This window comes from Phacochoerus africanus, chromosome 3 (assembly GCF_016906955.1).
Source record: "Phacochoerus africanus isolate WHEZ1 chromosome 3, ROS_Pafr_v1, whole genome shotgun sequence".
Taxonomy (NCBI): domain Eukaryota; kingdom Metazoa; phylum Chordata; class Mammalia; order Artiodactyla; family Suidae; genus Phacochoerus; species Phacochoerus africanus.
Window position 1 is genome coordinate 18,890,136 of NC_062546.1, and position 255,638 is coordinate 19,145,773.

Sequence of the window (255,638 nt, forward strand, 5' to 3'; positions counted from 1 at the left end):
CTGCCTGCAGTTGTAACACAACGGTGGGCCTGGGAAGAGGAGAGGGAAGAGAAGCTTTCAGGACTGGACACAGAGTAAACCCTCGATGTTTATTTAAACATTAGGCAGCACCAGAGTCTGGGCTGTGGGACTTTCCAGGTTCTCAGTATTCTGAGCTCGAATATCCCAGCTGGCACTGCTCTCCAGACAAATTTCTAAATCTCCACCTGTAGTCCATCAGGGTGTAGGCGTGCTTTCCCAGGGTCCTCTCTTGTAATGAACTTCCCAGGGAAAGTCTCCACCTGGATGTCCTATAGACACCTAAAACAATGTGCTGGCACATGAATTGGTTCATCTCTACCCCAGTCTTTCATATCTTAAATAATGGTACCTCTGCCATTCTATCTAAGTTAGAGACCAGGATATCATCCTGGATACCTTGATCCCCCTACCAGCATCATTATACCCCTACCAGCATCTAATTTATTCTACCTGGATACCTCGATCCCCCATACCAGCCTCATTACACTTCTATCAACCTCTAATTTATTCTCTCTCACAAACATTGCATGAATCTGACCACTTCGAGACATCCTCAAAGCCATCACTCTAGTTGAGTCCACCTGTTATTTAACATGCGGCCTCCATGTCACCTTTTACCTGGTGATCTGGCTACATTTTTTATAGAGTGGTCATTTATTCATTCATTCATTTCACACTTGTTTATCGAGCACCTACTCTGTGTTAGGTGCTGGTGATATGGTGGTAAGCAAAGCTTTTGTCCTCCTGGAACCAACATCCTTCCAGAAGTCAGTTGTCATCCCTAAAGCACACATAGCGTCATGTCTGTCCCCAGTTTAAAATATATCAATGGCAATCCCACTGCCGTTGGTATAAAGTCCAAACTCTCTACTCTACTCTTCTTCTCTAGCTCCTCTCATCCCACTCACCCCTTGGCTCATCTCCCAGTCATATGGAATCAATTTCAGTGACTCAAACACACTAAACCTTTGCATATCCCCAAAGATCTCTCCTCCCGTCTCTTTGCCTTGCGAATAGCTCCTCACCCTTCAGATCTCAGCTGAGAGCTCTCTGGGCTGGGATTCCCAAATGTGTTGAATTAAGTCATGTTGTGGATAAAGGGAATGTGAATGATGCCCAAGATTCGGGATCTGAAACCCATTCTCCCCCACCCGTCGACTGCTACTGCTCATTCCTTCCCCCCCGCCAAGTCTTTGAAAGAAATGGGTGGCCAGAGGAGTTCCCATCATGGCACAGGGGAAACGAATCTGACTAGGAACCATGAGGTTGCAGGTTCGATCCCTGGCCTTATTCAGTGGGTTAAGGATCCAGCGTTTCCGTGAGCTGTGGTGTAGGTTGCAGACGTGGCTCGGATCCTATGTGGCTGTGGCTGTGGCTGTGGCAGAGGCCGGCAGTGGTAACTCCGATTTGACTTCTAGCCTGGGAACCTCCATATGCCACGGGTGTGACCCTAAAAAGCAAAAAGAAAAAGGAAAAAAAAAATAGGTGGCCAGAGAACAAGGCCAGATAAGTGCACACTTCTTTGTGCATCTTTCTGAGGTTCTGGCCTCATGTGCTGGATTGAACAATATGGAAGACTTTTTTTTTTTTTTTCCGGTCTTTTTGCCTTTTCTTGAGCTGCTCCTGCGGCATATGGAGGTTCCCAGGCTAGGGATCCAATCAGAGCTATAGTCACCGGCGTATGCCAGAACCACAGCAATGCGGGATCAGAGCCGCATCTGCAACCCACACTATTGCTCTCGGCAACGCCGGATCCTTAACCCACTGATCAAGGCCAGGGATCGAACCCGCAACCTCATGGTTCCTAGTTGGATTCGTTAACCACTGCGCCACGACAGGAACTCCATGGAAGACTTTTTGACCTAGGCTGCTGGGAGACATAGCTCACCTCAGAAGAGGACACTTATCGTTTGAGCACCTGAGCAACCACTCTATTTGGAGGAAAACAAAGCCCAATGGAGGTGTTAGTTCAATGGCAGCAGCACTAATAGAAATGACCTAACTGGACTGTCCCCGTAGTAGCATCCTAGCTGGCTTTTCTGAGGCCAGTTTTCCAGCCCTTTTGTCAGTGCTGTGTGCTACTTGATATTCTTCCAATGAACTACTTTCTCTCTTTAGGATCACTGTGTCAATGAAAATAATCAATAAACAAGTAGGAATAGAAAAAGATTTTATTTGAGCCAAAATGAAGACTATAGCCTGGGAGACACAGTGTTTCCTCTAGATTCCAAAATGGGGGCAGTTTATATAGGCAAAAACTGCGAAGTTACATACCTCATTTGTCAAAAATAAGACTGTAGCTGGCAAGAAGTAAGGATGCTTATTAAACATGGATTTTTGGGGGGCCAAAATGGTTACATGGTTACAAGGGGGGGAGACTTTGAGACCAGAAGTTGCTGCTGGCAGCTGCTAGTAGAAATTATTTTGAGACTAGCTGATGGTGTCTGTGAGTTTGATACAGTTCAGAAAACTCAAGTTCTCAGGGATGAAGGCACGTGTCTGAAACCACATCAGCAGTGGCCACCCGGCTCCATTTGGGATGCCTGAACCACAGTTACCCTATTTTGATTTTTAAATGCATTCATTTCTTTAATGGCCAAAGCAGACGTGCAATGCATATTTGACAGGCCATAAGACAGGCTATTGTAGTCAGCATAAAGTTCATGCCAAATCATGTATAAGCCAGAATGACTTTCCCATACTTCAATATGTGAACATTTCTTCCATCAACTGGGCGTGGTTTCTATTGTTGGAAACCAGAAACCCTAAATGGTACAATAGCCTTTCTATCTTATCCCCACCACAGGGCCCATCCCCACTCCCTGTTCCAAAGATGCAAAATGACAAGTTCAAGGTGAATATCCTGAGCAGGTCTGGGCTTACCCAGACCTGCTTTCCACACCAGGCTTTCCTTGATGGGCTGGAGACACAGATCCTAAGTGGGAACAAATCTGGGCTACTTATCTGAACTCAGCCACATGAGAGGACCAGAGGTAGAATTTCCAAAAAGAGCTACTTGTGAAGGAGGGAAATTCACCTTTTGCTCTGTGGCCCAGTTAGTATCCTGGCTGTTGGCCCATGCATATTGGCATGCCTCCTGCTTGGAGGCAAAGCCAGGGAGAGCGGAGCTGGACCTCTCCCTGGAGTCCAGTAGTTGTGGATGAACAGAAAATGTTTGTTGTCTTTCCAGGCATTCCATGGCTCCCTGATAAATGGGTAGCATTTCTCTCTGCTTTTGTTTCTTCACCATGCTCATGATGTATCACCTTTCTATCTCCACTTCTGTCTCCTGCCTTCTCCCTCTGGTGAGTGTATTGATTTCTCTTACCCCTACCAACTATTTACTCTCACTGGGTCACAGCTTCGGCCAGGATCCTTCTGTCTAGCCCACAGCCTCTTCTGCCTGGTGACTTTGCTGCCTCATTGCTTCTGCAGCCCACTCTGCTGCCTAAGTTTATCTCTTAAGTCCAAACTTCCCAAAAATAGTGTGATTAGATCTGTGATCATTACTCATCCAGAGAATCCTGCACAAGGCCTGTGGTTTATGGCCCCTTTGCTCAGAAAGGCTAAAGATTCCACTCTAATCCAGCATTTCAGACTCAACATTACAAACCTAAGCCTGTCATTGTCACTCCTGGGTCTCTTCCTTCCCTTGAACCCAGTGAACCTTCTGCTGTAGAGATCTGGTCTTCAAAATGAAGTCCTCTCCGGAGTTCCCATTGTGGCTCAGTGGGTTATGAACCTGACATATTGTCCATGAGGCTGGGGGTTTGATCCCTGGCCTCACTCAGTGGGTTCAGGATCAAATGTTGCTGTAAGCTGTGGTGTAGGTCGCAGACATGGCTCAGATCTGGCATGGGTGTGGCTGTGGCATAAGCTGGCAGCTGTAGCTCTGATTTGACCCCTAGCCTGGGAACTTCCATTTGCTGCAGGTGCGACCCTAAAAAGCCAAAAAAAAAAAAAAAAAGTCCCTTCCTATAATTTACCTCTCCAGCTTCATCTCTCTATCTCCACTCCCTCAGAATCTTAACCATCTGAATGGCTCAATTCCTAATTCTTAAAATGAAATCAGCTCTCCCCACCTGCTAGCCCATGTGCTCTCCTTTTTTTTTTTTTTTTGTCTTTTGTCTTTGTTGTTGTTGTTGTTGCTATTTCTTGGGCTGCTCCCGCTGCATATGGAGGTTCCCAGGCTAGGGGTTGAATCGGAGCTGTAGCCACCGGCCTACGCCAGAGCCACAGCAACGCGGGATCCGAGCCGCGTCTGCAACCTACACCACAGCTCACGGCAACGCCGGATCCTTAACCCACTGAGCAAGGGCAGGGACCGAACCCACAACCTCATGGTTCCTAGTCGGATTCGTTAACCACTGTGCCACGACAGGAACTCCCCCATGTGCTCTCCTTTTAACCACACTCCACACAAGGGGGCTTTGTTTGCACTTCTCTGTCTCTACTTGTTTTTCCTTTTCTCTATATGGGCCCAGTCTGGAATGCTGTAACATCTTCATCTCCTGGACCATGAACCCTTTGGGGCAGGAGTGATGATTTAGTCATCTTTGAGCCTGACCCGGAGTGGTTGTCAGTGAATATCTAAAGACCAACACAGAAATGACCCTCAAAGATCCCTCCCCTAGAGTTCAGAACACACGCCCTCCACCCCATCCTCTGGTCCAGTAGCTCATCTTGAGGAGGTGTGTAAAAATGAGGGTCCTAGGAGTTCCCTAGGTGGTGCAGCAGGTTAAGGATCCAGCATTGTCATTACAGCAGCTTGGGTTACTGCTGTAGCGTCGGTTTGATTCCTGGCCTGGGAACTTCCACATGCCATGGGTGTGGCCAAAAATAATGAGGGTCCTGGTAACAGCTGAGTGGGGTCCCACAGTCCTTCCCTTGGACTGGAGACTGCTCAGGTGTGAATGGGTCTGCAGGCTCAGTCCTGAAAGCACGTCTCTCCATAGAGTGGCAAGAGCTGAGAGGCCACAGTCATGATCCAGGTGGTCCTTTGCCAGGGCTGCCTGGGGCTTTGGGGCTGCCTGGCTGCACCAAGTGCCTCTCTGCGGAATGAGCTAATTTCCTTTTGCTCTGTTGATTTCGTTTGTGATGTTGCAGGTCTCCTGGCTCAGGAGTGACTCAGCTGATTTGCCTTCTGACATGCTTGAAGTGGGATAGGAGGGGAGCAGAGTGGTAGGGGATCAAGTTGCAACCAAAATCTTGTCTTCTGGTTGTGAGAAGGCCTGGCCTCCGGCCCAGAAGAGTGTGGAGAGGGCTAGAAGGGTTAGAGCTTGGTCCTGAATTTACCCCAGGGGTATGGCAGGGAGGGGAACTTCACGGACTTAGGGAGGATTGGAAAGGTTGCAGGGTTCACACTGAAGTCCAGGCTCTAAGACTCTCCCGTCAAGCAGCCAGAATTAGTGGTGGGAGTCCAGCTGCCAGGTGATACAAAGCAAAAGGCATATCAGGCCCTCCGAGTGAGATTGAGACAGGAATCCGTCTTCATGGAAAGTTGGGAAAGGAGGGAGTTCCTGTTGTGGCTTAGTGGGTTAAGAACCTGACATAGTGCCCATGAGGATGCAGGTTCATCCCTGGCCTCGTTCAGTGAGTTAAAGGTCCAGCATCGCTGCAAGATGCATCATAGATAGCAGGTACGGCTCTGATCTGGCATTGCTGTATGGCATAGGCCGGCAGCTGCAGCTCTGATTTGACCCCTAGCCCAGGAACTTCCATACGCTGCGGGTGCAGCCATTTAAAAAGAAAGAAGAAAGTTGGGGAAGGAAGCAAATTACTCAAAGAAGCACATCAGAGTAAGATCTAAAACAGAAGCCAGCCCTGTGAGTCTGGGCATATGTTGGGTGGGGACAAGAGACCACAGGCTCAGAAGAACCATCATCCATTCATCAGTCTGTACTAGGCCCTGAAGAGGCAGAGATGACTGATGTCCCGGAGGAAATCCCTGTTTGAGTTTGATGGTGAACCCAGACACAGTAAAATTTAGGGCTGTGGTAGATGCCAGCCCTGGGGCTGTGGAGCATGGAGAATGAGGACCTGACCCTGCCCTTTCAGAAAGAGGGTCTAGAGGCCCTTCCTAGTGGAAGGGGGGTCCTTTATAGCGGAGCGGAAGGTCTGAGAGTCCTTCACGGTAGAGATGGGTTGATAACTGAAGGTTGTAAAAGCATTGACCAGGTGGAAGAGAGAGGCCTGTGTGCTGACATTACAGCAAAGCCTGCTTGGGGCACTGCAGGTAATCAGATGGGATGGATGTTCTGGGTGCATATGAAGATATAACAGCAAATGTAGCAGATGTGGATGGGAGGCAGAAGAAAGGGTTATACTCGTAGGTAAGATTTTGAAGGTCTTACCCACTAATAAACATGGATTCTAAACCGCGGTCCTAGCATCTGACCCAATCAATTACAACCCTTCCTCCTAAGGAGAGATGAGTGATAGCTTTCACCCATTCAGTGTGAGTTCCTTTTCCTTTTATGTGTAAGGGTCTGACCTGGCTTAGCCTCAGTGCAAGAGGGAAACTGAGGCCAGAAGGGAAGGGAAATTGCAATTCAGTGGGCACTCATGTGTCTAGGACTCAACCCCAAAAATCACAGGGCACAGGAACAAGGATGGTATGGCTTTTTTTTTTTTTTTTTGTAGGGCCACACCCACGGCATATGGAAGTTCCCAGGCTAGGGGTTGAATCAGAGCTATAGACGCTGGCCTACACCACAGCCACAGCAATGCCAGATCTGAGCTGCGTCTGCGACCTACACTACAGCTCACAGGGCAACCCCAGATCCTGGACCCACTGAGCGAGGCCAGGGATCAAACCCACATCCTTATGGATACTAGTCGGATTCATTTACCCTGCACCAACTCCTGAGGACAGTGTGATTAATATTAGCCTACCTATTACTTCTGCAAGAATGAGCTGGGGCTGACCCTGCACCTGGGTTCCCCTGTGATATTGTCAAAGATAGATTAGGTGATGGTCAGAAGACCTAGGAGTCTCCTGGAAAGGCACTTGCATGACAGAGAGGGAAAAGCACAGCTTTTGGTTCAGAGTTCAGGTAGTCCTTGCTAGCTGTGTGTCCTTGAGCAAGTTACCTAGTCTCTCTGAAATACTATGTCTTTAGCTGCAAAATGGGGATTACAGTACCTGTTTCCTAGGATTGTTTTGAGGATAAGTGAGATAATTTATGTGAAAGAATCTAGCACGCAATGGATGTTTGGTTAAAGAGAATTCTCTTCTGCTTCTCCTCCATGACTTTATAAAGCATTAGTGCCTGAGTATATAAAGAGCTTTTTAAATCAGTAAAAGAATACTTCAATTGAAAAATAGGCAAACGATAGAAGCAATAAATAGAAGAATACGTTTTAATGGCTGTTAATCATATACAAATATAAAACCATATACATACAAATACACAGCCATATATATATATATATATATATATATACACACACACACACACTTCATTAACAAAAAAGGCAAATCATAACAATAATGTCACTTCAACAAAGTTTATAAAGCATTTATTCATAAGCACAGTGTGTTTCCTTTCACAATTTCTTTTTTTTTTTGCACAATTTCTTTTTTTTTTTTTTGTCTTTTCTAGGGCCGCACCCTCCGCATGTGGAGGTTCCCAGTCCAGGGGTCCAATCAGAACTGTAGCTGCCAGCCTATGTCAGACCCACAGCAATGCCAGATCTGAGCCTCATCTGCGACCTGCACCACAGCTTACAGCAACGCCGGATCCCCATCCCACTGAGCAAGGCCAGGGATGGAACCTGCAACCTCATGGTTCCTAGTGAGATTCGTTAATCACTGAGCCACAAGGGGAACTCCTCCTTTCATAATTTCTAAACCATTTGTATTATTTTTCTGTGGCCCTTTTATCTGATGGGGTGTTGCTCTTTTTCTTATTGGTTCATACGAGCTATTTATATATATTAGATTTTAACCTTTTTTTTTTGTCTTTTGTCTTTTTAGGGCTGCACCTGCGGCATATGGAGGTTCCCAGGCTAGTGGTCTACACCACAGCTCACAGCAACACCAGATCCTTAACCCACTGAGTGAGGCCAGGGATCGAACCCGCAACCTCATGGTTCCTTGTCGGATTCGTTTCCGCTGTGCCAAGATGGGAACTCCAGATTTTAACCTTTTTATGGCCAAATGTGTTACAAGTATTTTTACAGTTTATCATTTGTCCTTTGGATTCATTTCTGGTATTTTTGGTTGTACATAAGTTTGGAATTTTTATACAGTCCAAATCACCAGTGAATATTTTCCTTTTTTGGCTTGGCAAGGAGGATGAAGTTTCACAATACACAGCAGAGGAAAGGCTATCCCTAACATGAGATTGCTGGTTTGGGGTAGCATGGACTGAGACTACTTATATAGCCCTTCCTAGTCTTACTGCTCTAAGTTTCTTGTAATCTAGTCTTCTTATAAAGATTGGTATCCTACATAGGTATGAGCCCATGGAGAAAAATGCACCGATCACGCAGACCTGAGTGTGCTAGTCTCTCAAAAGCTGTATTTCTCATTGAAAATTAATTGACGGTCATCTGGTTTGTACATTTGTCTAAAGAATTTGGTTAGTGTGAGTCTGCCCTACAGGTGAAGCTGTTCTCAGTGATGACAAAATCAGGTGCCTGAGCTGTATGTCTGAAAACTGGTCTCTGGGTTCAACTAATTCACTCAGACCTTTTTGAGAAAGGTTAGTCTTACTTTTTCTTGGAGATAATACCCAACATTTCCAGGGCTGTGCAAGTACCTTTCTCAATAATAAGTGGTAAATGTGAGTGTGCCAGGAACCCCATAACTAATAATAATTCGTAATCACACCTCCCCCCTAATGAAGCACTTTTTAGGTGCGTGGCACTGTTCTTGGCACATTTAATGGATTAGTTTAAAAGCCACAACCTTTCCACGATGTCAGAAATATTAGTTTCTAATCTACAGATGAAGAAAGTGGGGCCCAGAGAAAGAGAGTAACTTGACCAAAGTTACGAAGTCAGAAAGTGATGCTGTCAGTATTTGGACTGTGGACCATCTGCTTTCTTCTGTGCTTATGTGTGTGATGGTTAAGACCTTGTCTTAAATTCTTCCCTTAACCTAGAGATCTTCATTATAATCTTATTTCACTATTTCAAAAATAAGTTTATAACCCCTTTCCCATTAATTTTTTAAATTTCCTTCTGAATTTTCAAATTGCCAGGACTAAATCACACACCTTATAGGTCACACACAAGGACCCCTTGCCAAATCCTTATTCCTAGAAAATGACTTCCATTCTCCCACTAGCTTCCTGGCTGTCGAACTTAAAATATAAAGAGTTTCTTGTGCTTTGTCTCCTAGCCAGAAGCAGCAGCAGTGGGCTGACATATTCCATATGAGGTCATAGGCCTCAAGGAAAATGTCTTTCCCTTATTATTTTCCAAAGTATTGCTTTAGCTCTTTATTTTCCGAATGTGAATACAGAACTTTATTTACCAGTTGCAGACAGTTTTAGTAATGCTCAAATACCTAAAATCGACCAGTCTATAATTGAATTGAGTTATTTGGAGGATGTAAAAATACTTTGCAATTTTTGTTTTATGTAGGGCTATTTTTATAAGGGCTAGAAAACACTCTGTAGACAGAAAAGTGGAAAATAGAAAAGGAGAATACATTGTGCCATGGGAAGAAACAAGAGCGAAAAACGGGGGGAAAAGAAGGGAAATTAATCGACCATGAATTACTGTTGCCAGTCACTGTAATAGATGCTTCATCTACATCGTCTTGTTTAACTTCCATAACCACCCTGGGACATAGATTTTGTGGATTAAGAAACAGGCTCAGAAGTTCAAATAACTGGCTCAGTTCATACAGAGCTGGTATTCGAGTGCAGTTCTCTTACGACTCTAGTGTCCTGAACACAGAAAGGAAGAAAAGATCACAAAATTCAAACTGAAGCCTAGCAGATATCCAAAAACATCAAAGTGAAGCGCACTGGAGATGAAGAATAAAAGGATAATCAGAGTGACAGAAGGAAGAGGTTGCGCTCTTCATTAGGAAGAGGTATGGCCTCTGAATCTGCCAGCCTGGAACAAGACAGGGGCAGGTGGCTGGAGTTGGCACTGATGGAGGTCAGGATAGAAGAGGGCTAGGGGGCCTCAGCAAGTCAGAGAGGCTGCTGTTTCTAGGACAGCTGAGTGAGGAGGGTCGGATTTAACACAAAGACATGGTTGGTCTGGCACCGAGACAGGGGTCCTGGCCCTCTCTGTGGCAGAGGGAGACTCGAGCTGAGTGCTTGGCTCATCCCCATTGGAGGAACATTCTTTGTCAAAATCTTCCATCAGGAAAGCCAGACTTAGTTACCAAGTTATCAATAATGTTTCAGGAATCCATTGAGATCTTTCCTGACGATATGAGTAGGAATGGCACAGGAAGGTTTTAATCTATACAAAAAGGTACTTACTAAAAAAGAGGACGTTTTCTGTGTGCCAGGCATGACTTAAGCAATGGGGATAGGAGTTCCTGTCGTGGCGCAGAGGAAACGAATCCGACTAGAACCGTGAGGTTGTGGGTTCGATCCCTGGCCTTGCTCAGCGGGTTAAGGATCTGGCATTGCTGTGAGCTTTGGTGTAGGTCGCAGACATGGCTCTGATCTGGTGTTGCTGTGGTTGTGGTGTAGGCTCACAGCTACAGCTCTGATTATACCCTAGCCTGGGCACCTCCATATGCCGTGGGTGTGGCCCTAAAAAGACAAAAGAAAAAAAAATGATAAAATGGTATGCCAAAATACGTTGATCCCTGCCCTTTAGAACTACAGTTTAGTGAAGAAGACAGGTATAACCACATGCTCATATAAATAAATGTAAAATTGAAATTTTAAGAGTGCTCCAAAGAAAGGTTTGGAGTACTACAACAGCATAATAAGTAAGCATCCTTGAGAAAGCAATGCTTGTGCTGTGAAGCAGGGATTGAGTAGAAATTAATTACTTGAAGGGAGACTATTACATTCCAAATGGATAAACCATCACGTGCAAACATCCCTTTTTTTAAACGGCTCATTTTGGAGGATGGAGGCTTAGTGCAGGAATAGAACCTTGTACACACTTTACAGTCTATCTGGATGCCTCCTTTCATAACTAGAAGCTTTCCTAATGGCCAAAAAGTCCACATTTTAGGTCAAAGGTAATGCTCTGTCTTTAAGCATAAGACGCTTTTAATTTACTCATGCATACATCCATAGAGGCAAGGACCTATCCATCCAATCAGATCTCCAACCAAGTATCCATTCATTTATCTATTCATTCATTACCCATTCACATATCCACGTGATCTTCCTTCATACCAATCATCAATTCCTGTTATCTACCCATTCACCAATCATCCATCTATCCGTGTATTTATACACTACCTACCCACCCACCTATTTATCCATTCATTTTCTCACGCGTCCATCAATTCATTTATTCATTCATGTATCTATATACTTATTTCACCTTCTGTGACATAATAAATATATTTAGTCTCTACCCTTGCTTCCTGACACAGAGCTCCTAAATCCCTTGGAATTTTCTGGGTGATAGAAAAATCTTTTGTTCTAATAGGGCAACTCTTGGTGGGCTCCTGAATAGCTTCTAGTCATCAGTCTAAGGCTTCTGGCACTAGTCACCAGAAAGATTAAGCCATGATTGGAAGCTTGGAGCTTTCAATCCCACCTCTCTATCCTCTGGGAGGTGAGAGAGACTGGAGATGGAGTTAATCAATCATGTCTACAGTGATGAAATTTTCCTAAAAATTCCTAAACTATAGGTTCGGAGAGGTTCCAGGTTGGTGAATGTATCCACATACTGGGAGGGTGGCACATCCCAAATGCCACCTGGACATATTCACAAATTTTAGGAGTTAAGACATATTGGAGGAGTTCCCGTCGTGGCTCAGTGGTTAACAAACCTAGCTAGCATCCATGAGGATGCGGGTTCGATCCCTGGCCTTGCTCAGTGGGTTAAGGATCCGGTGTTGCCGTGAGCTGTGGTGTAGGTCACAGATGCATCTTGGATCCTGCATTGTTGTGGCTCTGGTGTAGGCTGGCAGCTGCAGCTCTGATTGGACCCCTAGGCTGGGAACCTCCATATGCCACAGGTGCAGCCCTAAAAAAGACATATTGGGGAGCCATTATTCTGACTACCACACCACCTATTTATACATTCATTCATCCATCTGTTCATTAGTTTACCTTTGTGTTCATCCACCAATCCATCAGTTTGGTCATCCATTCACTCATCTAGTACCTACATATCCGTATTATCTATCTATCTATCTATCTATCTGTCTATCTATCTTTTTACCCATCTATTGTTCATTTACTTATCCATTCACCCAACTAATCATCTGCTTGCTCCACTACCCATTCATCTGTCATATCAGCCATCTATCCCAATTTCATTATTTCCACTTATCCATTCAAATATCCATTCAAACACCCATCATTCATGTATCAGTTTATCTATCCAACAATCCATCAAATCATTCATGAGCTACCCTTATTTACCTTGTCTCTTTTAATTAACTAAATAGTACTCTTCTAAGACTCACCCCCCCACACACACATCCCATCACCACCACCATTTGAACCTACTTACCAAAACAGATCATCCTCCATGGACCTTTGCTGTTTATTCTCAACCACCTATTTTTCTGGTTCTAACTCCAAATGACTTGGAGATTCTGGCTCCTAACCATGACTCTGTTTCGCCTGCAGTACTTTATGCTTGTTTTATGCCAGTGGGTCTTCCAGAAATTTTGCTTACTTTACAGAACCCTGCCTGTGTTGACCCTCATCTACCCTTGACCTCGTTACACTCAGAAGGAGTAAGGAGAAAAAGCAAACTTGCAATATGTGAGTATTTGTGCTGGGGAGATATTGGATCAGACTTGTGTTTCAATGTTTTTTTTCTGCTACACCCCTTGCAACCTCAATGAGGAGGTTTGGATAGAACCTATACTCCTCACAGTCTAGATGGACTTTTGTCCCTAGGGAAGTAAGACAAATAGTACTGAAAATACTTGTGATGTGATGATCATAAAAGCATTTTGAAAATGACCCCCCAAAAAAGCCATTTGAAAATCTCAAAAATTACCATTATATAAGGAAAAACTAAATAAACATGGATAGCTTTTTTTTTAAACAGCTTTTATTTTTCCTCCAGACTTTCACCCCATGAATACTATTAATAAGTTGAGAAGGCATATATTACTAAAGCAAAAGCATTAACAGTGGCAATAACTATAAAATCACCACTCATTCACCAACACCACCATAATTTATAGTTGTCAGAACTGGTAATGGTCTCTCACCACAGGGCAAGACATAGATAAGGTACGCAGTGGCTGTGTGACATTCCCAGGGCTCAGATAAAATGCTACCCCCTGCTCTGCTGCCCAGGAGAGCACATCAGAATACAAATGAATAGGAGTGTCATTGTTATAAGAATATCTGCTCCCATTTATTTATTTTTTAAAGGTAAATCATTTAGACTGTGCTCCTTTATATATGATTGGTGACAAATTACTTGCCATATACCTCATAACTGGCATGTCAAAACAGGACACTGAGAACCATGGCTGAAGGACTGCTGGATTCCTGCATCGTTTTAAAGTCAAAAATCCATCATGGGAGTTCCTGCTGTGGCGCAGTAGGTTAAGGATACTGGGTCGTCTCCGAGGTGGCATAGGTTCAATCCCCAACACTTCACAGTGGGTTAAGGATCCCACACTGTGGCTGCTGTGGCATAGGTTGTGGCTGTGCTCAGATTTGATCCTTGGCCTGGGAACATTCATATGCTGAGAGCACAGCTGGAAAAAAAAAATCCATCATGGACAATGTTTGAATTGGAATGAAGGCATTCCCTTGTGGGACAGTCACTGGTGCAACTTGGGTTGCCCCTGTGGCTCAGGTTCGATCCCTGGCCCACAAACTTCCACATGACAGAGGCGAGGCCAAAAAAAAAAGAAAAAAAGAAACTGGAATGATGAAAGTGTTAGAGTAAGTTGTGGTAGCACAGATCCTCTCCTGCATTACCTTTTGGGTAAGAAGGAGCAGAAATGCTGGCACTCCTTCATGGAGCTCAAAACTGACCCTCTGAGGGCATCATTTACACTTCTTCAAAACCGTTCAAGAACATTTTAATGAAAAGTGTTCTGCTAGAGTTCCCGTCGTGACGAAGCGGAAACAAATCCGACTAGGAACCATGAGGTCGAGGGTTCAATCCCTGGCCTCGTTCAGTGGGTTAAGGATCTGGTGTTGCCGTGAGCTGTGGTGTAGGTTGCAGTTGAGGCTCAGATCCTGCGTTGCTGTGGCTCTGGCGTAGGCCAGTGGCTACAGCTCCGATTAGACCCCTAGCCTGGGAACCTCCATATGCCATGGGTGCAGCCCTGGAAAAATACAAAAAGGCAAAAAAAGTGTCTGCTATCCAAAAGAATATTCCAGTAATGCATGAAGCAGGGCAGTGCCCTGGCAATTCTCTATGACCAACTGGCTGTCCCTTATGGGAAGATGTCACATCTTAGCAGTTGGAAGATGCTAGGTTCCTGAGTCAAAAGATTTTAGAGGCGCTGACATTTCAACAATGTGAGGCCATGGTTTATAAATATGGGCTCTGATCTTCACTAAGACACATTCAAATTATACATAATCGGTTTATACGTTGATATCTTGTATATAAAATGCTATGCCTGAAATACTCAACAATAATTCTTTGGTTTGGAGCTCCTGCAGTGACTTACCAGGTTACAAACCCGACTGGTGTGCCTGAGGATATGGGTTCAATCTCTGGCCTCAATCAGCGGGTTAAGGATCTGGCAGTGCTGGGAGCTGTGGTGTAGGTTGCAGATATGGCTTGGCTCTGGCATTGCTGTGTCTGTGGTGTAGACCTGCAGCTGGAGCTCCAATTTGACCTCTCTCCTGGGAACTTCCATATGCCTATGGTGCAGCCCTAAAAAGACTGAAAAAAAAAGATTCTTGGGTTTATGCCAAAGCTCTTTCACTTGTTGCATCTCATTTGACCCTTATGACACCCTGAGAAATTGCCTAGACAAGGCATTATCCCCATTTCGCAGAGGGGATAGTGTCCAGAGGTGGCAAATAGGTTTCATACTGCAAACCCTTCCTAGCTGGCCCTACCCCATGTAGGTGGCGACAATAAAAGGGTTTGCATTTCAGCTTATAGATATCATTGCTCACCATCTCGGAGGATGGCTACCATGCTTCTTTGCAAAAACATGGAAACAAATTGATTAATTTAAAAACAGCATCGCTTTTATTCCTGAAGTGTAAAACAGCACTGCTTTTTTTTTTTTTTTTTTTAATTGTCAATTTGCAGATGGTTTCTAAACTGGTCACTAATGCTGATGGTAGAATTGCCTACATGAGGGAAAGGATTCCACAGCAACTTGAGGCTTGGTAAAAAGCCTTAGCTTAAGCAAGTTTTTATTGCTAAAATTGTCTAACCATCGCTGCAGGAGAGTACGCTGCTGAGTGAGAATGAAGGATTTATGGAACTATTACAGGGTAGGGTGACCAGTGTTTTCAAAAAATCCTGTCCAAGAACATTTGAGGTGTGACTTTCCATAAATCGTAGTTACTGAACCTGAGCATAGTCATTTACGTGTATAAACTCAGGTTTTAAAAAATCAAAATAGGAGTTCCTGCTGTAGCACAACAGGTCAAGGATCCAGCATTGTCTCTGCAGGGTGGGTTCAATCCCTGGCCCAGCACAGTACCTTAAGGACCCAGTATTGCTGCAGTCGTGGCATAGGTCGAAGCTGCGGCTTGGATTAGGTCCCTGGCCTGGGAATTTCCATATGCTGCGGGTGTGGCTGAAAAAATAAAATAAAATAAAAATAATCTTAGTGCCATACATGGGTGTGCGAGCACTGCAACACTTTAAGAGTTAAATCAGTCTGATTCATACACAAGGGATAGAGGCCATATTTCAGCAGAGGGCACTCAAAAAGGCAGAAGGTCCCTCAGGCCAAAGGCAAGGAGGACAGAGATTAATTTGTGTCAAATCAATGGAGTTAATATGTTTCAAAAAAAAGCAAGTCAACAGGAAGGCAGAAAGTCTACACAGAAAGTGGGGCCAGGGGAAAGGATGTAATTAACAGTTCACTGAGGAGTTCCTGCTGTGGCATCTTGAGAGTGCTGGGAAACAGGTTCAATCCCCAGCTGGGCACAGTGGGTTAAGGATCCACCACATTGCTTCAGTTGCAGCTTAGGTTGAGACTGCAGCTTGGATCTGATCCCTGGCCGGGGAACTCCATATACTTTGGGGTAGCCAAAAATGAAAACAAACAAACAAACAAACAAACAATTGTTAAGCAGTTACCATGAGCTAAGTGGTTTGTATGAATGATTTAACCCATACAACAACTTCATTATCAAAATCAAAAAACTCTACATTAAGTGAATTTCCTAAGGTCACCAGTGGTAGAGTTGGAATTAAAACCAGATCTCTTGGGCTCCAAAGCCCAACTATTCTTATCCAGTTTTGTCCTGGGAAGGTGTTTTGGCAAGCCAGGGTATTGCCACTGGCTAAGCACATTCTTTTATTTTTTACTAGGGAATCGCCTTCACTTACTAAGGGTCACCATGTGGCAGCTTCTCAGTGATAAATCACAGACACATGATTTTTGAGCTGTAAGGGAGAATAGAGCTGCTACTGACCACTCTCCTCCTTTTACAGATGACACCTTTGAGTTTATTTTTGTGAACTGCCACAAACCCCTTTCTACCAGCTCTGGGTAATAAGGTCCATGATCCAGCAAGGCAATGCCATTTTTGGCAATAGGTGAGACATGACTCTAAAGGGATGGAGTTGATTTTTTCTTTCTTTCTTTCTTTCTTTTTTTTTTTTTTTGTCTGCACCCTAGGCATGTGGAAGTTCCTAGGCCAGGGATCAAATCTACCCTACAGTAGCGACCCCAGCTGCCACAGTGACAACTCGGAATCCCTAACCTGCTGCACCACAAGGAAACTCCTGGAGTTGATTTGCTTATGTGGTTTGTTGTATTTGTCATGGTCTAATCAGAAAACAAAATATTCTGAGAGATTAAAACCCAAGGACTTCATGTGAGGACAAAGAGGCCTGGGACTAGCATGCTTATAAATTGGCTCAGAAATGTTTGCAAGGGCAGCATTGTGGAAATAAGTACACAAGCCCTTAAAATATTACTCTGAAGGACAGAATTCACTGGGGGGATAATCCTGGCATACCTCAGATCTCAGCCAATGGGCAGCTTTCCTGACCTCCTTGATCCAGGCAGATTCTTCTGGCATTGGCTCTCAGGGCACCTCATACCCCTCCTTTATGGCACTGAGTACTGCCGTAATGTTTTACATTTGTACGGTTATTTGACTAATGTCTATCTCCTCCATAGACTCTATGCTACACGAGGGCTAAGTTTGTGCTGAATTTTATTTACCTGCAGCTCGTACCATGCTTGTCAATTGCAGGCAATCAGTAAATGTCCTTTCAATGTATGCTTTCAATTGTGAGCATCGACCTCCTTAGTATCTACCCAAGATAAATTAAAACATATATCCACATAAAGACTTCTACATAAATCCTCATAGCAACATGATTCATAGCAAACCCCAAAGTGGAAACAATCCAAAAGTCTGTCCATTAGTTGGTGAATGTAGAAATAAAAGACTGGCATATCCATACAACGGAAGACAATGCAGAAATGAAAAAGAATGGACTGGTGGTCCCATTGTGGTTCAGCAGTAATGAACCTGACTAGTATCCATGAGCACACGGGTTCAATGACTGCCCCCTCAGTGGGTTAAGGATCTGGCGTTACCATGAGCTGCGTGGTGTAGGTCACAGATGCACTTGGATCCTGTGTTGCTGTGTCTGTGGTGTAGGCCGGCACCTCCAGCTCCGATTCACCCCCTAGCCTGGGAATGTCCATGTGCCGCAGGTGCAGCTGTTAAAAAAAAAAAAAAGAAAAGAAAAGAAAAGAAAAGAAAAAAAAGAATGAACTGACAATACATTCTACAACATGGATGAACCACAAAGGTATTGTGTTAAGTGAAATAAGCTAGACAAAAATGATTACATGTGGCACTATTCCATAAGTGAAATTTCTAGAAAAGGCAAAACTATAGCAAAGAAAGCAGATCAGTGATTGCCTGGGCCTGGGAGTGGCAAGTGACTGCAAGCAGGAAGAGGGGAGGAGTTCCTGTCGTGGCTCAGTGGTAACAAACCCAACTAGTATCCATGAGGACTCAGATTCAAGCCCTGGCCTCCCTCAGTGGGTTAATGATCTGGCGTTGCCATGAACTGTGGTGTAGGTCACAGATGCAGCTCGGATCTGGCGTTGCTGTGGCATAGGCCGGCAGTTACAGCTCTGATTCAACCCCTAGCCTGGGAACTTCCATATGCTGAGGTCATGGCCCTAAAAAGACAACAACAACAACAACAAAAAACAGAAAGAGGGGAACTTTTGGGGGTAATGGAAATGGTCAAAAACTGGATTGTGGTGAAGGTTGCACAACTGTATAAATTTACTAAAAATTAAACTATGTACTTGCAGCAGGTGACTTGCATGGCATGTGAGTTATCCTCCACAAAGCTGTTAAAAATATTGTTAAAATCTCCTTACCTAGGCATTTATCCCAACTTACGTCCTGGGAACATTATTTCTGTGGGACATTGTGCCAGACACTGCTAATTGAGTCTCTCATCTCTTTACTGATAGAACTTCATTTTGTTTTTCTTCTTTAAACTGAACCATAGATGATTTACAATATTGTGTTAGTTTCAGGTGTTTGGCAAAGTGAATCAGTTACATATTTACGTATTGTTTTCTAGATTCTTTTCCATCGTAAGTTATTACAAAATATTGAATGAAGCTCTGTGTGTTATACAGTAGGTCCTTGTTGTTGACCTACTGTACGTAAATGGTATGTATCTGTTAATCCCATACTCCTAATTTGTCCTTCTCCCCCCACTTTCCCCATAGGTTTGTTTTCTATGTTTGTGAGTCTGTTTCTGTGTTGTAAATAGTTCACTTGCATTATTTCTTAGATTTCACATATAAGTGATATCATGTAATATTTGTCTTTCTCTGTCTGATTTCTCTTAGTGTGATAACCTCTAGCATCTGTGTTGCTACAAATGGCAATATTTCATTCTTTTTACGGCTGAGTAGTATTCCATTGTGTGTGTGTGTGTGTGTGTGTGTGTGTGTGTGTGTGTGTGTGTGTGTGTGTGTGTGTGTATACATGTAACTTGACACAAAGCCAAGCAAAAAAAATTTTTTTTTGACTGCTGCACCCACAGCATATGGAAACTCCCAGGTTAGGGGTCAAATTGGAGCTGCAGCTGCAGGCTACAGCCACAGCCACAGCAATAGCAATGCCAGATCCAAAGTATCTGTGAGCTATACCACAGCTTGTGGCAATGCCAGACCCTTAACCCACTGAATGAGGCCAGGGATCGAATCCACATCCTCATGGATACTAGTCAGGTTCTTAACCCACTAAGCCACAATAGGAACTCTAGAATTTGTTTTGTTTTGTTTTGCTTTTTGCTTTTTAGGACTGTACCCATGGCATATGGAAGTACCCAGGCTAGGGGTCGAATTGGAGCTACAGCTGCCAACCACAGCCACAGCCACATGGGATCTGAGCAGCATCTGCAACCTACACTACAGCTCATGGCAATGCCAGATCCCCGACCCACTGAGCCAGGCCAGGTATCGAACCTGCGTCCTCATGGATCTGTCCTAGTTGGATTTGTTTCTGCTGTGCCACAATGGGAACACCCAGAACTCCAGAATTTTTTTTTAATTCCATATTGCCCAGCTTCCTTTGCAGCTTGGTGTGGCCATATGACCTAGTTCTGGCCAATGAGATGCAAGCAGAAGTGATGTGTAGTATTCCCAGATAGGCTGTTTAAGAGACATGACTCGGCTCCACTTTTTCCAATTTCTTTCCTCTTTTCTTTCCAAAAAAACATAAGGAATCGTACTCCAGCAGCCATTTTCAACCAAGGAAGTGGCCTTGGGAATGAAAGCTAAGGATGGTGGTGCAAAAATACTGAAGGCTGGGTTGTTGACGATACCACAGATCTTCAGTCCCCTGTTAGACCACCTGTTCTCCAGATTTCTTTTATGGAGGACAAAAATAAACTTCAATCCTTCTAATGTTTTTTGTTCTTTTTTTCTGTTTTATGTGAGCAAATCTAAACCTAATACCAGTTTAAATAGGTATTAATTAAAAGGGGGTTCTGTGGTCAAATAATTTTGATAATTATTATGTTAACGTTTAACAGATTTCATTATTGCAGGACTTTCAGAGTTGTTTATTTTATTTTATTTTTATGTTTATGGCTGCGCCTGCAGTATATGGAAGTTCCAGGGCCAGGGACTGAATCCTAGCCACAGCTGAAACCTATGCTGTGCTAGGCCAGGGATCAAACCTACACTTTTGCAGTGACCTGACCCATTGCAGTTGGATTCTTAACCCACTGGCCCACAGGAGGAACTCTAAGGACTTCTTAAAGCTTTTAAAGAGCATTTAGAACTTCTAAGAGGGGTTCGAATATGCACAACTTCCCAAACCAACCTGACCCCAAATCTCTTTTTAGTGGAGCATCTCATGAGAAGAATGACTTGGAGCAAAGGGAAACAGTGCTTTAAAAAAATTCCTAGTTTTGCCTCTTTCTTTCAAATCCATCCTCCTTCTAGGCTGCTAGAGAGATCTTTCTAAAACATAAATTTGATGGTATCACATCCTGCTTAAAATCCTTGAATGACTCTTGTAAGAGAAAATTCAAACTCCTTCATGTAATGAATAAGACCTTTTGTGATCTGGCCCTTGTCTTCTCTTTAGGCTCACCCTAGCCACCTTCCTCTCAAATCATGAATCATTTGTACTGCTGAGAACTGCACATGTTTGCCCCAGTCTCTGAGGCATATGTCTCCTGAGTGGAACACTTTCCACCTACCACCTTACCTAGCACTCTACCCGGCTCAGGTATCAGCTCATTCACACCCATTCATACTTCAAGCAGTTCCTACTATGTACCCAGGCATCATACTAGTACCTGGGTTACAAAGTCAAATAAACAGAATCCTTGCCCTTGAAGGACATAGAATCAAATGAAAGTAGTTAAGTATTGTAGAATTCAGAGTGTTCTCATGGCTGTAACGAACAACCTTCATATTTCAGTGACACTTTGACAGTTTATTTCTCCCTCATAGCGCAGTCAGGACAGGTAAGCACAGGGGTTCTGCTCACCACAGTCAGCTGGTGACACAGACTCATGTCACTGCCATTTTCTGGGGCCTCTAAGTCCTCCACTGGATACTTTTGCATCTGGCCAGCAGATGAAGATAAGGAGAAGAATTTGTAGGATCACACAGGAAGTTTTAGGGAATACTTAGAAATGGGATATATTTGTACCACTTCTTGTTCAGATACCATTAGAGCTCAGTCACAAGGACCTATCTGATTAACGAGAAAGGTAGTTGTTGCTATGAGCCTGGGAGGGAAATGAAATGGACCAGGGATGAGACCTTTCCTCTGCCACAGATACATAAACAAGAGCAATAAAGAAGCTCAGACCTCTCATGGAGGAAACAGACAAGCAAACAGAGGCCGGAAGGAAGAGAGAAGAGGGTCACGTAGGATGTACCTTGTGTTTATAGAGTTAATGTCCCAAAGTTCCAGAACTCTTGGAAGCCCTTCTCTGGCTCCCCTTCACAGCTCCTAAGGACTGCTCTTCTGGGGCCCTTTGTGAATGTGGATTTACTATATGGTACAAAAAGTTGTACATCACTGGTGTCATCCTCCCACATCAAGGCTTTTTAGGGTCAACCATCTGTGTCCCAGCAGCTGCTGTGGCATCTAGCTCTGCATGGGCTCCATCAGACTCCTTGCGGCTGCACCCTGATAATGCTTTGCCTGCATGCTCCTCGACACTGAGTTTTGGGACACCTTGGAACCCCACTTTGCACCTATGCATGATCAACTGGAGTGAATCAGAATTCACTCAAATTGACCTGATGGATAAATTTCCTTCCCTTCCCTCTCCCACAAGCTGTACTGAGATTCATTTTATGTGGCTTCTCAGAGGATAATCCCTTGAGTGGGAGCAAATAATCACCCTGGCACTGGCTCTTCCCTCTTCCCCACCTTTCTCTGTTGTCTCTCACTCCTGCTCACTGAATCAAGCTCTGCATTCTGGAGAACTCAAGCTAAGACTAAGACGTCCCAGTGGATGGATACAGCTAACAGACACTCAGCAGTCTGTGTCTCCCCTCCGTGCAGAAGTGTTTTAAGGTTAGATTCCACTAACCTCGCTCAGCTCCACAGACCTGACTCTTTGAAGGTCAAGCATGGTGCCTCTCTTGAGTATAGTTGCCAGTTCTTTCCTTTGCTTGTACCTGTACCATTCGTTTGTGAATCAATCATATACTCCTATTGATTTCCTGTTTAGTGATATAGTATTTGTGCCTTTGCATGTGTGTCACTTCTTATGTGCTCCTGACTTTGGTCAAGTTTAAGAACAGGAATTACTGACAAACCTACCTCCCCCCCCCCCACTTCTGGCCCCCCCTCCCGAAACCATCCCTGCTTTGCTGCTTTGGCACATACACTCTGCTCTCGATGTCTGGAGCTCCACTCCTGCCTCATTGCATTTATGCTATGTCATCTTTTGTGGGCAAAGGATGTGATTATGTGAAAGGAGGGCCACTTGACTCCCAAGTCAGACTAAGTCTGCTTCTGGTATAACTCTGCTCCCAGCTCTTTCCAGAAGCTCAAGTTCACAGACCCAAGCCCCATGAGCAACTTTAGACCCTTGATGCTGGTGTCAGACTGGGAGGGCTTTGGCTATCAGCTGCATAGTCCTGCTTCAGCCCCGGTAGCAGCTGGCTCAGGAGAGCAAGTCCGCTGTCCCCGTGAGTTGGGGGACAAGCAGCTCTTTGCCTCTCACTCACCAGCAGTTTGGCTGGATTGAAGCTCCTCAGGATCCATGTGTCAACCTCTGCCTTGTCCCCAACTAGATGATTAAACTCCCTGAGGACAGAGATGTTGTCTGTCTTGTTTAATGCTGTGTTGGTTTTGTGTGTCTAGAACAATACCTGGAACATAGTTGATGCTTAATATATATTTGTTTAAGGAAGGAAGAAAGAGGAGGAGGAAGGAAGAACCATGACACTTCTTGGCCAGTCTTGAATCAAACGAGAGAAATGTGCACAGGTAAGGTAGATGGGTGGCAAGGGGATGCTATCTCTGTACTTTCAAACTGGAGAAATCTCTGGTGTCTGCCAAGAAGTACAGAAGTTCTCCTCAGATGAGAGTTAGGGCCAGGGGCTGAAAACATAGGATCACTGGGATTTCAAAGACACTAAAAATATCTTCTCTTTGGGGGTGCACTAAGGCTCTGCTAAATCATTACAGCTACTTCTGACAAAGTCAAGTCATGTTCATCTCATGCATCAAACTGCTCTTGGAAGCATGAGAGCTCAGATCATTCCTACTTAATTGAAGTAAAATGAGCCTCTACAGTCGAAATCTAGCCTTTTCTTTCTTTCTTTTTTTTTTTTTGGTGGGTTATAAGGAAACACCTATAATGGAGGCAAGCAGGGGGTAAAGGGATGATGTGAATTCCACATCTGGGAGGGGGGGCGGTAATGGGATGCCATACGGATTACTTGGCCAGACAAGGCCAACTCCCCCTCCCCCTCTGCCTCCGTTTATTTTCTTTATAGTATTTATCACTCCCTCTCCCCTTGTATTTATTCATTGTCTTTATTTCCCCTTAGCATGCCCATTCCACAAGAGCAAAGCCTTTGTCTTATTGACCACTGTGTCTCCTGAGATCAATGCCTGGCATTTAGTGGGTATTCAGAAATAAGCTACTAACGAATGAATTAAAGAATATTAAACAGTTAGTTGAATCTCTGCCATATGCTGGGCCCTGTCCTTGAGGATGCTACAAGGATGGTGAGGGAGACAGGCCTGAACGTAAACACAGCGTAGCTCGACATCTGATTTTACAGAAGTATATTCAAGACCCCCGGGGGTAAAAACTCCCGGGATGTGCGGAGCGGGGGGTCGGGGGGAAGGTCCTTGGAAAGAAGCCCGTTTGCCAGGAGTGCTGGGGAGCCAGAAGGAGAGGAAAAGATGCGGCTGGAAACAGAGCCCGGGACTCCTTGGCTCTCCGCCTGGATTCTCGGCATCTTCTCCTGACCTACGGGACCTCGGCCCCAGCAGAATCTCTGTCGCGGGACCCCAGTCACATCCGCTCTCAGTCCCTGAGAGGCCAGCCTGGGTGTTCCACATGGCTAGCCTGCTACCTGAGAGACCACCTGCAGGTTGAACCTCCGCCCCCCTGGGCTCGCTCTGGGTTCCGCCCCCTGCCTGCTGTCTGCATTGGGCAGGACCCCCGCCCCGCCCCCTCAGCCCTCAGGACCCCAGCCCCGCCCCGCCCCCGCGGCCCCGCCACTGGGTCCCAGGGGGCGGGGCCGCGCGCAGCGGCGTCTCCAAGGCGGGGGGCGCGAGGCAGGGGGCGGGGCTTCCCCGGTGCGGGCCAATCAGCGCCGCGATCACATCCATGCAAATACGAGCACAATGGAGCGAGCCCATCACTCGCCCCTGCAAGCAAGCTTGAAATGGGCTTTTATCTGAGCAGCAGCCAGGCTGACCAATGACTCTGTGTTTTGGGCCGGCGAAGCCCAATGGCGTAGCAGGGAAGGCGGGCTCGAGCCGGGTTAGGGTGTCCTTGCAGGGTGTCTGAGCTAAACTTCACCAAATAATAGCTGTTTGTATTTTGGCTGCTGCAGGAGCCATTTTAGGTAAGTTCTTCTCTTAACTTTTTATTTTCCTCCCTGGCCTCGGCGGGCGGGCCTTGTCCGCGGGTTCCCGGCCCCGCCCCGCCGGCCGGGCTGGGGTGCCCCTATGAATGAAGCCAAGATGAGGGGCTGCGGCGGCGCCGAGGCCCGACCGGGCCGGGGTCCGAGCGGGGCCGGCGGCGGGCGGCCTGGCGGAGGGCAGGCGGCGGCCTGAGGCCTGAGGCAAGCGGCCAGCCTCCGCCGCGTTCCGCTCCGGCTCACGCTCAGGCCGCGCTCTGGCCGGGCTGCCGTCCTTGGGAGTGCGCCGCCGCGGGCCCCGCGGAGGGGCGGGGGTCCGGGCAGCCCCCGGCCCCGGGCCAGGCGTGCGGGGGCGGGGCGTGCGGAGGGCTCCCCATCCCCCCAACTCCTTGGGGCCGGCCCGAGGAGGGGGACCCCCCCCACCTCAGCCAGGTCGGGAAGCGGCTGGGGGTGGCCGCTCTTCCCGCCGCCGTCGCCCCCGCGGAGAAGTTGCTCTATTGCCGTCCTGCGTCTGTTTGCAGGGGTGGAGGAGGGTGGGCTGGTGCCAGGCTGCTGCTCCGGGAGGGGGCGGGGGCCCCGGCGCGTCCTCGGAGCGCGCACCCCTTCCGCCCCCTTCTTACGCGCTAGCGCGCACTCGTCCCGAAAATTGGAACCCTGGAGGTGTCCAGCAACCCCGCAGCCAAGTTTTGTGCATTATTAGATTGCATGTTTGAGCTTACAAAAAAGGAACTTGGCCCCTTCATGGTATTTATTTCCTTCGTTGTTGAGAAGTGACAGAGTCTGTTGCTCCCAAATTTCCAGGGACATGCCTGTCAGATGTGCAGAGGGTTGGCAGCTACTTGGTTTTAAAAAGGACGCTAATAGGAAATCCCCTCACTAGTGAGATAATTGAAATTTGAGTTTGTTTGCAGCTTCAGTTCTATTTGATCCAATTAAAAATGCATAAGCAGACACTTACATTTGTGTACATAAAGTGTTCCTAGTTCCAGTTATGAGTGATGTGACTGTGGTTTCGGTAGTGTGTGATTTAATAAAGCAGTGTAATTCAATTTTGGACCTGTAGGCCCATGTTCTCCAAATTAGGGTTTATGGACTATTAGTAATCTGGCCAAGTTTTCTAGTGAATCCTTGGCATCTTTGGGGCTGTATATGCGCCTTACTCCCCACCCCCTCAACACTGCTTATTTCTGGTGTAGCAGATCCACGAATAGAGAAAATACTCATTGAATTTTTTTTAAACAATTTTCAGAGTGTCTGCAATATTGACTGAGATTCAATTATTATTTCTTAAATGGTATATAGGAATATCATCCCAGTAGGCTCCAAATTTTGATGTATTTTAAGGGGATATGCTTGTGACCCTTAGAAAAGTCCAGACAGGGACCACTCTGCTGTGTTCTCGAGACTAATTATGAGCTTTCTTACCGGGGGTTTGTACCCATGGTCTGTGCATGGATGCATAGGAGAGTCTCTTGGAAGATCAGTCTGGCAACCTCAAGGAGATAGGTTTTCTAAACTTTATAGCTCTCTGGGAATAGAAGGTTTGAGATCCGTGTATGATAACATGATTAAACATGAATCGTCAAGTGAAATGGTTTATGCCAACCAGAACAGGTGGTTGCAGAGAAGCAATGCATGATTGTACCAAAGGCCTGGGAAAATGTGGAGTGCTGAAGTGATTAATTTTGGATTTCTTTCTGTCCTGGGGCTGACTTCCTAGACGAATTTTAAACTTTTTTCTTGATTAATGGACTATATTAAAAGTGAAAATTTACCTTTTTTTTCCCCCTTTTTTGCTGGCTTTGGAATCTCCTGTATGGTAACTATGATACTGCTCTCTGTAATCTGGCCACGGGCAAAGTAAATCTAGATCTGTTGTGAAATTAGCTCTGTTTCATTGTGGTATCACAGTTTTCCTGGAGCCACATCTTTTATACTGAAACTTTTTTTTTTTTGGTTTTTTACATTTTATTTTTATAATTTATTATTAGTATAGGTGGAAGTTCTCTGAACTCAGGTTTTACTTCATGCAAATCACATGAGAAATTGAATGGCCAGTTGAAAGTGCAATTGGAGGTCACAAGTTAATACTACTACATTTTTGGAAGATCCTTTGGTGGTTAGGTTTTCTGTATTTATTGATTTACTTTTCTCATAACTATTTCAAATACCAAAGAAAATCTGAAGCAGAATCTTATCTCTTTAGAAATAACATCTCATATGTGATTTTTGCCATTTTGCAAGAAATTAGGCCGCTGGGCAATACTGTGTCTTGGAGATTTCTGCTTTAGAGAAGTTTGAGAGAAGTTTTTCAGTTTTCTTGGATGTATGGCTGCCCCAAGCAGAGCTTGTGGTTATGTCTTCCTGTGTTAAACCGTGAGGAAAAAGGGATCCACAACTTCAGGCTTGATTCTCATTGCAGGGGTCTGTGTTTTTCAGCTTTCATGGGAAGACTTTGTATTGGTAATGACCAAATGGAGTCACATATGGATTCATGTTCTGAACCCTTTTGAACAGGTTTTGGGATTCAAGGATTCTGCTTGCATAAATATCTTTGGTATATGACAGTGACAGTATTTAGGACAATGACAGTATGTAAATCAACTGAGGATACTATGTTTTTACCCCCTTCCCTCAAGTTTGGCAATGTTTTTTGTTTTTTTTTTTTAATTGAATAGATTTTTTTTTTTTTTTTTTGGCTTTGCCTGCGGCATGCAGAAGTTCCTAGGCCGTGACCCTGACCTGAGCCATAGCAGTGACAGCAATGGATCCTTAAGGGCTAGGCCACCAGGGAACGCCAGATTGTAGTTGATTTACAATGATGCATTAGTTTCAGGTATATAATAAAATGATTCAGTTATACATACACATATATATGTATATACATATACTTTTGGGTATGTGTGTGTGTATATATATATATACTCGTGTGTGTATATATATATCTATAGTTTTTCAGATTCTTTTCCATTACAAGCTATTATGAGATATTGACTATCATTCCATGTGCTATACAGTAGGTCCTTGTTGTTTTTTATGTAATAGTGTGTATCTCTTAATCCCAAACTCCTGATTTAGCCCTCTCCCTGAAACTTGTTTTTTAAAATAAGTATTTAGTAGTTATGCTTCCATCCCTCATTCAAAGTCTAATTCAGGTGAAAAGATATGGTGGATTTCATGGGACTGCCTGCACTCTCCTGAATCAGGTTATTACTATATTGAAAACTCTTTGAAATGCATAAAATAATAGCTAGAGCTTAGATATCTGTTCCCTGGAGAACATTTTTGCTTTTGTAACAGAGTATGACAGACTTGTGAGGGAAGCTAAAAGAACTCGCATTGAATACCTGATAATATGTCCAGCACTTAGCTAGGCACTGGGACTGCAGAGGTGAGAAAAAAATACCCCTGTTTTCTTAGCCATCCATGATCTTCTTGGGCTGCAACTCAATGAACTAAAGTAACTTGTGCAAGTCCATAAATCTGGTACACTTTAGAGTCAGAATTTGAACCCCAACCATCTGGATCCAAAGCACTTATTCTTTTCACCCACAGCCCTCCAAAATTTTCTTAAAAAGCTGGAGCATGCTGTCAGTTTTCATGGTATAATGCTGGATTAACTAGCATAGTTTGCCTAAATTCTATAAATCTGTCCATTTTTACTCCCACTTCAAGAATTTGTCACTGAAGAGGCAAACTGGAATACACTGAGGCTACCCTTTCCCCTCCTCGTCTCCACAGTGTAGGAGAGGTCTTCCTGGGCATTTAAGAGTTCAGGGTTATGGAGTTCCCGTCCTTGGCACAGCAGAAACGAAACCGACTAGGAACCATGAGGTTTCAGGTTCGATCCCTCGCCTTGCTCAGTGGGTTAAGGATCTGGTGTTGGTGTGAGCTGTGATTTAGGCTGCAGATGCGGCTCAGACGTGATGTCGTTATGGCTGTGGTGTAGGCCGGCATCTACAACTCTGATTCGACCCCTAGCCTGGGAACCTCCGCCACCAGTGCAGCCCTAAAAAGACAAAAAGACAGACAGACAGACACACACACACAAAAAGTTCAGGGTTAGCCCAATAATGGTAATAACCATGAAGTGCAGAGGGAGGAAGCAGTCAGATTTTCCTTGCCAAAATGTTCTTCTCTAGTTCATTTTGTGGAAGCTTTGATACCCTCATGAGAAATTCTCTCACTTCCAAAAAAGTCCTGAAGGTAGTAAACTGCAGTTGTTTTAAAATATCACTTTTCCCATTTCTGAACCAAATTATTTGCATAAAATCCAGAGAAAAATGGTAAGTTTTGCTTGTGGTTCCTGTATTAGTTGCTTTTTCTAGTTTGTAGTAGTGATTCTTCTTTTTTTTTTTGTCTTTCTGTCTTTTCTAGGGTCACTACCGCAGCATATGGAGGTTCCCAGGCTAGGAGTCTAATCGGAGCTGTAGCCACCGGCCTGAGCCAGAGCCACAGCAATGCGGGATCCGAGCCGTATCTGCAACCTACACCACAGCTCATGGCAACACTGGGTTGTTAACCCACTGAGCAAGGCCAGGGATCGTACCCGCAACCTCATGGTTCCTAGTCAGATTCGTTAACCACTGTGCCATGATGGGAACTCCATAGTAGTGATTCTTTATATCCTCCTACTTTTATTCTTTATGTCATTTGCCATCTTTGAGACTTTTAGCATCTTTGATAATGTATATGACATTAAATAGCTCATATTTTGAGGAATTTTTAAAAAATTGATGAGCCTTTTTTTTTAATAGTCATAATGAAGGACTTAAACTTTTTAGCATAGGAAAAAACCTCATTATTCAATAGATTTCCATGGTGCTTTTTAATCACTAGCTATTTCAGAAGAGCTTAACATACTAAGACAGTGCTTGAAAATTTCAGGAAAACTAAGAGGTAGAATTTTAAGATAACTTTAGGACGTGAATCCAAACATTTACATATTTGAATTTTATAAAAGAACAGAGAGAGTTTTCTATTATTCTACTTTTCTACTTCTTTATAGAAGGTTCTCATAGGGAGTTTTCACTGATCTAATTTTATGCATCAAATATAGTATCAGTAAAATTTTAATATATTTTGGATTTTCTTGTATACTATGTGACCAAGGCATTTTATTTTTGGAATTTTAAATTCTAAGATCATCCCTCTGTAAAAAGGTCAGGCTTCAGATTAAACGAAGGTCTGGCTTTGGTAACATTGACCTTCAGTGCCTACATGTTTAGGTTAATGCTTGGTATCCTGGGATTCACGGACACTTTAGCTTGTCTGTGAATTCCCCAAAATAGTATGTAAAATATTGTTTGTGTGTATATTTTTATGGGAAGCAAATTTATTTCTTTTTATGATTCTTAAAGGACTCTGACTCCACCTTCCTTCTCCCTCCCCATCCCTTCCCAACCACAGGCACAAATATTAAGCATCATTGATTTAGGTTATCACAAAACAGTTGTTTTGTTTGAGCAAAATCTTTTGCCTAGAGGCTGACTTCTTTGGGCTTTTTGGCCTTTAGCAGTTCCTGCAATCTCAGTCCGGATCAGTTGGCCTGGGCTGGGTCCCTCAGGGCAGCATCCAGGCAAGGGTTACCCCCAGAATTCTTCTGCCTGATTTATTCTTGGGAAGCTGCTCCGTGCCTTTGCCTCTGCAGCCTGATAAGAGGACAATTGAAAGACAGTCTTAGAAGGTCCTGGGCTTCTTGGCCTCAACCATCTGCCTCTGCAGATGGGCCCTGGGGGGTGGGGGGTGGGAGGGTGGCCCTGGCAAAAGCTCCTGATAGTTTCTTGCTTTGAACTCTACTTCTTAATCATTCTGTTAGTGCTTCATTCAGTGCGTTCAGAGGAGTAGAGTTTTCTGACACTGTAAGCAGAACAATTAAAAATACTCTCCATTTTTATAATCCTGGGACTTTGTATGAGATATACCTTGTAACTTTTCTGTTAATGTTGTTAATTTTAAGTGGAATTTTCTTAAAAAATATCTAGTTAAGCTTATAACCTTATTTTATACTGAACATGCATATATGTCAAGTTCTATTAAACTAGATGTTACTATAGGGGAAAGGATCGCATATTAAAGTTCTCAGGCTTTTATAATTTATTTAAGTAATAAACAAACTGGTAAAACAAAATAATAGAGCAGTAAGAAAATTCTAGGATTAGTCTTTAAGCAGCAGCTGAACTTGAAGTTATCCTGGACATTTGGTCATAGAAGTCTATTTGTTGGGTCAGACCAGAAGTTGAGTAGAAGAAAAATCAGTTTCTTTGGTTTGATAATATGTGGATTGAGGAAGACACCTAAGCTTTAGGTAGTTTGGTGAAGGGCATTGAGTCCTATAAGGGGATTCTGTCTGATGTGTTCCTTTCCTGAGTGTACGGGAGTAAAGAAATGTACTTGGACGGTTTACTTTGGGTTCAAGGAAACCATCAGTATACTTAAGAAATCCTTTGAAGGATTGTGTTTGGTAAGGTAGGTCCAGATCATAGATGTCATTTACTCAAAAGAAATTTTATGTAACTTAACACTGAGATTTCATTAATGTTCATTGTGTATTTTGGCTTACTGACTCTTGTGATGTTAGCGGTCTGAGTTTACCCATGGGTTAGCATGAGCAAGTCAAGCCATCATCCTTGTTGACCATGTGACAGATTCGGATCACATTATAACCTGTTAGGTTGTTTCTTTGAGCAAACCTTATGTAGTATTGTTTTAAGGGTCTTGGGGTGGGGGTTGGGTTCTGCATAATGCAAATAATATTTTTTGCCTTAAGTTGTAAAAATAGACTGAGGAAATGGTAGAAAGAGATCGTTAATGACCAGCTCCAAAAAGATAATTGTCAAAATGTAAAATAAGCGCTTTTAGATCAGGGCTACTCAAACTTAGTCTGTGGATCTGTGCAGGTCTGTGAGTTTTTTAGTACCTGTCTGTGACTAGGTAAGTTCAAAACTTGAAAGAAAGTAATTAGCTGCTTTTACAGTATTTTTTAGAAAAATGACTTGTCTGTTGAATCTGTTAATAAAAAATAGAAGTTTATGCTGTAGTCCTTGTTTAAAATATTTTCTCCTGGTGATTAATGTTTCTAGTATTTTATAAAAGTATTAGTCAATAATGGATTAGTGAAAAAAAAAAGCTAGTTCTTTACCATAGAGAGTACAACTCCAGATGATGGGCAGTATCAGCATTATCTTGGAGTGTATTAGAATTGCAGATTTTTGGCCTCATTCCAGACCACTGAAATAAAATAATCTGGGATGGAGACCCACTAATCTGTGTTATAACAGGCTATCCTGATGTTTTTGTGTATCTTTAAATTTGAGGAACATTGTTCTAGATCAGCACTTTCCAGTAGAAAATGTCCTGTATCTGTGCAGGATCTACTAGTCACGAATGGCTTTTGAAGCTCCTAAAAGGTGGCTAGTATGACTAAGGAACAGAATTTACATTTTTATTTAATATTAGTTAATTTAAGTCATCATATGGCTAGTGGCACTGGCATTTGACAGCACAACTCTAGACCCTTTAACACCCCCTGCCACCCTTCCCTCCCCTCCCCCCTGCTTTGGGGGAAATAGTGGATTTTTCCCCCCTTCTTCGTTTAGAAAGAAAAATACAATATGGAACAAGACTGTCCTTTAGCCCAAAAAGAAACTAAACAATAAAGTTTGGTACTGTTTTTTCCATTTATATTTACCTATTTATTTTTATCTAAAAGTTTATTTGATATTAATAGTCATATCAGAAATAAATTTCAATATGTGTCTTGTAATGTTTTGCAAACAGAAAGGTAAAGTGTTCCAGTGAAGCCTTGTGACCTTTTATGCATGTGACTAACATGCATGTCTTTCTACATGATTTCTGACGCTTTTTTCTTTCATATAAAGGTTTCATACAGGCAGCTTTTAGGTGCAGTACTTAATTCTCAGGATAAAACATTGGGTATTGAGGGTTCACATTACTTTAGTTAATGGAGATTTTTTCCTATGTAAAGTATTTCTGGTTTATCAGCTTACTTAGAGGATGTAGATGTTTTTTTCAATTTATAAAGGTAATCTTTGTTGTTGGTTTTTGTTTGTTTGTCTGTTGGTTTGCTTTTTAGGGCCACACCCACGGCATATGGAGGTTCCCAGGCTAGGGGTCCAATTGGAGGTAGAGCTCCTGGCCTACACCACAGCTCACGGCAACGCCGGATCCTTAACCCATTGAGCGAGGCTAGGGATCGAACCCTAAACCTTATGATTCCTAGTCAGATTCGTTTCCACTGCACCACAATGGGAACTCCTAATCTTTGTTTTTAATAATATTCTCCAAAGCTCCCTTGAAAGATTGAGCTTTATCCTTTGTCCCCTTCCAATGTATTTGAAACTTGATTTGTTAAAAGCAAGGATTTCTTGGAGTTCCCTTGTGGTGCAGTGGGTTAAGGATCCAGAATTGCTGTAGCCGTGGCACAAATTGCAGGAAGTTCCTGGCCTGGGAACACATGCCAAGGGTGTGGCCAAATAAAAGGATTTCTTTTGCTTGTTCAGGGGGTATGTGCTTCCCTGCCTTCAGCCCCATCTACTTGTATTTCAAATTTTAAACTGCTTAAAATCATGGATAGCATCGATTCTAATATATTGATTAATATCCACTGCAGAATTGGGGGGTTTTGTTTGTTTATTTGGTTTTGTTTTTTTGGCCGTGCCCTTGGTATGTGGAAGTTCCCAGGCCAGGGCCTGAACCCTCGCCAGAGCAGTGATCAAAGCTGCTGCAGTGACAATGCCAGATCCTTAACCTGCAGCACCACAAAGGAACTCCTGGAGACTGTTTTATGGTTGACAGGTGGAAGGAAACATGGCTGTAGAAGTAAATGAAGATCTACATGTAGAATCATAGCGTTTTTTTTTTTTTTTTTGGTGTGTGGAAGTTCCCAGGCTGGGGATGGAACCTGCACTATAGTAGCGACAATGCCAGATCCTTAACCTGCTGAGCCACCAGGGAATTCCAAGAATCATAGTTTTTTTAAAAATGCTTTCTGGATGTAATAAAAGGGATCTTTCTAATCATATTGTAATTTTATTAAATTTATTTACCAAGTTTTAGGTTTTCAAGCAGGAGATTGTTAGTCATTTAGCAGTGACTCTTGAAGCATAAAAGACAATAAGAAGTGTCTCATATGCTTTATATAGTCGTAGATTTTAGAATCAGAAGGGTTCTTAAAGATCACCGATAGAACTGCAGGAATAGCAAAATTATTGATGCAGCAGTATCTCTTGCTTTGTTTATGGTGTGACTTAATGCTGTATTTTTCCATTGGTGTCCATTAAAAAGCATCACTGTTTTCCCTTTAATTTTGTTGTGGGAGACAGTCTTACACTGTCAGTGAGGGTGAAGATAATATGGAAGGTTGTCTGGGCAGGGGCTTCTGTTTAGCTGAGACACAAGTATCACTGATTGGGGAGCTTAACATTTTGTAACATTCAGCTTTGGGCTCTTTTATTTGACCATCAAAGGATTTCAAGTTCTTGATCTCTAGGCACATATTTGGATTACTGCTTTGGGGTCTTAAGGAATCGGAAAACCCTGTCTTTTGGAATTGAGATCTGGTAGTTGGCAGATCCCAAGCCTAGACTTTTCGGGGGTTTGATGCTGTTCTCATCACTGGCACTGATTTGCAGAGCTACAGCTGGAATGTTGTATGAGAAGTTACTAAAAGGCTCTTTTCATAAGCCACGCCCAAATACCAGCCTCCTTGTTTACACTTAATAGTTGGTCACCTGTCCATCCTTATCTGCTACATTAGACATTTCATGCTAGCAGGGCTCTCCCTGGGTGCTCCTGACTTTCTTCCATGTTCAGTCTTGAGCTAAGCTAAGCTGCCAGCATGTCTGTTGTTGTAGCAATTATTTTGAGTTTAAGATTTTTTTTTTCTTTTTTTTAGGGCCACACCCGCGGCATATGGAGGTTGCCAGGCTAGGGGTTGAATCAGAGTTACAGCTGCTGGCCTACACCATAGCTCATGGCAACGCAGGATCCCTAACCCACTGAACAAGGCCAGGGATCCAACCTGCATACTCATGGATACTAGTCAGGTTTGTTTCTCCCGAGCCACGATGAGAAATCCTCTAGTTTAAGATTTAAGGGTTATCAAGTCTCACACAGTTCAGCACCTTAACTAAATTCTTCTAAACCAGAGCCTCTTTCTGACTTCTCCGGATTGGGGAAGAGAAGAGTTGGAAGGGAATTCAGGGGCTGTCTAGTGTAATATTGTCATCTTACGGATGATGGAACAGAGTCCTTCCTAGTCCTGTCTAGTCACATATTTTGTTAGGCCACAGAACTGGTCTTTGGTCAAGTTATGATTAGAATTCATTTCTCACTTCATTAAATAGGACTTGCTCCCTAACTCTGATTGTCAGGGTCCTAAAAACCCACGTGGGAGACATTCCCTTAACTTATGGGGAGGAGTTCCCGTCGTGGCTCAGTGGTTAATGAATCTGACTAGGAACCATGAGGTTGCAGGCTCGATCCCTGGCCTTGCTCAGTGGGTTGAGTATCCTGCGTTGCTGTGGCTGTGGTATAGGCTGGCGGCTACAGCTCCGATTCGACCACTAGCCTGGGAACCTCCATATGCCGTGGGAGTGGCCCAAGAAATGGCAAACAGAAACAAACAAACAAAAAAAGAACTTATGGGGAAAACGTGCTCTGAGATTAGAAGTGAATTTGTGAAAGGCTGCATATCTGAAATAAAGATATTATCAATGAAATTTTACATGTCTAAAAGTGGGTAAGAATGAGTGGTACTATTTTGGTAACTCTTATTTACTATGTCTTGTTTACTAGAAACATTTTGGCATGGCCTTCCCTGATATCAGAGTAAAAGCCTTGTGGTACTATTTTGGTAACTCTTGTTTACTATTTTTTGCTTACTAGAAACTTTTTGGCATGTCCCTCCATTATATCATGGTGAGATGCTTGTAAATTCACCTTTTCTTTATTGCAAGTAATGTGCACGAGAAGTTGTTTTCACAGCTTTACAACTTAGGGTTATTTGAATAAGTTTTTCCCAAACCTCTTAATATTCATGATAATAATAACAGCAGCTACCAGTCATTGAGTGCTTACTATGTGCCAGGTATGGTGGCGGGTTCTTTCATAGTGTGGTGATGGTTATAGCTGTTTGTATATATTCTGGTTCTCTTTCTTTTGGGTACATGGTACAACTGCACTTCACCTTGAAGTTGAGCGTGGCTCTGTGACTTGCTTTGGATACTGACATTTGACTACTGGAAGTGATGTGAGCCACTTCTAGGCAGATAACTTTTTTTTTTTTTTTCCTGAAAGCAATCTGCAGTGGTTACATAGTGTAAGCAAGTGAGCCCATGCTTTAAACCACCAAGGTGGGTTTTTTTTGGTCCCTTTTTTTTGCTTTTTAGGGCTGTACCCGAGGCATGTGGAGGTTCCTAGGCTAGGGGTCGAATCTGAGCTATAGCTGCTGGCCTACACCACAGCCACAGCAATGTCAGATCTCAGCCGCATCTGTGACCTGCACCACAGCTCACAGCAAAGCCAGATCCTTAACCCACTGAGCGAGGCCAGGGATGGAACCCGCATCCTCATGGATACTAGTCACATTCATTTCTGCTGAGCCACAATGGGAACTCCATAAACTGCTGAGTTTTTTAAAGAGGAATTTTAACTACAGCATAACCAAACCCATCCTGATGAATATACATGGATTATTATCCTTGATCATCATGGCTAAGTTCTGGTATTAGCTCATATTACAGTTAAGGAAACAGGCAAAGGAATTAAGTTGTCTGTAATTGCAATGCTAATAACCTAGGCAGTTTGAGCCCCATATTCTTAAGCAGTGTAGTTTGTTGCCATTCTCTCTGTTGTACCATCTAATTACTGACTGTGTATAGAATGTGGCTCTGTCCGTGATAACTTCATGATAAAGCTTATGTTTACCTCTTTGTTCTGTCCCTTCTTACAGATACTCCTGAAGTTTTAGATCCAAGGGTGACTCTCTGTCTTTCTCTCTCTCTTTTTTTGGCAGTACTCATGGTACTTGGAAGTTCCCAAGCCACTCAGTGACAATGCCAGATACTTACTTAACCTGCTGCACCACATGGGAACTCCCTAAGGGTGGGTGTCTCTTAGCAGCATTTATCCTTTCCAGTGTTGTGCTGCAGAATCCTCCGTTCCTTTTCTGTCATCTGTTCTCTACTTTTACTGCCTTCTGAAATTCTGTCTTTCATATGATGAGGATAGTTTTTTGCTGTAAATATCTTCACATCTCTGATATTTTTGAAGTAAATTTCTCAGAAGGCCACATTTAGCTTTATGAATAGGAGGCTGTCCCGCAGCTGTAAAGACACTACAGCATAGTGGTTAGTTAAGTGCATGGATTCTGCAACCAGACTACTGGGTTTGAATCCTAGCCCGGCTGCTCATTGGCTGTGTGAACCTATCTGTGTCTCAGTTTCCTTATCTGTAAAATGGAGATAATACGTTCTCATAGGGTTGTTTTGAGGATTAAATGAGTTAATTTATGTAATGCCTTTGGACAATACCTGGCACATCGTAACCATGATTTAAATGTTAGATATTATAATTACAAAGAATCAGGTATAAGAGGACCAAGGTGAATGGAGGTACGTCATTACTGGTCTTTCTGAGGTTAATATTAAGATATCAAAGATTTAATACCACCTGTAATTTTTCCTTTTATTCAGTAGGGATTACTGAGCAACTCTATAAGGCACGGTGCTCTGAGGGATGGAGGGAATGACCTAGAGCTTGCCCTCAAGGAACTTAGAATAGGAAGGGGAGATAAGATATACATAAATACCTCTACACAGATGATTGTACTATTATGAGGTAGCCCATAAAAAGTGTCCCATCACAAGAAAGATAAAGGGCTTTGGGAGTTCAGAAAAAGGAGGGATGGGGAGTCAGAGAAGTCTTTGAGTCAGACTGGGCATGCATTGGGGTCGGAAGGAAAGGCAGGGCTTGGATACGTGGAGACTGGGTGAGGCAGGGAGCCGGTCTCCAGGTGCAAGGAAAGATCAGATCATAGGCCGTCATGAATATGCTTGTGTTGAACATTCACTCTGTCCTCGGCACTGATGTAAACTCTGGGGATGCAGCAGTAAGCAAAACCAAGTTCCTGCTCATGGAGCGTATGCTCTAGAGGTTATTTGAGTATGCAGAACTGTAGAGTATCAAGTGGTGATGAGGACTAAGAAGAAAAATAAAGCAGGATAAGGAGACAGAGAATAGATTTATCACTAACAAAAGCATGATTAATTTCTAATTTTTTTTTATGGTCTCTCTTGAGGAAACCCACGGCAGAGCTAAATGGCTTTTCCTGTGCCATGAGCCCTATCTGTGCTGTTTTCCATATCCCTAGTTCCCTGCCCCTTGCTCTTGACCTGGGTAGATGTTTTCCTTCCTTTGAAATTTGAGAATAAGTCCCAGTGTCTTCAGGCAGCCTCCCCCTCTATATATGCCAGAAGCATTCTCTTTCCCACAAGTATGTGATGCCCGTTTATTTAGTAAACAGTTATTGAGCTTTCATTTGGTTTTAGCCATTCCTGGACACTGGGAACTTGAAGGTAAATGCGCTTGGTCTCTGCCCTTGAGGAATGCACAGTCTGTCAGAAGAGAGACATGTAAACTGCTGCTACAAACATGACAAATGTCAAATCAGAGCTATGTCCAAAGTTGTGTTAGAAAGAAAGAAGAGAGAGTAACCATCTAGGAGGAGAGTTGGTGAGGGCTTTTGAAAGGAAGGAAATTGTAAATTGGTTCTTGAAAATTGATTTGGAGTTGAGTAATCAGAGACTTGATTGGTGTCTGATTTGGAGAGCCTTTTTTTGTTTGTTTTGGCCGCACCCACGGCATTGGAGAGCCTTTTAGGCACAGGAAGTAAGTATCCTGTGGGAACCGAGGCAAATGGTTAGTTCACTGTGGCTGGAGTGTGGAGAACCAAGTTGGGTGGATGATAGAGCTGGAGGAGTAGGTTGGAGACGTTGAAAGGAGTTAGGATTTGTGTTGGCAGTGAGGACGCATCTGGGGTTTTAATGCAGGAGAATGTATTGTATTCTCACTTGGTAGCAGTGATTGGCTTATAACAGTGTATTCAAACTTCACTACATATTAGAATTACCTGGAAAGCTTTAAAAACGCCAATGCCCAGGTTGCGCACCATAAAATCAGATTGTCTGAGAGAGAGACCCAGGTGTTGGATTTTTCATAGCTTCTCAAGTCTGAGTAGCAGTGGTTTGGAGAGGCTCGACAACAGATTAATATTAGAATCATGAGCCTGTTGCAGTGGCCTAAGAAGGAGATAAGTCTTTGAATTGAGGCATTGGGAGCAGGGATAAGGGAAGATAGAGTCAACCATTGTTGTTTTTCCTCAATTTTCTGTATGTCTGTCTTCTCCAATAAAGCTGTGGCCCTGTGAGTCAAGGTCCAGTGTTTGTACTTTGAATTCCTCCTAAAGGTTTGTGGGTAGTAGGTTCTCAATAAATGTTTGCCATGATTAAGGTTAGTTTTCTTTTGTTCAAGTACCCGTAGTCATTCCTTTAGGGGTGAGAGTGGATGGAGATGAAACATTTTGGTCAGTTTCACTTCCTTGTAATTCCAGTTAAAGATTTAGGAAATTACAATCCAGTGTTTAAAACAATGTCTGGATATGACATTGGTTTATCTGTACTGTCTCTCAGCCCAGTTAAGTTTACCTTTAACTCCTTTTTTTTGGCCACACCTGCGACATGTGGAAGTTGGGGTGAGGTATCAAACCCAAGCCACAGTTGCAGCCTGTGCCACAGCTGTGGCAACACCAGATTCTTTTTTTTTTTTTTGTCTTTTTGCTTTTTCTAGGGCCGCTCGCATGGCATGTGGAGGTTCCCAGGCTAAGGGTCGAATCGGAGCTGTAGCTGATGGCCTACGCCACAGCCACAGCAACTCGGGACCTGAGCATCTTCAACCTACACCACAGCTCATGGCAACGCCGGATCCTTAACCCACTGAGCAAGGCCAGGGATCGAACCCGCAACCTCATGGTTCCTGGTCGGATTCGTTAACCACTGCGCCATAACAGGAACTCTGCAACACCAGATTCTTAACCCACTGTGCCACAAGGGAAATTCCTTGCCTTTAATTCTTGGCATTTGTGTAAAACCCATTGGTGTTAATATACCCTGTAAAATAAAGAATCTAGAGTGCCTAGATTCTTAAAGTATTTTTAAGGTTTACCTTCTATAGCAACAGAACCTACATGCTGTTAATCTGTGTAGTAACTCAGGAATTTATCAGTGTGGTATAGAAACAGACTTGGTTTGTGCAGTTGAAATAATTTCTCTTGCCAAGTACATGTATTTGTATACAGGGATAGTATTTTAAAATGTTTTTCAGCGTTTTTGTGTTAAATTTTCATTCTCTATTCTAATGGAGGGGAGTTGGAACATATAGAAATTAAGAACTTTAAAAATGTTCTGGAGTTCCCGTTGTGGCTCAGCAGGTTAAGAACCCGACATAGTGTCCGTGAGGATGCGGGGTCAATCCCTGGTCTTGCTCAGTGGGTTTAGGATCTGGCGTTGCCACAAGCTACAGATGTGGCTCACCTCTGGTGTGGCTGTGGTGTAGGCCAGCAGCTGCAGCTCTGATTCGACCCCTCTCCCGGGAACTTCGATATGCCACAGGCACAGCCCTAAAAAGAAAAGAGAGGAAAAAAAACTTTTAAAATGTTTGATGCCATTTTGTATCTTGAAAAATGTCTAATCTACAGAAAGTCGTGAGATTTGCACCATAACAGCAATTTCCCCTTTACCTGGATTTACCACTTATTAATGTTTTACCAGCTCTGCTTTATATCTTTCTCCCTGTCTCTATATATACTTCTGTTTTAAAAGCCATATCCTTTGAGGGTTTCTGCAGCATTGTGACACTTCACCCTTAAATATTTTTGCATCTTTATCTTATTCTCTCAAGAAAGGGTGCCTAACTATAGTTATGTCACTTGGGATACTTGACATAAAACCAATATGTCGTCCATATTTAAATCTTACCATTCACTGTTCTCTAGCTTTTTTATTTTTCCTGATATAGTATTCAGGCAAAGATCATGTATTAAGTTGTCATGTGTCCCTACCTTTCCATAGGATTAGTGTGACCTGGTAGTCACAGGGATTCAGGATTGGAAATGAAAACCCCCTTTGAAGGATGTTGTGGCCCAGCTTCCCATCCTTCTTCCCTCTTTCCCTCATCCTCCCCCCTCCCCCACTCACTGGCTGGATGTTGGCCTTTTTAGACTGATGGCAAAGTTCTAAAGTGGAGCCCAGCATCCAGTGTAGATCTGGCTGTGCATATCTTCCTGAGGCCTGGAGAGGCTTTGTCGTGAACAAAGAGTTACTACTCTGTTTTAGGATTAAAGCCATTCAGGTCACCCTGGTACTTACTTAAGAGAATGTGGTAGTGTTGACCTACTGTATAGCATAGGGAAGTATAGTCAGTGTCTTGTAATAACCCACAATGGAGAAGAATCTGAAAAAGAACATGAATAAATATATACTGTATCGTTTATATATATTATATATTTATATAAATGAATACTATATTATTTATATATGTTTATATATAAATAACTGAATCACTTTGCTATATATCTGAAACTAATGCAACATTGTAAATTAATTATACTTCAATTTTAAAATAAGTTAAAAAAAAAGAATGTGGTAGTGTTAATGAGTGAGACTTAGTGAAAAGATTTTCATAGTTGTCTCTAAATCATCTGAAACATTGAGTTAGGAATTGTTTTCTGGTGTTTCTTGAGGACCATGGATTATTATGACCTTGTCTTTATATCTAGTTCATGTTTTTGGAGTTCCCTTCATGGCATAGTGGTTAACAAATCTAACTAGGAACCATAAGGTTGCGGGTTCGATCCCTGGCCTCGCTCAGTGGATTAAGGATCTGGTGTTGCTGTGAGCTGTGGTGTGGGTCGCAGACGCTGCTCAGATCCTGTGTTGCTGTGGCTCTGGCACAGGCCAGTGGCTATAGCTCTGACTAGACTCTTAGCCTGGGAACCTCCATATGCCACGGGTGTGGCCCTAGAAAGACAAAAAAAAAAAAAAAGAAGAAGAAAGGAAAAATAGTTCATGTTTTTAAAAAAACTGTTAAGCACCTCCCTTCCTTAACGCCCCTTTAAATATTCTGGTGGTTGTGACCTTTTGCTCCTTTGCCCTTCTCGCTTTGCATTCCTTCCAGAGCAGGCTTCTTTCATGTTTCAACTGTTAATGGCTCTAAAATCTTTGTTTCCATCCCTATTCTCTTCTCTGCTACAAACCCTTATTTCCAACCACATACTCTACACCTCCACCTGGGTGTCCCACATGCAAGACTGAACTCCGTGTCTTTTTGTGTAAACCTGAGCACTGGTTTGAGTACTGGGTAGGGGGTGAGAATGAGGTGGTGTTTCACCAGGGGACTAGGAACACTAGGTTTGCATCCCTTACAGCTTCTGCCCTCGCTGGCACTTACCCCTCTTCCCTGCCCCACGAAAGCATATACGCGTATACACCTACTGGGAGGTAGAGGAACCAAAAGCACAGCTTTGCTGACAAGACCTTTTCTCACTGAATGTGGGTCTTTGAAATTAGGCTTATTGAAATGTTTCTCAATGTTTTTTTTCCCCATTATCACTTCCCTAAGGAACCTTTTTCAGGCAATTGCATTTTATTTTTTTAGTATTACCATCCTCCTATCCATGAATATTTAATATTACAAATATATAGTGTATCTGTTTATGTCCTGCTTAATATGTAAACAAGTAAGATACTTTAACACCCAAGAACCAGCTTTTGCCCCCTTGGAGCGACATTGCTCCATTGAAAGTGCATATTTTAAGCTAAGCTGTTGGTGCTCTAAAGTTTAGAAATGGTACAGGCCAGAGTGGCCACTTGCTGTCTCTCCTACACGTAGAAAATATACCTTAGGCTCACATCTGACTGCTGAAACCTGAGTTTTGTCATCATGTTGTGACTGTGACTCACAGTAATAACAATACTTTATTGTGCCCAGTATATATGCATGTATGTAATTCAAATGTTTTAGTATTCAATATTTATTCTTAATACTTGTGATATACTTTATTTTTCTGTATTCTTTAAAAAATAGTTTTATTGAGATAATTTGCATAGTATAAAATTCACCCGTTTTTATTCTCTATATTTTTTTATTTTAAAAAGAAATGCTGGTTGTGACTGACTTGCAAAAGCATGTCAGCCAGCCAGAAGAGCAGTACCAAGGCGTAGCTCTCTAGAGACCACCCACAGTCCACCAGAGAGGTGAGAAGAAAGAGGTGGCAGAAGCCTAACCTAGAACCCCTGTGCTCACTGTAGTCATTGGACTTTGTTTTAATAAATGTCCCTGAATGAACTGGCCATTTTGCTCCTTGGTATGAGATGAAGGCTGCAGAGTTCATGACAGGGGAGGGCTGCGGTGAGCTTTATAAGCCAACAGGAAGGCTGCTTTGGGTTTGCCTCCCATAGAAGGTGACCTGGGCATCTTTGTGCTATGATTTGTGCTGCCAGCACACATACCCCTCCCTCAATGGAGGAAAGAAAGGGAGCCAGGGAGAGATGGAGGGAGTGAAGATTGATCTAATGCTTGATAGGAGAGCTTAAAATTTTTGAAATACTTATTATTTAACTGGGCTTTTCCAAAAGAATATTAAAAAGAATGATTTTAGGAATCTGTATTTGATTAATTTGCTGTCATTAGTCTGTTAAAAGGGAATAGAGCACTGAGGAAATGAAGTAGGAAGCTTACGTTTTCATTAGGAGAACAGAAGAGGAGAGGGTCTCAGAGAATGAAGTGTAGCTGTGCTTCGTTGGGGTGTGTTCATGGTCAGAGGGAATCAGCTGTGCAGACATGGACATGAGTGGTGGAAAGGTCCAGAGGGTAGATTTTGCCCCTGCTTACTTTTGACCCCAGTGCCAGGTGGGGCAGGAATATGTTAGGACCAAATAAACCAGAGTCATCCCCTCCCCCCAGAGCTGCAGAATAATTAGAGCAGGTATTCATGGAGCGCTCACTGTATGCTAGGTACTAAACATTTTATATTCTCACATTTGACGCTTTAAAACTGTGAAGTTATAGCTTGTGTTAGAACCTCCTCCCCTCTTTTACTGATGAGGAAACGGAGGCACGGGGGGGTAAAGAAACTTGTTCAGAGTCTCACAGTTACTTGTTCTTAGATATAATGTAATTGAAGTGGTGAACTCACTGCTTCTGGTACCGTGTCTGCTGCGCCATACTTCACTTGAGGAGTATAGCCTACCCAGCAGATCCCATGATCTTCATGTAAGTCCTTAATCTCCAGGTTGCCACCCTTAGAGGCTGGTGACCACAATACTAAAAATAACACTGTCCTAGAGAATATTTATAGTTTTTTTCACTCTCTCTCCTTAAGTACAGACTGTGCCTTATCTGGGAAATACCACTTATTTTAGGACTGTAGAGTTGGACATTTAAATGGAAGGGCTTCTTAAGTGATAGTCATATTTCAAGTTAGTTCAGCAGACGTTTGCATGCTTCTTAAGTGCCCTGTCATGCACTTGGTGCCAGGGTGACAAATGTTATCACAGTCTAGTAGGGGAAATAGATATGACTAATATTTAAATTGCAGTGAAACAAAGTAAGTAGAACAGTAAGAGGAACATAAAGGAGTATGGGAGGTTAGAAAGAACTTCCCAGAAGAGTTAATACTTTTTTTTTTTTCTTTTCTTTTAGGGCTGCACCTGAGGTATATGGAAGTTCCTAGGCTAGGGTTGAATTGGAGCTGTAGCCGACAGCCTATGGCCTGTGCCATAGCCACGGCCACAGCAATGCTGGATCCTTAACCCACTGAGTGAGGCCAGGGATCAAACCCGCATCCTCACAGATACTAGTCAAGATTCATTTCCGCTGAGCCATGACAGAAACTAGGAGTTGATACTTAAGTTAGGTTTTGAAGGATGAATAGGAGTTTGCCTGGTAGGTAAATAGTTGCAGTATAATTAAGTGAAAATTGCTAGAGAGGTGGACAGAGGCTTCCTTTTGATTATTATTGCCATTGTGTTTAGATTCTTTTTTTCTTTTTTTCTTGGCTTTTTGCTTTTTTAGGGCCACACCCACGGCATATGGAAGTTCCCAGGCTAGGGGTCACATTGGAGCTACGGCTGCTGGCCTACCCCACTGCCACAGCAACGCCAGATCTGATCCATGTTTAGGACCTGCACCACAGCTCATGGCAATGCCGGATCCTCTGACCCACTGATTGAGTACGGGGTTCAAACCCACATTCTCGTGGATACTAATTGAATTTGTTTCCACTGCATACAACAGGAACTCCTATATTTAGATTCTTTTTTTTGGGGGGGGGGTCTTTTTTTGGTTTCTTTGGTCTTTTTAGGGCTGCACTCACGGCATGTGGAGATTCCCAGGCTAGGGGTCCACAGCCACAGCAATGCCAGATCCGAGCCACATCTGTGACCTACACCACAGCTTCTGGCCATGACAGATCCTTAACCCACTGAGCGAGGCCAGGGATTGAACCTGCAATCTCATGGTTCCCAGTCAGATTCGTTTCTGCTGTGCCACAACAGGAACTCCCCATGTTTAGATCCTTAATGATGTAGAAAGAGCTTCCAGTAAAATCTCCCCTTTTTCTCTAGTGTCCTGAAGTGCCTTTGGGATCCTGTAACCTCAGCAGTAGGGCTGGACACCTAGGAATTATGCTTTGGGCCAGTTATAGGAGGGAAAAAAATTGCTATGTGTGTAGCACCTGCAGGGAGGCTGCAACTCTGGGCAGTTTCCTGCTGGTGTGAGGAGATGATGGCGTTCCCTGTAGCCTATGTCCAACCCAAAACTGATTCCAGTTGCTCAGTGAGGTTTTTCTTCTCTTATATGAAAATAATTGATTGATTACTGTTATTGAGAATGTATTAGGCATTCAGACATGAAAATTTATTGAGCGCTGATTTTGTTTTTTCAATGGAGGGTAGGTGAGGGCTATACGTAGAAATTAGGTTTTTGAAGTGTACCGTGCATTCAGTGAAATGGACAGATAGCGAGTATAGTGCCTGCTGGGTTTTTCCGTGTGTGTATACCTTTGTAACCACCACATTCAGATCAAGATAGGAAACATGTCCAGCACCCCAGAAGTTTCTCCTGTGCCCCTCCTCTGGTAATGCCCATTACTCTCCCCAGCCCCAGCACTGTTTTGACTTTGTCATCAAAGATTAGATTTGTTCACAAACTTTATTTAAATGGAGTCATACATAATGTACTGTTTTGTATCTGGTTTCTTTTACTCAACTTTATAATTGTGAGATTCATACAAATTGCTGGAACGCACTGATTACTGGTCACACTATTAGGAAGAGACCCAGAATAATCACATGTGATTTATGTCACTGAGAGTTGGTATGAATTTATTGGCAGCTTTTGTTTATTCAGTACCCATTTACAAGTGCCATGTGCCAGGTGCTTTGCAGAGGCCTGGAGATCAAAGATGAATAAGTTCTTGCCATCGAGGAACCTTCAGTCTAATGTAGGAGCTAGACACACATAATTATACGTTATACACATAAGTAAAATGAAGAATTGGTCAACTTTTAGGGTTAAAAACGGTTTTTGAAAGACTTTCTAGATGAGGTGAAATATCTACTGATTGTCAAAGTATTGGCATTTCTCCAGATGGTCAGAAGGTGACAGCTTGTGTGCAGGTGTGGAAATGTGAAGCAGCATGGTGTCTTCAGAGATCTGCATTAGTGATACTTTGGTTTTAGATTAAGAAGTGTAAGAATGCCAGAAATATCACTTTGGGAAGTTATTTTGAAGAAATCCTTGGTGTGCAAGTTTGGCCTCTGTCTTAGGCGGAGATGAGCACTCTAGCGAACAGTCGTACGTGCATCACTGTGGGAAAGGGAAGGCGTGGAAGTGAAATCTGGTGTTTGCTGTAGCCAAGGAAGAGCTCCTGCAGTGCTTTGGAAGACTCTTACGAAGTTAGATAAAACTTCAGAGATGCTTATTATGAATGTGGTATTTTTTCAGTAATTGAGATGACTTGAGATGTCCCTTTAGGCCATCAAAGATTCCCTAAGGGTGGATTTTGATGCAGCATCTCACCTTTAAAACTGAGGTTTATATCAGAATGTGTTCCCTGTTGTATCTGTGTGCTGCAGTTACCATAACAAAATACCACCAACTGGGTGGCTTATACAGAAATTAATTTTTTCACAGTTCAGGGTAGAAGTTTAAGATCAAGGTGGCAGGTTTGGTTTCTTCTGAAGCCTCTCTCTTTGGCTTGTAGTTGTCCTTCAAACCATGTCCTCAGATGGTCTTTTCTCTGTGCTGTCTGTGTCCTGGTTGCCCTCTCTCTCTTTCTGTTTTTGGTCGCACCCACGGCATGTGGAAGTCTCCAGGTTAGGGATTGAACCCTTGCCATAGCTGTGACCTGAGCCACTGTAGTGACAACACCAGATCCTTGACCTGCTGTGCCATAGCGGAGCTTCCCCAGTCTCTTCTTAGAAGGACATCAGCCATATTGGATTAGGATCCACTCCACTGACCCCCATTTTAACTTAATTCCTCTGTAAAGACCCGATCTATATGTACCACCACATTCTGAGGTACTGGGCGTCAGGGCTTTAACGTGAATTTTGGGGTGGGGGAGGACACAGTTCAATTCTTAACATCTGTTTCAGAACCTGCTGTAACATTGTTGGGCTGTGTGAGGGTTGTCACCTGAGAAACATGGGGGTCAGAACAAGGCCAAGACAAGCAGTGTTGTAGACCAGAGAGTTCACTGTGACCCCTGTGGCATGCTCTTTGAGCACCATTTGCACACGCAAACTTGTGAGCCTTCAGTAATATGTCTAAAACTGTTAAGACTGGTTTTCCATCAATTAATAAAGATTGAAAGTAAGTATTAAGAAGAAAAGGATCTAAACTGGAAAAGCCAGGTGGATGTCACAGGGAAGGTGATTTCATAACTTTCATAACTCTTAGTAATCTCTTCCAGTGCTGAACCACCCATATCCCTGTCCTGCCATTTAATCCTTTTCTTTGATTAGTTGGAGTTAAACAGCCTTGGCATTCTCCTTATCAAAACATTTGAGTACCAAAGAGCTGTTTCTAAATTGGATCACCTTAACCTTCCTCCTCTCTGGGTTTTTTCTGTAGAAGGATTTTATTTTGAATTTGTGATGGCCACGGAAAGGGTAGAGAGTGGGGATTTTTCTTTTAAGGACATTTCTTAAGGAAGCGCTTTTAGATAGCACCTCTTAAACTTGTTTCATTGGAGACAGAGAAATGTCTGATTAGGATGAATTTTGTAGGGATTGATTTTGTGTGAGTCCACATTGGTGGTGTGGCAGATGAGGCTTGTTATAGGTACCTGGGAACTAGAAATCTGGCTTTCAGTGTAATAGTGTTTATTATAATAGTGTGGGTCCCAGAGTTGCTGTTGGAAGATTTTTTTTTTCACAATTAGAACTTTAAAGCTTCTAGGCTATTAAGAGAACTCATGCAGAGTCGAATGAGATGTTTAGTTCACATCATATGAGACCCAGCCTATGTAAAGCAGGGGATTTGAGGAAGTCATGGCATGCCCAGGTATTTTCATGTTGAATCCCTCTTAATGCCAAGTGCAGTTTCATTGCCTTTTTGTTCTTTGACCATGAGTTTGGTTTTGCTAGGGTGGTCTGGGTCAGAAGTAAGCATTTAAAAATCTTTGAACTGCATTCAAAGGTAGTTTGCATTAAAAATCGGGGCTCTAATTTTTATTTATATTAATAAAATACTCGTGTTGTCTTTGACTTGCCTGGCTGTTTACTGAAGAATGAAGTTCCTTTAACAGATATTACTGAGTCATTGTTAATTCTTTTTTTTTTTTTTGTCTTTTTTCCTATTTCTTGGGCCGCTCTCGCGGCATATGGAGGTTCCCAGGCTAGGGGTCCAGTCGGAGCTGTAGCCGCCGGCCTATGCCAGAGCCACAGCAACTCAGATCTGAGCCGCGTCTGCAACCTAACCACTGCACCACGACGGGAACTCCCCTTGTTAATTCTTTTAATAAGGACTGAATTCATTGTTTGAAATGGGTCATAGTTCAAAAGTATACCCAGAATTTTATTTACTTTTTGAAGAAACAAAACTCTTTCAAATCTGTTAAAAAACAAAATTCAACTGAGTAAATTTTAAAGATCCTATTGGCTTTATTTGATGATTCATGAATTAGGAAGCATTCCCTCCAGCAGATAAAAGGGAGTTCTCGGAGTTCCCCTCGTGGTGTAATGGAAAAGAACCCAACTAGGAACCATGAGGTTGTGGGTTTGATCCTTGGCCTCGCTCAGTGGGTTAAGGATCTGGCATTGCCGCAAGCTGCAATGTAGGCTGCAGCTGCAGCTCAGATCTGGTGTTGCTGTGGCTGTGGTATAGATTTCAGCTGCAACTTTGATTCGACCCCTAGCTGGGGAATGTACATATGCCACAGGTGACTATTAAAAGGAAAAAAACACAAAAGATTTATATGCAAAAGGAGGTTGGACATGGAAATTACTAGCAAAGACTGGATTGTGTGTTGCAAGATCACCTTCCTTTAGGGGACTGCAGGGGTCTGTCAAGCAGATTACCTCACTAGTGCTGACCAGGTAATTCTGGACTGACTGGATTAAGGTTCCACTTCTAAGAGAGGTTGAAACTGTAAATTAAGTGTGGAGTCTTTGGTTGGTGACCTGGGCTTAGCATAAATGACTCCATTTTGGTCCAGTTGTATCTTTCTTAACAAAACTCTCTGTTTAGTAAACAGTATTTCTTGTTCTTCAGCAAATAAGATGTTTTAGCTTTCCACACTTTTATATATTGTTTTCTTTCCTTTCATTCTACTCGAAGATTTAACTGTCCACTTGGTGTGTGTGTGTGTGTATTCCATGATTTTTTTTTTTTTTTTCGTTTTTACAAACTAGATGGATAATACTATTCTTGAAAGGTATTTTTTTAACCATAAAGGTGCTGACAGTGCTCAAATGCTTTGGATATAGGGAGCCTCTGACCATTGGACCCACAACAAAGTGATTTGAAATTCAGTGTAACTCGGTAGAGTGGTATGCTTTAGGTGGCACTTTCCATCTGTGGATATCCTTGAGCAGTTGCTGTCATATTTTCTAGACATGTCTCCTGCCCACCTTTTTTTTTTGTCTTTTGTCTTTTTGTTGTTGTTGTTGCTATTTCTTGGGCCGCTCCCACGGCATATGGAGGTTCCCAGGCTAGGGGTTGAATCGGAGCTGTAGCCACTGGCCTATGCCAGAGCCACAGCAACGCGGGATCCGAGCCGCGTCTGCAACCTACACCACAGCTCACGGCAACGCCGGATCGTTAACCCACTGAGCAAGGGCAGGGACCAAACCCGCAACCTCATGGTTCCTAGTCGGATTCGTTAACCACTGCGCCACGATGGGAACTCCCTCCTGCCCACCTTTTAAATTAGAAATGTTTCAACAAAATAATTCAGATGATATCCTACTTAAGAGGAGAAGGAAGAGATAGGATCCATAGGTAGCATTGCAGTGAAGAGTGGATGGTCCCAATGTAGTGTGTCTTTGAGTCTTTGGTCCCAATTCATCACTCTTCTATAGTTGTATTTTACATTCATACCCTTCCCATAATCTCATGGGGGATGGAATTATGTCCCTACCCCTTGATTTTGGGCTTGGCCATATGACTTGCTTTAGGACAATGGGATGTTAGTGGACATGATAAAAGCAGAGGTCTGCAGTGTGCATGTGCTGGTGGGCTTGTCTTCTTGTGTTTTTGCCATCACCATGAGAAGGACCCTGAGTAGCTGCAGCCTCTTCACTCTGGGCCTCAGAGTGAGGCAATAGAGCAGAGCCATCCCAGCAGACCTGTAGCTTAGAGCAGACCCAGATGCCTAAGGGGGAAGAATGCTTATGCCAGTGAGATTTTGTGGTTTGTTGTTGTACAGCATTATTGTGGCAATAGATGACTGATTTAGTCATCCTCCTGCATCCAGGACAGGTTTGGGGCCTTTAGTGTCAGGCTTGCTTTCTTGCTTGCCTTCTTGCTTGTTTTCTTGCTTTCTTGCTTTTAAGGGCCATCTCTGCTGTGTATGGAAGTTACCAGGCTAAGGGTCAAATCAGAGCTGCAGCTGCTGGCCTACACCACGGCCACAGCAACACAGAACCCTAGCCACATCTGCAACCTACACTGCAGCTCGTGGCAAGGCTGGATCCTTAACCCACTGAGTGAGGCCAGGGATTGAACCCGCATCCTCATGGATACTAGTTAGGTCCTTAACCCACTGAGCCACAATGGGAACTCCTAGTAGCAGGCTTCCTTTACGGTTTCTCCTTCTACTTGGCCATTTATAAGATTCTCAGTTGATCCACCCCACCTTTTCCTTCCCACCCACTGTTTTCCTTATTTTGACTATTGCTGTCCTCTACCGTATAGCTTCTGCTTACTGAAATACTATATTCTCTCTTAATTTTTGCATGTCCAAGGCCTTAATGGCCCCTCTAGCTTCTCTTAAAGTCATGAGTTTTCAGCTTCTACTCCTGTTGCTTATGCTTTATTCTTTCAGTACCTTTCATTTCATATTTCTGAGAGAAAATTGACTTTGCCCTGCAGGCTCACCCCCACTCCAGAAATTTCATGTCCTCACTTGTTGACTTGTTTAGATATTGACTGCCCTGAAGTTAGGATTCCACCTCTGGTCCAGTTAAATGTGTTTGGGATCTGGTGGGATGAGGAACGTGTCTTGAAACATATAAATGCCTAACACTGCCTTATTAAGAGAGCTTGTGAATGTGTGGAAGACTTAGTGATAAGACAGGATTTTTTACACAGTGTTGTGTGTCATCTGGGGATTTTAGTGAGTATTAAAGTTTGTCAGTTTCTGGGCTCATCAGTTCCCCAGAGGGGAAGCTTTTAACTTAGCTTTTGCAAGTTTAAATTTTCTGGGCCTGCATTCCACTTTTCAGTTTCCTAGTTCCCAGATAACCGACTTCATAGTATGAATTCTCAGGATGAACCTCTTTCAAGGTAAAATGTGTGAGAGAAGAGACCATCTACTGGAAGAAAAACTGACTTTTATTGCAAAACCTTCCAAAGAGTTGAGGAGAAAAATAAATTGGCTTATTCTGAAGTTGGAGGCTATTTAAATAGATTTTTCCATAGCTTTTCTGTATAGGGGAAGAGACTGGTCAGGTTAAAGTTGGTTTATAGCAATTATAAGATTGTGCTGAATTTAGATTTATCTCTGGCTATGTATATTTTGGGGTACTATTATAAATGGTACTTTAAAAATGTTAATTTATGGAGTTCCCATCATGGCTCAATGGATTAAGAACCTGATACAGTGCCCATGAGGATGCAGGTTCAATTTCTGGCCTTGATCAGAGGGTTAAAGATCCCACGTTGCTGCAAGCTACAGTGTAGGTTGCAATTGCAGCTCAGATCCAGCATTGCAGTAGTTGTGGCATAGGTTGGCAGCTGCTGCTCTGATTTGACCCCTAGCCTGGGAACTTCCATATGTCTCAAGTGTGGCCCTAAAAGGAAAAAGAAAAGCCAATTTGTTCCCTGCTAGTATATAGAAATGTATGTATATTTGTATTTTGATCTTATGTCCCGTGTTCCTACTAAATTAATTTACTGATTCTAGAAGCTTTATTGTAGATTCTTTGGGATTTTCTACATTGATGGTTATGTTGAGTGCAGATAAAGGTCATGTTATGTCTTCCTGTTTATCAGTATGCCTTTTATTTCTTTTTCTTACTACATTGACTGACCCTAAGTATGATTTTGAAGTGATAGGATGAGATTAGACATCCTTGCCTTGTTTCTGAGTTTAAGGGAAGATTGTACATTCCCATTAATGGTAGGTTTTTGTTTGTTTGTTTGTTTGTTTGTTTTTGCCATTTCTTGGGCCGCTCCCAAGGCATATGGAGGTTCCCAGGCTAGGGGTCCAATCGGAGCTGTAGCCACCAGCCTACGCCAGAGCCAGAGCAACTCAGGATCTGAGCCGAGTCTGCAACCTACACCACAGCTTGTGGCAATGTTGGATCCTTAACCCACTGAGCAAGGCCAGGGACCGAACCCGCAACCTCATGGTTCCTAGTCGGATTCGTTAACCACTGAGCCACGGACAGGAACTCCAATGGTATGTTTTTTATCAATGCTTTTTATTGAGTTGAGGAAGTTCCTTTTTATTCCTAGTTTTCTGAGAGTTTTCATCATAAATGGACATTGGATTTCATTACATACTTTTCGTGTGTCTTGTGAGATGATCAATCATGTGGGTTTTTTCTTTAGTCTACTGATACAGTGGATTACATTAATTGATTTTTGAATATTGAATCCCTCTTGCATACTCTTAATAAATCCCACTTGGTCTCAATGTGTTATCCTTTTTTTATATTGCTGTATTCACTTTGTTAGTATTTTGTGAAGGATTTTGGTTTTGGCTTTGTCTTTGACCTGTGGTCTTTTGTATTGCTGTTACTGGGTTTGGTGTCAGTGTTATGCTGGCCTCCTAAAATTAGATGGGGTAGTTCCCGTTGTGGTTCAGCGGTAACAAACCTGACCAGTATCCATGAGGATGCAGGTTCGATCTCTGGCCTCCCTCAGTGGGTTAAAGTTCTGGCGTTGGTTGTCATGAGCTGTGACCCACTCATGCCGTGGGCTGTGGTGTAGGTTACGACGCAGCTCGGATCTGGCATTGCTATGCCTGTGGTGTAGGCCAGCAGCTGCAGCTCCAGTGTGACCCCTAGCCTGGGAGCATCCATATGCTGCAGGTGTGGCACTAAAAAGCGGAAAAAAAAAAAAAAGAAAAAGTTGTAAGTGTTCCTTCTACTTCTGTTTTCTTGAAGAATATATGTAAAAAGGGATATAGTGGGTTTGGTTCCATCCACTGCAATAAACTGAATATTGTAATAAAGCAAGTCAAGTGAATTTTTTGGTTTCTAACTGCATATAAAAGTTATATTTATACTATACTGTAGTCTTTAAGTATGCAATAGCCTTTTGTCTAAAAAACAATGTTCGTAACTTAATTAAAAATATTTTATTGCTAAAAAATGCTAACCATCATCTGACAACACAGGGTTGCCATAAATGTTGAATTTGTAAAACAAACAAACAAAAAATTGCAGTATCTGTGAAGCACAATAAAGTGAAGTATAATGAAATGAGGTATGCCTGTAATTTATTCCTTAAATATTTGGTAGAATTCACCATTGAGCCACCAGTCTGGGCCTGAAGTTTTCTTTGTTGGAAGATTTTTTTAAAAAATCTTTAAAATCTTTTTAAAAAAATCTTTATTAAATTTAATAAATAAATTTATTTATTTATTTATTTGCAAACCATCAAAAGTACTTTATTAAGTAGCTACTGCATTGAAAAGATAAGCATTTAGGACTTTACTAAAAGTATGTATTAGAATCTTTTTTAATTTTGATTTTTTTTCATTATAGCTATTTCACACTGTTCTGTCAATTTCCTACTGTACAGCAAGGTGACCCAGTTACACATACAAGTATACAATCTTTTTTCTCACATTATCATGCTCCATCATAAGTGCCTAGACATAGTTCCCAGTGCTACACAGCAGGATCTCACTGCCTATCCATTCCAAAGGCAATAGTCTGCATTTGTTAACCCCAAGTTCCCAGTCCATCCCACTCCCTCCCCCTCCCCCTCCCCCTTGGCATGGAGAACAGACTTGTAATTTTATTTTTAAATAAAGATGTGAGCTTCAAATTTACCATCTTTAACATATGAAGGGCTGTTTAGATTTTTTATTTCTTTTTAAGTGAGCTTGGCTAGTTTGTGTCTTTTGAGGAACTCATCCAGTTTATCTAAGTTGTCCATATTTGCAGGCGTGAAGTTATTATTGTTCTTTTAACTGGGTGTAGGATTCCTAGAAGCTCCTTTTTGAGTCCTGATGTTGATTTTTGTCTTCTTTTCTTGATCATTCTGGCTGGATGTTTATCAATTTTATTAATCTTTTCAAATAACTGACTTTCAGTTTCATAAATTTTTATTTTCTATTTTCAGCTTGTTTTTTGTTCTTACATTATGATTTCTTTCCTTATACTTATTTTGATTTCCCTTTTATTTTCTTATTGTGGAAGCTTAATTCGAGTAAGTCCTTTTTTTCTTCTTCTCTACTTCTTTACTAAAGTTTTGATGCTGTAAACTTTCCTCTAAGCACTGCTTAAGCTAGCATTCCATGTTGTATTTTGATGTTCATTCAGTTAAAAATATTTTCTAATTTCCCTTTTTGCTTCCTTTTTGACCCAGGGTTGTTTAGAAGTATATTTTAATTTTCTTTTTTTCCCCCTGGCATGTGGAAGTTCCTGAGCTAGGGATCAAACCCATGCCATAGCTCTAACCAGAACCACAACAGTGACAATGCCAGGTTTTTAACCCACTGAGCTACAAGGGAACTCCTGGAAGTGTATTTTATTTCCAAGTATTTGTGGATTTTTCCAGATAATCTTGATGATTTCAAGGAATATGATATAATTTCAGTTGTTTTAAATTGATTGAGATTTGTTTCACAGCCAAGAATACGGGCTGTGTTAGTGACGGCCTCTGTGCCCTTGTAGGGTGTGGTGTTCCGTAAATGTTGATTAGGTCAAGTTGGTTGATAGTGTTCCTCATACCTTTTATATCCTTACAGATTCTTTGTCTACTTGGTTTATGGATTATTGAAAGAGGAATGTTGAATCTCCAACTATAGTATGTAATTATATACTATATTTTAATTATAATGTGTTATATAATGCATTATATTATATGTTTTATATACTATATGTAGTATAGTATATGTATATTTCTCTTTTGAGTTCTATCAGTTTTTCCTTCATGCTCGGTTCTGAGGTGTATGCATATAAAGGATTGTTATATCTTGATGAATCAATCCCTTTATTATGTGCGTGATTCTCTTAATATTCTTTTTACCAAAGTCTACATTGATGTTAATCTAGCCTCTGGCTTGCTTTGACTAATATTTGTATGGTATATCTTTTTTCCATCATTCTATTGGAAATTTTATTTTCCATTACTTTTAGCCTATCTTGAAAGTGGATTTCTTATGGAATGTAAGTAACTGGGTCCTGTGATAATCTCTGCCTTTTAATTGAGGTGTTTGCATTATTTATATTTAACATAATTACTGATATGGTTGGATTTAAGTCTATCTTTTTTTGTTGTCTTTTTTGGGGCGCACCTGAAGCATATGGAGCTTCCCAGGCTAGGGTTTCTAATTGGAGCTGTAGCCACCGGCCTACGCCAGAGCCACAGCAACGCCAGATCTGAGCTGCATCTGTGACCTATACCACAGCTCACTGCAACGCCGGATCCCCAACCCACTGAGCGAGGCCAGGGATTGAACCTGCAACCTCATGGTTCCTAGTCGGATTTGTTTCCACTACTCCACGACTTGACGGGAACTCCAAATCTATCATCTTCCTAGTTGATTTCTGTTTGTTCCACTTGATCTGTTCCCTCTTTCCTCTTTATTCCTTCTTCAAGGTTGAGAGTCTTTAAACCCTCATTTTATCTTCATTATGGGTGTATTAGTTATGCTTCTTTAAAAATTTTTGCTGATAGCCCTAGGGTTTACAGTATTCATCGTATTCTGCCTTCACGTGTTATGCTGCTGCACATTTCACATGTAGTCTAAGATGCTAACAACATGGTATACTTCTCATTCTTTATTTCCATCCTTTGTGATACTGCTGTCATACATTTTGCTTTTACATATTCATAAACTCCCCAATACACTGTTACTATTTTTGCTTCAGGTAGTTATCCTTTGGAATAATTAAAAATATGGGGAAAAAGTTGTTCATGTTTATTTCCATTTTGGTCATTTCCATTAACTTTTTTGTGTGGATCTTCATTTTTTTTTATATATTTATTTATTTTTTTGTCTTTTGTCTCTTTTTGTTGTTGTTGTTGTTGTTGTTGTTGCTATTTCTTGGGCCGCTCCCGCGGCATATGGAGGTTCCTAGGCTAGGGGTTGAATCGGAGCTGTAGCCACCGGCCTACGCCAGAGCCACAGCAACGCGGGATCCGAGCCGCGTCTGCAACCTACACCACAGCTCACGGCAACGCCGGATCGTTAACCCACTGAGCGAGGGCAGGGACCGAACCCGCAACCTCATGGTTCCTAGTCGGATTCGTTAACCACTGCGCCACGACGGGAACTCCTGGATTTTCATTTTTGTTGAGTATCATGTGCCTTTTACTTGAAAAACATCCTTTACCATATTTTGTGGGGCAGGTGTGCTGACATTGAATTACCTCATCTTTTGTCTGTCTGAAAGCCATTATTTTGTCTTCAGTTTTTTTATTTGTTTGTTTGTTTGCTTGTGCCACACCTGTGGCATGTGGAAATTCCTGGTCCAGGGATTGAACCCATGCAGTAGCTGTGACCTGAGCCACAGCAGTGACAGTGCTGGATTCTTAACCCGCTAAGCCACCAGGAAACTCTTTGCCTTTAGTTTTGAAAGATACATTTGCTGAGGATAGGGTTCTGGGTCGTGAAGTCTCTCTCTCCCCCCCCCCCCCCTTTCAGAAAGTACTTAAAAGATGTCACTCCATTATCTTCTGGATTGTTAGTCTCCTGAAAATTTTTTTTTCCTCAGAAGGTAATGTCTTTTTCCTCCAGCTGTATATAAGATTTTCTTTTAACTTTGATCATTAGCAGTGTCAACTATGATATGTACAGGTATGTGTTCTTTATTACATTTGTTTATTGTATTGTTTACTTATTTATTTATTTTTATTATCATTTTTTTTGTCTTTTTGTCTTTTTAGGGCCGCATCCACGGCATATGGAGGTTCCCAGGCATATGAAGGTTCCCAGGCTAGGGGTCCAATTGGAGCTGTAGCCGCTCACCTACACCACAGCCACAGCAATGCAAGATCTGAGCTGCATCTGCGACATGCACCACAGCTCACGGCAATGTGGGATCCTTAAGCCACTGATTTAGGCCAGGGATCGAACCTGATGGTTCCTAGTCGGATTCGTTTCCCCTGCTCCACAACAGGAACTCCTATTGTTTACTTATTTATGTTTATCCTGTAGGATTTTCTGAGCTTCTTGAATTTGTGGTTTGGTGACTTTATTTTTGGAAAACCATTTTTCCTTCAAATATTATTTCTGCCTGCTCTCCACCTCCAGTTACATGTCTGTGAAATCATTTGATCATATCCCACAGCTCTTGAATGTTCTTTCTGTTGTATCTTCCCTACCTCTCCCCTTTTCCCAAATCTTTCTTTGTATTTCAGTTCGGGTATTTCTAGTGATTTGTCTTCAAGTTTGTTGATTCCTTCCTTGATTATATTGAGTGTTCTGGTGAGCCTATCAATGGAACTTTTCATCTCTGACAGCTTTTTTTTTTTTTTTTTGGACAGCTTTTTTATTTTTTTAATTTTTAAAAAAATTTTTTTGTCTTTTCTAGGGCTGCTCCCGCAGCACATGGAGGTTCCCAGGCCAGGGGTCTAATCGGAGCTGTAGCCGCTGGCCTATACCACAGCCACAGCAACACTGGATCTGAGCCGAGTCTGCAACCTACACCACAGCTCACGGCAACGCCAGATCCTTAACCCACTGAGCAAGGCCAGGGATCGAACCTGCAGCCTCATGGTTCCTAGTCGGATTTGTTAACCACTGCGCCACGACGGGAACTCCTCTGACACCTTTTTTAAAAGGTGGCATTTATGTTTGACTCTTTTTCTTTTCAGCCATGCCCACAGCATGTGTAATTTCCCAGGCTAGGGATCAAAGCTGTGTCACAACAATAACCTGAGCCGCTGCAGTGACAATGCTGGATCGGTAACCCACTGAGCCACAGGGAAGCTCCTATTTGACTCTTTCTTACTTATTGTAGTTTTCTGTTGAAATTTACTATTTATTCATGAATATTATCTATAAATTCTTTTTACATGTTAAATGTTTTTGTTTTTGCCACACCCTCAGCATATGAAAGTTCCTGGGCCAGGGATTAAATCTGAGCTACAACTTCCACCTCTGCCACAGCTGAAGCAACACTGGATCCTTAACCCACCGCACTGGCCTTGGGGTCGAATCTCTGCCTTAGCAGTGACCCAGCCGCTGCAGAGACAGCATTGAATCCTTAACCCACTGCACTACATCAGGAACTCCAAGCATTATTTTATTTTATTATTATTATTTTTTAAGATTTATAATGATCTTTATTTTTTCCATTGTAGCTGGTTTACAGTGTTCTGTCAATTTTCTGCTGCACAGCAAGGTGATGCAGTCACACATACATGTATACGTTCTTTTTTCTCACATTCTCATGCTCTATCACAAGTGACCAGACGTAGTTCTCAGTGCTGTGCAACAGGATCCCATTGCTTATCCATTCCAAAGGCTATAGTTTGCATGTATTAACCCCAAGTTCCTAGTCCATCCCATTCCCTCTCCCTCCCTCTTGGCAACCACAAGTCTGTTTTCCATGTCCATGATTTTCTGTGGAAAGGTTCATTTGTGCCCTATATTAGATTCCAGATATAAGTGATGTCATATGGTATTTGTCTTTCTCTTTCTGACTTACTTCACTTAGTATGAGAGTCTCTAGATCCATCCATGTTGCTGCAAATGGCATTATTTTGGTCTTTTTTATAGCTGAGTAGTATTCCATTGTGTACATATACCACATCTTCTTAATCCAATCGTCTGTTGATGGACATTTAGGTTGTTTCCATGTCTTAGCTATTGTGAATAGTGCTGCAGTGAACATGTTGGTGCATGTGTATTTTTTAAGGAATGTTTTGTCTGGATATATGCCCAGAGTGAGATTGCTGGATCATATGGTAGTTCAATATATAGTTTTCTAAGGTACCTCCATACTGTTTTCCATAGTGGTACCAGTTTACATTCCCACCAACAGTGCAGGAGGGTTCCCTTTTCTCTCACCCTCTCCAGCATTTGTTATTTGTGGACTTATTAAGGATGGCCATTCTTACTGGTGTGAGGTAGTACCTCATAGTAGTTTTGATATGCATTTCTCTAATAATCAGTGATGTTGAGCATTTTTTCATGTGCTTGTTGGCCATCTGTGTATCTTCTTTGGAGCAATATCTCCTCAGATCTTTTTGCCCATTTTTCACTTGGGTTGTTGGCTTTTTTGTTGTTGGGTTATATAAGTTGTTTGTATATTTTTGAGATTAAGCCCTTGTCAGCTGGATCATTTGAAACTATTTTCTCCCATTCTTCAGGTTGTCTTTTTGTTTTTTTTATGGTTTCCTTTGCTGTGCAGAAGCTTGTCAGTTTGATTAGGTCCCATTGGTTTATTTTTGCTTTTTTTATGTATTACTCAATGACTTTATTACATTTATAGTTGTACAATGATCATCACAACCCAATTTTATAGCATTTCCATCCTAAACCCCCAGCGCATCTGCCCACTCCCCAACCTGTCTCATTTGGAAACCATAAGTTTTTCAAAGTATGTGAGTCAGAATCTGTTCTGCAAAGAAGTTCATTGTGTCCTTTTTTCAGATTCCACATGTCAGTGATAGCATTTGATGTTGGTGTCTGACTTCACTTAGCATGATAATTTCTAGGTCCATCCATGTTGCTAAGAATGCCGTTATTTCGTTCCTTTTAATGGCTGAGTAATAGTCCATTGTGTATATGTACCACATCTTTATCCACTCCTCTGTCAGTGGACATTTAGGTTGTTTCCATGTCTTGGCTATTGCAAATAGTGCTGCAGTGAACATCAGAGTACATGTGTCTTTTTGAGTCATGGTTTTCTCTGGATAGATGCCTAGGAGTGGGATTGCTGGATCAAATGGGAGTTCTATTTTTAGTTTTCTGAGGAATCTCCATACTGTTTTCCACAGTGGTTGCACAAATTTACAATCCACCAACAGTGTAATAGGGTTCCTTTTTCTGCACTCTCCAGCACTTATTGTTTGTAGACTTTTTTTTTTTTTTGTCTTTTCAGGGCTGGACCTTAGGCACATGGAGGTTCCAGGCTAGGAGTCTAATCGGAGCTGCAGCTGCTCACCTACACCACAGCCACAGCAACTTGAGATCCGAACTACATCTGCAATCTATACCACAACTCACAGCAACGCTGGATCCTTAACCCACTGAGCGAGGCCAGGAATCCAACTCAGTGGTTCAGATTTGTTTCCCCTGTGCCACATCGGGAACTCCTGTTTGTAGACTTTTTAATGATGGCCATTCTGGCTGGTGTAAGGTGGTACCTCATAGTTTTGATTTGCATTTCTCTAATGATGAGTGATGTTGAACATCTCTTCATGTTTTTTGGCCATCGTATGTCTTCTTTGGTGAATTGTCTGTTTAGATCTTCTGCCCATTTTTTGATGGGGTTGTTTGTTTTTTTGGTATTGAGCTGTAGGTGTTTGTAAATTTTGGAGATGAATCCCTTGTCAGTAGATTCATTTGCAAATATTTTCTCCCATTCTGTGAGTTGTCTTTTCGTTTTGTTTAGGGTTTCTTTGCTGTGCAGAAACTTTTAAGTTTAATTAAGTCCCATTTGTTTATTTTTGTTTTTACTGTCATTACTCTAAGAGGTGGATCTGAGAAGATGTTGCTGTCATTTAAGTCGAAGAGTGTTTGGCCTACGTTTTCCTCTAAGAGTTTTATAGTATCTGGTCTTATATCTAGGTATTTAATCAATTTTGAGTTTATTTTTGTATATGGTGTTAGGGAGTGTTCTAATTTCATTCTTTTACATGTGGCTGCCCAGTTTTCCCAGCACCACTTATTGAAGGGGCTGTCTTTTCTCCATTGTATATTCTTGTCTTCTTTGTCATAGATTAGGTGGCTGTAGGTGCGTGGGTTTAATTCTGGGCTTCCTAACCTGTTCCACTGATCTATATTTTTGTCTTTGTGCCAGTACTATACGGTTTTAATGACTCTTGCTTTGTAGTATAGTCTGAAGTCAGCGAGCCTGATTCCTCCAGCTCCATTTTTCTTTTTCAGGATGTCTTTGGCTATCCTGGGTCTTTTGTGCTTCCAAACAAACTTTAAAATATTTTGTTTGAGTTCTGTGAAAAACGTCCTTGGTAATTTGATAGGAATTGCATTGAATCTGTAGATTGCCTTGGGTAGTATAGTCTTTTATTTTTTAATTTTTTTTAGTATAGTCATTTTGATAATATTGACTCTTCCAATCCGAGAGTATGGTATGTCTTTCCATCTATTTGTGTCATCTTTGATTTCTTTCATCAGTGTCTTATAGTTTTCAGAGTACAGGTCTTTTGTCTTTTTAGGTGGTTTATTCCTAGGTATTTATTCTTTTGGATGTGATGGTAAATGGGATTGCTTCCCTAATTTCTCTTTCTGATCTTTCATTGTTAGTATATAGAAATGCAGTTGGTTTCTGTGTATTAATTTTGTATCTTGCAACTTTGCCAAATTCATTGATGTGCTCTAACAATTTTCTGGTAGAGTCTTTAGGATTCTCTAGGTATAGTATCATGTCATCTGCAAATACTGATAGTTTTACTTCTTCCTTTCCAATTTGGATTCCTTTTATCTCTTTTACTTCTCTGATTGCTTTGGCTAGGGCTTCCAAAACTATGTTGAAGAGTAGTGGTGAGAGTGGACATCCTTGTCTTGTTCCTGATCTCGGTGGGAATCTTTCATCTTTTCACCATTGAGAATGATGTTGGCTGTAGGTTTTTCCATATATGGCCTTTATTATGTTGAGGTAGGTTCCCTCTATTCCCACTTTCTGAAGGGTGTTTATCAGAAATCGGAGTTGGATTTTGTCAGAGGCTTTTTCTGCGTCTATTGAGAGGATCATATAGTTTTTATTCTTCAGTTTGTTAATGTGGTATATCACACTGATTCATTTGCAGATATTGAAGAATCCTCGAATCCCTGGGATAAATCCCACTTGATCATGATGGACAATCCTTTTAATGTATTGTTGGATTTGGTTTGCTAGTATTTTGTTGAGGATTTTTGCATCTATGTTCATCGGTGAAATTGGCCTGTAGTTTTCTTTTTTTGTGGTATCTTTGTCTTGTTTTGGTATCAGGGTGATGGTGGCCTCATAGAATGAGTTTAGGAGTGTCCCTTCCTCTGCATTTTTTTGGAATCGTTTCAGAAGGATAGGTGTTAGCTCTTCTCTAAATGTTTGGTAGAATTCTCCTGTGAAGCCATCTGGTCCTGGAGTTTTGCTTGTTGAAGGTTTTTTAATCACAGTTTCAATTTTAGTACTTGTGATTGGTCCATTCATCTTTTCTATTTCGTCTTGGTTTAGTCTTGGAAGATTGTACTTTTCTAAGAATTTGCCCATTTCTTCTAGGTTTTCCGTTTTATTGGTGTGTAGTTGCATATAGTAGTCTCTTAAGATCCTTTGTATTTCTGTGATGTCCATTGTTACTTCTCCTTTTTCATTTCTAATTTTATTGATTTGAGTCCTCTCTCTTTTCTTGGTAAGTCTGGCTAAGGGTTTATCAATTTTGTTGATCTTTTCAAAGAATCAGCTTTTCGTTTCATTGGTCTTTTCTATGATTTTCTTCATTTCTATTTCATTGATTTCTGCTCTGATCTTTATGATTTCTTTTAGGTCTTGTCTATTCTCTCTCTAGCTGCTTTAGGTGTAAAGTTAGCTTGTTTATTTGAGCTTTTTCTTGTTTGCCGAGGTAGGCTTGCATTGCTATAAACTTTCCTCTTAGAATGGCTTTTGCTGCATCCCATAGGTTTTGGAGTATTGTATCTTTGTTGTCGTTTGCTTCTAGGTATTTTTAAATTTCATCTTTGATTTCTTCAGTGATCCATTGGTTGTTCAGTAGCACGTTGTTTAGTCTCCACGTGTTTGTGGTTTTTTGCAGTTTTTTTTCTTGTTGTTGATTTCCAGTCGTATAGCATTGTGGTCAGAAAAGATGCTTGATATGATTTCAATTTTCTTAAAGTTACTGAGGCTTGATTTGTAGCCCAGGATGTGATCAATCTTAGAGAATGTTCCATGTGCACTTGAGAAGAATGTGTATTCTGTTGCTTTTGGATGGAATGTCCTATAAATATCTATTAAGTCCATCTGGTTTAATGCATCATTCAGGGCCTGTGTTTCCTTATTGATTTTCTGTCTGGCTGATCTGTCCATTGCTGTAAGTGGGGTGTTAAAGTCCCCCACTATTATTGTGTTATTGTTGATTTGTCCTTTTAAGGTTGTTAGCAGTTGCCTTATATATTGTGGTGAACCTATGTTGGGTGCGTAGATATTTAAAATTGTTATATCTTCTTCTTGGATTGATCCTTTGATCATTATGTAGTGACCTTCCTTGTCTCTTAAAATATTCTTCATTTTAAAGTCTATTTTGTCTGATATGAGTATTGCTACTCCAGCTTTCTTTTGATCCCCATTTGCATGAAATATTTTCTTCCATCCTCTCACTTTCTTTTTATTATTATTATTATTATTATTATTTTTTTTTTGTCTTTTGGCTATTTCTTGGGCCGCTCCCGCAGCATATGGAGGTTCCCAGGCTAGGGGTCGAATCGGAGCTATAGCCACGGGCCTACACCAGAGCCACAGCAACACGGGATCCGAGCCGCGGCTGCAACCTACACCACAGCTCACAGCAACGCTGGATCGTTAACCCACTGAGCAAGGGCAGGGACCGAACCCGCAACCTCATGGTTCCTAGTCGGATTCGTTAACCACAGCGCCACGATGGGAACTCCCGATCCTCTCACTTTCAATTTGTAGGTGTCCCTAGAAGTGAAGTGGGTCTCTTGAAGACAGCATATATATAGGTCTTGTTTTTGTATCCATTCAGCCAGCCTATGTCTTTTGGTTGGGGCATTTAGTCCATTAACATTTAAGGTAATTATTGATGTGTATGTTCTTCTTGCCATTTTATTAATTGCTTTGGATTTGTTTTTGTTGCTCTTTTTTCTTCCCTTCTTCTCTTGTTCTCTCCTCTTGTGGTTTGATGACTATCTTTAGTGTTGTATTTGAGTTGATTTTTCTTATTTGTTTGTGTGTCAATTGTAGATTTTTGCTTTGCAGTTATTCTGAAGTTTTGATATGAGTCTATATATATATACATGAGATTGTTTTAAGTTGTTGTTCTCTTAATTGCAAGTGCATCTCCAGTGTCCTCCATTTGTACCCTCCTCTTCTCACGATTTCTGATTTTGGTGGCATAATTGTGCATGGATGATTTCCTGTCTTAAGTGTATATATACCTTTACTGGTGAGCCTTGTCATCTGTGGTATTTTTGTTTCTGGTTGCGGCCTTTTCTTTTCTGCTTGGAGAAGTTACTTTAGTATTTGTTGTAAAGCTAGTTTAGTGTTGCTGAATTCTCTTAGCTTTTGCTTATCTGTGAAGCTTTTGATTTATCCTTCAAATCTGAATGAGAGCCTTGCTGGGTAAAGTAATCTTGGTTGGAAGTTTTTTTCCTTTCATCACAGCAAACCGTCTTATTTCTGATGCTTTGGGATACTGACCTGAGAAAACATTTGTAAGGGTGATATCAGAGAATGTTTTGCCTATGTTTTCTTCTAGGAGTTTGATGTGTCTTGTCTTACATTTAAGTCTTTAAGCCATTTTGAGTTTATATTTGTGCTTAATGTGAGGGTGTGTTCCAGTTTCATTGATTTACATGTGGCTGTCCAGTTTTCCCAGCACCACTTACTGAAGACTGTCTTTTTCCCATTTTATATTCTTGGCTCCCTTGTCAAAGACTAATTGACTGTATGTGTCTGGGTTTATTTCTGGGTTCTCTGTTCTGTTCCATTGGTCTGTATATCTGTTTTGGTACCAGTACCACACGATTTTGATTACTGTGGCTCTGTAATATTGCCTGAAGTTTGGGAGAGTTATGCCTCCTGCTTGGTTTTTGTTCTTCAGGATTGCTCTGGCAATTCTAGGTCTTTTGTGGTCCCATGTAAATTTTCGGATTGTTTGTTCCAGTTCTGTGAAAAATGTCCTGGGTAATTTGATAGGGATTGCACTGAATCTGTAGATTGCTTTGGGTAGTATGGCCATTTTTACAATATTATTTTTTCCAACCCAGGAGCATGGAATATCTTTCTATTTCTTTGCATCCTCTTTAATTTCCTTGATTAATGTTTTATACTTCTCAGCATATAAGTCTTTCACCTCCTTGGTCAGATTTATTCCCAGGTATTTTATTTTTTGGGGTGCAATTTTAAAAGGTATTGTATTTTTTAATTCCTTTTCTAATATGTCATTGTTAGCATACAGAAATGTGACTGACTTCTGAATGTTAATTTTATATCCTGCTATATTGCTGAATTTGTTGATCAGTTCAAGTAGTTTTTGTGTTGAATCTTTATGGTTTTCTATATATAGTATATCATGTTACCTGCATACAGTGACAGTTTACCTCTTCCAATTTGGATACCTTTTATTTCTTTTGTTTGTCTGATTGCTGTGGCTAGGACTTGCAATACTATGTTGAATAACAGTGGTGAGAGTGGGCATTCTTGTCTTGTTCAGATTTTAGTGAGAAGACTTTTCAGCTTTTCTCCATTGAGCATTATATTTGCTGTGGGTTTGTCATAAATGGCTTTTATTATGTTATAAGCATTATTTTAAATTCCCTTTTTGATAGCACAGCATTTGGGTCATCTCTGTCTGGTTCTCTTGATTGCTTAGTCTCCTCTTATACCCCTTTTTCTTTTTTCTTTCTTTTTTTTTGGTATTTTGATCTTTTTAGGGCTGCATGTGCAGCATATGGAGGTTCCCAGGCTAGGGGTCCAGTCGGAGCTGTTGCTGCCGGCCAACACCAGAGCCACAGCAACACCAGATCTGAGCCTCGTCTGTGACCTATACCACAGCTCATGGCAACAATGCCAGATCCTTAACCCACTGAGTGAGGCCGTGGATCAAACCCACAACCTCGTGGTTCCTAGTTGGATTCATTTCTGCTGTGCCACGATGGGAGCTCCCTTTTTGCTTTTTTTATATCTTGTAATTTTTGATTTAGTACTGGACATTATTGTGGAACAGTAGAGATGGAGGTAGACATTAAAAATTGATGTTGAGATTACTGTTACATTAGGACTGGGCTTTTTGAGGAGGGACCCATTTGTGCATATAGAATATTCAGGACCTGTTACAGGATTAGAAACATAATTTTTAGTCATAGAATTTAACATTTCTGTCTTACTTTTCTTTTTATAGCGTCCCTAGGAGTCAGCTTATTAGGATTTCCCCTTGCAGTTGCTTTCTCATTTATTTTTGCTCCTACTATATATGAAAGTCTTCTTTAGTTCACTTTGCATCCATACCAAATGCCAGTTGTTAGCAGGTTTGTCTTTTCTCACTAGGCTGTGCTTTCTTAGAATTAGGTAGACTGTCTTACTCATATTTGGATCTTTAGTATCTTTTAACTAAGTTTTAGTTTTTTATGTATGTGTGGTTAGAATTGAACTGAAATTATTGAAGATTTTCATTCCTTAGCCAGCTCCCTCTGCCCCCCAACCCCTGCCCTCACCACCAGCTTGTGGAAATACTGTCTCTGGTTTTCTACAGTCACTTGTGATATATCCAGAAAATGCACTGGGGTGAAAAGTGAGCCCTGGCCATGATGAATTTATGAAGAGGTAGCTCTTTTGTTGGGAAAGACACACATTTTCCTCTTCTAGTTGTATATGTGTATTTTGTCTCTCTACCTTGACAGTAAGGTTTGAGAGGGAATAGCCATCTTCTGCTTCCCCTCTGGTGTTAAGTAGCATAATTCTCATTGTACAGTAGATGCTTAGCAAATGATTAGATTAAAACTTCACAAGATTTAATGTTACTAATGGATTTTGGAATAAATTACCAGTAATTTTTTTTCTGTTTACTCCTAAAAAACTTGGAGTAATGATGAGGTTGATATTATTCTACTACTTACTGGCTCTGTTTTCCTTGGCAAGTTATTTAACATCCTGTGCTTTGGTTTCTTCATCTGTACAATGGGAAAAATTACAGTGTCTACGATAATTAAGAAAAATAAGGCATTAAATGTTCATTGCTGGATTCTAATTTATCAATTATTATTAACAGTGCTTTTTTTGTCTGTGCCAGTGGCATGTGGAAGTTCCTGGGCCTGGGATCGAACTCAGCCACAGTAGACAATGCTGAGTCCTTAACTGCTAGGCTACCAGGGAACTCAGCAGCACATATTAGAAGGACAAGTCTAACTTCAAGTTTTTAGATCATAAATTTATTTTAGTAGAAGGACTTTTAATATCTGAAAACCATCTATCTCAGGGTGGATAGATATAAATACTTCTGTATTAAATAAGGAGGTAACCTTTGTTCCAAGTATTAGCAACAGAAGGGAGCAGAGCTAATTGATTTCTTCCTTGATAACGATAATGTGATGTTACCTTGTCTCTGTTCTCAGGAGCTTAGAGATCAATACAGAAGTAGATTTCCCAGATCAGCCTTCCCTGGTACCAGAGGTACTTTATCTTACAGTTCATTTTCAGTTACAGTTGATCCTTGAACAACGCAGGTTTTAACTGCATGGGGTCCACGTACATGTGGCTTTTTTTTTTTTTTTTTTGCTGGATATGTGGCATGATCCATGGGTGCAGATGGATCACATGTGGAGGGTTGACGGTAAAGTTAAATATGGATTTTCAGCTGCACATGGGGCATCGGCATCCCTCACCCCTACGTTGTTCAAAGGTCAGCTCTGTGTTTTAAAACTACCTTAGCTTAACCTTTAGGTATCATTTGTTGTTTGTTCTTATAGTCTCTTCCTTTTTACCACTATTATTGACCAATTCATGTTCAATAGATAAGTAAGGCCCAGAGAAAATCACAGAAAGGTGATGATAGCCTGGTGAGAGTTATTAAAAATATTTGGCAGGCAGCTATTGGAATAGTATTGTTAAAGCTGGCAAGGTGCAGTTTTCTGGTAACATCGTTTTCCTTACCTAACAAGAAGGGGTACAAAACACACAGTTATGAGAGTTCCCATTTTGGCTCAGTGGGTTAAAAACCCGACATAGTGTCTGTGAGGATGTGGTTCTGATCCCTGGCCTCTCTCAGTGGGTTAAGGATCTGGGTTTGCTGCGAGCTGCGTCATAGGTTACAGATGCACCTCAGATCCTATATTTCTGTGGCTGTGATTGTGGCCTACAGCTGCAGGTCTGATTTGACCCCTATCCTGGGACCTTCCATAAGTCACAGGTACAGCCCTAAAAAAAAAAAAAAAAAAACCCAAAACAAAATGCATAGTTACAGATGAAAGAGAGTTATCCTTTGCATAGCCTTGGTGCCTGTATTATTGAACCCCTTTATTAGATTAGTGGTTATGATATTTGAACAGCATTTTTTTCTCTAAATGCAGTACATTTCTATAACATGTAAGATAAGAATAATTACTCATATACTTTTTAAGTTTTGGAAGGAGGTAGGTGGTATATTTGACCTGCATGGTATAATCGGTTAATGTTTTAACCATTGTGCTACCAAGATGATAATAGCATATTTTAGGAGCAATGGGAATGGAGAAAAGATTGAAAGAAGGGAAGTTGCTTTTTTTTTTTTTTTTTTTACTTCATTGTTTCCTTATACTAATGAGTTTTTCTTCAGCTTGTACAAAAATATTTATTTAGGACTTCTCTTGTGGCACAGCTAGTTAGGGATCCATCTGGCACTGTCACTGCAGTGGCTTGGGTCACAGCTGTGATGTGGGTTCAGTCCCTGGCCCTGGAACTTTCATGTGCCATAGGTGCGGCTAAAACAACGTTATGTATGTGAGTGTTGGAAAAATTGAGAAGTATAGATAAACTGCTTTAAGGGTTAGAATTCTAGGCACCCATTTGAAAAAACACATATTTTGGTGTAGTCAATTTCCATGAATAACTTTTCTCAGAGTAAAAAGTCTGAAAGAGTTCAGTTTGAAATCAAGACATCTTATTTACACTTTGGTAATAGTACATTGCCTAATGGAAAGCATACCTCCATAGGCATGTGGTAGAGACAATTTCTGCTGACAAAAGAAATCTACGCAAAGTATCCCACATATAGTCTTTTGAGGGCACTGCTGTCAGCTTTTTTTCATGTTTGTTTTACCTAAAGCTTTCTGCACTTTTTCATGCCTCATGGATGGTGGCCAAACTAAGATTTGGTTATGAATTCCTGTCTCTTCTTTCCCTTAACTTTAAAAAAATGTTTTTATTTTGGGATATTTCAAACATACACTTAAGTAGAGAGAATAATACGATGAATCCTCATGCCATTCTTGTTTTATGTGTCCCTTTTCACTTTCTTTTGACCTAGAGTATTTTAAAGAAAATCCCAAACAACCTATTGTTTCACCTATAAATATTTTAGTGTATATGTCTCTGGATAGAAAAACACACTAGCATATGCAACCAATTCCCTGTAACCTAATTCCTTAATATTATCTAATACTGAAGCTCTTCCCTTGACTTTTCTCAAAAATGACTTTTTACAGTTAACTCTTTGAATCAGGTCCAGATAAGGTACACCTGATGCATTTGATTGATACCTCTTTAACCTGTTTTAATCTGTAATAAACTATCCTTTTTTGTTGTTATGGTATTTATTTGTTGAAAACACCAGGTTGGAGTTCCTGTCGTGGCTCAGTGGTTAATGAATCCGACTGGAACCATGAGGTTGCGGGTTCGATCCCTAGCCTCGCTAAGTGGGTTAAAGATCTGGCGTTGCCGTGAGCTGTGGTGTAGGTTGCAGACTCGGCTCAGATCCTGTGTTGTGTGTTGTTGTGGCTCTGGCATAGGCCGGTGGCTACAGCTCCAATTCGACCCTTAGCCTGGGAACCTCCATCTGCCGTGGGAGCAGCCCTAGAAAAGGCGAAAAGACAAAAAAAAAGAAAAAACACCGGGTGATTCCCCTTTCCCACATTATGGATTTTTGCTGGTTGTATCCTTGTATCATATGATACTTTCTCCATATTACCTGTAAATGAGTAGTTGGATTTATAATCATTCCTATTTTTTTATTATTCATACGTGGTGTATTATACTTCCTGTTCCTGTTAGAAGGCTGTAATATTTGTTTGTCCTACTTTGTTTACCAAGGTTAATTGATGGATTCACGTTGGCATAGCCCTTTGTTGTCAAGTTGTGTTAACCCATTTGGCCACCAAAGTCCATAGGGTAACTTTCTGACAACCTACAGATTTCCAGGTCTGTCCACCTTTCGTCTAATGGTCTTAATCTGACCTTCACTATTGATTGTTGCTTGAATCATTTATTTTACTCTTTGTTATGCTTTAAGATGATTGAGAAACTTGTAGAAAATGAAAGGAAAATTTTTGATTAAGAGCTTTAAAGAAAGTAAAATGAGGTGTCTGAAAAATTCATTTATGCAAAGTACTTTTCCCCTCTGATTATGTTCAGTAAAAGAAGGGTCATGTAGGAGATCCTGTTGTGGTTCAGCAGAAACGAACCCAACTAGTGTCCATGAGGTTGCGGGTTCGATCCCTGGCCTTGCTTAGTGGGTTGAGGATCCAGTGTTGCTGTGAGCTATGGTGTAGGTCGAAGATGTGGCTCAGATCCAGTGTTGCTGTGATGTAGGCCTGCAGCTGCAGCTCTGATTCTTCAACCCCTAGACTGGGAACTTCCATATGTCGTGGGTGTGGCCCTAAAAAGCAAAAAGCAAAAAAAAAAAAAGAAAGACATGTCATATAGAAAAGAGTGTGTTTTAAAGTTGTATGTTTATGTGGAATCTGAAAAAAGGAGAGATGGAACTTCTTTGCAGAACAGATGCTGACTCACAGACATTGAAAAATTTATGGTCTCTGGAGGAGACAGTTTGGGGGGTGGGGGGATGTGCTTGGGCTGTGGGATGGAAATCCTGTGAAATCAGATTGTTATGATCATTATACAACTACAGATGTGATAAATTCATTTGAGTAATAAAAAAAATGAAAAAAGAATTTGTATGAAACAAAAAAATACAATAAAATAAAATAAGGTTGTATGTTTAGGGAGTTCCTGTCCTAGTGCAAGTGGAAACAAATCTGACTGGGAACCATGAGGTTGCGGGTTCAATCCCTGGCCTCGCCCAGTGGGTTAAGGATCTGGCATTGCCATAGACAGATAAATAAATAAAGTTGTATGTTTAGCTAAATTAAAACACCCCCTATTGATTTGTTTTTGAATGAGTTGTCTTTTTAAGGTTTTATGAGAAAAGATTTTGAGCTAGACTCCTGCTTTTGGATTATAAGGCATTTGTGAAATGTTTTTGTCTACATTGGGGTTTGCTCCGAGGATAAGAAAGTTCCAAGGTTACTTTGGTTTGGGATTATGGATCATGAATCTGTATGGGTCACTTGAATTCATATGGGTCATTTATTCTCACTGCCATGGTAATATACTTTTCCTGTAATCCTATTGGATGGCTGTTGTATAAATGTCAGTAGTATTATTTAACCTTATGTAGTACTTTCTATGTGTCAGACACTCTATTTTGTTATTTGCATGTACTAATTTATTTAATCCTCACATGATTATCATTCCTGTTTTACATATGAGGAAACTGAGAGATTAAGTGATTTGCCCAGGTCATGCAGCTAATAAATGGCAAGGGCTAGGATTTGGACACAGGCAGTTTGACTGCAGAATTTATGCTCTTAGCAGAAGGACAGAATGGATTATGTAGTGTCTCTTTTACCAGAAAAATAGCTCAAATGCACTGTCCTACTCTGTTTGGAGGATAATCTACTTCTATTTGTGTATAAATAATGTATGTCATATACATAATTTGTTTGCTTGTATGTGCATATAGAGAGACACACATACACTCATCACATGTCCACTTGGAAGAACAAGTATCTAGGGTTTTCCCTTTAGGAAGGTTCTTCTTATTCTGAAACCTTTTGTGAATCTTTTAACTTGACCTTAGATGGACGTGGCAGAAACAGCCCTCAGACTCCTGTATAATCATCTGGGGTAGAGAGACTTAAGGGGTCAGAATAGATGGAAAAGTCACAAGGGAAACCTAGCAGACACTTGAGGTCATGGTCTGCTTCACATAGGATACTGCTGTGCCCTTGGACCCTTTTTGCCTTGAAGTTCAAGCTGCTTGCTCTCTGAACAGCCAGCCTCCTGGATATTAGCTACACAATTTCAGGTTATTTTTGGAGCAGAAAGCCATATACCTAGTATCCAATGCCATGATTTTTTTTTTTTTCCAAATTCTCCAAATCATAGTAAATAGCAGCCATTGGTCTCAATTATATAATCAAGAGCCGGGAGGTACTATAGACTTTGCCCCAAGTGTGTATCTGCTTCTTGCTAAGTGATTTTTTTTTTTAAGTTGAAGTAGTATGTCTCATGTTTTAACAAGCTGTTAAATAATTTTCTTCCCGTTTTTCTGTCCCTCATTCTGTTTTTACTTTAGCAAGTGAATTCATTATTTCTACCAAATGTCAGTTCAGATGGGAACAAACGAAAAATTTAAGCGGTCATGTTCTTTCACAAAAAGGTCTCTGCCTTTTTCTGTGTTTTTATATTTGAATCGTGTATTAGTCTGTTAAGAAGTTAATTTGTGTGGATAAGAAAACGACTAGATTCTCAAGAATCTGAACATTGTTGTAACAATCTGATAGATTTATACACACACACACACACATTTATTTATTTATTTATTCTTGCTTTTTAGGGCCACACCCGTGGCATATGGAGGTTCCCAGTCTAGGGGGCCATTTGGAACTGTAGCCATTGGCCTAGGCCATAGCCACAACAACTCGGGATCCAAGACATGTCTGCAGCCTATACCACAGATCACAGCAGCACTGGATCCTCAACCCACTGAGGCCAGGGATCGAACCTACGTCTTCATAGATGCTAGTCAGATTCGTTTCCTCTGAGCCACAATGGGAACTCCAATCCGATGTTTTAAACAGTTGGGTATCACTGATAGGGATAAGAGTTATACAAAACTAATGAGAAAGCTTTCTTGGGTCAAGAGCTGAATGAAATGGATTTATCTAGTGTCTTTTAGTCTGTGTTTGAAGCATCCAGCAGTTGTGGGCCAGTGGTAAAATTTAACAGGAATGACCTCAAGGGATTGATTCTCTTGGTGTAAGAGTGAGGATAGATTTAAAAATAACATATTTCTTAATTTTATTTATTCTATTTATAGTTTCAATTATTGATACTTTTTATGTAATTTGGGTAATCGCCATTGTATGGTTAAATTTTCACAAATTTATAGAATTTCTTAAAGTACTTAACATGTTTTGGTAAAGATGTTCATGCCGTCTAATAAAAACAGATTTTCTAAATCATTCTGTTGACTTCTCTGCATTCTTTTCTTTTTAGTAAGTTTTTCTTGAAAAAAAATGAATTTCTTACTCTTTTATATTTAAAAGAAAAACAGCTTTCTTATTTACCTGTAGAATGGAGAACTCAGAAAAATAGGGAATATATTAGTGCTTTTTCAGGATTCATTTCCTGTAGTTTTTTTTTTTCCCCCCTTTTGGGCAAAGGATCCTTAGAAAAGGTTTTTTTGTTTGCTTGTTGTTTTTGTTTGGGGGGGGCGGGTTGTTTTTGTGGTTTTTTTTAGGGCCGCACCCTGTGGCATATGGAAGTTCCCAGGCTAGGGGTTGAATCAGAGCTGTAGTTGCTGGCCACAGCCACACCAGATCTGAGCCGCATCTGTGAACTACACCGCAGCTTGTGGCAATGCCTGATCCTTAACCCAGTGAGCAAGGCCAGGGGTTGAACCTATATCCTCATGGATATTAGCTGGAATCATAACCTACTGAGCCACAGTGGAAATGCTAGGAAAGTGGTTTTTTGGTTTTGTTTGTTTTGTGTTTTAGGGCTGCCACTCATGGCATATGGAGGTTCCCAGGCTAGGGGATCCAATCGGAGCTACAACTGCCAGCCTTCACCACAGCCACAGCAATGCCAGATCTGAGCCAAGTCTGTGACCTACACCACAGCTCACAGCAACGCCAGATCCTTAACCCACTGAGCGAGGCCAGGGATCGAACCCGCAACCTCAGGGTTCCTAGTTGGATTCGTTTTTGCTGCACCACGACAAGAACTCCTAAGAAAGTGTTTTTTTTTTAAGTCTGATGTAAAATACCCTCATTTTATAGTTGAAGTCATGTCCTTAGTTTCTTCGGTGACTGTCCTGCGTATCTGCCCTTTTTGGTTACTGAATGAGGTGACCAACTCCTTAGAGATATGCTAGACCATAAAATGAGAGAGAGAAGTTTGAAAAGTGGTTGAATTTGGTATAAAAAAATTGGAGGTGAGTATTATGTTGGACACATACTAACACAGTTCTGGCTAGAATTGAATTAATAAAGACAAGCTACAGATGAGTTGCTTTCATGCCGGCTCTTGGCTAATTGGGCCAGTTCCAGTGTGGTGCCAGACTCTACTCTGGGAGGTTCGCCTGTGTAAGTGGGCCTTTGCCTTGGCACCAATCCCTTGAGTGGTAGTCATGGCCAGAGCAGTAGAGTTGGTTTTGCTTGGTATTAATGACATGAACAGCAGCAACTGCAAACATGAGGAAAACTTGAGGTTTCTTTTTACAAAATTAGTGATCTTTGTACAAATATATTTTTTACCGATCATCATATAAACCCTTTCTTGGTTCTAGTTTTCAAGTAGTTTCTTAAGGACTTAGAATAGGAACAGAACAGTCATATATATATATATTCTTTCTAGTTTACACATCTCATACATCTCATAGTTTTTCCTTATGTTCTTTAGAATGTCCAGGGCAGTGCTTGATGGATGTTGTCCTTGTCTTTTGTCAGACTTTATAAGTGTTGATACTTTGACTAGATAAAGTATCTTAGTTCAGCTTTTGTTTGGGTGTTTTTCTTTTGTCTTCTTTTAGGGCTACACCTGTGGCATATGGAGGTTCCCAGGCTAGGGCTCGAATCTGAGCTGTAGCTGCTGATCTACACCACAGCCACAGCAATGCAGGATCCAAGCCACGTCTGCGACCTTCGCCACAGCTCATGGCAATGCTGGATCCTTAATTCATTGATCAAGGCCAAGGATTGAACCTGCATCCTCATGGATACTAGTCAGGTTCATTAACCATGGAGCCACCGTGGCAACTCCTTAGTTCAGCTTTGATTTTGCAAATTAAGGCAGATACAACATAGAAAGTTCAGGAGAGAACTGAAAATACGTGGGGTGTTAAATGGTAATATTAAATATACAGGAATATTTTTCCTAGAGAAGAAAAAAAGCTGTGAGATAATTCATTATCCTAAAGTATAGGTAGGACCTGTGCTGGTAAATTAACAGCTTCCAGATTGTATTTGAATATATGAGAACAGTCTAATGCTCTGGGGATGCGACTGGGGCAGAGCACCACCAGATGTCCCTACCTAACTCCCACTGGACTAAAGCACTGCACCCTGAACCTGAAAGACATGCTCCCTTCCTCCTGTGATGCCCCTCCAGCGCCCTCTACTGACCAAGCTTAACATCACACTCTTTGTAAAGGAAAAATGCTTCACGCTCAGTGCATTATCACAGAGCAGGTATTGAAGGGTGAATTTGGAATTGAGCGACAATAAATTGATAACTAGTACTGAAGCCAGACTACAGGAGTACGTACTATATAATTCTGCTTTTATAAGGTACAGAAACAAGCAAAACTAATCTATGCTCTTAGAAGTCAGGCTTACCCTTGGAAAAAAGTCAGAGTGGCCAAAAAGCATGGGTGGGGCTTTCATAGTGCTAAGAATGTTCTGTTTCTGGATATGGATGCTGGTTACATGGGTGTGTTTAGTATGTGGACAGCTGTACATTTTTAAATGCATATTATACTTCAGTAGAAATTAAAGTGCGGTGCAATCTGATTCCAGAAGTAACAGAGGAATAGAGGAAATACAAATAATACAGGGTATCTTAACCTTTTTAAAATTTTGTAAAACCTGTTTGAGGACTGTTCAGTTAATGTCAAAAAACAGGTGTCTCATTCATTCAGCAGGAAATATTAATAGCCAGACTACTATTTTTTTTTCCCATTTGGGATCATATTGTTAACGCTGAGGCCTTCAGTAGAGCAACGTACACTTATGTTATTGATGTTCTTACCAAGTCTTTGAACAGCAGCTTCTAAGCTTTCTTTCTTTTTTTTTTTTTTTCTAATGGCCTTTCAGGTACCTCTTTGTTCTTAGTCTAAATAAAATATTACTGTTCTCCTCTGTAAGTATTCTCTTTGCCTTTATCTTTGTCATCATGTTCCCTTCTTCTCAAGGCAGTTAAATCACCACATCCCCTTTTGCCTGGCTAAGAAATTTGGGGGCCCACAGTGGTCACTCCCATCTAAGGGTTAATGGGAGTGGGAACTGTAGATGTTTGGTTCAGGAATTGGTGGTGATAGGAGAGTCCCAGTGTGTGGCTTTTAAAAGCTGCAAGCAGAAGCGGATCAGTACTGTGGTTTGTTCAGTAGTAGATAACCCTGGTTGCAGAATCTTAAGGAATTCACCAAGTTAGGAGTTGAACTTGGGTCCAGGAGAAGTATATGGAATCTAGATAGGAGTCAAATTCCCAGAAAGCAAAGATTACTAAGAAACTTTGGCATTACACTTTGGAGAGACTTTAGGGTGAATTTTAAAGTAGAGCCAGCTGTTTAAATCCAAATCAAATTAATTGCTAAATCAAATTGAAGTGAATACTAGTGATAGACTTGGAAGTAACTACTTTTGTGTACAGAGCTTGCTATCTCCACATATATAGGATATGGTGGGTTTTGTGCTTTGAATCACTCACTGGTGGCACTTCTATCCAGAGAGGGCTTGGCCAGCCTGAGAGTTACCACAAGCCTATAACACTGAAGGCTGAAACAAGTGACGCTCTTGCAGAAATTGTCTCCTTATATTTTTTTGACCTTTAAGTCATTTGAGGGTGGAGGGAAGAAAATAATGTGAGTGGTGAAACTAGCCAGTGAGCCTTCCGTTTATAAATTCAATCCACATACTCACCCAAGCAATATATGGGTAGTGACTGTATTAGTAGGCCCTGTCCTAGGGGTCAGGGACTGATGGAGTTCCTTGACCCTCTGGAGAATTTACTATTTTGTATTCCTCTATTTGAGGGCTGCCTTTGTTATACTTGTCTGTGGCATGCAGCTTTGTCACCAACTCCTTTAGGATTCTGTTGAGCCTTAAGTTTTTATTTTTTTGGACACACCTGCAGCATATGAAATTTCCCAGGCCAGGGATTGAACCCATGCCACAGCATTGGCAATTCTGGGATCCTCAACCCAGTGAGCCACCAGGAAACTCCTCTATTGAGTCTTTAAGAGTTATTACTTGGATTTCTTGTCCAGGCTAATGAGAGAGCTTCCTGACTTTTATTTATTTCATTTCATTATCACCTGAGCTGTTATCCTGCCACCAGTAAAGGGCCTTGTTTGCAAATTTAGCTTCTTAAAGAAAGGGTGCCTATGATTGAAGGTATGAATCTCATCCTGCACATGTACTCTAAAGTGGAAGTTTGGAAATTTGCCGTCCGTTGTAACTGCTCATCTGCATCTAGAACAATCTTAAGTCCCATGGCTACATTTGGTTCTCAAGTGCCTGTGTTGGTGGTAGAAGGGAGCATCGGTGTAGGTGATATAAGTGTAATGTAATATGAGTGAGAGAATATGGGTATCAAGAAGTTAAGTTTGTATCTCAAAACGGTTGTCATTCGATCTGGGAATTGATCCTATTTACCCAGTAAACTAACAGGCCCTTCTCGTCTCCCAGACTAGTCTGCCTTAAATAATACCACATACCAATCTGAAAATTTGTTGAGCTTTCCTTTTAGTTAGGCGATTATGTAGGTGTTAGAAATCAGTAGTTTTAATGATACCTTGTTTGCTAATATATTAGTTTCAAATAGGTGACTACATCTATACGTCCATACCAATATTTAAGCATATTAAATGGACCACACACAATATATTGATGGTATCAACAGAGTTTAGTCAATTGGCTTACATTTGCCTGAAGTGGCCTCTTGAGTCTTCACTCTGCTTGTTGCCTGCAGTTTCTGCTTTTAGTGTAGCACAGTCAGATTTGGAGAACCAGGGCATTTTATTAGCAGGAGATTCCTCTTGCCAGCCACCTGCCTCACCATTCAGCCAGGGCTTGTCATGCTTGCTTTTTGCAAGGAGAACTTTTTACCTGGTCAGTCACGTTTCATGTATTTCCCCCCTCCCCCCCCCCCCCCCGCCCCAGACTGGTCCAGACACGATCCTCTCTTCCTTTCAGATTTCAGGGAAGGGGGGCCTTGAAGGTGGGAGAAGATTAAGAACTGTTTAATCTTTTAAAAATCCAGAGCTTGGAGTTCCGTTGTGGCTCAGAGGAAACGAATCTGTCTAGCATCCATAAGAATGCAGTTTTGATCCCTGGCCTCCATTAGTGGGTTAAGGATCTGGCGTTGCTGTGAGCTGTGGTGTAGGTTGCAGATGTGGCTTGGATCTGACGTTGCTGTGGCTATGGTGTAGGCCAGCTACAACAGTTTCAATTCGACCCTTGTCCTGGGAATCTCCATATGCTGTGGATGCGGCCCTAAAAAAAAAAAGACATAAAAATCCAGGGCCTAGGATTCTCAGATTCTGTTAAACAAAACTTCTTAGACCCTAAGGAAAGGGCAGGAGGTGGCAGAGTTGAATAGCTTTTGGGAGATGAAATGGCGGTGGAGTGCATTGGGTGCAGGTCATCCTGGGTCTGTGGCAGGCCATTTAACGTGAGACATGGAAGTTAAGTGTCAGGATTTCACCTTAAAACTTGAATAGAAGGACATTTGTGTCTGATTCAGAATCCATTATTTTTCTTGTTTTTAAATAGTAAGAGGAAAAACACTTTGGAAAAAATATTTTTTTTAATTAAAAATAAATTTTTACTCTAACACTGCAGAGTTGTAGAGGTAGGGGAAAAGCCTATCTTTTTAGCACTAGGCATTCCGCAGATTTATCTGATGTTTTCAGATTGTAGATTTGTTTGTACTTGGTCTGGCTTTTCTGTTACATTCTGTGGAATAAAGAGTGATGAGACTGGATGACCATAAATATGTGATTTTTCTTTTATTATTTATCCCAAAGTAAAAACTCTGTCGAGTGTTGTCTATGTTATGATTGTGTTAATGTATTTACTTTGTTTCCTGCTGTCTTGGCTAGCCATCAGATAGATTTTGTTCCTTACTGTAAATTGCTCCAAATAGTTTTGTTTAACAATTCAGAAGCTTTATGAAAGTAGATAAGGAATTTAAATAGAATTACTTGCTTAGCACTTATATACCTAAAGATTTTATCTGTGTTTATCATAGGAATTATTTGTATAAAATATATTTTTCCCTTGTATGTAGTATTATTTGAAGGGTCCATCCTTCTTGTCTAAAATGTACTTAAAAGATCTTTTTGAATGATAGTTTTATCAAGCCGTTTTAATTGCTTCCTGTTTACCCCAAGGATGGATCAAAACTGTCCCCTGCTGCAGCTTGCTTGCTGTTTTCCCCTCTAGACTGTTGTGGTTTTTCTGTAGAGTATCTTTCTAATCTCTGCCCACTCAGTAAGTGTCCCAAATAGAAGATCTCCAATCCTGAACGCTACTTTCCTTTGCCTACAAGACACTTGATGTAGTGCTAAAAGAGCGGAATTGGAACCCAGGAAATCTAATTCTTGTACTTCTGCATAATAGCCTTTGGGCAATCAGACTGCTCTGACACTTTGTTTCATTATATTAAGATAAAAGTGTTGCAAGCCCTGAGCTTTAAGTTCCCTATGCTTCTGTCTTTACTGTTCCTTCAAATTTAACCTGTCTCCTCTCCCAAAAGAGACAAAATAGAATTTGTCTCTAGTCTACAAATGAGAAATGGAGTCCCAGGGAGACTGAATAAATTGTACAGATCATACTACCTTTGCATTCAAAACCTAGATATCTTCACTCAAGTCTAAGCTATCGCTCTTCCTCCGCAAAGGTATTAGAGTGTGACGAGGCTCAAAGGTCTTGTGTTCCTGGTGAGGTCTCTTGAGACTGAATGTGGAGTGTCATATGTAAAACTCTGTCTCCCTACATAATGTTATAGCTTGAATTTTCAGGGCTCTGAACTTTGAGTGGGCTTGGCTGTCAGAGGTTTGGTTTCTTCAGTCCTGTGTTCACAGATGGGATCATTCCTGATCTGGGTCAGTTGACATTTCAGTGTAAGGTCTAATGACAGAAAGTGCAGTTGGGTTTTACTTTTTATTATTATTATTTGTTTGCTTTTTAGGGCCGCACCCAAGGCATATGGAGGTTCCAGGCCAGGGGTCGAATCGGAGCTACAGCTGCCGGCCTACACCACAGCTACAGCCACATCAGATCCCAGCCGCATCGGTGACCTACACCACAGCTCACGACAGTGCCAGATCCTTAACCCCACTGAGCGAGGCCAGGGGTCGAACCCACAACCTCATGGTTCCTAGTCGGATTCATTTCCACTGCGCCACCACGGGAACTCCCAGGTTTTACTTTACAGTGTGTTACTTGATAGCTCTGGTAACGCCTGCCCACTTGCTTCTACTACTACCCTCAATACTGATTCTTATCAAGCAAGTAGGAGTTGAAATGATTTTCTCCAATTGATGAGATGAACTGGGTGTTAGAGTTGATTTTTCTCCTTCTGTATTATGCAGATGTGTCTCATTCATCATTGAGATCGAAGTATTTGTCTGTGTGATCTCAAAGGTTCCATTCAGTTCTGATTCTGTCAGTGCAGCTTGTTGAAATGTTTCTAGTTGATTCTAGATTGTAGAGCCTTCCTTAGTTTACACCATTATATGGTCTAGGTAAAACAAATTAAGGAATTACGGCAACCTAGCCATTGGCTGAAGTCAGTAGTAATGAGTTTACCTAGCCAGAGGAGATTCATTCCGTTAGTAAAAGCCTTGTTTTGTCACAGTTGACCAATAGGAAGCCTCTCAAAATGGACATTTCTGATACACTTGATCCAGTAACAGAGTTTTCTAGAAGGTCATTACTGCTCTTACTACTCATTATCTCTCACAGATTCAAGTCACTACTCTTGATTTGCTTTTTGGCTTGCATTACCCATGTACAGGGTAACTAAGCTTTTAGTATAATATATTGAATGTTTAAAATACTTTTGAGGAGCAAAGCATCTTAGTTTATGTTAGAGATGGAAACGGTACTTTCAGGCCAGGAAAACAAAGAGCTGCCTCAGTTTGGAAGTTGTGACAGTACCAGTGCCTTCTCACTGGTGATATTGGCAGATATTTCAAGTTAAGCATCTGCATTTTTGGAGAGAAGGGTTTTTGGTCTAAGCCTGGGGTAGTTCCCTTACTCCAGTATGATCCTTCTCTTTCAACCCACCATTGATGAATCCGTGTATAGTATTAATATAGTGACTCATTCACCAAATACTGTGCTAGGAATTAGATACACAGTGATTGTCAAAATAGATATGATCCCTGCCCTCATGGCCCCCTTTTAATCTTGAGAGATGTGAATGCTGTGACATGTAGTCATGAGATTAAGGTGGTATATTATCTCTAGCCTGTTGTAGACAGCATCAAAGATCACCCTACACAGGCTTGCTCTAGCCTGAACTATACACAAAAGTTAACTGTCCACAGAAACAGATTTCATTTACAGATGCTCTTCGTTCCAGAAAAACCTTTCAGGCATCAAAAAATTTAGATATGAATCAAAGTCCTCATTTTTGGTGCTGTACCGTCTTTTTTTTTTTTTTTTCCTTTGTTTCTTTTCTTTTTCTTTTTGACATTGGCAGCGACGTTTATTTCTCTAGGGGAGGGGGATTATGTACAGCAGTGACCCAGATGCCCAGAGCCCTCACCCTGGGGCTCAGGTGTGGGGAGGAAGCAGTGGCAGAAGGCACATAGTGGAGGCCAGGAATTGGATGGAGGTGTAGTGTATCCTGGGAGACCCAGATGGGGGAGCAGGCTCAGGAGCTGGTCCCAAGAGCTTGTGCCTGATGCTCCTGTCCATTCCTACAGGACGACACAGGGGCAGCCTCCATCCTTCTTCTGGGGGGAGGGGGCACTGGGTGGGCAGGGTGGGAGCTCTTGTTCCTGGTACTTCCAGATGGCCTGCACCAGTTGCTTGAAGGCCTTAGCCACGTTGAGGCACAGTTTGGCTAAGGCCTTGATGTAGGCCATGTGGTGGGAGTTGCTGAAGGCAGAGGCTTCAGATGGGGAACCTGGTGCTGCGTCTCTAGATCTGCCTTGTTCCCAACCAACACGATGGGGAGTCATCTTGGTCCTTGACTCAGAGGATCTGTGTGAAGAGCTTGCCCGTCTCGCTGAAACTCTGCCGGTTATTAATGGCAAACATGAGCTGGAAGTCTTGGCCAGCACGCATGTCCTGCTCCTGCCTGCAGTGAACTCGCCTGGATGGTGGTGTCCAGGATGTCTGGCCAGGGGAGCACCGTCCATGGTGCAGGTCTTCGTGTAGGAGTCTTCAGTAGTGGGATTGTAGTCAGACATGAAGTAGGACTGGTAGGGTGTGGAGAGGACACCTTTACTGCAGCGTCCCGGCAGAGATGATGGGGTCCTGGCTGTTTTTCTCTGGGTCTCTGCCCCTTCCCCCTGCCCTCTGCAGGCTTCCCTTCTCTGAGTGTCTTCTGGTCCTGTCTCTCTTTCTGGTATAAAGTACATTTCCACCATCGTGATTACATCCTGGCCTTGTGGTGTTGAACACATCACTCCCCTTATAAATCACTTCCCCTCTCTGAACCTCAGTTTTCTCACTGGGAAAATAAGGATAAAAATAGCACTATGCTTAGTGCAGTGTTTGTGAGATTCAGAGAAAATCCCTGTTCAGCATTTAACACATCACCTGGGCATAGTAGGTGCTCAGTTATTGGGAGCCATTGCTGTCCAGAATATCTGCCTGCCCATAGCTCTCCTTCCTCCTCCTCCTCCTTTCCCTGTTTCCTCTTTTTTTTCTTCTTCCTCCTCCCTCTCCCCCTCTGTCTTCACTGGCATCCAGTGTCTCCTCAGTGCTATGCCACCTTTGATGGAAAAACTTATTCAGAGCCTTGAAATATAAAAAAATCCTTAAAATTGTTACAGAAGCATTTTCTCATGCCAGTCCAACGGCTCTAGTTGTGTAGAAAATGTTTCCATTACATCGTGGGGTCTTCTTTGAAGGGACTGTCATCTGAATGCCCTCCCATTGTTGGTTACTTGGCGTGAGCTTTGGAGACTATAAAAATAAAACAGAGTACAGAAAAAATAATTATTGAATGGCAAACATGTTACTTGTAAAAAAAATAAGAAGAAAAGGTGGAAGATAAAGTTGGGGAAACCAGAAAGCAGAACACGAAGAGCAAAAAAAGTTTTAATGAGGGGAGTTCTCATCGTGGCGCAGCAGAAACCAATTTGACTAGGAACCATGAGGTTGCGGGTTCGATCCCTGGCTGTACTCAGCATGTTAAGGACCGGGCATTGCCGTGAGCTGTGGTGTAGGCCGGCAGCTGTAGCTCTGATTTGACCCCTAGCCTGGGAACCTCCACATGCTGTGGGCGCGGCCCTAAAAAGCAACAACAACAAAAAAAAGTTTTAATGAGAAAATTGAAAATTAGAGGTATAGCTCATAAGGTCTATTCAAGTACAGTAATAGTTCCATCAAAAGAAAACAAAGGAGATTATGAGGAAATAATACAAGAGGATGTCTCAGAACTGAGACAGGAGTTTCTAGTTTGTGAAAGAATTTACCAGGTGCTCAACCTCCTGGATGAAAACAGCCCTAAGGCACATAGTTATGAACAGATGTGCCTTGGGGCTATGAGCTTTCTTAGAAGGAAGAGCCATTACTTACGAGTGATTAGAGAACAGATTCCTTAACTGGTGGTGGGAGGAACAGGACAGCAGTGAAATGCTCTCAAAATTCTGAGGAGAAATGCATCTCCAGCCTGTGATTAGCTACCCACGTAGCCATCAAGGTGGGATGCAAACATGCTTAGATGTGAAGTTCTCAGAAACTTCGAATTTCTTAGGGAGTTGGCGGACGTTGTGTCTCACCAGCATGAGAGGGTGAACCCTCAGAGAGGAGGAGGAAATGTGGGTGTTTACTCTTGAGAGGGTCCCAGGGAAAGAATCCCCAGGATGGTGATAAATCCTAGGGAAGTGGCTTCGAAGCAGATTGGAGAGAATTGCAAGACTCCAGATAGGATGATGCTCTTGGGGGGAGGGAATTAACTTAAATTGAGAGGAATTTTCATTTCATTTTTAGGGCTGCACCTGCAAGCATATGGGGTTGAATCAGAGCTGCAGCTGCTGGCCTACCCCACAGCAACAGCAACGCCATGTCTGCGACCTACACCACAGCTCATAGCAATGCTGGATCCTTTAACCGACTCAGCGGAGCCAGGAGTCAAACCTGCATCCTCCTGGATACTAGTCTGGTTCCTAATCTCCTGAGCCACAACAGAAACTCCCTTGGGGGTGCATTTTTAGGAAAATTATTCATAGAAAACAAAGCAAATTTTAAAAAAATTTAAATTTAAAGGTACTTACTATCTTTAAGGAAGAAATATACAAAAAAAATTTAGCACAGTATAGTTTGTGACTTAGCTATGAATTGAATATTGATTTAATAAATATCGGTAAGAATAACTGTAGGGAAGATATGCTTCATCTTCCATAGCAAGGGTCTACTATGATGATGTTCCTGCTATAGTGGCAAAATTGAATAGTTGTCACAGAGACCATGTGGCCTGCAAAGCCTAAAATATTTATTTTCTGGCCTTACATAAAAATATCTGCCAACTCTTATTTTATAGGAAGAAGCCAATAGAATAATGTTTAAAATTGGGAAAAAAAGTAGTAGCAGTATTAGCATTTTTTGAAAAGAAATATTTATTTTTTTACTGAAGTACAATATTATGTTAGTTTCAGGTGTATGCTTTGAAATCAGGGAGCATAATACCTCCAGCTTTCCTCATCTTTCTCAAAATAGCTTTGGATATTCCAAGTCTTTTGTGGTTCCTTAAAATTCCAGTTCTGTGGAAAATGCCGTTGGTATTTTGATAAGGATTGCATTGAATCTGTAGATTGCTTTGGGTAGTATAGTCATTTTAACAATGTTATTTCTTCCAACCTGTGAGCCCAGTTTATCTTTCCATTTATTTGTGGCATTTTCAGTTTCATCAATGTCTTATATAGTCTCAGAGTGCAGGTCTTTCAGATCCTTTGTTAAATTTATTCCTAGGTGTTTTTTACTCAGTTGTAAATGTTTTCCTAATTTCTCTCTCTGATATGTCATTTATTATGTATAGAAATGCTACATATTTCAGTTATTAATTTTTTTTTTTTTTTGCTTTTTAGGGCCACACCCATGGCGTATGGAAGTTCCCAGGCTAGAGGTCGAATCAGAGCTGCAGCTGCCAGCCTATGCTACAGCCACAGTAATGCGGGAGCCAAGCCAAGTCTGCTACCTACAGCTTATGGCAACACCAGATCCCCGACCCACTGAGAGAGGCCAGGGAACCGGAATCCTCACGGATACTAGTCAGATTCATTTCCGCTGCTCCACAGTGGAAACTCCCTCTGTTATTAATTTTATCTCCTGAAACTTCCCTGAATTTGTTATTTGTTAGTGCTAATGGGTTTTTGTTGGAGTCTGTAGGGTTTTCTCTATATAGTATCATGTCATCTACATACAGTGACAGTTTTACTTCTTTCTAATTTGGATGCCTTTTATTTCTCTTTCTAGTCTGATTGCTTTAGGTAGAACTTTCAATACTATTGAATAAAAGTGGTGAGACTGGGTAGCCTTGTCTTATTCCTGCTCTTAGAGGAAATGCTTTCAGCTTTTCACTATTGTGTATAATGTGAGGCTGAGGGTTTGTCTTTTTTTTGTCTTTTTTTTTTTTGCTATTTCTTGGGCCACTCCCACGGCATATGGAGGTTCCCAGGCTAGGGGTTGAATCGGAGCTGCAGCCGCCGGCCTACACCAGAGCCACAGCAACACTGGATCCGAGCCCCATTTGCTACCTACACCGCAGCTCACGGCAACGCCGAATCGTTAACCCACTGAGCAAGCGCAGGGACCAAACCCGCAACCTCATGGTTCCTAGTCGGATTCGTTAACCACTGCGCCACGACGGGAACTCCTGAGGGTTTGTCTTATATGGCCTTTATTATGTGGAAGTATGTTCCCTCTGTGCCCACTTTGTTGAGAGTTTTTATCATGAATGGATGTTGAATTTTGTCAAAAGCTTTCTCTGCATCAGTTGAGATTATCATATGACTTTTATTCTTCACTTTGTTAATGTGGGTTATCACTGTTTTTGTAGCTTTATTTTATTTTATCTTTTTAGGGCCACACCTGCAGCATATGGAAGTTCCCAGGCTAAGGGTCGAGTTGGAGCTGCAGATGCTGGCCTACCCCACAGCCACACCAGCGAGGGATCTGAGTTACGTCTGTGACCTACACCACAGCTCACGGAAATGCCACATCCTTAACCCACTGAGCAGGACCAGGGATTCAACCTGAAACCGCATGGATTCTAGTTGGGTTCTTTACCACTGAGCCACAACGGAAACTTTGGGGTTTCACTGTTTTTTAGAAATATTTTGGAAAGTAGCAGAAGGAATAGCTACGGATCAAAGGACTACCTCTGGGATATGTGAATCAGGAACTGGGAGGAGTAGAGTCAGCAATATTTGTTGTTTTAAGCTTTGTATTATTGAATTCTTTTTTTTTTTTTTTGGTCTTTTTGCCATTTCTTGGGCCACTCCTGCGGCATATGGAGGTTCCCGGGCTAGGGGTCGAATCGGAGCTGCAGCTGCCAGCCTACTCCAGAGCCATAGCAACTCAGGATCCTAGCCGCGTCTGCGACCTACACCACAGCTCACGGCAAGGCAACGCCGGAACCTTGACCCACTGAGCAAGGGCAGGGATCGAACCCTCAACCTCATGGTTCCTAGTCGGATTCGTTAACCACTGCGCCACAACGGGAACTCCTGTATTATTGAATTCTTAAGCTAATAAGCTCATGTATTACTTTGAAAAAGTGTGAATGATGAGCACAGAGAAATTTGATTGGACTGAAAGAACAGAATAAACAGAAAAGGAAAAAAGAAGAGACTACCAGTTATGAAGAAAAGCCTTTTCTCTTGGAGTTCCTGCTGTGGCAGATGGGATTGGCAGCATCTCTGGAGTGCTGGGACATATATTTGAACCCTGGCCCAGTCCTTTGGGTTAAGGATCTGGTGTTGCTGCGGCTGTGGTAGGTCATAGCTGAATCTCGGATCTGATCCCTGGCCCCAGAACATATGTCAGGGGGCGGCCAAAACAAAAAGAAAGAAAGGAAGAAAAGAAGCCTTTTTTTCTGCAAACATAGCTTTCCCATGTATTCACTTACTCCTTCCCAAGATAATCCCTTATGAGTCCAAATGCCAGGCACCGAGACAGAGTCCCTTCCTGGAAGGTGCTTAGTCGCTTAGCCAATGACACACAGACAGGGCAAGGATAGTATCATGGTGGTACAGCTGCTGCACTCTAGTGCTTTTCATGAGATGCTTTCAGGGTTTACGAAGTTGGGTGAGACATCTCGGAGAACGTGACTCCAGAGGTGAGGTCTGAAGGATAAGACACTGGGGTGGAAGGACAGAGGAAGGATTTTCCAGATGAGGCATAGCTTACTCCAAGTGTGGAGTACAGTTGGATGAATGGTGGGAGGTAGCATCAGGGCAGAAGACACAGACTAGAGGCTGGATTGCCTGTGCAGGCTCTGTGCTGTGAGGAATTTGTTTTCATTGCTGAAGACACTGTAGAGATAAGATCTGATTTTGTTTATGCTTTAGGGAAACATGCTCGTGGTGCCATGAGGGTTAGGAGGCTCTATCAAGTAAAGAAAACAACTGCCCCAAGTAGTAATAAACTCAATAAGTGGACTGGGGAGGAACCACAGGATTCAGGAATTATGAAGACATGAATAGAAAGGAAGTAGTTAAGGATGACTGAACTCTGGGCTGGCTAGCAGATGGTGGGACTCTAGCCTCCAGTGGGGGACATAGGAGCAGGTATGTATGTGTGGAAAGGCAGTACTGAGTTTGATTTTGGAAGAGATGTGGGTTTTTTGTGGAATCTCTGGAATACTTAATTGGAACTGGCTAGGATGTGGTCACTTCGAGGTCAGGAGGAGGACTTGGGTTTGGAAATGTGCAGTGGTCCCGATGTAGAGAGAAGTTTGGAAATTGAGTTGAGAACTCAGGGAGCCCTTGTGGTGCTAAGAGGCTTTAGCCCTGGGGACACTGCTGTATAAGGGTTAGGCCTTACAGTAGAAGGAGCCTGGGGGGAAGCTGTGCCTTGGGAGCCTGCAGTCAGAGGGAAGGCAGGAGAGAGTGGCCTTCAAGAAACCAGTGAGGAGTTCCTGTCGTGGCGCAGTGGTTAATGAATCCGACTATCATGAGGTTGCGGGTTCTGTCCCTGCCCTTGCTCAGTGGGTTAAGGATCCAGCGTTGCTGTGAGCTGTGGTGTAGGTTGCAGACGCGGCTTGGATCCCGAGTTGCTGTGGCTCTGGCGTAGGCCAGTTGGCTACAGCTCTGATTCGACCCCTAGCCTGGGAACCTCCATATGCAGTGGGAGCGGCCCAAGAAATAGCAAAAAGACAAAAAAAAAAAAAAAGAAACCAGTGAGATGAAAGAGGAGGAAATGGCCCATAGTTTAAAATGCTGCTAGGAAGTCAGGATAAAGCCTTGGATTTGGCAACTAAGGGAGCCTTTGCTAAGAGCAGCTTTAGGGAAGCAGTATGGGAGGAAGTGGCAGACAATTCAGGTGTGGGATTTGTTAGTATAGTTACTATTCTTAGATAAGAGTTGAGCCTGTTTCTTTGTTGAGAGAAGAGCTGTAGAGAGAGAGAGGCTTAGTGGTAATTTAAGAAATGATTCTTCATGGAACAAATGTTTATTGAGCACCTGTTAGGAGCCCTGTGCTGTTCCAGACTCAGGAAGTACAGCATGAACAGAACAAAGCTAGCATTTGTGTGTGTGCTTGCACCTCACAGGTAATAAGTTTGTAATCCGCTGGGCATAATGTCAGGTAGTAACAAGTGCCGGGAAGAAAGCTAAATAGGGTAAAAGGCTAGAGAGTGGGGGCAGCGGGTGGCAGGAATAGGGTGTTTGAGGAAGACATCAGCGAAAGGATCCCATCGGAGGAGACACCTGACTGAAATGAAGAAAGACTCACTGCAAAGTGATCCAGAGGCTGAGGTGGCTGAGAAGTGGGAGAGGATGGACCCCAAGTACTGATGGAAGGAGAGGGGCCGCTTCCTTCCTCTGCCACTGGCGAGAAGGCACAGGACAGGCAGCATTGATGATTGCCAGGTGGCTCAGGTTCACTGTGTGGCAGATACCGTCGGTTCCCAGCCCTCTCCCTTCTTGCCTTTTTTATAGGTGAGGAAACAGAGTCTGGAAGAGGTTTTACCTGCCTCACTATTCTTAGAGGCAGAATTTCCTCTCCACTCTGGCATTTCAGACCCTTGCTGTTATCCTCCTACAGACTGCTTCCTGCCTAGCAGAGGACACAGATAAATCTGTCCAGTTGTGCAGGGTGGGTGTGAAGGTGGGCACGTGAGAGGTTGAGGGATGTCTCGCCCTTCGGACTTTTTAAGTCAAGGATGGCTTTCCAGAGTCTTGGTGAGAGGTGGTTGTGTGGAAAGTAACGTAATAAATATCTTTTCTATCAAGGGAAATCTTGGTTACTCCATTTTGCTCCCATTCACCTTCCTGCAGACTCCCCCCTCCTCTTTCCCTCTTCTCCCAGTAACACTTTGTTTCAAATTAGCCAACTGGGAAGAATGTGTGCCCTAACCTGACCAATGGGAAGGGGACAGGTACATCAGCTGCGGTAGGGATACATGGGGGAGGGTCCTTTGTTAGGTGTGCACGCTTTTTGGAGTACCCGCGCCCTTCTGCAGAAGAGCCTTGTCGAGATCTCCCCGTGTTCATGTGTCTCATTTTTCTGACACTGACGATCCAAGCCATGTTCCCAACAGATTGATGAGTGTCTGAGGAAGGTGGCGCTCCCCAAGACCTCCGTGTGCCTTCCTGATGAACTCCTCTCAGATGAGTGGATTCCCTGTGTCCTGTGCCCATCCCTCTGAAGTCCCCTCCCTGTAACAAGGTGGGATTGTCTTATTTGTGCCTGCTGTGGTAGGCATGGTTCTTAGGAACCAGGCTTAAGGGTGGGGCGGGGGAGGGGCGCATAGATTATAAAGTACATGTCTATTGTGGAAAAGTTGAGGTAACCATGGCTTTGGGGTGGAGGGGGCACTCTGTGGCATGTGGAATTCCCAGGCCAGAGATGAGATCGGAGCCGCAGTTGTGACCTATGCAGCAGCTGCGACAGTGCCACATCCTTTTACCTGCTGTGCAGGCCAGGGATCGAACCTGCGTCCTGGCTCTGCAGAGAGCCATCCCCTTGTGCCACAGCAGCCAACTCCAAGGTGTATCTGATTTTTAAAGTTGCTTCCCACTTCCTCTTTATCATGAAGTACCTGATAGAGTGGAAGAGACAGCGGCTTGTTAAGAGCAGAGGTCCACATCCTTCCTGCCATCAGTTGTGTCTTCTGCTGTCCTTATGAATCTTAAGGACCATGGCAATAGTCTGCTGTGTGTGCACTTGTCTGTGTTTGCATGAACACACACTCTTGTAATGAAATAGACCCCAGGTGGCAGAATTCTCCAGGTAGGGTAAATTTAAATACTTTATATAAATGTATATATAAATGGTGAAATAGTGTGTATCTGCTGTTTATTATTATTATTATTATTATTTTTGTCTTTTGAGGGCTGCATCTGCAGCATATGGAGGGTCCCAGGCTAGGGGTCCAATTGGAGCTGTAGCCGCCGGCCTACGCCAGAGCCACAGCAACACGGGATCTGAGCTGCGTCTGCAACCTACACCACAGCTCATGGCAACGCCGGATTGTTAACCCACTGAGCAAGCGCAGGGACCGAACCCGCAACCTCATGGTTCCTAGTCGGATTCGTTAACCACTGTGCCACGACAGGAACTCCCAGACACCCTTTTGTTAAATGGAAGCATCATTAAGAGAGTAAGAAGAAATGGGAATTTTTATATTGTTTGTTTTTAATATTATTACCGGCTAACGCTGCTTTCATACATAAGCACTGAAATGGAGAGAGGAGATTGGAGTCCCCCCAGTTTTCATGTAATTCAGAAGTTAGACACTTTTTTAAATGCACTTTTTCCTTTGTTGACAAATTTCCTGCTTTGTCCACACAGACAGGAATTTCAGAATCTGTTTGTGTTATGCTTCTTATTAAATCGTGGGACCCTGAAATTACTGTTTCAATTTGTACTTTATTGAGCCAAGAGGATCTGTCAAATTACAAATTTTGAGTGATGGTGGCCCAGCAGCAGAAGCTCTAAGACTACTTCCAGTATTGCACAGAAGCACCTGCCTGAGGGTGTGTCCATTCATCCATTCCTGCTGTATAAAATTTAGCCTTACAAATAGATGAGGTAGTTTTGTGTTTTTTAAACATGTGCCATAGAAGAGGTAAAAAAGCAGAGGTAACTTAAGAGAGAGTGCTTTTTAAACTGTTAGGTACTATTTGGAGAAATAAAAGTTAACAATTGCTTGTTGAACACCTATTGATATTGATGACATCTATTATCTAGTAGGGTGGTACATTCTGGCATGTGACAATCCATCAGGGTGCTGGAAATGATTTTGCAAGAACAACTCAAGCTTGGCCAAAGACTGCTTTGAGGGACCCAGGGCAGTTAGTTCTAGAGTAGCACCACTGGGCCTGACCTGGAGTCTCTCTCCCTCAGAGAATGGGGCGGGGTTATCTCTGCAGCATGAATACTCCTAAAGGTACAGGTGGCAGTGTCTCGCATGTGAAGGAATTAGGGGAAGGGGCACCTGAGATCTGGTTTAGAATCTTTCACTCAGCTCTTTTCCTCCATGCCTTCTCTCTGCTGAGTAACCAAATCCAGGCCACACTTGAGTCAGCCCCATCTCTTCCCAGTCTTTCCAGCTTGTGCTCATCTGCCCTCTCTGATTTTCTCCCCAGGCCCTGTGATGACACAGGCCCAAGGAATGGTGGAACTGTGCGATCCTTGGGGCACTTCTCTTGTGACAGGCTTTTTCACATTCATCTCATCCCTCTCTCAGCTTTTTTTCCTATTGGCTTATTTGCTTGGGATGGACTGTGCAGTTCTTTAATGTGGAGTTGGCACATTAAAGGACTGCACAGTTTATGGATCGAGTGGCACGGTGCCTGCGTGCTTTCAGAAAGCTTGAAGCAGTGAACAGTGTCATTGGCGAGGATCTGTTGGACATGTTTTCCCCACATTCCTGGCAGTGTTGGAGCCCTGCTTATTTGCATGTTAGTTTGTGGTACTCAGTCAGAAATTGTATTTCTTGATGTCCCTACTGCCTTATACTTGTTTTGTAAAATATCTTAAAAAATAATTTTTGTTGGCATTGGTGAACTTTTTCTGTGTTTTGTAGGTGATTGGTTTCATTTTGTTGGGTAGAATTTTAATTGAGTACATAAGTCTGGTTATTGATAATACCCCTTTTTATTAGCCAGAACTTATTTTCTAAACTTCTTTATTTTGGAATTTGTGATAGTCTCTGATGGTTGAGAAGTTGGTTTTCTGCGGGTCTGATAATTTGAAGTTGAGAGATAAAGGAGGTAAACTTGTGCTAACATAATTTACCTGGAACTGACTCCACTATAGTGAAGATTAGGGGTAAAATTCTTTGAACTGCCCTGATTTAGAGCCTTTTCCTGACCATTTATCAGGAATTTATAGTTTTCTTGAGGTGAATAATTGTTCCATCAAATGCTAGTCCTCACACTGATCCTTAGAAGCATCATTTATTGACCTGACTTTCCCTTTTCCTGATTTGGCTGGTTCTCCTCTGCCCTCCTCTGCTTCCCCCTTGGTCTAGGCCCTACCTGAGCCCACTCTGCAGCTTGTTACTTCCTTGGATGCTATGCTTTCTGCAAGCCGCAATATCCTGGTAGCATATTTCTGGTATTTTTATTTTTATTTTTTTTTAATAGAAAATGCTTCTGATTTGTGGAGGGGAAAAAAAAAACCCTAAATCGACAGTCCTTCATTTTTCTCAGTTGCATCAAACACACCATGAGCTCACTTAGAAGATGGGACTGGCAGCCCACTTTAAAGTTCTGCTTAATGCTACACATCACGTTCATTTGGATATGAGAAGTAATTATGAACATAAGGATAATTGTGCACCTCTGGGACAGTTTCTTGAGGGGTGATGGTCTGCAGCTCTGTGGGGTGTCCGGGAGATCAAAGGAAACGGTAAATACGAGGTGGCATCTGCATCCAGGCTCAGTCCAGAAGCCAGGATTCTGTTCAGAGTGAGGAAGGTGTCTGTAAATGATGACGGTGAGACTTGGTGATTCAGGCAGCCCCAGAATCCAGGTTTCCTAGAATAGGTTCTTTCTGTTCCCTAGGATGCACCAGTGTACGTCCAGACTTCTCAAGCCATTTATGAGAAAAAGTTCATTGTCATAGGGTCATTTTGGTTGAGGTGGGCATGGGGCTTAAGTCCTGGGTTCATACAGTAGAATCATTTAAAAAATCATATGAAATATCAGAACAGGATTTCTTTTGTTAAATAAAAATGCACATGGTTTACAAAACATCAAGTAAGGTAGGACAGCATATGATGAAATGTAAGAGGGCCCTGCCCTGTCGCACACCAACTCCTCCCTCCTTCAAGAGGACAACTTGTAACTCATTTAGCTCTCTTGTTTATTGTGTATATTTCTCTTTCTTGATTTCTCAATTGTAGATGTTGCTTATTGATTTCCTCCTAAAAGAAATGAGGGCTTTACTTATTTCCAGCCGCTCTCCACCCCTCTCGGTGTAGTCACGTCAATACTTTTGGTTCCTCCTTTAGTTTCCTTTGTAATTTAATATACCAGCATCTTTTATAACTTGTTTGATCTACTCAGACAGTATTTTTTGACTCCACGTCTCTGGAGCAATAAAGTAGGGTTTGGGGTAGGAGTAGGTAGGTTAGGGCTACACTTAAGGTTTTGGGTGTTGTTGGGCTCGAAGACTGCTCGTTGTAAATGTTTTCTGGAAGTCATCCTCTGTGTTTTCCTCACGTGTCACAGCTCATCCTGAGGTCATCTAAAATGCTTTATTTTGAATTTTACCATAATGTTTGCTTTTTTATGTTTTACAGAAATAAAATAATTACCTTCAATAGATGATAATGAAAATACAGAAGAAAGAGAAGCAGGTAAGTGATCACATATCTTTTAAGTGAATGTATCCAGCATTCACTGGGGCTCCCTCTCTTTTTTTTTTTTTTTGCTTTTTAGGGCTACACTTGGTGCATTTGGAGGTTCCCAGGCTAGCAGTCAAATCAGAGCTGAAACCACAGGTCTATACCACAGCCATAGCAACTTGGGATCCGAGCTTCGTCTTTGACCTACACCACAGCTCATGTCAATTCTGGATCCTTAACCCACTGAGCAAGGCCAGGGATGGAACCTGCATCCTCATAGTTCCTAGTAGGATTCGTTACCACTGAGCCACGACAGGAACTCCACTGGTGCTTTTTTAACAAGAGGAGATGCCGGCAGTTTTGACTTCTCTCTTAGCCTCTGGTAGTTACTCTGCTGTCTCTCTTTCCCATTCTCCCCGTGGTAACTGAGAGCTCTGTTCTGAATGACTTGAGTATGTGAATTTTTACTATGCTCAAATCAGCTCCATTTGAGAATAAATGTAATGAAGACGGTAAGTCATAATGTTGCTCAAAATTAGCTATATGAAAGGATGTGTTTCCTTCCTTGGGATAGCTTTCCAAGTTTTTACAAAGTGAGATGTGATCACTTCTTTATAGTATTTATCATTTATAGTTTTCATATATATATTACTTTTACAGTATTTGTCATTTGGGATGTTTGGATAAGCTAAAATCATTCTCTTATAGGATTCTTATTTCTCCTACAGAAACTAGTGAACTAATTGGAGGAATGTGAACATCAACTATTTGGCATTTGTTTTCTAAAGAGGGGGAGTTTGATAAAACCATTTGATCTTTGTGACCCATCCCACCAAGATCTTTTTCCTTAGTTGGTACTTCTGTGTTCCAGGTAGTACGTAAGCACAGGAACCCAGAGGCCCCAGCCAGTATGGCCCAGGGAGAGGCGATGGGAGCATCTGCCTCTGTCTCTTGGAAACAGGCTGTCTGTGCCGGGCTGGTTTTCCTTTTACAGAATCGAATGACAGCCTGGTAACTGGGGAGATGTGAATCCTTCCCCTTCATTGGGACCCTGTGCAAGAGGTTGGGTGGGACCAGCCACTTTACTCTCTGCTTCTGTAGAGCCCCGAGTAGTTGGATACGGGCTGACCTAGGGATATGGTTACAGGGACGACTCTGTTCTGTCCCCAGTGGATAGGTTCTTGTGAAACCAAAACCAAGACAACCTGTTTGGAGAAATAATTGACTCAGCTGAGTCAGGCCAGGGATTGAGGCCAGCTGCTGCCAATTTTTATAAGACAATCAGTGACTAAATGCTGTCTCCTCACTGATTTCTTCCTGTCCTGGCTCTATAGAGTCATCAGCTAGTAGACAAACACTTTAGAGAGTGCCTTTCTGTCTGCCAGGATTTTTTCCTAGGGATATACTCAGACAAGTGTCCAGAAGCTCTTGTGCCAAACAGTTAGCCAATTTATGAATGCGGAGGAAGAGTTCTTAGAGGAAATTAAAAATGCTACTCTGGTGAACACACAAGTGCTAAGAAAGTACGGCAGTCTTACTGCTGATGTGGAGAACGTTTGAGTGGTCTGAATGGACGATCAGATCAGCTACAACATTCCCTTAAGCCAGAGCCTAATCCAGAGCAAGGCTCTAACTCTCTTCAGTTCTATGAAGGCTGAGAGAGGTGAGGAAAGTAGAGAAGAAAAGTTTGAAACTAGCAGAGATTGGTTCATGAGGTTGAAGGAAAAAAGCCATCTCCATAACATCAAAGTACGGGGTGAAGCAGCAGATGTTGATGTAATTATCAGAAGGTCCTGCTAAGACAGTTAAGGAACGTGACTGCACTAAGCAACAGATTTTCAGTGTAGACGAAACAGCCTTCTATTGGAAAAATGCCATCTAGGGCTTTAATAGCCAGAGAGGAGAAGTCCGTGTCTGGCTTCAAAGTTTCAAAAGACAGGCTCGTTCTCTTGTTAGGGACTAATGCAGCAGGTGACTTTAAGTTGAAGCCATTGCTTGTGTATCATTGCCTAAATCCCCAGATCCTTAAGAATTTTGCTAAATCTACTCTGCTTGTGCCATAACAATGAAAAAATAAAGCCTGAATGACAGCACATCTATTTACAACATGGTTTACTGAGTATTTAAGCCCAGTGTTGAGGCCTTCTGCTCAGAGAAAAAGATTTTCCTTCAAAATATTACTGCTCATTGACAGTGCACCTAAGAGCTTTGATGGAGATGGGATGTACAATGAGATTAATGTTGTTTTCATGCCTGCTGACATAGCATCCATTCTGCAACCCATGGATCGAGGAGTAATTTTGACTTTCAGGTCTTATTATTTAGGAAATACATCTCGTAAAGCTATAGCTGCCATAGATAGTGATTCCTCTGATGAATCGGGCCAGGTAAATTGAAAGCCTTCTGGAAAGGATTTACCATTCTGGGTGCCAGGAGGAACATTGATGATTCATGGGAAGAGGTCAGATTGTCAGCGTTAACGACCACATCTGCAGAAGTGACAAGAGAATTAAAATTAGAAGTGGGACTGAATTGCTGCAACCTCATGATAAAACTTGATCAGATGAGAAGTTGCTTCTTATGGATGGGCAACAAAAGTGGTTTCTTGAGATGGAATCTGCTCCTGGTAAAGACGCTGTGAAGATGGTTAAAATGACAACAAAGGATTTAGAATATTAATAAACTTAGGTGATAAAGTGGCAGCGGGGTTTGAGAGGATTGATTCCAGTTTTGAAAGAAGTTCTGCCGTGGATAAAATGCTATCCAACAGCATTTCATGCTACAGAAATTTCTTTGTGAAAGGAAGAGTCAGTCATACGATATGGTAAAACTTCATTATTGTCTTGTTTTAAGAAATTGCCACAGTCATACCAGCCTCAGCAACCAGCACCCTGATCCATCAGCAGCTGTCAATATCAAGGTGAAACCCTTCACCAGCAAAAAGATAATGACTCACTGAAGGTTAACGTGATGCTTAGCAGTTTTTAGCAATAAAGTGGTTATTTATTTATTTACTTATTGGCCATACCTGTGGCACACGGAAGGTCCTGGGGCAGGGATTATATCCGAGCTATATCGGATCCATAACCCAATGTGCTGGCCTGGGGAGCAAACCCTTGCCGCCACAGAGACAATGCTGGATCCTTAAACCCTGTGCCACAGCAGGAACTCTAGCAATAGAGTAATTTTAATTATGTAGATTGTTTTTTTAGACATAATGCTGTCGCATACTTAACAGGCGGCAATATAGTGTAAACATAACTGTTATATGTACCGGGAAACCAAAAAATTTGTGTGACTCGCTTTATTTGTGTGACTTTGCCTTATTGTGGTGGTCTGGAACTGAACCTTCGGTATCTTTGAGGTATGGCTGTAGCACATCCACCTAGTGGAAAATGGAGCTGCTGTTAAAAACAGCTGTTAGGTTTCTTTCTTTGAAGATTTTACTGGTTCACATTAAGACCTTTGGTATGTCAGCTAGCTGTTACGTAGCCTCAGTCAGATGGATTTTCATTTAGACTTCATAGTAAATGTTGATGAACAGGCCAGTGGTTGTATTTAGAAGCTGATATTAGATATGGTGGAGGAGCGTGTTAATTAAGTGGAGCCACTCTCAGGAGTTGATCCTGCTTCTCTTACAGGTCCTGGTGATGGGCTGTAGTGATGACTGAACCTCAGGAAGTTGCAGAGCATGGAAATAGAAAATAACCTTCATGCTAAAGTAGTCCACAGGCTCTAAAACCTATCTTTGGACATGCCTTAACATATTTTTGTTTTCATTGTTGTCCTAAGTCATTTTTTTGTTCCTAAAGATATACTTTTGAGAGAGGCCAGAGCAAAGTGACCAGGATGATAATGGAACGTTTACTCATTTTCTGTGAGATGGGATAGATGTAACTAGGATTACGTGGCCTAAAGAAGAGAGGATTTAAAAGCATCCCATGGAAAAGAGGGTATCCGTGTCTGTTACTGGACGTGTGGGTGAGAATGGGCATGTGTGGAGAGTTACAGGCAGATAGGCTCTAGTGCCATCTCAAGAAGACCGTCCTGAAAAGCTGAGCTGCCCAGCCATGGCCTGTGCCTTGTAGGGAGGCAGGTAGGTCCCCATCCCTAGGAGAGACTGGAGAGCTGTTTGCTGTGTGTTAGGGACCCGAAGATGGGAGTTCGGGCTAGGTGACCTCAGAGGTCCATCCTGACCAGGGCATTTATTTATGTTATTTGTAGGTCAGTACCAAAATAAATAGTATTATAAGTAGGTATAATTTTCAACTAATATGTTATGTAATAATTGTGTATTTCAGCTCATGTTACTGACTTATCCAATATATCACTAGCTGAGACATACAGAATGATTTTTTTTTTTTAATGGAACTAAGCTGCTAAGTTTTATTTATTTATTTATTTATTTTCCTTTTTTTAGGGCAACACCCATGGCATATGGAAGTTCCCAGGCAAGGGGTTGAATCAGAGCTGCAACTGCTAGCCTACATCACGGCCACAGCAACGTCAGATCTGAGCCCCATCTGCCACCTACACCACAGCTGACAGCAATGCTGGATCCTTAATCCACTGAGCGAGGCCAGGGATCACACCCACATCCTCATGGATCCTAGTCGGGTTTGTTACCACTGAGCCATGAAGGGAACTCCTAAGCTGCTAATTTTCAAATTCTGTGAATAAAGTGGCTCTGAGTCTGTTTTACATGTAGAAAACAGTGGACTAAAGACAACTGCTTTTAAACAGTGAATAGAATTGCCTCGTCTCCTGTCCTGACCAGAGGGGTCTGGGAAGCTCTGGGGATAGCATCAAAGTGGCAACAGAAGATCAAGGATCTGTGACATTTGGCAAGTGACGGTGTGACTCTGGAGAACTGCCTTCCTCTCTCCAACTTTGATTCACTCTCGGGAAGACCAGCCCCAAACTAGTACTCTGAGTGTTATGAAAAAAAGCAGAAGTAACAGCAGTGAACTTCTCTCTACTTTTGATGTGGTTTATAGTTTTCTCATTAACTCACTGTCTGGCTCCTCAGTTAGCCCATCCCTTTACTATGGATATAGTTTTGGATAAATTTTATACATTTTGGGAAACTACATGATACTTAGTGACGAAGGATCCAGAGTTCTCATTTTGTGAGGAAAAAAGGAAATACAGTACTTAATGCCTACAAAAGGTGTTCTTGGGGTCGTAATTGTAGGACCTCTGGTAGCTGCCAAGTCCATGTGTGATCTTCATTAACCCTTATCTCAGGAACCTTCTGGGAAAGTTGAAAAGTCTTACAGATCACTTATTTAGTCTTAGGTTTTCTGTTAGATTGTTTGATTCCTCATGTAGTCTCTCATTCTGATCTGGGGAACAGATGGATTTATAAAGAAATGGATGCAAGAGGAAAAGTTGGTGAGTTAAAGATTTTCTGGGGAAAGGTTGGGGAGATACAGTGCTCTTGGGAAATGGATAATGGAAATAAAGTTCAGATGGTAAGAGATTCTTGCTAATTCTTATTTCTGAGTTTGGTGAACCAGTAGGGCAGTATCAGGAAGTAGTCAAAAGTAGTGGCACTTGAAACCAGGAGTCACACCTGGGTTCAAATCTTAGCTCTAGTATTCACTAGCTGTGTGACTTTGGGTGAGTTATTTAACCTCTCTGAGCTACTCTATAAAATAGAGTTGTAATTAGAACCATAATAATGCAATTTGAACCATAATAACTCAGAGTTGTTTTGAGACATAATTCATTTAAGAAACTTAGTACATTGTCCAATAGTTATTAATAAAATCAGCTATTATTATCATTGCTGAAATCAATTTTATCTTTCAAATATCAAAACAATTCTGAGTACTCAGGGTAGCTGTGACTGAAAGGTCAAGATATATAAAACGCATCATTCCCTATCCACTTAGATAGTATTCCTAACTCCAGGCCATAGTCTTGCTGGGCCTTGGTATGTGGCAATGCCAGTGGTCAGAGTTCACTTCATTTCTGGGCTCAGGGGCTCTGGTAGCCCAAGATTACAGTAAAATTACAGGTGGGCAGTTCGCACTGTGGTGCAGTGGGTTAAGAATCCTACTGAAGTGGCTCAGGTGCCTGCAGAGGTGAGGGTTCAATCCTCTGCCCAGTGCAATGGGTTGAAGGATCTGGTGTTGCCCCACGACTGTGCGTAGGTTCAGCCCCTGGCCTGGGAACTTCCATATGCTATTTGTGTGGCCATAACATTTTTTTTTTTTTAAGGAGTTCCTGCTGTGGCTTAGCGAGTTAAGGACCTGACATTGTGAACATGTGGGTTCAATCCCCGGCCTTGCTCAGTGGGTTAAGATCTGGCATTGATGCAAGCTGTGATATAGGTTGCAGATGTGGCTCAGATCCAGAGTTGGTATCGCTGTGGTGTAGGCTGGCAGCTGCAGCTCCAATTCATCCCCTGGCCTGGGAACTTCCATATGCTGTAGGTGTGGCTGTAAAAAGAAAAGAAAATATTACAGGTGGGTGAGTAAGGAAGAGGTAGGAAAAATAGGTTTATTTTTGTTGATCTACTTGGCTTAGAAGATACCACAGAAACATTCTTGAAGAGGTCTCTTCTAGCCTTGGTTGGAAGGAAAAAACATCATTCTACTTTGGCAGATTACAGAATTGAATCACTTTGAGCTTTTGGTTTGCCCAAGGCCATAGTTGTTTAGGAATAAAACTTGTAGTTTCTAGGAACAGCACTTGTTAACAAACAGGCACTTATTAAGTTTTCCTCTCTCCTTCTAACTCTTTGTGGTCAGCATCAAGATTTAATTATCTACCTGCCCCCACTTTTTGTTACTGCCTGGAGTTAACTAGGTTTGGGTTGACTTTGTGTAAAACTCTTGAAACGTGTTAAGAGAAAACCCCACCCCTCCCACCCTGTTTTAAATGCAAAAATATGAGACTAGAGGTGGGGACTGGGAAGGACAGAGTCAGGGACTTTGGTGTAGAGGGTTTTGCAGAAATTACAACGCCAAATCTGTTGGTCACTCTTCAGTCCTTAACTGACCTACTCCTCAGCGGCACTTGACCGCTGTGATCATTCTGTCCTAAATGCTCTCATCCTCAGGTTTCTGTGAAGCCACACTTATCTTTTCCCTCCTATATCACTGATTTATTGCTCCTTTTCGTCTTCTCTGTACATTCTCCTTCCTCTGGGGATCTTGAATTTTAGTTGTCCTCAGATAGGTCCTGTTTCCTCGTCTCTCTTTATCACTCCCCCTGGGCAGTCTAATTTATTCTTGTCGACATTCCCCTTGGAAATATCTAAGAGCTTTCTGGACCTCTCTGCCTGACTCTACTTTAGATGCCTAAGGTTTCTACCTTAGATACTGGAAACTGAACCCTTCTTCTCCTGGTGCTTAGGAGCTGTGACGAGGTGATGAGCTACATCAGCATCAGAATACGTGCTTTATCACCCAAAGCATGGGACTCAAGGATTGAATAGGCTGAATGCAGGACCCCCCCCACCCGCCACCAAAAAAACCCCACAGAGGACACAGACACACAGACACACAGACACACACACACAGACACACACACACACACACACACACACACACACACACGCTTTCTCTCTTTGCTGACAGTGTTCCTGTCCCTTCTCAGATGAGTCTTGCTCACTCAGCACAATTCTTTTTGCCAAACAAATGAGTCCCAGTGCAGTTGCATTATAATAAATGCAAGGATATGTGGGGTTTCTGTCTTTAGTATATACCATAGTTAAGAAATACTCTTTCAGGAGTTCCCGTCGTGGTGCAGTGGTTAACGAATCCGACTAGGAACCATGAGGTTGCGGGTTCGGTCCCTGCCCTTGCTCAGTGGGTTAACGATCCGGTGTTGCTGTGAGCTGTGGTGTAGGTTGCAGATGCGGCTCGGATCCCGTGTTGCTGTGGCTCTGGCGTAGGCCGGTGGCTACAGCTCCGATTCAACCCCTAGCCTGGGAACCTCCATATGCTGCGGGAGCGGCCCAAGAAATAGCAACAACAACAAAAGACAAAAAAAAAAAAAAGAAATATTCTTTCAGAAGAAAGAAAAGGTGTAGTTTCTGGTAGCCTAGTGGTTAAGGACTTGACATTGTCACTGCTGTGGTTCAGGTTGGATTCCTTGCTTGGGAACTTCTTTATGCCATGGGTGTGTCCAAAAAAAAAAGAAGGTGAAAAAACTAAGATAATTTTAACTGGAAAATAACCTTGCCACCTGAATGTCCACAGACCAAGTCATTCATAGTGATTACTCATTCATTCAACTCATTCAGAGCGATTACTTGTTTTATATTTTCATTTTGATTAACAAAGACAGGTCTCAAACTTGGATAAGCTTTTCTACTTTTTTGTGTTTAGCTGATTTCTTGATGTGAAGTATGTCTATAGTAGAACTCTTTCCCCTCCCTGCTGGAGAAGGTGGAAGGCTGTAAAGCAGGAGCTCACTGGGCTGCTCACGGCTGGCTTGAAATTGGAGGAAGCACTTCTGGGTGAAGGGTATGCAGAGCCTTTCCAGCCCTAGTGCAGTGTATACTCCTTGCCCTGCATCTAGTCAAATATAACTGGTGCCAGTGCCTCTCATATCTGCCTTTGATTCCCAAATCCTGATGAGCAGGACATACCTGGCAAGCAACTTTTCCTGTGCACTATTAAAGTCTGTAAATTTCTTCTATTACATCTATGTGAAAAGTTTTCTGTGACAAGTATTAGGAAAGTAATATTCTCATTACTGAAAATTTAGATGTCTATTTAATTAAAAAAATTAAAAAACCCAAATTTGCACAGCTTCAAGTGATTAATAATATTTTGTTTATTTTCTTTCATTCTTCCGTATGCAGGTATTCATTGTCATTTTTGTTTACATATACAATTTTGTAGACTTCTTTTTTCTCTCTTGCTCTCTCTTTTATTTTTTATTTATTTATGTTTTTTGCTTTTTAAGGGCCGCACCCATGGCATATGGAGGTTCCCAGGCTAGGGGTCGAATCAGAGCTACAGCTGCCAGCCTACACCACAGCCACAGCAACATAGGATCCACGCTGCGTTTGTGACCAACACCATAGCTCACAGCAACACCGGATCATCAACCCACTGAACAAGGCCAGGGATCGAACCTGCATACTCATGGATACTAGTTGGATCCTATAGTTTCTGCTATACCATGATGGGAACTCCCTTTTTTCTCTTTTCATTTCATTTCATCCAATAACTGTGATTGAGTTTCACTGTAAGCCACAGAGATGTTGGGGAATACCTCAGAGTTATTGCCTTGTGAAGCTTGACCTCTAATCATGGGGAACAGGAAAAAAAAATGAATAATTTTGAGAAAGTTTTGAAGAAAAGAAGTGAAAGTTGCCCACCGTCTAATCTCTCAGACATAATGATGTTTATTATCTGATATGTTTCCTAATTTTATTTTAAAAAGCTAATGTTGATACAATATTTCTAAACAAACAAAAATGGGATTAGCTCATAGGTTTTCTTTTTCTTTACTTTCCCTCAGGTTGGGACACTTTAAATGTCAGCTAAAACTTTGTGTAATAATGGCTGTGTAGTATTATTCTGTGTAATGGATGTGACATTAATTTAAGCATTTTCCTAAAGATTGATAAATAGGATATTTTACAGGTTTTTTTTTTTCTTTTCTTTTTAAGGCGGCATCTGTGGCATGTGTAAATGCCCAGGCTAAGGGTCCAAGTGGAGCTACAGCTGCCAGTCTACACCACAGCCATGGCAAGGTGGGATCCGAGCCTCGTCTGCTACCTACACTACAGCTCCTGGCAACATCAGACCACCAACCCTGTGAACAAGGCCAGGGATCAGACCTGCATCCTCATGGATACTAGTCGGATTCGTTTTCCACCGAGCCACAGCAGGAACTCCGGATATTTTATAGTTTTTTTCTCTGTTAAGAAGAAATATGGGAAGATCCTGTGTGGCATGGTGGGTTAAGGATCCAGTGTTGCTATAGCTGTGGTGCAGGTTCCAGTTGTGGCTCGAGTTCAGTTCCTGGCCTGAGAACTTCCACATGTTGCAGGTGTGGCCAAAACAAACCAAAAAACCCTCAAATCTGTATCTGATATTCTTATACGTAAACCTGTGGAGTACATAAGTGTTTCCTTAGTTTATGTTCAAAAAGAAAAAGGCTCACTTTAAAAGTGTATCCCAGGAGTTCCTGTCGTGTCTCAGCAGAAACAATCCAACTAGTATCCATGCTTAGTGGGTCAGTGATCTGCCATTGCCATGAGCTGTGGTGTAGGTCACAAACATGGGTCAGATCCTGTGCGTGGTGGCTGTGGCTGTGGCGCAGGCCTACAGCTGCAGCTCCAATTTGACCCCTAGCCTGGGAATTTCCATATGCTGTGGGTGTGGCCCTAAAAAAGCAAAAGAAAAAAATGTATGCTAAATTTAAATTTTAGTATTATTGCTGTGCTTCCCTGCAAAAATATTTTTTGTTGTTGTTGTTTTTAGGGCCGCAGAAAGTTCCCAGACGGGGTCAAATTCAAGCTGCAGCTGCCAGCCTACGTCAGAGCCACAGCAACATGGGGTCCAAGCTGCACGGCAGCCTATACCATAGCTCACGGTAACGCCCGACCTTTAACCCTCCCAGTGGGGCCAGGGATTGAACCTGCATCCTCATGGACACTAGTCGGGTTCGTTTCCACTGAGCCACAACAGGAATTCCCAAAAAAACTTTTAAAAATTGACGTTCCTGCCAGCAACATATGAGATGATCCTTTTCAGTACATTCTTAAGTTGAATTTTTAAAAATTGAGATGTAATTCACATTCTGTAAAGTTAACTTTTTTTTTTTTTTTAAGTGGCCACACCTGCAGCATATGGAAGTTCCCAGGCTAGGTGTTGAATTGGAGCTTCAGCTGCAGGCCTAAGCCACAGCCACAGTAACACTGGATTGGAGCCACATCTGCAACCTACACTGAAGCTTGCAGCAACACTGGATTCTTAACCCACTGAATGAGGCCAGGGATTAAACTGCATCCTCAGTTAGACAATGTCGGGTCCTTAACCTGTTGAGCCCCAAGGGCAGCTCTACATCCACATTTGTAAAGCATGCCATTTAGTCATTTTAGTTTACTCACAAGATTATGTAAAGATTACCTCTGTCTGATTCTAGAACATTTTTGTCACCCTCAAAAGGAGGCTTATGCCTATCTTCAGATACTATGTTTTTTCCTTCAGCCCCTGGCAACCACTACCCTACTTCTGTCTCTATGGATTTGCCTGTTTTTTGGCATTTCGTATAAATGGAATTATACATTAAGTGGTCTTTTGTGCCTGGCTTCTCTCACTTAGCATAATTTTTTCAACATCTTTCCATTTTGTAGCTTTGATTTGCTTAAGTCTATTTTGACTTTTAAGTACTTGAGTGATTCTTAGGGGGATAATACAAGTTTGTCCTTGGACCTCTGTTTGGGAGTTGATGACCTAGGACGTGATCTTTCTGTTAGTTCCTAAATCCTTTACAACTGACCTGGAATCTGTTTATTTAGATTCAGATCTTTAAGTGTCTTTTCTATGAATATTGCAGATTGATAATTTCATTTTGTTGTATTTTATTTTATTTTTGTCTTTTTTTTAGGGCCACACCCATGGCATATGGAGGTTCCCAGGCTGGGGTCACATCGAAGCTGTAGCTGCCAGCCTACACCACAGCCACAGCAACGCCAGATCTGAGCCACATCTGCGACCTACACCAGAGCTCATGGCGGTGCTTGATCCTTAACCCACTGAGTGAGGCCAGGAATCAAACCTGCGTCCTCACAGATGCTAGTCAGATTCATTTCCACTGAACCACGACGGGAACTTCTAGATTGATAATTTTCAATCACAGAAATGTGTTTTATTACTGACAGTGCCACTTATGAGTTAACATTGTTGCATGTCTCTCTCCTTCTGTTCTTGGATGCTTGTCTGAATTTAAATTGTCCGTGTTTTAATGTAAAATGTTGTGACCAGGGTCCATCATCTGTAGACTATTTAGGGCCATTTTCAAAGCATAATTTAATATTCTTCTTGGAAGAGGCTGAAACAAAGACTTTATTTAGACTCTTTGCCTTTTCCTTCAGTTGACCTTGAGACACATAGAAAAAATATTTTTTGTCTTGTATTTTTAATCTTCTGCAGATATCTTTTCCAAGCTCCTAACAATGTACCTTAAAAGTAAAAACATTTGTGGTGAATTATTGACTTCCTTGATTATAATTTTATATTTTTGGTTACTTGCCCCTTTTCAGCACTGTCTGAAGGTGCTGCTTTTCTTGGGTTTCCCTTCTCCCTGGAAAAGTATCTGGACAAATTGCTTTCTCTCTATAAACCCCTAAATCTCTGAACAGATTATTTTGTGTGTAAAATGAGAGGTTCTGTAAAATACATGAATACCATTTTCATGTATTTCATTGATTTAGACAACTATCTAGGATTCTTGAGAATTGAATAACTGGGACATCAGGGGATTGTATGTTTAGCTTTATGAAGAGCTACCTGACCTTTTCTGAAAGCCTTTGTGTGTGCCATCACATTTAGTGTTTCTAACCAAGTGTAATCATGCTGGTCTGGTGGCATGGTTCCCTGAGATGTCATAAAATGCTGCCTTAGCTCTGGGGCCAGAGGGTTCAGATCCGGGTTCCTCTGCTCACTAGTTATGTGGCCTTGGGCATGTCACTTAACATCCGTAGTCTTCCATTTCTCCATATGCAGAACAGGCATCATTGCTCTAAGCTTGCAGGATTGTTGAAAAGGTTATGGCTGTCATGCAACATGCCTGGCATAATTCCCTGTACCTCCATTTGATGTGTTCCTCTAACTGTTAGCTGCTGTTATTGTATTGCCTAATGATTGACTCTCCAGTTACCAGCACCTACTTGAGTTACCTGCTCAGCTTTTTGGAGAGCCCTGTCCTTCAGAGCAAAGACTTTGACATGAGGTATAAGTTGAAGAGAGGGTCTTGCCTTCACCTACAGAGAGCGGCCCTGGTGGAATTAGGTCTTCAGTGTGTTGTCTTGTAAAACCTCTTTAATAAATAAACCTGTGTCTCTTGCTTTTTCAGGGTGTTCATCCTTGCATGCTAAGCAAAAAGTTGTTCTCTGAGGGCTAAGTATCCCTGGCACAGAGTTAAATCCTGTCCCAAGGATGGTTATGTGCTCACGGGATCTGAGCTTTAGCTGGATACCTGTTAAGTACTAGTGGGTTTCTTGTTGCCTTTTCTTTTCTTTTATCTCTTTATTGTGGTAGAAAACGCATAATACAAAATTTACCACCTTAACCATTTTCTTGTATTTCATTGATTTAAATTTGTTCTAAGTTAACTTACCTCCTCTTTTTCCTAAGCCATCTCAAGTACTCAATCAGCAATGAGGTAGTCAAACTGATTTTTTTTCTCTTCCCCCAAGTAGTGAGTCCTGCCAGAATGACCAGTTCCCTCTGAATTTAGGCTTGTTCATGAGGCTGGACTTTATTTATGATTAAAAATCCAAATGAATCTTCCTTTTCTTTCATCTTTTTCTCCTGGGATTCTCAATGTTATGTTTGGGAGTATCTGACTGGGAAAGGGAACTGGGGAAAACAGAAGGGAACTACGCAGCTGAATTTTGCTCTCTCCGTCACTCCCAGGGCGGGCCAGGAAGTCTGAGCAGAGGTTGGCTAACTAGAACACCAGAGGGGAACCATACCACCTGGCCATTGTCTGTGCCCCTCAGCACATGCCAGGCCTCTTGGTAGAGGAGCAGGCTGCTGACAGATAGGGCTGATCCTACCTAAGCTATCATCCAAAAGTGATTGTACCATCTTCCTGGAAAGCCTGCTTGTCTCTTCTAGGCTCTCCTTAAGTTATTTCTTTATTCCCTGAAACTAGTACCCACGTCATTATCAGGTTACTGGCAGCCTTAACTTGGTTATGAAGTGATTACTGTCCTTTGTGACACCAGACCTGAAAGTATGAGATACAACTTATGCTTCGGGGGGGATGTTTCCTTAAAAGTGGTCATACTGGGAGGCTGTACCTTTACTTGATGGTGCTCTAAAACAGCTTTGAGATGTCCTTGTTAGGGTTGCCTTCAGCACCTGTGGTACTTTGCAAAAGCATCTGTCACAGGAAAGCGTCCTCCTGTATGTCAGTTGGTTTTTGCAAGTTAGTTGGTTTTTGCAAGTTAGTTGGTTTTTGCAAGGTTATCTGGTGCTGAATCTGGTACAAAGTTAGATGATCGTGTAGAAGAATCCCGTTTTTTAGTTAAAAATAAAAGCGTTTTCTAATTGTCCAGATGTTCTTGTTAAAAATCAAACCAGCTGAGTGTTGCTGCTGCTTGATGATGTGTGAGAGTGAAGATTTGGGGAGATGAAGCAGCACATTGAGCCTGACCCTGCATCCTTATCACCCTGGTGACATCACCTTTATTCGTGAGCAGACTGGAACAGTAATGTTTTTGTATCAGCATGAGAAATGCCATTCCGGGTCAGAACAGTGTGCCTAGGATTTGTGTCTGTTAGTGGCCTCTGAAAGTATTTTGTGGGGGACTGCTGTTGCCAGTTCTAGACACAGAGCTTTAAAAGGTGTTTCATATTTCTGCACATGATATGGAAATCCTCCAGGTTTTTACATACAAATTTCCTGTATAACATACTCACAACCAGTTGGTCCGCAAGGGCCCTGCTCCACAAGGGCAAAGGCAAACATAAATCAAGTGTGTCCTTTTTGCCACCCTACGCCCATGGCCTCGCCCAGGAGGAAGAGCCACATTGCAGGTGCTCAGGAAATGTTGAACAAATCCGTGCATTCTAAGTTAATGTCATTGTTTGCGTGAAGCATGCAGCGGAAGAGTAACGTGCCTGTCTCTCTCTCTTTTACAGTTGTCACATGTAAAAGTTCTGAGTCACTCCCCAATGTCTGATGCCTCTGTCACTTTTGACTACAAATCCCCCTCCCCGTGTGACCACAGCACTGATCAGGAGGAGAAAATCGAAGATGTGGCCAGTCACTGTCTGCCCCAGAAGGACCTGTACGCTGCTGCAGAGGATACTGAGGCCCTTTTCCCCAGGAAAACGACGTCCCATAACGGGTTGGAGGACAGTGGAGGAGGTGGCACTGGCGTGAAGAAGAAACGGAAGAAAAAGGATCCAGGAGAGCAAGAGGGGGCGGCAAAGGGAAGCAAGGACAGGGAGCCCAAGCCAAAGAGGAAGCGAGAACCTAGAGAGCCAAAGGAGCCCAGGAAGGCCAAGGAGCCCAGGAGGCCCAAGGAGCCCAAGGAGCCCAAGCAGAAGGACGGGGTCAAGAAGGCACGGAAGCCCCGGGAGGCCTCGGGCACCAAGGAGGCCAAAGAGAAGAGGAGCAGCACAGACTCTGCAGTCCGGACGAAGTCCAGGAAGGCCAGGTGCGTCCCTTTCTTCCCACCCCAAGCCCGGGGCTCTGCCTCCAGAGGGCGGCTGGCCTTGGCCTTGCTCCAGCTCCTGAACGTCACTTCACCACTCTCAGCCAAGATAAACCACTTTGTCACCTGGTGTGAGAAAGATAGCCTTAATTAATACTGTGCCTGCAACTTGTTGTTATCCCCTTTGGATTAAGAGGAATTAAAGTGTTAGCTCACACAGGTTGTAAGGAGGAAAGGGACGTCACGGCTGTGATTGGGAAACAGCAGCAGTGTAGACTGTCAGAGGAGAAAGGTGCTCTGTCCTGGGGTCGGTGCTGGGGTTTGGGAGAGCCGAGAGCACATGCAGAGTTCCAGACAGAAAAGGGCTGCCAGCTTCCCTAGGGTCCGCACTCGCTAATGCAGCCCGTTCTTGGTCTGTTTCTCTCCTTTGGTATCTAACCCGATGCCCAGCACATCAGCAAGTGCTCAGGAAATGGTGAGTCAGTGAGACCAGAGTGACTGGTAGAGAAAGCAGAGGGCACGGGGGCAGATGTGTTGGGGGGCCTTGGCTAGAGAGCCTATCAGGATGCAAACCTACTCTTTATTCAGAGAATTCAGTATTTGTTTTTTTGTATGCAAATGTAGTGTTCTTCATTTTGTCTCTTTCTGAATTCTTCATGCAGAACATTGTATTTCAACTTTTTGAGGACATACGAAATATATATATATATATATATATATATATATATACACACACATACATATATATATGACCTCTATATATTTAAGAGGAATTTAAGTTTCTAAAATTTGAGTGCAGAGGCAGAGTATAGGCCAGGAGCACCCATAAAGATGCAGAGATTGCTGGGCATGCTAACGAAACAGAGTAACGGGGCTGCAGACCTGTGCAGGGTCAGGCATAGAGGAAGTCAGTTTTAAAGAGTGAAAGCATTTTAGGGAGTTCCCTGGTGGCCCAGGAGTTAAGGGCTTGGCATTGTCGCTGCTGTTGTGTGGGTTTGATCCCTGGCCTGGGAACTTTCTGCATGCCACAGACATGGCAAAAAAAGAAGAAAGGAATAGGCGGGGTGAATTCTATGTCCTCCTTCAGGAAGGTGGAAGAAATAAATAATTTTTTAAAAAAAGAGAGAAAGCATTTTAGGTGGTGTGTGCCACAACTCCAAATTTATTTTATGGTTCAGTTCATTTTCAGAAGGACAGTTTGTTGGGACCAGATGGATAATTTTCTAATCCAAGTTAAAACTTTTTACCTTGGATTAGAGGTTTGGGTGAGATCCCAGGAATGTAGTTCACAGAGGGTGGACATAAAATAACCTCCCCAGAAGGTCAAGAGAAGTAGGTAAAATCCAGAGTTCTGACTAATGAGCAGCTCACGGGCTGTTTTTCAATGAAACCAGTGTACACACGCTCATCTCTCTGAGGGGGCTGGTAGCAGAGTAGAGTTTCTTTCTTCCGCCAGCAGCTTTCAGCTCCAAATTACTTTGGAGAAGCTGAAGTGGTTCTTCAGGGAGCAGTTATGTGTGAAAAGGGAGAACTGAGCATGAAATGGTGGAGTGACTTATTTCAGTTATTACAGGAAAAAAAAGAAGGAACCTCAAGAATGGTGTTTTAGGAGTTCCTGTCATGGCTCAGTGGTAATGTACCTGACTAGTATCCAAGAGGATGCGGGTTCGTTCGATCCCTGGCCTTGCTCAGTGGGTTAAGGATCCGGCATTCCTGTGAGCTGTGTAGGTCGAAGACACAGCTCGGATCCTGCATTGCTGTGGTGGTGGTTTAGGCTGGCAGCTGTAGCTCCAATGCAACCCCTAGCCTTGGAACTTCCATAAGCCATGGGTGCAGCCCTAAAAAGTGGCCAAAAAAAAAATAAACAAATACATAAAGAATGGTGTTTTAGAATGAGTGCAGTTGGGGAGGGTCTGACAGCTCTAATAAGAAGTTTCTGTGTGTATAGAAGGCAGTAAAAAGTCATAGGTATGTGGACTTACTTTAGCCACGGGTCTCTGATGCTTACAATTTCATCAACTTCTTGAAGGAATTCATATTTACTTTGGGATATGAAACAAGACGATGGGTGTACAGACATTGCAGTAGATTCCATCTGGAGGCACTGAGGAGGCAGTTCACCAAACAAGGTAGCAATGTTAAGGGAATGGACTGTGATCTAAATAGGCCGTGTGAAATAGAAGTGAGTTGGAAAAGTGCTTCTAAGTCTGTTTAACTTAGATAGGAGATGTCAGAACTTGCTGAGGTTTACAAATCCAGGAGACACCCTCTGAAAGAATACTGACAGATGGGACCTGCTATCTCTTTGGAAATATGGATACAAAACTTTCAACTTCCCTTGATTTGGGGGGTCTGTAAGATTGACTTGTTAACATCATGGAATTTTTCTGTGTAGCCCAGAGGGAGTTCTGGACTGGTGAGCCTTTCATTTCTTACCTTTACATGTTCATAAAATTGCTCTGGCTCCTCTAATTTGTAATTTCAGTGGTCAGCAGAAGGAGTTCTAGTTCTGAAAGGACATTAATTGATTAAAAAATATGTTGGTAATTAGATCTTGTTTTTTGTGCCCTTTGATTTACTTCTTGCAGATTGGCTTAAGTACATGTTTTGATTTGTGCCTTTATCGATTAGCTTCTGGATAACACTTCATGGTTACAGATGACTCTTGGGATGTTTGGATTATTGGAGATGCTTCACAGCTGATTTAAAGGCTCCTGGTCTTTTCCTGCCTCAGTCCATCTTGCCAGCTCTGCCACCTGGCTAATCTTTGTGAAGCCCTGTTCTTATCTTATTGATGTTTGTAGCTGGTGGTAGTCAGTCACATCCACTCTTCCTCCCTCTCCATCGCAGATCAGCTGGGAAGTAGCCGTCAGAGACAGGATGCAGTTTCTAGCTTTATTACTGATAGATTGGATTGAAAGAACTTTGGCTGGCTTGTGGCCAGAATTGGGCCTCCTGTTACTCCATCAGTTGAGCTTATCCACCAGAACTGCAGGCATGACTCTGAAGCAGAAAGAGGACTCTGGGCCCTGGACGCTTCATTCCTTTTCCCAGTCTCACCAGTCCTGTAGGTCCCCAGTCAGAGAAGTGAGAGGTGGTTTTAAAAAAAAAAGGGGGGGGGGGGGACAAAAATACGTTCCTATCAGTGTTCCGTCCTTGGGAGTAGGGAAACCTGAAGAAAAATGGGGGCCAGGAAAATGGGATTCCTTCCAATGCTTCGTACCTGCTTAGACATTTCTGATTGTTCCTGCTGCTCCAGGACAAAATCCAGACTTCTTTTTCTGTTATTCCAACCCTCTGGGGTCTGACCTCTCCCTCCCTCTGGTCTCTGACAACAGGCAGAGGGAACAAGAAGTGACTTGTTTACAGGGTGCGTCATAAACGCAGACCTCCCGATGCCCAGCCTTGGCCGTGTTAACCTAGGCTACTCTCCGTCATCAACTGCATATGACCTGTCTCCTCACAAACGTTAGTGCCTGAGGTCAGGACCACCGTGCTTGTGTCTTTTTTGTCCCTGGCGGCTGGTCACCAGAGAGCTTTGTCAGGTCATTTGACACATAGAAAAGGTGGATGTGGGTGTGTCTGTAATTTATATATTATGTTAAAAAATTTTATATATATTGTTTGTTTTCCTAGAACAAATGGATAGCGCTCTTCTTCCTGAAAACAAGGCCTATATCAGGGATCATATAAATAACTCTTATTCGGAGTTCCTGTCGTGGCGCAGCAGAAACGAATCTGACTAGGAACCATGAGGTTTCGGGTTCGATCCCTGGCCTCACTCAGTGGGTTAAGGATCTGACATTGCCATGAGCTGTGGTATAGGTCGCAGACACGGCTCAGATCCTTCATTGCTGTGGCTGTGGCATAGCCCGGTAGCAACAGCGCCGAACGGACCCCTAGCCTGGGAACCTCCATATGCTGCGGGTGCAGCCCTAAAAAGACAAAAAAGACAAAAAAAAAAACAAAAAAAACAAACCTGAAACACACAAATAACTCTTACTGTTAAATAACAGGTAGTTTTAATTAAATATTTTATTTTTATAAAATTAAATTAATGAAATCTTCAAGGTAACTTGTTCAAGGCACTAAGCCAATGAACAGCACTGTCAGGATCTGACTCCAGGCTCACCTGACTGTAAAACCCAGTTTTTCTTCCCACAGCTTAATACTTCTTTATACCTTGTTGGGGAAGGTCAGGAATGAAAAACGGTGGGGTAGATTCCAATGTCAGAGAAATTGGCATTTTATTTTTAGGAAACAGCCTCTCTTCTAAAGAATTTCAGTTTATATACTCCGTAGTATCTTCACAGGGACTAAGTCCGCCCCAACTTTTTCCTATGCCGTTGCTCTTTGCGTTTGAGACAGCAGATAGCTAATTGAACACAATTTCCCCTTCTAAGCATGTGACAGAGTCTAGCAACTTTTCCTTTTCAAGGATGATATTAATAGTGACAAATAGTTGCTTACTGCTTAGGGGATAAAAATTCAAAACACCCAATTAGGAGAAGGCCTTTAAAAAAAAAAAACAAAGCAAAACTACCCTCTCTTCCTTTCCCTCCAGACTGTCTTGGACTATGAGTTTATTTATTTTTTTTTTGTCTTTTTATGGCCACTCCCTTGGCATATGGAGGTTCCCAGGGTAGGGGTCTAATCTGAGCTGTATCTGCTGGCCTACACCACAGCCATAGCAACACAGGATCTGAGCTGTGCCTGCGACCTACACCATAGCTCATGGCTGCGCCAGATCCTTAACCCACTGAGCTAGGCTAGGGATCGAACCTGCATCCTAATGGAGCCACAACGGGAACTCTAGAAGTGTGAGTTCATTAGTTCACTCCTTTATTATTATAAAACTTAAGCAAGAAGACTTCTCCAGGAACCCAAGTTAGGCTGTCATTTCCCTGACTCTGAAATTTAAATTTTACTTAGCATAGTTTATTTGCTTTAATTGTTTTTTAATTATAGTACTTTTTCCCAACGAGGACGGGGCCGCTGGCAGTAAGACATGCACAGATGTGCAGACATGTACAGACCTTTACATACGTGGACACCTGCAGTGCACGTAGCTGCAGCGAGGGTTTCAGAGAGGTTGGCAGGTGCCAGATATGGAGGGTCATGTAATGCTGATAAGGACTTTGGGGAAATGCTTTGGTGTTAGAAAGGCACTGGGTAAGTTCCTCAGGGAGCCCAACCTTTTACCAGTTGAGAAAGAAAGTTCAGATGCTTCTCTGTGCTTGTGAATTTTGTATTTCTTTCTTGAACTAGCCTTCGGTAGAAGTCAGCTTCATGGCATTAAAGCATGGCTTGGTGAGCAGGAAAGACAAGCCACTCCAGGTGTATGAGGCCATCAGGTGCCCTTACTCCATATCCAGGGAGCATCTGAGGGGTGGGTTAATGGCCTTTTGGGTTGCCTTTTCTCAAACTGGGCGCCAAGCATTTTGACTGAGCTGGAGCTGGACCCTGACTCAAGGCAGGGTCTTGAGTGTTGGTGTTCATGTTGTTGTTGAGGGCAGAGCATAAGTTTTAGAATTTCCACACATACCAGAACAGTTTATATTTGCTCTCAAATGTGAAGAAATTAATCAGCATGCTAGCCTAAGTCGAGGGCTGACTGCCTGGATCTCTGCTTCTTGAACTTGGCTGTGCCTGAGGAATTACCTGGACAGCGTGTTAGAGAAGTTGAGCCCCTGACCACATCCCCAGAGAGAAGGATTTCTTAGGTCTGGGATGGAGCCCAGGGAACTGTAGTCCAAAAGCTGGCCAAATAGAGTATAGCTGATTTCTAGACTTTCCTTGAGAAATAGGTGAGAGATCACTGGGAAAATGGAGCATATTTATGTTTTTATAGTCAGCATCTGCTTAGGTATGAAGAACCCAAAAGAGGAAAAGAAATTAATTGTAAGGTTAGCCCCAGTTTCTGTGCTGCAGCTTTTTACCCCCATTTGTTTGGGTTTGTCACCTCAGAGCAGATTTTTCTCCTGAATCTAATAAGCTTGGTAATATCCTGGGAGAAGGTTTTACATTTTCTGATGTTTTTTCTTTCATGGTAACTTCTAGAAAGTTAAGCTCCAGGGAGTTCCTATTGTGGCTGAGTGGTTAACGAATCTGACTAAGAACCATGAGGTTGCGGGTTCGATCCCTGGCCTTGCTCAGTGGGTTAAGGATCTGGCGTTGCCGTGAGCTATGGTGTAGATCGCAGACGCGGCTCGGATCCTGCATTGCTGTGGCTCTGGCATAGGCTGGCGGCTACAGCTCCAATTCGACCCCTAGCCTGGGAACCTCCATATGCCGCGGATGCAGCCCAAGAAATAGCAAAAAGACAAAAAAAAAAAGAAAAGAAAAAAGTTAAGCTCCAGACCTTCTGATTATATAACTGTTTGTGCTGTGAGTCACCTGATTACTGTGATGCAGGAGGGATAATAAAAGGCAACCAGCTCAGCTCTGCGTCAGTGTTTGGAGGTCAGTTGCCTGCCTTTGTTTAGGGTGCAGATCTTTATTGAGGCTGGGTTTAGGCTCAGGAGTGTCCATTGACCGAATTATTTCTGCTTGGAGACTTGCTTTTACTTTCTGATCATTTATTAGAAGAAAGAAGATGAATATAAAGACAACTCATGAGTTCTGAGTAGAGACCCTCTGCTTGGGACCCACGTGGGCTTTATGTTAAGTAGGGAGGAAATCTAAGTGATAACGTCAAAGACCCACCTCTGAAGCTTTGGACTAAGTCTCTTGTCCTATATTTCTAAGAGCTCCTGGAGGGCTTACTCTAATTCACAGGGCTTTCTAAATTTGGGGCTCATGGATCGTGGACCTTAACTTAACCTGTAAGGAAGTAGTTAAACAGCAATGCTTGATGAATACCTGCTCATTTATTTGTCTGGTTCGTAGTTACTGCTTCCTGTGTGCCTTGCTTTGTTATGAGTACTTCTGTGGGCAGTGGGATAATGGAGGTAGGAAGGTGTCACCTAAGGCTCATCCATGAGCCTTGTCACTGAGGGACTTTCACAAGTTAGACAAGCAGCCTTGCAGGTGTTCCAAAAACAGGGAAAAATAAAAACAAATGAAAGGACTTAGTAAAACTGTATGCAAAATAGATGAAAGAATTTAGAGGATTCACAGTATTTCAGTTCTAATCTAGGGAGTCCCTTGAAAGAGGTGAGTGTTAAGGCAGTTATTAAAAGAATTAATAGATGAGAAAAGACTTAAAGCAAAAAGATACTTAAATAAATGTTCTTTGGGGGATTTCCAGTTTTAAGATGTCGATAGAGCATACTTTTATTCTTCTTCCCCAGATCTTTAATGAAATGGCAGGACAAATAGAAGGGAATACCTTCTTTTTGTTTGTTTGTTTTGTCTTTTCAGGGCCGCACCCGCGGCACATGAAGGTTCCCAAGCTAGGAGTCTAATTGGAGCCATAGCTGCCGGCCTATGCCACAGCCACAGCAACATGGGGTCCTAGCCGCGTCTGCGACCTATACCACAGCTCACGCAACGCCGGTTCCTTAACCCACCAAGCAAGGCCAGGGATCAAACCTGCAACCTCATGGTTCCTACTCAGATTCGTTTCCGCTGCGCCATGATGGGAACTCTTTTTTTTTTTTTTTTCTTTTTTAAGGGCTGCATGTGTGGTATATGGAAGTTCCCAGGCTAAGTGTCGAATTGAAGCTGTAGTTGCTGGCCTACACCACAGCAAAACCAGATCTGAGCTGAATCTGCAACCTACACCACAGCTCAGGGCAATGCCCTATCCTTAACCCAATGAGCAAGGCCAGAGATCAAACCTATATCCTTATGGGTACTAGTTGGGTTTGTTACTCTGAGCCACAACAGGAACTCCCAATACATTCTTTAAAGATGAGAAGTGTTATGAGTTTCTGGATGAGGGAGGCCTGTGATATCATACTCATGGACAGGTACTGTGGAGGGAATCCCAGCCCAGAGCACATGCAGGAGCTTCCTCCTCACAGTGGCCCAGGCCACCCTGGAGAAGGGATGGGGAGGCAGGCCAGAAGTGGAGGTGGCTCTCCTAGGGGTTGTTTGCAGAGTGGCTGCATGGTTTGTAAGCTCCAGGCTAAAGTGAGGCAGTTACTCTAAAGATTTTGAGCAGTTTGCTCTGGGGGAGGGTCTAGGCTCCAAGTGGAGACTGAACATCCACAAGAAGCGGGCATAGGAGCCCGAGCTTCTCTGCCTTTCCCTGCCCCTACCCCTAATACGGGGAGAGAGGGGTAGCCACTTGGGTGTGCAGAGTCCCAGGCCAGGCCTCCCATTCAGGGGTGAGGCTTGTTGGAGAAAGAGCCTCACTAGCCACGTGTATTACCAACCTCATTCATTTTAAATAGGAGTAGTTCACCAAAGATCCCAAGACCATAGTGGAAAAGCAGCAAGGAAGTAGGAAGAAGAGGAATGAGCAGGATAACTGTCTTCAGAAGAAACAATTCAAGGGAAAGAACTTGTAAAGATTTTAAGTTAGTGTCCTCAGATTCAAGATGATAGATACTGTGTCTGCCAAAGAAGAATGGGTTATCATGAAAAAAGAATAATCAGAAAACAAGAAAGAACTAACGAAAATTTAAAATGTGATTACCTAGACTAAAGGAATTCATCAAAAAAATTGAGTAGAGAAAGGAATGGGGTGATATATAAGATCTAAATTCATCAATTTTCATATCAAGATGAGTAACTATTGCTTAATTTTGGTAAAGAATGAACTAGATGCATGAACATTTTTGGAGTTAGGGATATATCAATCAAAAGCAAATCTCTTCAGGAGTTCCTTTTGAGGTTCAGTGGGTTACAAACCCAATTAGTTAGTATTCATGAGGATGCAGGTTCAATCCCTGGCCTTGCTCAGTGAGTTAAGGATCTGGTGTTGCTGCAAGCTGTGGCATAGGTCACAGATGCAGCTGGGATCTGGCATTGCTGTGGCTATGGTGTAGGCTGGCAGCTGCAGCTTCAGTTTGACCGCTAGCCTGGGAACCTCCATATGCTGCAAATCTGGCCTTAAAAAGAAAAAAAAAAGCAAGTCTCTCCAGAAAGTGGGATTTGGTGCAAGTAAGGATGGATGGCTTGAATGTTTGGTTTGAAGCCCTTCTACATTAAGAAATGTATTTTCATTTGCTTTTTATCACTTTTACTAGATCTGTTAAAACTCCCCTTTTTCATCTTTTTAAAATTCTTATGTATATTTTGATTGTTTATTTATTTATTTATTTTTTGTCTTTCTGTCTTTTTAGGGCCGCACCTGCAGCATATGGAGGCTCCCAGGCTAGGGGTCTAATCGGAGCCACAGCCTCTGGCCTGTGCCACAGCCACAGCAACTTGGGATCTGAGCCACATCTTTGACCTACACCATGGCTCACGGCAACACCGGATCCTTAACCCACTGAGCACAGCCAGGGATCAAACCCACAACCTCATGGTTCCTAGTCAGATTCATTTCTGTTGTGCCACGACGGGAACTCCTTAAATTTTTTTAATTCAGTGAATTTTTTTAGAGTTTTCAGCCATCATCAGAACCTAATTTTAGGAGTTCCTGCTGTGTTGCAACAGGATTGGGGTCATTTTAGGAGCCCTGGGATTGCAGGTTCAATCTCTAGCCTGGCACAGTGGGTTAAGCATCTGGCATTGCCATAGCTGTGGCTTAGGTCACAGCTGCAGCTCAGATCTGATCCCTGGCCTGGAAACTCCATATGCCATGTGGTGGCCGAAACAAATAAAAAGAGAGAATCTAATTTTAGAACATCTAAAACCCCCAGTCCTTCCCTCCCCTCAACCTGTCTCCTTTGGTAATCATAAGTTTTTCAAAGTATGTGAGTCTGTTTCTCTTCTGCAAATAAGTTCATTTGTATCCATTTTTTAGATTCCACATGTAAGTGATAGCATATGATGTCTGTGTCTCACTGTCTGATTAACTTTACTTAGCATGATAATTTCTAGGTCCATCCATGTTGCTGCAAATGCCATTATTTCATTATTTTTTATAGCTGAGTAATATTCCATTGTATATATGTACCACAACTTCTTAATCTACTCCTCTGTTGATGGAGGAGTTGCTTCCATGTCCTGGCTCTTGTATATAGTGCCACAGTGAACATGGGGGTGCATGTATCTTTGCAAGTCATGATTTTCTCCAGATCAATGCCCAGTGTGTAATGTTTTTGTTTGATTTTTCTTTTTTATTTACTAGGATAATATCATAAACTTGTATAATCTTTGTTTTGATGTTGCTAGTGAGATGATTAAAGGGACTGAAGATAGGGAGATAGGATTCACATTTTGCCAACATCTGCACCAAAACCATTAGTTTTGGGTGTTTTTCATTGTTTTCTTTTAATCAATATCTTTAAACATCTATCTCCAACTCAGTTCTCTGTGCTGAACTAATACGGGCATTAAGTAAAAGTTGGATTAACTGTGCAGATGAACTCTCTGAAGTAACGTCCATGTTTTCAGTATTGTACTTTGGGGAAGAGGATTGAATCCTGTGGCAAGGCCTGGATTGGAAGCCATTCTGAAGTGTTGTTCCCCAAGTGGCTGGTGGTTCCCGGGCTGGGCTCCCTTGATGCGTGAATGTTTGCGAAGGCGGTAATTGGCATCAGGAGTCGTTTTAAATCATTCTGAATTTGGGGATTACGCCAATACACTGTGGCAGTAATTGATTGTTTCCTGCTAAGACTTTGATGGACATTTTATAAGGTTTAATTTTAAAATGAAAAGATATTTTGAAATAATTCAGTTTGTTCAGTAGGTAAAAGATTTCAATACCTGGAATCCATGAGGGCAAAGTAATAAAAGACTCATAATAGTACCATGCTGTGACGGGGACTTTTCTCCTCACACGCAAAGCAAGCTCTGAGTAACTAACTCTCCATTCTAGCAGAGGCAGCTGGCAGTAGAGCTGGGAGAAAAGTTTGAGAAAGTCTTTCAGTTTAGTACCTTAGTACTGTAAGTTCCTATGTAAAAAGCAAAAAAGTTACCTACTTTCGTAATACAAACTTCGGAAAGTAAAGATGTATAAAATCTTGGCTGAGGAAGTTGTGTAGAAGACAAGGGGAGAGAGCGCTTTGGGGCTGAGGCCTCTTGTTGGTTATACCTGACAGTTTTCCTGCATGGATGGTATGTATGGTTTATATGTTGGAAGAGTCCTGCATGTCCTAAATACATCTTAGATGCTTTCTTTAAAGTGGATATATGGATCTATGTTTTATTATAAAAGCAAGTTGTGTTTTGTTACTAAAAATAGGTACTTTGAGCCTCTAAAATCTCGTTTCTTTTGGGTTTGGTTTTTTTTTTTTTTTTTCTGTCCTATACATTAGTTTGTTCTAACTCTGAAAGCTGGAAGAGCAAAAATTATAAAGATAAGACTGCTTTGATCCAGCCTCAAGTGCCATTAAATGGTGAGCGTGTTAGGCATTTGTGTTATTTAGAACTCTCTTGGTTACAAGTGTCATAAACCCAACTTGAATTAAGTTAAAAACAACAGCAACAAATGGATTCACTTGTTTAAGGAATTAGAACCAGGAGCTACAGTTGAGGATTCCACAGAGGTCTCTCTCACAGCCTTCCTGTGCCTCTTTGGGCATCCGGTCCAACCTTGACACCTGCTTTCATTCTCAGGGTTGAGCTGTGCCTGCCTGCAACTGTAGGTTCATAGCCTAGAGGCTTTATGACCTAGGAGGAAAACAATTCACTTTCCCACCCACTTCTGCCAGAAATCAGTCTTTTTTTTTTTTTTTTTTGCTTTTTAGGGCCACACTCGCAGCATGTGGAGATTCCTGGCTAGGGGTCCAGTTGGAGTTACAGCTGCCAGCCTACGCCACTAGCAATGCCAGATCTGAGCTGTGTCTGTGACCTACACCACAGCTCATGGCAACACCAGATCCTTAACCCACTGCGTGAGGTCAGGGATCAAACCTGCAACTTCTTGGTTCCTAGTCGGATTCATTTCCGCTGCACCAGGGTGAGAACTCCCAGTGTTTTATTTATGTATGTATGTATGTATGTATTTATGTATGTATTTATTTATTTATTTTAAGGAAGGAGTCCCAAGTTGACTTCTCTGGGCCAGTGTGTCCATCCCTGGACCAATCTCAGTGGTAAAAAGACTAGAATACTGTAGCGCAGCCTGACCTTCTGCTGACTCTCATGGCTTGAAGGATCATGGTATTGGTTATCAGCAAAAAGATGCTGAACACACACAGTATTCACTTCAGTTATGGAATAGATATATATCAGAATAATTTATATTTATGTGTATTTATGTTTTTTCCTCAACCTTTGAAAATGAGTCACAAATATGCCTTTTTTTATCCCTAAATGTTCCACTGTGTCTTTCCTAAGAGCAAGGCCATTTACTTATATAACCACTGTCTCATTACTGCTTTTGCTTGTGTGCAACTTACAAGCAGTCTGTGGAGAGATACTTTAAGATCAGACAAATATCCTGTTCCCCTTCAAATTGTTCTCTCCCTAGATTTAGCATTCCTTAATGATTCTGGACTGTATCTATCTTTGCTGCAGTGGTTACAGAATGACTTCCAACTCTACCACTTCCTCTGTATTTCCTATTTGGATTCTGTAGCAAGCACGAGCTTTCCTTTCTCCCTCATTTATTCATTATTTATCTGTAATCTATCGTTGGTATGGATTCCTCTTGTTTTCCGTGGCTTATAATTCGTTACTGACCTTAATTACTTTGGTGCTCAGATGGCCCCAGTTTTGACCAATGAGAGCTCTTCATTCTGATGCCTGTGCCTTTTCGACATGCTGCCTTCATTTTGTTGAGCACTCCCTTTACCTTCTGATGTAACAAGGTGTTTCAGGCTGAGCTTATAACTTCCCCATCTTGGAATCAGCTATTTTTATAAGGAACTTCGGTATTAGAAACCAAAATCTGAGTGTGTGTGTGCACATTGTGAATGTAGCATCTTTGCTTTTCGGCTCATTCAGTTGTCAAAACGAGGGGGCAAGTATAAAATAGTCATCCATTCAGCAAATGTTTATCATGCGACTGCAGAGGATCCCAGGTACTGTGTAATTTCCTGCGTGGTGTCACTTTTAATGACTAACTTTGGTGAGAGATCAGAGTTTGACTACCTTAAGCAAAGAACAGTTGAGGTACTTGGGAGTGTAGAAAAGAGATTTTATTAGCTAGGAGGGCCAGAAAGGGCTTACTAAAGGAGATGTTGCCATCTCAGCAGGGCTTGCAGGGCGGACGAATTTGCCCATTTCCACCTCTCTTAGGAGGCATCCATCTATTGCCATGGCTGCGGCTCTAGGTGGTCTGTGGGAATTTTATCCTTGTAACCTCCTCAAGGGCTGGGGCAGTGTTGTCTTCATTTTTGAATTCCTAGTCCTCACTCCAAATCTTATACATAGACCATACTCAGTGGAGGAAGATGATGGATTAGAGAGATGGCTCTTCCCAGGAGATTGGAATTGGATGATTCTGAGTATCTGTGAAGCAGTTCAACTTCCCAGAGAAGACATTTAGATGAAACTGAGGTTTTTGGAGATGTCCATGTTATTTTATTTTACTTTAATCATATCTATAGTAGTCATGATAGTATAAAAAAAAGTGAATTCTAGATCAACTCATATAGATAGTTCTTCCCGTATTTATGGGAAAAAACTTTTTTTGGCCTTTCCCTCTTTTCAGTTGTCAGAATCAACTTTTTAATGATTTTTATTTTTTTTCCATTATAGCTGGTTTACAGTGTTCTGTCAATTTTTTGTCATACAGCAAGGTGACCCAGTCACACATACATATATACATTCCTTTTTCTCACATTATCCTGCTCCATCATAAGTGACTAGATATAGTTCCCAGTGCTATACATCTCATTGCTTATCCATTCCAAAGGCAATAGTTTGCATCTCTTAACCCCAAATTCCCAATCCATCCCGCTCCCTCCCCCTTTGGGAACAAACTCTTCTGGATTTTCCATTAAAACCTGTCCTGGTCCATGAATTGCAGGGTGTGCTCTCCTAAATTAAATCACATGAGAAATCTTAGTTTTAAAAACTGCCCAACAGTTTTAATTCTGAATTTCTCCTTGTAGCAAGGAGCAAGGACCAACCCCTGTGGAGAAAAAGAAGAAAGGAAAAAGGAAAAGTGAAACCACAGTGGAGAGTTTAGAGCTGGATCAGGGCCTGCCGAACCCATCCCTGCGGAGTCCTGAGGAATCCACTGAGTCTGCAGACAGCCAGGTACAGGTGTGCCCGGGACCCCTGGGGGGCATTAGGGCTGCAGGGCGGGGTCTTGCCGACACTGATCCTGTTGCTCCCCTCTCGTGTCTGTAGCCTGCATCCCCTGCACACAGACCTGGGCTGGGCTGTCACTGTGTTAGTGGGTGAGCACCAAAAGACCACAGGCATTTTCTCTAGCATCCTGATCCTTATGCTAAAACATCCTCGGTGTTTTCGTCCTCCTTGGAAAGCAATATGATATTAGGCCACAGAGAGAGTGAATGTGGAAAGTGGAATTGTGAACCAGGCTAGGTAAGGCTCAGAGGTCCTGTTTTGCCATGTAGGTACTGTATTTAGGGCTCAGAGTACTGGGCCAGTCTGCACAAGAACGTTTTCATAATCCCAGATACTGGAAAAGCTAGGGATGGGTTCATCATGCTAAAATAGTAAGGAAATTTTGTCCAAACTTGGAAGCAAGGAGTTGCCCACCTAAGCGAGATGTCTAAAAACACACCAGTGTGCTCATGACGTTAGTAGGAATCTTCTGAGTTGAGGCAACCTCTGTTGGACTTGACTTCTAATATTGAAAGTGCTCTTTCCTCTGATATCCACAGCAGTTTATCTGGGCTGAGCTATTGCAAGGGGACCATTTAGAATAAGACCCAGTAACTGCGTATTAAGACTCATCTGGACCCTCGTAGATTTCTAGGTGAACTTCATTGTAGTAATAAGTAGTATTGTTGGGGGTGTCAGAGCAGAGACCCCCTTTCACTGCCTGTAAACTTGGGTTTGTGGCTTTTAAGTATCCTGACTGGCAGAAGAGCAAGTACATCGGGCTGATGGGAATTGGCATGGGCTTAAGTGTTTCTAGCATGGTAATCTGCTTGTGGGTTTGGGGGAGAGCTTTTAATGTGGACCCTCCATGTAAAAGTAAACACCGTAGAGGTGACGTAGTGAAGAAATGAGGGGAGCACAGAGAGAAGCCCAGGAAATAGCTTTAGATGGTAAGGGAGGTGAGGTTTGGCTTTTAGTTTTGTTTTCTGAGGTTTAAGGATTTAAGAGTAAGCTAGCTGGTGAATGGTTTCTAGAAGTATTTCTGCTGCTAGGATAGCACGTGTACATAGAGATGAACCATGTGATTTCTGTATGAGGAAAGCCACTAGGTTGCTTTGTTGTGGAATGTTATCTCTGAAAGGTCACAAGCTTCTTAATTATAGATGAGTCCTTAAAGGATGAGTCACAAATCTTATTTTGTCACACTTAGGATGTTTCCTTGCATTTCAAAGGATGTTAGGAGATTCTCAGAGTAAGTCCTAATAAAATTGGTGCTATATACTTGTTTAAGAGTACATATTAAGTATGGTGGATTTGGCAAACAAAAAACACTATTAAATCATTGTCAAAAATTCAGAGCTTCTAGCTGTTCTGGCTTCTGAGACCATACCTTCTTCTCAGTGGGTCCTGGTGACGCAGATCCCCTCCCTCGGCTGGGTCCCATTTCGAGTGAATCTAGTTCTTAAAATAGTTGTGTTTAGAGAAGATTCTTGTCAGGTTAGAGAGAGCTCCTTGGAGTGTGAGTGAGTGGCGGTGAGGGTATCCTTGTACAAGCTTTTCCCTCTGACTCACAGGGCGTCTCTCTGGCGGGTGTGTTTGTCCTGCAGAAACGACGCTCGGGGCGGCAAGTGAAGCGCAGAAAGTACAACGAGGACCTGGACTTCAAAGTGGTGGATGATGACGGGGAGACCATCGCCGTCCTCGGGGCCGGCCGCGCGTCCGCCCTCTCAGCTTCCACACTGGCTTGGCAGGCGGAGGTACAGCCTTTAGGTTGGACTGCTGGCCTTAGCTGAACAGTTGTTTTAACTACTCGATGGAGTTGTGCTGTGGGTCTTTTTTTATTTGTTTTTTTTTTTGGCCACACTTGCGGCATGCTGAAGTTCCCCAGCCAGGGATCGAACCTGTGCCACTACAGTAACCAGAGCCACAGCAGTGACAACGCCAGATCCTTAACCCTCTGAGAAACCAGGGAATTCCCTGTGGCTCTTTTTTTTGGAGCATAAGTTAGATCATTTTAATTGCTGGCTATATTCTTGAAGTGGCTTCCTATTGCACTAAAGTTTAGGCCACTTGCTCTGCCCAGCAGGACCCTCTGTTATCATATTCTCCATAAGTCACCAAATTAATTTTCAGATAAATGATGTTTCACCATCTCTCTTGTTACTCTACAGCCAAATAACTTGCCTCCTTTAATGCCTTGAATTAGCCATTCTTTTCCCACCCACCGCCTTTGCCTGTATGGTCCCTGTTGCCTGGGATGCTCTTTATCCACATGCTTTTTATGACAAAGTAGATCCTGCTCCTCCTCTTAATGATTCTTTATTTCACTCCTGTATTCCTTTCATAGCACTTACTACAACTTAGAATTGTGTTCTGATTTCTTATTTCATTTTGTTTGTTTTTCCCATTAGAATGTAAAAGTCTAATACTTAGTTAATAGTTATTCAACAAAATGGAATGGAATCACATGAACTAGTAATTATAATTGGACTTGGTTACAGCTGTGTATTGAGAATCCACTAGGAAGCCTAGGATACAAGGATGAGTGTCAAGACATGGTCCCTGCCTCCAGGGAGTTTTGTCTGGGAGAAGGGGCATATGGCTGGGCTGATATTGTGGTAAGTGCACTCTTGGGAGTGTGTGCTGGAGACAGTGGCCGCACAGGAGGAGGAGTGGATAGGAAAGGAAGGTCAGGGTTTTAGGAGGGGCTTTTGTGACACGAACTACAGCTCCATAGCTGGAGTGGTACCGGAGGTTGTGGTGTGACAAATTGCTGAGCTCAGTTGGGGTCTGACTTGAGGAATGGTAGGAAGAGTTAAATTATGCAGGGCCTTGGGTGTCAGCTAAAGTACTTGGCCTTTACACTGTGGATTGAACGAGGGGCAGGGGACATCAATGGTTTCAATGGCACGCTGCCCATGTATATGCAGTTTAGGAATTTCCATTGTGGGGAAGAGGGCAGCATTAGGACCTGGTACCCAGATGCTAGAAAGGAAGAGGAGTAAATGTTAAAAAGGAGGAAGTCTGTGCCAAGGAGCTTACCGAGAAGAAATTAAAAGCAAAAGAAGAAGCAGTCTGTGCACATTGGAGGGCCCTCATTGCCAGCTGCACTTTCTGGGACATAAGCTGTCTGTTACGGGGTTACTGTGGCTGACTTGACAGAATTCACATTCTGCAAGTGTAGCAATAGCACAAATACCTGTCCTTTCCCCTGGACACCAGTGTAGCTTTCCAGAGCTGATAATGCTCTATCTGTGTAAACCACCTTGCTGCCAGGTTAAAGCATTTTCACATGTCCTTTCACTCTGTTTGCATGGGGAGTAGCTAGAAGCAGGGGCCATGGTCCCTAATTTAACAATCAAGAAACAAGCATGAAACGATCCGGGTCAGAGGGTGATATAGCAGCGGTTGATCAGTGACTAGCCTGTGAGAGTTGCTTTCAGGTCTCTGTCAAGGATTATCCAACTAATGAATAGAACACTTAATAGGAACAATAATTTGATGTATTGTCATTGCAGTACCTTTCAAGCAAATAGTTATGAATAGCCTTTGCAAGATTGCTGTGAGGTGATAGAATTATATTGCTTTACAATGGGTTTTCCTCCCTTGGAGATGTTATGGTTGGTTTGGTAGTTAAAACACTGTAAGAGATTTTATTTTCTCCTAGTAGCCATTTGACCCAAATCATTAACCGTATTTCAGTTGTTGTTATGACTCCCCCCCCCCCCCCCCCGGTACCTGAAGGGCAGCATTAGCTGATCAGACAGAAATAATTTGGTAAATTGCTATGTATCTTAGCAAGGCTCTTTTTATCCTCTTCCGGGTATAGCAAAGAGAGCGTTTATATGTGTTGAAACATAAGCTAGAATCTGAATTTGCATTAATTATGCCTCAAAAATTATAGAAATTTAAGCAAGAGGCCGGGTATGTAGTTTTGACGTCGATGTTCGGAAAGGCAGCCATGTGGGTCCGGCCTCTACACCGCAGGACAGACTGGACAGCCTGCTAGAGGTCGAGCGGGCTTCACCGTTCTCCCCTTACATCTGTTTTACATGGTGGGCTTACGGGGATGGGGGTGGATACTGAACAAAAATTTCCCAGGCTAACGCAAAGCTTGAAAGTCAGGGCAGTCTTCCAAGAGTCCAGTGCACAGAAAATCAGTGGAAGAAGATGAGGCCTTTTCTTCTGTCCTTCTTCCAAGGCCCTTTGGGAGGGTGTCTGCCCACTTGCTGGCATTAGCTTGGGGCAGAGAAGGGTGTTCAGTCAGCACCAGAAAGGCCTGGCTGCTACCTCCCTGCATTCCTATGCAGTGTCTTATCAGCTTGCTCAGTCCATTTGTACAGCTGCTGGCCTGGTCCCAGCCCCAAATTGCAGTCTCAGCAGTGGATACCTAGTGGTGAGTTGCTAGAAACATCTTTACGCATGATTCATTCTAGCTCAGGACTGACAGATTAGCACGGCCCTGCTTTGGAGTCAAGAGTCTCCTGGCTGGGATATGGGGTAAGGGGTGGAGATAGATTTCCATCCTAACTCTTTGCTTTCTTATTCTTCGTCCAACTGATGTCAATGCATAGAATGAAGACAGGCTTTCACAGTGTGGTCCATTTACAGTCTATAGATTGTTATAAGAATGTCTCAGTTTTTGCCTGCTACAGTTTGTGTGGTTTGTATGATTTTGCCTTTGAGATACAACGACTTGAGTTTGAATGAGTTATCAACTCACTGTGCTCTCCTGTGCCTCCTGTGTCTTTGCGGGCAGTACCCTCCACTTTGTCTGGTGTTTTCCTGTGCCTGGCTGGCCAGCTCAGTTGTTAACTTCCCCCGGGAAGCTCCCTGAGCTTCTGTCTCTCCCAGCACTCTAAGGTGTAAGGTGTTTCACTTTGTCGCTGTTCTTAAACACCTGCCAGTTGTTTGTTTCCTTCTTCTAAGCCATGAACTATATGCTTGTAATCTTGTTGTCATTTTTGTTTTTTTTGTTTCTTTTTTGTTTTAATGAGGCATGAAAAAATTTCAGTAAAGTAAAATTTATGTTAACCCCCAGGGACTGTTCCGATGTTAAGTCCCTATGGCACTTCCTTCCTCTGTTTTATGGTGTATTTATTATTCCTAAAGTCACCCAGAACCCTCACACCACTAGGTTGACAGCCTGTGACTGTTCAGATGTGTCAGTGCCTCTGCCATGCTGTTCTGAATATCTCCCCAGATTGTTCCCTCTGTCAGATTGTAAACTTCTGCAAAGCAAGTGTCACTTTTTAATTTGTTGTAATTTCCACCTGATATGGGTAGTACTTTATGTTGGATAGTAGCTAACAGAAAAACTTGCATTCAGTTGAACTATCATGTATTTATATAATGCGTGAATAATGAATGGATATGCTTAAAACTTACCGTGCAAACAGGTATGATTTTTAACTCCTGGATTATAAAGACAAGAATGAGGTATTTTTCTTTGTTCTTGGGCTCTTGATTTCTCCAGCTCTTCATACCAGCATGTTTTCCCTGCTGGTATTTATCTGCTCTCACTCCAGCTCTGACACCAGCAGGCAGACTCCTGGGCAGGTGGCTCCTGGCTGGTGTTGCTCTTGCCCTGTACCAGCCAGTGTGACTCAGTGCTTAGGCTCCCATTCCCTTGGCCTGGAAGGAGGGTTTTCATTCTTCCCATTTCTTCATTGGCCACACCACTGCTTCCCACCCCGTGCCCTTCCTCACATTGTCCCCTGTCTTTGTTTCCCTTGGTTTCTGTTGTCACGCATTGAGACCAATGTTCGTATCACTGCAGTTCGCACTTTCGTTGTCCCTCGCACCTTCGTTGTCCCCCCACCCCCACCCCCGTCTCTGTTCTTCCCAATCTAGTACTAGACTCATTTCCCCCAGAATACCGGAGAAGTTGCTGGTTTTTCTGTGTTCTGCTCAAGAATCTTCCTTGGGTACGACTTAACTCCTGTTTTAGATGAAAACTGGTGCCTGATTTTTTAAGGAGTGTGACTGCTACCACCTGTCTCCCCTCACTCACCCCACTCCTTGTTCCAGGCAGTGCCTTTCTCGACTGGGCACATCTGCATCTGCTTCCCCTGCAGTTGTGCTTTCATCCTTCCGGTGCATGTCAGCACTCCATGCTGCTCATAGTCCTCTTCTTTAGGGTGCAGCTTAAAACCTCAGTATTATGTGGAGTTCTCGACATGGCTCAGCAGAAACAAATCTGACTAGAATCCTTGAGGACACAGATTCGATCCCTGGTCTCACTCAGTGGATTAAGGAACTGGCGTTGCTGTGAGCTGGGGTGTAGGTCACAGATACAGTTTGCATCTGGCATTGCTGTGGCTGTGGTGTGGGCTGGTGGCTACAGCTCCAATTTGACCCCTAGCCTGGGATCTTCCATACGCTGCGGGTGCAGCCCTAAAAAGACAAAATAAAATAAAACCTCAGTATTATGTGAAATCCAAGCTATTCTTACTTTCTACACTCTTGCTGGACTTACAGTTACTGTTACAGATTAGAATTTACCCCATGACACTTCTAAGAAAGAAATGTTTTATTTATTTATTTTCTTTTTAGGGCCACACCTGTGGCATATGCAAGTTCCCAGGCTGGGGTCAAATCAGAGCTACAGCTGCCAGCTTACACCACAGCCACAGCAACACCAGATCCAAGCTGTGCCTTTCAGCCCACACCACAGCTCACAGCAACCCTGGATCCTTAAGCCACTGATCACGGCCAGGGATCAAACCCACATCCTCATGGATGCTAGTTGTGTTCATTACCACTGAACCACAATGGGAACTCCTGTTTAATTTTGTTTTCACTGAGTGGAAGCCCTTGAGACTGGGCACCTTCTCCGAGGCTACTTTTGTCTTCTCTATTTCATTTGGTAAATACTTGGTGTTTTGAAGTGAACTGCTTCTTGCTAGAGCCTCTCCTTGTGGCTAGCTGAATAGAAGTAGATCAGGTGGTTGGGTGAGGTTAGGGGTCACATGGGTTGAAAATTTTTGAAGTTTTCCCTAAGGAAAAATAAACGTTCGGGATTTAGTGAGTTTCTGACATGAAAGTGAATGAATTAAAATGGTCTTCTTTGAAGGATAATTTGAGAAAATTCCAAGCAGTTGAGACCAGATGGCTGTTATGGAAGCGTGTTTGGCAAGCAGATTTAGTTTCTCTCTGTGTGTATCTGTATACACTGAGTGTTTATACACACATGATCATGCTTATGCACAATCTCTGTTTAGAAAAAAAAAATCCTGATTTTCCAGTTTTCTTCCTACTTTGATGTGCATTTTGGAAACACTACTCTTTTCCCCCCTTTTATTAGGATAGAGTAAAAACTCCTTTTCAGTATTTTTGATGATAACCATTTATTTATTTTTCTTTTTAGGGCCGCACCCGCAGCAAATGGAGGTTCCCAGGCTAGGGGTCAAATTGGAGCTACAGCTGCCAGCCTATGCCACAGCCACAGCAATGCCAGATCCAAGCCTCATCTGCAACCTACACCACAGCTCACGGCAATGCCAGATTCCTAACCCATTGAGCAAGGCCAGGGATCAAACCGACCAACTCATGGTTCCTAGTTGGATTTGTTTCTGCTGCACCACTAAGGAAACTCTGATTTTTTTTTTTTTTTTTTGCTATTTCTTGGGCCGCTGCTGCGGCACATGGAGGTTCCCAGGCTAGGGGTCGAATCAGAGCTGTAGCTGCCAGCCTTCACCAGAGCCACAGCAACGCGGGATCCGAGCCGCGTCTGCAACCTACACCACAGCTCACGGCAACACCGGATCCTTAACCCACTGAGCAAGGGGAGGGACTGAACCTGCAACCTCATGGTTCCTAGTCGGATTTCTTAACCACTGCGCCACGATGGGAACTCCTACTTTTTTTTTTTTTTGATTTTTTTTTAAATTCTAGTGTTATTCCCTATTCTTTAGTGCCAAAAAAGTTAATTGAAATTTTATTTCAAATTCCTTAATTTTCACTTGGAAAATTTCTATAGCAAAAAGAGCTTTAAGCCCTCCATCCTTTTAATCCTCAGAGTAAAGTCGTGTGTTTTCTTCATCCATGTATTAACATTTCCTTGGATTTGGTCCTAGTTTAAAACCGAAGAGCAATCAGAATGCTACTATCATCAGAAACCATCTTTTTCTGCTCTTTGTGATGGATAAAAAAGAGGCTATTTGAAGCAGTCTGCTGGTGAGGAGAGACGGTTGTTCTTTCAGCGTGGGTGCACTATGTGAACGCTTGTTTGCTGGGCTGGGTTACACAGACTTGGGCATAGTAGGAAAGGTACTCGGCAGTTAGGAAAGTTTAATGCTAACAGACATCCAGCTGGGGTGTCACTTCCTTTCCAAAGCCTCTCCTGATCTGCCCAGGTGCTCTGGCTTCTGTGTTCCCATTGCACTTGCTTTATACTGCTGTTGCCACGTACTGCAAAATCTCTTCTGCTCTGTGCCCAGGACTGTTCTGAGAGCTGGAGATAACATCAAGGAAGGAAAAGAAGAGGCAAAAGCCCCTGCCCTCCTGGAGGGAGCCTTCAGCAAAGGGAGAGTAGGCCTGCAGCAAACACATGACTGATCTCTTCCTCCAGATAGTTGCCAGATTTTGAAACTATGTGGAATGGAAGTCCAAAGGGATAAGCTCAGAACTTCCAAAGGGTAGAAAGAATGAGGGAGAGGCTGGTAATCAACCTAAAAATAATACAGTTGTGTATGTCAATAGTGGTAAGTGCTACGAAAGAAAAAATCGGAATAGGAATGATACAGAATTCAGGTAATAAGGATTGCAGCTGCAAGTTGGGTGGCCAGGGTTGGCCTCACAAAGGTAATATTCGATTCAAGAATTGCAGGAAGTAAAGGAGTGAGGGAGTCATGTAGGGGAGAAGGGCGTTTTAGGCAGGGGGAGTAGCAAAGTCGCTGGAGACCTGAAAGGTAACAGGGGAGATGAAAGGCTGGGTACACATCCCATTGGCTTTTGTAGACCTTTGGAAGATCTCTAGTTTTACACTGAGTTAAAAGGGAAACATTTTAAATAGTTTAAACAAAAGAATGAGTTAATAAAAATGGCCATTCTGAATGTGGTACTGAAAATAGACTAGTGGGACAGGAGTGCAAATGGAGACTGGAGGAGGCGGTTGGAAATAACCTGCTTGACAGATGAAGGTGGTTGAGACCATGGGCGAAGCAGTGGAGGTGGTGAGAAATGGCTGGATTCTGGACACACTGTGAAGGCAAAGCCAACAAGATTTCTTGGCTGATGAGATACGGTGTTGGAAAGAAAAGAGAGGAGTCAGGATTACAAGAGCTTTGGTTGGAACACCCAGGGGGGTAGAATTCCCTTTATCTCAATTGAGGGAAAACTGTAGGTAGAAGGGGCAGGGTAGGGTGTTGGCTGAGAGACCAGGAGTCTAGTTTGTGGGTATTTTAAAAAGGGTAAAGTATCCCTTGAGATACTCAAGTAGAAGTGGCAAGTAATGATTAGATAATTGAATCTGTAATCACGGGAGAGGTTCTAAGCTTGATAAATAAATATGGCAGGCATCCCAATGTAGCCAGTATTTAAAAACCCGAGACTGGACGAGATCACAGAATGAATATAGATGGAAAAGAAAAGGAAACTCCACAACCAGGCCCTAGGGAGCTCCAGAAAAAAGAGTTAGCGTTGGAGACTTTCTATTTTCAGGTATGATACAGTAGGGCATGGCAGGCCAACAAGAGGACAAAAATAAATAAATAAATATATATATATATATATATATATATATATATGACAAATTGCGAAGAAAAATAGTTTTAAAACATCATTATATCACTGTGGAAGCAACAAGAATTAGATGAACCAAAATTCCAAACAGCGAAGGCTCCTCCTAGTTGAACTGACAGTTGCTGACTGTTTCTTCTTGGGAGGGATCCTGGCAGTTTTGAGCGTGAGCTGAGGATCAGGCTGGGCCCATACAGAGACTGTTCTGGGTTAAAGAGAAGCTGTCTGCCCCCGGTGGTGATTGATTATACAGTGCTGGCGGAATGATTGGAAAGTAAAGGAATCCCCAAAGCAAGGAGCTTTACCCCAGGAGATGTTGCTGATTTCTGGGGTTGCCTGAGAAATTAGTGGCTCAGCCAAGAAGGCAGATTGAAATCTCACAATCTCTTGCTACTTAGATAAAATCTCACTAAAAGGATGGGTCTCCTGTGCAAAAAAAACAAAAAAAGAAAAACCAAAAAACAGATTCTCTGTTAAGAGAGATTTTTTTTTTGGTCTTTTTAGGGCTGAATCTGTGGCACATGGAAGTTTCCAGGCTACAGGTTGAATCAGAGCTGCAGCTGCTGGCCTACGCCACAGCCACAGAAACATGGGATCTGAGCCGTGTCTGCGACCTACACCACAGCTCACAGCAATACCAGAACCCCGACCCACTGAGCAAGGCCAGGGATCAAACCAATAACCTCATGGATACTAGTCAGATTCATTTCTGCTGCGTCACAATGGGAACTCCCGTTAAGAGAGATTTTTTTTTTAACCTGCTTGGGATTGGAGACTTCAGGATTCAGGAGTAAAAAGACTGGCCAGACTCACAGTCCATGACCTTGCACATTCATACTTGAGGAACAGATAAAACAAGACAGACCAATCCCTGATGGACCAAAGGGACCCATTCTCTCTGTTTGTCTAAGAGAAAATAGGAAACACTTGTAGTGGAAGATATTGTATAGAGCTGCTATAATTCTTATTCACAGTATCCATCATATGGTAAAAATATATTAGATAGCCAAAAAAGCTGAGAAATGGACTAAGTCAAGAGAATAAGCATATTAATAGAAGCAGACCCCAGATGATCAAGATAATAGAGTTAGCAGAAAAGGACTTTAAAATAACTATGATTAATATGTTAAAGAAAATAGAGGAAAAGATGGGCAAAATAAGTTTTAAAGAATTCCAACAGATAATTGATCTTTAAAGAGAATCAAATTAACACTCTAGAGTGAAAGTTTCAGTTTATAAAATTCAGAACATAGTGGCCAAGTCTAAAAGCAGATTAGATACAGCAGAAGATAAGATTAGTGACTTTGAAGACAGATCAATAGAAAATTTCTAAACTGACACAAAAAGAGAATGGGAAGAACAGAGCAAAGTATAAATGCATCAAAAGACATTTGAGGAGTTCCCGTCGTGGTGCAGTGGTTAACGAATCCGACTAGGAACCATGAGGTTGCGGGTTCGGTCCCTGCCCTTGCTCAGTGGGTTAACGATCCGGCGTTGCCGTGAGCTGTGGTGTAGGTTGCAGACGTGGCTCGGATTCAGCGTTGCTGTGGCTCTGGCGTAGGCTGGTGGCTACAGCTCCGATTCAACCCCTAGCCTGGGAACCTCCATATGCCGCGGGAGCGGCCCAAGAAATAGCAACAACAACAAGACAAAAAAGACAAAAAAAAAAGACATTTGAGATGCAATGAAAAGGTGTAACATATGTTTGATTAGTCCTGATGAGGAGAGGGTGGATCAGAGGAGTGTTTGTAGATAAAGTGAATGGTCAAGAATTCCCATAAACTGGTGGAAGATACCAAGCAGCATGTTCAATGTCAGGTAACCCCCAAGCAGGAAAAGTGCAAAGAAGACAACCAGGAGTTCCTTGTGCTGTGGCACCGTGGGATCGGTGGCATCTTGGGAACTCCGGGATACAGGTTCAGTCCTTGGCCCAGTAGCTTAAGGATCTGTCATTGCCACAGCTGCAGCTTGGATCTGACCCCTGGCCCATGAATTCCATATGCCGTGGGGAGGCCAAAAAAGAAAAAGAAACAAAACCATACCTAGGTATATCTTAAACTGTAAAAAACCAAATACTAAAAGAACATCTTAAAAGCCAGGAGATAAAACTTGACAGCTAGTATTAAATTATGAAAATGGACTGCTTTCCCTCTAAATTTGGGAGTTAAAAAAAAAAAAGATTCCATTATTCTCTCTCTCCCTCTTTTTTTTTTTTTTCTTTCTGCTTTTTAGGGCCACATGTGCAGTTCGTGGAAGTTCCCAGGGTCGAATCAGAGCTGCAGCTGCCACCCTACACCATAGCTCATAGCAATCCTAGATCCTTAACCCACTGAGTGAGGTCAGGGATTGAACCTGTGTCCTCATGGTTACTAGTCAGGCTTGTTACTGCTGAGCTGCAATGGAAACTCCTATTCTCATTTATATTCAGAAGTACACTGGAAATCCTGGCAACTGCATTAAGGAAAAAGAAGAAATACAGGCATGCCTCATTTTATTTTTTTATGACTTTTATTTTTTCCATTACAGTTGATTTACAGTGTTCTGTCAGTTTCTACTGTACAGCAAAGTGACCCAGTCATACATATATACATACGTTCTTTTTCTTACATTATCCTCCATCATGTTCCATCACAAGGGACTAGATGTAGTTCCCAGTGCTATACAGCAAGATCTCATTGTTATCTGCTCCAAATGTAACAGTTTGCATCTGTTCACCCCAGGCTCCCAGTGCATCCTACTCCTTCCCCCTTGGCAACCACAAGTCTCTTCTCCAAGTCCATGAGTTTCTTTTCTGTGGAAGTATTCATTTGTGCTGTATATTATATTCCAGATAGAAGCATTCCTCATTTTATTGTTCTTGCTTCACAGATATTGCATTTTTTTTTTAATTGAAGATTTGTGGTAATCCCACCCTGAATGAAAGTATTGGCACCATTTACAGTATGCCCCTCCCAAAATCTATTTATCTTTATAAACTAGCAGTATCAAATCAGGAAAGGCAAATTGTAGAATGTCATTTTTGATTGTGTCAAGGTATCAACTCTCCTGGAATAAGTCTCAAAAGCTTAACAAGCCCTCTATATGAGAAACATTACTGAAATAAATTTTAAAAAACCTAAAAAATGGAGTGACATATGACATAACATGTACTCAGTATTGTTAAGATGTCTATAATTCAATTCCAGTTAAATCTAAGCAGGTGGTTTTTTTGGTGAAAATTGATGATGGAAACAGAGAAGACCTAAGTTAGCCAAGACAGTCTTGAAGGAAGAACTAAGCTGCAAGACTTACTATAATCCAGAGTTTGTAATCAAGCTACAGTAATGAAGACAAGGTAGTGTTGCCATAAGAGCAAATAGACCAGTGGCACAAAATAGAGCTTTATGTCCTGCCTGGCATGGCTTGGACTTCGATGCTTGAAATATGCCCAGTCCGAGTTGAGACGTCCAGTCAGTGTCAGGTACACAATGGAGTTTAAAGCCTTGGTATGAAAAAAGAATGTAAACTATTTCATTAATAGTTCTATATTAATTCCATATTGAAATGATAATATTTTGGATATACTGGTTTAAATATTGTTAAAATCAAGTCCATCTATGTTTTAATGTGGCTACAAGAAACCTTTTTGAAACTACGTCTGTGGCTTAATGAATGACTTTGGTAGCAGCAAAGATTCCTTAAACAGGACACAAAATACTTAAGAGAAAAGATAGATAAGGTAGATTATATAAAACTTCTGTCCATCAGAAGACACATTTATAGATTGAAAAGGCAAACCATAGATTAATAGAAAATGTTTGTGTGTGTCGTGACAGAGGACTCTTACTCAGAAATATATAAAGATGTATTTTAAACTCTTGCAATCATAAAGAACTGCAAATCAGAAAAAAACGGTGATTTTTAAAATAAGCAAATGACTTGGGCGTTCCCATTGGAGCTCATGGGTTAAGGACCTGACATCTCTGTGAAGATACCTGGTGTTGCTGTTGCTGTGGTGCAGGGCCACAGCTGCAGCTCCAGTTCGACCCCTAGCCTGGAAACTTCCATATGTGACAGGTTCAACCATAAAAAGAAAAAAATAACAATATTAAAATAAAATTGGCAAATGACTTGAAGCTTCGCAGTGAGGATATCCACATGGCTAATAAGCATATAAAAGGAGGCTTAGCATCTTCAGTTACCAGGGAAAGTGAATGTGGATTTAAAAAGTACTACACAGTAATACGGAAGATGAAGCACACACTATATGATTCCATTTACATGCAGCTTAATAAGAGTCAAAATTCAATGGTAATAGAAGTCTCAACAGTGGTTACTTACAGTGGGGGTGTGAGGGTCTTCTAGAATGTTGAAGATGTTATATGACTTGGTCTCAGGTTCTGAACACGTGTATATAAAACTTTGGCAGTTGTACACTTGATCTCTGCCTGCTATGTCTGCACCATCCCTCAGTCACTTAAAGTGTTATGTTAGCGTGTCCAGCAGTTCCTTGGTGATGAAGACTACAGCTCATTCATTTCTGTGAGAGCATTGCATAAGCACTAAACACAATAAATAATGGGGAAGACATTTAGGAAGGAAAGTAGGAAGTTGGGAAGGAAATTGGTTCACTAATCTATTTTTTTTAAAGCCAGCCCCTGTTCCTTTGCTCACTGCCTACCTGTCATAGTCAGTTTGTTGGCTGCATGCTTAGGGTAATGGTTTTACTTCTCAGGAAAGTACATCTGGTGAGGCCCTTTGCTGCTAACCATGCAGACAGTAGAAAATAAATCTGGGTATGTGGAAGGGGGGGACTTTTAAATTACATGATGCAGGTTAAGAATCACCATCTCAGAGGTCCTTGGCAGCCTAGTGGGTTAAGGATCTAGCGTTGTCACTGCTATGGTAAGGGTTTGATTCCTTGCCTGGGAACTTTGTGTGCTGCGGTTACGGCCAAAAAAAAAAAAAAGAGAGAGAGAGAGTTGCTGTCTCCAGTCTGTGACCCTAGTGAGTTTGATGCTTTATTTCCTTGAGCATTTCTGCCTGTCTCTCTTTTCCCTGTTATTTGGCATTCAGCCAGTCATTGATCACTCACTGTTGCCTGGCCTTTTTAAGGTATCTCACGGCACCAGTGAGTGAAACAGATAAGAAACCCTGCCCTCACAGTGCTTCCATGCTGGGCAACCCACAGTAAACTGCCTCCTCCTTCTTTTCTTCTCTGTGCATAGGAATCAAGCAGAATGAGTGTGCTTACAAGAAAACGGAAGCTTAGGGTGTATTCCCACCTTCTCTGTATTGTATAGTAGGCCCAGTTCACTGATCTTGTTGAGCACTGAGAAGAGCCTTGTCATTTTGGATTAATATCACAGTGCCATGTGTCTAGGAGGACATAATAAATATTTGAAGCCTTTGGGAGCATCCGTCAGCACCTGCTGATTTCCATACTTCTTTTCTACCATCTGCCCTACTCATCTTTTTCTTACTATCACTTTTCTGGGAAAACATTGATTTAAGTTCTTAGAAAAAGATGTTTTCCGTAATGGCCTGACTTTGGAACAGTTGAGCCTTAGAATGGGGTAGACCGAAGGCAGTGATAAGCAGCAAAATCATTGTTGGAAAGTTTTTCTTAGGAAGCCCAAATAGTTTTTTTGAGAGTTAAGGTTGTATTGATGAGTGTTCTTTTCGTATATGCTTCTGAGTCTCATAGTGTGATAAACACTAGATCTGAAAGGTTGATTGTGTGTATGAAGCCACTGAAATAAAATTGCTCAAATAAAGTCCTAGAAAGAACATCTAAACGTGACTCAATGCATCCTTTTTTAAGTTCGTTGTTTTTTGTTTTTTAAGTTGTCTTTTAAAAATGTATTAGAGTACAATTGGTTTACATTGTTGTGCCAGTTTCTGCTGTACAGCAAAGTGACTCGATCATATATATCTATATCTGTATCTATATCTATACTTAGTTTTTTATATTCTTTTCCATCATGGTCTATCCTAGGAAATTGGATATAGTTCCCTGTGCTATACAATAGAACGTTGTTTATCCATTCTAAATGTAATAGTTTGCATCTAACCCCAAACTCCCAGTCTATCCCTCTCACTGGTTTTTATTTTTTATTTATTTATTTATTTTTTATTTGTCTTTTTGCTATTTCTTTGGGCCGCTCCCGCGGCATATGGAGGTTCCCAGGCTAGGGGTCCAATCAGAGCTGTAGCCACTGGCCTACGCCAGAGCCACAGCAACACAGGATCCGAGCTGTGTCTGCAACCTACACCACAGCTCACGGCAACGCCGGATCGTTAACCCACTGAGCAAGGGCAGGGACCAAACCCGCAACCTCATGGTTCCTAGTCGGATTCATTAACCGCTGCGCCACGACGGGAACTCCTCTCGCTGGTTTTTAAATGCAGGTTTGGGGGTTTTGTTTGTTTGTTTTGTTTTGTTTTTGGCTGTGTTTGAGGCATGTGGAAATTCTTAGGTCAAGGATTGAATCTGAGCCACAGCAGTAACAGCGCCAGATCCTTAACCACTACACCAGCAGGGACCTCCTCAAATTTTTTTTTTTCCCCAAGCAAATATGCTGTAGAAAGATTTCATGGAGATAGGCACCTAGAAAGGTTGATAGGCATCTAGGGTAGAAAGGAAGGAGTTACTTTGTTTCCAGTTAGGATTTGTAGTCAAAGGATGATCAGTGAAACAAAGCCATCTCCAGGTACAGAGGGGAAAGAAAGATGGTACAATTTAGTAGAAAATACTTGTACCTTGCATTTGCATAGTGCTTACCATCCGAAAAGTGTTTTCTGTTCCATTTTATCTTCCCAATAACCCACTGAGAAATGTGTCTTTGCCTCCTGTTTTAACGGACTGGAACTAAAGAGGTGTTAATTGATTTACCCAAAGTCAATAGCTGGTAGGAATTGAGGCCCTCTGATTCTAAAGGCCTCAGACTCTTTTATGTTGTGCCTTTTTGAAAATTTTATGCCACAACATGTCAGCAGTTTTGGCAGAGAAGGGAAGTCTTAGGACCAGTTTTAGTGAGGCTGGAGGCAAGTATGAGAGCAGGCATCTGAAAAGCAGAGTAAGATCTCTAGTCACGTGGGAGGGGAAGGCAATCAGGTTGTGCCCAGAGGTTAGCATGTGGGTGACCCTTTGGTCGCTCTGTGGGCTGAGAGGAAGGGGCCTCAGTTCTCAAAGATGACCTCTTGGATGAAGTAGTACCTATTCTTCTAGAATTATTTCATAGCTTCTGTGGTGCCAGGAACTCACTCTCTTTTTAACCTCCATCTCCAGGAGCCTCCAGAAGATGACGCAAATATCATTGAGAAGATCTTGGCATCTAAAACTGTCCAGGAGGTTGGTGGCTGATGTTTCTGGCTCTTATATCACTAGCACAGATTATACCCTCTGTGAAGAGACGCTTGGTGAGACAGCCTGGAATAGTCATTCTTAGCTGAATGACAGCCAGGCAAGGGCACTGTTTGGCTAGTTTGACACTTATTTTTACCTCCATGGAAGATTTTAGGACATAAAATTCTTTTTTTTTTTTTTTTTGTCTTTTTAGGGCTGCACCCATGGCATATGGAGGTTCCCAGGCTAGGGATCTCATCAGAGCTACAGCTGCCCACCACATCCACAGCCACAGCCACAACTCAGGATCTGAGATACATTTTTGACCTACACTGCAGCTCATGGCAATGCTGGATCCTTAACCCACTGAGTGAGGCCAGGGATCAAACCCGAAACCTCACGGTTCCTAGTCAGATTTGTTTCTGCTGCGCCACAGTGGGAACTCCCAGGACATGAAATTCTTAAATATTTGAGTATGGCTCAAACCAGTTTTTTTCCTTCATTATGATTCTAGCAAAAGATATTTATCCCTCAATTGTTCTAGACCATTGAAAGTTATCAGAGGGCCAAGAGGAAAAAACGGGAAAAGACTCCCAACGAAAACATCTTTTCCTTTAAACACCTCAGGGCCGTCGTGGGGATCCTCTAGAGAAAAGTCCTGGAGTGAAAGAGTATGTTGGTGCCAGTGAAAGCATAGTTTTATCTTTGCTTCCAGTATTTATGGAAGTAAATTTCCTTGCTTTGACAGGGAACACCACTGGTGTTCGTGGGGGACGGTTGGGGGGATGCCAGAAATGCATGTTGTCGTTTCTGCCCTAGGCTGTGGTCCGCCAGCTCTCTGAGCCCTGGCCCAGTTTGACTTTATCAGCTGAATGCTCTCCCAGCCTGACCTTGGAAGGACACCAGGAGGACCACTTTTTCACCTTATTTAGCTAGCTGTGTTTTCAGCCTTTAGAAAACCTGCTCAGTAGCCATCAGAAAATGACCTGGGAAAATGAAAATACCCTTGAGAAATACATTCTAAAACCAGGAAGAACTGTTGATTTACCTGTTTTCTTTTGGGCACCAACGGTGATCTGTGGGGATCTCGGCTGATAACTGCTTGCCTTTGGTTACAGGTTCACCCAGGAGAACCCCCATTCGACTTGGAGCTGTTCTACGTCAAGTATAGAAATTTGTACGTCCGTTTAATGTTTTATTTGTATTTGGATTTTATATGAATAAAACTTGTTTCCTTCATCACATCCTTATCTTCTGTATTTTCCAAGAATGGCCCCTAAGGCATGACCCACAGACCTTGATTGACTCGAGTTCACTTTAGGCAACAGTGCTCAACTTTGGCTACACATAGGCACCTGGAGAGCTTTTAAAAACCACTGAAGCGCTTGCTGCCCTCAAGTATGCTGCCCAGTTGGCTCATACTCTGGGAGTAGTTCCCAAGGATTGGTATGTTTTAACAACTCCCTCTGCAGTTCCCACTTGCACCCAGAGTGGAGAACCACGGTTCTCTAGCCTATACGTTCTTCCCCTCTTCATTATTCTTTCTTTCTCGGCTGTGTGCCCTCCTTTACTAATGTGTATGAAGGATAGCCTGCCTGTACCTGCCCTCCCTCTGCTCTGAGACAGTTTCTGTAGAAGCTACAGAGTGACCAGTTGCTTGGAATTGCTGTATTGTTTTGTTTTGTTTTCTGTTTTTGTCCTGGAGGGCGAGGCCCTTCTAAGCCCAGTCTCCAGCAGTTTCACAAGCCACTCCACTGCTGCTGTGTTAGATGGTCATCCTGGTTATTGAAACACTTTAAAGCTTGATGATCTGCAGGTTATGCCCTTGTCTCACGATTTATGTGTCTTTGGATAGTTCCTACTTACACTGTAAATGGGCCACAATGGAGGAGCTCGAAAAGGATCCTCGCATCGCACAGAAGATCAAGCGATTTAGGAATAAACAAGCCCAGATGAAGCACATTTTTACTGAGGTGAAGCAATATTTACTAATTGCTGCTTTTCTTGCAGTATTAAATGCTTGGTTTAAGTTTCTTCAAGTTGAAGTCCCATGTAGCTCTGTCATCAAGTCAGGTTGCTAAGTGTGCACTGGTTTGTGACAAAACTTGTCCAGATTTAAGCCAAAGAAAACAAATTATCCACTAAGGAATAAGGATCAACCTTATAAACTGACAGCTCTAAGAATGTGCATTTTGGTCAGAGTACCTGTAAATAGCCAGGGCAAAAGGAATGTGCACATCGTTCCTTCATTTCTTCCTCCCACCCTCTCTTACTAGGGCAATTCCAAAAAGACGTAAAGATTGAATGTAAAAAAGAAAAAAAAGTAAAATGTTAGAAAATAAGTAAATGTGTAAGCTTGGGAGTTCTTAAGCGTGGTACCTATAGCAAGAGGAGAAGGATTGATGGATTTGGACTTGAGAGTATTTGTAGTGTTCTGCAGAAACAGAAATGCCATAAAGAAACCTTAAAAGTACATAATTGGAAATATGTATATGTCACTAATGCAAACAGACATACCAGACATATGTCCTTCTTATCTGGTATGGAAACTGCCTTATTTGCATATAAACACATTGTACATGCACACACACACACACACACATATATATATGACATGTAGCTTTAATGATAGACATGCTCTTATAATTCAAAAAGATAAATATAGTCCCAAGTAGAAAAAATGGACAGTTAACAGGGCATTCAGAAAAGAAGGGGGATATTAGTCACTAACGATACAAAAGTATAGTCAATTTCACTAGCAAAGAAATGCAGATAAAACAGGAATCTTCTGGAGTTCCTATTGTGGCACAGTGGAAACGAATCCGACTAGTAACCATGAGGTTACAGGTTCAGTCCCTGGCCTTGCTCAGTGGGTTAAGGGTCTGGCGTTGCTGTGAGCTGTGGTGTGGGTCACAGACGCAGATTGGAACCCGCGTGGCTATAGCTGTAGCATAGGCTGGAGGCTTCAGCTCCGATTCGGCCCCTAGTCTGGGAACCTCCATGTGCTGCAGGTGTGACCCTAAAAAGCAAATATTAAATAAAACGGGAATCTTTTTTTTTTTTTTTTTAAGCCATTTTTTTATCTATTGCTGGTGAAGATGTAGGGAAGAGACACTGTCCTACATCACTGTTTGGGAGCATAAGTTAGGGTGACCTGTCAGGAGAGCAGCACGACAACAAACTTCAAATGTCTCAATATTTTCGTATCCTTTGTTCCAGCAGTTCTAACTCCATCGTTTATTTTAAGGACATTTTCGAGTCTTTGTGTGAAGACTTACTATGATAAACAGTTGTTGGTATTGGCAAAAAGTTGAAAACAAACCAAATAGGTAATAGACATTTGTTAAATTATGATATATTTCACAGACTGCGATGTGCTACAGCTAATGACGATATTGGAGGACAATTATTAATGATACAAGAAGAAGCTGAGTGTTAGAACACTCAGCTTTTTCTTAGAACACTAAACTCTTGTTAGTTGAGGATGCCAAGCTCTTACAGTGTATGAAACAGTTTCCGTTTAGGGGGTGGTGTAGGAGAAAAGAATCATCGTAATAATGCATAGAAAATGTCTGAATGTGCATGAAAGTGCTGACATGATTTTTTGCAGTTGATGGGATCGTGGGTGATTTCTGTTTTTTCTTAAACCTGTAATTTTTCAATTTTATGCATAATAACTTAAGAAGAAAGCAATGCAGGGAGTTCCCGTTGTGGCTCAGTGATTAACGAACCCAACTAGTATCCATGAGGATGCGGGTTCGATCCCTGGCTTTGCTCAGTGGGTTAAGGATCTAGCATTGCCGTGAGCTGTGGTGTGGGTCGTGGATCATGGCTCGGATCCCACGTTGCTGTGGCTGTGGTGAAGGCCAGCAGCTGTAGCTCTGATTCAACCCCTAGCCTGGAAACCTCCATATGTAACAAGTGCGGCCCTAAAAAGACAAAAAAAGAAAAAAGCAATACAATTTTTTTTTTTGTCTTTTTGCTGTTTCTTGGGCCGCTCCCGCGGCATATGGAGGTTCCCAGGCTAGGGGTCAAATCGGAGCCATAGCCACTGGCCTACACCAGAGCCACAGCAACGTGGGATCCGAGCCGCGTCTGCAACCTACACCACAGCTCACGGCAACGCCGGATCGTCAACCCACTGAGCAAGGGCAGGGACCGAACCCGCAACCTCATGGTTCCTAGTCAGATTCGTTAACCACTGCGCCACGACAGGAACTCCCACAAATTATTTTTTAAATGTAGTTACTAATACTAGACCTTAAGTGTGCTCTCAGATGCCATCAAGTTACGGGAAATTGCCACATGTACTTATGAATTCATTGTTCATATCATACTCCTCCGCAAGAGACAAAAAATTAGGATCGTGTCCAACAATAAAGGGCCACATCAGCCTAACACCCAAAGTGGGGTCCTTTCTCTTTAGCCCTAACATCTGTTCCTGGGCCTCTCCAGGGTGGCCGTAAAGCCCATGAGAGCTGTTTTCATAGAGCATCAGGGAAAGGAAGGACAAGAATTGGAACAACCATCCTGAAGCGGTGTTGGATGCACTCCTTCAGTTCTCGGAACATCTCATTCGCACCTCTGTTTTAGCACGTATTTGCAGCCTAGGGACTTGTTTACATGTCTGCGTCTTCTATCTTGAGCCCTGCAAGACAGACAGGGATGTGTCGGCCTCGTGTTTCTACCCGTGGTACTAGGTGCAGGGTCTGTGCTCAGCCACGCTTGGCTGTGCCAGGTAAGAGAGGGGGGTTGCCTTATGCCGCCCCTGCTCCAGACCTCTCAGCACTTTCTGCCGTCTTGGAATAAAGTCCAGAGTCCTTAATATAGCTTACAAAGCCCTGTGTGTCTAGTTTCTGATTTATTCCCAAGGGAGTGATTTATTTTTTCCCCCTTGGTTGGGAGTAGAGAGAAAATTGCCTTAGAGTGTGTAGAAATAACACAGCATACTCTGACGGGCAGGAAAGGCTTTTGAGAAGATGGAGGCCATCGTGAAAGGAAGGAGGAGTAAGAGAAGGGAGTAGTTCCTGTAGCACCGTCTTCAGTCTTGACCCATCTGACGTTTTTGTGAATAATGTGCATTAATGATACTGTTATGAAATAAATAATAGCCTCGTTTTGGGTAGAACTTGGTCATTCCCATTATTTGCAGCCGCTTTATGAGGTAGCCGGGGCACCTGTGAAGGAGAGTCAGGCTGGAAAGGCCATGAGTTCCCACACTCCCTGGGGGTGGAGGCCTTCTCTTAGACCCTGACTCCTAAACCCCAGACCCAGTGCTGGGAGAATAAATGACAGGATCACAGTTTGGGTTTACCTGGTCAGGCAAGGGTGAATGAAGTGATAAGCGCAATAGCTAAATGTCATGTCACACATTGGTATTTTTTAAATCTTTACAGCTTTGGAGTGGGGAAAATGACTGCATAGCAGTTCTAGAGCGAAAAGCTCTTGTTCATTTAATTACAAGTCTGCTGTGAGCCAAGAGTAGGGTTGGGCTGCTTAAAAGGTACCACTAACCCTAGGTGGCACCATGGAACAGCCCTGCTGTGCCTTGCTTTTTTCATTCCTAAGTGTTATGTTGATGTGGGTACCAGGATTCCGTGAGGGACTTTGTAAAACCTGAGGGCACCTGAATGAAGACGCTAGCAGTGGTCGGGTGCCGAGGCGTGTCTGAGTGCTTGAGAGCAGAGGTAGGAAGTGGATGCACATGTTAGGAGCCTGGGCTCTGGAACCACACCCCTAACACACACACACACAGCTGGGTGGCCTTGTGCCAATTGCAGGAGCTCCTTCAGACTCAGTGTCCTCCGTTTTTGTAAAGCAGAACTCCTAATAGTATCCCCCTCACAGAACACCTGGGAGAATTAAATGACACAGTGTTGGTAGAAGTGCTTAGCATAGCGCCTGGCCCATAGTCATTATTCCACAAAGGTAAGCTCTCTGCATCACCAAAGGATCTAGAAACATGGCATCTGAGGAACACTGAACACCTGGGGTTAGGGAGGTGTTCAGATAGGGAGAGAATCGGCTTGGCCAGTGCTGCTGTGGAGGAAGCAGTTCACACCCATGAGTCACAGTTACAGGAGGAAAACCAGGCTGTAATTTAATAGTAATAATGATAGAGATTGTGATGCTGTGACTGAACAGGAGAGGTAGGTCTTGGCAGTGGGTTAGGTCTTAGAGGGCAAGAAACTCCTGATAAAAAAATTCCTGAACACAGGAATAATTGAATCAGGGTGGATTTGCTAGGGATGCTATAAAAAAGTATTCTCGGAGTTCCCGTCGTGGCGCAGTGGTTAACGAATCCAACTAGGAACCATGAGGTTGCAGGTTCGGTCCCTGCCCTCGCTCAGTGGGTTAACGATCCGGCGTTGCCGTGAGCTGTGGTGTAGGTTGCAGACGCGGCTCGGATCCCGCGTTGCTGTGGCTCTGGCGTAGGCCGGTGGCTACAGCTCCGATTCAACCCCTAGCCTGGGAACCTCCATATGCCGCGGGAGCGGCCCAAGAAATAGCAACAGCAACAACAAAAAAAGACAAAAGCCAAAAAAAAAAAGTATTCTCTATGTTGGTTAGAATTTAAAACCAGACAGCTCCTAAGGTGTCTTCCAGCTTAACAGGCAGTAAGAACATCCCTGCAGTTCAGGAGGAGAGCTGCTGGGCAAGAAAGACCTGGGTAAATGTTCCCATTCACATGGCTTTGCGACCTTGGTCACATGCTCATTTTAACCTCTCAGAGGCGGTTTTCTCCTCTGTAAAGTGATTTAGAGCACTGACTATGCCATAGTTTTGAGGCTTAGGTGAAAACGCTTAGCATAACTCTGGACACACATTAAATATTTCTAAATGCTGCTTATTGTTGTTTGGTGAGTATACTTTTTTTTTGAAGTGTAGTATACTTAACAGTAAACCGGACGTGAGGGTACAGCTCAATGAGTTTTTACAAAATAAACACTCCTGCGTAGCCTAGATCAGGAAGTAGAATGTTATCTGTACTCCTCAAGCTTCCCTCATGCCTCCTTCCAATGTCAGCTGCTGTCGTTTTTCTTCTTTAATAAGAAGAACGAACTGTAATTCTGGGTTTCTGAAGCTTTTCTCCAGAAATCCTCCTTGTGTGATTTTTGTGCTATGTAAGTTGTGGTTGTTCCTTTAAAATGTAGTCCTGAGAGGAGTTCCTTGTGGCACAGCAGGTTAAGGATCCGGTGCTGTCACTGTGGCAACTCAGGTTGCTGCTGTGGCAAGGGTTTGATCCCTGGCCCAGGAACTTGCACATGCAGGATTTGGGGACAGTGAAGAAATGTCAGCGAGGCGACTTATTTTCAAGTGAACATTTTCATTCTGTGTTTCCTGTCAGGCCTGGAGTTGGGGGGCGGGGGGCGGTCACTTAAGAGAAAACTGTGGATGTTGGATTGGATGGAAGGCATCACTTCTTAACTCTTCTCTTCTGTCTGCCTCAGCCTGACGAAGACTTGTTCAACCCAGACTATGTGGAGGTCGATCGCATCTTGGAGGTGGCCCACACCAAGGATGCAGAAACAGGAGAGGTTCGTATTTGACTTTTTGACTCTCCTCAAGTGTCTTCCCTTCCTGCCTCATATTTTGGTTATTTTGTTAACATGTGGTCTTTGTTTTAATGGCATTTGTGTGCTGCATTGTAGGGAGGTTTTCACAGGTTCATCAGTGTAGGATCGACTCCTTTAATCTAGGAGAACGAACATAAGTTTCTCTCCTGTTTCCCACCAGGAAGTGACGCATTACCTGGTGAAGTGGTGCTCACTGCCTTATGAAGAAAGCACGTGGGAGCTGGAGGAAGACGTGGATCCTGCAAAAGTGAAAGAATTCGAATCTCTGCAAATTCTTCCTGAAATTAAGCATGTGGTAATGTGTCCATGTCACTGTTTGGTGCCTCTTGGATGGTGCAGTCTTAGGGACTTGGCGATTCTGCATGTCCACTGGGCTATGTGCTGAGCGGCTTCTGTGATATCCTAACCTTGGTCGTGCCTTTGAAACTGTAGTTCAGGGTGTGTTTATCCCCACATCACACTTTGCCAGCACTCAGGTCAGCATTAGGTCTGGGCTCTACTTTGATTTATGTGGCATCTAAGAAGCTTAGGCATGAGCCGTGATGTCTTGGTTTTTGGCTGTCATATGGAGACAGTAAGATAAAAGGTGTAAGAAATGCCTGGCTTGGGAAACAAGCTTAGTAAGTTGTTAGTATCTTTCTCATTTCCTATTTCTTATCTCTTGCTCCACCAATAATCTCTTTTCTTTAGTTTTCTCCTTTTACTCAAATGGAATATTCTTAAAGGGAAGAACTATTCTTTATCAATCTCCGGGACTTTGTAGAGAAAACATAGGTTTTCAATATATGTTTGTTGAATTGGTTTTTCTCTTTTTTTTTTGTTTTTTTGTTTTTTTTGGAAGTTCCCAAGCTAGGGGTTGAATTGGATCTGCAGTTGCCGGCCTCAGCCACAGCCACAGCCACAGCAATGCCAGATCGAAGCCGCATCTGCTACCTACATTGCAGCTCATAGCAACCGGATCCTTAACCCACTGAGTGGGGCTAGGGATTGAACCTGCATCCTCATGGATACTAGTCAGGTTCGTTACTGCTGAACCACAACAAGAACTCCTGGTTTGTTTTTCTGATTCTGGATTATTACCACAAAGCTGCCAAAAATGATCCAGGGTACCTGACAATTGGCTAGGGCCCAATTAAGATGAACTAACAAGAAGCAAAGTTGTTAAGGAATGTGACTGTGGACTGGAATGATCAGTTTCTATCGAAAAAAAGAAGCAACACTATTTTTCTATGAAAAACTCTTTTTCTTTACTGTTGTTTTTACATCACTGGAATGTTTGGGTTCAGAAGGCAAGACCTTGACATTGAACTTAGATCCCTGTCAGAGTCTATCCAAAGGCAGTTTTCATTTTTATTTTTTGGTTCTGAAGGTTATGGAGGTATCTTGGGATGTAGAACTATGTTAGAAACCTATGTATTTTATAGTGTTTTGTCTATATGATTGATAAATAAAATTTTCTTTTAGCCCTCTCCTATAAGTATTGTCTGTTTTTAATTCACTTTGTCGGTCATTTACTGAGCATCTGCTGTAGGTTGATTCTTGTGTGAGATAGAGTAAGAAAGAAGGTGCAGACTCTGCCCCCCGAGCTCACAGGCTGATGGAAGAGGCATGTGTGTGCATGACAAATATGGCACCAGGCCAACTGGGGCATGTGGCACAAAGCAGAGACAGACCAATTGGGGAGCAGAGAGTTGAGAGAGTTTCATTCTGAAGCTCCCTGTAAGTTATCACCCAGAAGTAATCAAGATTCTTACTCTCTCAGCCCAACTCCCAGTTATTTCTTCAGGTAGACTTCATGCACTTGGCAAGAATATGAATTCAAGTGTTTTCAGTCAGTTTCACTCTTCCTCTCCTTTGTCCTTGTGCTACTCCTGTCTTCATCTCGCAATGAGCTGTGACACCATTTCACACCTCTCTCTCTCTCTCGCTCTCGCTCTCTCGCTCCTGTTTCTAGTTTATTTGTTCTCTCATTTAGAAGGTTATTTTTTCTCATTCTAAATTGTAGTGGGAGCTAAAAACATAAAGTTGTCTTTTTATATTTTACGGAAAGGGCTAGCTCCAAATGATACTTTATCTGAGTAATTTTTTAACAGGGATTTTGTTCTGGGCCTTAAAGGGTAGAGATGACTGTCAGTCCTGATGTATAGGACATTTCATGCCTAAAAGCTTTTTGGTAAAAAGTAGTTGCTTGTAGGTTAGATATAGAATTTTGGGAAAGCAAGAAATGTATGTCCGTAATGATTGTGCAAAGAGAGTAGTGGTCATCTAATAGACAGGACCCACCTTGGAGACGCCAAGAATCATTTCTCTTTTGAATTTAGCAGTAGCTACTGAAGGTTGTGGGACCCTGGGGTAAGCTGTTTCCTGTGGTTATACCAAGAGCCAACCACACAGGCATCAGGAAATCCTAGCTGATTTCAGGTCTAGTCCTTAGATGGCTAAAATCTCTGTTCAGTAGGTGATGTAAAAACTAAAACATTTAGCAGTGAAAGCCCAGAGGAGTGACTGAGTTAGAGTGATGCCTCTGCATCTGGAGTGTTACCAAGGCAGCAGAGTAGAAACCTGCGGTGAAATTCTGTCCTATATCTGTATTGCTAAGAGTGTACCACTTAAGTCACAAGAGGAAAGGAATATTCCAGAAAGTCCCCATTGTATCTAATAGAGTAGAGTGCCCAATTCTAGTGAGTCACATGGACTTCGGGATCTGGACTGAATGATTCTTGTAGGTTAAGAAGGATGTCATTTCTTTAAGGGAACAGAGCAAGAGATTTTATATAGGAATATCTTTGCTTAAAAGTTTTCTCTTTAAAATGAATTATTTTGACATAATAAATTATTTTCTCTTTTATTTCGGAAAACACCTGTACCTATGTGCTAATACTCAACAGAGTTCTATTTCAAAGGGCTTAGCCTAGGCGTTCCCTGGTTAAGAGTTTGGCATTATCACTGCTGTGGTTAAGAGTTTGGCATTATCACTGCTGTGAGTCGGGTTTGTTCCCTGGCCCAGGTTCTTCCATGTGCCACAGGCATGGCCAAAAGGGTGGGGGGGGGGGGAGGCGGGAGCAGGGGCTTAGCCTAACTACAGCTGTAGTAATTTTGTAGGTAGATTTTGGTATGTAAGTTTCTGAAAGACCATGTGGACAGATTACGCTTATCTCCAAATATCAGTGATGTGATTGGGAATATCTTACTAAATTTTACATGCAAACGGCTTAGTTTTAATTAATAACGTATTTCAGAAGTACACTTTATTGTAGTGTCCTAAAGAACTATCAAAGACTAAAATTGCTGTTGGAAAACCTGCATTCTCAAAATTCTTACTTATAACCACAGGCATAGCTAAGAATTTTTAATTTTTAAGACCTTAAAGTGTCACTTTAGGGGCTCAGTTTGTCTGTAAGCAAAATAATCAAGTCTATGTCTAATATAAAACTAAAAATTTAACATTTCTCCAGTTTAGCTGAAATTCCAGTAGAATTTTAAGAGAACTTGAAATTGATTCTATACTTACACAGGATACTAAGATAAAATGGCCAAGACATTTTTGAAAAATTATTTTTCATTAGCTATAAAGCTGTAGTATAAAGTGTGGTTTCTATTGCAATAAGAGACATCTGTTAGAACAGTGAAGACTCTGGATATAGCTCCATGGATGTATTAGGGCCTAATAGATGATAAAAATGGCATTTTATCATAACCATAACCATCATAAATATCAATTATATTTTGAAATTGGTGTTTCATATGGAAAATGAAGTAATAAGATTGCTGTTTTGTTCATGGTGAATTTGAGGATTTACAACTTTGATTATACAGGCTTTTTGCTTTATGTATTGACTCTGGAAGCTAATGAACAAAATATTTGACTCACTGTGCTTTCCTGAGCTGATAGCACAGAGACAAATAACAAAAAGAAATTCTGCCTGTAGAAAAACAAAAAAAACCTGACTAATACCGGCTTGTAGGGAAATTAAAGTGTAAGTGGGAGTGATTTTTCCAAGAGTCTAAGTAAAGCAATATACCACTTACCAAGATATTAGGTGGCTCTGTTTCTCTTCTTTGTTAATTGCTTGCAAATTCTATAGAGCTGTCATTAGTTTTCTCTGGGAAAATATAGAAAATACAGGGCCTGCTCATTAGTCAGAAGATGTGACTGCAGTTTGCTGCCAGCTCTAGGGCAGTGTTCGACGGTGGATTTGCCACTCTCCTCATCGTTGCACTGTGTTCCTCTCCACGTTTTATGCCTGAAACATCATTCTCTATGTCTTGTGCCCTCTGCTTCCCTCCATAGGAGCGCCCTGCTTCAGACTCCTGGCAGAAACTTGAGAAGTCTCGAGAGTATAAGAACAGTAACCAGCTCCGGGAGTACCAGCTAGAGGGGATGAACTGGCTTCTTTTTAACTGGTATAACAGGTGTGGAACCAGAACCAATCTTGTCTTCAGGGATGGTTTTTCTACCAAATGTTTGTGCCTGGAGGGAGATTGTGGTTGGCCCGCTTGGAGTAGCGCTAGCAGAGTGGTTGGGGTGCAGCAGTTTGGTGACTTTGCACACAACGCATACCAGGACTTTATTTTTTATGTCAGATTTGGTTTGGTTTCTCCAACCAAGAGGAATGATCTTTAGACTTTGCGCTTTTTTTCCTTTGCCACTCTAACCAAAAGGTTAGGCTCAACCTAGATGAAACAAAATCCAAAAGATCCTTTAAAACTATTTTGTTTTGGAGTTCCCATCATGGCTCAGTGGTTAACGAATCCGACTAGGAACCATGAGGTTTCGGGTTCGATCCCTGGCCTCAGTGGCTTAAGGATCCAGCGTTGCCATGAGCTGTGGTGTAAGTTGCAGACGCAGCTTGGATCCCAAGTTGCTGTGGCTCTGGTGTAGGGTGGCAGCTGTAGCTCCGATTAGACCCCTAGCCTGGGAACCTCCATATGCCGCGAGTGCAGCCCTATAAAGCAAAAGCAAAAAAAAAAAAAAAAAAACTGTTTTGTTTTGTTTGGCCACACCTGTGGCATGTGGAATTTCTGGGGCCAGGGATTGAACCTGCACCATAGAAGTGAAAGAGCCAGATCCTTAACCCGTTGAATTACCAGGGAACTCCTGAAACTGTTTACCTCCAAGTCTAGAAAAATTGGCTCTAAAAGGGAATGGATTCTACCCCCCAGCTCTGCTACTTGTTTATGAGCATGGGTGGCCCAGACTTGTCACACTCAGTTTTCACCTCTCTGCTTTAGTTCCTATCCGAGTCTAGAGGAAACATTCTAGAGTATTACCCCCAGTACTGATTTTAAGGACAGCATGTAGTGGAAAACACAGCAAGCTGGAACTCTGGAGACCCCTGTCCCCGCCTTCCCTCTGCTGCTTGTTCACAGTGTGGCTCAGGGCAGAGCTCTGCAAGCGCTCCAGGTCTGGGATTGCCCTCCTACAGTGAGGAGTAGGCCTGGGCAGGGGCTACCCTCTTCAGAGCTCACTGCACTCTGGGGTTCTGGGTCACCGGAAGAGACTCTGATACAGAATTTGGTTAAACATTTGTCCTTTGATAACACAAGTGATAGACAATGAGAATCACATAACTTATGTTTCTGTTCTTGCTTGGCTTCCGTGAAGTTCATCAGGTACAGAAACTGGCCTAGGTTTGGGGCAGGATTTTTTTCTCCTTGTCTCAGTAACTTTTTTTTTTTTTTTAGGACCACACCTGCAGCATACGGAAGTTCCCAGGCTAGGGGTCAGGTTGGAGCTACAACTGCTGGGCACCACAGCCACAGCAACACCACATCCAAGCCACCTCTGTGACCTACACCACAGCTCATGGCAATGTTCATTAACCCACTGAGCGGGGCTGGGATCGAACCCACGTTTTCATGGATACTCGTCAGGTTCTTAGCCTGCTGGGCCACAATGGGTACTCCATCTATCATTTTAATTATTAGTATTTTTAGTTTATATTTAAATGGATCTATTTCACATATTTTCTCACAAGTTGCTATAGTTCCTTTTTGGGGAGATCGCCGAATCCTAACCACTGGACCACCAGGGAAGGTAATAGTTCCTTTTTGGAAGTAGGCAGGGGATGAATAATGGTAATAGAAACTTGCCTCAGTTGCATCTTTGGAAGATGCTGATAGAGGCCTCACTGATGACCTTACAGGCCATGGGATGCTTCTGAAATATCTTTTTCGTTATAACCTACCTCTGCCTCTCTCCTGTAATGATGATGAGTTATGTGTATTTCTTACTCTGCAGAAAAAACTGCATTTTGGCTGATGAGATGGGCCTGGGGAAAACCATCCAGTCCATCACATTCCTTTCAGAAATATTCCTCAGGGGAATCCACGGCCCTTTCCTCATCATCGCCCCGCTCTCCACCATCACCAACTGGGAGCGGGAGTTCCGGACATGGACAGAGATGAACGCCATCGTGTACCACGGCAGCCAGATCAGCAGGCAGATGATCCAGCAGTATGAGATGGTGTACAGAGACGCACAGGTGAGCCTGCCACGCATCCCAGAGGCCCGGTGACAGCCTGAAGTCATAGTTGAGGACAGCCTTTCTGTCCCTTGTCTTCCAGAGTTTAATACTCTGCCTTGGGTTGCTCTTGACTTATTGATAGTCATGTGTTTCTTGAGACAGACTTCTTCCTGCTCCCTGGTCCTTTAACTTATGATAAAACAGAATCGTAGGGCATGCTTTCTTCTCTGACATGTACCAGAGGCTCTTTTTAAGACACTGAAGGCTTAGCTTCTTGGTTGGCTTATGAAGTTGCTTTTACATGCAGAAGATTTTACCTGAATTGGTATGTGCTCAGTGAAGAAAGTCAGCAGAAGGATTCATCTGCAAAGGAAGAGTTCTCAGCCAGGGAATTCGGAGAGAGAGGAGGTTAACAGATTTGTTAGTAAAGGATAAAGAAAAATTGTTAAAAGCACAACAGAATTTTTTAAAATGTTTTTGTTAAGTTCAGTCACTTCACTGAGTATGCTTGTCCAGAGCACTGGTTTTTGTAATTAAGTATGGTGAAAATTAAATGAACTCAAAGGTAGTGCTCTCCCTGGAGGTGTTACAGACAGCAGGAGGAGATGCTTGGAAGAAATTTAAGCTGTACTCTAATGGCCACAGCTACTTTTTAAATGTGATGGCAACACTAAGGCTGAAAGACAAAGGTGTGTCCTGTCTGGTAGCACTTGTCCCAGGTGAATCAGGATCATGACATTGAATCTCTGTTAGAACCCAAGTTACAAGGTAAAATTGATTATACCTGCAAAGCAGCAAAGAGGATTTCCTTGGGCATTTATGCTATGCCTGATTTAGACCAACTCCTGGCTGGCAGTGTGTGAATCAATACCCATCTGTTTCCTCACCACGGTAAGGAATAAGTAAGAAGCTTCCTGGCTCGGCCTTCTGTCCTGCTCCTCTGCCTAACTTCTGTGAGGGCACGTGCTCTCTTGCTTTTGTTCCATTGATGGAACTGGGTCTCTTCTCTTTTTCCTTCTCAGCGTCTCTCTTTTTTCAAATGAGGAGGACAGTGCTTATTGGCTTCTCACTAGGTCACAGCTTTAGTAGTGCTGCCTCCTGCGGTCTAGCTGGGAACCCATTAGTGGGACTAGAGCCTCGCATAAAGCTCTGCCTTTGGTTGTGTCATCCTCAGGGAAACCCCCTGTCAGGAGTCTTCAAGTTCCATGTTGTCATTACAACATTTGAGATGATCCTGGCAGACTGCCCGGAGCTGAAGAAGATTCACTGGAGCTGTGTGATCATTGATGAAGCCCACAGATTGAAGAATAGGAACTGCAAGCTTCTGGAGGGCCTGAAGCTCATGGCCCTGGTGAGTGCTGGCAAGCTCTTTCAATAAACACAGGCCCCTTCCATTCATGGTGGAGCAAGGGTCCTTTAGCCATCTGCATGCGGCTTACTTGTGCACAGTCTGTGGACCCTAGATTTTCTTTTTGCCCTCGATAGCTCTGATAGTGCAGGACTCAGATTTTTTTGTTATGAACTTGGTCAACAATTTGGCCTTTACCACAAATTGATTCCCAGAGGGACCCAGGGGAATCTTAAATATCATGAGATTTGTGACTTGGAAATATAAGATATTTTGGCCAGTTTCCAGGCCCCTGGATGACCTGGGTACCAAAAACAATGGCCTTTTACATTACTGCCTTGGCACAGTGCCCAGTGTGTGGCGGGCAGGCGCTCAATCACACCGAATGAATGAATGGTTGCTTTAATTAACAGGAAGTTGCTGCTGGACTCTGGGATATGAAAGGAAAGTTGATCTGTTTATTGGCTGTATACCTATGACATGTTGTCACCCTGTCTTGTCATAAATGCAAAGCAGAACTGCCCCAGATTGAGCCTGGCATGCCCTGGCTTCATTTTCCTACCCAGAGCTCCCTTTTGGCGGCTCAGGCCTTATCGCGTGCTGTGAATCTGTGCAGGAACACAAGGTGCTGCTCACGGGGACGCCCCTGCAGAACTCGGTGGAGGAGCTCTTCAGTCTGCTCAACTTCCTGGAGCCGTCTCAGTTTCCCTCAGAGACTGCTTTCTTGGAGGAGTTTGGAGATCTGAAAACAGAGGAGCAGGTAACTAGGGGCCTGAGGATTTGAGGAGGCAATGTGATGATTACCTTCCCCATCCAGGGGAAAACCGATCACCTGGGGGACAGGATTTAGCGAGCTCTCACATCCCTGGTAAAATGAACACTGCCCACTTTACTTAATTTGTTTGTGTTGAGAGGGGTAAACTGATTGTTAGCAGTTCTTGTTACTCCAAAGGATAAATGGATCAACATCCAAAAACACCTTATATCTGGCCTCCTGCCTTCACTGATTTCATATGGAAGTTCAGTGGATTTGTTCGTAGCTCTGGCCTCTGGAGCGTGCTTCCCTCCTCCTCTGCTCCTTCATCCTTCATCCTTCCTCCTCCATCATTAGCAGCATGTTTCCAGGCTGTTTTTCTTGAGTACAACAGAATACACAGGTAGTGAGGAAAGAAACGGCAGGCATATACTAGAGTAGTTGATAAGTCCAGTTTTGTCCAAATCAACTAAATTTCCTGTTTTCAGAGATCCAGTCCTGAGTCTAGCTTATCGGACTGTTTCAAAACCTGGTAGCATCGTATTTATCTACTTCGGGTAGAAATCTCAACTGGACATTACAGAGATAAGGCAGACAAGTTTAAATGCCAAAAGAGGATCAATTAATAGAGTTGAAGACTTTAAAGGCGAGGAAGGTCACTCTGGGAAATAGGAAAGACTTCATGGAGGGAGTAGGATTTGAGAATTGACTTTTAAGGGTGAGTCAGTTTCCAATAGATGGAGATAGAGATGGTGACTACTTTCACAGGAAAAAAAATCGTAATGAGTGGAATTTATTCAGTAGTAGGGAATCATCTGGTTGAGCTGGAAACAGGATGGATGAATTGTGTAGTACGAAGCCGGAGGAGCTTAGTATTACATTGTGGGAAGATCTTAAAAGACAAGTTGAAGAATTTGGTAGGTATTAGAGAAGCAATGGAAGCCTTTGACTGCAACAATGACATAATTAGTTCTGCTAAATTAATCCAGCAGTGGTGTGAGAGTAGGTTGGGACAGAGAATTTGGGAACTGAAAAGGTTTGGGAATTTCACTAACAGATGTTGAGAGTACACTCTGTGGTTCCAATCTGTTTGTTTCTACTTCTGTGGCGAGTCAGACTTTGAGAGCAGTGAATAATCAAACTTAATTCCACTTCTTGACATTTGCAGTATCTATTGATCTTTCAAAAGCCAGCTCCAGCCTTCTCTCCATTTTTGGACCATGAGAAATGCATCCTCTTCTCCCATTGCACTTATTTTGTGGTATGCATTTTTTCTTCTTCCTAGACAATGACCTCCTTGAGGACAAGGCCCACACCTTCTCCAAAGTTGTGTTTGTTGTATTGACCAGCACAGTGTCTGGCATATAGTAAGCTCTAAATGATTCAAGGTATGAACCAAGTGAAGGGCAAAGGCTGAACCCAGCATGTGGCAGATTGGCATTTGTCCCTGTCTTTAACAATTTCCTAGCTGTGTCTTCCCTCTCTGGGCTCTTAGATAGGAATTCTGTATCCATTTGGGGGATTACATTCCTAAGTACCACGGTTGGTAAAATAAAGTGCTCATTAAATGGGTTAGGTTTAAAATTGGGGTTGGTTAGGAGAAAACCACAAACATGGCACCAAATATCTATATACTTTAAACCAGAGTAAATGAAAATTCTATAAATCACTTCATATTTTATCAGGAAGCATGGGTAAGCCCACAACTTATTTATGCAGAACCTACCCCTTTTAAAATTTTTCAGCAGCTCTTTATGACTTGAACCTTGATGTTCAGCCCTTTCCCACCAGGATTAATCTTACTGGCATGGTGTTTTAGCTCAGGGTTAACCCAGGTGCCTTGACGTCCAGTCCCTTCTCTGCCCTCTCTTTGGGAGAGTGAGCAAGTCACCTTGCCGGTGCAGTCAAGTGCGGAGAGGTCTGCTGTCCAGGCCTGGGCTCTTAGGAGAGGAACAGACAAACCATAGCGAAGAGCACGGCCAGGCTCAGAGCGCCCCTGAAGTGACAGCTTGCATGATGGGGGGGGGTGTCCCCTTACCACATTAACTGTACATATTGCTACCCCCAGCCATGTTTGTTGCCGATGTTATTTAGATGTAGGAGGAATCCGTCTCCAGATTGCCTCTGCTTTTTATTTTAAATTGAGGTGTAAATGACGTGTAACATTATACTGCTTTCCGATGTATGTCAGAGTGATTCAGGACATGTAGTGTATATTGTAACATGATCACCACGTCTATCACCACACATGGATAAATATTTTTTTCTAGTGATGAGAGCTCTCATGATTTACTTTCTTAGCCACTTTCAAATATACAATATCGTATCATTAACTACCGTCAGCTTGTTGTGTATTATTACATCCCCAGGACGTATTTATTTTGTGACTGAAAGTTTGTACCTTCTGACCACCTTCATCCATTTTGCCCACCCCCAGATTCCCTCTGCTTCTTCCCTTGTTCTTTCAGCATATACATCTTCCCTCGGTAACATATCATTCATACCTCCTAACATGACGTAAATATGCTCAGGTAGTTGCTGCACATGTGTGCATGTTAGAGAGAGGTTTGTTCTCTCCATCCTGGAGAAGAGGACCTGTCTTTGGATCTTTCTCCCTTTTTATCTTGTAAGGTTTCCACACAGGTTCTCAGAAATTCCTTGCAAATTAAAACCAGCTCCCTTTTTTTTTGTTTCAGTTCTGTTACAAGCTCCTCACGTTCAGGAGTCAGTCAAGACCTTTCATTTAGTCTCCTCCCACAGTACTGTGATTAGATGCTCAAGGGATGGTAGTGAAGGTTGGAATCCCCTGTAACCGTTGTGGACTCAAGATCAGGGCAGGTGGTCAGGTCTCATTTTTCCTGGACAGGTGAAGAAACTGCAGTCTATCCTAAAACCAATGATGCTTCGGCGGCTGAAAGATGACGTGGAAAAGAACCTTGCTCCCAAACAAGAGACGATCATCGAAGTAGAGCTGACTAATATCCAGAAAAAGTACTACCGCGCCATCCTGGAGAAGAACTTCTCCTTCCTGACCAAGGGGGCCAATCAGCACAACATGCCCAATCTCATCAACACCATGATGGAGCTGAGGAAGTGCTGTAACCACCCCTACCTGATCAACGGTGAGTGGGGACACGGTGGCAGCGCAGGTCCCATGTCAGCCTCCCAGTAGCCCACGACCTTGCGTATTGAGTTCCCGTGAAATGCTAGGGTGTGTGTTGTGATGTTTTTACAGAGCATCAAACTAGGGTTCAGAGAGGTTGATGGATCTGCGTCAGCAGCCCAGCCAGTGAGCACACAGAGCCCCATCTTGAGCCTGCCTCTGCCAAGTCTGCCCATCAGGAGACGGGGATGTCCTTTGTCTACTTGTGGTCTAGTCCACACTTTCCACTTTGGGGCAGGGAGATGTATTACTTCATTGAATAAAAGAGATTAAAACTCTCCAATAAATTAGTTTACTAAGTGAAAAAGGTTTTTTTTAATCTTTTTTGATAAAATCGTAAATCAAAATGTGGCTTGGGTTTTGCTAATGGCTAGTTTTTATGTTGAGAGGTACATCTTTCTGTCAGCATTCTGTGAGAGTTTCTTTCTTTCTTAAAAAAATTTTTCTCTTGAAGTATGGTGGTCTCCTTACTTGCGTGAGTCATCCAGGTACTTCACAGGAAAGAAAATCCCCTTCATTCTCGTCAGGACAGCCCTGCCTCGACTGTAGAGCCCTCTGCAGAGGGCACAGGCCAGGGAGGCACATGCAACATTGCTTCACGGGACTGTTGGTTCGGGACCTAACACTTCACGTCCTCGGTTCTGTCAAGCGGGGAGTAGCTTTTGACCTTAGTGTTTGTTCAAGGAATAGTTTTGTTCCATACTTTTTCAGGAGCAGAGGAGAAAATTCTGGAAGACTTCCGGAAAACCCACAGCCCCGATGCCCCCGACTTTCAGCTGCAGGCCATGATTCAAGCAGCGGGGAAGCTCGTGCTGATTGATAAGCTGCTCCCTAAGCTGATTGCTGGTGGCCACAAAGTTCTCATCTTCTCCCAGATGGTGCGCTGTCTCGATATCCTGGAAGATTACCTCATCCAGAGAAGGTGAGGCTTGTGTCACAGCTGTACATCAAGTGCCGCAGGCAGTGCCTTTTCTCTGATGCCTTTTTGATTCTTTCAGAAATGATGTTTTAACAGCAACAAAGCATTAAACAATAGAGAAAAGGAATCTTCTTTTAAAGAGTTACTTAAATTCAGAATTAAATCCTATGACCAAGTATACCCAAGTTTAACTCTATAGAGTGAATTTTCTCTCTTGGAGCCCTTGCTTTGATTAAAAACTAAAATTTACATGTTTATTTACATTCTCTTTTGTTGGAAGAAACAGAATTGAGTAGCATTACATAAGGTTAAGAAAATATTTACTGTTTTTCCCCCTTAATGATGAGAAAATACATTCCGGAAAGCATCACTATTTCAAGTTGCTGATAACACCCAGGAAAAAAAAATTAGGGATGTTTTATGTCCTTTCTCAACAAATCCTCTACACTAGCTGTGGCATCCCAATTTATTTTCTTGTTTGTACCCCTATAATCCCTTGAAACTAAGTTCCATTCCTCATGCAGGTGAGAGCCTGGGGGTTATGTGGGTTATTGGCTTTCTGTGTGGGTACTGCATTTGTTACATTATACACTGCGCTTTGCATTTCTATTCATGAGGATATGTTAATGACCTGAAGATGGCAAATGGATTTTTAAAATTTATTCCTAATGCTAAAAGACTTTTAAGATCATAGAAACTATTAGCCAAGGCATGGCTAAGTTTAAAGGACATCTTTATTTTTATATAATCAGCATTGCAAATCTCAGTTTTGTTGAATGTCCTGATCCTTGAGGATTCTGTTGGTACTTATAACATAATTTATACAAAAAGTATTAAAAGAAATGACCAATTTAACTATGGGTTATGCTGACATTTAACATTACATAAATCTTCAGAATTGGATTAAGCAATAAAGAATTTCTCAGAGCCCTGCAGTAGGGATCTTTAGGTAAAGAATTCCTAAGACTTACATTATTTTTTTCTTTGAGGAATATATCTGAACTAGAAAGCAATTTCGTATTTCATAAATTCACCATAGATGATTGCCAGGACACTTGCTTCTCATACAGATATATTTCACTCTTCAAAATATACGTAACAACTAGTTTGCAGTTTTTTTAAAGATCCGCCAAAATGAGTGATAGTGTAATTCACAGACTTTTGCTAAGTATAGATGTCTTTATTTAGCTCCCTTATATGCTATTTTTCTTTATCATTTATTGCTCATTTTCTTTTCAAATTATCTAAATATTATAGTGTCTGTTCAAAATAAGGACACATGATAATACCACCACCTGCTCAAAACTCCCATTACTACTTAGGTGTTTATGTTTTTCGTCTTTTTTGTTCTTTGTGCATACGTATATTTGCTTTGTTGTTGATATGTTTGAATTGGAATCATATTCTACTTTCTACCTTGTAACTCACCTTTTCATTTAATATATTATGAAATTTTTTTCTTTATTTTTCTATAACAATTTTAATGATCTGGATGAATACTGTCTTAAAGGTTGTTCCACTTTTTCAGCATTTTAAGGAACTCTGAATATCACTTTGCATATCATTGAGAATGTTTCCAGATATTTCTAAGGATTTATGTAAGGATAAATTCTGATGTACATTTTTAGAAGTATTTGATATGTATTTCCAGAACACCCTGTAGAAAGACTTTTTTTACCATGTCTTTTAATGGTGTATGAGAATGCTTTTCTCCCCAAAACTCTTAACAACACTGTTTTTGCCTTTTAGTCTTTGCTAATTCAGTAAGTCAAAGTTATGGCCTTTTATTTTAATTTGTATTTCTGATCATGAATGACAGTGAATGTATTTCATATTTACTAGCTGTTTGTATTTCCTTTTTGTGCATTGCTTATTTATGTTCTTTATTTTCTGTTGCTCTTTGCTTTTTTTGTTTATTAAATTATAAGAACTGCTTGTTTACATAAGAATATGGTGTGACTGGAATTCCCATGGTGGTGCAGCGGAAATGAATCCGACTAGGAACCGTGAGGTTGCAGGTTTGATCCCTGGCCTCTCTCAGTGGGTTAAGGATTTTGTGTTGCCATGAGCTGTGGTGTAAGTCATAGACTTGGCTCGGACCTGGCATTGCTGTGGCTGTGATGTAGGCTGGCAGCTGTAGCTTCCATTAGACCCCTCCAAATGCTGTAGGTGTGACCCTAAAAAGACAAAAAAAGAAAAAAAAAAAGAAGAATACGGTGTGACTATTTCCCCAGTGTTGTTTTTGACTTTTTCTTTATGGCTATGGGTTTGTTTGTTTATTTTATTTTTAGATTTTATTATTGTTGTCGTTGTCTTTTCTCGAGCTGCTCCTGAGGCATATGGAGGTTCCCAGGCTGGGGGTCTAATCGGAGCTGTTGCTGTAATCACAGCAAGGCAGGATCCAAGCCGCGTCTGCGACCCACACCACACAGCTCATGGCAACGCCGGATCCTTAACCCACTGAGCAAGGCCCGGGATCGAATCCGCAACCTCATGGTTCCCAGTCGGATTCGTTAACCACTGCGCCACAACGGGAACTCCCTTATTTTTAGAATTTTTAAATTTGATCATAGTCAAATCTCTCAGTCTTAAAAAGCTTTAAATAAACTTAAGTGCTTATTTATGCTTAAGTTTAAGCTTAATGCTTAAATTAATATGCTTAAAAATGCTTCCCCCACCTCTCAACCTTGCAGTCATATAAATATTAAGCATTTTCTTTTAATTCTTTTATGGCTTCTTCACCCTACCTCTGTATCTAACAGGGTCTTCTGACCTTAGTATCATCATTACTTTTCTCTTTTTAATTTGGTTTTTTATCTTCATCAGAATTTTACATGCACATAATTTAAGAAGCCAAATTATACTACTAGACCTTTGAAAAAGAGCATTTCCAGATACCACCACACCCCCCAGTTTCCTCCTGCATGAAACATTTACTTTAAACTCTTTATGCTATTTCTTTTGGTATTTCTAGTTATATCTCTAAATAATGTTAGTAGTTGTAATTTTTTTTTTTTTTGGTTTTAAATGTTATCTGTCCTTTACTACAGAAGATGAATATTCCCTTCTTCCACTGCTCCTCATAAGTACCACATATGAAACTCCTGACTTCCATTTTCCCAACATGCTGTGTAGTACTTTGGGTTAAATTAATCCTCAGGGTTCATTATGACTTATTTAAATGCTGTTACTGCTCAGCCATGTAGTGTGCTGTTTATCATTTCTTTCTTGTACAGTTTTTATTTTTCCTAAAGCTAAAAATTATATTTTCTTTCTATTTTTCTATATACTTATTATAATTCAGCTCCAAAATTTACTCTTGTCTAGATCTCCTCTTGTTCGGTCCCAGCACCTCAGTTTCCTGTCTGAGCTCTCTCTCCTGGGACCTTCTGTCTATCCCTCTCTGGCCAGTTGCCATCTGTGATCTCCCTTCCTTCATCACACTGACAAGTTTCTTTTGCCTTCTCTTTTGAATCAAATCTTGTTGGTGGATCTCATGTACCTCTTCTGGGAGCTTCTGAGAAAAGGTGAAGGGTAAGTAAGTTTAGAGACTTTGTCAGTTTACTCTCATTCTCGAGAGCAGTAGTTTGGCGAAGTTTGAGATTGTAGGTTAAAATTTTCCCACAAAATTTTGAAGGTGTTAGTCCATTGACTTCTAGCTTCCACGATTGTTTGGAAGTTCAAAGCCCTTCTGATTCCTAGTCTGTGGAGGGGGGGGGATTTTTTTTTTTTTTTTTTTAAGAAGCTTTGGTTGATCCTCTTTGTCTTTTTTACAGTGAACTGGGTTTCATATACTGTCTGTTGAACCGGAGGCTGAGTAGGTCTTTCCCATCTGAAATCTATGTTCCTTCAGTACTGGGGAATTTCTTTGTATTTTATCTTCCTTATTTTTTTCTGTTTTGCCTTCTCTTTGTGGAACAGCTGTTACTTGTATGTCAGATCTTCTAGACTGATCACATAATTTTCTCTTTTCTCTACTTCCCCTCTCATTATATTTTGCTCTACCTCTGGTAGAGTTCCTTTACTCTGTCTTTCAGCTTTAACCCCTAGACTCTCATTATGTAATTGTTTTTAATTTCCTAGTTTTCTTCTGTAATTTTTCAGTTTTTATAGTACTCAGCCAGTTATCGCACAGGTGTAGTGTCTTCTCTTTCTGAGATCAATCATGATAGATTTTTTTCAGTCTTCCTACAGTGTCTGTTTTCTCTATCAAATTTTTTCTTTTTGCTTATTTATGTTTCTGTCTTTCATATTAGAATTCTGAGTTGCCTTCCCCTCCCCTTCAGCACTTCGAAGTGAGTGGGTTTTTTGGTCTTTTTAGGGCCACACTTGCAGCATATGGAAGTTCCCAGGCTAGGGGTCAAATTGGAGCTGTAGCTGCCAGCCTACACCACAGCCACAGCAGTGGAGAATCCGAGCCATGTCTATAACCTACACCACAGCTCATGGCAATGCCAGCTCCTTAACCCACTGAGCGAGGCCAGGGATCAAACCCTCACCCTCAGGGATACTAGTCAGGTTCATTACTGCTGAGCCACAACAGAAATTCCTGAAATAAGTGTTATTCCACTTTGTTCTTGTCCCCATGGTTTCTGATGAGACGTTTCACATTTAAGTGGCTCTTCCCCTGTATAAAATATGTTATTTTGGAGTTCTCATCCATGGCACAGCGGAAACAAATCTGACTAGCATCCATGAGATTGCAGGTTCAGTCCCTGGCCTCACTCAGTCGGTTAAGGATCCAGTGTTGCCGTGAGCTGTGCTGTAGGTCGCAGATGAGGCTCACATCTGGCTTTGCTTTGGCTGTGGTATAGGCTGGCAGCCATAGCTGCAATAGACCTCTGGCCTGGGAACCTCCATGTGCTGCGGGTACAGCCCTAAAAAGCAAGCAAGCAAACAAAAAGTATTATTTTACTCTATCAGGATTTTCTTTTAATTTTTGATTTGCTGCAGTTTGACTATGATGTGTAAAATTCATCTTGTGCAGAGTTCACTGACCTTAAATTTGTATATGTACATCCTTTGTCAGATTTGGGAAGCTTTTGATCAATATTTCTTGATTTCTTTTTTTTCCATTTGCTCTGTTTTCTTGTTTCTCTGTGAGACTCCAATCACCCGTATGTTTGACCTTTAGATATTATCTCACAAGTCCATAGGCTCTGTTTTTTTTTTTTTTTTTAAGTCCTTTTTCCTCTCCCTTCTTTTGATTTGTTTATCTTCAGGTTTTGCTGACTCTTTTGTCTGTCATTTCCATCATGCTTATCAAGCCTATCTACTGCTTGCTTTATTTTAGAGATTGTTTTTTAGTTGTAAGATTTCCATTTGCTTCTTTTTTTTTTTTTGGTCTTTTTTTGTTGTAGTTGTTGTTGTTGCTATTTCTTGGGCCGCTTCCGCGGCATATGGAGGTTCCCAGGCTAGGGGTCAAATCGGAGCTGTAGCCACCGGCCTACGCCAGAGCCACAGCAACTCGGGATCCGAGCCGCGTCTGCAACCTACACCACAGCTCACGGCAACGCCGGATCGTTAACCCACTGAGCAAGGGCAGGGACCGAACCCGCAACCTCATGGTTCCTAGTCGGATTCATTAACCGCTGCGCCACGACGGGAACTCCTCCATTTGCTTCTAAGTGTGTTTTGTTTCTCTGCTATGATTTCCTATCTTTTCATTCATTGTGTACATTACTTCCTTGAATATAATTTTAAGGGCTGCTTTAAAGTTCCATCTGATAATTAAGATATCTTAGGTTTGACATATCTTGTCTTTTCCTTTGAGAATGTGTCAGATTTTTCCACTTTCTTTGTATATTACATAATTTTGGGTTTCCCCTGGATATTGTGAATATTTTGTTATGAAAATTCAGGATTTTGTTTTATTGCTGTGAAGACGTTAATGCTTTTTATATGGAGGCAGTTGACTAGGTGAGACTTGAAATGCAAATTGTCCATGTCTAGGATAGGTGGCAGCTCCAGTGGCAGCTCCAGCTGCTTTAAGTGTGCCACAGCATGTGTGAATAGTCAGAGGTCAACAAGAGCCTTAGATAGGGTTATACCCAGAGTTTGGGGTTCACCGTCTCTGCCTCTTTACTTTCTGGAGATCCCCTCTCACCCTCTGGCAATTCTGGTTGCCCCATACTCCTTCCCTTGGTGCTTCTGGTCAGAAAAACAGTGGCTGCTTATCAAGATTTATAACTGCCCTCAAACTTTGCCATAACTGTGGCTTCCCCTCTGGGGAAATCCCCACCACAGTTTTCTGGTGCTCTCCAAAATCTGCCTATTTTCCTTAACTCTGGAGTGTCCTCAGGTGGGTTTTTCTGTTCATTTGTTTTGTTTCGTATTTTGCCCAAATTTTGTGGTGGTTATCTCCTGGAGACTTGGTGTGTTAAGACCTTGCCCCTCCGCACCAGAAGCAAAGCCTTTGTGTTTCAGGTCAGAGGCTTTCATCTGATGTTTGGTTTTGGCTGCCAGATGGTAGGCACTACCTAGAGGTTAGAACCTAGGGATCGAACCAGCATCCTCACGGATACTAGTCGGGTTCATTACCGCTGAGCCACAACGGGAACTTCTCTCTTCCCTTTTTTAGTACAGTACCTCTGCCTTTACCTGTATGGCATCTCCTAGGGTAGAGACAGGTACATATTTTTTATCCTTTCAAGGCAGGGGTGAATGGCCTATTAGGCTAGTAGATACTTCAACAAATACTCAACTAGTAAGTTCCCTTGTTTTTAGACTCTTTGTACCCCCATTTTCAGGGTTATCTGGTGCCACCAGTGCCTAATTCCCTTGGGATATTTGCTGTACTGAATTAGGTTATTTCTCACCTGGGATTCTGGTTTCTCCAGATCAGATACCACTTGGTGTACTTTGCAACTTCCAGAATCTTATTATGGCTTCTCCTGTTCTGTTTATAGGTTTACTTGGGGGAGGGCATTATTATGCATTAAAAAAAAAAATCCCTTTGGAGTTCCCATCATGGCACAGCAGAAACGAATCCACTTAGTAACCGTGAGGTTGCAGGTTTGATCCCTGGCCTCGCTCAGTGGGTTAAGGATCCAGCATTGCTGTGAGCTTTGGTGTAGGTTGCAGGCGCCACTCGGGTCTGATGTTGCTGTGGCTGTGGCATAGGCCAGCAGCCGTAGCTCCGATTGGACTCCTAGCCTGGGAACCTCCATATGCTGTGGGTGCGGCCCTAAAAAGCAGGAAGCAAAAAAAAAAAAAAAAAAATCCCTTTTCCTGTCATTTTATTAGACATTTGAGGAGATAAAAGAATGAAGTGTGCATGTTAACTCATAATCTTAAGCTGGATTTCTTTCTTTTTTTTATATATTTTGGTCTTCAATCTTTCTGTAATTTTGGTAAATGGCATATAATGGACGGGTCTAATTTAATTTATTTCCAAATATGTCTGATTTTCTGTTAATTAAATAGCAGTCCATCTTTCTCCCATTCATATAAAACACTGTCCATAAAATATACTAAAATATTACATATGCTGGGTATGTAGTAACCTTTCTATTCTTTTGATCAATATTTCTGTTCCTTTGCTCATATATTATTGTAGGTGGACTTCAGAATTCTTGAGAATTATTTCTTTTTAATCTCTCCCTGACTTACTCCAGTTCTCACTACAAGAAAAAAAAAGATATATATATAGATATAGATATATATATATGTATGTGTACACACACATTTACATATCAGTATTTATCTATGTGTACTTACATACATCTGGTGGGATTTTGATTGGCTTTTATGCACCTCAGGTTGGATTGACATCCTTGTGCAGCTGAAGAACGTGGTACTGCTTATTCAGGTCTTTTCTATACACTGTTGATGCAGTAAATATAAGATGCCAGCCTTGTGCTTGGACCTCTGTGGGTGTTAGGGACATGGTGACCAAAGCAACATGACTCCTTGAGTCATGTTGCCAAGTCCTGCATATTTCTTATTGGGGTTAATTGTAAGTATTTTATATGTTTATGGGGATTGTGAATGTTGTAATTTTTTTCCCCTACTCTTTATGTTTTCCAGCTGGTTATTGCTGGGAGACAAGAAGTTTGTTCATTTCCCTTCAGGCCTTGTGAGGTCAGCATCTCCTGTTGTGCCAAAAACGTGTCATTTCACCCCCGCCCTCCCCACCAAAGCACCCAGAGGTTTTCCAGAGTGCCACCTGCTTCTCGTTGATATTTGACAGTGACTCAGAACTACATTTCAGTGAACCACATCAACTCCTAGGGATTCTGTTCAGAATACAGTTGACACAGGGTTAATTGCTACACTGACGTTTGGTGTGGAAAATTTCATGATGTCTGATTTCCTCATTCAGACTTACTAGCCCTCAAGATTTTCTTTGTTCTTGAGCCTTGTTGCCATACCAGCTGTCAGTTTGGTTTGGGTCCCATTTAATTTCATGCCATCCCCATACAGGGGTGAGGGCATAGCCAGAGGATCTGGCTCAGAAGCGAGGGGAGTGAGGAACAGCTTTAAATGCACTGTCAAATCACTGGCTTTTTATTTTAGTTTTGCGTTCTTTGAAGGCCCTCCCTCAAAACCGAGTAAGTGCTAGAAATGAGGATTGACGTTCCAGTCATCCTGCACAGTTTCTCAGAGTATGTTCTAGTATAGCTGGCCAAACACTATCTAATTTTATGGGAGTTATTTCCCTAGATGGTTGCCAAGCTATATCATCGCTATTTATTGGTTTCTCCTCCTCCTCAACACTAGGTGTATTCCCTGTCTCACTCAGATCCATGGGCATCTGGCTCCTCTCTGACGGTTTAGGGGTATCTTGTCAAAGAATACTGAGTCCCCTGTGCCTACAGCGCTAATTGCTCACATGTGTGGTGGTGGGGTGGTAGCAGCTATTGTTTAATTGAATCTCAACCCTGTCTTATGACTCCAGATCCTGTGCTGCTCCCACTGCATCACATACGTGGCCAAACTTCTGGGAATAACTCAGTACAGATGCTCGGTGCACTGATCCGTTTCCGTTCTCACCTCCTACTAGAGTTACAGGTGTCCTAGGTTTACCAGTGTCTCTTATTTACCTTTACTTTTCTCTTTTAAGTTTTTAGGAAAGTCTTTCTACTGCATTGAAATGTAGGGTACGATATGAAGGCCACACAGCCAGCTGGTTAAGAGTGTGAACTTTGAGTCAAATGGATCTCACTTACCAGCTAGGTGACTGCACAAATTATTTTTGCTGGTGAGGGTTTTTTGTTTCGCTTTTGTTTTTGAGGTTTTCTCAGGTGTAAAAGGGGGAACTACCTCGTAGGATTATTGTGAGAAGTGAATGTGATGATGATACATAGCATGTATCACAGTGGCTGGCACAGAGTGTGACACTTAAGAACTTGTTGCTAATATTGCTGTGGCTCTTATTAAAAATAATGACAATTAAAGCTAATTGCTTCGCAGTGTTATGGAATTCAACATATGACCCTTAGCCTTTAGCTTATGACACAAAATTTTCTTAGTCTGCCTTCATGACAGTCCTGTCACCATCACTGGTTTTATTTGCCACTTGGTATCATGTATTGCATTAGAAAAGAAGAAATGAAAAATCTGCAGTAATAATTCCAGGTGCGGGTGCCCTGTAGCCTTCGAAAGGCAAGACAGTCTTATCAGCTTTGGTTGTTGGCTTCGTACATGGCCCTTATGAGCCTGAGCTGGTCTGGTGTCCCTGCCTGTGTTTCCTTGGGTGATTTGTTCATGTGGATTTTTCTTTTCCTCAAGGAAGTCAGGATTATATTGCCAGATTTAATTATCTAGATTCACCCCCATCCAGAGTCATCTTCTAGAGAATCTATCCTTAGGCTCTTACTAGTTGTTTATCTGAATTTTTAGAGATCTGACTTCCGGATTCTGGGCTGCTGAGGTTTTTGTCAGGATTTGTATTCTTGGCCATTAGGGGGTCCAGGGTGACTTGGTCCTTTTCTCATGTGGGTCCTGTTACTTCTGCTTTACCAACCAGTGCTCACTTTTTGGTTGAGATTGGGCCCAGGATAACATCCCCTTATTAATTTGTTTTTTGTTGGGGGTGGGGCGAGGGGCATGCAAAGATTAGGGAGTAAGACTCAGCAGCCTTCCGGATTGGTCGTCTGATTTAATTCTGTGCTAATTACAGGATTGCCATCATAAAGGTGCCTTCTGTGTTTTCTCATTGGAGGGACAGATGGTAATAGGCTCCTGTAGCAGTTTCATTTCCTGTTCTCTTTTCTTTTACCTTCTCCTCCGTCATGCCTTCCTCCCTTCTTTCTTAACTGTCCACTGAGGTACGTCTTCTTAATGACATCCAGCTTTGCTTCATCGCTTTATCTTCCTCTAAAAATTCTGGATTCTCACCAAGCCAGCACTGCGCAGAAACCTTTCTTGTGATTGCTCCCTACTTGCTTGGAAATGTATTGTCCAGAAGACCTTGAATTCAGCTGTAAACTTGGAGGTTTTGCTGTCTACCTCTAAAGCTTTTGAGGAACTAGTGTTAGGCTGGAAAGGACCAACTCAGACATAGAAAGACTGCCTGTAAGGATAGTCTTCTTCCCATTTTCAGCTTATTCAAAAATAGATGGAGCCTGATTTGAACTCTGATTCTGTGTTATGAGCTTTACCGAAAGTAGATAGTTGAGGCTTTTATTTGCTTTTCCCTGGTCTTATGATTAGATTCAGTGCAAGAAAACGGGGAAAAACTTGAGAGTAAGTTGCCTGGGCAGTGGGGGTCGATATTTTCTGTTTACAGGTCCTCTCCTCTTCCTTAGTTTGTAGCTGGTTTTTTTGTTTTGGTTTGGTTTTTGTTTGTTTTGAGAGGGGGGATATTTTGCAGTGCAGTTTTAGGTGTCCGCCCTGCCGCGTACGTAGAGGGGGGATTCCGTCTAGACTGCTAGCATTTGGTCCATATTTAGAGGTGAGGGGTATAAGGCCATCCGTCAACAGCTCCCTGCGTTGTTTCCTGTTCTCCACTGAAGTCATGATTAACACCTGGGCTTTCGTTCGTTTGGGTCCCCTCAGATACACCTATGAGCGAATTGATGGGCGAGTACGGGGAAACCTGCGCCAGGCAGCCATCGACCGGTTCTGTAAGCCAGACTCAGACCGCTTTGTCTTTCTTCTGTGCACCCGAGCGGGAGGCCTGGGGATCAATCTCACAGCTGCCGATACCTGCATCATATTTGATTCAGACTGGAACCCACAAAATGACTTGCAGGTAACCATTAGGATGATTGCTGTTTGCCTTAGCTGTCCCTCAATCCAAGAACATCATGACAGGGCCCGGCTTGGCTACAGAGAGTGTCTGCCATGCTCATGTTATTGCTGTGGTGTTGGCCAGATGGCAGGCTCAGGGCCCCGGTCAGCGGGTACAACCGAATAAGAAGTAAACATCAAGCCTTCCCGATAATCAGAGTGGATCTTTCCTTTACTGTAAATCTAATGGAATTTCACAGTGGCAGCCTCCAAATGTAGATGAGAACTATAATTTATTGTTATTATCAGATATAAAGAAAGAGACTAAGCCTGACTAATTCTCTAGTTCTCAGTATATGGATTGATTCTGGCATTTTCACTCACTTTGTTTGTGCGTTGGGTATAAGTCACACAGAACATGAGATGACCCAGAAGAGAGGGGAAGTCCCCTGGTGTGGTGGGGGTGACTGAGGCCGCCTTACAAGTTTGTCTGCTCTCCACTTAATGCAGCACATTAGAGTGAACTTGTGCCCAGTTAGGTATATTTGCAGGTTAAATTTGCTAGCTTTAACCAAACTGAAAAACAGTAGCTTTGAAAGATTATTGCAGAGATTGGAGTTAATATATGTTAAAAGCAGACATAAACAAAGAAATGACAGACCTGAAACTTCTGGTTCAGAATTCCTCATCAACCCAGTTTGAAAGTAAAAACAATGACATGCCTGCCCGATTGCACAATCAGTCAGTCCAGGGAGTTCCTGTGTGGCGCAGCGGGTTAAGGATCTGCCGTTGTCACTGCTGTGGCTGGGGTCGCTGCTGTGACACAGGTTCAGTCTCTGGCCGGGGAACTTCCACATGCCGCAGGCACAGCCAAGGGGGAAAAAAAATCCAAAAGATTCTAACTTGTCAAAAAGGCTACTTTAGAATACAGATTTGCATCCATTATTATTAATGATGAGCTTCATTCCAAGAGTGTATTGGAGCTTAGGATATCTGCTAACACTCAGAGTGCGAGTGGGCTATGGGGGCCTCAGAACCTTTGTCATGATACAAGTGATTGATGAGAGAAGTCTGAAGCCTGCTGTTTCACAGAACTGAGGAGGTGTTCGGGGATGCTGCCAGGGCAGGGGTGCAGGGAAGGGAGCTAAGGTGATGGGTGTCCGGGCTTCTTCCCTGCCCACCACATCCCATAGACTCATTCTGCTTTGTCTTTTTCGTTTAACAAGTTTCCAAATAACATTATATTTGACAAAAACTGTCTACTAGTTGAAAAACTAGTGCTCTAAATTAGTATATTGGTGACAGATGGGTAAAACTCAGGGAAAAATACCATTTTAAAGCAAATTCTGTGGCACTGTGTTCAAAATCCAGCTTGAAAAATCAGTGGCTGTGACTAGCTCACCATCAGACCTTTCTGCTGGTAATGGGATATTTGGGTCAAAGATGAGTTGCTAGATATAATGAGTAACTAATTTTTAAAGGAATTGGTGTACACTCAACACCAGAGTAATAATAATAAGGAGAAACTAATAGCTGATCAAGTCACCAGGAAGAAACTAATTAGGAGAGTGATGGAGATCAGGGGTTGGGAAGCTACTGCCGATGGGCTTACCCCCTGATCACCCCCGATCTTTAAATAGTTTTATTGGAACCCAACCACACCCCTTTGTCCACATATTATCTCCAGCTGCTTTCCTGTCACAGTGGCAGAGGTGAGAGTTGCAGCAGAGACCATAGCCCACAACATGTGGAATATTTGCTGTTGTAGAAGATGCTGGCCAGCCCTTCTGCAGATGGTGTGTTAAGTCACAAGTTCCTGACAGCTGTAAAGTTCTGTGCTCTTTGGCAGTGCTCACCTGACTCTGAGGCTTGTTACCCGAGACGGTGGTGGTACGAGAAACTAAAATTGGGTGGCCATTTGGATGCCATGTTTGCTGGGCATGCCTGAAGGAATTCCCAGGAGGAAAGTTGGAAATGTGGGGCTGGCATTTAGACACAGGTCAAGGCCAGAGGCACGGATTTTGGAATCATCACGCTTCCCCTAGTGAAATCTAGACGTTGAGTAGGTGCAGTGCCAAGAAATGGAAAGAAAGAATGAGAATCCTGAAGGAGAAGGTGAAGTCATCCAAGGTCATCGAGTTTTACGTGTACCAGCCAGATGGGGGGGCGGGGCTGCCCAGAATTAGGGTCTGAGGGAAGGGGAGAAGCCTGGGAATGAATGGTTGGTTGGTTGGTTTATTTTATTGGAGTATAGTGGATTCACAACATTGTGTTAATTTTAATGCCTGCTGCTAGGGGACTGGCAGGAGATAAACAGGGGAGTAGCAGTGAAGTCCAGGCTGAAGTGGGATGGTGTGAGGGTTTTGTACTGAGTCGGTTTCTGCACTTCCTCTAGTGCTCAGCCTCAGTGGAGAAACATAGACCATCAGCCCTCGGAGTGAGTCAGGGTGGGCACCTGTACCAAGAACATAGCAGAAGAAAAAGGAGTGGCAGTGGCCGTGATAATGGCAGCCCCAGGTCCAAGTTAGAGTTAGAGCTCCTCATCTTTTGGGCTTCCAGACTGGCTGCTTTTGGGGTTATTTTTATTTATGGCTTTGTAACTTAGAACTCCTTTATTTTATTTATTTATTTATTTATTTATTTATTTATTTATTTATTTATTTTTACTTTGTTTTTGCCCTAACTTCAGGGAAAAAAAAGCTTTTCCAAATATATAACTCTGTGAGATATATATTTGAACTTATTCTAAAATGTTTCAATGATTAAGAAAGTGATAGCTCTTAATTTTTTGTGTGAATTCTTTTTATATATGTTTATTTTTTCAAATAAAAGTGTAAAATTGAGGAGTTCCCATTGTGGCTTAGTGGAAACAAATCTGACTAGCATCCACAGGGACACAGCTTCAATCCCTGGCCTTGCTCATTGGGTTAAGGATCTGGTGTTGCTATGGCTGTGGTGTGGGCTGGTGGCTGCAGCTCCGATTCAACCCCTAGCCTGGGAATCTGCATATGCTATAGGTGCAGCCCTAAAGAGAACTCCTTTATTTTTGAGATGTCTGACTAGACTAGGTAGAAATGAAAGAATTAGGAAGAATAGAATAATTTTAGGGCAGGGAATTGGATCTGCGGTTATGGTGGAGTGGAATTTGTGAGCTGTTCAGAGTTGTCCACGGAGATGGAGCAAGGTTCTGTGGGGAGGCGAGCACGAGGGCTGGACTCCCCACCAAGCACACACTTTCCCCGGCAATTGCCCCTCCTTCACCATGTGCCGTGAACGTGATATAGAAGACAGAGTCTGGAGGCTAGGGCCCTGAGACCATTACATGGTGCAGAAGACTGCAGCCGAATCAGCTGTGAAAGTTGGTGAACTGCATTCCTGTCCCTAACAGCAGAAAACTTAACCAGACCCGTTGCCTGGTACTGTCCTCAGCAGTTGCTTAGGTCAGGCTGACTTACACACAGCCTTTCACACATATGCACATATGCTAATTTTTTGGTAACCAGCCAAGACTTTCAGTCCTCTGTGATTCTTCGTGGTTATTGAAGAACCACAACTCCTGTTTTGATGGAAGATGCCCATATCTTCTTTGGAAATTGGGCCTGGCATAGCACATTCGTCTGTGAGTGGATTGAAGCACATATTATCTGCTTCAACATCAGGGCCACAGAAGGCGAGTCCCATCATGAACATAGTCTTACCTTTATCCTGGTGGAGTTTTCCCATAGCGCCTGAGGTCGAGTTCAGATGGTGGAAAATTAAGTGCTCACTCTGATCGCAAGCAGCCTGGACAGATCTGATTCAGTCCATGCTTATTTGGAGTTGGGACCGCCTGGGGAAGCAGGGACACGGCCAGGACAGTGCTTCTTGCTGGATCCTGGGCAAACCCCCTCAGAGCCTCAACAGGGAAGCCGCCCATATTCGGGGGAGGCTGGGCACGGCTGAGTAGGCCCAGTCTCTGAGGCAGGCCTGCAGACAAGCCAGCTCTGGCTGTGGAACAGAGCTCCGCCCTGAAAGTCAGCTGCAGGTCAGCAGTGTTACCTTTTCTGGTGCTTTTTAAAGTTCATTCATTCAGCCTTCTGATCATTTTGCTGGAGTTCTCTGTCCTTTGGGGACAAGATTAAGAGAGGCTTAGGACTTGGCTAGAGAAATATACATGTATTTTAAAAATCTAAGTCTTCATAAAACAAATGACATTGACTCATCCTCTGTTTTCTTCGGGCTTGTTAGAATCCGAGTCTAATAATTACATTTCCTCTCCCATGCCTCAATCCGAACCAATTAAGAAATAGACACAGGAATGCAAAGGATCAAAGCATCGGCTTTAATAAACTGTGATGGTGGATTAGCAGATAGCTTGACCTATACCCAGAATTAGCCTCCCTTGGACTCCTGCACAGGCACACCCTCAGCCTTGCCCACTCAGAACTGCTGGCAGTCATCTGCTGGCAGAGGCTGTTCTAGGAAGCCTGCGGTAACAGAGGGGGACTCCCTACCCTCCGCAAGAGGAGGGACAAGGGGAGGGATGAGTCTGCGGGAGCTCAGACCAGGTGTCCTGCTTTCACTGATCAGGTCAGTCCTTCCTTTGGAGCAGAGAGGGAGGGGGATGGAGAGACCCTGCGGTGTCCCTGCCTGGGAGCAGCCGGTCCGTCCTGAAGCAAGAGGACAGAGAACTAGGTGTCCCGCTCTGGTATCTACTCCATCAGCCCTTCCCAGATCCTCCTCCCCTCTCCAGAAGAGTGAAGGCACAGGTTCCAGAGGATCCAGGACAGGAACTGGGCACTGTTTAGGGACAACGAAGAAAGGTGATGCTACAGGACCTCCACAACACTGTCTTGCTGTGTAGGCTGTGGGTAAACCAACCTAGGGTCCCTTTATGAGGGAGAGCTCCCTGGAGGCATCAAGGGAGTCCTGTGTTGTCTCTCACACCTTGCACATCTGTGTCAGCGTCAAAGGGTGTGAAAAAATCAAGCTTTGCCTTCCTCCAGAGGCTCAGCTGTGATTCAGTCCTAGACCGTCAGCTGCAGCAGGCTTTGTGTAGATGTCCTGTAGTACCTGTAACTCCTGAGGCCAAGAAATGGCAGAGGGTGCTGACAGTAGCCTGAGAAGGGAGAAGAGCAGTGAAAAACTGGTCTCTTACTTCCCTCTCAGAGGAAGCCACCCCTGTTGCCATCTCTGAGTGTAGGGTGGCCTGAGGGGATAGCAGAGGCCACTAGGCAACAGTGGGAGGGCTGCTAGCTCCTCTCCCTCCTGTGGATAATGTCCTGAGGGAGAATTCAGAATGCCTGTGCAGAGGATTCTGGAGGGGAGGAGGGAACCCAGCACACTCTGCTCTGAGAAAGGAGACGTGCCACTTCCCCTGCCACCACCATCTCCTAGCTCTGCCTGTTCCTTGGGGGCATGTACACCTGGAGCTCGGAGGACTAAACTGTTGAGTTACTCTTCGCTGCTGGAAGAAAGTAAGACTCTGTGACTGCTCACTCCATGATGTGGCCCCGGCATTCAGCGAATGAATGTGTCGAGCGCTGTTCAAAGTGCTGGAGACGCAGCAGTGAGTGAGACCCATGGTTTGTGCTCTCGTGGACCCTTCATTTCAGTGGGGGAGGAAGACAATAAACAAGGAAAAGTGAGTGAGATCACCCCAGACAGCAGTGATTCTGTGAGAAGTAAAGCAGAGTAAGAGGATAAGACGGATTGGGCACCCTGATTTAGAGGGTGGTCGAGGAAGGCTTCTTTAACAGGGTGACATCTAGGCAGAGACCGACGTGATGGGGAGGGATCTTAAGCTATGGAGTCAGTAGGAAGAAGGTTCCAGACGGGGAGCAGAAAGTGTGTCTGCCTGGAGTGGGAATGAGCGTCGGTAGCACATCTGAAGCATGTGGGACGGGGCTTATGTACAGCATCGGCCCCTCTGTTTCTCACTCTCTGTTCCATTTCCCTTTGCCCATGCTGTTCACTCCTTCCTGTTCTCAGCCAGCCCGTGACTGACTTCCTGACAGATTTACTGAGCCCCAGACAGCAGACCAGGCCCTGGGGAAACAAAAGTACTCAGGACTTTTGAGTCACACTGTGGAAATACAGTGCAAGGAGCAGATTCTGCGCCCTTTCCCAGAAGTGTTAGATGGTAAGAGGCGAAGATACCTTTCCCCCAGGACTAAATGTGGAGCTGGACGTCCCAGATGCCAAAGTTGGCCTTTGAAGGAGATGGTTGAGGGAGGGTAGCTTCCCACTGTCCCCCGACTTAGCTGCATTGAGAGCCCCTGATCCCTCTTCTACATGAGGAGGTGGCCTGCGGGTACAGACCCTTCGACACAGGAGAGATGTAAAATTGCTGGGCTTGAAGTAAAATACTTGTGCAGAGAAAACGAACTGGGAAACTATGCTAGCATGCTAGAAGTGGTTGGATTCAGGTAGGGCTATAGGTAATTTTTTTTTTTCTTTTTATGACCACACCTGTGGTTTATGGAAGTTCCCAGGCTAGGGGTTGAATCAGAGCTGCATCCGAGGCCTATGACATGGCCACAGTAATGCCAAATCCGAGCTGCATCTGTGACCAATGCCACAGCTTGCGGCAATGCTGGATCCTTAACCCATAAAGCAAGGCCAGGGATCAAACCTGCATCCTCACAGACACGGTATCAGGTTCTTAACACTGAGCCACAGCAGGAACTCCTAGATAATTTTTTTCATCTCACTGACTCTGTAGATTTTCGCTGAGGTACAAATGGTGTTTTAACCTCTTAAAGGAAATGTACCTTTAAAATGTAGTAGAAGAGCTAATCCTTTGAAAAAGTGGTGTAAGAGTCAGGAGAGGAGTCAAGGTTATGCCTGGTTCTTTGTACCGGCTGTTTAATTTTCACATGATTGTAAAGACATGGTGTAGGTTTTTGCCAACATCTGGGCTTAGACCTGACAGTTCTGAATTGAGGGCTGGACTCAGTTGGAAGTCTGTCACTGCTTGGATACTTCCTGTTGCTTCCCATTGCACTCACTGGGAATCTGTACCTGTTTCTCAAAGGTTTTCTGGATATTACTATTTGTTTCTCATAGTCTTTTGTTCACCTCCAGTGTATTAAAAAGTAAAGAAGAAACTATGTGCCTACAAGTCATGTGAGAGAGCATAGGAGCTCTGTAATTCCCCCTGGCTGGGGGCCGGGGCCAGGGGTGGGGGGGCACCCCACAGCCTGCTTGTGGCCTGAGTCCAGAGGTTGTGTTTATACATTGGCTCACGTGTCTTGTTTGGACTTCATCTCAGTTGCCGCCTTAGTTCTGAATGTTCCTCTCCCTACGACATTTGTGTGTGTGTGAGTTCAGGTTAGGAAATAATGAATATATGACTAACTGAGATTTGACTGTAAAATGAGGACTGTCTTAAATGTGGCAGGACTCATCCTTTTATCCTTCAGGTAAGTCATCTTGGCAGAGTGTATGTTTATCTCCTGGGACCATGTGTTTTTTATTTATTTATTCATTTATTTTAGGCATATGGAGGTTCCCAGGCTAGGGGCTGAATTGGAGCTGCAGCTGCCGGCCCACACCACAGCCACAGCAACGCCAGATCCAAGCCACATCTACAACCTACACCACAGCTCAGGGCAACGCCAGATCCTTAACCCACTGAGCAAGGCCAGGGATCGGACCTGCATCCTCATGGATGCTGGTCGGGTTCATTAACTGCTGAGCCACAATGGGATTTCCTCCTGGGACCATTTGGCTGCTTGTGACCCCCGCTCACCCCCACCCCCAGCAGAGGTTGGTTTTTCTCACCTAATGGGAAGTCCAGAGATAGGTGTCCCTGGACTAGTGAGGTGGCTTCCCAGTTTCATGAGAGTCTCAGGTTCCTTCTGTCTTTCTGCTCCACTGTCCTCCGTGAGTGTGCTTTACAAATTCTCTTGGTTCCAAGACAGATACATCAGACCCCAGGTGGGAAAAATAAGGAAGGCAGGCATGATGCTCTTTTCAGGAGAGCAGAGGGCCTCAGGATAGCCCTGGAGCTGCTCGTCCATGTCACTGTTGGGAACTGTATTACCTTGCCAGCCCTGGGAGGCTGGAGATGGTTTCAGTTGAATACGTTGCTGCCCTCGTATAAGAATCAGGGTTCTGGTATTGAGAACAAGTGGGGATGTGGATTTCAAGGGAGTGGTAAGGTAGTGGTGTCGGCAGCTCTCCGCTATTAGACTTTTACTCTGGACATTTCTTAAAGTCTCTCTTGTAATTTGCCCTCAACACCAGATAAGCCAAAAGAAGAAAATCAGTGTCAGTACCTAATTGCCACCTACTGTCGCTGCTTTATAGGTTCCACAATCCATGTTACTTACCTTGATCACTTCCTTTGTTTATCAGAACTACCCACTGGATTTTCTTCTAATAATAGAGAAGTCCTACCATTAAAGATAGTAAAAGAAGGTGTGGCAACTAATTATAACAGCCAAAAAATGGAGTTCCTGTCATGGCTCAGGGGAAGCAAATCTGGCTAGTATCACGAGGACACAGGTTCGATTCTTGGACTCTCCCAGTGGATTAATAAGGATCCAGTGCTGCCATGAGCTGTGGTGTAGGTCACAGGTGCAGCTTGGATCTGGCATTGCTGTGGCTGTGGTGTAGGCCTGCAGCTACAGCTCCGATTCGACCCCTAGCCTGGGAGCTGAGGCATGCAGCCCTAAAAAAAAAGAAAAGAAAAAGAAAGAAAAAAGAAAAAGAAAAAAAAATAGCCAAAAACTGAACAACTTGGTTGATAAGAGAGAATGAGCGATATCTCTACATACTGCTGTGGAATCATCTCCTGAATATATTGTTGGGTAGGAAAAATTTGTATAGTATGTTAGCATTTATTTAAAGAGGCTGGGTGCCTATGTCTGTCACTTGTCTCCCCTCCCCAACCCCGGAAACAAAAGCCTTCATTTAAAACGGTTACTTATTCAGGCAGATGGTGAGGAAACAAGGAAGTAATAGGAGTAGAAGCTAGTTTTTCTGAATATGCCTGTTTGTATTTTTTGACTTTGGAACGATCCTAAATATTTTACACCATTGTAAAACAATATTTTAAAACTTGTTATTCTGAAATCACTTAAAACTTTTTAAAAGTTGAAAAATAGTGCAGAGTTCTAGGATCCTTTGCCCAGTTTCCCTTAATGGTAACACTTTATAGCCATTGTATAATTACGGGAACCAGAATGGTACGGAAACATCGACACGACACTCTGATCTATAGATCCTGTTCATACTCCTTCAGTTTCCTACAGATGTTGTTTTTCTGGCCTGGGATCCAGTTCAGGGTCTCTCATTTCTCTTAGAAGACTCCTTAGGCTTTTCCAGTCTGTGACAGCTCCTATCTCCCCTTGTCTTTTGTGACCTCGACACCTTTGAAGGGTACTGACCAGCTGTTTTGTAGAATGTTTCTCACTTTGTTTGCCTGATGCTTGTCTCATGACCAGGTTTTATGCATTTGGGGCAAGAATATCAGAGAAGTAATGTTATATCCTTCTCATGGGGTATATGATGTCAGTATGTCTTATTCCTCGTGATATTAATCTTGATTACTTGGTTGAGGTGGTGTCTGCCAGGTTCCTCCTCTATAAGATAACTATTTTTGCCTTTAAACTTTGTCAGTACCTTGGGAGGAGATATTTTGAGGTGCTGTAAGTACCTGTTTCGTATCATACTTTTGCCTATTAGTGTTAGTTAGCATCCATCAGTGGTTCTTGCTACCACAGTGTTCAGCTAATGATAATTTTCTATTTCAGTCATTCCTTCTACATTTATGAATTGGAATCCCACTGTAAAGAACAGCTGTCCTTTGTCCCTCATTTATTTATTATCTACGTTAGTATATACTCCTGGATATTTATTTTATTTTATGGGTTATAATCCATTACTCTCATTGTTTACTTTGCTGTTCGGATTTGGTCATTGGAATGCCTTTCAGGTTGGCTCTTCTGTCCCTTTGACATGCTCCCATCAGTTTTGAGCACTTCCTTACACTCTGGCACTATGAGACATTCAGGTTCATGTTCTTTTTTCCCTGCCAAGCCATGGAATTGACGACTTCTCCAAGGCTCACTGGTTCCTTTCAGTTGAGAGTGGCATTTAGAAACCAAGGTCTGGCTACTGGGTGTGCCCACTGCTGCTGGAGGATAACTGCCTCTAAACTCCCTGAGTGGACAGAACTCGTAAATATATGTGTGTCCATGTCACACAGTTGCTCGTACTGCATATCTGCGTTTATGCCACATCCATGCCTCCGTAGTGAGACTTCTGATACCAGTTCAACACCACAAGGGTCCTTCTGGCCTTCTCATTTCTTCTGTATATGTACCTCCTTTGTCTGGCTATGAGAAGTCTGGGTCTTGTTATTATAACACAGTATATGTTTTCATTTGTTCAGTCTTAGTATATACATAAAAAAGTTTTAGAATTACTAACCCACATTCTGTGAAAAATAAATTCATCGGTGTATAGAATACTATACTAAAGCATTTTTTAGATCATCAGTCTTAAAGTCCATGATCAAAATGTCATTTTCCAAAGTTACTTGAGTTTAGTTTTTTTCTTTCCCACCCCTTTCATTCTGGTTAAATTAATGTGGGAAAAATCAATCCCTAAAACTCAAAAGCAAAAGGAAACAGTTGAATCTAGGTGTATGTGAAATGGACGCATAACCCCAAGAGAGAAATTATTTCAAATATCAGCTGTGTGTAATTTTTTAATATCTTCATTGTGATATAATTTTAGTTTGCAGCTCCAATATACCGTTTATCCAAATTCACCAACTTTGTACACTTTGCCTCATTTACTTTATCATTTTTACCCTTTCTAGCTCTCTCTCCTGTCTGAGTATATATGTATAAATACATACCCACACCCACACACACCCCTTTCTCTCTGGGCCATTTGAGAGTAAGTAGTCCCCTAAGTGCTTTAGTGTGTACTTCCTGAGAGCAAGGAATACATATATAACCTAATAATATATACAAGTCCTAATATAACCATGGTTCAGTTCTCAGAATCAAGACATAAGAATATGTATCCAGTCCACAGTCCACATTCAGATTTTGTCATTTCCTTAAACATCCTCAATAGCTCTTAGTCCCCTAGTCCTCAGATGCAAACCAGGATCACCCACTGCCTTCAGTTCTCAATCTCTTTGGTCTCCTGTAATGGATCAACCCCTTGATCTTTCTTTTTCTTTCATGACCTTGATGTCTTTGAGAAGTACAGGCTGGTGGTTTTATAGATTGTCGCTTGTTTTGTATTTGTATTTCCACAAGATTGGGTTCAGGTTTAGTCATTCTGCAAAGTGATGGGTCCTCCTTAATGTATCACATCAAGAGGAACATGACGTCCATTTGTTGATAATAAGCACTTTGAGCTTAGTTAGTGGTATATGCCAGATTTCTCCACTATGAAGTTGCTGTTTTTCCCTTTGAAATTAATAAGGAAATTTGGAGAGATACCTTGCGACTTTGTAAATATTCTTTCCCTCATCAGAGTTTCACCCACTGGTTTTAGTTTCCATTAATCATATTTGCCTGGATCAGTCATCACTGAGAGGGTTGCAGAGTGGTGATTTTCTAACTCTTTATTATTTACTTTCTACTATAAGGAAGAGTTTAGTTTCCCCTTTCCTCCCATTAGTTTATTTGTGTTACTATGTACTCATTGGTTCTTCTTTTATTCAGTAGGTTATGTTCCATTACTCTGTTTATTTGGATGTTCAGGTAATTCTGGACCCAGCCAGCGGAAACCTCTTCAAGTTTGAGTTGTTGTTTTGAGGTGTCTCCATCATTCTTTGAGTACTTCCTGACGTTCTGGCACAGTCTTATGCTCATCCTCTACTTTGACTACCCTGGCCTTTGAATTAATCATTTCTCTAACATGTCTTATTCTTTCTTATGGAAAATGGAAATCAGAAACCCAGATCTGAGTGCTGCTCTATGTTCTCTGCTGCTGGCATGCTTTTGCTCCTAAGCCCTCTCAGTGGATATAGCTAGAATACATACACAGGGAATCTCAATATTCATATGTAAAAACATACATTCATATGTGTATGTGTGTATATACACACATGTGTTAACAGAAACGTATAAACATAAATACACACATAGCTATATCTATTTCTGTGTCTGTATGTATGCGTGATTATAAACACACCTGTGCCCTAACCACTGGTACTTCCAATCCATTCTAACACCGCTGTTAGTCTAGTTTTTCTTCTTTCCATATTTGTAACTTCCTTCTTCAACAGTGAAAACCCTGACTCCTCTTACCTTCAGTGTGTTTATTCATTTGCTCAATCCTGGATTACACAAAAAGTGTTCTAGGAGTTCCTGTGGTGGCTCATCGAAAACAAATCTGACTAGTATCCATGAGGATGCAAGGCCAATCCCTGGCTTCGCTCAGCGGGTTAAGGATCTGGTATTGCCATGAGCTGTGGTGTAGGTCGAAGACACAGCTTGGGTCTGACGTTGCTGTGGCTGTGGTGTAGGCCAGTGGCTTCAGCTCCAATTCTACCCCTAGCCTGGGAACCTCCGTATGCCACGGGTATGGCCCCAAAAAAGACAAAAAAAAAAAAAAGAAAAAGTGTTTCTGGAACTGCAGATCCTGCCACTGTGAAAAAAAAACCTATCTGTAGGTGTGTATTTAAAACACTAATTTATACATGCTTAGTGGGCTATGACCCTGGGTAAGGGCATAAATCTTACATTGTTTTCAATAGTTATGTTGGGGGGGGGGATCATAGTGGTACTGTTTTTCTGAGACGATTGTGTATATTGTGGAATCAATCAAATGAGTAAATGATACTGGCATGGTTGAGGACTGAACTTTTCAGCATGGTTAAAAAGAGACACAGATGTGTGGTTAATGAAGTTAAAATCCCGTAGTCCCAAGTTTGAATTACAAATATCAGGATGATCTCATCATGTGTTTGGTCTCATATGTGCACATGATCCTGCACACCACACACACAGCAAACACTTCTACTTTTGCCCACTGAGTGGGCTTCGGAGCAGTGGGCATGCCTAGAGCACCCAGACCACTGTTTCTAACTGCCATTTCCCACTGAAGGAAGCTCTTGGACTCCTTGAAAAAAATGAGCGAGCCCAGGTCTGGGCAGGAAATATACAGTGGGAATGTGAATCAGGTCATACAGAAAGCAAGGGAGCTGTCAAAGACTGCAGGTCTTTGCTATAATGTACAAACCTAAGTACAGGCAGTTCCATATCTTTATCCATGTGTTATATATGAACTAATGCATACTGACACCTCCAAATATAATGCCAGAGTTTATTGTAGTCTTCTCCTTTTCCATATTCGATTGAATCATGTTAAAAAAAAAACAAAAAAACAAAAAACTCAGCAGCCAAACCGAAGAGGCTCCCTTGGACCATATTTGAACAGCATTAAGAATAATAACAGCAATGTGGGAGTTCCCGTCATGGCGCAGTGGTTAACGAATCCAACTAGGAACCATGAGGTTGCGGGTTCGATCCCTGCCCTTGCTCAGTGATCCTTGCTAAGGATCCGGCGTTGCCGTGAGCTGTGGTGTGGGTCGCGGACACGGCTCGGATCCCACGTTGCTGTGGCTCTGGCGTAGGCTGGCAGCTGCAGCTCCGATTGGATCCCTAGCCTGGAAACCTCCCGTATGCCACAGGAGCGGCCCAAGAAATGGCAAAAAGACAAAAAAAAAAAAAAGAATAATAACAGCAATGTAATAAAAGGTAACACATTTTCTTTTTCTTTTTTGACTGCACCCAGCGCATTTGGAAGTTCCCCAGACAGGGAACAGCTGCAGTAATGCAATGCTCATCAATTTGAAAGAAAAACAGCCAGACGTCATGTGCTTTTTTGATGGAAATTTGTACACTACCTATGAAATACACTTGCCAAAAGTAAAATCTTAACCTCAAGGTATAACTCTAATATAGAGGAGATACAGAAAACAAGTGAACCTATTCAGAGATGCACCAAAAAACAGGCGGCAAAATGTAGACTGTGAGAAACCATAGAAAAGATGCTTGGTCTCTTCAACAAATCGGTTGTATTTGAAAAAAGGAGAGATCAAAGGCAGGGAGTACCTGAGGACCACAAGAGACATGAGACATATCAACCAATTATAATGCATCTGCTTTATTTGGATCCTGATGCAAACAAGCAAACTTAGAAATGTACATATGAGACAAGCAAGGGAAATTGGAACACTGACTCACTCGTCCTTAACATTAATTTTTTGAAGTACAGCAATGGTAATATGTTTTACAAGAGTCCTTATAATTAGAAATACATATTGGAATGTGTGAGGAGGAGACAACATGATGCTTAGGGTCTGCTTCATGATAATCTCGGAGGGCAGAGGCGTAGCAGAGATGCAGCAAGAGTGACTGGGAGACAAAAGAGACTACTTCTGTCTGTGTGTGAAAATTTCAATAGTACAATGAAAAAACTTGAAAAGTGGTGCTGCTTGCTGTGAGACGTTTCTCCAAAGAGCAGGCCAGCATCCTGGAATGAGTTCCTGCACTGAGACCACAAGCTGGGAAGGGTGGGAGGCCAGGTCCTTCTCATCACTTTATCCCAGCACACAGCAGTCACTCACTAAGTAATAGGCAATGAAACGAGTGTCCTTGAAGGGGCAGCTGGCATTTGGGTGAATTCTATTCCAAAACCAGTGCCATGACTCATAACCATACGAGCCAGCCACTCACACCACATGCAATGCAGCATTTCCCTGTTCCTTGGGCTGCCGCCATTGTATCTGCTGACATGCCATGTATGGTCCTCCTTCCTGCCCAGGCCCAGGCCCGATGTCACCGGATAGGCCAGAGTAAAGCCGTGAAGGTGTACCGCCTCATCACTCGGAACTCCTACGAGCGGGAGATGTTTGACAAGGCCAGCCTGAAGCTGGGCCTGGACAAGGCTGTCCTTCAGGACATCAACCGAAAGGGCAGCACCAACGGAGTGAGTACCCAGAACCTGCTTCAGGGCCTGAAGAAGAGTTTATCCCTGCCCGGCCACTCTCATTCTTCACTTTCACGGCTGTTTTAAGATTCCCTTTTGCTACGTGGAATCAGACCTCATATCTTTGGTGGAGAATTCCCTGCAGTAGAGGGTAGCCCAGGTCAGGTCTCTGCATTTTATAGGTGCATAAAGGAAACCTGTAGGAGCAGTGAGGTGGTTGGATTGCCTGACCTGCAGTAACATTTCAGTGACGTTTAGACATTGCCCTTTGGAAATCAGTGGATCTTAATAGTCTTAACTCTATCTGTTGTCACCATGCTTCATCTCATACTCCAGACTTTGAGCTCCCTGAAGATGAGCTATTTTATTTCGCCCAATGCCCCAATAGTGACTGGCATATTAAAGATGTTTGGTGCATAATAGTTGGTAAATAAATGAATGAATAAATTATCAGCTTGAAACATGGCAGTTAATAAAATCTTTTTTCCCCCTCTAGAGGGGATAAAAATTGTTGCCAAGATTCCTAAGTCATATTAGACTAATGGCAAACAAAGCAGACTATCTCTCTCTTCAAAGTGGGTTATCTTTCATCTGGATGTTCTGCATCCTCTTAGCTATGCGTATGTTGCTAAGTATAATACTTCAAGTTACCAGTGCTGGGAGTCACGGAATTCCCGCTTCTGATTGATATAAAGAGAACCAGATTCTTAATTAGAACCAGGAAAGGGTGTTTTGAACTCCCATTTCCTGTTTTCAACAAGCAATTGAGAAGATCACACTTGGCCTGGGAGCATTTCTTTAGTTAAGAAATGACATCATTTCCAATACTAATGTATTTATTTAATAATGAATAAATCATTATTCTTTAGCTTGTTTGGTACATCTGGAGGTTTTTAAAGATACAGACTCAAACTAAAACATTAAATATATTCTCTTCAGGGTGCATAGTTTTAATGGTTTGTGACATTTGATAATAACCCATATCCTGAGGAACGTTAGGGCCCCTGGGTCATGTGCTGGGTTTTATCCAGAGCTCCCAGTGATTGTCTGCCTGCCCTCCCCAGAGTTCTCGCTGTCTTTTTATTTTATTTTATTTTACTTTATTTTATTTTATTTTTTGCTTTTTAGGGCCCCGCCCACAGCATGTGGAAGTTCCCAGGCTAGGGGTCGAATGGGAGCTACAGCTGCCAACCTACGCTGCAGCCACAGCAACATCAGACCCGAGCCGCGTCTGCGACCTACACCACAGCTCACGGCAGTGCCGGATCCTTAACCCCCTGAGCGAAGCCAGGGATGGAACCTGCATCCTCACGGATCCTGGTCAGATTCGTTAACCACTGAACCATGAAGGGAGTTCCCCCAGAGTTCGCTTGAGTGTCTTTATCTGGGTTTTCATTTTCTAAGGCTTGTTGTCCATGTCTTTATTTTTCCGATGTGCAGTTTATGGAGGAACTGTGTAGTGAATCATGAAGGTCAGATTTGAGGCTGTTTTTCTCCTGTGCATTTGCCACTTTGTGAGTACCCTTTGGTGACCTGTCCAGGTACAGCAGCTTTCAAAAATGGAGGTAGAGGACTTGCTCCGGAAAGGTGCATATGGTGCCTTAATGGACGAGGAAGACGAAGGCTCCAAGTTCTGTGAAGAAGACATAGACCAGATTCTGCAGAGGCGAACACACACCATCACCATCCAGTCTGAAGGCAAAGGATCCACTTTCGCCAAGGTATAGAGCCTTCTCTGCAGAGCCCACGGGGGTGGCTGTGAAAGAATATCCTCTCTTCTTTGACTCTCATTAGCCAGGCTCCTGTTTCTCTAAATACAAAACCTTGAGATTGGCTACATTTCTGTTCCATGTGCACTCTAAGGATGCAGGTTCTTAGAAGAGGCCTGAGTAATGGATCAGAAATAAAAGAAATCACTGCTCCGAATCCTCGGAGCTGATCTTCAGCAGTCAGGTTGGATTCTTGGGTTTGCAGTTTGCCTCCACTGTTGGCACAGACTGACCCCAAACCCTCAAATTGTTGTCTTGGTTTCCTTGCCGAGCACTCCTTGATCGGTGTCAGAGAGTGAAATTCCAGTGACCACTCCATGCCTCAGTCAAGCAAGCATTTTGTTCATTTCATGAGACAAGAGATTTTACTCAAGATTCCCAGTTTCTAGTCTAGGTGCCTCTTTCCTCTGCCCACCAGGTCACTGGATTTAGAATCAGTTTAGCAGCCCCCTGACCAGGTCACTCTTGGGCTTCCCTGGCCATGGGCTCTGTGAGCTTCGTGACCTGTCGGATTAAATCACCTGTTTGATGACTTATGGGGGAAGGGAGGCTTTTTCAGGAGGATATTTTGTGCTTTAGAGGTATAGCTCATCTCTGTACACCTCGTACTGCCCAACCCAGGGCCTTCCTCAGAGCAGACACGTGGTAACTGGTGAATTGAGAGGAAAATTATATCCAGAGACGTTTTAAGAATCAGTGCTTTCATGAGCAACTGGGCATACGTTACCATTGTCTTCAGGGGTTGTCCTCATGCTTCCAAGTTCAAGTTACAAAAAGTGATCCTGTAGGTTGAAACTGTAATTTCTTCACCCAGCCTTTAAAATAGAATTTTAAAGGAATAGCTTTGAAATTTTCGCTTTCATTTGGAGGCTCCGTTAGGGGTTTTGATTTTGAATACATGTAGTTCCTATACCTGAGTCTCTGTATGTGTGAGGTCACACAAGTGTTTAAGTGATTTCTTCTGTGTTAAAGCACAGTTTATTGGTTCTTCTTCACAGGCTAGCTTTGTGGCTTCAGGAAACAGAACGGATATTTCCTTAGATGACCCAAACTTTTGGCAGAAATGGGCTAAAATAGCTGAACTGGACACTGAAGCAAAGAGTGAAAAGGTACAGCATTGAGAATATTTTATTTCACTGAACATTTCATTGATGTCTTTTGGGACCATAATTCCTAGCTCAAATCATCATTTACTCCTGAGCCTTAGTTCTTAAATGAGATGCCATGTATAACCCACTTTAAAGCATGCCGGACTCTTAGATCTTGATAAATGTTAACTGTTATAATTTAAAGTGACCTAATGGGGCATACAATCTGCTGAGTGTCTGGGAGATTCGACAAAGATAATTATAACTGAAACTGACCAAAAAGGTCAGGGTCAGCCTTCTGACCGAAGCCAGTATTCCATCCTTGGCATGTGACTCTTTTACCTCTGTTTCAACACTTCCCATGAAAGGAACCTTAACTCGGAGGAATATTAGAGGGGAAAGTATGATGAAGGAAAGTTTGTTGGGTTCACCTCCATTCTTTTAGTATCTTGAATTTTTCTACTTCTGAACATAAGAAAGAGAATGGCCTTGGAATAAATGCAGATTTGCACCCTGGCTCTGCCACTAATTAGCTGAATGCCTTTGGGCTTGGCCCCTGACCTTACGGAGAGGTTAGAGAGGGCATGTGGATGAAGGGGTGCTGGTACCCACTTTGCGGAGCTGGTGGTACCATGTGAAGATAGCTGCCCAGCCCGTTGTGAGGCACCCCTTCCCTCCTTCTCTGACCCTGTCTCCTCCCTTCGGGCTGTGCATATCCTTTCTCCATCTTGAGTGAGTGTTGACCTCTCATGGGCCCATAGACCCCCAAGGCAGTCGCTGAGTACATCTGTCTGATTCAGTCCCCAGCATCTAGTCTTCACCCTTCTCTAGAGTTGCCAGAGGATGCTTAATCCACCCTCTTTTCTCCTAATAGAAGGATTCTGCGGTCCCTTTAGTAACCTGTGTCTACTGTTTTACAGTGTCGCAATCAGAAAGTTACTCTGTGCAGGACAGTAGGCTGGAGGGGGAAGAAAAACCTCTTGCCCTGTAGACAGTACGAGGCAGTCAGAGCATGTAAGGGGGTGGGAGTGGGGTCAGGTGATCAGAGCAGGGGTGACACTAGACATTTATCTGGGCTGCATAGGGGAGTATTCAGGAGCTTAGCTGAGCTTTGGGTCTAAGAGGTAGGGGAAGGGGCGAGAAGCATGAAATGATGGAGTCCAGGAAGTGATGGTTGTAGCCGGGGAGCCCCCAGCATGGGTGAGTTTCCAGAGCCAGAGAGATCTTTTCCAGAAAAGACAAAAGGTTAGTGGTGCCGTAGGAGACAGAACATGAAGCAGCAGTAATTTGTGTTCATCTTCAGAAAGTCGTTGAGCAGATGGAATTCTCCGACTCTGCTGTCTCCAGAGCACAGGCTGCCTGGCATGCTGGGCAGAACAGCTGGGCTGCGAGAACTCCAGTCTTTCTTGGCAAGAACCGGCTGCCCCTTGGGGCTCTGGGACATCTTGCCTGCCCAGGCCCCTGTTAGGAAGACTGCAGAACCAGCAGGTGGGGGCAGCCAGTACTGGGGGGTGGGGGAGCACACCAACTCCAGCAGGTCCTGGAGAACCCCCCTCTGCCTGCTGTGGACACAGCAGGTATGCAGGGAAGGGCCTCTCCTGCTGGAGGATGAGACAGGGGTGAGCTCCTTCCCAAATGCCTCCTGAGGAAGGGCAGCAGGGTGGCCTGTGCGTTGTAATCAGGGGAGAGACCAGGGGCTTTCTCCCCCAGCAGTCTTCTTTGTTTCTAGGAAAGCTTGGTGATCGACCGTCCACGCGTGAGGAAGCAGACCAAACACTATAACTCTTTTGAGGAGGATGAACTCATGGAGTTTTCAGAGTTGGACAGTGACTCTGATGAGAGGCCCACGAGGTCCAGGCGCCTCAATGACAAAACCAGGCGCTACCTCCGGGCTGAGTGCTTCCGGGTGGAGAAGAACCTGCTCATCTTTGGGTGGGTGTTGGCTTTGCCTCTTAGTTCTTGTTGTCACTGTTTTCCCCACTGGTTTGCCGTCCCTGAGACTGGTCCGGTGTGTTCTCCTTTCACTTCGGGTTTGGGCTGATGGAGGGTCTGCTAGAGGAAGAGAGAACTGTGCTTTCTTCCTGTCCCCCCCGCCCCGACCACAGTCCCTACACTCTGCTGCCATGCTGTAGCCATGCCATGATTTTCTCAGATGCTTGTCACAGCAAATCTCTGTTACTAATTTGCTGCCTGGTACTGATTTCCTGCCTTTTCCCCCCAAGGACATAGAAGGAATCAGCGCAACAGATGTTACCCTTAAGGCATGATTCGTGCAGGGCCCTGGCTCTGGTTGAAGTAGGTTTAGCTTCTGGGAGCTCACCATTGCTTTCCAATACTGCAGCTGGACTGTGTTTTAATTCCAGATTTACTCCTTGCTCCAAATATTTTCTTCCTTCCCTTCTTAACATTCTAGCGGCCGTGTGAAAGTCTCAGTGTCCAATGTCCAGATCACCCTAGTCCTCCAGGGTCTTTCAGGACAAAGCCCTTGGGGGACGGGAAGCACTCTCAGTTCCTGCTTGTCCTGCGGGGTTGAGGGCACGCCTGGCCCTTCCTCCCCCTGATGCCCTCCTGTATCCCCCTCTCAGCTGGGGCCGGTGGAAGGACATCCTGACTCATGGGCGATTCAAGTGGCATCTGAATGAGAAGGACATGGAGATGATTTGCCGGGCCCTGCTGGTGTACTGTGTCAAGCACTACAAGGGGGATGAGAAGATCAAGAGTTTCATTTGGGAATTGATCACACCTACCAAAGACGGGCAGGCCCAAACGCTGCAGAACCACTCAGGTGAGGGCTGGCAGGCCTGTTCCTGAGGAGCACAAAGCCCTCAGACCTCGTTCCATCTTCCCGTGTTGATCCATGTTGCTGTGCTTTGGGGACTTCTTTCTCAGGTCAGAATGTGACCTGTGGGAAACGATGAGGGTTCTCGCCTTTCTCCTTCAGAATCGTCCAGCGTTACCTGTGTTGGTTTAAGTGCAGTTGGGCCCTCTTGAAGTTCCCCACATGCCAGTCCTGCTACTGACCTGGGTGTCGCAGGGCTCCTCCTCTGATTTGGGGGCTCAGACGATGTGCTCTGTGGCTTGCCTTTTGCATCTCCCTGTCCTGTGCATTTTCTTGTGCTGCTGTTCCCTGTGCTAGGCCACAGCTCACCTTCATGTCTCAGATGGAGTGCTCCTCTCTCCCCACTAGGGTGTGAGTTCCCCAGGGCATAGGCACTCATACAGCCTTCTCAATCCTGTGGGGTGCTTGGTAGATTTTTACTGCCTGCCGATTGGTCCTGGGATTTCAGGTGTGACTCCAGCATCACTGGGGGGTTGCTGAGGAGTGGGGCGCATCATCCTGAGCCCCGATGCCCAGGCAGGCTGCCCCTTTGCCACCCTAGCCCAGCTCGGTTCTGATCCCGTGGTTAAGCCACATTGACTCACCTATCTGCCCTTCTGCCTCAGGGTTGTCCGCCCCAGTCCCCCGAGGGAGGAAGGGGAAGAAAACCAAGAACCAGCTGCTGCTCCCAGAGTTGAAGAACGCAGACTGGCTGGCCACCTGTAACCCAGAGGTGGTCCTGCATGACGATGGCTACAAGAAACACCTCAAACAGCACTGCAACAAGTGAGTGTGCCCATCATTCCTGGTGGCAGCGCTTTCTGGGACCCCCCCAAGGCAGGGGGTGGGGGTGGCTGTGGGAAGCCACTTGATGCCCCTGTACCACCCTGCAGGGTCTGGAGAGGCAGGCTGTGTGCTCTCAGCTGGGTCAGGATTCATTGCGTTGAAGCCTATCTCCTTTCCCAATCTCTCTTGTCCTCCAGCAATTTGTTGTATAGGATCTTCTGACCTCACAGTCAAAATCCACTGAGGACACTGGTGATTTGACTGCCGGCTCTCCTTTTCCTTCCTTCCTTCCTCTAACCCTGAGGGCATATTAGCAAGAGCATAAGGTTGGCCTTGGTGGCCACTACTCTCAGCCCCCCAAGCTTTGATATTCATGGCGTGTCGATGTTTGATGGACATGCATTTGAGATAGTATTCTTTAATCTCAAGGCTGGCTGGGGTGGATGGGGCCAAGACAAAGGAAAAAGTGATAGAGGAGTTCCCGTCGTGGCGCAGTGGTTAACGAATCCGACTAGGAACCATGAGGTTGCGGGTTCGATCCCTGCCCTTGCTCAGTGGGTTAACGATCCGGCATTGCCATGGGCTGTGGTGTAGGTTGCAGACGCAGCTCGGATCCTGCGTTGCTGTGGCTCTGGCGTAGGCCGGAGGCTACAGCTCTGATTCGACCCCTAGCCTGGGAATCTCCATATGCCACAGGAGCAGCCCAAAGAAATAGCAAAAAGACAAAAAAAAAAAAAAAAAAAAGGAAAAAGTGATAGAAAGTGAAACTGTTCTTGTGAAGGTTAATTTTGGGGAGTTAGGGTACCTAGCCTCAAAACAACCACAAGTTTGCACATGGATATTGCGTCACTATACAATGTATCAGTTAGAAATAAAAGTCCCTTGGAAACCATCTAACCCAGCTTCCTAGGCCATGTAAGAGTTACACCTCCCCAGCATTCCTGATAGGCAATGAGAAGGCCTCCGCTTGGAGTTCCCCACTGGCTCAGTAGGTTAAAGGATCCAGTGTTGTCAATTGCTATGGCTCAGGTTGCTGCTGTGTTGTGGGTTTGATCTCTGGCCCAGAAACTTCCACATGCTGTGGGTGTGACCAAAAAAAAAAAAAAAGCATTTGCTTGCATATCTTTGGTTATAAAGAATTTGTCATGCTACAAATTAAGATTTTTTTTTATGTCTTCCTCCCCAGTACCAACCTAATAGTTCTATAGTTGTGGTTTTTCTTTTTTCCTTTACAGATAAAGCCAGATTCTTTCACTTCATCCTTCCAAATATTGAGGCTAGGTCTCATGCTCAAGACTGTAATAAAAACTTCCACATACAAAGTATAAGGTCCTTGGGGACAGTAGAGTTCAAGCTGAGACGTAAAGGGCACTTACCATTGGAGTTCCTGTCGTGGCGCAGTCGTTAACAAATCTGACCAGGAACCATGAGGCTGCGGGTTCAATCCCTGGCTTTGCTCAGTGGGTTAAGGATCCGGCGTTGCCATGAGCTGTGGTGTAGTTTGCAGACGTGGCTCAGATCCTGCGTTGCTGTGGCTCTGGCATAGGCTGGTGGCTACAGCTCTGATTCGACCCCTAGCTTGGGAACCTCCATGTGCCGCGGGAGCAGCCCTAGAAAAGGAAAAAAAAAGCTCTTACCATTGACAGTAGAACCTGGCTGGAGCAGGGCCAATAGCATGTTCACTGTGACAGAATCCAAGCCCCTGTGTGAGAGCAGAAAGAGGAGTCTGGCTAGGTACAAGGGCTTGTTCATGGCAGACGAGGTACACAGGTGCACTGAGAATTCTGTTGCTAGTGCTAGTAGCCATATTTCTTGAACAAGTGAGATGTGAGGAAAAGTGAAATGGGGTGGGGGAGGGGGGAGTTAATCTGGTAACAGCTCGCAAGATTGAGTAAGTGTTTACCTGGACCTGAGTAGCCAAGTTCTGCTGTAATAAGTATTAATCATGATGACCTGGCTTAGGGTGCTGTCGAATTTTGGGGAAAGGGTTAAATAAGAGAAAATGAGAGACAGTGTGATTAAAGGAAAATCCATCATGTGTGATAAGGAGTCAAGAGCAGTTAACTCCATGGTCATAAACCTCCAAGGCTGGGAGAATGGCGGAGCCTGTGGCCATGACAGAATCAAAAACATTGTATTCACTAAACATTGAACAGCCAGATGGAGGAGGAGTTTCACCTAATTAAGTTACAGCAGCATTTGGCTGTGGCATCCCCAGCTGCAGGTGTGGGTCTGAAGCCCTAGAAATAGGCTGAGCTGGAGAGGTTGATAGAGAACTTCCCTTGACACCTGCACAGATGATCACAGATGATGAGCAGAACCGCTTGTGACCTTTGAGGAGTTCGTTAACATTTTTAACCACAGCCAAGACTTTCCTGAGTGCAAGCCCCATCCAGGGAATCAAGGAATAATGCGGTAGAGCACCTCTCCAGGGTCAAAGAAGCTGACTGTTGTTTATTATCCTGAGCCTAGTGGAGACCACTGTCCTCTTTAGTTCTCGCTCAGAAGGACCTGGAGACTCAGCGCCAACAGGGCTCTGGCAGCCCCTCCCATGCAGCGTGCTAGATCCCTGGGCAGCATCCTGACAGGGGGCACCCCAGCCTCGGCTTGAGCCTTCTTCCTAGGGATGGCTAGCCTATCATTTCTCAGCAAGGCTCATTTATTTACCAGGTGATCCTAATTAATTGTCCTTCTGTATATTGAATCTAAAATCTGCCTCCTAGAAACTTCCGCCTTTTGATCTTGGGACCTGGTTCTGTCCTGAGATACAGTGGAGAACCAGCAGAATTTCTTCAGTATAACTGGACTGTGAGCTTCTAGAATTGTGAGCCCTGTTAATTAGCAAATTTAGCTGCCCCAATATCACATGAGGATCAGGACAGGCTCTGGAGTTAGGATTGTCTAGATTTAAATCCTGGTCTCCTTACTTACCTACGGGTAGGTTTTTTTTTGTTTTTTGTTTTTTTTTATGAGCAGTGAACATTTATTTCTCATAGTTTTGGAGATGGGAAGGCCAGGGTCGTGGCACTGGGAGAGTTGATATCTGGGGAGGACTCTGCTTCCTTGTAAATGGTGTCTTCTTGACATCACCTCGCCTGTTACAAAGCTGAATTCTTTTTAAAATGAGGATATTAATAGTTCCTACTTAGCATTGTTATGAGGAGCAAATACATTGTTAAGTGAGCTTATACATGCTGGCACATAAGTACGCAAAGCATTTAAAAAGCAGCTGTTTCTGGAGTTCCCATTGTGGCACAGCAGCAGCAAATCCAACCTAGTATCCATGAGGACAAGGGTTTGATCCTTGGCCTTGCTCAGTTGGTTAAGGATCCAGCGTTGCTGTGAGCTATGGTGTAGGTTGCAGACATGGCTCGGACCCCGTGCTGCGGTGGCTATGATGTAGGCTGGCAGCTGTAGCTCCATTTCGTCCCCTAGCCTGGTAACCTCTGTATGCCACATGGGTGGCCCTAAAAAGTCAAAAAAAGGGGGGGGGGCATTTGCTTCAAATCTAAACTCTAAGGAGTCATGGGCAGTCAAATACCAGGGGGCCTTCTGGGGAGAAGTTCTGCTTCCTGATCTGGAGCCTGGGTACTGGGTATATATATTCAGCATGTGGAAATTAATCCAGCATACATGTAGGCAAAGTGTGCTTTCTGCAAGTATATGTCATATCAAGAAAATGATTTTTAGAAAAAGAAGACGATGAAAGAAAAAGTAACACTGCCACTTAAAATATTACTAGGTTTTGTTTGGCTAAAGTTAAGTGTGTTACAGACCAGCTCCAGCTCTCCTGCCCTGTGAGCTCAGATGCCACCTGGGTTGTCGCCTCAGTCTGGGAGGACGAGACTCTAAGAGGAGCTGTCCATTGGTCCTCATTTGTTTGCTTCTCACTTAGGAAACAAGTAAATACCATGGGCTTTCAGTTCTCTTCTCTTGTACTATGAATATTGCCGAATATTAACAAATTGACTTCTCTTTCTAGAAATAGAAACAGCACTATCTTACATCTTCTGGAAACCTTCTGATTGAGATAAGATATAAGCAGGGAGGAATCCTGTACCTAAGATACTGTTTTTCTAGTTCTTACTAAGAGGCTATCAGCTACTGCCAGCCAGGTAGAAGGATCAGCTACCATTGCAAATTCTTAGAGTTCTCATTCTCTGAGCCTTGAAAGAACATCTCGAATATGAGTATGAGATGGGGAATGGTATGCCACACAAGTAAGGGCACTTTCTGATTTTTATTCCCCCCCAGGGCCGTTCCTGTGGCATATGGAAGTTCCTAGACTAGGAGCCTAATTGGAGCTGAAGCTGCCAGCCTACATCACAACCACAACAATGCAGGGTGTGAGCTGTGCCTTCGACCTACACCACAGCTCATAGCAATGCCAGTTCCTTAACCCACTGAGCGGGGCCAGGGATTGAACCTGCTTCCTCATGGATACCAGTTGGGTTTATTCCTACTGAGCCGCAACAGGAGCTCTGGTTCTTTCCTATCTAAAAGTTCTAGCTTTTGTATTACCGCCTACAACTGGAGCCCACAGTGGTACTTTCTAGCCAGGGCTGAGAAATGATGCTTTTTCAGAGGCCTCCACCCTTCATTATTGACACCTGTCATACATGTGTTAAAAAATATTTTGTCAGGAGTTTCCGTGGTTGCCCACCAAATACTTAATTGGCTCCTGTCAGACATGTTGAGGTTTTCCCGTGGAGCCTGAGTGTGGTCCACACAGAATCACAGTGACCTGAGCACCTCAGGAGAGAAGATGTGATCACTCCCCAGCAGTACGGCCGTGAAAAAATACCTTTCAGTATGCCCGTAACCGTGAACAAGTCAAACTCTGCAAACAGCACCATTCAGCAGACTTCACTCGTGAGCAAACTAGGAAGCCTCTCGGAAGGCAGCTGGGTCTGAGTGGGGGTTTTTGTGTCCATGTTGAACGGGGTGAGTACAAGTACTTTTTTAAGGACCGGGAGTAATGCTGTTTCTGCTGCCGCCCCCTCTCACAGAGGCCTGATGAGATGATGCATTTTCTTGTGTGAAATGGGAATAATCACAAGAATACCTGGGGTTTGGTTTTTCCAGTGCTTCCCCCGATGTTACTTCATTGCCATGATGACATGCAGTGCCCAGAATCCCCCAGCTCTCGGGCTCTAATGAGTTTCATTTCTGTGTTCATCTTTTATAGGGTACTTTTGCGAGTCCGGATGCTTTACTACCTAAAAGCTGAAATACTGGGGGAAGCAGCTGATAAAGCGTTTGAAGGAACTCCCGCCAGGTAAAACACATCAACCTTGGCTCCCAGTGTTAAAGAATTGCCACGAAGTGCCTGTTGATGGCATTGGACAAACCTGCCTGTTTCCAGAAGCCCGTGTTCCCTCCCGCCCAGGATCAGTTACTGGCTGAGCAGGCAGTTGCAGTAAGGATGGCTCAGCCAGGCCGTCTACAGGTGAAGTAAAGGAGAAAACACTTGCTTCAAAACACACTCTTACGGGAGTTCCCGTCATGGCTCAGCAGTTAGCGAACCCAACTAGCATCCATGAGGATGCGGGTTCAATCCCTAGCCTTGATCAGTGGGTTAAGGATCCAGTGTTGCCATAAGCTGTGGTGTAGGCACAGACTCGGCTTGGACCCCGCATTGCTGTGGCTGTGGTGTAGGCTGGCAGCTGCAGCTCCGATTGGACCTCTAGCCTGGGAACCTCCATATGCCGCAGGTGGGGCCCTAAAAAGACAAAAAAAAAAAAAAAAAAACCCACACACACACAGCTCTTAGGAGTTCCCACGGTGGCACAACGGGATCAGTGGCATTTTTGGAGCTCTGGGACGCAGATTTGATCCCTGGCCCAGCCCAGTGGGTTATAGGAGCCCGTGTTGCTGCAGCTGCGGCTTAGACAAATGGGGCTCAGATCTGATCCCTGGCTCCATGTGCTGCAGGGCGGCCAAAAAAGAAAAAGAGGAAAACAAAAAACAAAAAAAAACACCACAGCTCTTAATGAGGTTCTTGGTTGGTTCCCCAAACCCCATAGCTTTGTCAAATTGCTTTTAAAGTGGTCAGTTCTCGGAGTTCCTGTCTTGGCACAGCGGAAAAGAATCCAACTAGGAACCATGAGGTTGTGGGATCGATCCCTAGCCTTGCTCAGTGGGTTAAGGATCCAGCGTTGCTGAGAGTTGTGGTGTAGATCTCAGACACGGCTCAGATCTGGCATTGCTGTAGCTTCGAGTGGACCCCTAACCTGGGAACCTCCATATGCCGCAGGTGCGGCCCTAAAAAGCAAAAAAACAAAACAAAACAAAATGGTCATTTCTCTACCTTAACTAATCATTGTAGGGTGGATATTAATGACTTTGATACGCTTGACCCAGTAGTTGCAGAATGAAAGCTTTACTTAGAACCGCACTCTTGGCCTTCAGTCCTCTTCTACCTTTGAGTGGTTCTCTTTTATTGCCTGTTGTTTTACTAATACTTCGTCACCTGTTTGATGTGTTGTGCCTTAGTTTTGTAAGTGGCTATTTCCAAAGCTCTAGAATCCTGTGGGAATATCCCAAGATTTGAGGGAATGAGGCTGCCAAGCCCCCAGTTACTGCCTGATTGAGTTGTCAGGATCACAGTTTACCTGAGTGAGCTCCCCACGTAGCCTTCTGCCCCTTCCCCACATCAGCAGTTTGCTCTCCCCTGTACAGCGGTGGTCGTTCCCAGAGGACGCCGGGAGTGTTAGTGTTTGAACTTTGCTTTGAGATTTCCTGGGGCTGCGGTTTCTTGCTCTCTCTTTCCGTTGGGCAGTGCTAATGGCTTTCGTGGTCACAGGAGCGCTAAAGGAGAGAGGTGAAGGGCAGCGGCAGTCCTTGCTTTGGGGCATTTTGTAATCAGGAGCAGTCATCACAGTGACTGTTTCTACCTGATATGCTTTTGGTAGTTACTGTGGGCATTTCTGGTAGGAGTGGGGGAGGTTGAGTGTTTTGGTAAAAAGGTTCGGATTGTGAGTCATAAACGCAGCAGAATTCAAGCTGATCATTTGTATCAGGTGGTACCTGGCAGAAGTAATCTACCTGAATCTACTTATTCCCCCCGCCATGTGCTTCCTTAGATAGGGAGACATGGAAGTTAGTAGAAAACATGGAGAGTAAATCCATTGCCCTCCCTCATCCCTCCTGTCCTCTGCCTGCCTCAGTCTTAGCTCTCACCCATCCTGATCAGGTTAAAGGCCTTATTGTGGAGAAATTTCCATGAGGAATGAATAACGGTTCATCTCCAAAAAAGTTGGTCTGCCCAGGGCATCATGTGGGCGGAGCAGTGGGCCCTTCAAGTCTAGCCATATAGGGAGCACTGCCTGGGGAGGTGGGACCAGGGAACCCATCCCACAGAGAGAGCCAGGGCTGGCAAGGGGCATTCAGCCTGTGCTCCAAAAAGAAGAGCCCGATGGAAGAAGAGACTTCAGATGTTGCAGAGGAGCCACCCAGGAAGCTGGGAGGTGGGAGAGGGGAGCCATCCAGGTGGATGTTCTGCCCCAGAACTCAGAGCCTTCAAAGGGTAAGGACCATGTTCAAATAAAGCCAATAAGCTATGGCTCCATGAGAGCTCTTAGAACATGGACAGAAACTCAGAGAGGGGCTGACGGCAGGGCCGTGATTCCCTGCATGTCTGCTTCCTAGGGTGAGCTGTCTTTATCCCTTTGTCCAGGAGAAGGGCAATTTATGGTCAGTTTGACCCAGCAGACCATTAGCAGACCATTATCAGGAAGTCCCTCCTCTTGTGCCTTTTATGCTCCGAAAGGCTCTCTTTGTGTTCTTGAGACCAGCTTCTTCTCAAATGGTGCTTGAGATCTCCACGTGTTGACCCAGGACGATTCAGGCACCCTTCAGTACTAATTCAGTCTCTCAGGGGATGTGCTGCCTTTACATAACCCGTACGATTGTAGGCTTTTGCTGCAGCTGTCGGCTGAAGGGACATACTAGAACCACCCTCCACATGTAGATGCCACGGCTCCACCCAGACTGACGTACAGCAGGTCCTCCAAGAGGTGCTTTCCAGCTTCTGCTTCACTTAGTCTTAGTGGAGCCCGGACATCAAGTATATCTGCTGAAATAGCTCCCTCTGTGCACCTGCTGCAAAGCCTTGGTTAAGAGGCCTTAGCCCCCAGCTACCTGAGTCCTCCCATATGTTGTCACTGCAGCCTCTATATATGCAACTAGATGTGGCTTAAGACCAGGTTCAGGCCAGTAGCTCTTGGGTTGTTTTCCTTCTGCATTGAAGGAACTGTGAGTCCGTGCCCTTTCTTCCACAGGGAGCTGGAAGTGCCTCTGCCTGACATTGACTACGTGGAGATCCCAGCAGATTGGTGGGATGCGGAGGCCGATAAGTCACTTCTGATTGGCGTGTTCAAACACGGTGAGTGTGTCATGAATGTTTTCTCTCTGCTGAGAAACTCCATAGGCCTGTTGCTCATCTCTCTTAGAAAGTGGAGCTTCATCTCTGTCCTCTCAGAGATTTGGCCAGATAATGTGTGAGTCGTGAAAATACAGCCAGTGAAAGGGGGGCCGCAAAGGGTTTGTTTGGTGTGTATCTTCCTCACTAGCCTATCATACCTGGGATCTCCCTGCTCTCGCTCACGTCTGTAGTCCCAGCATCTGGCCTGGTGCCCGTCATGTGGTAGGCCCCAGGCCAAGAAATTGAGTGAAGGCATAAACAAATGGGGAAAATGTTGGTTTTAGCATTTCATATGTATGCAGAATTCTAAGGTCATTCTAGCTGATCTGCATATTCCTAGTGTGTATCTTTTGCTATGTTAGTATAAAAATTTAAGAATAGAAGATGGCATAGACATTTAAAAAAAAAAAAAAGGTAACCTGGAGAGTAAAGGGGACTGAGAGAGGGTGTTTGTTTGTTTGTTTGTTTGTTTGTTTTGTCTTTTGTCTTTTTAGGGCCTCACTTGAGGCATATGGAAGTTCCCAGGCTAGGGGTCTAATTGGAGCTACAGCTGCCAGCCTACGCCACAGCCACAGCCATGCAAGATCTGAGCTGCGTCTGTGACCTACACCACAGCTCACAGCAACACCGGATTGATCCTTAACTCACTGAGTGAGGCCAGGGATTGAACCCACAACTTCATGGTTCCTAGTCGAATTTGTTTCCACTGCCCACGACGAGAACTCCCGAGAGAGGTTTTTGAGTAGCTTGGAAAAACTGAAATAAATGCCCTGTTTTTTTTCACTTCTGGCCCTGTTTTAAGCACCCACCCTTGCATTCAGCCAGCTGTTGAAATGAATAGTGGCAGTCAGATAACAGTCACTGTAGAGTACCTGACACACACCTTCCCTGCTAGGGGAATTAGCCACAATTTTGAACCAGAGAGCAGGGTTTAAAGTGGGGAGCATTAGGAGTTCCTGTCGTGGCTCAGTGGTTAACTTACCCGACTAAGATCCATGAGGTTGTGTGTTCGATCCCTGGCCTCACTCAGTGAGTTAAGGATTGATTCGGTGTTTCTGTGAGCTGTGGTGTAGGTGGCAGATGTGGCTCGGATCTGGCATTGCTGTGGCTGTGGTGTAGGCCAGCAGCTATAGCTCCAGTTTGACCCCTAGCCTGGGAACCTCCATGTGCTGAGGGTGCAGCCCTAAAAAAAAAAAGACAAAAGACAAATAAAGTGGGGAGAATGAGGTATACCTGGCTTTCACTGTCAGCTCTGCTACTTACTAAAATGTGACCTTGGGCAAGTCATAAACTTCTCTGACCCATTTCCTTGCCTGTACACTGGGGAGACCATCCAGACAACCTTCCTGGGGTGTTGTTTGAAGATTAAATGAGACAGTGTGTGTGGGCGGCTTAGTGCATAATGGGTGCTTGGTGCTGGTCCACTGTCACTTAGAAGGTTCACTTTGGAACATATTCCCTGTGGGTAGAATTCTTCAGCATTTGCAAGCCAGCCAGCTGTATTTACATAACAGTCATGCCTGTCCCTATTTTAATGAGGAACCCCTTCAAAGAATAGCTTCTGGTGTTAGAAATGCAAACTTTGGGAGGCCTGGTGCTGTTGAGAGCCCTTTGTCAAATCATTGGGGTTGGGGGAGTCTGATCAAGATGGCAGAGTGGGAGGTTCCCCCTCATGGCTCAGTGGTCAACGAATCGGACTAGCGTCCATGAGGACGTAGGTTCAATCCCTGTCCTTACTCAGTGAGTTAAGGATCCAGCATTGCTGTGAGTTGTGGTGTAGGCTGCAGATGAGGCTCAGATCCTGCGTTGTTGTGGCTGTGGCTGTGGCCAGCAGTTGCAGCTCTGATTCCACCCCTAGCCTGGGGATCTCCATATGCCATGGGTGTGGCCCTTAAAAAAAAAAAAAAAAAAAAAACGGCAGATTGGGACAGTCCTGATAAGAAGAACCTGATAGAAGAGGAACCATCCCCGGCAGCTGGGAGGAGGGAGAAGGGAGCCATCCAGGTGAATGAATTATGACAACAGTGTTAAACCACTTAGCTGAACTTGAAAGAAATAAAGGAAAATCCCCAGATGAGAGGTCACTTCAAGCCAGAGCTGAAAGCTCAGGGGCTGCTATGACAGCAAACCAGGGGAACTAGGTTTTTAATAATCTCACAGAAATGGGAGACATGGCCTCGTGCCCCCATGACCACACAGAAATGGGAAGCAGGCCCCTTTGGGAAAGGAGGGCAAGAGAAGGCCCCTTGGCCCAGGGAAGCAGAGCTGGAAGAACATACCTCCGGGAGATGAAGAAGGGGAGCCATGAGGGAGAAGGTGAGATGAAGGCAGAACGAGGTGGACCCCTAAGGGAGAAGACGAGACACCGCGAAGATGGTCTCTGCAGCCCAGACAAACCAAACCAAAACCTGGGAGGCAAAGGCGGTATCGTACAAAATCTTTAAGGCCAGAGCATAATTTGGGATGAAGAGGGTCATTACTCAGTGATGGTAGGTGTCACTCACCATCAGTCCTGAGTGTAGCCTCAAAAGGTGCTCAGGAGGACAGGCCCAGAGGCCCAAGCCCCCTTCTGTCCTGTGACAGGCAGGCTAACAGGGGCTCCATGCCTGCTGGTGCTGGGATCCCTCCTCATGGTTTAGGCTAGTGGGAGTAATCAATGCATCTCTCTTAGTCTCACATCAGAAGTGGTAGAGGGTCAGTCACATGAGGTCTGAGCTGACTTCCAAACCTAAAACTCTGCTGTTCTGTAGCAGTTGGGGGGGCAGGGGGAGGTATAAGTTGATAATTTCTGAGCACACCTGTGAGACCCTAAGCTCATACATCACCCATTCCATTCAGACCCTCCCTGGTCTCCAATTGAGGTGAGCTCAGATACTCAGAGTCGGGGCTGAGGGGCAGGTGCCAGTAGAGTGCCGTGTGCAGTGCCTGGAGTGCCTGGTCATCGTGTATGATGAGCTGAGAGGGCACACTCTGAAGATGGGGGAAACCCGGCCTCTGTGCCCTGTGCTGGGTGAGCTGTGTTAAGCCACACATGCAGACTAGTGCACTTTTGGATTGGACCAGACCCTTGTGGTGGGACGGGAATACTGGAGTCAAACCTGGGTAGGTTGGACAGATGCCTGTGGTTGGCTTTATGGGCCCATCCTCCTTGGTGTCTCGCAGAGTCCAAATCAGATCCTTCTCCTGGCTGGGTGCTTCCATCAGATAGTCCATGGGCCCAGGCTTAGCCCTGTCCTCATCCGGGTAACACACCTGATGCCCCATGTAACAGCCCTCACCACAGGATAAGCAAACCCACAAGGCCTATCTTACCAGGTGGTAAACTCCCAGACACCCAGCAGCCGGTGGAGATGTGGCATTTTCAGAGAGCCAGACCGTCTGGTTTCAAGCCTCCATCAGGGGCTGTCTCTGCCTTGTCCCCGTGCCCTGGAGGCATAAGTAAGAGCTGTCATGATGCAGCCGTACTCTTTGTTAAGAAACACACAACTCTTCATTGTCCAAGGTTTTTGTGGATCTTTTAGTCCAGCCCACACGCGGCCTGCTAACCACCCTGCTTAGATCAGGGGGCTTTAGCCTGCTCCAGTTAATTCCAGTTCCAGTTAGTTCCAGCTCTGAGCTGACTGCCCAGGGAAGACTTGACTGAGTCTTTGGTTGGGGCTTCTGCTTATGGCAGGACGGGCCCTGCAGCAAACCTGTTCTGAAGGATGCTCTTGACCGCTCTTAATCGCGGTAAGAGACCACCACCCCTCCAGCGCAGCTTGGATTCACGAAATATTCATGATACAGATTTTAGTATTTCTGTTCATGTTCCTCCAGAGGGGCTTTCAGACTAAGTGGAAAGAGGCAGGCAGCCTATGCCACCTGTCGTTCCACCCTCTATGTCTTTGTGTTGCTGTTAACAGCTCCTACTACCCTCTGTTCAGGACAGTTGTTCAGGTTTTCTCAGGAACCAAATCAGTCACTTCCTTGCCTCCAGCTTCGTAGCTGGTTGAGAAATAGAAGCACAGAACCTGTCTAGACTTCAGACCCACACATGACAAGAAGTCTGCAGAATAGCAGCTCACCAGGTAGTGGATACCTGGGGGAAGTGGCCTGCTTCACGGTCTGGCACAGCGTGCGTGAAGGCAGGACAGGCACGGCCGGTTAACCTCCGTCATAGTAGAGGGTCCGCGGAGGAAGCACTCGCCACCTCAGCTGTCAGATAAAGCACCCTCGTTCCAGGGGGAGGGACAGGTGGGGACACAGCGGGCATTTTCTCAGGCCAGCAGGAGCCTGGAGGACATCTCAGTTCTGCTGTGAGCTGAGGCAGGACATGGGGGAGAGTGAGAATGGTTCTTCCTACAGCGATTATTGGGGGAGAATCTGGGCCAAATGGACATACCCAGTCTGTTGTTTGTTGAGTGTATACAGTGTCCGGCCCTGTGCTGGGAACCAAATATATAATGATGAGTGAAAACAGATACAGATTCTGTTCCTAGGGAGTCCATGTTCTCGTGAGACTTCAGTAATCAAATAATTGCCCTAAGGAATAAGTGAATAAAGAAGAACATAAGGCGCCACAGTTTCTCCTGCCATATGCCTCGTACAGGCAACACCTGTCGTGGAGATGGCAGACGAGTCACTTTGGATTAAAAGATGAAGTACCTGCAGTTCCTCAAAGAAAGTAACAGGTGCTGCCTGCACACGAAGGCTAGAGCAGCATCGGTGGTGGTAATGGAACCAAATCCAGCATGAAAGTGAAATACTCAACAAAGTAAAATTGTCATTAGCAGCCAAGCCAGTTCTCATTTTAGACACAGCATCTTTCATCACCTGTGACAGGGGCTCTCCATGTGTATCACAGAGCCAGAAATTGACTTTGTTACGAGCAACATGGAAAAAGGGTTTTAGGATCATAAAGGAGTTTCCTTCAAAGTAGTTTGATATGACAGTAGATGTGACCAAATTCTTCTGTCCCGTTACAGGATTACATTAGGTTCAATAAAATAATAGCAGATTCTCATGCATGGCTTTATCAAATTAAAGTAATGTTTTTCCATTGTTCTGCCTTCCTTTTTGAGATCTGGGTCAGAAATCCTCCATCGGTTTTGACTGGGGTGTGGTGAGGGGCAGTTCCAATTCCTGAGCAGTGGTATAGGGTTTCATACTGGTTTTGAGACTATAGAAGCAACAGGTCCATTTTAATCCAGTTGGCAATCACAGTGGTCTTTATATTTCATCCTTTGCGTCCATCACTCTGCTTCCCTTTTTAACACTTGGGATAAAAGTGGACTATAAGAAAACTAGGCCCATTCAGAAGATGACAGGGTAACAGAGTGTCCAAAGTTGGGCATGGTGGTCTGGGGAAAAAGTTGCAGAACTACCCTGCCTGATTCCCTCACTGTCCAAAAAAAACAAACAAGTGGGAATTGTCCCTGTATCTTGTGTCTTCACAGACACAGAATATTTACATCAGCTTTCATTTTTGGTCACTACTCAGAGGTGTCCACTTTAGTTTAAGGATCTTCCCCAACAGGAAATCTTACAAGATCCAATTATTCTTAAATAAGTATTGTTTGTTTGTCTTACTCTTTGCTTAATGAGGAAAACAGAATGACTGTCCAGGCAGATTCCGTGAGTTCTGCCGTGACCTCTCGTTTCCCATTGCCCTGGTCAGGTTACGAGAGGTACAACGCCATGCGAGCGGACCCGGCTCTTTGCTTCCTGGAGAAGGTTGGGATGCCGGATGAGAAGTCCCTTTCTGCAGAGCAGGGTGTTGCTGATGGGACCTCAGACATTCCCGAAAGGTGAGAAGACATACCCCACCATGAGTCTCTGACCACCTCCCCTCCACCCAGAAATCTCAGTCTTCCTCACGGTCTGGCATCTCCCCGAGCCACCCCCCAAAATTGCTGCTTTGGTTACATCCTGTGACGCCACAGGCCTTTCCTTTGACTTCTGAACACTTTGAACCAAATATCAGTTCCTGTCCTCATGGGTTCCCCCAGCTGCCCACCGTCCTGCCCTCCTCCTTCACCAGGCTCGTCTGGTCAGTGGATTCTCAAGGAAGAATTCAGGCCTCTCATAGCTTCTCTTACTTGACAGAAATTTAGGAAAAGACACAGCCAGTTCAGGCTTCCTGACCTTGAAATGCCTCATGAAATTCCAGCATCCTCTAAGGATTGCATTGTCCATGTGTAAGGTAGATTTAGGAGCCACGGCTCAATGGCGTGGCATTCAGTCTTATTAGTCCATTGTGTGCAGAAAAGTAGGGAAGTATCCACACTTTGTCTGAGTTTAATTTACTTTTGGCATAACCCCCAAATTCATAAATTCATAGGAAAGCTAAATAAATAGCCAAAAGCTGTGGTTTTCTAAAATACATACATATTCGGAAAATATTGCATGTATCTCTTAGCTTGTGTTTGGTAAGCTTTTGGCCTAATCTTCTCCCCCATAGTAGCAGATACTACTTCTCATTGTCTTGGGCCATGGGGCAGGCCTGGGCATGAGGGCATACACTACCCAGAGCCCCTAACCACCTGTAGCTGAGGAAAGGGTGAAATGCATTTTCCATCTGTCCTTCCCCACTAAGGAACACTTCAGCTGCCATAGCATTCTCTGCCTCAAGGTCTTTCAGATAATCAAATGCTCAAGGGATTGGGGTTCCCTAACATTGGAGTCGCTGGGTCAGGAAAAACCCTACCTGAGGGAGGTCCCTGAATGTGTCATTAAGCTTATATTTTTGTCAGTGGCTTTCCTTTCTGCAGTTAAGCTGTGAAGGTAGGAGGCTCCTCCTGCCCCTAGGACCTGAGCAGCAAAGAGGAGAATATTTGAGACAAGAATCCTTCAAGGTTGATTTTAAAAGGAATCGTGAAAAACACACGGGCATCAACACACAGGATAAGCTCACGAGAGAGAAGATGTTAGGCAGCTAACCTACAGTCCAGCAGCTGCTGGTCCAGGGGGCAGAACGTCCTTCCGCAGGCACCGCAGAGCTCCCTTTCTGGGGCATGACTGCTGCCAGATGTGAGTGACTGTGTGCAGAGACTTACTGTGAGATCTGGGGGCTGGCACACCAGGGCTCTCGGTTTGCACAGCCTCAGACTCTTATTTTTTTTACTTATTTTTTATTTTTTTGTCTTTTTGCCTTTTCTAGGGCTGCTTCTGCAGCATGTGGAGGTTCCCAGGCTAGGGATCTAATCGGAGCTCTAGCCTCTGGCCTGCGCCACAGCCACAGGAACGAGGGATCCTACACCACAGCTCACGGCAATGCCAAATCCTTAACCCACTGAGCGAAGCCAGAGATCGAACCCGAAACCTCGTGGTTCCTAGTCAGATTCGTTAACCACTGAGCCACGACGGAAACTCCCTCCTCAGACTCTTTTAAAGTCTGTTCTTTTATCACAGCCACAAAGTCCCCAGATAATTCTTGATGGGCAGAATTACTTTTTTAAAGACATTGTGGAACAATGTCATTGTTGAACAGCCAGCCCCTGAATTTGCCAGAATAGATCATAGTCCCAAGCCAGAGTCTCCGGTGAGTCGAAGTCCTTGCTCCCAGAAGTTATAACACTGGAGAAACCAAGATTTTGAGGCCTGTGGGGAAAGGGATCTGCTGATATTCTCTTCAGTCACTGATCCAGGAAGTTTTCTTTCAAGCATCCTGGTTGCATGCAAAATAGCTCCTATTTTTATTTTTTTATTTTATTTTTATTTTTTAAAATTTTTATTTAGAGGCAACATGGATAAAGAAGACAATACAGAAGACAAAGTGGATGGCCTCCAGAAACAAATGGTGAGTCACACGTGCTATGTGGGGAATCCACACCATCTTTAACATCAAGGGAAGAAATCCCCATCTTGGTGTCGTGGTCTTGGGCAGCTTGATTGCATTACATTTTCCACAGAGTTTTATTGTAAAAATTGTAGGCTCACAGATTGTTTTGCAGTTTTATTCTATTGCAACTTTTGATCTTGAGGTCACTGTAGATTATAGATGGAATTGTAAGATTCAACACAGAGTGAGCCCATGTACCTTTTCTCCTGTTTTCCACCATGGAAACATCTTGCAAAACTCTGGTACAGTATCATAGCCAGGATGCTGACTTTGATGGAGTCAAGACACAGGACTTTTCCATGACCGCAAAGATCCATCATGTTGCCCCTTTACAGCCACATCTCCGTCCCTCCCTCCCTCCCTTCAAATTTTTAATTCCTGACAACCTCTAACCTATTCTCTGTTTCTATAGTGTTGTCATGTTAAGAATATTACCTAAATGGAGTCATATAATATGTAACCTTTGGGGATTGGCTTTTGTCACTTAATATAAGTCCCTGTTGATTGATGGAGATTGCTCTCTGTTATCAGTAATTCTTTTTATCACGGAGTAGTTTTTCACTATTCATCTGTTGAAAGATATCTGGTTTCTTCCCAATTTTTTGCTATTGCAAAAATCTCTGTAACATTTGCATACAGATGTTGTGTAAACATATATTTCCGTTTCTCTGGGATAAATGTCCAGAAGTACATTTGCTAAGTTGTATGGTAGTTACATGTTTGGTATTTGCAAGAAACTGAGCAGCTGTTTTCTAGAGTGGCTGTACCGTTTTACATTCCCACCAGCATCAGTAAAAGATCTCCTTTTTCCTCATCTTCACTGGCTTTTGGTTGTTGCCGCTATTTTTTAATTGAGCCATTCTGATTTGTGTGTAATGGTAACTCATGGCTTTAATTTGCATTTCCCTAACATCTTTATATGTGCTTAATTGCCATATGTGTACCTCGTCAGTGACAGTTTCTTCATGTCCTTGACCCATTTTCTAATTGCGTTCTTTCTCTGTTTTACTGTTGGCAGTTCTTTATTTAGTCCAGATACCAAGCTTTTGTCGCATATATAATACCTTCTCCCAGCCCATAGTTTTTTATCCTCTTCCCCTTGTTTTTCACAGAACATTGTTAATTTTGATGAAGTGAAACTTACCAGTTTTTCCTTTTATGGATCACATTTTTAGTGTCGAATCCAAAAATTCCGCCTATCTGTAGATCTTGAAGATTTTCTTCATTTTTTTCTGAATTTTCATAGTTAACGCATTATAAGTCTATGATCTATTTTAAGTTAATTTTCATTAAATGGAGAGAATTACATTGAGGTCCTTTTCTTTTCTTTTTTAACCTGTCTGATTGTTCTGAAACCACTTATTTTAAAAAACTGGAGTTCCTTCATGGCTCGGTGGGTTGAAGATCCAGTGTTGTCACTGCTGTGGCTCTGGTTACAGCTGTAATGTGGGTTTGATCCCTGGCCTGGAGGCTTTCACATGCTGTGGAAAATGTCAAAAAAAAACTAATAATAATTAAATTAAAATTTTAAAACAATGTTTTAAATAAAAAGCTGTCTTTACTCCATTGATTCATTTTTGATCCTTGGTCAAAAAATCAGTTGGGCATATTTGTGCGGATCTATTTCTGGGTTCTCTACTCTGTTGCTTTGCCCATAGCATATACTAGTATCAGTTACGATAGTTATAAGTCTTAAGATTGGGTAGACTGAGTCTTCCCATTTCTTTTTCAAAATTGATTTAGCCTTTTTTTTTTTTTGCCTTTTCTAGGGCCACTTCCCTCAGCATATGGAGGTTCCCAGGCTAGGGGTCGAATCGGAGCCGTAACCACCGGCCTACGCCAGAGCCACAGCAACGCGGGATCCGAGCCGCGTCTGCAACCTACACCACAGCTCACAGCAATGCTGGATCCTTAACCCACTGAGAGAGGCCAGGGATTGAACCCGCAACCTCTGGTTCCTAGTTGGATTCATTAACCACTGCGCCACGACGGGAACTCCTGATTTAGCCTTTCTTGTTCCTTTGCCTTTCCATATAAGTTTTAGAATAATCTTATCCATATCTACAAAAATTCATGCTGGAATTTTTATAGGAATTGCGTTAAACCCATTTATCACTTTGGGGAGAATTGACATTTTTACTATATTGATTTTTCACTGTATTGAAGCTTACTGTATAGCCTTCTGTTTATTTTGATCTTAGATTTCTTTCATGACAGTCTTGTAGCTTTTCAGCAAAGAAGCCCTGTACATGTTAATAGATTTACATCTAAGTACTTCATGTTCTTTGAAGTGATTGTAAATGATGTTATATTATGTTTATCTTGTATCCTGCAAACTTGCTGAACTCAGTTACTAGTTCGAAGAGATTTTTTTTAGGCTTCTTGAGATTTTTTTTTTTTTTTTTTTGTCTTTTTGCCATTTCTTGGGCCCCTCCCGAGGCATATGGAGGTTCCCAGGCTAGGGGTCGAATTGGAGCTGTAGCTGCCAGCCTACACTAGAGCCACAGCAACGCAGGATCTGAGCCACGTCTGTGACCTACACCACAGCTCATGGCAATGCCGGATCATTAACCCACTGAGCAAGGGCAGGGATCAAACCCGCAACCTCATGGTTCCTAGTCAGATTCATTAACCACTGCGCCACGACGGGAACTCCCTTCTTGAGATTTTTTACATCAATAATCATGTCACCTACAAATAGGGATAGTTTTATTTCTATTTGATCTGTAGTCAGAAAGACTGTAGAAGACAAAATTCAGTCTTTAATCATTAAGTGTTATGTTAGCCCTAGGCTTTTTGTAGATGTTCTTTATCAAAGATGAAAACCGGAGTTCCTGTTATGGCTCAGTGGGTTACGAACCTGACTAGTATCCATTAATATCTCTGGCCTCACTCAGTGGGTTAAGGATCCCACGTTGCCTCAAGGTGCTGCAGACGCAACTTGGATCTGGTGTTGCTGTGGCTGTATCTTAGGCCAACAGCTGTGGCTTATTCGACCCCTAGCCTGGGAACTTTCATATGCCGTGGGCATGGCCCTAAAAAGACAAAGAGTAAGAGAGAGATGAAAACAGTCCCCTCTGTTCCTAGTTTTCTGAGACTTAAATATGAATGGATATTGAATTTTGTCAAATATATTTTTGTACTTCTTGGAGTTCCTGTCGTGGTTCAGTGGTTAACGAATCTGACTAGGAACCATGAGGTTGCAGGTTCGATCCCTGCCCTTGCTCAGTGGGTCAAGGATCTGGCATTGCCGTGAGCTGTGGTGTGGGTTGCAGATGCAGCTCGGATCCTGCGTTGCTGTGGCTGTGGCGTAGGCCAGTGGCTACAGCTCCAATTTGACCCCTAGCCTGGGAACCTCCATATGCCACAGGAGTGGCCCAAGAAACAGCAAAAAGACCAAAAAATAAAATAAATAAATAAATAAAACAAATATATTTTTGTACTTCTTAATATGATCATGTGACTCTTCTTATTTAGCTTATAAATAAGGTAGATTACATTCATTTCAAATATTGAACCAACCTTGCATCCCTGGATAAATTGGGATGAACTCTACTTGGTCATGGTATATAAATCTTATTGTTGAATTCTGTTTGTTAGTATTTGTTAAGAATTTTTATAGGTATATTCATGAGAGCTGTTGGTCTGTAGTTGTCTTTCTTTATTAAAAATAAAGAAAGCTGAGCTCCAATTCAACCCCTAGCCTGGGTTGTGGCCCTAAAAAGCAAAAAAAGAAAAAAAAAACTTTTTATTTTTTTTCTCCAATTTTTAATACTTTTTTTATGTAACCATGAACAATTTATTGGCTTCCTAGAATCTGTTTACCCATTTAGAAAACATCTCTTTACATGAAAATATTACTGTAGAAAACTCTTAAATATTATGTTTCATGCCCAATATGAAACATAATTCTTTACCAAAAAAGCCAGTTTGGCAGCTGGGACTTCCATCCCTGATAGGAAGTAATGAGGCCCTCAACCCCACCCATGGTGTCGGCAAAGACCATGTGGACACCTGAACTTTCATACCTGCCCAATGGTAATGAAAAGTGTAGTTTTGGAAGTCCTAGGCATAGCAATCAGAAGAAGAAGAAATAAAAGGAATTCAAGTTGGAAAAGAGGTACAACTGTCATTGTTTGCACATGACATGGTATTACACATAGAAAATCCTAGAGATACAACTACTAGAGCCCATCAGTGAATATTGTAACGTTTCAGGATATAAAATTAATAAACAGAAATTTCTACATTTCTATACACTAACAGTGAAAGATCAGAAAGAGAAATCAAGAAAATAATCCCATTTACCATCTCAACAAAAAGAATAAAATATCTGGGAATAAGCCTACCTAAGGAGGCAAAAGACCTAAAGAAAACTCTAAGACGGTGATGAAAGAAATTAAAGATGATACAAACAGACGAAAAGATAAACCATGTTCTTGGATTAGAAGAATCAATACTGTCAAAATGACTATACTACCCAAGCAATTACAGATTCAGTGCAATCCCTATCAAATTACCACCTTCTATAGAACTAGAACAAAAAATTTTTCAGTCTCAGAGATCTCGGCACTGAAGTGGAGGTGGTGGCAGAATTGGTAAAAATAGCCCAAGTTTCCTGATGGTAGTATCAGACTCCTTTTTTTAATTCATCTAGGAAATTAATGCCTTTATTACTTATTTTGCCCCCATCCTTAAAACCTGGGCTATAGAATATAATCAAAAGTAGAAGGATTAGGGTGTTGTTTCTTTCAGATCTTGAGGTAAATAGATTATAAACAGATTAATCTTGACTTCTAGTCCATATGCTAAAATAACAAACGTGGAGGGACAGCCAGCATCTGAACTAGGCCTGCTGTGCCCCCTGTTGTCTCCCACCCCCTGTCCTGTGCTGAAGACACTGGTTGGGTGTTCGCTTCTCCCAGTTCTGTTCTCGGGCAGCTCAGCAGCAGGGTTAAAGAAGCCCAAAGATCCTTTCATCCATAACTGGGATAATTCCTCTACATTAAACAGACCTGGGCATAGGAAGGGGAGTGGTTGGTTGATGGAGAAGCTCAGCACTGCAGGGACCCTAAGGCATGTCTACATGGCCTCCGTGTTCTGTCCTTTCTGGAGCATCACTGTTGGGGTCATTCCAGGCAGGTTTAGGTACTTCCAGGAATGGGAGGGGGGCGTGCTCCTTCCAAGGACTCCCGTGTCATCTCTGGGCGATACTTCCTCATACTAACCCAGAAATCTCGCTCCATGGATTCTGTCTAGATTTAAGATCCCTCAGAGGACAAAACTTCTTTCTTTCCTCGCTAATAGGATTTAAAATTTTTGAGTCCAGCTAACTAGCTACCTTAATCTCTTTAAATCTCTTGTCAGGTGAAATATCCATGGTTTTTCTGCCTTTCTTCAAATCACGTCATCCCCAGACCCCTCGCTTCTCTTGTGTCTTCCAGAGCTCACTGAGCTGTTGTCTTAAAAGGTGACGGTCGGGGGGGGGGGGTGTCAGAGAAGCCTAGAATGTTAGCATCAGAAGGGACATTGGAGATGATCTAGTCTAGTCCTTTCCCCCACCCTTTCTCTGTTTTAATGCTGTCAAAAAATGCACAACCTAAAAATTGAGAATTATATTTTATTTGGTGGTGGACTTGGCTGATGACGTAAGCCTGGGAGACAGCCTCTCAGATAGCTCATGGGGACTCTTCCAAAGAGGTTAGGGAGGAGCCAGGCTATATAGGGGGCTTTGCTGATAAACCAGATAGTTAGAACATCAAAAGATTACTGTTAATTAAAGCAGAACAGATATTTCAAGTTAATGAATTTAGCGCCTTTCTGTGTATGTGGAGATGCCTTCATCAGGGCTCATTGAAATCATTCCTTGGATATGCACCTGAGCTACCTAGGGCCAGTATCCTGTTTTTCTCCATCCTGAATCCTCTCAGGGTGCACAGTCAGGTGGCTGCAGTGGCTGATGGCTTGATGGCTGCAACATCCTTCGTTTATTGATATGGCAGGTGACTTTTTTGTCCACAGTACTTTTGATTGGTAAACAGTTCACAGATTTCAGATATAGGTGCAGTCAGTGAACCTACAGAGACCTTCCAAAGCAGTTGGTTTGAAAGGTTTTTTTGTTTGGAATGGTCTGGGGCCAAGAGTTGTAAAGGAATTATCATTCTCTATCAAACCTATATAGGGAGATGAATGTCTTTCAACAGAAATAGTAACAAGTATCCGTGTCCTCATGTTGCCATCAGCATGTCTTGTCCCTGCTCTGGGCAGGTCCTCTTCCAGGTGCTTCCTGAAGTGGGAGGTCTGTAAAAAGAAGATGAAGTCATACCCGAAGTCAGCCAGGGAGAAACTCCTGTAGGAAAATTTGATGCCTAAAATGGTCAGATCCCATTGTAGGAAAATCAGGACCTGAACAATGACTCTGTTCTTGCAAGTTGAGAATTTGAGGGTCTCTCAGCCCAAGTAGTGATTGATATTTGAGTATAGATGGAATACATCCAGGCTTGCAAAGCACCTCTTTCTCTTAGCCCCATTCTAGAGAAAAGGAAGTTCAAGTAGTTTTAATAAGCTACAAAAAAAAGTCATACTAGCCAGAGGACGCAAGAGTGGCTCCTCCTTGCTCAGATCTTTTTCTAAATCCTGTAGTCTTTTCATAATAAAATCTCTGAATTTTATGTCTATGACAGTTGATGTGTATCTACTTTCTACATGAAAGTTATGGAGGCAGTAGGAAACTTGATTATCCTGCAAAAAGAAAAGTGCTGCAGGATCTTTTTCACTGGCTTTTATATATCCTGTTACCTCTGCAAAGAGAGGTCTAATGTCTTGGAGATCTCCATTTCCTTCAACCTGGAACACAAACCTCACCTGGCGGATTCTTTCCCCTGTCTGATTAGGGTCTGGCAGAGTTGGTGACTTTCTTGGTTTCCAACTGTGTTTTAGGAGCACTCATCACACTGCATGGCTAGTGTGTAATTCTGTCTTTAATAACCACCAGAGTGTGGGCTCTACAATGATAAGGATTTCATCTTTTCCATTGTTGGAGCTCCTGAGCGCAGCAGTTCCTGGCAAACAAATGCAGGAAGGCAGCTCTTCCTCTCTCTGTCGGCCTTAGGGTTTTATAACAGCTTGGAGGAAGTTGCCTGGGTCTGTAGGTCTCGGTCTGTGCTGCTGCTGCCACTCATACCCAGACCAAAGAGGGGGCAGCCAGGCCTGGAGGACCAGCCACCTGCAAGGGAGATCGGCTGTTTTCAGATGAGGAAACAGCCCTAAGCATGGAGCTAAGTTACTCTTAGTGACTAACAGTGATGGATTCAGCCTTGTGTGTCTTCGCCCACCAGAGGCAACATAGCACTGTGATTAGAGCTTCTCGCCCAGAGTTAGACCTTCTAGGTTTGAATTCCATCTTCACCACTTAGTAACTGTATGTAATATTAGATGAGATTACCAACCTCCCATTCTTCAATGTCCTTCTGTTTAAAATGGGTCATTTAGTCATTGAGCATAAAAAAATGAAAAATGCATACAGAGGACTCGGTACAGTATCTGGCAGTTTACTTACCTGGGTCTCAATAGACTTTTGCTGTTATTGTTCCTGTTTGATTGCGTCCTGAAGCCATCCTCGGAGAACACACTCCAGTTGAAAGAGAGAAATGGTGATCGGTCATCGAGCCGTTGGGCCTGTGTCTGCATCTCCTCAGTCCCAGCTGCCATATGGTGGGCATTCGCTTTGTGCCAGCATTTGGTTGAACACTTGGCGTAATCAACTTATTTGTGCCTCACAATCACCTTGCAAAGTACTTTTATGTGTTATCTCCATTCTGCAAATGAAGTAAGCTTGAGAGATTGAAAACTTGCCAAAGGCCAAAGAACAGTGGATTGTCAGACTCCAAACACAGGCATGCTCACAATGGAGAAATTGCAAGTTCAAGCAGTTTATTGCCTCTGCTTTGACATTCTTCCAGTCAGCACCCTGTGGGATCCTTCACTCTGAAATGATTGAGTCATACCTCTTTTGAGATGAACGCTTCCTTCTGATTGATTCACATAGGCAGAAGCTAGGATACTGAGTGTTCAGCTGCATGCTACAGAGGCAGGCCTTTCCGTGTGTTTCTTACGGTGTCGGTCTGTCACTGCTGTAGCACATCACACATGTTAAATTGGTTATTTGATGTAAGATTACAGCATCTTTTTCACTTGGATTCCTGGTAAGCCTGGCGGTCTTCTCCTTTCTGTCATTGCTGGAGAGGGGACATACCTCCAAGAGAGGACAGGAGACAGAAAGGCACTTACTGACACCAGAATCTTTCCTTACTTGAGAGTTTGCCCAAAGCCAACAGAAACTGTTTGGGAGACTGGAAAGGAAGCCTGCATGTTGTGTGTGTCTGCCTTGCATCAGGCCGGGAGCCACCCCTGTGGGTTTGAGGTGTGGTGATGCCCACGTCAGCCACCCATACATCAGAAGGAGCACAGTGGCCCTGGCGCCTGACTCCTGCCTTTTACAGGCTGTAGAACATTTCTCAGTCTGAAAGTGTCTATAACTATGACTTTCAGCCTTCAAAGGGTCTTCATGGATATTGTGAGGATACTCAAAAATGTTCTCTATGGCAGGAAAAGATAGGGTGTGGTTGGTTGGTCTTTGCTTATTTTTAAGGTACCTAAGTAGTAGGAAATGAAATGATGGCATATTCAAGTGCCACTTCAAGACTGGACTGGTTTCCACTCTTCACTGACATCATATGGTAGGAAACAGTTGTGGCCAAAGAAGAGAGATTAAACTAGTGTTTTCCAATTCTAAATATGTTTCACTCTCTAAGACAGATTTTCACCCAGGACTGTCTTTTGGATAGCTTAGTGGCTAAAGTGCAGACTCTCATCAGACTACTGTGTTTGAAACCTAGCTCTGCCCCTTGGTAGCTGTATGACCTTGGCAAGTTATAGAACTTCCCAGGGCATGTTCTCTGTGTCTGTAAAGTGGGGATAGTAATTCTTTTTACCTGGTAAAGCAGTTCAAATAACTAAAGAAGATAAGCCATGTAAAGGGCTTTGCACAGTAATGCAGTTCTTGGTAATGTCCACTATTATCCCTAGTCTAATAAGGAAAAAACACATTGTGAAAATGCTCCCCTGCTCCTCTTTTCCTTTTCAGGGTTTTCTCTTTCAGGTCCTTCCACGGTACTGGGGGCCCAAGAGAGTGGTTTGAATGTTAACTATTGCCAGTCTTAGGTGTGTGTCCATCCCACCTGTACTGGGTGACTGCTCTCCTGTGCTGTGTGTTCAGTTCTCTGTGCAGGACCAGACAGTAAATATCTCAGGCCTGAGGGCAAATAGAGTCTCTAACACAGTTTCTCCTTCACTTCCTTCTCCCTTCACTCTTCCTCCTCCTCTTCTTCCCTGTAAAAATGTAAAAACCATTCTTCGCTTGAGGGCCACACAGTAACAAGCTATAGGCTGCAGGTTGCTTTCCCTTCCTCTGATCTGACCCTGTGCCTGCTGTGGCCAAAGTCACGGATCCTGGGGTTATTCTCACCTGTCATTCAGGTCAAAAGATGCTAGTCAGAGAAACAGTGTCAGGTGGAAGGATGGGTGAAGTACATGGAGGGGAATTAAAAGGTACAAACTTCCAGTTATAAAATGAGTACGTCGTGGGGATGTGATGTACTGCGTAGGGAATTTAGTAATACTGGAATAACCGTGGTGACAGATGGTAACTGCCCCCGTGGTGGTGGTGGCGGTGATCATTTTGTAATGTATAAAGATACTGAATCACTGCCTTGTACACCTGAACTGAATATAATGTTGTAAGTCAACTGTACTTTGGTAAAAATACAAAGTTTTTATGTTGAAAATGAAATCCAGTTGAAGACTAGCACCATCTCTTCCACATGCTTTATGAATAAGGAGCTTTTAAAGTTCCATTCCTGAGGCCAAGAGAGGGTTCCTTAATCCATTAGAGCCAGCTTGACAAATACTCCAACTTGGATAAGCTCTGTGCCTGTAATATTACTCCAGATTCTGGAGCCTCCATTTGTGATTTTAATTTTAAATTCTGGAGTTTTGCACCATCAGGTGTCACGTCTGAGCAGTCATGTTTTAGGAAAACAGCATCCATTACTATGAAGTAAACGCAGCATAATGAACTTGAGCATGACATTTTTCTCACAGCAAAAATCCAAAAATGTGGGCACATGCTTTGTGAAATGACAGTATTAGATGGCGGGTAAAGCAAATATTTAAATTAACAACTGAAATAGTGCATGTGAAATGTAGTTGCCGGGGAGAGCATGCCAGTTCATCATTCTTCAAGCTAATGCTCTATAGGCAGAATCACTTCAAGCAATTTGGGGCGAGGGGGATGCTTATTTTAAATGTACTGCTTTCTGGCTCTCTTAAGACTGGGAGTAAGTAAGCTTCATCTATCAGGGACTGTCTCGATCTTTGAGATGTTCCTGGACAGGAGATGTCTCTTGTGCATCTCTCCTCCTCCTGTAGAGGGGCTGGCTGTCTGCGCTGGTTTCTTCTAAGTTGCAGTTTTGCTGATGGGTTGGCTTCATTTATCCCTAGGAGAGTTCCAGTGATGGAGTTGATGGCCTTTTTGGTGAAAAGAAGGATGACAGCCGGGCAGGTGAGACTGTGTCCTTCTGAAGGCAAAGAAAAGTAAGGTCCCCATTTGTATAGTTATCCTGGAGTTCATGTGTAATTAAAAAAAAAAAATCTGTTTTTAAGGAGGCTCTTTTTTAAAGTCTCTTAAGTTAATCGTCATCAAACTCTGCTGCGGTCACCTATGGAGCTATAACATGGCCCTGGCTCACTTCCTCCACCCGACATTGAAGTTCAAAGAGAAATGAGGTCAGAATGGAGGCTGAGAGAAAAAGAAGTCGTGGTTTCACTGATGCTTTTCTTTTTAAAGGAAAATTAGGGGTATTTGGCTTGCTTTTTTGTTTGTTTTTCTGAATTCAGACTGAATGGGGGCTTTGGCATTTGAAGGCCCAGCTACACAGAAACCTGTAGTCTAAATGGAGAGGGTCCGCTTATTCCGATGCCTGAGAGCAAGGTCCTGGAATTGGTTCTGCCCCCGCAGACGGGCACGTTTGAATTTGAGGGTGAACAGAGCCAGCCATACCTAAAGCTGCTTCTCAAGCAGAATTGCAGCCCTTGTAAGCTCTGCCTGGTTCCCAGGCTAATTGTTAAGCAGCAGCTACTTCCATTAAGTTACTGAGTCAACTTTAGTTTTATTTACACATAGTGGAACAACCACCACTGTAAAGTCAGTCACCTTTGTTTTAGTTCTGTTTGTAAATACTAATATCTTCACTGATGTTTGAAGCCCAGGATGGCTCCGACCCAGACAAATCGCCCTGGCCAGTTCCGTCTGCCCTCACAGCCCGTCTCCGACGCCTAGTCACTGTCTACCAGCGCTGTAACCGCAAGGAGCTCTGCCGACCTGAAATCCTGGGCCCAGGAAACCAAGGATACTGGGTCCAGGAAGAGATGTTCCGGAGAACCTCAGAGATGGATCTCATCAACAAGGAAGCTCAGAAGAGGTAAAAGCCAGTGGCCAAAAGGGCGTGCTGAGCTGCCCACTGGGTAAAGGTGACAAAGGGAATGCTGACAGCTGGAGGGCAGGTGTATCCGATGTTCTCATATGAATTCAGGTTATCTCCAGAACCTATTAATTCCAGCCTCCAACTGCAGTGGTAGCGTCACTCTGACCGGGGGTCTGGAGAGCTCCAGGACACCCTCTGTTCACAGTTTCCATACTTGAGAGATTTTCCAACTTGACCCTCTGCCCTAAGTGGGACCCCAGTCACTGGGGATGTGGTATAAACACCACACTGGCATGTATCAGGTCCTGTTCTTTTAGTAGCAAAGTGCAGTGTGTGCATTGACACGGTCTTATTGTAGCCATCGATCCTCATCAAGCCTTGGAGAGAAATAAGTACCATGAAATGCCACCCCAGAAGGAAGGAGTTACATGCCCATCTGAGGGTTAAACTAAAAACAGCTGCTGAGACCAGCATAGGCTAGGCATGGCTCCATGAGCAAAGCTACAGTTCTTTGAGCCTTTATGGCTCTCCATCCTTTTGATGTATAATCCGGCGAATTAAAAGGACACCACATAGTGAACTCAATTACTTTTGTACACGCCTGGCTTTATGAAGTTTGGCAATTGAGGGAGATTTCTCCCACCTAGCCCCAAAGAGAAGAACCAGAGCCCCTTCTTTCCTGCTTCTCACTCTCCCACTGACCCCCTCACCCCACTCTTAGCCAACACCCTCTTGGGGTAGAGTACCGTGTCCATGAGCCCCTGGTAAAGACTGGTGGTATATAATAATCCAGGTCCCTTAAGTTATTATCTCAGTCCTACAGGATATAAAATCTAGAGGCCTGGAGTTCCCATCATGGCTCAGTGGTTAACGAATCCAACTAGGAACTATGAGGTTGCGGGTTCGATCCCTGCCCTCGCTCAGTGGGTTAACGATCTGGCGTTGCCATGGTGCAGGTAGCAGATTCGGCTCAGATCCCACTTTGCTGTGGCTCTGGCGTAGGCTGGCGGCTACAGCTCCAATTTGACCCCTAGCCTGGTAACCCCCATGTGCTGTAGGAGCGGCCCAAGAAATGGCAAAAAGACAAAAAAATAAAATAAAAATATAAAATAAAAAATAAATAAAATCTAGAGGCCTTTCTGTCCTAAAAAAGATGCATTGTGGGAATGTTCCCACAAGACTAGGAAGAAAGCCAGTGTGAGGTGGCGGTCGATTCCCCTCTTTGGACCAGTTTCTCCGTCTGTAAAATGAAGGATGTGAATTTAATGGTCTGAAAAGTCCCTATAGGATTCTCTGGTTCTGTGTTGTCCTACAGGGGGGAAAATAAGGCAGAATATTTAAGCTTATGTAGTATTTTTAAATTAAAATCTTTATCTCCCACAAGAGGAAATGAAGTAGATAATTTCTAAAATTGATGAATCAAGAGATACCAAGTACAAACACATCATTTAGAAATGGAGAGGTAAATTCCAGAAAAAAAAAGTTGGAAGTGGCAGTAGGATGATGGGCTGTTTTGTTAGAAGCCACTCTGCCGAACTTAAATAAACCCCAAGACAGACCGGCTCTCTCCTCTCTTGACTTCATGGGATCTCCAGGTAGGCGCTCAGTAAGTAGTCGTTGGCTTTTTGTAACAGCCACAAAAAAGGAAGCAGCTCACTCTCCCTTTCTGGTTGAACACAAGGTGGACCAGGAGAGAGCAAGCGGACTTCTGCAGAGCAGTATCCTCCTTCGGTGTCGTTTATGATCAAGAGAAGAAAACCTTTGACTGGACTCAGTTTCGCATCATCTCCCGTTTGGACAAGAAGTCGGACGAGAGCCTGGAGCACTATTTCCACAGCTTTGTGGCCATGTGCCGCACCGTCTGCCATCTGCCGGCGTGGAAGGATGGTGGTGAGGAACCTCTCTGTCACTTTATCCCAGGTGGGACAAGGAGAGAACCTGCTTAAGTTCAAGGCACAGAGTTACTTTAGGTGTCATTATAGCTGTGGAGCCTACGTGAAGAATTCAAGTAAAGGCAGTGGGTTTTGGCAGGCCCTAGTGGCCTAGTGGGTTTAAGGATCCGGCATTGTCACTGCTAGGGCGTGGGTTCAGTTCCTGGCCCTGGAACTTCTGCATGCTGCAGGCACAGACAAAAAAAAAAAAAAAAAAAAAAAGGCAAGTGGGTTTTTATATATCTATGAACTTCTAATTGAATCCACCCTCATAAAAATCTCTCTCCCAAAAATGATGTATCTCCAAAAATTGAAATTTAGATTAAAATGTCACAAATATCAACAAACTACTATTACTTACCTTTTCCAATGTGTGCTTTTTAAGTCTCAGAAATGTATTCTCCTGTGAGCTTTGCACCTTCCTTAGATAAAATCTCAACTGTTTTCTTATGTGTGGACTTGACCTGTGGCAAATAAGTGGCTGTCATGTTTTTAAACATCCCATGCTCCTATAGAGAGCCCTTCTGAGCAGTTTCTTCTTGGTTGGAATTTGCAGCAGCTTCCTCCTAGTCCCTCTTCTGCCTCGTTCTAATAGATGAACTCTCTCTGGACCATATGACTAGGACACCTGAAACAGTCATTGAGCCCACTCAGGGTGTGTTCTGGGCTGGCAGCAGCACCTACACCTACCCCTGTGTGGCCCATTTAGGCTGTTTTCATTAAAAGCAGGGAGCTGCATAGGGAAAGATCTGGACCTTGGAGTCAGGCTGACAAGACCTGGGCTAGAATCCTGGTTCTGCCACCTTGAGTAGGTTAGCTTATCTGAGCCTCCTTCCTCATCCTCGAACAGCAGTGCTGATGGTATAGCACAGAGTTTTTGTGAGACCTGAATAGCATACATAAAGTACCTGGTAGAACATGCTTACTGACGGGGGACTAATATTTCCAGAACCCGGGTTCTCACGCCCTTCCTTCACCCTCACTGAGTCTGCCTTTGTTTCATAAACACCGTCCAAAAGCTTTTCATTTTAGCAAGGCTACACATTTAAGGCCGCCTTGCTGAGGCCCAGGGGGTTAAGCTGTGGGATGACAGGTGCAGGGGCTCAGGTGGGCAGGAAGCGCAGGAGGGCCTCCTTAGTGACAGGCTCTGTGCTTACTTCTCCAGGCCCTCCCGATCCCAGCATCTACGTTGAACCCATCACTGAAGAACGGGCCGCAAGAACCCTGTACCGCATTGAACTGTTACGGAAGATTCGGGAGCAAGTGCTGAAGTGCCCTCAGCTGCACGAGCGCCTGCAGCTCTGCAGACCCAGCCTCTACCTCCCCGTCTGGTGGGAGTGCGGGAAGCACGATCGGGACCTGCTGATCGGCACTGCCAAGCATGGGCTGAGCCGCACGGACTATTACATCATGACTGACCCCCAGCTGTCCTTCCTGGACGCCTACAGAAACTATGCCCAGCACAAAAGAACCGACCCCCAGGCGCCAGAAAGTCTCTGTTGCCTTTACCAGACCAACTCCAAACTATATGAATCTCTTACGTATACTCAAATGAGCAGGACTTCTGAGTCCCTTGAAAATGAACCTGAGAACCTAGTGAAACTCGAAGGTAGGGATGATCATCTTGGTCTGCCCAGGAACAGCTTATCTGACGTGACTTGTGAAAACTTCATTTCTAAAGTTCAGGATGTCATTTCCATCACCCATGAGGAAAGTCTGCTGCCTGAGTCCTTGGAGAGCATGATGTATGGCAGGCAGGCTCTGGGCCAGGGGCCAGGCCCTTTTCAGGAGAGCCCAGGTACCAGTGCGGAGTCCAGACAAGATGCTTTGGCCATCTCAGCAAGCAAAGATGGGAACTGCCAGCCCGGTGGCCATGAGGCAGATATAGCCTCAGGCCCCTCTTTTATGGATACTTTAGAAGCAGGAGTTGCTCAGATGAACATTAAAAATGGAAAACATTTGTTGATGTCTCTCTCAAAGGAAGGGGAACTCTGCTGCAGCGAGGCAGGGCAGAGACCTGAAAGCATTGGGCAGCTGGAGCCCAAATGCTTAGCCTCCCCTTCCTTGGATCAAGGAAGTGAGAGCGGGTTTGTAGACATGTGCAATCTGAGTGTCTGTGACTCCAAAAGAAACCTGTCATCAGATCAGCAGTTAATTGATTTATTAGAAAACAAAAGTTTAGAAAGTAAATTGATCTTGAGTCAGAACCACAGTGATGAGGAGGAGGAAGAGGAGGAAAACGAGGAGGAAAACCTAGACCTGGTCACCGGCACGCGGGAGAGGCCAGAGGTGTCACCTCTCACCGAGCCCGCTGCTCACAGGGCAGGAGAGAAGAGCCGCGGCTTCCTTGCAGACGAAGCCAAGAAAGCAAGCCTGGAGGCCAGGAGCCAGCACCCTGGGCCGCAGGGCACTTTTCTCCCTGCAGCCTGTCAGTGTCACTGCAAACACACGGAGAGGTGGATGCATGGCCTGGAGAGCGACGAGTTTGAAGTGGAGAAACCCCCAGGTTATAACCCAGACCCGTACAGAAGCAAAGCCAGCAGTGTCACAACGGAGGGTGAGCCCCCTGCCATCCCCTCAGAGCTGTTTCAGGTGAAGCACGAACTTCTAAAAGAACCCTGGAAGGAAAGCGCAGAAGGAAAGCAAGGGTTTCCTGCATATCCCGAAGGGAGTGAGCTCAAGTTGGAAGATATGGATTTTGAGAATAAAGATGATTATGATAGAGACGGAAACTGCCAGAGTCAAGGTACAGTGGGTAGGATCTTATATTTTGGATAAGCCAGTTCTCACAAGACAGGGAGGGCAAGTGAATGGAGGATGTTAAGAGTTTTACAGCTTCTGGGGAGTTCCCACTGTGTTTCAGTGGGTTAAAAACCCAAATAGTATCCACGACGATGCAGGTTTGATCCCTGGGCTCACTCAGTGGGTTAAAGGATCTAGCATTGCTGTGATCTGTAGTGTAGGTCTCAGATGCAGCTCGGATCCTGCATTGCTGTGGCTGTTTCAGAGGCCGGCAGCTGCAGCTCCGATTTGGCCCCTAGCCTGGGAATTTCCATTTGCCATGGATGTGGCCCTTAAAAAAAAAGAGAGAGGGAGAGTTTTATACATGCTGGAATGGGCCTTCTGACACTCACCATGCATTTAGAACCAAAGGTCTCAGGTCTTGCTCTGAAAATGAGAAGAACGGCTTGACTGATCATTCCAGAAAATCGAAGGTGATTATAGACGTGGTAGCCCCTTTGCTGCGTCAGCTGTGTGGTCTGGGCCTGGGCTGTGTGCTGTCATGTGATGGATGCCAGGAGTGGCATCAAGGGGAAGCAGTTAGTTCTTCCACTAGGTAAGGTGCTTCAAACTGGGTAAAAGAGAACAGCCTGGGAGTGTCAGGAACTTGTAAGTTAATATAGGTGCAGTTAATTTTTTAGGAATGCTACAAAAATACAAATCAATGTGTCCTTTATTAATTTAAGCAAAGATAGTGCCATTTATTCACGTCGTCGTCAAAGCCCTGTAGTGTAATGTCGGTACATTGAGCTGAGAGTTCTTTTAGTAACTCAACAGAGAAAAGAATTACCAAATTACAAGCAACTCAACAAAAATAATAGATTTGATCCTTTTTTAAAAATTAATTTCAGCGCTTTATTTTCTTTATTTTAATAAATGTTATTGGACGGAGCATAGGTGAGATGAAATCTTGGATAAGGGTTCAAGGTAGAAGGGATTGAAATGTTGAGGATCTCGGTGACCCAGAGGTGTGTCTGTACCTTTCAAGGATCTGAATACAGTGGTTGGAGATCCTGAGCAACAACAAATGGTCTTTCACTTTTTCACTGTGTTTTCCTGTCTTCAGGCCCAAAAGGGCGTATTAGGGTGAACAAAAAAATAGTTCTCTTTATCCTGGGAAATGCAGACAGTCAGGTAGCACAGGGTGTAGAAGAGCGTGGCTGAGGGAGAGCCGCCCCAGCGCCTGGGTCCCTTGGTGGCCGTGCTGGCCTTGCTACGCTGGGGACGGCAGCAGGGAACTGCCTAAGTTCTGGTGAGCGTCACGCACACTCAAGGTTGGGGGGCTCCCATGTACCAGTGCTTTTCAAGGGGCTTTTGCAGACCCCACAAGGGGTCTGCCACACAGGAGATGCGGAATAGGTGGGGCGGAGAGGGTTCGCCCTATTTCTGAGGCTAGAAACCCACAGCTGAAGCAGCAGCAATTAGCACGGCTGTCATGGCCAGCCCCCTGGTCTCCTGGCTCCTCTTCCAGGGTTTTCTCACTCACATCATTCTGCTTAAATTCAGCTTCTCTGCTTGTGTATAACTTTCAGTGGCGCTCCCCACAGGATCTAGAATGAAATTTGAATTTTCTGCCATGGCCTACAGAGCTTGGCGTGACTAGGTGATCCTGCCCTCCAGCCTCCTCTTTGTCCCTGTCCTGGGCTGTCCCTTTCCTCTCCGTGTCCAGAGCACCCTTCCCCCACTGCCTCCTCATCTTCCTAGGTGGTCTTTCTGTCAAGAGGCCCTGTGTACCAGCCTGCGCTCCTATCAGTGGGTTCCCTCTTATCCCCCACCCTGGCACCTGGTTTCTTTCCCTTTGTAGCCCTCCCCCGGTTTGTAATTGTAACTGTTCACTTATTCTTAGTGGGTTTTCCTATCTTTCCCTCCTGAAGCTGTAGGAGCCTTACAGCATCTGTGCCTGGTTATCCTTGAATCCTCTGGCCTAAAAGGCCCTGCGCCTGCCAGGCCCCCAGGAGACATGTTGCTCAGTCAAAAGTGCTATCTGCACATTTATTTATTTCAGAGGTGGACATTCCTTGTCATTTCATCATGGAGAGGTTCACAACTTCTCCGGGGTGTTGCACTGTGCTCAGTTCACTCCCTGTCGTCACTGTTAAGTGGATCTTTGCAGTTTTCATTTCACAGTGATAACAGGCCTTCACCACTGAAGAGTGAAAGAATGAGTCGCATTTACGTTTCTTCCCATCAGTGAAGTAATTTAAATGTTGTAGGTTTCTTTGCAGCATTTTTTGCGGAAATGGGGTCCATTTTACCTTGTTGTCAGTTTCAGGACTTTTCATCCTTCCTCATTAATATCAGCCTCTTGCTGTGTTCCCTTTCCTGGATTGTCCCTTCGAATGTACCAGAGTATAATTTTTGCACTCCTCGTCCACTACAGCAAACGTGAAGCTTCTTTGTGGTCATTAAACTTTGTTGTTGTTGTTTGTGAATATAAGTGCCTAAATGAGTAGCCCTGGAGAAAAATCTGCCTGTATGGCTGAACTGATGCAGTTCTCCTAGAAATAGAAGCCATGGTAATTAGGGAATCTGGGGTTGGTAGGTGCAAACTGTTACATTTAGAATGGATAAGCAATAAGGGTCTACTATACAGCACAGGGATCTATGTCCAATCTCTTGGTATAGAACATGATGGAAGATATTGTGGGGAAAAGAATGTATATATATGTGTGTGTGCATGTGTTTGACTGGGTCATTATACTTTAAAAATAAATTATAATTTTATACTTTATAAATTTATAGCAGAAATTAGCAGTAACTCTGTGACTCCACTATAATTTTTTTTTTAAATCAATTTAAAATAAATCAGTGCTGAGTTCTCCTGGGGTGCAGCAGGCTACAGACCAGATCAGCCATCCTGATCTTTCAGATCAGTTACCTCCCAGGTGCCAAATTCATTTTTGTCGCTTTTCTTCCCAGATTATCCAGGGAAATACTCTGAGGAAGAGAGCAAGAGCTCAGCCTCGGGCATCACGGGAGACCTCGGGGAGGACCTCCAGGAGGTGCGGGCTCCCACCATCGCTCAGCTGCTCCAGGAGAAAACCCTCTACTCCTTCTCCGAGTGGCCAAAGGTACCTCCCAGAACCGGCCTTCTCCACCCCAAGCATCCTCAGCTTTGCATTCTTTACTTTAAGCCATTTAGGATAGGTCTGAGAACAGCTTACTGTCCTAAAGAGGTATTAGTTATGTGCCGTTAAAGGTTTATGCACCTAACGAGACCATCAGACAAAAGTGTTCACTTGTCTTCATATTTACAGTGCTGCGGCTTTAACCTACATTGTCCAGACTGTAGCATTTATTTTAAGACTTGCGAAGTGAGTACATTTGTGTGTGCCCTTTGCTAATCAACTCCTTCTGGTTAGAAAACTTGCCACTTGATTTCAAGGGACTTTGTGAATTTGGGTAACTTGGTACTTATTCCCCTGAGCTTTTGTTCTTTTTTATAGGATCGTGTGATCATCAACCGCCTCGATAATATCTGCCACCTGGTGTTAAAGGGAAAGTGGCCCTCCACCCAGCAGTACGAGCCCTCAGCCATGCTGCCCACCCCTGTGTTAACCAGCAGTGCTGGTTCCCGGAGCAGCCTCTCGGAGCCAGAGGCCACAGAACACAGCTTCAGCAATGGCGCAGCGTTGGTGGCCCAGATGCAAAAGGTAAGGCCGCAAGAATGCTGGTGACCTTGAAACAAGGAAGGGGGACACTGTACTTGATTGAGTCATTCATTCAACAAATGCTTACTGAGTGGGTAGGATTTTTTTTTTAAATAAAGCCACGGTGTTAATGGAGCCATCTAGATTTTATCCAGTAGGCAGAAGAGGCTAGTAAAGGTTTTGGAGGGGGATGTGCTTGATGAAAGTGCATTAGCAGCTCAGCTGGGGTGGTGTGCAAGTTCATGAGGGAGGAGGGTCAGGAAGGGGGTGAACCTCAGGGGCTGGGAGGCAGGTGGGCATCTGAGAGAGCGATTAGGTTCTAGACTAGCCTACTGGCCGAGTGGATCCAAAGAAGAGAGGGAATTGCCAGGCGTGGCGTGAAACGGATGAATGCGTGAGGAAAGGGAGGCGTGGATGGATTGGGATGTTCAGCACTTGGGCAACTGAAAGTAGTGGCAGCAGATGGAAATTAAGGAAATCAAAGCAGGAAAGAGTGCTCTAAACTCACACCTAAAACTCAAGTTTGAGGGACATGATCACACCGGCTCTCACTCTCAGCTGTGCGTTGGACTCCACTGGAGACCCTGAAAAGCTATGGATTCTGGAGTTCCCACTGTGACTCAGCTGGTTAAGAATCCAACTAGTAGCCGTGAGGATGCAGGTTTGATCCCTGGCCTTGCTCGGTGGGTTAAGGATCCAGCATCAACACAAGCTGCAGCATAGGTCCCAGATGCAGTCCAGATGCGGCACTGCTGTGGCTGTGGTGTAGGCACTTCCATATGCCATGGGTGCGGCCCTAAAAAGAAAAGAAAAAAAGGAAAGCCACAGATTCAGAATTCTTTTTTTTTTTTTTTAGGGCCACACGCGCAGCGAATGGAAGTTCCCAGGCTAGTGGTCAAATCAGAGCTGTGGCCGCCAGCCACAGCCACAGCCACATCCACGGTAATGCCAGATCCGAGCTTCGTCTTCAGCCTACACCACAGCTCACAGCAATGTCAGATCCTTAACTCACTGAGCGAGGGCCAGGGATTGAACCTGCGTCCTCATGGATACTAGTCAGATTCATTTCCGCTGAGCCATGGGAATTCCTGGGAATTGTTTTTTAACTTTTCAGTTGATTCAGAGGTACCGCTGAGGCTGAGATTCCTTACACCAAAGTCTTTTAACAAACTGCCCAGGTAATTTAGCACTAAAGTTTGAGAAGGCTTGAGTTAGAAGATCTTCTCAGAAGCTGATTATGAGGCCTAAGGAACTTGGGCCTGGAGAAAGAGCAGACAGTCAGCCACAGAGTTGGATCTCAAACCTCTCCTGTGTGTTCGCAGGAGAGCTTCTTGGCTCCGGTTTTCGCAAAGGATGAACAGAAGCACCGGCGTCCTTATGAGTTTGAGGTGGAGAGGGAGGCAAAGACTCGGAGCCTGGAGCAGTTCTCTGCCCCCCATGGGCACCCCCCCATTGTCCTCAACGGCTGGCATGGAGAGTCCGCCATCAACCTGTCCTGCACGTCGGAGGGGTCCCCAGGAGCCACACCCCCTTTCCCAGTGAGCGCCAGCACCCCTAAGATGGGGGCTATCGGCTCGCTTCAAGGAGCCCTTGGCATGGACTTGTCTGGGATTCTGCAGGCTGGCCTCATCCATCCAGTGACCGGACAGATTGTCAACGGAAGCCTCAGGAGAGACGATGCTGCCACGAGGAGGCGGAGAGGGCGACGGAAACCTGTTGACGGAGGGGTGGACCTCATCTTCCTGAAGGAGCAGACACTTCAGGCGGGAATCTTGGTGGGTATATGAGGCCATTAGGTACAGCTGGCGACCGCTATACACTGAACAGCAAACTCCTCTTCCTCAGACACGACGATTTTTCATTCGTAAATCTCTTATCCCTATTTCGGTTGTCCTACTTACCTTTTGTTGTCAACAGTTGCTCTCAACTTTTCTAGAAGTAAATAGGTATTAGTCCATCGAGGACTCTTAACCCACACGCAGCCCAGAAAGACGAGCCAGGAGTCTCTTCTTTTCAGAAAGCAGCAGCCCAGCTCCAGTGTCTCGGAAGAGCGCCTGGGGAGCGAACGAGCAAAGCCAAAAGCAATCATTACATGTGGCGGCTGTGCTCCAGGTCGGCGGGCTTTCCAGGAGCTGGGATTTGGGAGCAGGAACAGGAGTCGGGGCGTTCTGAACGTTGACCCTTGATCACCGAGCCCCACTTGGCTCCTCTGTAAAGTGCGGTCGCAGCATCTCCCTGTGAGGGTCACCGAGATTCACTAAGACGTTCTCAGCTCAGAGATCTTTGTAAAACAGGAAAGGTCAGAAGCTGCACACCTGGCCGGAGAGGCCCTCCGACATTGCTTCATGTGTCGGGGGTTTCTGACTTTTCTCTGTATTTTGGTTTTTTCCATTTACTGAATTTTGAGCTCCAAAACAGGAATCACATTTACTGTTTTCTTATTTTAAAGGGAATAACAACGAACAGTATTTATCGAGTGCTTCATATGTGCCAGGCACCGTGGTCAGAGTTTGACCTGATGGTCCTGTATGTTTTTCACAACAACCCTGCGAGGTGTTGTTACTATTCCCATTTTGTAGATGAGGAAACAGAGGCTCACAAGCATTAAATACTTTGCCCAAGATTGTGCACGTAGTAGATGGCAGATCGGGACACCAAACCAAGGACTTGATTCTCTAGAGCCGGAGAGCAGTGCTGTGTTATCTGGTGTGTGTCTCCCTCTTCAGCTTCCTCTGTAATTTAGGAAGCTAAAATGTTAGGTTCTTTCCCAGTCCAATTCTGTTAAGTCTCTGTTTTTTAATTTGTTTTTTGTTGGTGGCGTGTAGCGGCTCGATGTGGGATCTCAGTTCCCAGATCAGGGATTAAACCCAAGTTGCAGTGGTGAAAGTTCTGAGTCCTAACCACTAGACCACCCAGGGAACTCCCCAGTCTTGCAAGTCTTTAAGAAGCCTGTCTCATTGTTTCAGAGGGGCAAAGCCATATTTCCTGTAATGATTGTAGAGTTCCAGTAGAAGGAGTGAACTTTCTTTCCTTGGGCCTGCAAGTATTTTGGAACACATGTTATGCAGACGTTTATTTTGCACCAACAGTATACTTTATTAGTAGACCCAATACCCGGACGGGGGCCAGTAGGGCAGGCGTTTGCAGTGTGGAGCGAGGACCAAGTGAGTCGGATGCCATGTGGCGTTCTCTGTTGTGTGAATACCTGTGAAGAGGACCATGGGGGAGCAGGAGTGGAGTGGCCCATGTAGCCAGGACTGTCAGTGACAGTGACAAAAGCAGCAACGTGGAACCTGAGCCAATGAGATGGCATGAAAGTCTAGGACGTAGACGAGAGGGGAGAGGAGCAGCCCTGTGGAGGGGACCCCCGACGTGGACAAGAGATTGCGTGGGGGATTGCTGTTCAGGTGCAGGCGGGTAACAGCCTGGGGACAGATTCAAAAGGCCTCCGCGTTGCCCTTTGAGAAACTAGCTTTTGTTCTGTCATGACGAGCTGCACATACTTGTTTTCCCTTCGCCCAGGAGGTCCACGAAGACCCAGGGCAGACTCCCCTGAGCACCTCACACCCCCCTGAAGGGCCAGTGCCTGCCACGTCGACCCCGGAGCCAGCCCCGGCAGCCGGCAGCCAGGCCGAGAAGGCCATGCCCGGCAGGAGCCTGCTGGACTGGCTGCGGCAGCAGGCCGACTACTCCTTGGAAGTTCCTGGCTTCGGCGCAGTAAGTGTGTGTCAGGCTGCAGAGACCCCCCATTTACTTCCCGCCGGCCGGGGCCGCCTTTGACAAGGAGGGTGCTGAGGGAGACTGGGGCCTAGCAAGTCCGAGAAAGCTGTGTCCGCCAAGAATGTCATTTTAAAGTGGAGGGAAAACAGTTTTAAATTCTGATTAAGTTTTCCAGTGACAGGAATTACATCCCACGTCAGAAATGCTGTGCCAGAAGGTAGACATGCAACATCTTAAGACGATAGAACTTGCCTAAGCTCAGACCTCTCTTCCCTCCAGAATTACCACATCCATAAGCTCACAGAGAATTCTTTGGGTTGTATAAGTGCTGCCACTTCATGAAAATGTTCCTGTATGTTCCTTCAAGTTAATTAGTTCTAGTTACTGCTAGTTAGTTCTAGTTACTGCTTTGGGATTTTTCCTCAACTCCTCTTACTGCCTCTGCAGATGAGGAATCTGAGCACTGGAGTCTTCTCATTTTTCTTTTCTCATTTGCTTGTCCACTCCACCACCATCTTTGTCCTGGGTTCATCTCATTAGTAAGATAAGGAGGTGGAAAGCCCACCAGAAAAGGAGAACGCATTCACAGAGGCACAGCCTCCAAAGACAGACGAAACCCACCAGGGAGGCAGCAGTGAAGAGAATGATTCAGAGGGGAGGGCTAGGGATTAAGCTGTACCCTGAGACACTGGTGGGTCAGCCAGGCGCTCTAGGCTAGGCTGGAGGGCCAGGAGGCCCCCACCGGAGGCCTGTTCTCCAGCTTGCTTCAAGGAGAGAGCCTAGGTGAGGGCTGGGTGGCTGTTTCCTTCAGCCTAACCCGATGGGTCCTGTGCAGAGGGCCGTGAATGAGAGAACAGCAGAAGTGACTGAAAGGCACCGTCCTCATCAGAAGAATCAGAGGCAGAATGTTCTTGTAATGTTGGTTTCCATTTACCTCCTAGAATTTTTCAGACAAACCAAAGCAGAGGAGGCCACGCTGTAAGGAACCTGGAAAGTTAGACGTCAGCTGCCTGAGCGGGGAAGAGAGGGTTCCTGCTGTCCCCAAGGAGCCAGGCCTGAGGGTAAGGAACAGGGACAACCGGCTGGACCCCGGCCTTGCAGCAGCTCCGGCTGGTGCGGGGGGAGGGGGGGTAGCTGCGCAGCCTTCCTGAGAGGGCAGGGGCAGCACGGGAGGCTGCCAAGTAGCGATGAGGGGTGATGGGTGTTCTGACCAGCAGTGTGACTTCTGTGACATTTGTGTTCAGTCTTTACCTCTGAAACGTTTGGTTTAAGTTGTTCTTAAACCATCCTCAAAGCTTAATCTCCTGCCCCTTCCCCCCCCCCCCCCGCAGTTTTAGAGAGTTCAGGGAAAATTACCTTTAACTCTTATCAGGAGTCTGTTTCCAGTGTTTTACAAACTGTGCTATTGGAAATTTTCATTTTCCAACCGAAGTTTCTCTGGCTACCATTTAAGACATTTCCTCCTAGTCTGTCCTCGCTGGCAATGAAAAACAGCTGACTCCAAGCACTGCCCTTTTCCTATTATAGAATCATGAGCCTGGAAGAGACTTCAAAGACATCTGCAGATACTTGTAGTAGAAGGAATCTGAGTTAATTATAGTTTACAGATGACTACAAATTCGGACTAGAAAACTCACAACCTCTAGGGGGCGGTAATAACGTTTCAACCAGAAAATGTGTTGAGCTTGGGCAAATGATACACAAATGTGCTTTTAACCTCCTTGAAGTGCCTTCTGCCCAAATAGGGTGCTTCTAAAGAGCCTCGTGGGGATCTGCCCTTCCTGGGTTGTCCTTGAAGCTCGCTGGCTCTCCTGAACTCCTTCCTCAGTCCTCTGCCAGCTCCAGCTTTCCTGGGTATGAACTCCCTCCTTGGTGGGATTTCCTGGATGCGGTTTCTTTTTTTAGCTCCAAGAGACCACCCACCCTAGTCATTTCCTCCTTGGGCAGAAAGAAGTTGTTACTTAATGTTCTCAAGGAGCTTGTTTCTGATTTGGTCCCTGGAGGATTACTCTTCTAGCAGCTCGGCAAACATGACCGCCCTCGTACTGCTGCAGCCACTCAGGGACGGAGGTGGAGCCAGGCTACTTTTGAGAAAGTTTGGCATGATGGAAAAGCTGTCCTCTCTTGCTTTATTCTCCGCAACACACCACCACCGCCCTCAGACGCAGTTACACAGTCCAGGCTGGTTGCACATTGGTTCCCATCACTCTGTCTGTCTTGGCCCCTGCATATGGCCTGCCCACGCTGTCCCTTTGTCATAGCACACAGGGTCACGCTGGTCGTCCAGGAGAGCCCTCCAGTTCTTACTTGGTTGAGTCTCTGAGCTCTTGGTGTAGTGACTTGTCAGAAAAACCACAGGGTTTCCCCCTTGGCTTCCCATTTCTTACAACACCTCGAACAATTTCCCTCACGCTCTCTAGAAATTAACGTTCATCACCCCCTCCCCCCAGAGATGCTGATCCTTTGCCAGAAAACTCATTTGTGAGCTGTTCTCGCAAGCCAGCTTCTTACCAGAGCTGGGCTTTCCCTCCTTTGTTAAGTAAACACAACAGCAAGAAGCCCTGCCTTGGGAAGGCATGGAACCGCTTGTCCTCCTGGTCCTCGGGACTGTGCAGCCTTCCCGCGTCCCCTCAGCTGTGTCTCCCAAGGTCCCTCCACCCCCACCACCCCAGGACCAGAGCCTCTGGGGTGTGCTGCACTCCTTGTCTCTCTTAGAGACCCTAGCATTTCTTCTAGAAACACATCCGGATCCCACAAGGAACTTCTGCCTTCCTTCAGCCCCTTCTGCATGTGTGCGCTGGAGCTCGGCTGGCAAGTCCCAGAGACTTAGCATCGCACAGGCCACAGTCAGGCTCAGGGATTCAGCTTTAAGAAGGCCCAGGACATGTGGTTGCTCGTTATTAAGTGTGTGTATGCACACACACACATGCCTCATGTATGTTATGTGTGAAATTAGATTTGTTTTATGTACTTGGGTGTGGGGTGTTTTGGGGGGCTTGTTTCTTAGCCATTTGGCGGTGAGTTGCAGAGGTGTCTTGTCATCCCTACAGAAGTACTTCAGCTGTGACTCCTGAGAATGTTTTCCCACATAACCAGTACCGTTCTCGCACATGTCAATATGAATAACATCTTGTAGCTAGCCCACGTTCATAGTTCCCCACTTGTCCCCAAGATGTCTTTCAGAGCTAGTTTCTGTTGTGTTCATTTTTAGGATTTTAACCCGGGATCCACATGCTGCATGTAGTTGTTAGGTCTCTTTCCATTCAGGGGTATTCGTTGGCTGAACCTACTCATCTTCCCGGGAGGAGTAAGGAGATTTCGGTCGCCACCTCCTTCTCCACCTCTACCCAGGAGTGAGGTTTCAGAGCTGGAATCGCAGGCCTTGGAATCAATGCTGCCATGAATTGGTGAAGAAGGCTGTCCTTGGGTCGGAGTGCCCAAGCAGTCCCCTGGAAGGGCAGACCTGCCCCCAGTGTTGCTGAGTGTCTGCCTCTCCTTCCCTTCCATCCCCTTGCCCTCCCCCAGCCTCCCCTGGGAGAGGAAGCAGGTTTGTTCCCAGGGAGTAATTACCAGGAGGGAGAGCTGCCAAAGCCCAGCTTGGCCGCTGTGTGTGGTCGCCGAGCTGGCGGGGTGGGGGCACCTGCCGGGGCGGGGCAGCCATGGACCAGCTAGAGTGACTGCCTCCCACACGAGCAGTGGGGCGAACCTCCTCTGCCGCCTGCCACGCTCTCCACCGTGGAGGAACCCCTGCTCTTCACCCCAGGGGCCTTTCTGCTGCCACTCTCCCCTCTGAAGGGGAGGAGGCGGCCAGCCTGGGCCTGCTGGGAAGTTCCCAGGTCTGCAAGGGCCCGGTGTTGTCTGCATCAGTGGTTCCAGACAAGGGCGGAAACGTCCTGATGCCTGAGGAGCACGACCTGAAGTTGACGAGCAGGGCCACGGGGACCAAAGGCTGCCTGGAGTGAGCCCTCCAGCTCCAGATGCCCTGATGAGCTCGAGAGAAAGTATGCTGAAGAATGTCTGCCTTGTAGCGGAGAGTCTGAAAAGAAGATGAAGGCATCGTTCCTCAGGCTGGCGTTTCTTTTCTCCCCAACAGAAAGACTTCTGAGATTGAATGTGCCCTCCCACTGGAAAGGGAAGGGGGGAGTTAGGACAGAGCAGTTGGAGGTCGCAAGGAGAAAGACACACCTGGGCCCTGTCCCTGGCTCTTGGCTATGGCTGTGCTACAGGGAAGAGGGCTTGGGAAGCCTTGTGGTCAAGTTGTGGTGACTGTAACCGGGCCCCAGGCTGAGGATGTGCCCAGCCGGGGCCTGAGGCTGTGGACTCCCCAGAATGAGGTGCTCTGCATTAGTGGGCCAAGATAGACTGGTAGGAAGTGGTGCCATTGGCCTGGCCCCGATCCGTCACTTCTGACTGTCTCTCCAGAAGCAGGAGCCAGGCGGGAATTGTTACCAGTCATCATCCCCAGACCCGAGCAGCAGCTGCCCGGCACCCTGCTGAGCCAAGCCAGCTTGGCAAAGTACTGGTGGCCTCTCGGGAGTGGGAGTAAGACAGGTGCGCTGGGGCCACAGGGCCTGGGCTCTCACGCCGCCTCTGTCCCTGACCAGCTGTCCCTCAGGGGCATGTTCTTCCCCCCTCAGCTTGGCAGAGAGAAGGCAGACTGAACACGACAGTACCAGAGGTTCCTCCTCTTCAGCTTTGCTAAACCAAGGCTTTTTGAAAAGTGTTTTCTTCTTTTTCCAGAGTTGAGCATCATAAAGCTTTTTTCCCACGATGACCTGGCTTTTCTTTACTATCCTTTGGGAAATTGAAGGGCAGATATAGGACCTCAAAACTAACATTATTTCTGGGGAACTGAGAACATTCAAGTGCACGTTTTTCACGTATCCGTGACCCTGTGAACTGCCTGTAAAACAGCTGTGATAATAGCACTGACCCCGTAGGGTTGGGGTGACAACTGAGATCCCGAACGTGGAGCCCAGGGTGCGGGGTCTGCTCTGTGCAGATGCTTCTCTAGTGGCCGCATCAGCCCTGCTGCTCTTCTCACGGCCCAGGAAGCAGCGGTTCCTCGTTTCTGAGCCCACCACACCCATGTGTACACTGCTAGCTAACTGAAACCCGTGTCGCCCGCTAACCTGTCTGTGTGCCCGCCCCTTCAGCAAAGATCTGTGGGATCATTTAAGAGTTGGACTTAGGTACCGTTGTCCTTTCACACCAAAACTCTGACAGGTGAACTGAGCTGTCCCAAGTCCCACCACTGGGGGTTCCAGAGTCAGGACAGAGATTCAGGTCTTCTGCTTCCAGACCCCATCTTCCTGCTCTGCTTTGTGGCTCCAGTTAAAAACCTTCCTGTGTCAGGAGGGAGGCGAACGTGGGGATCTGGCTGAGGGCTCGCAGCCACAAGTCTCAGCTGCTGGCCTCAGCAGCACTTGCGCTAAAATCGATGAAACTGAGAAGACAAATGGCCCTGCACAAGGATACCATTTGAACTAGTGAAGCGATTTTTTTTTTTTGCATTTTGTACTTGAAGCTAATATAATGGTACATCAGTTATCCCTCAATAAAAAGTCTCTACTGAGAGCTAAGGCCTCTAGCCAGTTCCAGCACAGAGGGCAGATCGGCCTGTGCGCTGTGAGCTGCTTGGGGGCTTTAGGCTGTCATCCTCGGGAAAGGAGACCTTTGGGGTGCAGCCCCAGGAGGCAGGAGAGGCCACTCCAGAGTACCTAGCCGTTTGCTCACCTGCCATCCAATAACTTGCAACATCCCGTGTCTCTTTGTTCTTTTTCAGGGGTTTCTTCCAGAAAACAAGTTCAATCACACCCTGCCTGAGCCTGTTCTCCGAGACACGGGCCCCCGCCGCAGGGGCAGGCGGCCCCGGAGCGAGCTCCTAAAGGCTCCCGCCCTCGTGGCGGACTCCCCCTCTGGAATGGGGCCTCTGTTCATGAACGGACTGATCGCCGGGATGGACCTGGTCGGACTTCAGAACATGAGAAACATGCCAGGCATCCCCCTCACGGGGCTGGTGGGGTTCCCGGCTGGCTTTGCCGCCATGCCCACGGGCGAGGAGGTCAAGGGCACGTTGAGCATGCTGCCCATGGTGCTGCCGGGAATGGCCACCGTGCCCCAGATGTTTGGGGTCGGGGGGCTCCTCAATGCCCCCATGGCCACAACCTGCACTTCGACTGCACCCGCACCTCTGTCAAGCACAACAAAGAGTGGCACGTCGGCGGCCGAAAAGACTGCAGAAGACAAGCCCAGCGGCCACGATGTAAAAACGGACACGTTAGCTGACGACAAACCTGGTCCTAGTCCGTTTTCCGACCAGTCCGAACCTGCAATAACTGCGAGCAGTCCTGTGGCTTTTAACCCGTTTCTCATCCCAGGAGTGTCCCCCGGACTCATTTACCCATCCATGTTTCTCTCCCCTGGCATGGGCATGGCTCTGCCGGCCATGCAGCAGGCCAGGCACTCTGAGGTGGTGGGTCTGGAGAGCCAGAAGAGGAAGAGGAAGAGAACAAAGGGGGACAATGCGAGCCCCAACCCGGAGCCTGCCCCCGGGGCCGAGAGGGAGCCGGGCAGTGACCAGAGCTGCCCCGAACCCAGGGCCTCTGTGCCCCCAGATAGAGACCACGTGGCACAGGCCAGGGAAGGGGGCCCCCAAGACTCAAATGGCGACACCAATTAGAACTTTTTCATTGAAGAAATTATTGTGACTTGTAAGTTTCTTATCCCATAAAGGTTTGTTACTTCCCTCACTTCACTGTCATAAGAACCTGTGTTTCCATGAGTAATATTACCTGCCTGATTTCCTGTCTGAGAACTGTGGTAACAGATGTTCATAGCCACATCATCAGCTAAGTGTCATTGACCTAGTGTAGGAGGCACAGAGTCCTCACTCTGTTATCCAGTCCTTCATTCCAGCAGCCGTAGTTAGTACAGGCGTGGGGACACGCCCTACCCCTTCTCTTCCAAGTTTCCCACTTATTTGAGGAGGAAAAATGGCAAAAGAAAGCCCTCTAGGGATTTCGTCTAGGGCCGAAGAAGAGAGAGCAGCTCTTTTTTCCAAGAGCTGTGTTGAATGGGAAGAATGTAATGGGGGAACCAAAAAGCACAGAAAAAGGAAGTACTGGTGCATATTTTTCAGTTGAAATATTTCCCTGTTTTATCATGATTACTAAGTGAGTAGGATAGGCAGAAGTATATAACTAATGGTTGAAACTGCATATATTCATTTCTTTCTAAAACAAACCTTACTGGTAGTAACACGACTTCCCCCTTTGTGGGTTTTCAGACACCTGCAGCCAGAAGAAATACGGACAAGGCATTTCACACACACGCATCCTCCCCTCCTGAAGTAAAAGGGGATTCTCAGTACACGCCTTGAGTTGTTGTGGTGATTGATGGGCGAGCGAGGGGCTCGACCCCGAAGAGCTGCCCACAGGGAAGCACGCGACTAGCACCCTGCCCCCACCTCATCCTCCTCAGAGCTGCCCTGGCCACCCAAGGGGCCTCGTGGGTTTCTTCTTTGCATTTCCTTCACCCAGACGCAGTGCAAGAAAATAGTCACTCAACACTACACTCGCCAGGGCCTCCTGTCAGGGCTGTTTGAGGCAGTCAGGCCGTGTGTGTGCCCCCTTTTAGAATGCGACTGTGAAGTTTTTTTCTCCTCTCTGGATTTTTGTCTATTCGGTTTATATGTTACAGTTGGACCCAGATCCCAGATTATCAAGTTAGCGGAGGAGACTACGTTGCAGATAAACATTATTCCCTCTTCCTCCGCCCCCCAGGCTGGGAGAACCCTGCAGGCCGAGCCGCACTCACCCACTTCCCTGCATCCTCCCACTCTTGGGCCCTCCCCTCTGAGGGTCTCACTCTTCATCCACGGTTCACACTCTGAAACTTGAAATAAGCTCGTGGTTCAGAACTCGGGGGCAAGGGCGCGGGGCTGTGCAGGAAATGTTGGAAGTGTTACTAGTACCAGTTTCACGTTTTGTTGTCACAATTTACTGTATTTTTTTATTTTTTCTGTTACAGTTTTGCTATAATTTATCAGAAGGTCCAAAAGTTTGACATAACTATTTCAGTTTGCATTATTTATTTATGATGCTTTTGTCAATGTCTTTTATACATTTGGAATTATAAATTATGTAAATGTTAAAATGAGCATCTCAAAGAAGTCTGTTAAATCTTGGCCGGGGAAAAAAGAAAAAAAAAATCAATCAGCTGTATTTTCAAAAAGTGGCGTCCCAGTTTTATGAATCAGAGTTATAAATGAGAAATTCTATAAACTGATCATATAAGAAAAAAGAATCCAATAATCGAACATATCCTAATATTTAATGACATCTTGTAGCATAGGTGGTCTCTAATGCTGACAACAGATTTCTTAGAAATGCTGCTCTCTCTATTTAACTAACATTTTGTTCAGTTTTGCCTCCAGTGGAAGCAGAAAGGGTTTTTTCAGCTGTTAAATCCTAAAAATCAATATAATTTATTTATGTAAAAAAAAATCACTCAATTGATATATTTTTGAACCTTTTAAGTACTAATTTTCTTTTTATCAAGTAGAAAAAAAAAATGTATTTGCCCTAAATCCTTAAAATACAAATGCTATAAAAATTCATGTATCTTGAAAGCCTTACTGCAAATGAGTATTATAGACATCCAGCAGAGCCTGGGTTTTCTTTGTTGTCGTTGTTGTTGTTTTGTATGGAAAAGCTGCTTTCCCCAGGTTCCACCTAGAACCTCCCGTAGGTCACAGGGTTCAATATGGATTTGATTTGAAAACCCACCAGCATGCTGAATCCCTTGTTATATCTTATCGAACCTGTATGTTAACCCTCTGGGTGTTTAGGCTTCTATTTGACTGCTATTGTGTCCCTGTTTGCAAAATGAAAATGACACTCTGTGGATTATTTGCTCTGTAAGGCATAAGTGCTTCTTATGATTTTTTTGACGTTTCCAAGAGCAAAAGCCAAATTTAAACTCTCTTCAGCAAACTCGAGCCTTTTCATCTAATTCCATTCACTCACAGCCATAACTTTTCTTGATCATTCTTCACCCCATGTCTTACATAATAAATTGTCTGTGATCTTGATCCTGGATTTAAAAAAAAAAAAAAAAAGTTTAAAAGTCACATTTGTCCTTGAGGAATTCAGTGGCACTCGGATGTCTCCCGCTGCCTGGGCATTTTGTGATTTCATCCTCTGCACACAGGGATCCACTGTCTTTCCTAGGTGCCCAGTTCATGCTGGGCACCCTGTTGGGGGCCTGTGAAATAGAGATTCATGAGGGTTGACTTGACTTAGCTCTTGATCTGCCAGAACACCCGGTTAAAACAGACGCCATAGAATAGGGCACAGTACAGTGCCTGCTCCCTAGACGTGGGGCCTGAACGCATGCATCTGATGCCTCCACTTCTTAGGCCCCGTTCCAGAAGTCACACTCAGATCACACACCTGGAGCTTTGGGGGAGGAGGTTCTGTGGGTTGAAACAGGCCCCCAAACACAGGAATGCCTCAGTAGCTGAGGCTTAAGGCTTGTTAAGAATTTTGTGGTCCTTAGCTTTAGGAAGCATCGCTTCCTCAAGCCCTAGCTGGGCCATGTCAGAAGGTATCAACAAGGCTGGCAGGAAAGCGCTAGAGTCTCAGTGAGACCGAGCAGGGGCCCACCAGCCTCATCCTTGCCGGGTCCCCACGAAGTACCAGTAGATGGTGGATGAACGGCCTGGAAGATGGCTGGGGCATGGTTCCGTAAGGCCTTACAGACCTCTGCTGCAGTTTTTCAAGTAAGGGTGTACTGCCGCCTTTGTAGCTCTTTAGTCTTGGGAAGACTTCCTTCTGCATAGAAGAATAATTTGTGCAAAATAAGCAGAAAAGAGCCTCAGTTTCACTCTTGACCTCAAATCCTGCCCCAGTAGATTCTCCCTCCCCGTATGAGGGTGGGAGAGTACAGTCAGTCACGTACATGGGGCTAGCGTTTTAGTGTTCTGTGTGCGTTTGCCATGAGTGACCTCATTTGTCCTCAGAGCATCTTGGTTGCTGGGTAGAGGGATGCTGGCGTCCAGTCCGCCTAAGGAAAGCCAATGCCGAGGCTGCAAAGCTCTCATCCGTCACAGAGAACAGAGCTGGGGTTGCCCCACCCCCTGGCCCCACCAGCCTGAAGCCAGGACACTCCAGCCTTTGTGATACTAGTCCAGGACCCTGCAGCCTCAGAGACCAGATACGACTGAATTACACTTGGAAAAATTGGCACTGGGAAAAACAGAACAGTTGTGTCACACCCCCTGGAAAACTTGATGCCTGATTTATTTATACCTTAAAATGGTTTTTTGCAAGAATTACTATTCCTTTGCCCAGTCTAGAAACTACAAAAGGATCTCTTTCTTGGGTCAGCAGTGGGGCTCACCCAGCCCAGTGACAAGCACCTTGGTTCTGAAGCCCAGTCTCTGAGGGACAGGGGCGTGAGGGCAGGAACTCAGGACACATGGCTTGTGCTGCCGAGTGGCTGGCATTGTGACCACCTCATGAGCCACATTCAGCGGAGTATCTGTGGGATAAGAGAGGAAATAAGGCAAAGGGGTGAACTTAGTACTGGCTCCTGCGAGGAAGTTGTTCCACGAGGTGGGTTTGGAATTGACGAGTTGGTGCTGTGGAGCTGGTCTGGTGTCTGAGCTGTGGCTCAGGCCTTGGCCAAGGCCAAGAGGAAAAAGGGAGGAACTAGGACGAGGGTGTGCAGGGAAAGTGAAGAGCTGTGGCTCCCCTGGTGGGGGGGTTGGTTAGGATCGGCATGCCCACCTTCTCTAAGCCTCTCAGTCTCCTCATCTGTACACAGGGATCATTATAACTTGAACCTCGAGGGTGGCTGATGGGGTTGATTGAAACAATCAGTGTCGAGTGCTTAAAACTGCTTGTTATATTTGAGTCTTATTTCTTGACTCCTTCTAAACAGCTGGTGAGGTGAGCATTGCCAGTCCTGGAAGGAAGAGGTAGTCCAGTCAGGGATGAGGCGAGGAATCAAGGGTGAGGAAGACCTCGCTCCAAACCCTGAGGCAAGTACAGAGTGGATCTGGGGTTGGACTCAGAGCATTGCCAAAACAGGTCTTCTGACTGGCTCTGTCCCCATGACCCTACCTGCAGGAAAGCAGGGACCTTTCCACGCAGGCGCATTGGTCAGAGGGAGCTACAGAGACAGGAGGCTGTTGTGGGGCTGGGGGACAGGGCAACTCTTGGATCTGTGAAGCCTCCCTCAGGGCAGCGTCGCCAGATTAAAGGGAAAAAAGACACCCAGTTAAATTTTAACTTCCGATAAGTTCATATTCTTGGTATTAGTATATTCCATGCAATGTTGGATACATAATTATACAACAATTTTTTGGCTTATCCAGATTTTTAAGTTCCAGCATCCTGTCTTCTCTGGTTCCTTAAGGTAATAACACACATTTCCTAGGAATGTCCTTGAGTGCGGCTTGTCCTCTTTGCTTTATGGCCATATTCCCAATCCCCACAATGACTGAGGTTAGACCCATTTTAGAGATGAGAGAACGGAGACCCAAAGAGGCTAAATAATACCCAGGTCACCCAGCAGATAAATGGCAGGGCTGGGATTTGGGGACCCAGCAGGACTGCTTCCAGAGCCATGAACTCCAATAATGGAGTCAGGGTGGGTCTCTGGTCTGATGCCTGGAGCAGGCTGCCCCTCTCAGCTTTGTGAAACAGCAGTGAACAGATGATGAGGAAGGGGAATGGGGCTCTTCTAGCCTTTGCTGCCCCCGGGTTATAGCAGTGGCCCTGAGGCCAGAGGAGCCTGGTAGCCCAGAGAAGAAGGTATTTCTTTCCCATCCTGCTGTGCAAGCCAAGGGGCAGTCTAGGTGCTCAGACTCCTCAGCCGGGGGCCAAGAGGAAGGGGAATCTGAGAAGGTGGGAGAGGAGGATGGCGGGGGTTGGGTAACTGCTCAGCTAGAAGGGCCTGGGGGAGTGGACAGGAAGTCCCCCAAGACAGAGGAGAGGGACAACTTGCAAACGGCGTCAGCTCCAAAGGCCAGAGCCTCCGTTCAGCCCAAGGCTTAAGTAAGGGTCTGGAAGTGAACTAGAAACCCCAACTGAGAGTTCCGACCCAGCTTTTTCGTGCTAAAACTGCTCACCTCTCCTCCTAGGGTGCTGTGGATTGTCGTCCTGGGTGCTGAGGAACCGCCAGAAAGGGGGAGGTGGCAGTTCTGGCTGGGACCTCCCTCCACCAGCACGGCCCAGCCCCATGCCCCCTTCACGGTCCCTGGCGCCGCCTCCCGGCGCCCGCTCCACAGACCCCTATGCCCGGCCTCCACAAACAGGATCTCTTCCCAAATGTGTTCTCCAGACCAGGATGAGGCCCAGGTGGCTGTCACCTCTTTCAGTGACACAGTGACTGAGTGGAAGCACAGGAATTTAGAGGTGAGTCTGACTCCAAGCCCACAAGCCCCACATGCTGTCCTGGAGTGTACAGCCCATAAGCCAAGAGAGCTTTTACATTTTTTAATAATGGAAAAGTCCAAAGAATGATATTTCACAACCCGTGAAAACCATACCAAATTCAAATTTCAGAGGCCACGAACAGTTTTATTAGAGCCCAGCCACGTCCCTTTATGTATTGTCTGTGGCTGCATCTGCCCCACAATAGTGGGGCTGAATGGCTGTTCCAGAGCCACCGTGGCCTGTAAAGCTGAAAATATTTGCTCTCTGGCCCTTTACAGAAAAAGTTTTGCAGACCCCTGCCCAAGAACCTCCATTGTATTCTCAGATTCAGCACAAACACTGAGTCATTTAAAATATTTGTGTGTTCATTCAAACATAGTTTTGTGTAAATACGAACCATACACGAGCCTAAAAGAGTGACATCTACTTCTGAGATAAAACAGACCTCAAAGAAGCCCGGAACTTTGGGCTTCAAACCCCCAGGGCATCCTTTCACTTCAGAGGAAAATTTGGAGCCCCCTCCCCTGCCCTCTCCGCCCCATGTCCTGTTTGGGGCAAAGAAGAAGGGAGCCAGAGGACAGATGTGATGCTGCGAGAAATAAAGAGGCAAGTTTCGGAGAAAGGAGTGTTCGGAGGACTCAGCAGAAGGAGACTCACGACGTGGGTTTAAGGACCAGGAGGTTAACACCTGCCCCCTGGGCCTTAGGAAGGGGCCTCGGAGATGATGCTCAGTCAGGGGCTCTGGGCTGGCTACGTGCTGGGCGGGCAGAAGGTGGGCCTGACGGGTAAGCCAGCATGGGTCACGGTCCCTCCTGGAGCTCAGGCAATAGGAAGGCCAGGTGTGGGGGCTGAGTGGCTGGGAGCCCCTCCACCCTGGGGTGAGGGGGCCCTGGCCAAGGCTGACTGGCAGCCACATCCTGGAAGCCAAGTTCAGAGGAAACAGGAGAGAGCGCCGGGACCGAGTCTATGCGGGGACGCGTGAGTTCCGATCACACACCCTCCCACGCTGTACCTGAGAGCAGCCAGCACACCTCATCAGGCTCAGACCTGTGGCCAGCTCGACCCCCATTTGACAGAGTACTGGTGAACTGGCCTCCCAAAGGCACTGGGCCTTTGGGACACTGCCTGGGGACATCCAGTCCCTCCTGCTGTGTGCCAGTCTGGGCTGTGCTCTGGGACACAGATCCCATCAGGCACCACCCTGCTGTAGGGGACCTCGGAGTCTAGTTGCAGGCAGGACAGCCCAACAGAACTACTGGATCTGCTGGATGTTGCCCTCTCCTGACTCAGCACCAGGCAGATAGACGGGAGACACTGAATGGATGGCTGCCCTGCATCCCAGTCTCCTGCCAGCATGGACTGTGCTGGGGGATCTGGGAGCAGGAGCGGTGGAGCTGCTGTTGGCCTCTGAGCAGCCGTGGCCGATGGCAGGAGTGTGGGACATGGGAGGCAGGGAGTGCCCCAGGTTTCAGGGAAGGAAACCACGACAGCTGAAGTCTGACATCAACGCTAGTGGGCAAAATTGTAAGACGAGTTTTAAAGATGTGCCAAGGGTGTGTCTAGAGCAAATCAAGCCATACTCACCTCTGTGCTTTTGGGGGGAACGACTAGTGGGTGAAGAGAACTGTCCTGGGTGTTCTTCACAGTGATGGCAAAATGGAGCACCGGGGGCATTTGTCCTGACCTGAATGGCCAGACCCAAAGGGAACTAAGTCACAGGAACCTGTCTCTCTTGGGGAGACCTCAGTGGCTCATGGGCCCTTTTTTTCTTCCAATATATAGCAGTGGTGAGGCAGGTGACATACATGAGTGGCACGGGCTAGATTTAAGGCAACACATTTAAGATCTAAGACTTAAGGCAGGTTTGAGACATGGCAACTAGGAACCGCTTGCCCTGCCTAAAATGTGCAGCTGCTCCCTGCTCTAGCCAGTCGATGCCACACAGGAATGTGGGCTCTGTATTACCCAATGCCCTGATTTTTTTCCTTTTTTTGTTTTTTTGTTTGTTTTAAGGTCACACCCACAACATATAGAAGTTCCCAAGTTAGGGGTCAAATTGGAGCTGTAGCTGCCGGCCTACACCACGGCCATAGCAATGCTGGATCCGAGCCACATCTGCCACTTAACACCACAGCTCGCAGCAGTGCCAGATCCTTAACCCACTGAGCAAAGCCAGGGATTGAACCCACTTCCTCGTGGATACTAGTCATGTTCGTTACCACTGAGCCACGATGGGAACTCCACCCTGATTTTTTCTTTCAACAGAGGATGAAAATTCAGATATTTATGTAAAATCCCCAGATTCTTAAATGTATACAATGAAGTCAAATTTTCACAAAATCCAGGAAGCAGACACATCCAGGGGGCAGGCTGAATCCAGGGCACCGGGAACAAGTCTGTGACTTGAGTGACCGCAGAGCCGTGGGCGTTGTCAGGTCCCCGGTACAGCCAGCAGGTGATGTGAGAAAACAAAATCAAGATGCATTTTAAGGGAGGTGACTCCCCTGTCCCCCAGGAGGGTGTTCAGCTGGCTCTCAAAGCGGAACACTAGGCAAAGCTCTGGAGTGCTGGTCCGTGCAGTGCTGGTGGCTAGCGGCCCCCAAAGGGGTGAGTTCTCCTGGAATGTCCAGGGAGGCAGTGTAATCCCACATGGGGGCGACACGGGGCACTGGCCAACATCAGATACCTGCCCCCACCACCCCCGACCCCCAGGACTGAAGCAGCTGAGCAAAATCTCAGTCTCCTCCCTAGGCCCAGGAGCTAGGGTCCTGGCTGGGTGTGGGGACCTGCTGTGTTGACACTTGAGCCTCACTCTTCTCTGTCCCCAGCACATGAGGGTTCCCGAGACTCTCCAGAGGCTTACAAAGAGTGAGTAATGTCACCTGTGGCCACCCAGCATGTGTGAGTGGGGGAGGGGTCCAGGCAGAGGGGGCGGGCAGCGACTAAAGACTGTCGGTGTTAAGCCTCCTTCCAAGCCCTGACCAAGAGGAAGCCAAACCGGGAGAACTAGACACTGCTTCCACACACACACACACACACCGCCATCCCCGCTCCAGCTCTGGTCCGGGCTTTTCCATTCATAGATCCCAAACTTTCCAAGCTGGCAAAGAGCCAGAGGGGCTGCCAAAGCCCCAGCGAGTGACTTCAGCCAGGCCTGGGCAGGATGTGCAGACCTGTCAGGTGGGTTATAGAGGCCTGAGGGAAGCCCCCAACCCCGGGGACCTCTGGTTGGAAGACCCTCCCATTCTCACCGCAGTGTCCTGTTGTCAGACTTCCCCATCAGGAAGCAAGATGCGGGTACACCGGGCACGGCCCTCAACCGGGTCCTCCTAGCGTGGGTGTGTCTGAGAGAGACGGGGAGTGCTGGCAGCCGGCAGCCCGTGAGCAAGAGCTCTTGCTCGGCCACCTCCTTCCTTTCCCCAGTCATTCGGGGAGAGTTGGCGAGGCAGCCCCCGCCCCATGAACCAAGGGCCGGGGAAGGTTTGGGGCCTCCTCCAACAGCTCTCTCAGTGCACAACCCAGCACCCCAAACAGGCCCCAGGAGCGGCGGCCACCTTCCACTGCCCGATGCCACCGGCCCAGCCGCCCCAGGCCTTTTGAGGAGTTTTAGGAGTTAGGAGATTAAACATCCATAAACATCCATCCAAAGCGGAACTGCCTCTGCCGAGTCAGCTGTGGGGCACCACGTTTTTCAAATCTGCCCTTGTGTTTTTTGGTTCGCAGTTGTTCTTTGTGCCCTTCGTTCTCCCTTTCGTGCTCAGCCAGTCAGCGGGTCTGTGCACACCTCTCAGGAGGAGACAGGACAACAAGCAGAAAAAGAAAAGGCAAGAATCTCTGCCTGGCTTTTGAGTAGCAAAAGCAGCCCCTGGCCTGGAAACCACCTGACAGGTGAGAGCAAAGCTTCCCAGTACTGTCCCTCCCTGCATCTAGAAGATTCCTGAGGGGATGAGGAGGGGAGGTTGATGGGAACCATGAGGATTAGGCCAAAGGAGCCAGCCTGTCTGATCCCAGCCCAGGAGCTTATGGAATCCAGTCCACCCCGCAAATGTCTAGGGTCCTCCCTGGGGGCCCATGGCCTTGCCCTCTGATGTGACTATGGCAGCAGCAGCCACATGTCTCCATGGACAGACAGTAAGAGTGGCTACCACAGGTGCCTTGAACTTCACTCAGGTATGATCCTCTTGCCCCATTGGACAGCCCACTTTTCAACACCCAGGACCCCCAAGGCCCCTGCGCCATGAGAGGCCGGAGCCCCCAGTCATGGGGGGAGAGCAGTGCAGAAAACTTTGGTGCTTTGTGAGCCCGGGAGAAATCAGCCCAAGGGCCCTGCAGCCCAAGTCAGGTGGGTGCTCAGAGAGGCTTTGGGCTCTCTGCAGGCCAAGAGGGAGGTGCAGCCAGGCCCGCAAGGCTGGGAGAGAGGGGGGCACACCCACCTCCCTGAAGATGGCTGGACTCGGCCTCATCCACAGAAGGGTCACCAGGGTAGCAGGATGCCCAGAAGGGACTCAGTTCCTAAATGGCCTGGGGCACCCCTGTGGGTCTGTCCTTCCCTGTGCTCGGTAGGATTCCTATGGTCCCTGCCAGCTCTGCCACCCTGGGCATGAGACCCTGAAATGCCGTGGCCCTCTCCCTGGGGGTGGAGGGTCCGCAGACTGAGTTCAGCCTCAGGACTCAGGGACCCCTGTCTGGCTGAAGCTCAGTGGACTGGCACTTCCATTTCCTCTTGGAGCATGGAGCGGGGGTCCTTAGCCCCCTCGGCAGGGTCCCCAACTTCCTATTAGGCTATTCCCCACAAGTCTTTTTATAAAGAGTTCGGCTGGGATCCAGGGAACTTTGGGAAAATATGTATAGGCCAAGCCAAGCTGTACTAACCTGTCTTCCTCCCAGAGCTGAAAGGGGCCAGGTTGTTCCTAGGCGAATGCAGAGGCATGTGCTGTGTATACAGAAATAGGCACCGGTACATATACCAAGGCTGCAGAGACGAGAGCAGACATGTTCATGCATACGGAGCCACACAAACACGTACGCGCATGCACACGCACACAAAGGATGCAGATTGAGAAGGGCCAAGCCAAACCCAGGGTGGGTGGGAGAGGGTCTGACCATCGTGACAACCCAGATCACGAGCACCCAGCGTGCATGTGCTCGTACACACACACACACACACAGACACACACACACACCCTGGGGGGAACCACTTCCTTCATAGGAGCTTTTGGATTCAGGGAAACATGCAATCAGGACCTCATGCTTGGAAAGAAAGCGCCTTTGTGTGCTGGGAACAGGGCTTCGGGAGCAGCTGCAGCAACTCCAGGATAAGGGCCAGGCCCATTCCCTGCCCCAGGGAGGAAGGCCAGGCGGGGCCAGGGTGGGGGGGTTGGGAGTGGGGCTGCCAGCAGGCCCTGCACCAGCCCTGGGACACTGTCTCTGGCAGGCTGCACAGGGCCCAGAGAGCCACTCTGACCCCCGGCCCTGGTCTGGCCTCGCCTCTGCCCCCAGGCCTGGTACTACACTGACCCAGACTGAAGCTTGGCCCTGGCCTCGGGCTCCACGCCCGCCTCATGCCAGTGGCCTTGCTTTTTTTCTCCCCCTGCAGAGTGAAAAAAAAGGTCAGGCTCTCGAATTAGAAGGACGTAGGTTGTAACTCTCACCAGCAGGGTGACTTTGAGATGTACCTAACTTTGTGAGTGCTAAATCTATGCTCTTATTATAGTGCTCAGAGCCTGGAGGCAAATCACCCTCCCTGTGGCATGATCTCCAGGCCTGGTGCGGCTGGCAGGGAACCATGCTGGCTCCCATTGCTCTGGCCCAGAGAGGAAGGCAGAACCCAGGCCTAGTTCCGGAAGCTGCCACCTCTGAGCTCCTTCCTCCCTCTGCCCTCCCACTCTTGGGGTCCTTGCCTCAGCCCACAGAGGCCTGGTGCCCCTCTGAGCCCCCTCATCACGCTCTGAAGGTGCCTTCCCCTCCTTCCTGCTCCCCAGGCCCAGCCTGCCCTCTGCTCTCTCCAAACTGGGCCCTCTGCAGGCTGAGCCTCCAGCAGAAATAGCCCCGTGTTCTAACTTAGGAGGATTCAGCTCAGGGAGAGCCACCAGAGCTCAGAACCATCTCCAGACACTGTGCCAGGACTGTCTCCAGTCTTTCAGTCAATAGATAATTAATTGAAGGTCTGCTATGTGCCAGATGCTAGTTTAGATGCTGGACATACAGCAGTGAGCAAATAGACAAAAACCTCTGGTCTTGTGGCGTTCCCGAAGTGGCTCAGCAGGTTACGAACCCAACTAGGATCCATGAGGAGCAGGTTTGATCCATGGCCTTGCTCGGCGGGTTAAGGATCTGGCATTGTTGTGGCTGCGGTATAGGCCAGCAGCCATGCCTTCCATTAGACCCCTAACCTGGAAACTTCCATATGCCATGAAAAACAAACAAACAAACAACCAAACAAAATAAACAAACACAGACACCTCTGCCCTTGTGGGCTCGGGTCCCAGTTACTGTAGCACACACTGTTGCAAAACATGGTCCCCCATATCTGCCCCAAGAGCTGTAATCATCCTGCACCCAAATTGCACGTCCTTCCTGTGTCACCAGAAAACTTGGGAACGTCATTTTCATAGCTCTTTCTCCCCACATAGGTATCTCAAGGGCAGGGATGTACCTGGCAGCATGACTGGTATGAGGCCATCATTGCCAGACTCAGCAGTGGCTTCCAGGAGTCCAAGTGCATTCAGCTACCACTGCCCTCTCGTGTGTTTTTCTTTTGCTCTAACTCTAATTTGGCACCTCTCTTCCGTATTTTATTATGTATAATTACATAATAGTCAAAGGATTTGTGTCCCTATTGTTAATACAACTGTTCTGTTGTAGGAAATGACTGACCTTGAAGCTTGACTAGCCTCGTGTGGGCATGTCAGGTCAAGTGCTCTGCTCTGCCACCCTTGGTATGATTCATCTATTCCTGGAGTATTAGTTGAATATCTGCCCTGTGGCAGACCAGGAGCAGGGGAGCAGGAGCCCAGGGAGACCCCTATCTAGAGAAGCCCATCACCTTACAGGGGGACCATGACAGGTAAGCAGAAAAGTGCAATTCGGTGGATGGAATGATGAGTCCGTGCTGCAGGAGCCTGAAGGGAGATCCTTGGGAGGCTGGGTGGATCCAAGGTGATTTTGTAAAAGTGGGGACACTGAGCTGACTTCAAGGAGCAGTTGGATTTTTTTCCGGTGGAAATGAGAGAGACGTGAGCCAGACGGGGATCAGCATTTGCAAAAGTCATGGAAATGGGAAGTGCCCAAAGTGTGTGAAGGAATGGGGAAATGTCAGATGCGCCGGTCAGGGCAGGTGTGTGTCAGTCTGGGCTGAAGAAGAAGCTGGCACCTGATAGGACTGTGTGTGCCAGGGAGACTGGGAAACCCCTGCCACATGGAGGGCACCCAACCTGGTCCTGGAGCGGCCCACAGGGTTCTCCCCCTTCCTATTTGGAACCTTCTGGCTCAGCCACGCCATCCCCACCTCTAGCCACCCTAGGAAACTCAGGTTTCACTGTGGTCAGATTCTGTCTATTCTTGGCTTAGATTTTAAAAAATTATGGGCAGGAATTTTTTAAAGAGCTCTTTATATATTGAAATTCTCAATTCTTTGTTACACAGCTATCTTGTCCCCCACCCCTTTTTTTTTCAGTTTGGCCTTTATTTTATTTTGTTTTGATGGAAAGAAACCATACATATTTTTGTTGTCTAATCCAGCCATCTGTTCATTTGATGCATCTTAGAAAATTATTTCCTATTCTAAAATTATACATGAATTAGGATTAATGGCTAACATTTAAATCTGTGAACCATCTGAGGTTTATTTTGGTGTAAGGTAGAAATCTATTTTTTCCAACTTGTTAGCCAGTTGTCTAGTCTCGTTTGGTGAGTAATCCATCATTTCTGCACTGGTTTGTTTATCTTGTTCATAATTCATTTCCCCTCTTCTCGATTTTTAAAGTCATACTTGCATCTAAAAACTTAAAAAAAATTTTTTTTTTTAAATTTTAAAAAAAGAGGAGGAGGGACTTGCTGTTGTGGCGCAGCAGAAACCCGAATCGACTAGGAACCATGAGGTTGCGGGTTCGATCCCTGGCCTCGCTCAGTGGGTTAAGGATACGAGTTGCTGTGAGCTGTGGTGTAGGTCGCAGACTCCACTGGATCTGGAGTGGCTGTGACGTAGGCCGCCAGCTGTGGCTCCAATTGGACCCCTAGTCTGGGAACCTCCATATGCCATGGGTGCGGCCCTAAAAAAAGCATAAATAAATAAATAAATGAAAAAAGAGGAGGAGGAAGTAGAGTAGTCCCGACACCCTGAAAATGTGTGCAGTAGAAGTGAGAGCCCTTCCCTGGGCTCACTAGTTTGTTATATATCATTATTATTAGTTTTATAACTCTTATTATAATTCTCTTTAATGCAGAGATGGACAAAAGAGAAAATCCAAAAGGAATCGAAATCTCTAGATAACATACACTGACATAAAATTACGTTGACATTTTAAAAAATAGGAACACGCATGCGCCGCCCCCCCCCCCCCCTCGCCGCCATCGCCCTGCTGCGCCGGGCCTGGGCGCTCGGCCCCAAAGCGCGGTGTTTTCGCTGGTGCCCGACAGGAATGGGGCTCACGGTCCCGGG

At 44.1% G+C, this 255,638-nt stretch overlaps 1 protein-coding gene and 1 pseudogene across 5 annotated transcripts; one reads left to right on the plus strand and one right to left on the minus strand.

The window, feature by feature from the left end:
* Positions 1 to 82,906: 82,906 nt before the first annotated feature.
* On the minus strand, positions 82,907 to 83,581 carry LOC125121858 (ras-related protein R-Ras-like; annotated as a pseudogene).
* Positions 83,582 to 95,125: 11,544 nt separating this feature from the next.
* CHD6 (chromodomain helicase DNA binding protein 6) lies at positions 95,126 to 243,529 on the plus strand. 5 transcript variants are annotated; one of them, XM_047771070.1, is made up of 37 exons: positions 95,126 to 95,190; positions 110,025 to 110,545; positions 124,603 to 124,756; positions 126,391 to 126,540; positions 141,795 to 141,857; positions 142,970 to 143,028; positions 143,707 to 143,824; positions 149,303 to 149,389; positions 149,589 to 149,723; positions 153,720 to 153,841; positions 155,670 to 155,913; positions 157,070 to 157,246; positions 157,860 to 158,003; positions 160,864 to 161,119; positions 161,872 to 162,082; positions 170,108 to 170,161; positions 173,081 to 173,276; positions 188,039 to 188,203; positions 189,745 to 189,924; positions 190,971 to 191,081; positions 192,790 to 192,992; positions 193,646 to 193,845; positions 194,505 to 194,664; positions 199,853 to 199,942; positions 202,947 to 203,050; positions 208,746 to 208,875; positions 210,806 to 210,866; positions 221,469 to 221,529; positions 222,232 to 222,448; positions 224,133 to 224,341; positions 225,548 to 227,128; positions 230,083 to 230,234; positions 230,610 to 230,816; positions 232,136 to 232,588; positions 234,336 to 234,530; positions 235,475 to 235,594; positions 240,319 to 243,529. In XM_047771070.1, exons 1-37 carry the CDS (start codon positions 95,158 to 95,160, stop codon positions 241,213 to 241,215), a joined length of 8,220 nt encoding a protein of 2,739 aa, XP_047627026.1. In that variant the 5' UTR covers positions 95,126 to 95,157; the 3' UTR covers positions 241,216 to 243,529. The 5 variants fall into 5 exon arrangements, with proteins under 5 accessions (XP_047627026.1, XP_047627027.1, XP_047627030.1 ...); XM_047771071.1 differs by having other exon boundaries at positions 124,603 to 124,750; XM_047771074.1 differs by lacking the exon at positions 234,336 to 234,530.
* Positions 243,530 to 255,638: the final 12,109 nt, after the last annotated feature.

Excerpts from the sequence above, each read along its gene's own strand:
- CHD6 (XM_047771070.1), top strand. The coding sequence starts at position 95,158 with ATGATAATGAAAATACAGAAGAAAGAGAAGCAG. Across the intron at positions 157,247-157,859 it reads GCCTGAAGCTCATGGCCCTG|GAACACAAGGTGCTGCTCAC; the intron begins GTGAGTGCTGGC and ends GAATCTGTGCAG. Across the intron at positions 221,530-222,231 it reads GAAGGATGACAGCCGGGCAG|CCCAGGATGGCTCCGACCCA; the intron begins GTGAGACTGTGT and ends TGATGTTTGAAG.